Consider the following 257,990-nt stretch of genomic DNA (forward strand, 5'->3'; position numbering starts at 1 on the left):
GAAGAGGGACACCTTTAACAAGATGAAGTCAAGATGCAGAAAGAATGGGTTCACAAATGGAGGTCAAACCAGAAATCTGAGGGACTAAAAATTTGTATGAGACATTTTGACAAAAGAAATCAACCAAGATAAAAGCAGCTAAAACTAGATACGAAATAAAAGAGAAAGACCTCAAAGTTAAATAATGAAACGCTGAGTGAAAAAGAGCAGTTCCGTGAGCAACAGAATTCCTGTTGTCTGGTTTCTTACAAATTTGTTGTGATTTCATTTTCTTTTGTCCAGGAAAATGTGAACTCTGAATGAATTTTCTTCCTAGTGTTGACCATTAATAATAATTAATAATTGTGCATTCACTGGAAGGAGCACATGCTTCAGCCTTTCCAGCAGTATAGGCAAGTGCAGATCTTTTTTCTTCACCCTGTCATCAATCTTCATGAAAACTGCAGGAAGCTGGTATTTTTAAGACCTTCCCTCTGTTATCGCTGAGGTTTCAGCTTACCAATGGGTTAAAAAACAGGTCATTAGATTTAGATACTAACATAAACACACGCATAGCTGAATCAAATAAGCCTTAAGAAATAAGATAAATTGGGTGGAACAAATCCCAGAGGAAGAAGAGTTGGGGTTATTGAGTGGAAAGGAGATGAATGAGGCAAAACAAAGAGAAAGCTGACTTTGTCATGGCTTCAGGACAAATGGTGAAAGAGGAGGTAAAATATATCAAGACAATGTTTAATAGAAACAGAACTAGGAAGAAGGCAGAAGGGAGAGATTTATTGAAAAGCAGGAGAGGAAGGGATAGGATGTGAAAAGGCTGTGGCTGACAGTCTGAAGTAGGAAGGGGAAGAGGAAGCTGTGGCACCCCAGTGACAGGTAATATGAAAAAAGGGCAGAAGAGAGCTCAGTAAACTGAAGGAGGAGATAATGAGAAGAGAAAAACAGTGAGCATATGCAGCAGTGGGAAATAAAGTAGTGCCACCTGACCAAAGTAACAGAAGGCAGTGGGCACAGGCAGGCAAGGACAGAGATGTGGATGGAGAAAGGATAAGCTGACGTAAGGATGAACTGTGTGAAGAAAACTGAGTGATGGGCACTAGATCACTTCTACTTTGCAACTGTGTGCCAGGGCTTGAGGAGGAAGGCTGGAAGGGGCTGGCAGGCCTGCTCAGCTATTCCGTGTTATGGACACTGCCAAAGGGGCAGGTGGAGCATAACAGGTACTTTGTTCATGGGAGAAATATTGAATTGTCTGGTAATTATACAGCAAGGAAACTAAAGATAATGATGTGTCTGTCCATCAGTGCCTCTGGGAGTATCAATTAATCATCATACTAGCTAAAGCTGGTTGTGAACTCTCCAACAAGACATGGCTTCATCACAGCAGGCTAGTATCAGCACTGGGAATAGCATCCTTGATGAACCACGAAGCGGGATTCCAAGGGACCACCAGGCATCCAGCCCCTGCAAGCAAGAGAACCAGCTGGCTTGGGGGCCTAGAAACTCTGAAACTACATCCAGAGGGCAGACACATCCCAGAAATCCAGACCTGGGAAAGGACCAGACACTGAGCAAAATTAACACAATCATGAAAGTCACAGCTGCTGTTCAGGAGGTAGACAGCACTGAGCCCAGTGAGCACCGTACCAATTTCAGCCAGCAGCTGCCAGGGGTCATATTTCATTTCAGAAATACCATGTGTTGGTATTTGCAGACTATGTTTTCAACAGAAATTCCAGCTTACAGGAAAAATCAGAAAATGCTGTCTTTCCCGGTTTGAATAAAACATATTTGTATTTCTAAGATTTGGCCAACTTTGTTTGCCGCATATATTTGCTACTTGAAGCATCACTTTTTTCCTAGTAATGGTGAATCATTAAAAGGTTTTTGCACTTGGCAATTTGTGCATCATCTTTCAACATCTATCACTGATTTGATAATGGACATAAAATCTTTCTAGTATGACTCGAGTCTTCTCAAATGCAGTTCATGTAAAGGGGAAGAGACCCTCTGCTGACCGGACTATCTCAGCAAAAGTGCAGAACAGATGCAAATACAGAGTCAAGAAGGTGCCAGCATGAATCACTGATGTTTTGTGAGTGAATATTTGTTTCTCAACTTAAGAGAAGTTTAAAAAATTTCAACCTATGACTTACTGCCCTTCAATCTCACCATCTGTAAATGGGAAACAGGCTTATGTACTCTGAGATGCAATCCCAACCATTTTAGTGTGCACTTAGGCCAGAAGATGCCTATGGATCTTTTCTTAGAGACAGCACAGAGGAAAAAAAATCATTCTTTTTTTTGTTTGGACACAGCTTCACTAAAAACCAAGATTTCTGAACACAAAAAAGATGACACAAAATGAAAAAGCCTTTTTCAGGGTTTTTTTCCTCCCTCTCCCTATTTATGGTATCCAGTTTCTTGGCTTTCTCTATCATGTTCTCTGAGGTTACTGCAGTGTCCTGTCCTTCACGCAATTGGAGGTTAGCCACAGTGATGTTACAGCAGCCTGTATGAGGACGATAAAACCCAGATTTGCTTCCCTGTCTGCCACTGCTGAAACACAGATGTTGAAAATGGTTTAAGATCATGGGGTTTGTTTCTTGTAGTGACAAGCTGGCAGGAGCTCCTCTCCTTGTTACTTATCAGAAAGAAGTTAGCTGCCTTTAACATGAACTCTCCTTGCTGCTGTCTTAACTGTTCTTTTAGTATCTTCCTGACATAGACCAAGTCTAAAATGTCACCTTATCATGTCACATGTAGTTTAGAAAGAAATATTTCTATCACAGGAAAGAAATGGCCTTCTTTATCTGTTTTTAGGATGTAGGCACAAAATGGAAAACATAGAACAATATTCCACCCTTAACTGTTATTACTACATAACTGTAAGCTTATCTTTACTAGTATCATTACTGTCTCACATTTCAGGTATCTATAAGATATAGTCATACTTCTAGATATAAACATTTTCCCTTCATTATTTATGTGTATCATGTTATATATAGATGAGCTCTGGGACAAGGTTTATATAGGAAGTTTCTGGTCTATGATAAAACAAAACCAATGACCGAGCCCTTTCTGAGCAAGGGACTGTGAAATCATGGCCATTCTATGATTTTACAGCTCCTTGCTCAAAAGGGGCCATCTGAAAGAGATCAGTTTGCTGAAACAACCACTTCTGTTTTCTCTTGTGGGTCTTATGGCCAATTCCAATTGTACATATACGGAAGAGGTGTTTAACATAGGAAGAAACCTAGTATTAACCATTGGTTGGATAGCTCAGAGAAACATATAAGGCTGGATGCAGTCTTGACAATCTTGATCAGTACACAGCCTTGGATGGGGTCAGTCCAGAATGCTCAAGGAGAGGTCTGATGGGTATAACTGGACTAATGATAAAAACTTTTCAACTGTAAGTGGATGAAAGTGTTCCACTTGCTGTTGTTTTCTTCCTGTTCCCAAGCAGTGTGAATCTTGTAATCAGTAAGTAAATAGGACTGTACAGATCTTTTGTCTGCAAGAAGCACATACAGCTCTGCAGGAACTCAAGGTGGAACAATACATTCAAATACAGTTACAACATTTGAATAAACTGGGTTAAGCTCCTTGAAGAAAATCACAAGTAACTACTAACAAGTCTGCAAAGTTAAATGCGGAATAGGAGACCACACAACCCAGTAACAATGAAATGGTGACTAACTGTGTGTAGTCATGACATTCCATAAACAGTCTGTTAGAAGAGAATGAGATGGTTAAATATAATATATTAGCATCACAGCTGCTACTGCCTATAATGCTTTTCTCCTTGTTTTCAAGGTGAGATTAACTGTATTATCTATAAATAGATTAAACTGTGCAAGTTCTTTACCTACAAACAGCACACACAATTCTTTGCAAAGTACCTTGCTCAGGCTGATCTGAACAACAGAAAAGATGTGTTGTGTAATGGTGGAGAGGATGCTGGTGACAGTTGGTGGTTACTGAGGTTGAAATCTTCCACATAACCACAGACCTGTAACATCAATGGTACAAGCTTCCCTCCAGACTTTGTCTTTACTGTTCTTCTATGTTGATCTGTATGAGAGAACTCTGCAGGTGAAAGATGTGCCTATAAACCTTACTATCTTATTTCCTTGGTTAACAAGTCTGACATTGATACTATTATAGTTTCTAGCCACAAGAAATTGCATTTCATAATCATATCAAGACAAATATATGCCCTTAAGTAATCTAACTTGCTGGAAGAAAATGAAGCAGTTGAGAATGTACTGAGGTATTTTCCAGCAGGGATAGGGAACCGTTCTCAGCAGCTAGCAAAAATTTTCCAGAAAAAAAAAAATCAGTGTTTACTTTTAATCTTGCACATATTTTTTCTATCAGCACTTTTTGTGATTCTTCTTAGTTGGGTCTCTTATTTATCTCCACACAAGATCCCCTAATCATTCTCTGATAGCCATTATTGTCAGGAACCATGAACCTCTTTCAAGCTAAGTTTTTCCTTAGCAACATTATTCCCTTCACCCCAAAGATACGAAAGTTTCAGTTTGAATTTCATCTAGGTAATGCTTCAAGAATTACTTTCTCCTTCATCAAAACAACAGCAACATTTGGCTCTTACCCCAGTGTGGGGCAGTTCAGAAATCCCTCCCTTTCTCCTTCTTACCCTGTTCAACCCTCTTGCTCCCTTTCCTATATTGTAGCAGGCTGCATTTCGAGTCAGTGGAATAGGGCAAGGAAATTCTGGCCAGCTGTACTTGTAGTAGCAAGTAAAAAAGAAAACCTTTTGTATTCAACACCATAGTCAGCCAGTTGTGCTAATTCATAAACAACCCCCACCCCTCCACAACTCCATCTTGGGGCCGAGGGAAGCTGGGCAGTAAAGTTTGAGTCAGACACGTAGCACACTCCATGCGTCACAACAGCAGGCAGGTTGTCAAAGTGCAAGACACCTGGGCTTTGGTCACGTGCATCTGACCAGGAAAAGACATTGGCGTTCCATCTGCTTGCTAACTGCCTCCTGCAGGAATGCTGGGTGGAGCTGCAAATGCAACAATTGTACCAGTGCAAAATCCTTTTTAATTTTTGTCCTATTTGCCTTATGCTGTGCTAGAAAAATATATTTCTTTTACATTTTAATTCTAAAGGAAATCAAGAAAAGTTTCCCTAAGAAACACAGATACTCCTTCATTTTAAAAATCTGTAAGAACAGTAAGTTGTTACTCGTTGAAACAAGTACTTTTTCTGGATCAAAGTGCTGTCTATTTTTATTACTACTTTGATTATGATACAAACAGAAGATACTCTGATCTGGCAAACAGATAAAATATTTCAACCATTACAAAGTAGCAAACTCAATTCTTTATTTTTGAAATAAGCACAGCTCTTTTATGATGGCATATGGCAGTAGTAACATAAAATGCTCACTAGTAGTTAAAATTTAGGAAACAACAAATGCTAAGTGGAAATGCCGAAATTCTGAAATTAGTTTGTTCAAGAATAGTTTTATTTTATTGCATTTTCCTGAGGAATATTAACTGAAAGTCAGAAGTTCACAAAAAATGTTATTTTGAAACATTTTCCTGCCAAGCTGTTTTAATTACACTTTCTGGCCAATGTTATACTTTCATAAGTTTTTCTGGTATTTTACTTTACAGATCCTTATTGAAGTGTCCCATTCTGGATGGAAGTGGAGAAATACTCATTCAGCTTCCTAGTTTTATTAAAATCAACTGTTTTAAACTTAGACGTTAAAGCATGTAACTAGAAGCTCAACGACATTTTTGATTCCTAAAGGCAAATGATCAGTAGCATCTCTTGTCTTGTGCCAAGTTCAAATCCAGGTACTGGGGAGCCTCTACTATCTACAGACACTGAAGATGGTGAAGCTAAGATGGTGAAGCTTCCAGCCCTTGCTTCTGGAGAAGCTCTGCTCTGTGCCATTTGAAATATGACTCTATACTTCCCTTAGCACCCACCTAAGAGGTGGATGATCTGTACTGGAGGTAAACTGAGGCATAAAGTAATTACCCTTCTGAGGTGATAAACATCATCCTGAAATTACAGAAGTTTCAAAGATTAGTGTTCTCTTTGCAAGAGGAGTCCAAATTTAGTATCTCTTGCAGCTGGAATAGAGCAACTGTCTTCATATCTTCTCCAAAAAGTGCACTCAAGCTGGCTAAACAGTAAACAAGAGTCTATATGTCAGGGCAAGTGGCAGACAAGATGGGATTCAGGAGACCTGCTCCTCTCTACTTGTATCTATCCTAATACCTGGTCAGTGTGGGATGTCAGGAAAGCAAACAAGCTTCAGATATATCTGAGCTCTAAGGGATTGTATCCAGCATGGGGCAACTCAGACTCTTAACATGAGCAGTCTGGCTGACTTCTCTTCAGCAGGGCAGAATTTTCATTACAAAACAACATTTAAATTGAAAAATTATCATTTATTGATCCCCAAAGAGTTGCTTATAAACATTTTAGGCCCTACAGCAATCAATGTCCGTACTTCTGGAGACCTTCATGTGGCCTCAGCAGTCCCAGATTCATAGGTATGGAAGCAGAAAGCTGTGCCAGTGCTTGTCCTAGCCTGAAAAGCCTGAAGCCATGGATCAGGGTCCTAGGTTTCACAGCAGTCTCACAGGTCAGACAAGAGATACTGAGTTCTGCAGACTCCTGGTCTATTTGGAGATCCATATGAAAAAGGAGTAGGGAGCCTAATGATTTTAAGCTTTGAGCTATTTTCAGGGCAGCCAACCACAATCTCAGCAGCTTTAGCAGCAGCTGAAGAGAACGGGCATCTTCCCCCTTACAGAGAAGTGTACCTCTATGAAGGTTGTGAGTAGCCCTGCTTCTTTGACTGGGATATATCTCTGACTTTTTTTCTAATTTTGAGCAACTATGCTGACAAAACTAGTTTATGGTTTAAACCAAGCCTCAATCCAAGGCAAAAATGCACTGAAATAAACCCAAGAGGTCAAGGAACTCATTCACTCAATAACAGAGTTACCAAAGGCTCTGTGTGTGGCTGCTCTTTTATCATTTTTAGGCAGGCTATCTTGCCTTCATAAAGATCACTGCAGCTTCTATTTAATGTAATGACCTTTAGAGAAACAATGGCAGAATTGCATAAGGGCACAGAGGCACTCATGACTTTAACCATTTTGGGAGAGTCTTGCAGAAGACAAACTCACCAATCTAAAAAATAAAAGAGTAAGATGATGCCAAGTAATTTCATCATAATAGCATTCACCAATTTGTGTCCTCAGAACTTAGCATTAATACACTAAGTAGCATTTTTACCAACTCATGGTGGGCTAGGGAAAACATTATCCCCACTACAAGAGGAGGAAACTAGGAAGAAAGTCACAAAGAGAGCTGAAAGGATCTTTTCCACAGGACCTCTTTGGAAAAAAAGGACTGAGATTTATTCTCAGCTAGTGTATGACTAGTGTTGGACTTGACAACATTTAAAATAACCTTATGTAATGTTCCATTATGATGTCACTTAATTACAGCAGTCAGGATGTGAGAAGCTCTGTGTAAGTGCAGCAGCATTAGACCAGTAATTCAAACATCTCTCTCAGACTTATGAAATTTTCTTTAAGTTAATTTCTCATTCACCAAATAATTGTTTTTCATGCTATTTCATGTAGAAGAACATGAAGAACAAAGGCACAAATTTTAAATGGTCAATTATTCTTTATATATCATATAATAATTTCACATTGTATTGAAGATCTATTACACTGCTTCCATAGCTACCTAATTTACCATTTACCTATTTGGATCAAGAACTACTTACTTTCAGTTCCTAACATCTCTATTACATTTACTAGTGTGCGACGATAAAAATGTTACTTAGACCTAAACAGCTGCTGACACTTTGAGTCTCTGCTGTGGTAGGAGCAACAGTAATACAACTCCACAATCGTCCTGTTGGTATTCCAGTTTACTGAAGACAAAATATGAGTCATAGTTCCTTCTGTCAACAGTGCACTGGTCATCTATAGGGTTTTGACCTTACAAGAGAGAGTTTGCTTTGTTATCTGGCTTTCTGCTGGGACAGGACACTGTCTTAGGAACCAAAAGCCCACTGAAGGGTGCCCTTCTTGGTGCTCCAGCCATGGCCCTGGTCATATTTGAGGCACTGCAGCACTGGTCTTGGATTGTGCCCTGAGAGGCAGGGAGTTGCTGTAATTCATGATACAATTGCTTCTGCTCTTGGATGAGGTTTTACTGACTTGGCCTTGATCTACAGTTTATATTGACAGAAACTGACTTAAACAAAGACTAAATATAGTTGTGCCTCAGTGTGAATGCTCACGCATGCAAGGAAGGTGATGAAAAATAAATGAAGAGTGTATTATAGCTTTTTTTTACTTTGTAATACATTTAGAAGCTATCTTCCAGTGCTGTTCCATTTTTCCAAATTTGACTGGAAGTTAGGACCTCATTCTCCAGTGCTTTGCATTTAACAGGGGAAAAATGCTGCTATCATGATAAGTTAGGTTTCTGCAACTCCTAGTTTTTAAATATATAAAAACAAGGGTATCACTGAGAATCAGGTCTAGACAACATGATTTTTAGCTGAAGTCAAATGAGCTCTTCTGATTCACCCAAACTGATTATCCCGATTTGGTCTTTACATGAAGCTTAATGTGCTTCATGTTTGAACTTCCCAAAGAAATCTGACAGTAACTGACGGACAAGTCCACAGCTGCATAACAAAGCAGGTTGCACTTTTCATTTGAAATCATAGTTAAGAAAAGCAAATTCTTCATTCATATGAACTAGCCTACAGAGGCACAAAGGTAATACAAAGAAAGTCATGGATAGCTTTTGCCACATGCCCATTTAACTGTCACTTGAAGACATAATCACTTAATTATCACTACAGTGATTACTGATTAATGCTAAATATTTTAATTCCAGCCTTCTGGATGATTTTGATGGTCTTTTTGAATCGTGATTAATTAGATATTTGTTCCAAAATACTAGATACCAATGAACTCAAGTGCTTCCTGTTAGTAAACACTTTTTTTCCCGTCGTTCACAAATCCTACTTAAATAAAGTCTTGTCCCATTTCATTTCTCTAGCTGGGGAGAGAGATGCTGTCTGAGGACCTCCCAGTACCTCACTATGTATTGCCTAAAAATGAAAGATGACTACTGAATGATACAGACTTATTCCAAGACACTAAGAACATGAGAATAGCATCTAAAACACTGATATCATGAAAATCCCTGACAGCTCTACTATTTGGCAAAGATAGACTCGGTAATCAGGGAAGAAGTCACGGAGGTTATGAGTTTGAGTGATTTCAAATGAATGTGTCCAGCCAACCACACTATACTTGAAAGACAAAAATGGTACATTAAGAAAACAAGGCTATTTACAACTTCAGAACATTTTAGGAAATAAACTCTAGTGAACAAGCAAATCAAAAAGATTTGTCTTGCTGCAAGAGCTAGTATGAAACAGATTTGAAAATGTCTGATTCTAATATAGTGAAAGAGCTACCTGGTGACCTCAGCAAGACAATGAAATTCTTAAAAATTTGGAAGACTATTGAACAAATGGATATGCTGTTAAATGCTATAAAGTATTTGAGATACAGTCCATTTCCTGCTTGTAAGAACACTTCACTCTTTGGTGACAGAAGATTTGTTGATCATCAACTTGTCACAAAGATGCAATTTTAAAACTTAAAACCAAGCATTTTTGGGTTTGTTTTTTTTAATCCAGAGTCTTATAGACCCTCTTCTTTAATGCAAAAGAAAGAGTTTAAAATGCTGCTGTTGAGGACTGTAAATAGTAATACTTACACAGGTGAAGCAGCACCCAAAACGCTTTATAAAAAAAGAAGCGTTTTGGCGTATATATAAATACAATAATATAAAAGAGGATTTCTCCATATGGAATAACGCAGAGTACAAAGAAGAAAACTTTAACATTTTAGCTATCAATGCTAAGTTCTTCATCTTCTGGAGAAATTATTTTGTGAGTAATTTTCAAATGAATAAAAATTATCTACAAAAATCCTCTGGCTTATCATAGAGGGGAAAAAAAGTTTAAAAACTAAACAAAAAGCATTGTGGATAAATTAAGACATTCATTAGAACCCTGTGTAGTAGCTCAAGCAGGTGGAATTATCTGGTAAAATCCAGAAACTTGTTGTCCTTCTCTGAACAAAACAAGTAAACAAAGCCAAAAGCAAAAAGAAATATTTCAGAAAAAATTCCAATGGCCAAGAATAAAACACAGTAACTTAGAAAACACGAGAGTAGATAGGATGGAAAACCCAGTGGCAGCATATTTCAAACAATATGTTAGGGCCATGTGTATCACAACCTTCGTGGGATGGGGCATTAGAAGGCAATTATGACTGGATCATAAAACAGTAAACTTACTGTCACTATAGCAATTACAAGACTTTTCCCCCAAAATTCTGGCACCCATGAAATATCACCTGATAGTTAAAACTATATTTACTAATTGGACACATAAAAGACAAGCTACTGAGTAAAAAAAAAAAAAAATTCTGAGCTCACAAATGTATCTTAATCAGAAGGAAAATAAAAATACTTTTATACCTTCATTGAAAGAAACTGTATTAAATACATGATTTCTTACTAGGAGGAAGAGAAAAAGCTAGAGAAGGAGAAAGGTGGTCATTCAATATAAATGTATACTGTTTTCTTATGTTATTTATAACATTTCCAGACAAGACACAAAGTAAGCTAGATTCATTAGAAAGTATAATGCCAAGGCTGAAGTTTCCATGATCAAGATTATGTCTAGAATATATGATTCATAGCTGTTTTTAAAAGACAAACTGCATAAAAACTATTAAGTTATTTAGTCTTGACTGTAAATATGAAATAACAGGGGAAAACTGAGATGAGATGAGATCTTGCACATGATAAATACTTCCTCCAAAACTAACTGTCAGACAGGATCCAGTACTATCTAGTTTACAGAATGTATATTTCTCCATTGTTATCTCACAAAATACATAATATTGCCCCAGATGTTTATATGAAATGCAAAACAGCCTGTTTTTCCTTCATACATACATTATGGGAATACTAGATGGTAAAAATATTTTGAAAATCCATCTTGAAAGCAATAAAAAATTGCTAGAGACAGAACTTGAAGAGAACTTATAGATATGTGTATTGGGATTCAGTCCATACAGAAGATTTAAGATAGGCATGAGGAAGCTACTCTTGTTGTTGCTTTTTGTAGGAAAAAAATAGTAATCTAAAAACCATGGACCCAAGCAACAGCTTCCACTATGTATTGCTGGGAAAAAGCTATTAGTACAGCATCTAATAATGGAAAACTTGACATATTCTGTGAGAATAATGTCAAGCAAATTCTACAAAATGGACAAAAGAGGTGGTATACCTTGCAAAGGAAAGATGACAGTGGAAAAACTGAGCTTATGGAGAAGCTTTGATACAGACAGTATAATCTTGTGAAAACAAAAGAAGCGAAGAACATCTCAAGGGAAAAAATAATTGAATTGGGTAGTTCTCCTTCTCTAATCTTCTATACTACTTTCTTTCCAAATAATTTTCACCTCCTCCATACTAGCAAATATTCAGCTTCACAGTATAAGCTACTAGAAAAGGTTAAATATTCATATAATTTTAAAATAGAGGACAGCTGTACTTAATACGCAGTTATGTATTCTTAATCACATGAAATGTTTTCTTAATGCCTACCACAGTAACCACATTTGAAATGGTTTTGTTGCAAGTGGCTAAAAATAAATACTTCTCTTTTTGATAACATTTTAAAATTTTTTTTACTAAAAGATTCTTTTCTTGGTTTTTCTGTTTCTTTTTCCTACTCAAGTATTTTAATTTACAGGGGACAAATAGACAGTTAATCTGCAAAGAGATACAAAGGAAAATGAGTTTAATAGGGCAGATAAAACCCAACTTCCTTCCTTCAGCATCTTGGCTACTCAGTTTACTTTAGGACTGTGTTATCACATGGGTGGAACCGTTCAGAGGCATGACATCCTTATTTACAGTGATGTTTGCAGGTGTAAGTTGCAGCTGTATATATGCACTCAAAGTAGTTAAGTACAAGTCAAGTCAGTAAAAGTTCTATAATTATTTAAGAAATGGAGATGTTAGATGAAAATAAAGAAGCAAACACAGCCTGGTCAGAAAACTAGACACATGTCAGCAAAAAGAAGACTCTAATTTCTGTGACTGGAATAGGAGCAGAGATGAGTTGAAGCCCTTTGTACCACATCCAGATCTTCCTGTGAATTTGCTTCACAAAGGCTGTAGTGGGTTGACCCTGGCTGGACGCCAAGTACTCACTACAGGCACTCCCTCACTCCCCTCTTCAACAGGACAGAGGAGAGAAAAAACACAGTGAAGGATTCATGAGTAGAGATGAGAGCTGGGAGAGGTCACTTACTGATCACCATCACAGGCAAAACAGACTCAGAGTGGGGATATTAATTGAATTTATTACTAACAGGGTCAGAGCAAAGGAGCGAAAAGTAAAATATCTTAAAAACACCAGCCCCTCACCCCTCCTTCCTTCCATGTTCTCCCTCCTCCCCCCAGCAGTGCAGGGGGATGGGGAATGGGGGTTGCAGTCAGTTGCTGTTTCTGCTGCTGCTGAGGGAGAGGAGTCCTTCCTCTGCTCCCGTGGGGGCCCTCCCACAGGAGACAGTCCTTGATGGACCTGTCTGGCGTGAGTCCATCCCTCAGGCAGCAGTTCTTCTCAAACTGCTGTCCCGTGGGTCACTCCTCCATGGGGTGCAGTCCTTCACAAATGAGCTGTACTGATGTGGGTCCCCCACAGGGGCCACGAGTCCTACCCGGGAAAAACCTGCTCCAGCGTGGGCTCCTCTCTTCACAGGCTGCAGGTCTCTGGTAGAACCCTGCTCCATCTTCGGCCTTCCACAGGGTCTCAGCCTCCTTCATGCATCCACCTGCTCCAGCATGGGCTCCTCCATGGGCTGCAGGTGGGTCTCTGCACCCCGATGGTCCTCCATGGGCTGCAGGGGCAGAGCTGCTCCACCATGGTCTGCACCATGGTGCAGGGGCTTCAGCTCCAGCACCTGGAGCACCTCCTCTCCCTCCTTCTGCAATGACCTTGGTGCGTGCATTGTTGTTCTCACTCTGCTCTTCCCTGGCTGGAATTTTCACTGCGCAATAGCTTTTTGTTCTTAAACATGTTATCATGGAGGCATTACTATCTCTCTTGATTGGCTCGGCCTTGGCCAGCAGCAGGAAGCCCGTCCTGGAGCCAGCTGGCATTGGCTCCACCAGCCAGGGGAAGCTTCTAGCAGCTTCTGACAGAAGCCACCTCTGTAGCCCCACTGCTACCAAAACCTAGCCACAAAAACCCACTACAAAGGCATGAAGAGAAATTAAAACAGGTGAGGCTCCTCTGCTCTGCAGCTCCGGTCCTTGCAGGCTAAATGTCATGCTATTAAGATGGCTACAAAATCTTGTCATCAGTGAAACAAGAAATTTCAAGTCTAGCTTTCTATATAAGAACAAACTGCACTGGGAACAACACAATCCCACTCAGTATCATAGCCTTCCAAATATGTCCCGCTGTCTACAAATTAAGCACCAATACCAGCATCTAAATATCTCTTTTCACACAGAAAGAAACCAAGAAGAAGAAAAGAATAGTGATACAGTGTGGGACTAGATAACAGAACATTTATCAACTTCAGACAGTTTCCACGTCTTTAAGTACTGTGTTTTTCAAAGCACTGATGAAGGAGTAATATTAATGGTAAAACAAAAAAAATGAAGTTCTGTCCAATAAACAGTTCAAAATTAAATGGGAAATAGTTTATGTTCTCTTTTCTGCAGTTTCTTTCTGTTCAGACAAGGCTAAGTAACCTTGACATTAAGACTCCATATTTGTGAGATCAAGTTTCCATTCCCAGACTCTGTTGAAGAACTGCTGTATCATCTCAAGCCAGTCACTTTCCCTCTCTGTAGCCTCAATTTCCGTCGGTACCCAAAGGCTAATATGACAGTCATACCCAGCTTCGTACAATTTATTTCATTTTAAATTGTAAAGCAATCACTGAGTCTTGCTGCTTGTTCATGTAGACACAAAAACAACCTTATTTTTTGTCTTGCAGCTATTCAAAAGATTTTGTTCTTAGAGCCTGCAGTGCAAGAGCCAATATATCAGGATGCAAGCTAATCTCTCATCATTGCCAGCCTGTATAGAACTAGGTGATATCTAGAAACATATGAAAAAACTCTGCCCCTCTCACACACATGCACACTAAGCCACCTGTCTCTACCAGTCTGGCAATCAAAAGGAAGTTCTAAGAAAGTTTCTGTGAAATTTTTCTGGTATTATCTGAACGATATCTTATGAAAGATTCATATCAATAGTAACAAGTGCAAGGAGTTATATGTGCATAAACTGCAAGCTGCCTGTCAAAAACAAAAAGGAATCAAAAAGATTTATGATATCACCGTTCTGCAGTCATAATGCATTCCCCACCTGAGTGCAGAACTGATCTACTTCAAGCAGTGAAACTCATGCTCTGGAGTCATGGAAATTGTGTGTCTCCTGTGCAAGGGAACCAAGCAAATAAAATGACTGTGGAAAATTACTGGAAGCCAGCCTCTTTTCCTCGTGTGTTGTATTACATGGCTTAACACTGTGAACTATGCTTTGAAAAACAACTCTGCCCTGCCAACTGGACTGTGCTTGTATCTTTACTGCCCAGCTTTACTATTTTAATGATCAGTGACAGAATCTAGTGTCATTATCACTCTTCCACTATGTCATCCTCATGGACCATCTATCAGTATCCTTCAAAGAAGCTACCAGTAATTCTGTTCTACACATGTTCTTGATACACAGAGCAGAACCAAATTCATACACAGCTTATAAATATCTAGAATAATCTCTAATATAATTAATTCAGCACTGATCTCCCAGCTATTTTCCAACTCAGATTTAAGAATAGAAGACATTTTCACAGGACTGCTTTGAGACAGACAATTGTTTGACGAGAGGCTGTTTATAGGACTGATATAGACCTAATATTAAAGACAAAGGGGGAAAAGTATGTTTTGTCCAATAAATAGTCAAAAATAAACCAAAAAACAGTTTATATTCTTTTTTTTCCCCTGAAGCTCCTTTCTGTTCAGGAAAGGCTGAATGACCTTGACAATAAGGCTCCAGACTACACCCGTGAGATCAGGTTTCCATTCCCAGCCTCTGCTGAAGAATTGTAAGACTTAAGAAGTCTCTGTTGTTGCACAAAGATTGAATTTCATTAACATGAAACAAACAACCTAGGGTTCAGAATGCTGCAAAATAGATCAAAAGGTTAATTCTTCCTTTGATGGAACAAGAAAGAGCTTTTAATACTTCAGCATGCCCACAATGCTGACAGTAATACAGGCTTGTGAGTTTGTCAGTCGCAGCCTGAAAGGTGATAGCATTAGTCACTTAGAGGAGATCTGGGCCTGAATCCTGCCATGTGACAAATGCATGATAAAGCACTTTCACTGACAAACAGCAGAATGCATCAAACACATGAAGATTTCATTGCCAGAGCACAATATTCTTGAATGAAAACAATAGTTCCTCTGAAAGGAACTTTGTTCACAGAAAAACAGCCCCTTTGGGGTTTGGTTACTGTGCTGGCACTCCACCAGCATCTACAAGATTTCATCCCATGGAGACAAAACCTGACTACAGACCTTCTTTTTCCTTTTAACTTTAAAATTTCTCTCTCTTTCTTTTTTTCTCTCTTTTTTTTTTTTTTTTGGCAGGGGGTGAAGGATGGGTATGGGATCCAAAACTGCCAGATTTTTTCTAAGATTTGCCTATTAGTTCTAGAGATTTTCCCATAGTGCTTTTGTCCAAGTTGCAGAAACCCTTCTTGAAAGTTAAAAGACCTTTAGCTCATCTCTTATTCACTTGAACACAAGGTAACATGACAGTCTCCTACTGGAATAAAAGCCGGACAAAGCATTCTTTTCTCTTTGGATCATTTTCTACAAACATACTGGGGTTTGAGTTTTTTTCCTTGGAGAACTGGGACTTTCAGAATTGTCAGACTAACAATATTTCTGTATTTTTTTTCCCCTAAAGATGAAAATATTAAATGTTTTAGCGTTCCCAAAGTAAAATCTTAGGTTCCAATACCTGAAACTGAAGCAGACTCTGTCTCAGCACAATGTCAAATCACAACTCCCTAGACTGGCTTATGTCTCATGTCCTCACTCTTCCCTGAAGGCTGAGCTTCCCTTCAGCTTTCACCTTCTGTGAGGCACAGTGACCTCCCTTCTTGCTCTTTTCCATAGTGCAGGCACCATCAAGTTTGACACACAAATAGCTTTCCAAATCCATTTTATTTCTTGAAAAAATATTCAATTGGAGTTTCTTTCATCTCAATGAAAGCTGTCTGCAAAAAGAAACTCTTAGCAACTCTGTTTGGCTGAAACCTCTTTCTCCATCAGGTGTTTCCTTTAGATTTTCTATTTGAGTCCTAGATTAATTTTGTTATTTCTAGCAAAATAAATTTTATTATTTATACCATATTTAGATATGGGCGTTAACTGCTAAGCTGGGGAATAGGACAGGACAGGATAGAACAGGACAGGTTGCTTTACCAATGCATCAAGCTATTTGCACACAGAATATTTAGATCTCACTTCGTCCTTTGGAAACCAGCTTGTAAGCTTCCATTTAAATTACAGGAAAAGTGCTTCTGTGCTTAATGTCTGGTGAATGTGGCTGCTGCTCCTCTGCTATACTATAGAGATCCTACACTTCAACATGTACGTGATATCTCATACTGGAAACTGTAGTCTTTGCAAACTGCACTTCATAAACACAGTGAATGTTGCCATCTGCGTTATTTTTTAAAAGCACTAATTCTTGCAAAGTAAAATATTTGTGTATATGCTACCCACTGCTCTATAAAAGGTAGAGAAGAGGGAAGTTCTTAGACAATAGCTTCCCACACCATCATCTTTTTGGAGTCTCTAAATGGCTGGCACTATCATGCAAAGAGAAATGATATCTGCATTCATCTTCATATACGTCTGAATGATCTTCAACTATAAAGTGAGACCAAGATTTCTGCGTCTGTTTGAGCTGTGAGTCAAGGCCAAAACAACTCCAGCATTTACTGTAACAAAAATCCAAACTTTTTTGCAGCTTCCTGATAGCACTGTAACAGATACGCTGTTTCTGAAAGTACTGTTGTCTTCAGGATGCTATTCCCATTCATTGCTGAATCTAGCTTGTAGAAGACACTAGTACAACATTTTGAGAATAAGTCTGATTCTTTATGAGAAAAGACTTAGTCCATCTCGTTCATCTTTACCATCAGCTTTGAGGGATTTTCCCTCTCTTTCTGTATAACTTAGTCAGATACTTTATCTCAGCTCTCAGTCCAGACTCGAAGAAAGGAAAACTACTAGGATCTACCTCACTGCAGAAATGCTATACACCAAAGAATGCACTGTTGGAGGGAAAGAGATATGAAGAAGAGGATTGTGGGTTTGTTTCATTTGTACAGATGCAAGTTTTCATTCAACCAGATGTTTTTAAAGCATATAAAACAACAAGCTATCCCCCATCAGAATAATTTTTTAAACAATCACTTCAACAAATTCAGTCCTTTAAGTAGGAAAATGTAACCTGGGAAATAACCCAGCTCTAGTTGATGATACATTTATAGACAAGTATAGGCAATGAGAGTCCCTGCCATTTTAGTCAAACTATTGACTCTGCAGATGCTGTTCTGCACAAAATAGGACCTGGTTCTGAAATTAAAAGCTCTGTCTGAGTGCATGAGTTTTCACTTTGGCAAGGGAATCAAAGGAAGATAATGTCCTTTCTAGCTTTTAACTCTGGAGTGAGCAGGGGTCAGCTCCTGTTCAAAAAGCTTCAGGGTGCTCTCTCCACAAATTCCTTTTAAACCATTCTCTAACCTGGGACTGATGGACCCCACTGGGTCCTGGATACTCCCACTACTATCTTCAATATATTCCTCAAGGCAAAGGCAGCAATTGGAAGTTAAGTGTATTATGCTTATTCAAGCAATGACAGCACAGGAACCACAGCTGAGGCTGGTGTGGAGAGCATATCCACGTCGCTCCGTTTGTGCAAAGGAATCTTTTTGGGGACTAATAATCCTGCCCTTCATTTTCAAGTGTAATTCACTTTTGAAATACAGTATTTCCTGGTGGAAAGATTTCTTACCTGGATCTTGCTGGGATCAAACAAACAGGGATCAGAAGAGCTTCTTACCATAAGAAGGACTTATCTCAAGCACAGTATCTGATCATGCCCCAGACTGTGCTGGGCATCTCACAGCACTGACCCTGTGCCCCAGAGATTTTGGCTGTACACTGCATCAGGTACAGCAAAAAGGCAGGAAGCAGTGGGGAGGAAATGAAACAGAAAACAACAAGAATACAAGAGCAACACACCAGGTGTGATGGGGGCATGGCAGAGCTTGTTGTTCCTAATGAACCACAACAGAGCTCTGATTGCCTCCTGGTTGTGATAGATTCGGTTCTTGTGGAAAAATTTGGGCATGGCAAGTGACAACAGGAAGGTATTCTTGGCATGCTGAGTATACAGTCATCCCACTGACTATTGTATAGCACAGAGATATGTCCAAGTTTAAAATTAGCTACACTGGGTACAGTGTGCAATATTGATCTCACAAGAGGGAAGGTCAGAATGGGAGCAAAATCCAGCTAAGGAGATGAAGAAAATGAGCTTATGCTGGGCTCTGTTCTGCACTGAACCAATGGCAAAATGAGGCAGTCTAAATCTAACTAGGATGCATCTCTGAAGATGTCACTAATTTGAGGGCAGTGTAGACATATCCTGACTGAGGTACACCCAAAGGACAAAGAGACTTCAACTCCTCCCCCTCTCACACACAGATGCACACATGATTTGAGAAAGTTCCATCTTCCTTGCTCCTCCTGAGTCACTCCACACCACTTGCCCCGCAGGACAGAGATCTGGTGCAAGTATGACTAGAAAATTGGTTTTATTATATGTTTGCAGAGAGGTCTCTCTGGAACTGTAGAGGCTTGTAGGGTCTTTTTAACTTGACAGGTTTTATTAGGTGGAACATAAACCTATATCTCTTCCAATTCCAGGGTTAGTACAGGTATGGTTATCAGCTGGGGGTCTCTGTATCACAGTCTGTTGATGAGTATGTACATACCATTAAAAGCTTATTGAAGGGGATCTCGTACAGCACATGGAGTACTCCTATTCCTGTTGGGTTTATTCATTCAAGAAGAGTCACCATCGAGAGGAGAAACCCTTAATGCCTGGAAGCTCCTAATACCCTTGAGTTGTCCAAGCCAGGGTAGCAGATTATTTCTCCAGCCCTAAATATATATAATGGCAAATATTAAAGTAATGTCATCATTAACCTAAGTGGACTGTGGGGAAAAAAATTCTTGTGCCAACACCTAAGTACATAGTGTTGGTCTTTCAATCTATATGAAAGGCTCCTACATAAAAGTAGCCAGATTTCCATGTAAGAGAATTCTCAGAATATGAATGTAAGTTGCTTAATGTTAGTTTCTGACTTGAAAAATATTGACCTCAGATTGAAAATTCAAGAGGCAGAATCAAAACCAAGAGTGCAGTATTCGCAACTTGGTGATGAAGTATTTACATCCGGGCATTCCCTCCTGGCTACAGCATATACAGTAAAAGTATTCTCTAAGTCTCCCAAGCAATAGGACTACAGGCCCATTAAACCTGCAAGGGGTTTGAAGGACACTGTCAAAGAATCATAAAAATTACAAACCCTATTAATTCACATCCTGCCTATATGTCTTCCAAAGAAGGGATTATTTTCTTTGACTCATCCAGTTTTAAAATGGATGAGGAGATCCCATTTTATTGCAAAGAAGCTCTAATTAATGTTCATTTACAGCTCTGGGGAGTTAATTCCAATTCTGAGCTGCACCTACAGCATTGCAGCCAACATCTCAAAACCAGCGAAAGACATTTAAGCCCAAGAGCAGCTATTCCTCTTTCTGTGATATTCCCCTGTTTTACCCTTTGTCCTTCCCTTCTGATGCTATCTATAGGAAAACAGGATTTGTTAAGCAGTTCATCTGTGCCTGCTGCATAATCCTCTGCAGCACACTGCTGGCAGTTGCAGGGATAATTATGTGATCGGGAAGGTTCTGGCAGCGGGTAGTGCCCAGTGGCAGGAATGAATGAATTTGAAAAGATTAGTTTATTTCCATGCAGAGTCCTTCAAGAAAGACAGAGGAATGCTGAGAAATCAGTGGGAAGGAATGTCCAAACCCACAGAATTTGCAGGCAGTATCCCAAATCTGTCTACCCAGTGCTGTCACAGCACTTTGACCAAGTCATTTAGCTTTGCCATATCTCAGGTTTCTCAGCTGCAAAGCAGGGACAAAATACTCCTGACAAGGGTGTTCTGTTTCCATCTTAAGACAGGGCTTGTAAGTTGGGCACTGATAAAACATTTTCAGACTCATGGAACTAGGTTTAAATATTATTAAACACAGAAGACAGCTGAATTCCTGAACAGAATGTGCTTTCAACAGGGCTCTGTGTTTTCTTAAAGGGTTTTTGTATGGTAATGTGACATTTTACAGCCTATATGCAGGCAATTATCTTTGAAAGAAAAATGACTCTTTTTTTTTTTTTTTTTTTGAGAAGAGCCTTTGATTAAAACCCATTTCTGGGGGAGCTGATATGCAAGGGCAGAATGCGGATACAAAACTGTATCCTGGAGCTGTTATTAAAGGTACTAGAATTAAGGAACATGAACAGGCCTTAGCTAAGGGCATTCAGACAACATCAGACTCTGGCACCAACTGGAACCAGTGCAGTCTATTGTGTCTGTAACTTATTTTGCAGTATCTCTTAGCTCATCCACGACTAGATTGTTGTACTCCAACAAGATTCCAAATGAGTGACAGAAAAGAATAACTAAAAGGCTTGTTGTTGCTGTTTAACATCTCAAAATTGTTTGGATTGTTGTGTTAACAGGACATGCCAAAATAAACATTAATAATATCTGGTCATATTGCTTTGAGTGCAAATTCACTAGAAGTTCTTATTGTCCTTAGAAAATGTTATTGCTCCTACATCAAGGAAGTCAGTGGAGTTTTTATCACAATTACACTGGGAACAGGTACAGGTCCTATGGACAGAGGCTTTAAAACTGCAGTCTAAAACATGCATGTCATCTCCTTTTGCATAGTACCCTTGCAGTGCTAGCAGAAATATTTATTTTGCTTTTGCTCATGAGCAGCACCAAACGTTATACCAGCTGTCATGCATACAGCATTTCTGCGTGCTGTACGCGTGGTGTCATTGCCTGCTCGGGGCACAGGTAATCAGTTGCATTCCCAGATTACAAGGCCCTAACTAAACAAGATGCCAGATTACAAGGCCCTAAACTAAACTTCAGGATGCCTGGTAATCTGCAAGCCAGGGACATGCAGCCTGTATTCATAACTATTCCTTCCAAATCCATTTGGTTTTCCACCTACATTCTTTCCTATTATAATTTGACATTAATCTACCATTCCTACATTCCACAGTTACACCAACAAAAGAATAAATTTAGGTCCCTTCAAACACCTCCTTTAACCACTCCTTCCTTCCATACTCTCTCTCACACATAACAGTCATACTTTTATGAGCTTATGGTTGAGCGTGCTCACCACAGGGATAAATAAGAAGGCAGGAAGACAGGTTGGGCAGCAAACTGAAAAAGCAAAAGTAAATGCCTTCAAGATTCAACATTTCAGTGTCTGTGCTGGATGTCGGTACTTTCAAAGTGATGTTTTATCCATCTGCTCCCCTCGATGTGTAGTCCAGGAGATCTGAAAAATAAGAGACTTCATTTAACAGAACAAAAAATTACAACCTGTGGGTTAGGCTAGGACTACGTAAACATAAATTGCAACCAGTCCTTTGTAAATCAGAGGGGACAAGGAGCATGAAAAACAACAAAATAATTTTTTTAAAGGAGTTATTTTTTGTTCAGAATGAAAATAGAGCCAGATTCTGGGCAGCTTCATTCATGAACCTCCACTTTTAAGTAATAACTTGATTCAATTACAGTAACGTATTAGTTCCTTCTTCTTCCACATTTTATTTCCTGGATTTTGTCTTTCTTAGGCCTGAAGATAAAATGTGAGCCAGAGAACAAACAGTACCATTCCTCCTCTGTCAAGAAAGTAAGCTATTCAGCTTTTTTATGGAATAGTTTTCTTCTTCCTGTGTATCTGAAGAGCAACAAGGTTGACAGAACAAGGACTCCAGTGGAGCAGTAGGCTGCTTACACAATTTCCTATTACCAGAGAGTCTGTCAGAGCAGTGAAGTGTTTATTCTACTGGAAAGCAAGTTGGGACTGATGTTGCTTAAGCCTTCCAGCTGAGTCACTGATAACATAAGAAATGTATTCCCCCAACAGCATTGGGGTTTTGGTCTGTTTTTCGAAAGAAGCGAGTCAATATCTTCATACTATTAGACATCTCTTCCAAAAACCTGTTAGCCCATTTGAACCAAATTTGTGAGAGGATATGGATTCCTCACTAATGTGAAACTAGGCAGTCAGATAGGGAAATGCAGTAATGCCTCAACTGGAGGATGTGCAGTAAGTAAGTAGCTTCTCTTCAAACATCTAAGGGTCCACAGGAGAGTCCAGTCCCAAGACAAAAACCTCTGGGAAAACAGGTTTCATTGGTTCAACTTCTGCTGAAAACATTTATTTTAGCTTTTAATGTCAAGTGAGAGATAAAAAGGCTGTTAATGATCCCTGTTATTGCACAAAACATATAATAGAGCCTTCTCTTAAACTGACCACAGTCCATCATAAAACCACTTGTGTTTTCTGTCCCACGATTCTATTTGAAAGGCTGTCTCAGAATGTCACTGCTCTGACTGTCAGAAGTCTGAAAGTTAGAAAGAAGTTCAGTATTTCTTGGATCTGCTCTAAAGCCAACATTGTTCTTTAGCTGAAAGACCTCTTCTCTCCCACCTGCCTTCCCCAGACTCCACTGTGAATTTCCAGAACCTCTGCCCTCTTACCCTTTGCTTACCAAGGCTAAACCAGACAAATTCTGTTAATACCCTTTGTGTTACAAACTGTCCATTCCCATCATCATCTGTTCTGCTTTAGTTCTTCTTTCCTGAACATGCTTGCTCAGATGTCTACAAGCCATGCATTATACCTTACTGTTAGTGCTTTATTTCTTCTTTCACATTCTTGATACAAGTTTAAAGATTACACTTACTTTTTCATGGTTCTATTACACTGACAACTGACAGATATCCTGTGTCGTTCCCCTCCTTTGTAATTTCCAACTCATGAACTCTAAACATGTCCCAAAATTTCTGGTTATTTATTCTATACATGATCTTAATACTTGGAAATATTAAAAGTCAACCTGTTTCTCAGGCATTTAAGGTCATTTGGTACTTTTTGTGCCATATCCCAGTTTGTTATCTGATTGTGTCTCCCTACTTTGGGCAAGCCATAATTTTGTCAGCATAATTTTGGTTTTGTGTCAATATCATAAAAAACTATAAATTGGATTGGTCCCAGAACTGATCCTTCCAAAGCTCCACCACTAATCTTCCTCCAAGCTGGTTCTTCCATGACAATAACTTTTTATCACAATTTTAATAGACATGCAGTTCTGTTAATTAGTCTCCTCATGTTGCAAATCTTTGTATATTCAAAAATTTGTGCCCTCTTCAGTCTCTCCATGTCATTCCATGACAAATTACTCCTGTATATTAACCCTCACAATAGTTCCAGTCTGTGTCTTGTAACTACATCAGTCACACTGGCCAGTTTAAAACTAATAGGACGCAGCACAATCTTCTTGCCAGCCACAGACAATAATTAACGTTTTTCGCCTCCAAAGCTACTGTTTGTGCAGTACAGGCTAAGTAGACTCTAAGGCTTACATTCAATGGGAGCGATTGCTATTGGGGAAGACCATTTCCATCTGAGCACTTTTTCTCCTTTGTTTCATTACTGTCTTATCTAACTTCAGCCAGAGCCAGCCATCTCTTCAGGGCAAGTGAAAGCTGGGAGATCATGATATTCAATAGCCTAGAATGAGGGGTCCTCCACATAATACTGGGACTTCAAACACTCACCATCTTTTCTGATGTCTCCATGCACATACTGGTAGAGAAGCTGAGCTTTCAGACTATATGTATGAAATGAGAGAAATTTTTTATTGGTTATGAGGTTTAAGCTCAGAATCAAGAGTGTTACTACTGTAGCTCTGTTCCTGTGGGACCTGAGAAAGAATGGGCAGGGAAAGAATATGGGCGAAGTATCTGACTATACAAAAATGACAGGTGAAAGTGAATATATGTAAAGGACAGGGATTATAATATTGTATAATATTATAATAATAATATTATGTAATATTATAAACCAAATAAATAAAAGCTGTATTACTTTTAGTATTCTTCAGTATTATTCAATTTTAAGAGTCCTAGGAGATGTCTACTAAGGATTGTTGATTCAGCCTCCTAAACAGAATAGTAATTTTTGAGGTTATGATGCCTTCCATCCATAGGATCAGTTATCTTGCTGAGAAAACAGATGCCCTTCTCAAAATTTCACAAACAGAAGACAAAAGGTTGCTCAGACTTTTTTTGATAGCACTGTCTTTTAACTAAACACATACATGCATTCATCTCACAATTGTTGTTCTTGGGAGCTCACACAAAAAGCAAATTCATAAAGAACTGGTTTTAACAATTTTGGAGACTGGGATTGCAAGACACTTTTTTCCAACAGTCATTAGTCACTGGTCTCTCCAAAAATACTCTTAGCATCCCGCCTCTATTTCAAACCACAAAAACTGACTACTGTCTCTATAAAAGGAGAGTTCTACATGCATTTAAGAATTAAAGGGGATCATTCCAGTGAACTACCAATTGTACAGGTTTTCAATGATCCATTCATTTGTAATCACAATTAAAACCGTGTTTTCCCCAATAGGAAAACATAATAAAAGATGCTCTGCTGCTCTACCAAAAATAGTTGTCTAGATAGAGGAAAGTTTCTTTTGATACATCACTGTAAGCCATTTACATATTCATTCACCTACTGCCTCCAAAATCACTGGCCTTGAGTTTTGGCCTAAGTAACAATTATCTGTGACCATTGTCGAGGACAGGATATTGATCTATATTGTCTACTGGTACAACTGGGCTTGTGTTCTTATATTAACTTATTAGACTGAACACTTTATATTCAGACACAGCAGGCTCCATCCCAGTGGAGCAGGTGTAACATTAGTGCTGGACTGCTGTAATATACTACATCAGCAAAGAGCCTCTTTGAGATGAAAGACAGCTGACTTGCAAATCAGGTTTGGTCATGTTGACAGAGTTACACTGATAGAGAAGTTAACAGACTCGCAGCTTAAATAAAACCCTCCAACTTACGTTCTGTAGAAAACCTGATTAATATTTTATGATTTATTAGCATTCTTTTGGTAAATTATTCAAAAGCATAGCTCGGCAAAGCGCACGGGAAGTCCACAGTGTCAGGTCAATTAGTTCTTTAAACATTATGTAGAATTTCAAGTATTTGTTTCCAATTATAGAATAAAAATGTTATGATTGTGGAACAAGAGGAAGTGAGGTAGGTTAGATATATTCCTTTTATGAAAAATCCACTTAAATATGTGGGGATTAGTACCCCAAATGTTAGACTTCTCTTTGTCACTACAGTTCTTGTAGCAATGGTAGTACTAAGGCAAAAACTTATGTTCCTGCAGGCTAGCCGAGAAATATCAGACATATAGCTGAGGGTTTAATTCCTGCATCCCTTTCTCATGGTTAAATGAGCAAACCAACCAATTACAAAAGGAACCACTCTATTAGGGATCATTTAACAGTCTCTCCAAAAATTTGTGGGCAGTTTGTAATTTCAGAAAGAGAGAAAACAATCATTAGCTGATGTATTCTACCTTCTTTCTACTGTGAAATTACTCTCTATTGTACATTTCCAATTGATCCCTCCAGGCCACTGCAGCTTTTTAAGTCCTATATATAGGGAACAATGCCTTCCTTCAAGCGCTCCTTCCAACACAGCAGAGCTCATCAGGAAAGACAACCAGTCCAAGTATTTCTTCTTAATTGAGTTTCCCACAGTCTCTCCCACTCTGGAAACAGTTCTAGTCTTTTGAGCTGTACATACACATCATTCTGGTATGTAAACACCCTAAATGCTCTCTTAATTACTCCATCAGGTTCACTATAACTCTAGGTGTTTAAGTTTAGAAGCATGAAATGTTTCAGCATTTCATGGGCAAGAAGATCTCTAATTTTTCAGTTTTCCTTAGTGACTGTTGTGGTAGTGCCCTCGTTTTTCCACAGTCCTTGATGCTCCTTTGACAATACATGCACATCTACCCACGCACCACTGAAAATTTAATAAATAATCCTGAAACAATAAAAGGTAATGAGAAGGTTAAGATTCTCAGTGTCATCCTTCAAGGCTACGACTAGGCTCCAACCCATTCTTCTAGGTGCTATTTAATGTTCTCCTGTGCAACACATACCTTCGTCATTGTCTTGTGCTGGAAGCAGGTAACTTTGCCTTTGAATCTGGAAACCTGAAGAAGCCAGTCAATGCATATTGGATGTATCATTATCTGATTTTAAAATGGCTGCTTACCTTCACTCCATCACAATCATCCCAGCTGAGCCTAGACACCCTCCTTTTAGGCTTATCTTTGCAGTTTGACAAAATCAGGGTTAAATCAATATGTCTTTTCCACAGTATCCTGAAAACTCCTGGTCTTCTGTTTTTTCAAAGCAAGAACCTCTCGGTTCCTGACCCTAGTGATCACATTTCCTACAGATTTCTGCTTTTTCTACAGACCTAAGACATGGAAAAGCATTAGTCCTATAATGATTCTGTCTGTGATTACACAGATTTTAATCTCAATCTCTGATTACACAGAGATTACACAGATTGTAGTCTCAACCCATGCCAGTGGTGAAGGTAATGGCCCTGTCCACTTCCACATTACTAAACACTTCCACTATGTCCCTTGCCTTAGATTAAGAGTCCCCACAGGTTCACAGAGAGCTAGATCAGGTACCTGGTTTGCCAGAAAAAAGGGACAAAATAAGTCATGGCAAGGCAAAACAAAGGAAAGGAGACAGAAGAGAGAAGGAAGAGTGGAGTAGGATGAGAGGAAGAAGACTTTAACTAGATGATTTTCCTGATTTAGCGTATGTGGTTGTACAAATGTTGGTGCCTTATCAAAACACACAGTGAAAAACTTCCAGAAGCAGAGAATAAAGGGAGACTACCACTCTCCATGTCAAGCTAACTTGTGTTAGCACTCTTCTGTGCTAACTTGAACAGGCTGTATAACCACAGTTCATAAGTCACAAAAGATCAGGCTTTCTGACCAAGTCAGTAAACCTACTACACAGGAGCATCCTGACTTTTAGCTGAGACACCTTTCCAATACCTCAGGGCCAAATGGACTGACATTTCATGTAAGAAGCAGGAATTACACTCAAAGCAGTGTTGATTATAGAAAAACCTGATGAAAGAAAGGAAGAAATACAAAAAGATGAATGCTTTAAATTGTCTCAGCATAAAGGCAAGCTGAAAATACCATTCGTAGACTAATCAAATAATTTCCAGACGTATCTGAGCCAGAGAAGCAGGCAGATCTCATACCATTCTCCCTTTACATTTTACAGGGTGATTCCAACCTAAACAATTCGATGATTCCATTACCCCTTGCTTTCCAAATCATTAGGTATAGACCACAGTCAGCAACCAAACTGGCAGTGCAGTGCTGTGATAAAGTAATTCACATAAGTATTTTTAATACCTGGCCTTTTTCCAGTTTTTCCAAAGTTCTTCAGACAAAGAATGAATTTCACTTCACAGCAAGCTGATAAAGTACAGAAAACCCTATTGCAGTGTTAGAAAACAGAGGCACAGATCATTACTGTCTGTAACCACATGGTAAAGTAGTTGCATCATGACAATATTCATCTGTATAAAAATGTAAAATCTGTGATGCCAGACAGCACCAGCAGTGGTCACAGTGGCAGTCACCACCACTGACCATCGCAGATTTTGGACGGACAGACTTCAAGACACACTGAAATAGCTCACTCCCTCTTCCACCTTTCAGTTAAATGTTTCAGGTACCGGCAAGAAAGAATTGTCTTCTGAGGCATACAAAGTAACTTTGTGATCCAGTGTTTACACCTTCCCCAAAGGCAAGCCCAGAAGAGGTCTTTGGTTAGCTACAGAAATGTCACTGAAATATGGAGCCTTCCAGTCAATTGCTGATTGGCTCAAGTAACAAGACAAAAAGAAAACAAGTGTGCTTAAGAGAATCTGTATATTTTTCCTTTGTTACTTTCAGAACAGTACGACAAGCCATGCGTCCTTCGGCAGACTGTTTTCTGCTTTGCACCACAGTGAAATAAATACATTAGTACCAGCTTCTAAGGTATTAGCTTTACAAATTGTGGAAACCTCTTGGTGAGAGTACTGAAACTCAGCTCTGCCAGATTGTTTACACCTGCCAGTTGGAGATAAATTTATACATTAAGAGGCAGTGGAAACCTCCAGGAAAAAGTCAAATTTCAATCTCTTCTGACTACCCTTGCAGAAAATGATACCCCTGATGGCTCTGATGAGGTGGGTTGTGGGTTTCCTTTTTTCCATTGCCTGGCACGACAGGAAATTTAAGTCCTTTCAGATCATTTAATAATAGTACTCTTTAGTACCTCAAAGGATTATATATTCATCTTTTTGGCACATGGAAGAAAACCAACCTTTTCAATGTACCAGTTCAGCAGCTTGGCTGCTGTTAGACACCTATCCTTTACATTTTCTGCCTTTCTGCCTTTTGGTACACATGACAGCTTCTTTAAGTGAAACTATTCTTAAGCCGCAGTGGAACATGAAACATCCCTCTTGAATGCTGGGGGCAGAGAACTGGTACAAAACCGAGCCTTTGCCTTGCAACATAACACAGCTACTGCAACGTGCACCTCTGTGAGTGGACTGGGTCAAACTGCAGCACCTTACATCACTACAGAAACCCCCTGTGCCAGAAATGCAGCATGAGCTGCTGCATAATGTCCTCTGCAAACACTGCACAGGATCATTTTAACTATACCAGAATTTCCTCCAATTTTCCAAAAAGAAGGACACACCTTTTACAGTGTACTTTCTCACATTAACATTTTCAGTTCATTCTAATTTCTCTACACTATACAAAAATAGATGTCATGTTTTTAGGAGACCTGTGCACACTTTTCCTTGAGAGTGACACACTGCAGCTCCACAGAGACACACATCTTTCCTCACAGAGTCAGAGCATATCTCACACATAATTTAAAAGGAAGAGATCTTGAGAGTAAATAGGGACAGCAGAAGGAGAGTCATTTCTGGAAAAATAATTTGCTAATTTGATCTAGTTCTGCTTAGGTTTGCAATTCTAAAATTATTTTTCGTTGAAAATTGACATTAAAACAATGATTGCATATGCACATATCTTTTTGTGAAACTGTAGTAAAGCATGATGGCAGTGGAAAAAAATGTAAATTAAAGGGACCAAAACCAAGTTGTAATTTTAAAATAGTTTACAAAAAAATTTGAGGACACTAATGCAAAGGAACTCAGCTTCAGATTTCCACATGGTTGTCATTTCACAAAAAAAAACCAAAACCAATTATGGTTCTGCAAAAGCCGAAACACAATATCCTCTCTAACACAGCGCATTTAGAGCATTTTTCAGTGCCCTTAAAGGGAGACTGTCATCCTTGCCTCCAATGAACTTCATGCTGCAAGATCACACACATTTCAACTATTTCACTGGTTCCTCAGTTTCCTTTTCTGACTTCTGGCTTTACTGTCATTTTTTTCACTACCTTTAGAGGCTCGCACAAATGAAAAAGCAATAGCTTTTTTGAGTCATAAAGACGAATTACTGTAGATGTCAAACAGTAAAGATAATTACACTTTAAGTGTTACCAGAAGAGGAAAAGGTTAGAGAGAGGAAGTACTTTTTAGTAATACTCTCTCAGTAAATGTGTGCATTACTTTTAGCATCAGGTGAAAGTGTTCGGGTAGAACTGTGCAACCCAATGGTCTTGCAGTGGGAAACCCCAGATCACTTTGCTTCCATACAAGAGAAAGTAAAGAAACCCTCGATGAGCAGTCAGCAGTTCTTTCAGTTTCATATAAAGGGTGTATGTGGGGAAATAATGATATCATACAGGTAATGTCTTGGTAGTCTCTCTGCCAGTATGTTCCATTAGGATTGGCATCACCAGCATGTCACTGTTGCCGTGGGAGTTAGGTGCTGAAAAAATCTCCCGGAGCAGTTAATTAGGGGTGAGATAAGAAAGGGTTTATTATGCCAAGGCAAAGATGTTACAAGACGCATGCAGGCCGTGCCTGAGATGTTACATTTTATAATACCATCCATCCAATCCCAGATGTGTTCACCCTGTGGCCTTTACTCTGGACTGCCCCGGGTCCACCCCCTGAAAATGGGTCTGGGGTGTATTTCGGGAGCCCCTGTTCATCCCATCTCCATCGTCATCAGAACACAAAGGGTGCATAGTCACCCAGTTCTTGACCGTATTCTGTGGTTTAGACCCTGATATGCTGTTCTGCCAAACAATCTGGGCCTTGCCTTGACAAAAGACTAAACATTTCTGCTTTGTTCGGGGGTAGGAGTGATATAGGGAGCATAGAATGGGGTAAGAGGGTTAAGGAATGTGTAAACAAGGGTGCTACAGGGAAAGGGACAAGGGAGGGAGTGAGGGATGCTGCTTTTAGAGTCTACTTCCACTACTTATAAAACTTACAAGTATTAGAAAAATAAAAGCCATTAGGGGTTTAAGGCATCACACTGGCAAAGCACTCCACAGATTCTTGCACTCAAGTTTCTCATTCTATAAATTCCTCCTAGAGCATTTGCCATCATGCTCTCTATATGACCAAAATGTTACATACAACTTTGAAACATCTGTCAAGGACTTTCTCTGACAGGTAGCCTAAGCAGTTTGGTTTTTCGCTTCAGGCTGCTGGAGTTGTCCTTCCGAGTTCAGGGACTGTGAGCAACTCACTTGCATGTGTTATTGTGCCTTATCATATATATGTCACTGTAAGCATGTGTGATAGTTTAGAAAAACTAAATGCAATCCTTTTTCCAGAGTCAGGCAGAACCCATGTGAAATTATCATTCAGGAGTAAAGTCACATATCACAAAGGAAGTGAAGGGAGCAGTGGAGCCTTCATCTTTGGGGAAAGATGTCAATTTTAAGGAACAGTTGAAAGGGAGATCACATTTTGCATATGCATATGATAATGCAAAAATGTATAAAATAGAATAATATGTAATATATACATACATATTTTTCACAGATGTTGGAAGTCTGGGGGTAGAGAGGAATCCCAGCACAAAGTTCTGTGTGGGAGAGACACAAAAGGAGCAGTTGAGAGACAAGATTGGCAAAAACAGCATGTGGATTTGTGGGCAGAGAGCTGTGTGGGCAGAGCTGTTTACAGCCTTGAAAGCAAGGACAAGGAATATGAATTTAATGTGGATTTTCAATAAAGTACATTACAATATTTTACAATTACTTGGTTAACACTTCTAGACTGTTCTACCCTCTAGTATCTTCTAGACTGCTTCTTCTAAGCACCTTCTGAGTCCTTTACCTTGAAAAAGTCAGGGCAAGGGACTGATACAGTATTGCAATGGGAATACAAAATGTCTGATACATGGAAAATTCCATCAGCAGAAATTTCCCAAGAAAATGTGTCAGTCTGGGTGATCTCTCATTTGCTCAATTTCTTGCACAAATGTATGGATACTTTTTTTAAATCATGCAACAGGCAGGTATCAGAAGGATGTATGATAGCAAGCTATTCACCTTTAAGAAACTTATTTGATAAAGTTCTGCAAATAATGATTCCATTCTTGTCAGAATGGGTAAAAGACAGGTTGCTGGCACATGGACATGAGAATATGTCAGGCAAAGAACAGTGATCCCCCTCCTGTTGCCTTACTCACCCAATGGAAAGTAAATATTGCAAAATTACACCCTGTATCTCCAGTGCTCTAAATCCCCATGTCAGCAGAGTGCCATGGGCAATCTTTTTGTTGTACATGCTGCCTCCCTGGCTGCCAGGCACCAAGATCAGAGCCTGCCAGCCCCTGAGAGCACCCTGAGGGCAGTCAGGTGGGTGTCAAAGCAATGCCCAGAGGATGACACTTAACGTCATACTGCCAAGTGGGCATGACCTAGTAAATATGTGATAGTGTCTTACTTCAGCTGAATGTGGAGAGGTCTCTTGGTATAAATTGGGCAAGCAATCCTATATGTCTGAAAATACAAAAAGCAGAACAGAAATACAGGTCTTTTTGAATTAAACATTCAATCATGCTCGTGGCAGCTCTTCAAGTGTTATAAAAAATGTCTTTGACACATGGAGTAGGATCAAAATCTCACAGATGGATTTTCGTCTTAACTGAAAACAAAGGTAGAAAATTAATCCATGTATCTGAGATATCGTGGTAAGTATCATGCTTCTCTCAACTTTTCCATCCTAAGACTTGGAATGGGTGGAAAGTGCTACTCTTATAGCTTTGGAGTCTGCTGATAGCTGCAGTTCATCTTTGGTGGGACCACAATGATGGGTAGAAAAGGATAAAAATGCTTTCTGTGTAAAAAGTCTCCACAATCAGCGTAAGCCTGGCCTGCTAAGTCTTCACCAGCTCCTTTGACTTAGGTTGGGAGACAGAATGTGGTCAAGGTGAGAGAATATATTATTGCAGTAATTCCCTGTTCCAACAGGCCTACAGGAAGCTTAGTGTAGGTGACAGCAGCCCAAAAGCGCAGCTTATGGGGGAATCTGTGGAGGTGTGTGGTTTAACCCCAGGCAGCAACCAAGTCCCACACAGCCACTTGTTCACATACACCCCCCTCAGTGGGATGGGGGAAAGAATCAGAAGAGTAGAAGTGAGAAAATTGGTGGGTTGAGATAAAGACAGTTCAATAGGTATAGCAAAAGCTGCACACTCAAACAATGCAAAACAAGGAATTAATTCACTGCTTCCCATCCACAATCAGGTGTTCAGCCATCTCTAGGAAAGCAGGGCTGCCTCACATATAACAGTTACCTGGGAAGACAACTCCAAATGTCCCTGTCTTTCTTCCTCTTCACCCAATTTTATATGCTGAGAATGTTGCCAAATGGTACGGGATATCCCTTATGTCAGTTGGGGTCAGCTGTCCTGTCTGTGTCCCCTCTCATCTACCTTGCACAGCCCCAGCCTTCTCACTGGTGGGGTGGGGTGAGGAGCAGAAAAGGCCTTGACTCTGTGTGAGCACTGCTCAGCGGTAAAAAAAACATCCCTGTGTTATCAACACTGTGTGCAGCACAAATCCAAACAGCCACATACTAGCTACTGGCAAGAAAATTAACTATATCCCAGCCTAAACCAGCACAGAAGGTAAAGTCTTCCTGTGCCTGCACAGAGCACCCTCATTGCCATCAACAACACAGGAATAAAATAATTGAGATTGCAGGCTTCTAGTCACAGCAGGAATTACAGGACTATAAATTTGCCCTTGTCAGAGAATCTCACCTGTCATTTGACAGAAGTAGCTTCAGAGGCAAGAAAACAAATCACTCGCTACATTGCCTCAAAGACTTTGCATTTTTTGAGGTAATTCTAAAAATTGGAATAAATTGTCATATGTCTAAGACATGAATGTTCATCAGGCTCAAATGAGATCATAATCTACTTGTTCTTCTTCTTTGGAGGCGCATCCTGTACCCAAGCAGTGCAGTAGTTGAGATGCACTAGTTTTTACAGCCAGTAGCACAGAAGGGACCATTTTAGCTACCAGCTTGTCCAGTCACTTTTGATTTCTCCTTCTCCACAAATAACTAAATATATGCCTGCAACTGAGCTGACAGGAGAGCTGAAAACCAAAGAAAAGGTAGACTCATACTACACATCCAGACACAAGATGCCATAACTGTATCAGGTCTTTTTGCTGAAGTGAAATTACTAGCCTCTACCAATGAAAATCAATATAAATATACAGCTCCCCCACCTTTGTCTAGAAGTCAGTCTTCCCATGGCATGGATGTCTCCAGCACACTGAACACAGTCCAGACATTCTCCATTCGCATGACAAACATTCGCGTCCATATCCTTATGTGTTTTTGCTAAGTGGGTTTTACCTCTCCATAGCATAAAGTGGGGCAAGGGGTCCTCAGGAAGGAAATACCAGGGATGAGGTTGCAAGCAAAGTAAATTGTGCTGACAGATGGATCTGGATTGTAAATCATCAGTTGCATGTTTTTTGCAAACACAGTGCAAAGCATGTTTTTGTTTGTCTGTGCCAATCAGCTGCACAAAGCTTGCAATCAAACCTTCACCTCGGTCAGGAAACCTCTTTTGCTTTGTACCATAGCACTGCCACGTTTTCCTCTCTGTAGGAAAGCAGCAGAAAACACATGACAATTACTTTTTTTTATAGAAAGTCATTTAGTAAGAAGCAGCTACCTCTCTTAATCTCGTATTATTTAGAACTACTCTCTTGCTGGGCTTCGTTTTATTCACAGATTTGCAGTAGCCCAACCAAATCCATTTCAAACTCTCTACCCACTCTCGCCATTCAAAGCACTTTTTTCTTAGCACAAATAATTATAGCACATTCCAATTTTCCTCCTAGCTGGGGAAATGTGCCTGCCATACCAAATTAACAGAGCTGATTTAACACTGGCCCAGGGTGCTCAGCAGCAGCCAGGAGAGGGGGACCTGTTTCAGCCAGACACCACTAACCTGCTACAAGGGCAGCAGGGGCAGGGACACTGTTTCGATCTCATTGTCTCGGGGATAGCAAGGAAAAGACGCATCCTCAGAATTTGTGAAGTGCAAATCCTGGTGCCCAGAAGTAATCTGCAAGGCACTTGGAGGCAGGAGAGTGTCCAGGCACATCTGTTTTCAAGCTTTTCTCAGAGACACCCATGCTCCAGGAACACTGCAAAGAGGGAAGAAACAGCAATGAAACTTTGTACCTTCAAATATGTCAGTCCCTCTCTTTCTTGGTGCTCTTTGCAAAGGTAAGGGTTTCGGATCTGCCAGGAAGGGAAGCGGTCGAGAGGCTAAATGAGGTAGAGGGGCTAGACAGGGGGTCCAGGAAGTGACTTCTCCCCTTCTGCCCTCCCTGCCTCCCGAGGGCACAGAGTGCACACACCAGCTTTGCCAGACCTCCCCCTAAACAAGACAGTTCTTTTACTGTTTCCACAGAGATCTTGCCCTGCTCCAGCCCTGTCCTGCCTCCCCCAAATGGCAGAGGAGCATTTCCACCAAAGTGTTAAGGGAAGGGGAGCAGAAACTGCCTTGTTGCTCAGGGGAGTGCTTCACTCTCTCTCCTCTGGTAAGAAGGGGTTGGCTCTTCTCTCCCTCTCATCGCCTCTTCATCCTTGCCTCTTCCTTCCCTCACACCACCATGCCACTAAGAAGGAGCATCTGCATTCCCCTCCCTCACTCCCAGCCCAGCCCAACCCTACAGCCAGGCCTGAGGGGTGTGAACTCCCACCACAGCAGTGTCAAGCAATTGAGACAGCTCACACCAGGTGCACCATGGACATTAGGCAGACAATGGGGAGAAGAGAGGTAAAAATATATTTTAAGTTGGCAGCACACCATGAATGGCTGTGCCAACTGAGCCAAGTGAATATGGGGAGAGCACAGCATAGGGTCAATGAATTTGGAGAGCTGGGAGGAATATGAAAGGTCCACTATGAGGAAGTCCCATAAAGGGATTGGCATGGCTTGCTCTCATATAAGTACACAGCAGGGGCTGATGCTACCTTAGCTGCTGTGCTCGTCTGAGTGTAGGACCCTGCCACCCTCAACCCTCACCAGTGCATTCTGGATTGTACTGTTCCAGTGAAAATATACACAATAGCAACTCTTTGTCACTATTTGGATTCATTGTTGGGTTTTTTTAAACTATGTAGGAATTTTCCATTTGTGGGGAATCCCATTTTAAGTCTCTGAGTAACACATTTGCAAAGGGAATCTCTCCCCCAGCCAGCCCTAGCTGTGTCGTGTCACCTGGGTATCCTATGCAGACTCAGGAAGCTTTTTAGCTTTGTTATGCAGGGTATATGGTCACCCTGCTCTAATGATATTACTGTAATGATATTACTGTCATTTGCAGATGACACGAAGTTGGGTAGGAGTGTTGATCTCATGGAGGGTATGAAAGCTCTGCAGAGGGATCTGGACAGGCTGGATCAATGGGCTAAGGACAACCGCATGAGGTTCAACAAGGTGAAGTTGTGAACTGTGGTCACAAAACCCCATGCCATGCTATGTGCTTGGAGCAAGAGTGGCTGGAGAGCTGCCTGGCAGAAAAGGATCTGGATGTGTGAGTTGACAACAGCAGAACATGAACTAGTAATGTGCGCAGGTGACAGAAGGCAAATGATATCCTGGATTGTATCAGAAATAGTGTGGCCAGCAGGACTAGGGAACAGATCATCTCCTCCCCAATACTCAGCGCTGGTGAGGCCACACTTCAAATCCTGTGTCCAGTTTTGGGTCCTTCACTTCAACAAAAACACTGAGGTCCTTGAGCATGTTTAGAGAAGAGCAATGAAGCTGGTGAAGGGGCTGGCACATAAGCCCTACAAGGACTGACTGAGGGAGCCGGAGTTGTTTAGTCTGGAATAAAAAAGGCTCAGAAGGACGTTATTGCCCTCTACAACTACTTGAAAGGAGGTTGTGGCAAGATGGGGCTTGGTCTCCTCTCTCAGGCAAGTAGTGACAGGATAAGGGGAAATGACCTCAAGTTGCACCAGGAGAAGTTCAGGTTGGATATCAGGAAACATTTCTTCACTGAAAGCATGGTTAAGTGTTGGAACAGGCTGCCCAAGGAAGTGGTGGAGTCACCATGCCTAGAAGTGTTCGAAAAATGAGTACATGTGGCACTTCGTGATATGGTTTAATGGGCATGATGGTGTTCAATCAAAGGCTGGACTTGATGGTCCGGGAGGTCTTTTCCAACCTTATGATTCTATGATTCTAGATTTGAACATCTCGTGACAATTCTCCTATAGATGTACCATTCTTTGTAGAAGACAGGAATGAAAAGTACCTCCACCACGCAAGTAGTTTTCAATGCACTTTGCATTCACTACATGTAACATACAGGGGGCTGTTCCCCATTCCATGGTGCCTGTCATCTGTACATAGATGACAGGCAATGATTTACTAACACATGTACAATTGCAATGTCAAATTTCAGCTCTTGAAATACAAAGCTTAGCTCCATGATATATGGCAAGACATGTAAAAGTACGTATACCACTTCTACAAAATCTGCCTGGGACCAGTCCTTTACCAACTCAGGTATTAGGGTCCCTCATTAATGCAAACTACTAATGGCTGAAGTTTTTAATACAGAACTCTCTCTATTGTAAAACATTGATCAGTTGTGAACTTCTTTTATATTCGCTGCTGACACACCTGGTAAATCCTGAATCTTTTTCTTTTTGGGAAATTCAGGAGTAATTGGAAGAAATTCCAGAGAAAAGACTTTTTCAGTTAAATAAAATAAGAAACTGAATCAGCTGTAGAAGATTCACAAGTATTGATCTGTGGACAGCAGAATTGTAATTTATTAACATGGTATTTGACATCCCAAAAATTCATGTAAGTCATAATAGTCCTCCGTATAACTGAAAGTTAAGCAATGTTACAAAAGTCTTAAGTCAGTCAAGCAATGTTATGAAAGGGTGATAGGATGATGTATGCATCCCACTGCAAAATTCCTTAAATTTCTGTAGGAGTAATGGCCAAGACATTAACTGATTATGTTAAACTCTTTCTTTCCTACTCTGCCTGTTCCTCCAAGCAGTAGCTGTAGGGACTTAAGATTCACAGTCAACTTTTTTCAGTAATGTCCTTGGAGTGAAAAGTTATCTTTGGCAAGAATGTGAAAAGACAAACAGACCATTGGCACTTATTATAGCTTTTAATATGGTTATGCAGTTATATAGTAAGCATTTTCACTGCTGTTCCTACAGTGTGTTCCAAGAATCTCAGGAGTTTGAAAAGCAGGCTGTTGGGTTTTTTCCTGTTGGGTTTTTTCTGAGGAATCAATTCTTATTCCCTGGGAACCTAATAATCCTTGGCATTCTCAGTTAACAGCAGGAACAATAGCTGATGTTACAAGATTTATGATGATCCAAGATTTTTTTTTTAACTCCTTCCCTAAACTGTTTCTTTGTCTTTTAACCCATCTCCCACAAATTATTATGTAAATTCGGACTCAGGTTTGGTATAATCTATATTTAAAAGAATGGTGGAGGTATAAAGGATAATTGCCTTTGCATTTTGTGCTAGGCAGGTGAAACGCAAGGGAGGAAGAACTGATACATTGTACATTTTCTTTGTCAGCAAATGGCTCAAAGCCAGCCAGCCTCAGGACCAGATGCAGACCTTGGGGACATCTAAAGCTGTTGCTGAGAGAAGAGATAGTACTTAGGGGGACAAAATATATAGATCCATGAGAAATCAGACTTACTCTACTTATTCTGTACCTCTTGGAAAACCTTTTCTAGCTCTGTGTTTTACTAAAAGGTTGGTGTATCTGCTAGGTGAGGTTTTTGTCTCTCCTCCATTTTTATGTGCACATCTAGTATTTGGAGGTCTCTTGCAAAGTAAAATCTTCCTTCATCTTGCAGATCTACACAGCAGTAACTCTGAATTTTGTATTGTCATGTTTAGTTTTCTTTCAGTGGCATTTCTCTCAGCTTTCTCATTATTCTTGGGATACCTCGACAAGGAAAGGCTATGCTGGAGCCAGCAAATCTTACTGCATGTCTGAAACTCTGCCTGAGACTTGATGCTTACTGTCAGTCCTCAAAACCTTCCAGTTTTCCTGCCTTGCAAACTTTGATTTTATCTCAGAAATCAGCATTCAGTACTTTTGATGGCTTCATGACTTTCAAATATAATTCAATTAACCATAATACTTTTCTCTATCATACTCAAAATGAACACCCCTCTCCAGATTTTGCTATGATTTGTGCAGGTGTTCATTACTATAAATTAGTTGTTTGTTTATTCTCTTCAGAAGCAATTATGTGTATCATATTGAATTGCCCTGTATCTTATGTGAATGCTCCTTCCAAGTGGAATGAAATACTACTTCTCATTTGATTACATTTTTCTTTTCCTAGATGGCTAGTTTACATGTCAGTAGTTACTTCTTTTCTCTGTTCTACTAGGATAGTCATTCACTCTTCTATTAGTAAAATGCTCATCTTAATAAATTCTTTCCTAAAGTGCTGATGTTGTACCAGTTCATGCTCGAAATCTCTCCTTTCTTCTAACCATCCTTGCACAATTTCTGTTTATGTTAAAAAAACTATGTAAGTCCCAGTGTGAAATTCTGTTAATTTTGAAATTATAAAAGCAGCATGCTTCACTACATAAGTTTCATACCCATCGATATCTCTTTCATGTAGTATTGATCTGTTTATCACTCTACACAAGAAATCCATATTTCCTCCTTTATTTATATTCTACAGAAAAATCATGTCCCTGTGGCTTCAGCATCAGATGTACAACTTTAGCTCGTGGTAAACGGAAAAGTTTCTACAATGTGAGCAAATCTGGAACTCTTGCGGGTTTGATAGGTACACTTCAAACAGCCAAAATGGAACCAGTTCTAACTAATTCCTTTTCAAACTGAAAATATTTTCTTCCACAGCAAAAGAGATCTCAGGGAATATACAACTGACTTCTTGAGAACACTCAGATCTGTATTTCTGGAAGATGCCTTTGGTGGAAATATACCTGACCAGAGCAGATCCTTTTCATTTGCTATTTGCCATTGCATTAAGAAAGTCTTTCATCTGATTCTGAACAGCAACAAAACTCCTAATACACTGTGTGATGTCTTCATTCTATACAAGACTGTGAAGAATTAATTTATTAAATGTGCTTATGAACATACAGTTCATAAGATGGAGCAGGTAAGTAAGCTCACCCTTCCAGTAGACTATACGGAAGGGCAAATACATAATCTTAGCAGAAAAAAAATGGAGGGGGGGGTTGCTTAACACTTCCATCACTGGTTTAAATATCATGTGAGACTGTCACTAAGATCACAAATAGCCCTGCACAGACAAATCTGTTTCAATATTACTTTTGTGAGGGGATTTTTATTTTTTCAAGCAAAATTTTTGAGCACCAGGGGGTTTAGTTGATGATCAACTACAGAGAAGCTTTTAAAGCTACTTTGGTTCCTTGGATTCCGTGGTCACTTGAATGACCATTGTTGAATGGAGGTGGTTCAAAACAGTTTCTGTGGTGCTGTCCTTGTTGCAGGAAGAAACTCAGCTGCAAAGACATCAAGGCCAGCTTCAGGACAGGCAGCGGAGCAAGTGAGAAGATACGCAAAACTAACAAATCAGAGAAAAAGATTTCTCTTACCTGTAGCGCTTTGTTACTTTTTCTTCACAGCATGCAGAGAGCATCCAGCAGACCTAAGAGAACAGATGCTGCTCCATGTAGCCCCCAACATGGTTAACTTTAGATCAAAGCTATACCTGCAGCATCAGTCTAAGTCCCATCTTTTTCTTAAGATCAGAAATGCATTTCAACAAAATCAAATATCTAATGAGCTATTTGTAACTGCCCAAAGCACACAGGTGTTATTGTCCCTTGGTTCACTTGGCTGGATAAGATCCTACATACATCTGAGTTCCTGCCCAAGATTTAGCATCTGCAAACCAGATTGAAAGTATAATTAATACCAACATAGATAGAGGCAGAGATTATTCTGAATGAGGTACAAACTTGTACTTAACATCTAAATGAAGAGGAACTTCTTATATAGACACTTGACCTTGCAACTCAGACAAATACAAGAAGTCAGAGAGACTTCTATAATACATTTCACTTCATCTTTTCTTTCCTCTGGTACAACAGAAAAAATAGCTATAGGCAGCTGGCTACATTTTTTGGAGGGTAATTCAAATCTCAGCATTCTGGCAGAATGCCAAGTCTTTGGTTCCGTAAAATCCAAAATGTACAAAACAGTCTTTGGGAACTAGCTCTTCCTCTGTAATTCCATGGAGAATCTAATGTGAATATAATTTTCTGGTATGTTTTCAGCCTATTCAAAGCGGCCTTGTTCTAATGCAAAAAAGTCTTAAGCAGAAGTGAAACTTACTGGTCTATTTTCAGCATCCATGCCCCAAGATGAGTGAAAAGCCAAACACTGCTACTGATGAAAAGTAAATAGTTTTCATTCTTTCAGTAGTAACTTTCAGCTGGTAACTTGAACATTTTATTATGATTTTTTATAGTGATGGCATCCTCTTAAAATAAAATAATAGCTTAATTAAGACGGTAAATGTGTCCATAAATATATGCATAAAAATTCAATGGCCCCATATTTCTGTGTGCATAGGAAGTAAGGAGAAAAAAATGTACAACAAGAGATTGATCTGTACCATTTTTTTAAGCTGCTACAAGGTGGAGGAAAAGGAGAGGAGATTGCATCCATTGTATAGAGCATGCATTTGTATCAAACCCATTGGATAAAAAAATGCTTGTAGAAGAATTTGTTGAACCAGATCCTCATCGAGCTGGACCTTTAGTCTTTAGTGGAAATAAATAAACTCTTTTGATGTGAGAGGAGTGGTTGATGAGGGTGGAAAGAATGAAAGGGCTTTTTGAGTAATCAGAGTTTAAGTTTACAGGAAACAAATGTTGACTTGCTAGAGGTCGCTTCACCTCCATATGGCAGGTGTTCATTGTGGAGGAGTCACAATCTAAGCTGTGGAGAGCGGACAGTAAAGGAATGGAGAGTTCCTTCCAGTAACCAGAACTCCAGGAATAATCTAAGTGATGATGCATAACTTTATATCAGCAAAGCAAACACAAGTGTTTGCATCTAACAAGGTATCTGAAGGTTTTGTAAGAGATCAATTAGAGCTTGGAATTGGAAATAAAAAATAAATGTAGGTAAACCTGCACATCATTGTCATAACTGAACTGGAGATGAGTTCTGAAAAGGTCTTTGGACAACAGTGAATTTGTCCTTACCTGCTGGAGAGAAGAGAGAGAGAGAGAGAGAGAGAGAGAGAGAGAGGCCTACAGGAGAAGAAATCTGGGGAAGTAAATAGATGGGTAGGTTTCAGATGTGAAGCAAAGATAACTTGACAACACAGAGAAAAAACCTCTCAAGCTCTGGTTAAGTAGTCTTATACTCAGAAAAAAACATAAATTTACTAGCAAAACATAAAGTTGGAAAACATTATGACTTCATGGATCCAAAGTAGGCCACAGATGCGTCCAGAATCAGGAGTCTGTTCAAACTCACATCCAGAGATAATGCTTCTTATTCCTGTTCAACATATAAAAATAATTCCATATTATTATTTAAAGACTCTCACATTTAGAATTAAATTGGTGCCAAAAAAAGACTGCAACTAGAAAACCTTAGAGGTTTTTGTTTTTCAGATACCTGCAGTACAGATACAAGGCAAGAAATGTCACAGCATGCTTCCTCATCTCAGAGACGGGAAACTGCTCATGAGCTATATTTAGTCTCAGTCTTGGACACATTAAGTGCACAGACACAAAAAGTCCGTTTACTGACAGGAAAGCTCTCAGATGCACTGTGGTGTTCTTTTGCCCCAATATACACATATCTCTGGTCCCTGCTGCACTTCGCTGCCTTTGTACAGCAAGTTGCAGAACAGTACCTTCCTGTAAACTATTCAGTCTGCTGCTTTCCTGTGTTTGTCCACCACAGAAAAGGATGGAAGTGTTTCACAGCTTTGAAAATTACAGAAGAAGGAATGGCATCCCCAAGATGCCCCACCAGGAAAGCTTAGGCTTTCCCTGCCACTGAAATAGAGAATAGGAATTTTGAGCTGATGCATCCTTGATATACTTCTGTGACATAGTGTGGACTTCCCATTTCCTCCAAAGAGCAGAGAAGCAACTGGAAAGTTCCTGTCTCACCATGTCAAAACAGCACCTACAAATCTTGTAAGAAGTATTTAAATGTTCTGAGTGTTCCCTGCCACCTTGGTGTTGAGAAGTTGTCCGATGTCTTCTGAGTTCCAAGGCAAGATAATGGCATAGGGAACATTTAAGCAAGTATCTCCCAGTTCCCTAAAATTATTCTGGCTGCTCCCAATGCTGCTCCCAAGCAAGCTAGCTTGAATCTCAGATTGGTACTTATAGTTTTACTGAATATGCCTGCCCAGCTCTTCCCCAGGTTATTCTGTTTGGCCCTCGGGATGGCAAGTCCCCACATCAGCCTTATTCAGCCTTTGCACCGATCTGGACAGACCACTGTAAGAGCATGAAGGAAGTTTGTTCTCCAAGATCTGTTAAGCTTCCGGCCTCTGTCAGGGGCTGATATATGGTTAATTAATACCAACTTTGACGATGGATTTCAATTTAGAATTTGGGCAGTGACTAGTCTGAGCACTGAGTTGTGAAAATTTAACAGAAATTTATCAGTCCTTTCTCTCTTGCATTTGTCTGTCAATATGGCCTTTCTGGTCCACTCAGAGAAAGTGAACTTATTTGCTGCAGTCTGTAATTATTACTGGAGGAAGAGCAGACATCTCAAAAAGTTATGGTAATAATTTAAAACATCAACAGGTTCAGTTACACCCTGGCATATGAAGCTGAAAACACAAAAACTTTCTGTGATGTGCAATCATTATCCTCCTCTGATGGTGGTATTAAATTGTGCACAATGGCAAGAAAAGCAAAGAGCCCAAACCTACCAACTGCTGTGATAAGAGAGAAAATCCTGAAGTGAACAGGACTGCAGTGGGATTGTGACATTTTAATGACAGAAATACAAAAATGTCTGAAGTGGAGATAGTGAGTCTTCTATTCATTCTCTTTCTGTGTGAATAGCAGTCACCTGGTGGAAGCATAAGGTAAAATTCATCCTCTTTCTAGAGAGAGATTTAAGAAAACATTTTAAATCAGAAATAATTTTTATCTGAAAATAATGTAGTGTGTTTTAGTTTTGCTTCTACAAAGTTCTATCTATGATCGGTCATACAAACACGTTGCACGTGGCCCTGCTTTCTTCCATAATTTTTTCCCCAAAGTTCACAGGATCTGAGCCAAAGCTAATGACTCATAATCCCACCAAACAATGTCTTCCTAAATTTTTAAGATTTTCCAGTAGATCTCGTAATGTAACACTAGAAATTCTGTCAGTCTGACACAAAACTTTTATAATAGGCAGTTGAATACAAAATTGTAGCTGTTGGGCTAAATTTGTAACTATTGTTTTGCAATTGAAATTGATGGAACTATGAAGGTAGATCAATGGAGAGAGAAAGGGAGAGAAAAAGACAGTGCCTGAGTATAGGTGAGGAAGGTTTAGGATGGAGAGATCACAGCTAGACTAAGGAAGTAAACTGTGTTAAAAACGTGATGTTTCAGTCAGTGCAGCCTCTAGGCTGCCTTCAGGACTCAATAAAAATAGTTTTCGTCACTTCCACTGGGACTTTAGGAAGCTAAGAGCTTTGAAAAAGCTCTTTAAAAATATGTCTTATGTTCAGGCAAAATGTAGTTTTGTGAAAGTAGCAGAAGAAGAAGCTGTAGAGTAGAGGGTATTTCACAGAGTGCCAAAGGAAGGAAACGAAATACGTATGGATGGGTTTTGGGGGGGATCTGTAGCCTAAAGGCCTATATGTGGGACAATATATTTCCCTCACACCAAATCATATCACAAGACTGCTTGGTTTAGTTCAGGAAACAAAAGGTTTTGTAATATCTATTTTCTTGATACAGTCACATAAAATAGTAAAACCGAGATAACAGTACCCAGTCTGTAATTATTAGAAGGAATCAGACAACTGGCGCCAAATCTGCAAATCAGCAAAATCCATCAGGTCAGGCCAAAATGGGCTGGTTTTCATATGTGAGAAGTAATCCTTTGGACCACACTCATCTGGCCCATGGTGAAGGTCCTACAAACAGCTGTTATACACCAGGGGTAGAGGTCTGGACAAGATGTCCACTTCATTTCCAACCTTCCTCATGGAATTATAGAAGGTATAGGTTGGAAGGGACATTAAAGATCACTTAATTCAAACCCCCCTGCCATAGGCAGGAACAACTTTCACTAAAGTAGGTTGCTCAAAGTCCTATCCAACCTGGCCTCGAACACTTCCAGGGATGGGGCACCCACAATTCTGTGGAGCAGTTTGTTCCAGTGCCTCACCACATCCTCACAGTACAGAGTTTCTTTCTAATATCTAATCTAAACCTACTCTTCTTCAGCTTAATACTGTTATCTCTTGTGCTATCACTAGGCTCCCTGATAAACAATCCCTCCTCATCCTTCTTGTGGGCCCACTTTAGGTACTGGAAGGCTGGTGTAAGGCTTCCCTGGAGCCTTCTCTTCTCCAGACTGAACAACCCCAACTCTCTCAGTCTATCTTCACTGGAGAGGTGCTCCAGCCCTCTGTTCATCTTCCTGGACCTACTCTGGACCCAATCAAATGGGTCCATGTCCTTGTTATGTTGGGGACCCCAGAGCTGCATGAGTACTCCAGGTGGGGTCTTACGACGGCAGAGTGGAAGGAGACAATTCCTCAGCCTGCTGGTCACGCTTCTTTTGGTGCAGCCCAGGATGCGGTTGGCTTTCTGGGCTGTGAGCACACATTGCTGAGTCATATTGAGCTTCTCACCAACCAATCCCCCAATCCTTCTCCTCAGGGCTGCTCTCAGTCAATTCTCTGACCAGCCTGTATTTGCGCTTGCATTGGTCCATGTGCAGGATCTTGCACTTGGCCTTGTTGAACTTCATGAGGTTAGACAGGCCCACATCTCAAGCCTGTCAAGGTCCCTCTGGATGACATCCCTTCCCTACAGCATGTCAACTGCACCACACACTTGGTGTTGTCAGCAAACTTGCTGAGGGTGTGCTCAGCCCCACTGTTTATGTCACTGACAAAGATGCTAAACAGCACCAGTCCCAATACAGACTCCTGAGGAAGGCATCAAACAGCTCTCAATCCAGGCTATCTCTAATCTTGAAAAAAAAAAGAACCAAGGCGGTGGCCCCCAAGCCAAAATGGCATCACACTCACAGTCTGAAATCTTATATAACAGGTGTGATATATGCTTGAACTTCCATTGCCAGCAGATGAACAGCCTAGTTGGAATTTTGAGACTTCATAGTGTCTCAAGTCTCACAGGTGCTCCCATCATAGTGGCCTCAATTACATGTTTATGGTTGCAATAGATTCTGTGTAAGCAATATATTTTGACTGACTACATCCCTTAGACAAGGGATTAACTTAGATTCAGTTAGAAAGGACTATGGTCTAGAAACAGCTACAGATATGGTTCTCCCTGGGTTCAAGGTTAGACTCTTTTGAAGGCTCCATTTTGTCCCCTGACTCTGGCAGAATCAGACCCGCATGCGCATAGGACCAAAAAGGGAGTATGTGTATATTTGCTTGATTTTGAGGGATAAGCTCTAGACTTTGAAAGTACTATGGCCAGAGACCTGTACAGTTTCATCAGAACAGAGGAGCTGCAGAGATGAGAAAAGTAATTTTTAATCAGTGCCTGCCTGTACGACTCAGTGCACCAGGCAGTGGCCAGTAGCTTTCTGAGCTTATAAGTCATTCAAAAATTAATAGAAGTTTAATAGTATAATAAATGTGATAAACTGATTACACATTCCAGGATAAATACCATCACTGTATACCATAGTCTTTTAAGGTCTGCCTTCCATTCTAGTTCACTGTATCATGTTGTTATCAACTTTTCCTCAGATCATTCTCTTCTCTTCCAAAATAGCCTATATTCTCTTGATAAAGTTAATATTGCTAATATTAGTCCATTGATGGACTAATAAATTTACCATATGAGATTTAAACAAAATTCCTCTTTACACACCCAAAAAGGTTAGAGGAAGAGTAGTCATGGCTTCAGACATTCATATTTCATTCCCCTTTGCCTTGAAATACATTACTTCTTCTTTACAGCATATAAACAAGAACAGGTACCTTTCCATGCAAGAGAGAATGTAAACAACACACAGTTCTGCCTTCAGCAGCGGAACAACAAAATAACCAAAAACAATACTGGGATTCTGTTTGGAAAACAATGCAGAGTTTTTCAGTTTACCACAGGGGTTTAGCAGACTCAGCTTAAGATGAGCACTTCTAGCAGGTTCTCAAGTGTTAGTACTAACATTGGTTTGCTCTGGCGCACTGTTGAAACTATGTTAGCTACTAAATATAAGTAACTACACTTTTTGTAAGGATCTGGGATCATATTTGCATTTCACTGGCTCACTAGAAAAGAGTCTTACTCAAGAACTGGATCCAGTGGGATCAGAAGAGAGCCGCTCTGCAAGGGAAGGTGATCTGGCAGCCGAGGGTGACAGCAAGGCAGTAAGGCAGTGTCCTCACAAAAAAGGGTGCAGTCCAACCCTACACAAGCAGGTCTGGAGGCATTAAGCAGGGTCAGCAGAAAATCCAGTGCTTGCTAGACAAGCCTTCAGGGGTGTAAAAGATCAAAGGTAACTCAGAGATTGAGATCAGGGGATCTATCCCAGGAAAGTACACAGCCAGACTACATAACTGCAATGTAACTCAGGCAAGGACTGAGGTAGGGCGTGAGCCTAAGAAGATGTTCTTCATAGTCCAGTGGCCCAGTCTTACAGAGCTTCTTGCAGATCAACCTCACCCCTGTATGAATCAGAGCTGATCATGCTCATAGGCAGCCAAAGCCCTTGAAGGGGCAAAGGCTCTCCCCGGGCTCTGACAACTGAAGCCCAGGAGGGTTGATAAGAGAGGGTTTGCTTATCTACAAGGGTTGCAAGTATGCTTAACAGAGATAGAAATCGTTTCTTTTGAGTTCCTCATTCACCTTAAACCTGTCGAGCTTGCACTGACAAATTTACAGTAATAGTCAATCCCCAAGTAATCCACTTGGACAGGAACTTTTGTTTAATCACAGAAAAAAAGTGTGTGTTGGTAGCTCTTCCTTTTGGCCAGGTGTTTATGGGTCATACCTGAGATAATTAATAATCCAGACAGTGATAGCTGGAAATAGTAGTATTACAGGACTTCCAGATTCAGTTAAAGTAATAGTAATTTTAATACCTGCCTGGTTCCACATTTGCACCTTTAACTGCCTGTTCTGTGATATCTTAAAGCAACACGGTTCAATTCCTCCAGCAACACAGGACTGATGGCGGCTTCACAGGCCACACAGGGGTTGTAAGTGTGGAGCTGCTCTCCTATATGAGAGGAAGCATGGCTGCAGTCTGTCTTTCTTCTCCCATGGAAATTCAGTCTTAAAGCCCCTGACTTCTACAAGCACAAGCTGAGATGTTCAGCTGATTAGGCAAAGAGCACACACTATCAAACAGACACTTGTCTCCTCTCAGGAAGCAGAGATGGGCTGGATGTATTGCATGCTCCCCAGACTGCCAGCTGGACCATGCTGAATTCAAAGAAGAAATCCTCATAATGCTTGTTTATGTTAGTCTGCCTGGTCCCATTGGATTGCAAGATGTAGTGAGCAACTAATTCTGACAGTAGAATGTTACAGTCCTCATAGCTACAGGTTAGCTCATCACTTTCTTTAAAAAAAAAATTAAATATTTCATAAGGAATCTTGGTTGACAGTCAAAAAGTAAGATATTTTATTTTTTATTAAATTTAGGAGGGGTAATTTAGGGGGGTCATCTTTTGCAACTGAATATTTGAACCTATGCTTGTTTTGATCAGTTCTTGTATGGGTTTTATTTCTTTTTTTTTAAATGCCTTAAGCATATTCCTCTTCTATTGTTTGCAGTATGACTGATGGATTCAAATGCAAATAACATGGAAGTAAATAATTCACTTGTCATATAAAGAGAACCTTAATTGGAATTTAAGTTCAGAAACTTATGAAACTTGTCTAGTAAATCTCAGAGCTCGTCAAAAAAATCTCAAGTACCAATGCAATCTTGAAAGACTAATCTTTTAATAATAAAAGTTACGTTAAAAAGAAATAAACCTTGCAACAGGAGAAATATTATGTGCATTAATAATGTCCAAAAACATAAAAGTGCTGTTGTAAAATTATTTTAAATTAAACATGAGAATCTAACAAAGATGAGTCTGATCAACTTAGTTCCTTCTATGAAAATTGCACTGAAATTTTTTTATTGGCTCCTGCCATCTACTGCATGGTGTAGGAAATGCAGCAGAGAAACGTGAAAACCGCACAAATTGTATTTGCTGACAGTTCCACATAACAGAAATTGCTCCTCATTTCTAACACTTTTGAATCTTAAATACCCTGTACAACATGCTTTCCATATCTCTGTGTATTCAGAAAATAGTTTTCCAGTGTATAATGCATCGAGTGCATCAGAGTCACTCTGGTACTGTGATGTGAGGTGCAGCTGAGGGGAACCACGTAAAGGCTGAGGAAAGAATAAGAAACTCATTGCACAAGTCCTAGGAAGAAGAGCAGTCACCTCGGATTATGCTCTTGGCCCAAAGCTTTGCAGACTGACTGCACCTGATCTGCTTCCCACTGTGAATTAGTAGTGTAGTCTGGACAAAGTTGTCCTGAAGGCAGAACGATATCTTGATGTAGTGAGGCCGCTTACAGCCACATCTGTTCTTTTTGGCACTGAAGACAGAGAGCACAGGTGAAGGAGGAGTCTACTTCTTTTATTCAGCAAGCTAATGGAGTTTAATTTCAGAAATATTGCTCTAAGCAAGCTCTCATGCTGCACACTGTCTGTCTTAGAAATGCATCAACTACTAAGGGAAGCACCTGTAAGATCAGTTAGCATTGTTTTGTCCAGAAATGATTGCCCTGGTGAATTTTATTTTTAGTAAAGAGATCAACATCTGTGTACTGTTTAGACTTGCACTATTAAGACAAATGGTGTTTGCCTTAGGCATCCAGGATTCATTTTAACATTTTTTCTGTAATTTAGTTAATGGTGATCCAGCCTAAATATGCTACCCCTCAGCAGATTTTCGTATTCTTGTGAGCAGCCTTTCCATAACTGTCCCTATGCGACACCTGCTCACCTTCAACCAGCTTTAATTGATGATCCCTGAGAAAGTCAGTAGATAGTTTCCAAGGCTGGTAGGCTGATAACCTCCCAAACAAAGAGGCAGAAAGACATACTAGAATCTCTCTTGCCTGCATGCAAAGGGCTGATAAAAAGACACTTGTTTCCAGGGAAATACATTATGACCCAGGTATCTCCAGTGTTGAGGAGATTCAGGACTGGTGCACTGTTTGTTATAGTGCACTAACAGCCTTAATGGTTCTGACTGGCTTCACCTGGGGCCTGTGTTGGGCCCGGGGTCTGTATTAAAACTCAGCCCTGGCCCACGCTGTGTTGTAGGTGTGTCTATTCCCACTTTTGCCATTGTTGTGCCCATGGGCACCATTGTTCCAGGCCCTGCTCAGGCAGGTTTCCAGCTCTGCTTTGGGCCTGTCACGTTACTGAGAGTTCTCCCAGTGCTCTGGCCTCCTGGCCATCATTTAGCCGTCCCTGGCTATTTTGCCTGGGTCTGCCCAGATGGGATCACCCTGGTGGCCCTGGCCTGTGGGGCTCTGCCCCTGGGCTGCCTGTGTCTTGGTGTCCCATCCCCTGTCTGGGGAACAAGCAGCCCTGGCTGCCCTCTGGGCCGAGGTTGGCCTCGCTGCACTGCGCAGGGTGCACGAGTCCTTTGACACTGCTATGCCAAACCTCGCTGCCCATTCCCATCAGGGAATGAGGGAAATCAACGTCTCCCTTTCAAAGTTCAAAGGACGAAAAAACACTTGTTGAGGTCCCTTCCAACTCAAACCATTCTATGATTCTTCAACTTGTAGCTTGATTTCTTCAACTCGGAGCTCAGAAAATTCTCCCCTAACCTTCTGTTAAATTACATTACATTACATATGATGGATATAGTCAGTGATGATATCGCATATTGACATTAGCTGTTCTGCTGCAGATGCCTTCTCTAAAAACTTGCTCTAAATCTGTGGATGAAATTTTAACATATTTTGACTGATTACATCCCCTAGACAACAGATTCAGTTAAAAGGGGCTGCTATCTGGAAACAGCTATGGATGTGGTTCTCCTTGGTTCAAGATTAAGACTCCATTGAAGGCTCCATTTTGTCCCCTGACTCCGGAAAAATCAGATCCCTGTGTGCATAGGACAAAAAAAGGACTTAATGCTGATCAAGTCTTTGCTATTGCTCATGGCATTGTCAGAAAATCCTATGAATAAGCTACAGTTCTCTCAAGAGTAAGGAAGAGGAAAAGATTAGAATTTCCTACCTCCCAGTTTCCTCTATATTTTGAATTCTCTTTGCCATGAAATGGCATTTCAGAATAAATTTTAGGTAGTTGATTAACAGTAGACTTTTCTTAGTTAAATGAGTTTCTAACTGAGAAATCCAATGCTGAATCATTTCTAACATCCAAACTTGCAAGGACCTCCCCCGGTTAAAGTTTCTTAGATGAAATTTTGGTAATTATAAAAAGGTCTCTTTTTATAAAAATTATGAAAAGGTCCCTTTTGCATACTGTTCTTAAAATGTCAGCATTTAGAGTATTTAATCAGCCTATAAACCCTATAAATTCTGTAACTGTTTAAAATTAATAGCAATTCAAAAAGCATTGTTGGAGCTTGTCTTAAGTCCTACTGATTAACTTTATATAGTTGGGAACTGGTCACTACTAGGAAAATCAATTTAAAAGACACCAGCATGATAAAAATTGTAATATAACTCAGAAGTTAGAAACTGCTTTGTTTCCGTGTATGAAATTCAAACAAGAACAATGTCAAAATAGTATATATTTGTTAGTGCTGCAATAGAATGTGTATGTCTGTGCAGATTTGTATTCATGAAAGTAGGGTTGTCCTCTAATTATGGGAGCATTTTGAATCAGGTCAAGTCTCATATATTTGCAACCCATTTGCCCAAGGAACTGGGGGACTGAAAGGAACAAAATACAAGTTGCAATGTCAAAGGTAGTTCACATTAATTGTCCTGCAGTTCAAGAGATAATCTCTTTGCTTTGGGATTTCTACATGGGTTTGGGTGTCAATAAGGGCCATCCATTAAGCAGAGAACATGCTTTGTAATTTTACTCTCTCCTCTGCAACAAAGAACTCTAAAGTGTGAGAGAAGTGCCAAGAAAATTCCTTGGCTTGCTACCTTTTAGCAAATTGGTTGTTCAATCAGTAGCAGAAATAATGGGGCCTAGTGACCTACAGAACTTTGTCTCTGGATTTCCTCGTTTCTTCCACTCTCTCAGTACCTCCAGATGAATTGCTCCCCCAGTTTCTAACTGCTTGGCTGAACAAAGGGCAGCATGGTTTGCTGGGTTACCAGTTTGCAATTAGATCTGAGCAGCTCTCTGCTCAGAACCTCCAGGCTCTCTCCCTTGCCAACTAATACCTCTTAAATGGGTAAGGGGATATCTCTCTCCTCATGACCACGTGATCTTTGTTGCACAAGAAAACCAGATGAAAAGCCCCAGAGCAGTTGAAGAGTTGAAGGCTCCTATTTGAATTGTTCCCGCCCTGGAATTTGGCCCTGTTGTGTCAAAGGAAGAAACATTACTGGTTCTCTATTTCGTCTCTTTCCAGTAGCTTGCAGGGAAAGTCAGCACACCATTTTAGATTTGGGGTGTACTGGGGAGAATTCCAATGAGGGAAGCCCTCATTTCTATCCTTCATGATGCTCACAATGTGTGATTTGAGAAATGTTATTATGCTGTCCAGCATTTGCATAAATAGGATTTCCCCCTCAAAGTCACCACAGTTCTAAAAGACAAAGGAGAAGTGTTGATATATCAGCTCAATAATTATCTTGGAAACCTTCCTTTTCTTTTACAATACACTGTGTGTCATCTAGCCACATAGTTTGATGGGCAATATTAATTAAAGGAGACATTATGTGGGATGGATTGCAACAATTTTATGTGTCTGCACAGGGCAGGAAGAAGGCACAGACTATCAAAGCATGTGAGAATCTTGGTCTTTCATTTGTAATAGGCTTTGAAATATTTGCATCTGACATGTTTCTCCAGTTTTCTTATATGTTTGTTAAGTAAAGATGGCTCATTTCAGATTCCTGTGTTAAGATGTTTCTTAGACTTTATTCCTAGGAGGGAGCCTGTGTATGTAGGCACTGGAAAAATAAGCCATTGTATATCAGCTGCTCAAGGGTAACTGAACTTTCTCCAAGAAATTTGAGATAGATCATTCAAAACTGATTTTTATACTATAATTAGAGAGACATTAGTAAATATGAAAGATATGAAATATTTTTTTCCTAACCCAATACTGACTATTAATTTAGTGATTCAGAGCTGACCTAATTGTAGCTATATACTATATTTTTCCTTCAAGAGAGCTCACATTTCAATTTGCTCCTTCCTTACAACTTTTGAATATGCTTCTTGCTTACAACTTTTGAGATCTTTCTTTTCTAAATCTATCTGGTATTTTATGAATTTTTGTAACCTGTCCCAGAGCTCCATCAGTCTCCGATCATATCCTCCTCTCCATTGTTTCTCTCAGTCTACCACTCCCTCACCAAAAGGAGCACTCATATGGAGAATATTTCAAGGGACACTATACATTTATTTTGTACAGCCACTATTCCTGTTTTATTTCACACTCTTTCATTCTGCCAGGTCTTCCCTGATACTCATTTCTGGTACAGGTCTGTGTGTATTTTCTTAAGAAGAAAATACATCTCTATTTTCACAGAACTTACTGAGTTCCTCTTTACCGTCTAGAAGGAAGGGGTAGCAACAAAAGGAAATTACTGACCCATTTTGTAGATGAAACACGGTAGTTTATGATTTAACCACAGGGTCTTCTAAAGTATGATGTAGCAACAAGAACTAAATTTTTATTGCCCAAGATAAGTTTATGTAGATGACTGAATCATATTTTAAAAGGTTAAGAGCTTTGACTCCAAAAGCTTTTTGTACCAGAAGCACTGCCTTCAGCTTAATTTTTAACTTAGTATTTTTTTCTCTCAAAGCAAAAGAGACTGTACATCCCTCGTATATCCTTCTTACATTTCTGTGTTTGCTGATGGCAAGCATGAAAGTATCTTCCTGCATCTGATGACTCATGAAGTTGTCTCTTTGACTGGTCAGCCTTTGGCTTGATATGCTCAAGAATCAAGCCAAACAGGAACTTCCTGTTTACACCAGTGGGTTTTTTCCCCTTTTCTCTTATAAGCTGATACATCAATTGTCACAAGAGTTTTCCCCTAAATAATTTTGTTCTTCCACATGAGTACATCCTTGGTCCTTCTAGATGTTCACAATTATACTATTTTTCCTCTTCAGACAGCCCAAACGATCATCTGCCTTCTTCAAAAATCTAAAATGTGATCTGTTCCAACCATCATGGTTTCATGACTCATTGGCCAAAGGATGGCAATTAGAGGACATCACATGCTCATGAGCCTGTACATCTGCCAGAAGGATACTGTTCTTTTGGACATGTTTCCAATTCTGGATGGAAAAGGCCAACAGCATTGCTCTGCAAACACACAGCATGTGTTTCATTCTGTGATTCTGTGATTGTGTATTACCAAGCAGGTGTCAACAGCAATGGTGAACTTAACTCATAACGTTTTCCCAATATTTTTAGTCAGTTCATCTTCTATTTTGGCACTATACATTACCTGTCCTAGTTTTCTGAAATTTCCACAAGGTAAGAGGAAAAAAGGAGGCTGGTTATACATACCTGGAGGCATAATACAAAGCACTGTTTCTCAAAGCACATGTAAAATGCAGCTCTGCAATACCTGAGAAAGAAACTCTCACCAAATAAATCCATTGCTTGAGTTGCCTTCTTTGTAGTTCCTACCCTTCTCTCGGGCTGGGGATTGTTATCACAGTTGGAAGCTGTGAGTTTCAGAAACAGGACAAAAAGGTAAAGTCCCTTTTCACATTTTCCCTCTCATGATATTTCTTGCTTTCTTACTTTGTCATATATGGTGCTGCACCACCGACAAGCTGCCCTTTTCTGTTAGATGGAATGAGAAAAACAAACAAAGGAAGCAGCAGTAAGTAATATTTCATTTTCCAACAAAGGATTACATTTTGCTGAGTTGGAAATCAAGAGTCAGAAACCAAATATATTGCACAAATCCTAGTACAAGTCCATTTACAACTTTGGCAACAGATGCCTTTGAAAACTCTTCCCTAAAGGACTTATCTCTTACAAAAGGGATAAAAGGGACACATGGCAAAAGAGAAATAGAAGGAGACAATGTGAGGTCTCAGAGTTACTCTTTATTAAACTTCATGTTGAAACCAAACTGAGAATTGGTGAAGCTTCCAGGAAAATTTAGCAAAGAAACAGCTTGCAGTAATCTACCAACCAGGGTTACTATGGCAATAGCAGTACACTGTGAAATTTAGTAGATATAATTTTCCATGATTCACTGTATATTTTTAGCTATTTTTCTTTTTGTTCTCTCAGGCTAATTTCCTTTCTGAAGAAAAGGAAGTACTGAACAGTAAAGTTATGCCCTCAGAAAAGAGAGGGGTGTCAGCTGGTGCTTAAGGGAAGCCCTTGCATTTTAGCCTCAAATGATCAACTGTGCTAAGGAAATCTTGGGATCTTGACTCCTACCCTATTCATCTTATCTTGAGTCTTTAAGACCACTGTTCCCTGCTTCTTGAAATGTTTCCATTTCTTGTTCACCTTAATTTACTTCTCTAATGATTCTTCCTGCTAGTTCACATTCTGAACCACATGAATAATTTTTCTCCTTTCCTTCTTTTGCAGATATTATCCAAAATTATTTTTTTTCATAACACCACTTCTTCTCTTCGTGACATGTTTTCAGCTCTGGGACTCAAAAATCTCCCATGTCCTCACCCACGTCCTTCCATGCAGTCCTTTCTTTGGCCTCCCTGTGGCTTGCTCACAACCTGAGATGATTGAGACTTAAAAGTTTCTTCACTCTCAATCACACTGATTAAGGGAGGCTGATATACAGTCAGGATTTACACAGACACCATGATTTTTATATGGCTCTGACATGCAAAATGACATGCTCTGTTTACCATCATAATATCTCTAAGATTTAACTTCCTATTCTTTGACCAAATGTCAGAACTTGTCATATGAGTCCTTCTCTTTTCCGCTAGAGCTAGAGCCTCTGCTCCTGAGCCATATGTGCTCAGAGCTTACTATTTCATCATCTCCAGCTTTTGTTATTTTATTTCACAACTTGTACTACTGGTATCTTGGTGTTTTGTTACATTGACCTTGATACAGGATAGATGAGTTATGGAAAAAGTAGAGAATATCTCCTTTAGCTCCTTTTTTGCAACTCACCTCTGTCACCTGTCATGGTTTAATCCCAGCCAGCAACTAAGTGCCACACACCAGTCCCTCATTTCACCTCACTACACCACCCACCCTGATGGGAAGGGAATCATAAAGAAAAGATAAACATCTGGGGCTGAGACAAGAACAGTGAACTGAAACAAAATGAAATATTATAATAATACAAATTATAATAATAATAATAATAATAATTTTAAAAGAGAGAGAGAGAGGGATGGAAAAAGGAGAAACAATACAATGCTCAATACAACTGCACATCACCTATTGACTGATGCCCAGCCATCCCTGAGCAGCAATCTTCAGGACCCAAGACAACTCCCCCAGTTTATATACTGGTCATGGCATTCCATGATATGAAATGTTCCTTAGTGCAGGTCAGCTGGCTGTGCTCTCTCCCAGCTTCTTGTGCAGTTCCTCACTGACAGAGCCTGGGAAACTGAAAAGTCCTTAACTTAGAGTAAGCACTACTTAGCAACAACTAAGTAATAACATCAGTATGTTATCAACATTATTCTCATAATAAATCCAAAACACGGCACTGCACTATCTAGCAGAAAGAAAATTAACTCTACTCCATCTGAAATGAGGACACACCTTATATGAAACAGTAGCATCTAAGTACACTTAGGCAACTAGAAAACTTCATAGAATCACGGGCAATCACCAGAACTTGCTCATGCTATTACTACTTGACCTTCCTTACTCTTCGCCTCTAACCAATTGTTTGTTGAGCTGCCTTTGGTATTGTCAGTCTGCATTGTCAAAAGCAGTCTGTAGAATCCCAAAAGATAAGGGGATAATATGTATGTTTCAAACACTGATAGCCTGGCTTGGCTGTGGAGCCAACCAAGGATCATTGGTAATAACAGACAAGGATTGTTGGAAATAATGCACCATGAGAAAGAACAAGATGTGTCTGGAGAAGAGGGGCCAAGTGGAGATAGGGCAGCACTTTTCTGGGACAAACATCCTTGTTGTAGTTCCTGGAGATAAACACAAAACAGTAACGGTGCAAGTGCAGGAATGAGACCAAGAAGTGGACATGGACTGTAGGGGGCAATCAAGACCACCAAAGACTCCCAAAGCACTCTGACCAATTTCCAGAAAGATATGAAAGAACGGACTGTGCACGATAAGTAATTTGTGTAGAAAGCAAGAAACCTCTTCAAGCCGGGGAAAACCTATCTATAAAAAGGTACCCCCGCCAAGCCCAGGTGTGTGCCCCAGGATCCTGGACATCCCATCGGCCAGGCCAACGCTAGAACCAGGACTGCTGATCTCTCTTTTATTGTCTTTTTTTTCTTTTTCTTCTCTTTTTTTTTCTTTTTCTTTTCTTCTTTTTTCTTTTTATTCTCTTTTTTCGTTTTCTTTTCTTTTTTTTCTTTTTCTTTTTCTTTTTCTTTTTCTTTTTCTTTTTCTTTTTCTTTTTCTTTTTCTTTTTCTTTTTCTTTTTCTTTTTCTTTTTCTTTTTCTTTTTCTTTTTCTTTTTCTTTTATTTTTATTTTTATTTTCATTTTCTTTTTCTTTTCCTTTTTCTTTTTCTTTTTCCTTTTCCTTTTCTTTTTCTTTTTTTTCTTTTTCTTTTTCTTTTTTTTCTTTTTCTTTTTCTTCTTTTCCTTTTCTTTTTCTTTTTTTCCTTTTCTTTTTCTTTTTTTTCTCTTTTCCTTCCTTCCTTCCTTCCTTCCTTCCTTCCTTCCTTCCTTCCTTCCTTTTCATCTTACCCTTTTATCCAAAACCCACTGCCAAGTGCTTATATAGTAGGTCAGGGACTAACATACCAATTTCCATGCCAAGTGTGTAGTTTACTAATAAAACCCTGTAAGTTTTTGCGGACCTCTGACTTTAGTAGTTCCCTTCAACTACAAGCATCTAGGAATCTTGGGTGATCCCTTCTCCTTAGGGCTGGGATGTCACAGGCTCTAAGTGTTTTAAGACTGGGACTGTCTGCCTGCTATATTGCTGTATATAAAAAGCTCTGTGAAGCTTCTATGAATTTTGGAAGGAAGGCATAAATGGAAGGAGTGGAAAAGGTGCTGAAAAAGAGCAATTCTTTAAGTCAGTCAAGGCTGGGGAGGCTTACAAGAATCTCTGTTAAACTTAATAAGGGACCAGAATCTGGATACCCACCATTCTATAATTCTACAGTTTATAGTTTTAGCTATGCAGCTAATAACAGCATACATAAATACAAATAAACCATAAAAGATAAGAAAACATTATTAGAAATAAAAGTTAAAACCATACCAAAAAAATCATTTATTACAGTGCAATATATTTATATATTCAAACTTCCTGCTGTAAGATGCAGAAAAAGGCTATGCATTTGTTTATGTATATTCATGTGCATTTAAAAGGACCACAGTGCTTCATCTCAAGACGCAGATGATCAGTAGCTGGGGCTGTGGTGCAGTGTTATATAATGCAAATTTATGACTTGGGAAGATGTCATTTTCCTTTCCAGTATTTATGGATATCCTTTTTTCTGTGTTTAGAAATTAGAGTATTTCAAAGAAACACTTACTTTATAGGGCTTTTTTACACCATGTAAAAAAGGTGTAATAGGACATACTAGACATGATCCCAGTATAAAATACAGCAATACTAATTGTCTTCTGTCACAGAGGATAGTAGACTACAGAGGTCCTCATCTGTTCTATGATAACAACCCTGTGTTCCTGAAATTACATTTTTCTGCTGTCTGAATACCTATGAGCCATCACAATATGGGCATAAGGAGAAGTCAAAAGAAAAGCTTCTCAGTTCTGAGCAACTGTCTGTCCATGAGGAAGCAGGAAATGCCCCATCCCTCAGAATTTCCTGATTTTAGGCAGGTGGTTTATGAAAAACCCTAAGAATGAGAGTTCTTCTCACAAGAATCAGCAGTTCCAAGGCTCCATTGGCTCCTCAGTAATATCAGAAGACCCTCATGTTGCAGCAGGTTCAGTTCGTCCAGGCTCTGCTGTGCTCCAGTGGGGCAGGCAGCACCACAGGGTGGTAACTCTTGTTCAGCCCACTGCACAGCTGCCCTGCTGCAAGGCACAGCACCTTCTGTGAGAACACAGCATTGCCCTACCAAAGAAAATGTAGCCTGTAATTAAACTAGTAACTGATCTGTGTCATTATAGCTGTTCATGATTCTCAACATCTATTCAGTTTCAGAGAGATTTAAAACAGTCACTGTAGAGTTCTTCTAGTGTTATTTTTGACAAGTCTTTTCCATGCATATCAGGTGCATCCCTCTTTGAATCTGCCAGATTAATGTCTGACACCCCTTATAGCCAAGATATTCAAGACTTCTACTTCCCCCCACACTTTATGTTTTTCTGGCACAACCCAAATTCATTTTACCTCCATAAGGTGACTTGGACTGCTGCCTTCTGACTCAAAATTATTTTTCTGGGTTTCAAATGTTCAAATTGTTCTACAGCTAAAATAAATAAGCCCTTTCAGTAAATGTTACATTTGTAATTATATTACATATTGCTACTTTAGAACATCTCCTGTTCCTACAATACTTTCTGCTGCATGAAGCAAGAACTATTTAGGCAGAAAATCCCTATTTAAATCCCATGTTTTACCAGACAAAAAGCTCCAGAAACTGAAGAAAATGTGAAATGTTCTAAGAAAGAAGGAGTCTGAACTGTTCTGCCTATTCTGGATGGCTTGCCTAATACAATAATGGTATGAATCATACTTAGTATTGCAGTTTCCAAACTGTATTCCCTTTACTATCCAGCAGATGATGCTAATGTATTACAAACTGTTCTCTGTTCAATTTTAATTAGAGGAAAAATGCCCAGCTACAAGATGTAGTTCTGTCATGTACCAGGCATTTTAAAATTTTTTTCAGTTGTCCTCTTTAATTCTTCTCTTTCCTAATATGTGTGATTCTGAGTGTAAGGACAAGTTGTTTTTCTGAAGAAGTTTTATTACTAAAGGTTGACCCTTTCAAGTACCTACTTACCAATCTTTCATAATCCTCTCACATTCCAGTGTGTTTGATATACATGTGACCATTTTGGCTATATTTACCATCTCTTTACTCATATTTTGTAATATACAGCATTAAGTTTTCTGCTATGTTGAGCATTTATTCCTGTTTTCAGTCTGCAGTAAATAATTTAAGCCAAGTCTTTTCACTAAAAAGACAAATACTGGGAGGCGAAATATACCATTCATATATATAATGAGAAAGACGGGACTGAGTTTCCATGAATCTTCCAGGATCTTCAGCTTTCTCTAGTGTAACCATACTTTAATTATAGACTATGAAAAGAAATTTTATTATCACTTTTATTTTGCAACATATTCTGATTTGCTTACTCAGTGAGACTGGCTCCTAATTTCACAAGAAGCATCCACAGAGGCATTTGGAATTACTTGAAGAATGAGAATGCTACTAATCAGATATATATCAGGGTCCAAGATCTTTCAAACAGAGTGACAGTGCCTACATAGCATTTATAGACATTGTTTATATTTTTCTTCTGAAAGGAATGTAGGGTATGAAGAATAGGTTTTCCAAACTGGTTGCAGGAAAAAAACTTGAATTTTCTCTGCTTGCTTCAGTCTTGATCTCATTCTTGGAAATGGTGGGATCATAGCCAGACTTCTCCAGAAGCTAGGCACTAGTGACTATTTCTCCTATGCTTGGAGACTAGCATTTATGGTCCTTCCAGTCACTGGATCCTGTTGCAGCTGTTACCTGACTGCTGAATTGTTGCACTGCTAGAAGGAGAAGAGCCGAGAGGACCAAATCTCAACTTCTGAGGGGAAAATAAAAAGTACAAAAGAGGAAATTCAGCTTCCTTTGTCCTTTATTTCTTTTTCTGTCTCTTTTTTTTAACTCTGATCCTTTGGGAAAAGTATGGGCCCCTGAGGAGATGGAGAAAGATCCTTCTTGCTTCCTGCAGTGCAGAAGGCTGCTGTCTGTCCTTTCCAGACTGTGAGTCTGAGACTAATTAGACCATTTGGCTTTTCTTATACCTTTTTCCCCCCAGGAGGGCTGAGTTATATGAGAAAGTTGAAGCTTCCTATGTCACTCTGCAGCAGGCTCAAGGACAGGTGAAACCCATTACTGATAATTTTATTGCAAGCGTTTGGCTAGAAGAGATCTAAGAATAGGCTCCCCAACCATCAGCTGGGGCATGAAGTAGACAGGACATGCAGGATTCAAGGTCTAGGCCTTAGGGATTGTGTGCCTTAGACTAACGACTGGGGAAAAAGTTCCAAAGCTTACAAGTAAATCAGCACAAAACACTTCAGCAGAAGCATATTTAGTCCTGTATATCATACAGGCAGAGTTGTGTGGTTAGTTGTTGTGTAGTCATTAAAACAAAGGAAAACATGAAATCAGCAGGCAGGCAAATTGAACAGAGAACACACAGGAGTCACACCATCTTCTGTTTCCCCTGCACAAGTCACCAACAAACACACCTTAGTCATCATGCTCAAGGAGAAGAGGAGGAAGTAAGAGAGGAATAGAGAAAGCACAGTGCTTCAGTCAACAACACATCTTTTCTCTTGAAGAAGAATCATTTGCCTGGCCAGAAACCTGCTTCAGATCTGGTTTTATGACATGTGAGTCCAGAACTTTATACAAGTGTAGCAAAGACACTACGTTAATGTTAGAGGTAAATCCCTAAAGTACATGATAATTTGTATTGTAGGAATAGTTGTGCTTTTGGAAGAATTTGTAACAGGAAAGCTAGAAACTTTTTTCTGCTTAGGAAGCCTGAAATGTGCCTTCTCAAGAGAGTTAGATTTCTTTTTTCCCCTCTGCAGTCCAGGGGGTGTTGCAGAGAGAGCTGTGTTCTCTCTTTCTGCTACGCCAGAGAGAGATAACCCTAACAGATATGTACAGAGCCCTTAGGAAGGTAGGGAGAAACAGAGAGGATAAAAAGGCTCTGGAGAGGGCAGGAACTTGCCTTTTTCTCTCTGGGCCCCGGTGCTTAAATAGCACTGTCAGGTATTTGTAAGTTTCTCGTGTTCTGGCCTTCTAAATCCACTTCTGAATTCTTTCCACTGCCTTGACATTTCTGGGGATACCTGCGTATGTTACTTTACATTATTGATAAGTGTTGAACACTTATCTCTACCAATCCAAGTAAGGTCCTACCACAGTGTCCTGTGAGGTAGAGACCTGAAGCACTTAACAGAAGTACTTGGGTTCCTCTGCTCAGTGCTTGTCTCTGTGAAGCAGGAGAGGAAAAAGCGTCTTATGGAAATCTAAAAGAAGATGGAATGATTGAGAAAACACAGAGGGAGGTTGCCTTCAGCCATGGAACTGGAGAGACAAATATTAAAGAACTGAATGTGTTTTGTTTTAATTTGAATTTTGATACACCTACACCCTGGAGAAGGGGAGAGAGGCTTTCATATAACTGACAGGAATTTTAACATAGAAGTACAGCTGGATGATGAGAAAGAAGCTTCTGGTTGCTATAGCTTGATAGAATTCATCAAGGATGACTTTGCTTCCTGTGATGAGTGGGCACGGGAGACTTTTGATTGCTACTGCAGGGACTGTTTTTAATTCCCTGGAGACATTTGGGCTGGGATGCTGAGCTTTATGGGCCATTTTATTTAAGTAATTTGGAACAATAATTTGAAGTGCTATAGGGGAAGCTAGGTTTAGAGCATGTTGACAATCAGGAAGAAACATCAAAGCCGGCTTATAAAAAGTCTTGGTTGGAGTAGTATGCATAGCTTTGCGTCTACACTTCTTTGTATACATTAAGTTGGGTATTTTTTAGTTTAGTAGAACAAATTTGCCTTAAAATAATTTAGCTTTAGGGTATACAAACATGAATTTTTGGGCTGAATGCTTGTGTCTGGACAAATCTTTATGTATAATAAAGATGCATCCAAAGAAGGTAGATAATGGGAAATTAAATTAATTTCCAAACAACTAGCAGGAGTCCAGGTGTCCAAGATACGTCATCTAGAATGGCCATAATGCAGAAAAAGTTTCTTTCAAGGTATCAATCATTTTTTTAGGAGAAACTGAATTTCTACTGATAAAAAGCTTATAATAAACATCCAGTTTATCTAATATTAAGTACTTAGCATTCTGAAGGAATACCAGGTTCTTTTTTATTTACAGCATACAGTAAAAGTACATACACTATCATTTCTATCACTTCTTTATATGCAATCTCTGCATGTCTAAATTGCTTAGAAAATTGTATCACAAACAATGTGAGACTGCATGATTCACATGTGAGATATCAAGGGAATTAGAGTATACTGGGTAAGGAGTTACACATTAGAATGTGAAGGTTTGGAATCTTGAGAAGAACTGTAAATGTTCTAAATACGTTAATGCAAGGAAACAGTATATACAGAGGTAGGAACTACCAAATAGAAGAAATCTGATCAAGCTTCCTTTTACTATGGAGAAGCAGGGAGTAGGGGCAGAGTTGCAAAGAAAGTAGGGCATGATGACAGTTTCCATCTATGTCAGGTTTTTAGATGAAAATTGAATACAGTTTGTACTTTAATATTTTTGCTTCAAAGAGTAACAAGAAAAGAAAATTACTCATAAATTATAACAAATGGAATGTGTGTTAAGTTCATTCTGTGATTTCAGTTAGAGATCTGAATATCAGGAAAATATTTTTATTCAAATAGCAAAGATCATTGTTTGCAGACAAAGGAGCTGGCATAAATGGAAAGACAAAAGTACTCTCTTTTGCCTTTTGAATTAAATACATATAACTTAGCACAGATGGCAGTTGTGTAGGAAATTTTTTGAAGGAAAAATACATTTTGAGTGATAAAACTGACTTGGAGGCATCTTCCATAGCACCTAAGTCTCAAGAATGACAGAGAAGGTGGTTTCCAAATGTAGAATACATTTTCAAAATATATACTTTTCACTTTTTTAATGAGTCAGGGACAGTGCTGCTCTCTGATTACCAATTATTTTCAGAAACATACATGTAATGAATGCCTTGGACTTTGTCATGAAGATCTAGGATTCAATCAAAGTTAGCTTTAACAGGGAATGGAAAGAGGATGCTGCTATTTTCCAGCACTGTTTGAAATCAAAAATAGTAAAGAAATCATCACTCAAGAAATGAGACTTTATGGCTGTGTTCTGTTGAGTGGGCACAGTAGTGTAAAGGGGTGACTGCAGACACTTCTGTTTTGTCATAATTGACTCAAAATAATGTGACTTATCACACATGTAGACTGGTAGCTTATTTCAACAGACACAGTTAAGTGCTAAATTGAGAACCATGGAAGTGAAAAAGGCTGTCTTGAAGAGCTGGGGTGTTTATGCATGCTGATCATTGGCCTGTGTCAGATTTAGAGACAGGGCGATTTTACAGCCATGTAAGACAGTTGAAGGAACTGCCTAAGCACAACCAGAAGGTTTACATAAGCCTTATGAAGAGACCTAACCTGGTCTTCTCAGCAGGTTGTGTAAGTGTTCGAGGGTGCCAGTTGACAAACATTTCATCTGATGGCAGTGCTGCTTTAGGCTGTCCTTGCCCATGACTGATTTCTGACAGATATCAGGACAATAGTTTGTGAAAATGCACAATGAACAAGACCAGGAACCTCATTCAGGTGACGAATTGCATCCTTTTCTTTCTTAGACTATTTTCCAGATGTATCCATTTCCTAACGTGGGTCTGTGTACTCATCCAGAAACATTTAAGAACACAATTGAGGGGCAAGAAAAAAATGTAAAAGGTTAGAGGTTACTGCTTAGACCAACACTGCTTACATTTGTTCAATTATACTCACAGAGATTCAGAATTTCCCAAGTGTGTTGTTATCAGTAAAAATCACTTGGAAGAGTGTTTTATAATTTCAACTAATAAGGAGAGATCTTGAGTCCTGAGGATGCCTAAAGGAGAGCTGATAGTAATAAAAATGTGTCAATTTACAGAATTTAAAAAATGTTAAGAATCAAACCTTAAACCCACATAGAAATTAGGAATATGGTGGAATTCTCATAATATGCACATTGTCAAATTGAAATATTGAAGAACTGAGTTACTGAAAAGATTGATCAACCCTGTAGAATTTTTTCTCAGTTTCTTTGACACATGTTCTGATCTGTATCTTGAAGTGAGGATGAAGGGTTTAATATTCAGATTTTCAGCAAAACAGCTCAGAGATGAAAAGTAATTTTACCTGTGGGTAAATGTCCACATAATTCAGAATTTAATTCAGGGGACTTGCAGGAAAAGCGAAGATACATATATATAGGTACACACTATGGAAAGGAAGATTTTGATATGCTTTTAGTGTGTGCCTAAAATAAAGAATTATACTATCTTCATTTGGATATAAAAGATAGTAAAAAGAAATCTATGTGTTTTAATAAGTTCATACAAATTTTATTATCATTTGATAATAATCTGAACTCAGCTGTCAATGGATACCACTTTAGTTAAGATATTTATGTACCAAGGAAATAATTTATTCTCTCTTTACATAATTACTATTAACAAATTTGGGGGGGTTGTTTGGGCTTCTGAATGGATACAAGTACAATGGTATTGTTAATGTTTCCTGCCCACATGTGCTAACTGATCTTCATCTTTAGAAGCTGATATTGGGAAAATATTATTGAATATAGCCATTAAAGACTTAGTTTTGATACTCACTTGTATCCCATTGATATGTGAAAGGAATAAATTTTCCAGAATATTTGTAAGGAAAAAGGACAAAGACTCAAAGAGGAAGGGGAAAACCTATACCTATAAAGATGGTTTTCTTCTTTGGCAGTTGGATGGGAATTAGTTGTTAGGCAAAATGTTTTAAAACAATTCTTGTTTGGGGTTTGGTTTTGTTTGTTTGTTTGCTTGCTTGCTTGTTTCTTCTAACTGAATGAGATAGATTTGTTTGTGGTGTTAGGGGATCTGTTGTTGAGTATATACAAGGCCTATATATGTGTCTATAGGTGTCCCAGTGGAATTCAGAGCTGTATCTCTCTCTGACATATGTTAACTTCTTCAAATATAAGCAAAAATACTTAGTTTCTTTCAGGAGAATTTTTAACATTCTTTTAATGTTTGGTCATTGTGAAATGCTTCTCAGAACTTCAAATTTCATGGAATTATAACATGCCTTCCTTCTTACACAGGTTATGTGAATCCTCAACATTCCAGTCATGAGAATCATTCTGACATTTCAGCATTGTCAGTTATATAAAAATTCTTTTTATCATCAAGAATTGCAATTTTTTTTTAATTATTCTTGTTTCTCAGATCCTAGCTTTCAGAGACAAGCAGAGAAATATTTCTTTAAATTCTTTGACACCTTATGTGTTCCATCCACCGAGTTTAAACAATATTTTTCCTACATTCTTCTTATGTTGTCAGTTTTGGGTCTTCCTGGCTGCTTGTCCAGTGGAAAAGATCAGCATTCATGTCTACCAAGTACAGCAAATTTGTAGCATGATGTCCTATTATCATTGTGCTGTTGGCTTTATCTGTCTTTTTTTCATGGAGTCACCAGCAGCTATTGCTCACCTTCTTGCAAGAAGTCCCATCAGGTATGTCCTGAAATTTTCTGTTACATTTTGCCAGACAAGTTCCTGCAAGGTGTCTTGCTGGGAGTCTTAACACCTATTCGATAAGTTGAGTGTTTTCCAGATTTTTTTTGCCACATGTCATAAGCTGTCAGTCAGCCACAAGTAGTAATTCAAGAAATATCAATCTACTCCCACTGTACCCAAGATTACACTTCAATCACATGAACATAACTTATGCTGCATTTCTGCTGGCATGCACCACGTGCACCCAGAATCTCTTTCAGTTAGCAAAGAAGGAAAACACAGCACATCCAGTGCTTTTCACAGATGTTGTTCCCTCCTTATTCATGCACATGGCATAGAGCTACTCCTCTACAGAAGTAGTCATAGTTTCCCCCTGACCTACCTTTCCAGATGGACCTACTCCAGACTTCAGCAAACACAGAATATCTCCCCACTTGGTTTTCTGCCATTACAATACAGTCCAGACCTGATATGATCAATGACCCCCAAGGCTCAAGCTTTGAATTCTTCTAAAAGAAACGATATGCATATCTCTCTTAAGTAGGCTATTCAGAATCATAGAAACCCAGACCACGAAAAGAAACAAACCAAACCAAAGCTCACCAAATCTCCCCTCATTTCCAAGAACAAGATTTGCAGGTGGGGGTCTCAAAAAGTCCTGTTAGTTATTTACCCATGATAGTAATTGATGATGTTCCTTGCTGTGGTGAGATTTCATTGTAAGTCAAGTGACATTAACTTGACTTACAGTTAGTGTAAGTCGAGTTAGTGTCTGCTAACAGCTGATCATTTAATTTCCAGGCTAGTAATAAATATATAGACAGCAGTAGCCTGATGCAGGATTTTTGCCACATCAAAAATGGACGACAGAGGTTTATTTCTTTTAGCCTTACACTGTTCCACTATAAGTTGGTTTAATTACTAGCGAGTCTTTATGTATTCTTGAAGTATTCTTTTTAATCCTTAGGCTTGTTTGAATCACTACTTACTTTGACATTTCTCCTCTTTATAGTGATACAATACAGATAAAGGATTACAAATATGGCACATATTGATCATCAAGGGTACAATCAAGAGCAATAAAACAGGTAATAAGGAATATGCATGCACCAAGACTAGAAGGCTTGCACTCCAATACAGCCACATCAAAGAAAACAGCAGAAAGCCTGGGCTCTGATAATAGGAGAATGGGAACAAGGTTTCAATATGTCACATGGCCCATCCCTTTTCTCTCAGTGGGAAGGCAGCAACAAAGATACTCAGAATGACAAAAAAAAGATGATGGGCAGCAGCCTTGTTTAAGAGTTAGGGAGGATGAAATATGCAAAACTGAGGCCATAAACATGCCATAATGATTGCTTGACTCCCAGGAGACATAAATAGCTTGTCAAAATTACAGCTTGTTATGCCTGGTCGACACAAACCTAAGAGGCATATCAAGGACTCAATAGCTTGTGTCCCCTGTTCTCTGTGTCACACACACACATACACGCACATCATGGTCCTGAGCAGACCACACAGACACACCTCATAATGCTTGTGAGTATGAGTGAATATGTGAAATAGGAATGGATCAGTGCAAGTGACTGAAATCAGTTTCATATAAAATAAATATGAACATCCTCTTCCACGGAGTCTTTAACTTTGTAATACTGATCCTTACACCTCTAAGACTGTCATTTATTAATGAGTTACGCCATGAAAATTTTCATAATGCTAACACCAAAAGAGCATTCCAGTGCACTCATGGGGCTTCAAGGGATATACCCTCGTGGAAAAGACTTTGACCTGCAGTGAAGGCAACAGTATGAGACGGGACTAGAAGGTCTTCTTCTCTTCTCCATTTTTGGGAAGTGTATTCCTTTCTGCCACAAAACCTCCACCTTCTCCCACCTCCTTCCTAGGAACCCTCAGATAAGGCAGCTCTGCTCTGTTTCAACACTTTTCCAGAGAGATGCAGTAAATCCATTGGCTGCTACTGGGTTCAGAAGCACAGTTCACTTCTCAGCCCTCTGCTTTTTCTCAGCCATGGCAGAGGAAACATGTACCAGTATTGCCCCAGTGAGAATGAAAAACTGGTTGGCAGAGGCAGAGCAGAGCACAGATCATTGGGACTACACAGGACAATGCAAAATAGAGGTCTATTTTATAACACTGTAGTATCCTAGTACTGAATCAGTTTGACCCCAGTGGCAACATACATATTTAGAAGGGTAATTTATCATACTGTTGATAAATTACTTATCATTGCTATCATTCCCAGATGATTAAAAGGAATATATTTGTCTAGGCTATGTTCAAGATGAGCATTCTCATTCCTGGGAGTTAGTGGTCCGTTCATTCCTGCAGGAGCAGTAAATTGGGTGTTGAGTAATCTATCCTTTGAAATGTGTAAAGAAGCTAAGAGAGCACAAAATATGTTTAGGCAGCAGTACCAGCTGGATGTGAGCCCATACAGGATATACTCTGCTCATCTGACAGCTGTTATCAGACCCATATGAGGGTTAGTTTCTAACTCGCTCATGTCTCATTCTGCCTGTCATCAACACCTTTGTTTTTCTCTGTAGGAGGGAAGATGAAAGATATAACATAGGGACAATGGGTAGAGATTTACATAGTAGCAGGTATTTGGTATGATGTGCACACCACGTTAGACAAGCTATTGAGTGAAGTTCTCGTTATGCCAGAAATTGCCTTCTTGCACCAAAAAGCAAATGACTTTCTGATCATTCCATCTGTCAGTCCTCTTTCTCTCTAAAGAAAGCTATTAGTTTTTCTTTCTTTTTTTTTTTTCCCCACTCTCTTTCTATTGTAGGGATCAGCCTTGTGACTGGTACATGGGTGTACTGTGTACTCTGACACCTCATGAGGAAGGGAGGGAAAGGGAAAGGGGTTATGTAAAAACTGATTCAAATGTGTCTGTTATAGCAACGGGGGAAAGTACTGGTGTCTGTCACAAGAGGGTAAGTGGAGATGGAGGTTGGAAAGCAGAGCATGCCAACACAGGGCAACAAAGGCTGGACTATTCACTAGGAGAAGCATTACTTGGTGCCCCATCTGTGCTCCGAGACAGTACAATGCCATTTAAATTCCCCTCAGAGCAGCCGGGTATAGGAGAGTGAAAGACCTTTTGCGTTGGACAGCTAGAACACTTTTTAAAGATTCAGACCTTTACATCTTCTTTCTGGAAGTCAACATCAGATTTTACAGGACTAACAATAAACATGCTTTACAAAACCCCAAATTTGCTCTTCAACACAGAACCAGAATGTGAAAAGCCTGCTATTTTGCTGTCAGCAGAAATCAATGGCAGCCTTCAAAGGAACAAGTACTAGCCTTGTTGTTGTTAGGTGATGATCTAAGGCAAGCCAAGCTTCCTAGAGAGAGAGACAAGCTTTTGATGAACCAAATAACACAGTTAGTCTATAGACATGCTTTGGGACTCACAAATCTCCAGAGCAGAAGGTCAGACATGAACATGCTCTCGGGTAGTCAAAACCCTGTCGTTTCCCCCAGTTACATCCTTTGGTCCAGCTAAGGCTATTAGTTCTCCCTCATGGACCTGACCGAGGACTGCCGGGGTGGGAGCACTGTCCCGGGTCGCTTAGCCCGGGACTGGAGGGCGCTGGGCTCTTCCCTCGCCACCCCCAGAGCGGTCCGGCCGGTCCCACACCGCTGCCCGGGAGGGAAGCGGGCTCTCCCGCTTCCCTCTGTCGCCGCAGACGCCACTGTGCTGAATAAAAGGCTGGTGCATAGTCCCGCGGCGCTCGTTTCCTGCGCCCTCTCCTCCCGGGAAGGCAGCAGGGGGCCCAGCCCGGTTTTGTCACTCCGCCGCATCGCTCCGTCGCCCTTTCCCGTGTGGGTGCTCACACGCCCCACCCTGGTACGCAGCGCCCGCCGGCGCCGCAGCCTCCCGAAGACCTACCGGACTGCGGCGGTGACAGGGACTCCGAGACCCTCCGCCCCGCCGCCCCCTCCCCTTCCCCTCTCCCGCCCGCCCCCGGGCCCTCCTCCCGTCACTGATTCGGCGCCGGAGCCCCGGGTGCCCGAGCCCCCCTCCCAGTCCCGGCCCCCGCCGCCGCCGCCGCCGCCGCGGCTCCCGAGCTGTCAGTGCGCAGGCAGCGCCGGGGCCCCGCGCCCAGCATCGCGCCCAGCACCGCGCCCAGCACCGCGCCCAGCACCGCGCCCAGCACCGCGCTCGGACCCCGCCGCCGCGGAGCCGCCACCGCGGGGCGGCAGCAGGTACCGTGCCGGGGGAGCCGCCGCTGCGGGGGCCGGGCTGCACCTGCAGGGCCGGGGACTAAGATGGGATCCCCCGGTCGGACAGGGGCGATAGAGCGGGACCGAGGCCCCGGGGGGAGGCCGCCGGTGCGGAGCGGTGCCCGGGCGGCGGCGGAGGGGCCGTCGGGGCTCTGTCGGCGGCCGCCGCGGTCCTTGGGAAGGCGGGCACTCGGGGCAGCTGCGGTGTCCCAGCCCCTGGCCTCTGGGGCGACGGGCAGGGCGCGGGCTCAGCACCCTCCCTTCCCACTGAGCGGCTGGACAAAAGCGGGAAATGCCTGAGTTATCCTCCCTCACCCATTTTATTTCCAATATGAAACGACTAGAGTTTATGTGGGAAAAGGTATGAAATTTTGGCCCCACTTTGCACGGAGCCGAGGTTGGAAAACCTCCCAGGGACCAGCCATGGGGAAGAGAATCCTGGAAAATTTCCACAGAGGCAGTTTCTCAGGTGGGAAATAGCATTAATCTTCCATAGATCTCTAATCTCCTGGGGGAACTGAATATCAAGGGTTTTCCCAAGAGTGGCATATGCAACTGATTCTGTAATGTACAATTTTCTGTTAGACGAGCTAGTTTAATCCTTCTCTGTGCACTTGGCAATCCCATCATCATCTCTTCAACCCATTCCCGAAAAGCTCCCAGGGAAGTAGGTCAGTATTTCCAGATGATGTTTCTATTAGACACTGGGTGAGTTTCTGCGATGCTGGCTGACTAGAAGGCAGCATTGTGACCCTTCAGTTTATGCACATACTGAATGAGCTGTGCTTCAATTATTCATTCTGATGCTATTGCAACCTTCTTCTCCAGGGACATGATGTGTAATAAGACTTTGAAACAGTTTGCCAATGAGGCTGCAATCTTGTCTAGCCATATGGCAGCTGTTTTCTTGTCTAGCCATTTTTAAGGGTTAGTTTGTAGCAGTGAAAGGTATGTCAAGGAAGCATAAGGATTCCCGTTAGGGTAACATTACCCTCTACATTCCTTCTGTTTCCCTCTAAAAAGCCGTAATTCAGAGTACTGAATGGTTCGTGGACTAGGCTCTGCAAATGAGTTTTGAATTTTCCATCTGGAAGAACCAATACCTTCAAAGTACATTTGGTTTCTATAGTGGAGAACCTATGGCTTTGATATAGAATAGATTTAAATCTGATAATTTGTTGATGTTGTAGACATTTGCTATTTTGTAGATGAAGAAACAGATGCAGAAATAAAATACATTGGAACCATAGATTTGACACCCAAACTTGGAACCCAGTTTGTGGTTATTTATGTTTACTGGTGTGATCATCTGTCCATTGTGCTGTGCTCTCCACTGATAAACTGCAAACCATTCATGTTTTCCAAATACATGAGGCTGGGTGGACCCACAGTGGCAGCAGCTATACTTATGGAAAAACGGGATAACTACACTGCAACCCGTGGTCAATTAGGTGTGTGATAGCTTTTATACTCTCCTTTCTAATAACAGACATATTGCTGAACAGCAGCAAGCCTGACTGTTGAACGCCAGTTCTTGGAACACCAACTTTTGTATAAAATAATAACCTGGATGAAAACAGGCACAGTGAGAAACATGGTATGTCAGAGGTGTAAAGAGACAAGATAGTTTGAACCTTCTGTGCAGAGCACCCTGTAATATGAAGACCAAAGGAAAAAGAGGCCAGTGCTAGTGGAACTGGGTGCTAGTGGGAAGCAGACAAGCAGTGAACCTCCGAGAGATCACTGTCCTTCTGCCAGAATTTCCACATTCTTATGGTTAGTTGTAGGCAGAGAGCATTGAAACAAACTAATCTGATAGTGACAGTAGACTTCCAAGATGGAGAGTACCTTTGAGAATATAATATTCTCAGCTGAGAAATGTCTCCCTCCAAGAGGTACTCATCTCTGCATTGACCCTAAGAATGAGAATAAAGAAAAAAAATAGGGCTTAAAATTGCTAGAGTCTTACAAGTTATGAAGTCCAGGACTTTGTTATCAGCATCTGAGGTCAGATGTTAGGATTTGGTGGGTTTTACTCCTGAACTCTTCCATTCACCCATCCTTTTAAAACGCCAAAATATGAAGTATGGATTTTACTCCAAGATCCACAGTTAAGGAAAATGATGTTTCACTGAATTACAATTTACTGACTAGTCTGTAGGAGTAAGGATCTTTCTACTGTCTTGGACAACACATTAAGGCTTAGCAATTTGTTAGTTCATCATACAGTATTTGAAAGACTGACTGTTATTTTCACCCAGTAAAAATTAAAAGCTTTGGCTCTGACATCTTTTTGGAAGCACAGAAATTTAGTATAGATCCCATTGGCCAACCTGTACAAGCTGAAGTAAAGTCAGGACTTCATTTTTCCTTTCAGCTTCCCTTTACCTTTTCCTTTGACCCTTTTCTTGGTAAGGAAATTTACCTGATGTTCAAATGAGATAAGCCAGTAATATGCAATTACTGTGCTGCTGGCTCTCTGTCAATCCGTTGTCTACCCCGAGTGCTTTCTTGTCCCTGTAAAGCTGCTCTCTAGTTGCATGCTTCCTCTAGACAGATTAGAGAACAAAGGAGGGATTCCTGCTGCATCTAAGCAAAGGTCTGAGGTTTCCAGCAGAGGTAACACCGCCAGAATCAGATGATCACAGAGCAAGCAGTGAGTGTTACTCCAGGGACTAATAATTGATTACCAGGGCTCCATCAGGAAACAGTAAAAATTCATAAAGTCCTATTTCTTCCTCTTCACCCTCCAGCTGATTAATTCATATCATGCATGTTTTCTGCTGTGCCAGGATCTCAGCCACAGTGCCTGGAAAACTGTCTGTATTTGGTTAAGGAATCTGGGGAGATTACGGTAATGCTTACTGGAATAAGAGCCAAAACTAGATGAGAGATTCAAGCCCCTGTTGTCAGGAGGAATACCAGATCATCACTATTCCAATGTACACAAAGGCTTACTTTCTGTTATGTGCCTGCTTATGACCATCATGGCTGGAATTTAATCTCCAAGGAAAGGATCCTGCAGTCCTTTGGTCAAGAGCACATGCAAAGAAAATGTTTAGTCCATTGAAATCAACCAGCTGCCTTGGTGCTGCCCTTGAAGTTTATTCTTGTAACTACAGTGAATGTAATAAATTATGTCATTTCTAATATATCCCAAAGTCAATTAAGAGAAATGGTCACATCTTTCCCATTTATTTTTTCGGTATTCCAGCAGGTTTGACAGCATTAGCTTTTGTTCATTTTACATATAAAAAGATATTTGTGGCATGAGAGATTTAATTTGGGGTTGGTTTTTGTTTTAAGTAAAAGTTGAGATTCTTGACTGTGGTTACACATTAATTTAAATATTTGCTTTGGTGAGCCATGGGGCATAGCAGGTGAAGGAGGCTATAAACTGAATAAACATGATTATCTGAACGGGCAGATCTTCTTTAAATAATATCAGAAGATTCAGAACTCATAATCTGTATGCTTTTAGTCTATGCCAGTCCTTCAGAGAGGTCACAAGCTGCTTAACACTGATAGGATAGCTGTGTCGGGGTGTCCCGGATCTGCTTTTCTTCAGTGTTTTTAGGTGACCTGAATGGTAATTTAAGGAGTGAGTAAATCACATTTTCCAGGGACATGAAACTGTGACACTTGAAATATGCCGGAGGAAAAGATTAGAATTCAAAAATTTTCCAACAAATTAGAAGCACTGATCGGAAAAGAGCAGGACGAAATTTGGTAGGGATAAAAGCAAGATGCTGCAGTAAGGCAGAAATTATCAACTGCATAAGCACAAGACACAAGTAAATTACTAGGTTGCAATTCTGCAGAAAAGAATCTGTTATGATAGATCACAAGCTGAACATGAGTCAATGTCATGCTGTTGCAAATGAAGGCAAACATCTTGCTAGGATATGTAAAAGACATTGGAAGCCTGGAAGACACGAGAAATCCTCTGGTCTGTTCAGCATTGCTAAAGCTTCAGCTTGGAAGCTGTGCAAAGTTTTGATTATTGCACTTTGAGAGACGTGCAATTCAATCAAAGAGAGTTGAGAGAAGGGCAGCAGGACTCATCACAGGTCAGAAAAATGTGACCTGCAGGATGATTTGAAATAACTGAAATTTTTTAGAACAGAAATTTGACAGCGAAATATAACAGTCTTTAGATACAAAATAGAGGAGGGAACAATCTTTTCTTTGGGCTTATGGTGGACAGAACGGAAAGCAAGAAATAGCAGAAAGAATGATTATTGTAGACTACAAGGATAATTTTCTAGGACCTAGGAAAGTAAAACCTCTTGAATATTCTGTCTAGAGAGGTTGTGAAGACATTTTAAGAACAGGTTAGACAATTGTCTCTGAAGAATCAAATAAGGGTAGTTATCCTATCATAGGAAAGCACCTTGGACTATTTAATGTTTTAAGTTCTCTTCTAGACAGTTCTTCTATCATTTTATAAAGGCAACACGATCATTTTGTGGAAGCAAAATAAAAGCAGTCTGCTGACCCTATTCTTATGTTTGTCTGATACCCAAGGATAGCACAGCACCAAAACCACAGACCAGGTCTTTCTGAAAAGAGTCTGAAAGAAAAGTAAGAGCTTCTAGAAGACCATCAGAAGACGTCTCTCTTTTCGGAGAAGACATGGAGAATGAGACTTCCTGATTTCTCTGGAGCAGACACTTGACTGAGTCTATAAATTTTGAAAACAATAATATGGAAAAAGAAAAATGAATGAGTGTTAGCAGTTAATAAGATTATCTGAAGTGAAGATACAAACTCTTCTAGTATTTTACTCCTTGAATGAAAGACTGTAGTCCAAAAATGCTTTTTTAGAGGTAAAATGAAATAAAATAATGAAATTCAGAATAGAAATAAAATAAAGCATAGTTCTACAATTTATATTTTAGACACTTCTCCAGGGAAAGAAAATCTAGGTCTTCTAGTATTCATGGTTTAACATATATTATTTAATATAAATGGAACATACAGTCCCCTGTGCATTCTGAGAAATCCTGGTTCTCTGTGAGGAGACAGATAGAAAGAAATATAAGAACAATGATCAACTCTTCTGTGTGCTGCAGTGGTGGGCTGCACATAAGATCCTGAATAGAACACATTCTGAGTCCAACCAAATAATTTTTTAGTCCTCTAAAGGCAGAGTGGTTTTTCTCTCTCCTCAGGCTCTAGACCTTTCCACTCAGACAAAAAGAAAAGCTCTTGGAGAAGTTAAAGACATACTTGGAGGAGTGGAAGTGTTTTTATACCACACAGGCAATAGGGAATTTTTTCTATGAAAAGAGGTACTCTCTGGGACTGAAAGGCTGGAAAGCAACTGCTGGAAAGAATCTGTGTTGAATGAACAAGACAGGGAGAAAACGAAAAATTAGGCTGCGCTTTTTAGAAGGCTGTTTTCACAGAGCAGTTATTCAGTGAACTGTAGCATATTAGCACAATAATCTGTTGTAATTTAAACAGTCTTACACTGGTATTATCCATAAGTTGATAGAAATCCTCATATTTTGATTTACTCTGGGACATATAAGCACAAGCTGTAACACTATATAAGCTCTGATTGATTTACCCCCTGCCCCCATCTTCTATTATGGCTGGAGCACCTTGGGAAAAATAATTATATGCTTAGAAAGCCAGTGACTCGATGCCCCAGATATTTCAAAGTGAATTCACATCCCTTCCAACCAAGGACTGAGCAGTGCCTCAAGTTAGCTTGTACTGCATTGCCTGAGTTTATTTCATCATTCCTTTTCTCACTCTTCCCTTTGCTTTCTTTATTTGGGAGACAGAAAGGGTATCCAAAAGAAGGATTACTGTGATCTGATCCTAAAGGAGGTTTAGCTTTGGAACAAGGTGGTTCTGGAAGCAAATAAAGCAAATATAGCCAATGTAAAAAAAAAATCCCATGTTTATTAATAGGAGAAGGCAACAAGATGAGAGGATTGTTCTCCAGGAAATTTGTGAGGAAATAGTGGCGGTCTGAAAAATAAAAGCTAGACACGATCCCAGTATGGGGAAACTGGAATAGTTTATTGAACACGAGAACACTATTTTAAAGGCATCTGGGGCTGTATGTTAATGAAGGGGACAACCTATGTTAACTGGGGAGTTACACAAATTTTTACTGCGATTTCCAAATAGTTAATTTTTCTGCTAGTAGGATTACATGGGGGACAGAGGGATTACAGGGGTTTAGACATGGTTTCATACAATCATCTCAAAAGTCCTTTCTGATTTCTGCTGGTGCCAAGCTTGATCCATGAGATAGAACTTTAACAGGTCTTGTGAGAAGGGTCCAGCTCCTTCAGATCACGAGGGTTTTGTCAGCCCTTGTTTTCCTTTGCTGAAAGCTGGGTTTGGGTTCCTACAGGAAATCTGAAACAGACTGTGCAGAAAAATACTGAACATACTGGAGGGTGTTCTGCAGATAGTAATCTCCTGGTGGAAGATGTTGATAATTGTCTTGAAAAAGAATGGTATTAGGCAGAAGTAGCTAGAAGGAAGGTAGGGGACTAAAAGAATTTAAATAGAGGGAGCACTGGCTTGAAATATGAACTGTATATGAACATTTGGATTTAGGGTGCATGAGTGGAATTCCTCAGTGTGATTGTGAGGAAATTGTGTAGGCTATTGCAAATGGCATTTCTCTCGGTATGAGCTGCATATTTAATGCAAAGTAATGATATCCAACCCTGCTTTAAATAAAGTAGCTGCATAACAGGGGTTAGAGCAGCCATATCCTTCATGTTCTTTATATTTTGTCCAGCTAGGGTCTAAAAGTCAGGTAAAACCTGCCAGTGCATTGCTGCAGTTGTTATTTCAGTATTTTAGCAAAATTCTTTTCCTATAAGCAAAAATCAAAGGCATCAGCTTCAAGCTGTCAAAGGCAATTCTGCCTAGGAGGAAACTGGCTGGTCACGCAGATGAGCCTGGAATCTGTGAACACTTGACAGGCACTGAGCGGTTCCTCACTGTGAATGAGGAACTGATGAGTGAACAGCAGTGTCCAGCAGCACTTTTTGATGGTAATGCCAAAGCCTTTTGCCAGCAGCTTCCCAGTGCAGATGGAGTTTTACAGAAATAGTCATACAAGCATTTCTACTGCCATTATGAAGGGACTGGCATTTTTTAAACACTGGAAATAATATAAAGCTAGAAAGCAGATATGGGGAAAACTTTGTAAAGCTTTGTGTGAATTGAGGAGATTTTTCAGTAAATGCTTCTCTCTGTTCCTCCAGCCAGGGCAGTAGATTCTGCATTGTAGGCAGCAGCACCTCTCTGTCAGATTGTCACAGAAAAATCCACATTCAAAAGCACACTGTGAAAACTTGACTTGTATGGAGTTTTGGGGAGGAACTTCACAGTTCCCTGTTGAAGAAGATGACAAGCTGATTAAATCCATGGACCAAAATATATTCAGAGTTAAAAAGTGGAAGCAGAAACTGTGGTTTTCCTGAAGATATCAGCTATCAATTCACAGTCTTGGGATGTCTCATTTTTGACAGCTGTAGCATTCTGAGAAATGGTTGCTAGTAAAATGGCTAAAAAATTGAAAGGACTGAGGTTACAGCTGTTTATAGACATTCCTCAGAGAGGTATTGTTACAGGATTTGGCAGGAAAGACCACTGGAAATGGGGAACTACACATTGCTGGTTGTAAAGGGTCAGTATTAATAAACATGATGATGACTAACCCTGCTGATTTCCTTTCCTGCACTTAATTGTGTAAGAAAGAATGCTGTTGGGTCAAGAATTGGATAAACCTGATTCCTTAAAAGCAATTGATATTGAAGATCACTGTATGTATTGCAGAGTTTCTTTATTCACTGACTTCTGTACCACCCAGGGGAAGTTTCTGTCTCAAGACACTCTCTGGCGACAAAAATGAGGGTAGTCACATGCAGTGACTGTTCTTTCAATGTTTTTTCCCCAATCTATATACCAATTCATTGGGTACAAAAGCAACAGGATTCTCCTGGATATTAGGAAGGAATTCTTTACTATGAGGGTGGTGAGGCACTGGAACAGGTTGCCCAGAGAGGTTGTGGATGCCTCATCCCTGGAAGTGCTCCAGGCCAGGTTGGGTGGAGCTTAGTCTAGTGGAAGGCCTCCGGCCATGGCAGGGGATTGGAGCTAAATGATTTTTAAGGTCTCTTCAAACACAAACCATTTTATAATCCTATGATCCTGTTGAACAATTAGAGAACAGAACCAGAGGAGAGACTTATTAATGTATGTGTACTTTGACTGACACCTCCTTTTCCCCAAAAAGAGTTTTGATTCTGGAATAATACTGGCCTCTACAGAGTGTATGATGATTGTTCTCCAGCTCCAGGTCTGTGTCCTGACTCAGCGGGAGGAGGGGCAGAAATGAAATGCCAGAGCAGAGATGAAAGATACACAGATCTTAATGCCTTTTATCACTTTCTTCACTAAACTAGAGCTCAGTGAATTTCCAAATTGAGATGTTGCAGCATGTTGACAGTGAAGAGCAGCACTGCAGTGCAATTCACAGAGTTCTCTGAGTTTCTTTACAGTAATGAAACAGCAGGTCATGAAAAGATATGAATGTGGGGTTTTGACTGAGTTTGATGGCAGATGTTAAAAGACAGCGTGTTTTCCTGCCTTACCTGTCAAGACATGCTAAAAACCTTGCAAAGAAAGCAGCATTCCTGTAGGCAAATGCCCCAGTACAAATAGGTTTTTCAGATGGATTTGCAAAGCCTACCGTCGGAAAATACCACTCAGTAGCATGTGACATTTTCTCAAAGTATATTATAGTGAAGCCTTTGATGGATGAAATGACCAAAGCAATTATGTTTCCGTTGATGAAACATAGTTTTACAATTTGATTTATCAAGCAAAAGAAGACGAACCTTAACCTTTCTGAAAGTTTTTGTTAACTGCAGATAATCAAGATGGGAACCGGATTTACCCAACTTGTGAAAATTTTTGGCTGCATTGCTAAATCAGCTCTTAGCAGGCCATGACCTCAGACATAACTAGGAAACAAAAATGCTTTTTGTTGTCGTTGTGAGTAATCCCAGCTGGCACTCAGCTATCCATTAATTCCCTTAGGGGACAACTGCTGGACTCCACAGGTTCATCCTAACTTTGGATTTGATGATCAACCAACAAGTACCAGCATATTCCCTCTAGCTTTTACCTAGGTGGGTGATGTGACGGGTCTTAGAGCTATGACTGGAGGGCAGCATTCCAGTGAGTATGGAAGGGATTGAAAGCAACTTCTGCAGGCACAGAGTTCCAGAAAAAAAATGATAATTATTTGCCAGCTCAAGTGAGAAAGAGAAGGTATGGCTATGCAGCTAGAGAAGAAAACAGAAAAGAAAAATCTAAAACTTGGTTTTTTTGTTTGATTAGAACCTTACATAGTAGTTAAATTGAAATCATGTATTGGCTGATACAAAGTGCAGCACTGACTCACAGAAATTGAGGACATAAAACCGTCACAGAGAGGACAATGAACAAACCTTGAGAGTACATCACATGTTCCAATATCTCTTGTAATATCAGCTCACTTTCAAGTACAACAGACTTCAATAGGAAGGTATTACACAAAAGTTACAATTCCTGTAATATATAGGCAGTCAAAATTACTTTCCTAATTAGTGCACCTTTGTGGGACTCAGATTCCACAGGTTCCTATTAGTTCCTGGACAAATAAACCTACTAATAACAGCTATTTTCATTCTTAGTGAGGAGATGAGAGGAGAACATGAAAGAATCACTGCAAGATTTTGCCCAACTGATGGTGCTGTACCATTCTGCTTGATGACTGGTAATGGGAATGAAAGTGGCAATATGGAACAGGAAGCAAAGCCAATACATCCTATGTTTAACTGGAATATTTACTCTCATCTTGATGACATTTACTTTAATGTCTATAAATATTTGTTACAATTAAGGATTGAAAGAAAATTGACAAATACAGCATCAACTCTGAGAACAGCCCAGGAACCTCCTCTTCCAGTGAGCGTGATCAGAGGATGAAAATATTCATTCAGCTGCACTGAAGAAAACTGCTGCTTAGATGCATAGAGGAAAGTGTGGTTCAAAAAAACAAAAATCAAATACCTATATTGCAGGTATATTTGTCTATAGTAAATACAGTAAATACCTACCCATAGCCTCTGAACTGTTTCTAAGACTTTCATTTGTTAACAGAGGGAGTGGGGATTTTCCTGAGAGCTAAACTTTCTTCACTGGAAGTGATGTAGAAAAACTGCTAGAAAGAGCCATGGTGTGTAACAATAAAACAGAAAGAATAAAGGGGTTAGAATCTGAGTTGATTCCAGAGTACTGATTCCAGTGTCATTCTGCCTGCCTAGTGTTTCCACTTTGTCACTTACAGCTCATTTTACCTAATTGAGTTTAATGCAGAGATTTTATTTTTTTAAATGTCCCTAAGGATGTGAGCTACACCACCACTTCAGGAAAACCTACTAATAAGCTTGTGTTCAGTGGAGTTGTCTAAACAGCTTTTTCGTTCTTTATGAACGCTTTCATTTCCCCATGCTCCATTAGTTATTGGGAAAAAAACATCTTTTTCCCACACAAACTCTTACTAAAAGAGAAAAATGGCAACAGTAGTCTGGGATGCTGAATCCACCTGCATTTTTCTTAGTTTCCCAGATTTTGTCTCCAACCCAGAAACACTTATAAACTTTCTTCATCATTGCCTCTTAAGTCAATCTCTCATGGTATAGCTATAACCTTCCTCTTCACATTCTCTTGCAGCACTGCTGTAGTACTAACTGGATCTTGCTTGTTCATTTCAGTTTGTCAGATGATGAAATAAAACCATTTTATTTCATAGACTTATAGAATCATGAAATGGTTTGAGTTGAAAGGGACCTTAAAGATGACCTTGTTTCAGCCCCCCTGCTATGGGCAGGGACACCCTTCCATTAGACCAGGTTGCTAAAAGCCCCATCCAACCTGACCTTCCAGGGATGAGGCATCCACAGCCTTTCAGGGCATTTTGTTCCAGTCCTTCACCACCCTCACAGTAAAGAGTTTCTTGCAAATATCTAATCTACTTTCAGTTTAAGGTCATTCCCCCCTTGTGTTATCACTTGTAACAAGTCCCTCTTCTGCTTTCTTGTAGCCCCCTTTAGGAACTCGAAAGCTGCAATAAGGTCACCCTGAAGCCCTCTCTTCTTCAGGTTGAACAAATCCAGCTCTATCAGCCAGTCTTCATAGAAGAGGTGCTCCAGCCCTCTGATCATCTTTGTGGCTTTTCTCTGGGCTCACTCCAACACGTCCATGTCTTTAACATCCCATCCAGGATATTAAGTTTAAATATCTTAAGCCAGGTGAGAAATTTAAAACAAAACAGGTGTGTTGCTGGGACAATCTTTCTGGCAGTGTCTTTGTGCCTTATATGGTTTTACTTCTATGGTCAAAGCAAAAAAAACCCATGACTTCTGTGAAGAAGTCTTGCTGCTACATGGCTTCTAGCCCAGCCACCTGGAACAACAAAATTGCCCTCTACTCCATTCTCTAAGGTCTCTGTGTCTTCCTGTCTCTTTAGAACTAGTTTTTGAACCATGCACTCTGCCTCTGGAGCCCTCCTCTCTCACTGTCTTAACTGAGATCTTTATGGTATATGCTGCCAAAGTGTCAGTTACTTTCTTTTACCTATCAATATACCTCCTGTATTCCAGGCCAGACTCTCCGTTAATCTTTATGCCAGTGTGATTTGCCTTCTGGTGCAGCAATACAGTTCCTGCTGGAGAGATGGGATGCTCCAACAAAGCCTTGTTCCACAGGCTCAGCATCTCTTGTGGCCACCTGGAGAAAGAAATGCACACATAAACCAGGCTATAAAAGGAAATTGGGTTTTGGGGGTGAGAAAAGAGATGGTTTTAACTTTGCATTACTGTAACTGCAATGGGATTCATGTGAAAATTCCTACTGTTGAAATGGTCTCAGTGTTTTATGTCTAAAGGTAGCAGTGTTAAACAAACACTGCACAGCAACAGATTTCTGGCTTTCTCAGGCTGTGGTTTTCAGTTTCCTCTGGCCTCTGGTTTCACAGAAGCTGTTGGTCATTGAACTCATTTCCAGCAATGGCTAGTTTTTTCACTAATTACTGCCTGTGTAATTTCAATGATTGCTTATCAACAGTTGGTTTAACTGCATGTGCAGAACAACTGTATAGTATTCAATACATTTCATGAACTACAGTTTAAACTAACAGATTCTAATAGTGTTTTCTGTTCTTCCATTTCTGATCAGTGTTAGAGTATGTTTCTTTGCTTTACAGTTTTAGTCCTGTTTGCTTGAGCAGTGTATATGTGGTGGAGAGGTAGATTTGTGTTATGTGTTCATTTAGAAAAGGATGTAAAAAAAAATATTACATTTTAAAGCATTAGTTTGTTAGAATAACTCTTTGCTCTCATCTAGGGTTTATTCAGCTATCTTCTCTACTGAACCCCCATTTTTTCTGTCTAAATTAAAATATTTTTAAATATACATAGTAGCCAAAACAGAAGACACAGTGTGTCACTCTGTCCCTTCAAATATGCATGACAAATTTTCTTGAGTTCTGTTAAATAAGAAAAACCTTAATGTCAGAACAATTATATTTAATTTTGGTCAGTGAATACACATCATTTTATATAACATCATTTTAGCTTAAATAGGGTTGTTAGGGCTTTGGTTGAAACATAGCAGGTTTAATTCATATTCTGAGGTGCAGGCTGACATTAAAGGCTTATGCCAAAATACAGTCTCTCCATTTCCTTTTCCCCAGTATGGCTAGAGTTGAGGCACTTCAAAATATTTTTTGTCTCTCCACAGCTCTTTGAGTACACAAAGGCTAGTTTATTATGTTAAAAGACTCCCTTGACTCAAGGAAACATTCAAAATTAAGTACTTTCTATATTAATGCCACACAGTTCTGTCATTGAAAGTGGGGCTTAGAGTTTCCAAAAAGCATTCAATGTTTTATCTCTCAGGATTGTTCCAAAGTTAAAAAAACCCACATTCATCAAAAGCAAAGAAAGGCCAGAGCCATAAGTGAATCTCTGATTTTTTTACTCTTGTACTCTTTATACAGATTTCGCTTTTGAGGATGTGCTACAACTAATTTCTCCTTGATGTTGGAAGAAGTGGTACATTGCATTTGCATCATTATCTGATGTTCTTAATATGTATCGGATGAGTGGAACAGACAGTATGTGGTATCTGGGGAAAAAAATCTTGCTAACTATAGTCCAAGAGAGATGTTCATTACACAGGCTTTCACTGATTCAAATAATTGAAACATTTGCAACTGTCCTTAGATATTAGGGTGAGAGCTAGGAAGAACATGGCTTTGCTCTTGCAGCTTAGAGGATTTAAGAGCCTTTTACTAACAGTTAATCCAACTGCATCGCTTCAATTTTGTTTCATATCTCTTCAGCGATATTCTGGGCAAAAATTCCCACTGAAATTAAAGGACTCTTGCATAAGCTAGGACTAGGGAATCTAGATAATTAGTATTTTGGAATTAAAAAAAAAACCTTGTGAGTTTTACAAGCATGTTAGGCCTACAAGTCTAGAAATTGGGTGACCTTTCTATTGTTGAAAGTCCTTTTGTACGTCTGTGGATTTAAGGAGAAGAGTAAAACTGATTGTCTTTTCACTGGTGGATTGACTCTGTTCCAGGACAGAAAAATCACCTTTAGCAAACACAAAGCTATTAAAATTTCCTGGGTCATGCAAATGGTGAATTCTGACTTTCTTTTCAAGGAACATTTGCAACTCTTGTTCTGCTATGTGAGTCACTACCATTTAGCCCCTTCTTTTCAGGTCATTAATTTAATGTCAGTGCCTTTGAGAATTTTTTAGCTCCATCATGGGTTTTGTGCCTCCGATTCCAAAATTAGGTTCTGGACTACTTCTCTGTGGGCAGCTGTCCCTGTTGGTAGCATAAAGGCAGTAGCATACCTGGTTTATCCCTTGGGTCTGCTTAGCTTCATTACATACTTCTGTGGTGTTGAGACAATAAGGAAAGGTAGGGTAGGGGAAAAGGGCTCTGATTCGTATTTAAGTGTAGTAAGAATAACACAGCTGCTATCTATGACATATGGTAAAGACCCACTTCTCATCTCTAGCCTGGGTCTTCCACCTCACTCTTCAGCTTTAAAACATTCCATAGCATCAGACTTAAGGCTGATATCTCAGTGTCCATGGCCAGCTTCACATTCCGGGTGCTATCTCTTCTGTGCTGGAAGAAAATTATACCAATAAAAGACTTGGGCATCAGAAACACTTTCTCGGGGAGCAAGAGAGCATTCTGGAAGCTTTATCTTTCAGAAGTACTATGCTAACACTCAAGTCCAAAAGTTGGTCATGAGCTACCTCTGTTTATGGCACCCCTGTAGCTAGGTGAGCCTTCCTAATGATTGGGAAATCATTCTTAGACTGATTTAGTGTGACACTTTATTAGATACTTTTTAATATGCTTTCTAAATTATTTTTAAAAGAATCTAAATAGTTCTGAAAGTGCTGAGTGGGAGCTGTGAAGGAAACAACTTGCTAATAGAAACACAACATAATTAACTGCTTAATTTAAATGATTTGCCAGAAGAGCTAATAAATAAGGGGCAGCAGCAGCAGAGGGTCTTTGCAACTGTACCAAGTGATCTAACATTTAATAAGTGACCTTATTACAGAGAAATTAGCTTGCAAACAGAAACAATGTCATTTGAAGGATCATAAGGTAAGAGGCACTGCATAATTTATTAAGCTGTTTTGTCTTTTTGTGCTTTTTGACCAGCAGTGGTGTGCTTGCAGTATACTCCCTGACTCCTGAATACGCTCAGCGAGCTCTGGAGCACATTTTAGAACCAGACTCGTTGTTAAAAATGCAAATGCCAAATCTTCTCCTCTCATTTCTTGTCTCAAGAGCATGCAGCCATGTCACAGTCATCCTAGTTCTCCATGAAGCCACACCATGGTGATCACAGGGATAACAATGGATAAGTATGAATCAGAAACATCTAACAGCCCTTATAAGTTTGCCTTTAGGTCTCAGTTTTCTAAGCTGGCACCATCCCCACTCAAGGGAAGGATCTTCACACACCTTAGGGAGGTATTCTAGGAGTCCTTGCTGTGCAAAAGTGGGACTGGCCTTTATAGCATAAAGGGATTCACTGTCAGTCATATGCATTTTTTAGATTATGTGTTATCAGGCTTACTCCACAAAATATGCTTTGTGCTGGAAAGGATGGTAGCAGCCCTTTAGTTTCTTTTGCTCAACACTTCTGACTCTCACTTCCATATTAGACCTGCACATCCTTGCTGCTCCCAGCCTCAGTCAGGGAGCCTCTGTCTTGCAGGTCCTTGTGGTGAGTTTGATAGTTTGGTCAAGCTGGTCTCATATTCTTCAACACTAAGAACAGCAGACCCTCCTCACTCAATCTTATCACTGATCAGCAGACTCTCCTTGCTCAGGCCATCACTGATAAACTTGTAAGACAAATTTCATCTTACAAGTATCCCTGATTAGGCAGAGAGTCATGCTACAGGTATCTGTGAGAGAAGAAATCTAATGTAAAATTAGGACATGGATGGATATTTGTTTTTGTCTTTGCTAGTGTGTCATTTTCATGTAGTTAAGTGGGAATCTAATTCATTGGGTTCATATCTATTAAAGCTGCATCTCAGATTTCAGTTTTATTCTTAAGTGTGAAAGAGCACGGACTGTAGGTCAAACTGAATTCCTGCTGGTGAGTGATGCTAGGTATCACATCTTGCCAAAACAGGATCCCATTGCCACCTCACAGTCTGTGTGGATTCCATCTGCTTTGCTTCTATTATTAGGCCATCTCAGATGATTCAAATATTTACCTCTTTATCCTTTTAAATTCAGGATTTGTCTTCAGCCCTCCCCCCAGTAAGTTGCATGTTTTGCTCCAGTTCTGCTGGTCTGTGAATTCTTTGTTTGGAGGCTGGCAAGGCACCAGTTCTAGGGTGACAGATGGAGCAGACTGCAAACCAGGCAGCTGCCTCCTAGCCTGAATGATATTTTAATAAGCACAGAGAGGTGACAGAGAGAGGCGCTTCTCACTGGAATGACTGGCAGTTTTGTTTTCAGTCTGAAAGCACTAATAGATAATTTTTGGCCTCAGTCCAAAAAAAAAAAAAACAACACAGAAATTAGAAACAGAAAATCTTATTAGCTCCTAATTTATCCCTCTTCTTTTTAGGGTCAAAGAAGTTTTTTATGTCTGGTCTATTATCCAGATTGTTTCCCCATTTTTGGTATTTTAATTCTCTCTCAGGAACTGCATACTTTAGGAGACTTTCCTTTTATTTACCATTTTGTTTTCCTTCCTTTTTTATTATTTCAATAATTTTCTCCATTGTCTTCCTTCCCTAAATATTCCCTGTTCTTCGTATTTCTTTACACTCTTCACAGGTTCATGTTGAAGTCTGAATAATGGGATCTAACAACTTGGCTTCTAGCTTCCACATCCTGTGAAACAGCCAGTGCAGTGCAAGGCAATGGCATCTGCATGGGAATCTCTAGAGCATGTGTCCTCTTCTCCCTGCCCTTCAGTTGTATCTCAGTCGTATAATACAGGGTTTGTGTAGGGCTTTGTTTCATCCTTACAAATAAAAGCACAACAAAAGGGGGCTCTGGCAAAGCCCCAACAGGCTTTGAGATCCCTCTGCGTTGTGAGCAACACAGTGTTCTGCAGACAAACTGTAGGATAATCAGGCTTTCAAAGGAAGAGATTCTTTTTCTTCCGATGAGTACAGGTTAAAAAAAATCCAGCTCTTGCTAGGAAAATATAAGACTGGTGCTGGGATCTGATCTGAGGTATGGTCCCATACACTGGTCAGAGAACACACTGGAAACTTCTCAATACTTGGACATAGACCTTCATGGCTGTGTAGCAAGTCTACAGATCTGGGTTTCAACTGGTGTATGAGCTGTAAATTAGTGGTATTCCTGCTAAAATATGCTTCTTTTTTCTTTCAGATACAATGATGAAACTGAACGCTCGGATCTTCTTTGGCTTCCTTTGCTGCATTATTTTTGTTCCTACAGATGGCTTCCCAGCAGACACCAGTACTGAATTTCGCTCTGCTTTCTCTGTGGCCAGAACCAGCAGCATGGAAGGAAGCTCCGAGATGGTTATTACCTTTGACAAAGTGTATGTAAATATTGGCAATGATTTTGATCTCAAGACTGGATTGTTCCGCTGTCGAATCCCTGGAGCCTACTACTTCTCCTTCACTGTTGGGAAATACCCAAAGAAAAACTTATCTGTCATGCTGATGAGAAACAAGAATGAGGTACAAGTAATTGTGTATGATGAACATCACCGCAAGGAACGGAAGGTAGCCAGCCAGAGTGCCATGCTGCAGCTTGATTATGGTGACACAGTTTGGCTGCGTTTACATGGAGATCCCAAGTATGCTCTTTACAGCAACGTGGGCCCCTATACAACTTTCAATGGCTACCTAATCTATCCTGACACTTCTGCCTTCTTCCAGAATGCTCTTAGCTCCCAAGAGCTGGGGCCACACCCTCACAAAATTCAGCAGCTTCCCAGAGAGCAGAGTGAAGCTTCACAGCGACACGTGTTATCTGATCAACCAAACAGGGTACAAGACCCTCGTTCTGCATTTTCTGTTGCCCGCTCACAGAGTCTCCTGGGGACAGATAATAAGCAAACCCAGCACGAGCCAATCACATTTGACACAGAGTTTGTGAACATTGGAAAGGATTTCAATTCTTCCACTGGTATCTTCTCATGCCGTATACCTGGTGCGTACTACTTCTCCTTCACCATTGGCAAAATGCCCTTTAAGACTATGTCTGTGAAACTTATGAAGAACCACAATGAGGTGCAGGCCATGATCTATGATGACAACCACTCCAAGAGGCGAGAGATGCAGAGTCAGAGTATCATGCTGCCTCTGCAATATGGGGACACGGTTTGGCTCTACAGCCATCAGCATGATGGCTATGGTGCCTATAGCAACCATGGCAAGTACATAACCTTCACGGGCTTCCTGATCTATCCAGAGGCTCAGCCGAAGCGGCTTTCAGGTGCCAGCTCACTTCAAGGGTCAAATAATTAAATGCAGATGTTAAAGGAGCATAAGAAGAGCCAAGATGCCATGAACTTGAGTATAGCTCCTCTTTGAATATCATCCTCTGCTTTGAGCATGCTATCATGTGTCCAGTGCTTTCCTTATGCTGCACGCTTTTGTGCCCTGTCTGCAGGGCCACAGCTGTGTCTGCCATTCATCTATAGAGAGGCCTTTCAGATTGTACCTGCGCGTCCTGTGTTGGTGTTTGATTTACGCATAAAGCATGAGGTAGTTTTGGGGCAGGGGTGGGGCGGTGTAGTGAGATGCTGAGGATCAGAAAACCACTGCATTCATGTTACTGCATGATCCCCAGCATCCAGAGAGCAAAGGATGTGTTGACTTTCCTTGTATATCTGGGGAGGGAATAAATGTAATGGAAATGAATGTAATAAAAATACAAAAGATGTAAAATGTTCTCAGTTTGAAATTTGTTGCTACTTTGTAGCTTTTGTGCTTGTTACTGGCTGAGGTGCCAGCTCAGGTAAGAAAGCAGCATGGTGATTGTATGACCTGCATTATGTGTTACTGAGCCAGTCTGTCTGTGTACACTCTTTTTTATCACTTGTGTGTGTGAAGGGTTGGTACTTCTTATGATTTAATTGCAAATTTCACAATATTTGGTGCTTTTCTTAGTCTGATGTAGATGAAGTCAGGAAGCTGTGTTTGAGAATTTCAGTTTCCATGTCATGGAAAGAATATATATAGAAACAAACAAAAAAGTAGGCTTCTAGCCTTTGTACTGAAAGATGAGAGCTTAAATCCAGGAACAGACCATCCTGTGAAAGTTTGGAAGCAAGATAAGTATGAAGAAAAAAAATGTATTTTTAAATCTCTGAAGATTTGGGTCAGGAGCAGGCTCATAATGTGTAAGCGTGAGTAGTATCATGCCATGCAGTGGCACTGCTGACTGCAGGGGCATTACATTTCCCAGAAATGAGTCCCTTGAATACGAGGGTACTGCTAACCTGCCATGTGCTGCATCGATAGCCTAGTGCAAGCATGATCAAAGGGACCATGAAGTGATGTTTTCAGCACCTGTGTTCCAGTGTTTTCTTACACACCATGTTCTGCCGAGCTGCAGTGCAGCTGTAGAGAGGCCTTTGTGGCTGTAGAGGACCCTGCTGTGTTCCTGTGGTTGGACGGACAGACAGACAGGCAGCTGGCAGGATCCATTGAGGAGGTAGTAGGAGCAGAGGAGTCTGGAGGCTTCATCGTGGCATCACTGGTGCTGTTTCAGTTGAGCTAAACTCTGTTTTTTCTCCCTGAAGGACATAAACTGCAAAAGTGCATCATTTCAAGCATGCACAAAACTTTGCGAAATCACTTGAGTTGAATTTATAATCTGCTCAACAGATAGCAATTCTTCAGCAAGATAGTATTTTCATACACTAGTGCCATGTTGGCTCAGCTTTTAAATATTTTCTGCTCAAACTGGACTTAACTGCAGCCACTCACTGCCTCTGTCGCTCCATACATATCCTAGATGTTAAAGACTGGGGGCATGTTTGGCAAAAGGATGATGGGTAGATATTGGAGGTATGTAAAAAACCAGCATAAGAACAGTAGAACATTAGATGGGACAAGAAGTTTTACTTCAAATAAAATTCTTATCTTAATTCCTACACCTTTTGGAGTGAAAAACAAACAAGTCCAACCCCAAAGCACAAAGCAAAATGAAACAAATAAACACGCAAAACAAAAAAATCAGCAACAACCAACCTGCTTTATTAACTGTGTAAATCTGTCTCCTCCTGTCATAGCCCTAACCTGACCTCTAAAACCATTGTCTGTGACATCTTGCTTCCAGGCTTCTTGCTCCTGCCTTACTATTTCTCTTCTCCATCTGTTGGGCTGCAATTGCTTGGAAGAAGATTAACTAGGTCAAAAGCTAACAGTTGCCACTTTGAATGTCACACATGCCTCTTTTGTTGAGCATGGAAAAATTATAGAAAGGGAATTAGGGATTCCATCATCTAAGCACATGTAATAAATATTCAAAATTAATGTATCTCTAGTGGCAGTGGGAAACCTAGTAGAAACAACAAAAAAGAAAATCAAAATCCTCCTGAGGAGATAATTACATTTATTTAATTCCAAACTGCAATTTTTAAGACAAAGATATGTTAATTATATTTTTCTGTAAAATGATTGTATTTCTGATTTTGAGGATAGAGATTCAATATTTATTATGTTTGGCTTGTAAAGTGCCATAGCTGTACAAAAAAAACTTTATAGAAGAGAGGCAAAATCTGCTGAGAAATATCTAGGTCACGATCCTTCAGAATTTAAATGAGATTTCAGGAAGTATATTCCAAACTGATAACTGAAACAAAGCTGTGTATGTGTGTAAATATGATATGCAAATGCTAGAAAGCTTCATGGAATACATACATTTTCAGGTTGCTTTTTAAAGAAAAATGAATACATGAGATGGGAAATTATTATTGACATATAAAATGTGATGCCACATGAGCAGAAAAATGAAATTAAATATGTGAGCTGTATCATGAAAAACAGCAAAATCTGCTTAGCTGCTTACTGGAGAGGAGAAAAGATCCTGTATTTGGCTGAAACCACAGGGAGAATATAAGGAGGCTGAAGTGAATGATCTGAAATGCGGTCAGCTAGGACACCAGCATAACATCCTGGAAAAGTACTTCCAAGCTCTCTCCCCTGTAAGCATCAGTAATCAAGATAGATAAGACATCTAAGTAGCACTGCTGCCCTCAGAACACACCACTTAGCAAAAAATCAGGAGAGGTAAAATGCACTTTATAGTTTTGTCTTTTTTCTTTTAAAAGTAAAAGGTTGTGTATAAAGTCTTATAGGGTTGCCAGCACAGTGCAGAAAGCAGGACAAAAAGGTGTGGTATATTTGTACAAAGTCCTGCATAATGTAGAAAGCATTGAAGATAACCTAGGATGCAGCTGAAGTCAAGTGTGTCCTTTCCTATGGTAGTTTCCCTTATTAAGTGTCTCTCTTGGTCCTGGGCAAGTTAGAATGATAGAAGTGTTTCAGGGATGCTAAATGCAAAGGCTTCTCCTTCCAAGGCCAGGAAGCCAGGAGGAGGGTGGTATTTGCAGGGCAGAGCCCCTTGCACAGGTCACGAAAGACTTCATCAACCAGTTGAGAGAAAAAATGAATCCAGAGATTTTTATCCAGCCCCTGCATGGAACGAACCTGATAGGCACAATATACACTAGTGAAAAGGAGGCGGTCAAATTCTGTTAGAGGCAAGGGGGTATCAGTCAGCGAATAATATCTCAGATGCTGCTCAATCTCTGTTGGTGTTTTGGGAACCTCATCCTCTAAAATCTGCAGGAACCGCCGTGCTGGGCGCAGGGAGGCCAGCTCTTCATCCTGTAGCCGGATTGTCCCGTTGGCCTGAATATCCAGCCTTCCCCAGAGCATCTGGAAGAGAGGAGCATCATGCGAACAGAAAGCCCAGCACAAACCCTCCGTCAGCTACAAAGGAGCTGTAAAGCCATCTGCAGTGCTGCCAAATCTCGGGCGGGTCGGGAGGCAGCTGCTCCCTGACTCGCTGCCCACGGCACACCCAGTCCCACTCCGTGTCCTTCTCTGCCAGCACCACACCCCTTTTCTGACCAGCCCCACAGGTCCCCATGGGACCTGTCCAGCTCTTGCCTCCTGCCCAGCCTCTCCCCACGCAGTTCCATCTGCAGCAGCTCCCCAGTGCAGCCACCTTGGGCAAGGTGCTTGGCCCTTTTTGAGGGAGTCACCGAACCCAGCGGGAACGGTCCCTTGTCCCACCCTGGGGGTGTGAGGTGCCACAGAGCGGGGCAGAGTCCCCTTCACCTGCACCCCACAATGGGAGGGAGCACAAATACAATTAGGCATTGCCGAGGCGTTCTCAAGGGGCTCCTGAAATCCGTCAGGGATGAGAACAAACAGAACAGGTGAGTTTTTACATGCAGATAGGTGGGAGCACAGCCACTAGCAGTGCCTCAGCCCACGGGCCCCCAGTGCTCAGGAGACCTCTAACATGATGTTGGCGTCCTCTGGGCTGCGGTGAAGTGTGTTGGTCCCACTGTAAGGATGTTCATCTGGAAGACATCAGGAGAGTTTGGTAGTGCAAGACATTCCTGTTTATGTTTTCAGTATTTCTGAGCTACCACTCATAGCTTGCCAAACATGATAGATGCTGTCCATGGGATTTTGATAAGCATAACAAGCTTTTTAAGAGAAGCAGCAGTGGTTAAGTGAGGCAAGGGAACATTTTGGATATTATGGACCTTAATCCCTCCAACAGAGCTAAGGCTTACAGCAGCAAAGGCACTTGGTTTGACAGACCACAAGGAAGCCTCTCACCCAAGTATGGGTGGTTTTTGAACTGATGGGTTTTGTTTGCTTGGTGGTTTTTGCTAGAGAAAGTAATGCTGCCCAATGGAAGGGGGGAGCTGAGAGGCTCCTCAACCTGCTGGTGAAAACATAACCTGATGCTTATCCTGGTTTTATACTTCTTCCCTAAGCTTCTGCCACTGGCAGGGGCAGAGCGTGAGGGTAAAAGAAACCTTGTCAGATCCATTATGGCTCATTTCATGTCCAGCTAATTACTTGCTGGGCCACATGACACCACGTGAAGTGGAAAAAATGTATATGAGGCCAGAGGAATGGTAGGTTTTGGATAAGAAAATCACATTAACCCTAATAATTGTTTAGTTATTATTTAATAATACTTGTAATGCTTTAACTTTCTGCATTTATTTTGCCTTTGTTATTCCTTTCTTTGTGAAAAAGGAGGCACAAGCAGTCTTGGTCCAGGACTGTGAGAGAGAGGCTGCATCCCTGCCCTTCTCTATGTTGATCAGTGCCATCATGTAGCCAAGACCCTCTTCTACTTCTTACATACTCATCCTTCAGGTCAAGAAATATAAAATGGAAAAAGCTTGTCTAAAATAGTAAGCTCTCTGACACATTTTGGTTTGGTTTTATTTTTGTTTTTGTTTTTTTCATTTTTATATGGATGAAGACTTTTTTATATGAAAATAAAAGAGTGAGAATTTATATTGAATACTCCAGAGTTAAGGTCAGCAGGTGCATATAAAAAGTCGCAAAATTATTCAGTATTCTTTGTGTGTGATGACTGTTACCAAACACTGCTTCCAACTTCCTATTCTTGATTAATGCTTTTCAGGGAGATGTACGAGCTGCCTGAAGAAGTGCACTGCCACCCCGCAGGCTGCAGAGGTTTTGTTTCTCTGCACAGCTGCAGGCTTCATGATCCAAGCCAGCTGTGGCTTTGGAATGTGAGCAGGGACGTAGCTTGTCTTCTCTACTCCTCCATAGATGTGCCAGCAAGACTTTTAGCTCAGGTAAAAATATTATATCATCTGAAAATTTTGTCACTGGTCTTTTCTCTACTAACTGATCCTCTAGGTTCACAGATCCCTCTACTGAGAATGTCTGACTGTCTGCAAAGTGCATTTGTTGAATAGATGCCAAATTTCTGTTATTAGTAACTGCCTCATAAATACACACAGTGGTAGATTTTTGAGTAGAGAAAAATTAAACAAAGCATAACAAATAATATATTGAAATAATAATGTAAATATCCTCTGGGGAATGGAAAATAGTTCCTTACTTATCACTCAACAGGTTTGGGGTTTTTTCTCCAAAAAGCATATGGAAAATCCACAAACATTATTGCAGGAGCAGGGTTTTTTTCAGTGGAGACCCGAGAAAATCCTCCCCTTGCCAGCAAAAATATCAGCAGGTCTTCAGCCTGCAAGTAGGTTACCAGTGCCCCTCCCAGCAAACCCCCCAGCTGGACTCCAGCTCTCTCCCATGCCAGTACATCTACCTGAAGCTTCTAATCATATTTGAGGAAGCAGGCAAAACATCACACAAATGGCATTGCACAGATGTTTGTCGAGCCAAGAAGCCACGTCACCAGCAGATGCGTTTCCTACCTGTCAGCTTCTGGGATCCAGCAAACACACACAGGACCAGCCAGGCGCTGAACTGTGCCTGGGCCATGGCAGCTCTGCCCGGGTGCAGCTGCCACCCGCTCCACAGACAGTGCTGTGGAGCCAGAGTTTGCTGTGACGTCTTCCCTTGCTGCTCCTGGCCTCAGCAGCCTCTCTTGGAATGGATCCATCTTTCTGTGTTTCTGGTTGCAGTCCTGGGAAGGGCTTGCAGTTCAGCTTGCTGACCCCGAAGGATATTTTCCATCATATTTTGGAAACTTGGAAAACTTAGTTGTTTTTGGCAGAACTGTTTAAACTTCTTCTCCAAAGAATGACTTCCCACTGCAATGCCTTAAAGAAAGCTATTAGTTGCAAGAAATTACACTACATATGTTTGCCTCTGAAGAAGGGAGGACCTCCTAGTCCCTTCCATATCTGCAAAGTGCCTCTGTCACATCTCTGTGACACTTCTGCTCAGCTCCTTGGCTTTATTTTGAGTTTTCCTTTTTCCCAGGTTTGAAAATCTGCAAACAATCCTGAAATGTCACAAACAAATAAGGTCATCAGACTGCAGTCTTGTGGAAGGGTAGCAGCAGCCAAAATATACAAGCATGCAGTAGAAATATCATTGGTTCAGTTCTCTATCAAACCTCCTGGAGGGAGAACTCAGTAAACTGATCTAGCAAACAACAAGTATTGAAGTCCCTGAGGCTTTAGCATCTCATTGTCCTCTGCTGTGACTGGATTTCTGGGTTACAATGGGCACAGTCTGCCTTAGATGTTGTGAATTACATAGACAAAACTTCATCTGATTCCCTTTGCAGCAGATATGTTTTCTACACATCTTTACACTTTCATTAGTGCCCTATCCCCAGTCAAGCTGTTCTGTATTTCTACTCTGTATGCCACAGTATGGGATGCTAGGGTTATACAAATATGTAATAGCATGTATAAATAAGTAAAAATACCATCTTCCTCAGGTTAAAGGGAGAAAGAAGTCTGCATAGAAAAGAGATGAAGTAGAGCTGACATGCATCCCTTTCTCAGCAAGTTGCAGAACATCAGTTTGTAGTGATTACTGTCACCAGAGAGTTTACTGAGGGTTGGGATGATGTCCCAGTTAGTAAGTTGTCAGTGTGCAAAGGACTACATCTTCTGAAACTTTCAGGATCTGTACCTGTACCTGGCAATACATGGGCTCACACCAGCTAAGAGAAGCAGCACATAATGGGAGAGTCGCAGACTAGTCATGGGAGAAGTGGCCCACAATATCCAGAGCCACTCTTACCCTCAGTTTGGATTCAAAATAAGACCTGTGTTTCTGCCATAGCCTTAGCTGTCTTCCAGTCAGGTGGTGCTGGTTTTGTTTTTCATTATTTTCTGCTGCTTGTGCTTTAGTTGCATCCTTTTCTTCTGGGATGTGGTATCTTTTATTAAAAAGTGAATCACAAGCTCATAAGGCAGATACTGGTGGCTGGTCTGTGCAGTGAGATTGATGTGCCTTCTGCTTTGTGTCAGAGTCCCTTATAGTCCACAGTGTGCACAACTTTGTCTAGAATTCACTATGCAAATACCCCTGTGTCTCACAGGCCATGAAATAGCCTCCTTTAGCATGCAGCACATGACAAAAGGAGGAGCTCGGGATTTTGGCCAACATCTACAAGGGCTGTACATGATTTTGTCAACAGGAGAATTTCCTAGGGACAGCTTGCAGCTGAATTGCCTAGAGGAGGATATCCCTGTAGGTGGGAGGGAGAAGAGAGGAGGCTCAGAGTCTGTGCTCAAGGTGACTGATACAGTGGCAGGCAAGGCACAAGCATCAATGTGGATGTTGCCTTGAGCTAGGGGAATTTTGTAGGATTACCTCACTATCCCACACAGAAAGGCAAATGCAGAGTGGTAAACTGTCTGTACAACAGCAATACTTGCAAAGAAACAAGCCTGAGCTTCTGACAGCTGCCTAGAGTCCCTACATGTTTGGCAGTGCACCCACTCCTGAAGGATTTTGTCCTTGCCAGATATTCACAGCTGAGTGTGCACAACCCTGCCTCTCTGCACTCCCCTGGTCATACCGTCTGTTGTCAGAGCAGTTTCAAAACGTCATAACAAGCTAGTTTTACGCAGGGGCACCTTGACTGGTTTCATCTTTTTCACCACGACCTCCTGAAGCAGGAAGATGGGAAATGGGAACAAGATAAGAGGGATCAAAAACTGCAGGAGCTGGTTGGATGCTGTTGAGGCACAATGTGTGATTAATACAGCATCAGAAGAGCATCTTTGGGAGGGAGGTTTCTTTGAAATGGGACTGCAGGGACATAGACAGCATATTCACAGAAAGGAAATTCTGCTTATAGAATTGGAGAAATCACTTGCTTCAATCATCCCACACAGAACTTGGGAAGATCATAGTCACCTGGGTCTGTCTGGCAGGTGCTCAGGGGAGAAAGATTAGGAGAAGAAGTCTGAGGAAAGAGGGAAAGGAAGAAGGACATACACGGCTCTCAGAGAAGGTGAAGTTTGAGTCACTGAAGGGGAAGAAGAAAGAAAACCTTGAGGAAAGTAGGAGTGAAGTGCTGACCATAACCAGACAGAACCTCTGTTACAATATTTTCCAGATATGGTGCCAGTCCTTATGCAGATGCTTTCCTTGTCTTTTTCTTCCAGTTTATAAGAGGCATCCACTGCTTGAAGGACTAATGAGCTATGTAACAGTGACAAGGAAGGCCCCATCCCACTGCACCTACTGCACCAACAGACTCCCTCAGGCCTTGCACAACTTGGAGAAAATGTCATGGGATGCAGCGTAATATGTGGCATGCTGTTATCCAGCCTGTCCTTCGGTAGTCCCATAAGCTCCGTTCTGCAGGAGTGCTAGGCTCAGCTGGAGTCCCCATCTGGATTTTGACTGGAGATCAATTATAAGGCCTATACCAACTGTGTGGCCACGATGTGGGTGGACACTCTGACAGTGTCTACAGCCACATGCTCAGGGAGGAGAGTCTGCTAGCCTGGCTGTACGGAGAAATGCCAGTGTTCTGGAAAACACCAGTGAAACCTACTCAGCTGGGGAAGCTCAACATGGTGACTGTGAGTCATCACCTAAAGTCTATTTGTCCCTGTAGTATCAGAAAATCTCTCTTCTAAACAGTGTGTCTCTAAGTCTGCTACATCTGACTTTAATCTCATCCAACATCCTCCTACACTTGAGGAATCCAACACAGGCAAACAAGCCCTGTGGAAGCTGGCAATGCAGAACAAGCAGGGACACAGGATTTGGAAGACAGCTTGGTGCTTGACCGATGACCACACCTTACCCAGCATGAGGCAAATGTCCACCAGCCACAAGGAAGCCAAAGTGAGGAGGCTCCATAGGCAAAAATGGCCCCTGGAGATCAGGAGCAGTGGAGGGGGAGGTAGACTGCCAACACTGGCAGTACTTAGTGAGGCTGTGTAACCTCTTGTGCCCTGGGATAATGTGTCTGGGTGAGTAAATTGTCATCTTCATGATCTTCCAGGCTAAGCTAAAGAGAAGTGATTTAGCTCCATTAGCAACTATTCCACATATTAAAGACCTACTGGAAGCAATGCCTGTCCCCATGGGGCCAGCTGCTTTTCCAGTACATACATTCTTGAGCAAAGCTTGTATGTTGTCTAACTTAACAGGGCATTGTGTCTAACATTTCTTGATGTTCCATCAATCAAATTCTCCCTCTGCACAAACGTTGTGTTTAAATGGCAGATTTCCTGCTACTATCAGTCTTCTGACTTATCGTACAGGGAAATTTTTTATCATATAGAGACCATGAGTGGTCTATGGCATCTCAAGTAACCTGGGGATGAAGAAGAACAGAGAGAATATGTGCTTCATAAAGAATTTTCATGGTAACAGAAGTGATGCCAGGAACTTTTCTGTCTTGTGCAATAGGCATCAGCATGCTATGAGAGCTGCTGTAACGGAAAATAGAACCAGCTGCGGAACATCTTGTAGTAAGAATTAAAAGTGCATTTCCTATTTAATCAGCTCAATTGATGGCAGACCTGAAGAAGAGCTAAGAACTGTAGAAAATCCCACACTTCTGCTGTTTTGTGTGCCATTCCCATTCCCATGTAGAGCTATAGCTTTTAAGGTGAGCAGCAAATGCTATTAATTTTAACCAGAGAACACTGTTGAGTCACATCTCAAACGCTGCTGGCCACAGCAGCCTGAAATAAAATTTAAAAAAAAAAAAAAAGTAAGTAACCCATGCTTACAAGGCTGGAGTGAAAATAATCACAAAACCCAATTCTTAGCAGTTTAGCTCTTTACTCTTGAAAACAGATCACATCATTCTAGTCACAGTGAGTAGTTGTTTTTTTTTTCTTAATTGAATTTACTATTGTCCTATCCTTTCCTCCATCCCATACTCTAACATCCCTCAAACCTCTATTTTATTTAGTACTTTTACAGTTTAAAAGCTTAAGTAGTTATTCAGGGAATCTCTACAAACAGCTTGTGGATTATTTTATGAAATCTCTTATACAATAGTTTTCAGATCTTAATGAAGCCAGTTAGCTTTCTGATGCAGAACTGCACTATGCATTTTCCAGACCAAGGACAAGGGACATTATGAATTGATGACTGTCAATGAACTACAGTGTACTTCCAGCTTTTTTGGAGAAAACTGAGATTTTCCATAAAAGCAAAGAAAGTGTTAATGCTATTATATCATTAAGCTCAAAATAATTGGAATAGTGACAAAAAGATATTTTTGGCTGCAGAAAAGAAGCACGTTGGAAGAAGGTAGACTGCTTGATTGTGAACAAAAAGCCACCACGAGGGAGTGTCAAATCAGAGGTTATCTGCAATTCCTGTCTGGAGAAAAGGGACTGACCTAATTTCCATGGAAACAACAGAGAGATTTCCATAATTGTTTTGGTCTGGATCCAGGTGTATTTGTGTTGTCCTAATAAGAACTGCATTATAATCATTTATAAAAGCTTTGCATGTCTGCCTTATTATTACCATTTTCCCAACACCCATCCTGGAAAGCTAAGATACTGCTGTCCCACTGCTTAAGCTCCACAGTTGCTTCAGTACAGTTTCCTAGGGAGCACTCAGGTTATGACTTATGCCTGCAAGGACTGCTAGCAGTAGTGTATACAGAACACCTTAGCCACAGGGAATGCCTGCACTCCATTCAATTTGCAACTGTTGTTTTACAACTCAAAGCACCAGATAAACATCTACTAGTTGGATTATCAGGATTGTAAGTGAGCATTCCCTCACCTTGTGCTTTTCATCTAGCCGGAAAACATTATTCATGAGTTCACACCAGGCAAGTATCTCATATCAACTTTTATTATTATAAATACTATGTTAGAACAGAAAGGATGGTGCCGGGCATCCACTCTGTTCTGCTGTTATTTTGTGTCTTCTTTCTTGGCTCCTGCTTCTATTTTCAGGGGTTCTGGAGCTGCACGATAGGCAGGAAATGCCTCCCATGGACTATTCAGATCAAACTTGCGAAATTCCTGAGACAGCTCCACAGGCTCTGCCACTACCCGTTTCACTTCATCATCATATCGCACCTAGAACAGTGCAAAGGACACAACCAGTCATTTTCACCCAGTCCCAATAGCATCTGTGATGAGCTGTACACAGTCATGACCCACGCCACCCTCCAGTGCAGGGAATTCTATTCCTTACGCCATGGATAGCCCACAGGCCTCTGCCACAGCTTCAGTTCTGCCCATTACTAAACAAGAACATATGCTACTAAAATCTCTGGACTCTCCAGGAAAACACTCCTCTTTGCTACCATGCACCTCAGGTGACAAGACTAACCGCCTAGAATTAGGAGTGCTCAGCCTAACAGTCCAGACGAAGTTCACACGGAATAACACTTTTAGTTTGTCATATGACAAAGGAATTTCTCCTGAGTCACTGAAATAAGGTGACTGGGCCTGGCATAGCTGAGACTACACGCATGAATCCTTATAATATGGCATTTGTTTGGGTTTAGTTGTTCTAATTTTTAACATAACACCCAGAACATGGGGAAAAGATTACAAATGGGATGAAATGCAGGTGAGTACCAGACTCTTCTGATTGGCTTGCTTTATCCTCACTGTGTTAGTCCAAATCTCCAAACCCCAACTCAGGAGATGCTGCCTGGTCTTCACTTCTGCAATTTTGTTGCTTTAAGAACCTCACTGTTTCCTTCTGAGACTCAACTCAATCTTAAAACTGCACAAAATATTGTCTGTTTCTGAAAGGCGATCATTTGAAACTAGGCAGATACCAAACACTCATTTCACCTGTGGTTTGACATACAGAAGTAAATGATATACACAAGAGTCAGTTTAACTAGTTTTATAAACTGGGTCTACAAAGTAAAGTTCTAAATGAATTAAGAACAATTCAGTCCTTTACCCCTCTAGAAAGGTTCAGTTTTGCAGTGGAATCTTCTAGAAAACATGCTAAACGAATTTCAGGCACTTTCTCTGCCTGACAGGTATCTTTGGTATATTATATGGCACATAACACTTGCTCAATGTCTTTGGCCTTAGGCTGCCTTATTATGGATAATACTTTGTGTGATACTTCAAATTTCCATGCAGGAGATCTCTACAACTCCTCTGGAATACACACAAATGAAACATCCTTAGTACCTTTCAGACAAATGACTGTAAAGCAGTCACATCTTTGTATGAAAACTCAGATAAGAGTATTAGAGAGACTTGATAACTTTAGACATGACTGTATCTCCTACCTCCACGTAACCAGAGAGCGGGAAGTCCTTCCGGAAGGGATGGCCCTCAAACCCATAGTCTGTGAGGATTCGCCTTAGGTCAGGGTGGTTGGCAAAGAAAACACCATACATGTCCCAAACCTAAATGAAATGGAGCCAAGTAAGTTCAATGATATTTGAAATAAAAAAAAAAAGCCAAAAAGCTGCATGTATTATGTCCGTAAAATTTCAGTTACGTGCCTGGCTTTGTACAGCACCAGCAAAACTGATGCAAGAATTAATTCAAAAGCAAATCACTCTTCTATCCCCTACTCTGAAAAGGCAGCGAAGGAAACACTTCTTTCTTCATGAGGGCTCTGGGAAATCAGTTTAATCAGGAAAATACAGCCTCTCTCCACAAAGACTGTTCCCAAGCACACCAGCACTCACCTCTCTCTCATACCAGTTTGCTGCCTTGTGCACAGACACTGCTGAGTCAACAGGTGTCAGCTCATCTGTGTATGTCTTTACACGGATCCGACTGTTGAACCGCAGGGACAGCAAATTGTACACAATCTGAATCAGAACAAAAAGCAGCATTGGTCTTGTACAGCATTTATGGATCTCTCTGCAGTACAGCACTGGCTAAGGAAAGCCACACAAAGACTATTTCAAATATTCTTTATGAACAGAATCACATCCAGCATTTTAGAGCTGGCCACTAAAAGACACTATAAGAACTGAGGTTCCAATAGTTTATCACTTTGGTCCTTAGAAGTGTAACAAAAATGATGTGAGATTTAGAAAGCATGACTGATGAAGAAGAATTGAAGTAAAGAGGAATACTAAATCTTAAAAGAGAGAATACTGAAGGGATGGAAACACTTGACAATAGTCTATCTCAAAGAAAATGGCTATCAATTACCAGTGCAATGACTATCAGTGGGAGAAGGTGAAGAAGAAATACACTGAATTTTACAGATCAAAGTGAAACTACAATAACATCTTTGCAACAATACTGTGGACAAAGCTTTCTCATAGTAGGTGAGAAGAGAATATGCTGAGTCTGTAGTTTCACAAAAGCTGTATCTTTTCTTTTTCTATTTGCAGCTGAGGTTTTTCTGCAGCTCAAAAGCTATACAGTGATACGTTCAAAAGCATCTGTGGGAACCAAATCTCCAGTATCCACTGAAAGTCAGTCAAAGTTCAGTGCCCAAAATCTTCTGAGAGCCTTCTGAAAATCTGCCTCATCTCCCATTTGGCCTTAACTTTAAAGAAATGTTTTTAAAACAACTAAATAGGAGGTTTTTTTGCTTTGGGTTTGTTTTTTTTTAAGAGAAAAATTGTTAAGAAGACTGATGGGATTTAAAGAAAAACATTTGTGTCAACAGCAATTGATGGGCCTACATTGGATGAGCACCAATTCACAACTGGCCAGAAAGAAGTCTGAAGACATTTGCTAAAGCTAAAAGAAATCAAAGGAAAAAAATTAAAAGAAAAAAAAGAGACTTTTAGCAGAGTGAGGAAAGGAAAGCCAGACTAAGAACCCATGCAGTATCAGTTCTGCTACTACTTCCACGATTAACAGATTAAACAAAACCCAGCATTTCAGAGTGGATTTTCTTCTCACTGTCAGAAACCAAAAAAAGTGATCAGAGCTACAACCAGTACCCACAGCCGTCAGCACTTGTGAAACCCTCTAAGTTCTGCACCTATGAGCAGTTCTTACCTCAAAGCGATACTGCCGAGATGGGACATCAACAGCAGTCAAGTCAGCCAAGGATTTGAACTGGGCATTGGTGTGATCACGAAGGAAGGTCAGAACTGGAATGATCCCATCTGGATGGATCAAAAGTTCCAGCTCATTGAAACAGGTCACCTGACAAAAACAGAATGGTGAGTGGGAAGGGCATGAGTACAAACACCAACAGGACTGAACATTATGCCGATTCCAGCAGAATACTCAAAGTGGTACAGCAGACACAAAATTACATCAGAACAAGGTGTCTAATAATAGCAGTAATTTTCATGCAATTCTGACAATTTTTCTTCCACAGAACAACTTCTGAAAACAGCTAACAAGCAAGTGGTGCATTGACTGGGCCCCGTCCCGCCACAAGAACAATTTCTGAACAGCACCTACCTGTACTTGCTGGATATACTTGGGCAGAATCTCAGCCACATACTCCCCAAAAGCACATAGCTGCTTCTGTTCTACTTCATTTTTTGGTCTGACAGTAGCTAAAGAGAAAAACAAAGTCTTCAAGATTACAATAGGGAATACAGAAAGCTACAGAAAAAAGAGTAGCAAGTCCCATCCCTGACTTAAAAATCCCTTTAACCAGTCTAGCCAGTCCCTCTAACCTGTCTGTCAGAGACTGGACTTCAGCAACATAGTGTGCTACAAAAAACACAGAACTAGACACTTCGATAAGGAACAAAATTTGTGTCAGTACTACATGTAATTTTTTTTGTGGACTCTAAACAGAGGAAAAACAGTTGAAAAAGATACAGAAGAAAGTACCAGGATGAAAAAGAGGAAAGCAGAAATGACAGAACAATATGAACTTAGATACTGCTTATGCGATTCAACCTGGGTCTAGAAAGGATCTTGTTTTCTGGTGTTGTTTGATCTGCCAGCATCTAAGCAACTTCCTCATAATTAAAACACAAACAACAGGTTGTTGTCTGGGGTTTATTTTCACTGTTGGTATGATTACAAATCCTCAAGATTCAGGGCAATAAGGAACTATGAAGCTGCTGTCCAGATACAGAAAGAACAGGTGGACCCACGAGAACGGATGTACATGGGAATCCAAGGCAAGCACGGGAATCCAAAGCAGGGTTACCCCATTTTCTGCACAAAATTTGGGTTTACGCGCGACAGGTCCCGACCCTTTCCCGACACCCTTCCCCTACACTAAAGCGGTTCTATCGCCCAGGAACGTCCTTGGGGCAGCTCAGCGCCCTCCGCGGAGCCAGCGGCTGGCAGGGGCACAGCCGCACGCCTCGGGCTCCCCGCCGCCCCCCGGCCAACAAACCGGCCCCGCACTTACGGCGAGTCTCCCCGGCAGAGCTCCCCGCCAGCCGGGCCCGCGCCGCCGCCGGTGCCGCGCCAGCTGCGGAGAGAAACGGACACGTCTCACCGACCGCCGCCAACCGCCCGGCCCGGCCCGGCCGCCGCCCCCCGGGACAGCCCCCGAGCCCCGGGCGGCCTCACCTCGTAACGCAGCCCGCGCCAGGCCCCGCGCCGCCACCGCCAACATCCCGCCGGGACACGGAGGGGCAAGGGCACGGGGCGGAAGCGGAAAGCACCCCCGCCACCGCACTGCCGCCGGGGGCGGAAGCGAGCAAATAGCTTCCCGGGGACGGCGCCGGGTCGGTGGGCGGGAGCGGCGAGTGCCCGGCAGCTCCTGGCGCAGGGTGAGGAGCAGGAGCAGCCGCTGGGGCACCCCGGGGCGGCGGCATGAAGGGAGGCGCCGCAGGTGAGTGCTGAACTGCGGGGCCGGGGCGGGAGCAGTGCGACCGCCGGCCCGGGGACGGGGCAGCGAGCGGCGTGGAGGGCGGGGGGCGACGGCAGCCCCCGGGGCTGAGCCAGCGCTGCGGGGCGAGGGGACGCGCTGGCGCTTCGCACGGCGCCAGCATGGGCCTGATGGGGGTCTGCGCGTCTCCGAGGATTAGCGTTTCTTCCTTCCTTTCTTCTCCCCGCCCCGGACCGTGAGGTCGCTGTCAGTTGTGTTTGAGTTCCGCGATCCCGGGCGCTGCCGCGGCATCCGCGATCCTGTCAGGAGCAAGGAAGAAAGTAACCTGGAGCACAGGTCCTATGAGGAGCGGCTGAGAGAGCTGGTGTTGTTTATCCTGGAGATAAGGAGGCTCAGGGGTGACCTTATAGCCCTCTACAAATACCTGAAAGGAAGTTGTAAGCCAGGTAGGAGTCGGCCTCTCCTCCTGAGTAATTAGTGACAGGTCGAGAGGACATAGGCTTAAACTGCACCAGGAGTGGTTCAGGTTGGAAATTAGGAAGAATTTCTTCACAGAAAGGGTGATTGGACATTGGAAAGGACTGTCGAGGGAGCTGATGGAGTTACCATCCCTGGTAGGTGTTTAAGGAAAGACTGGATGTGGCACTTGGTGCCATGGTCTAGTTGACACGGTGGTGTTTGGTCATAGGTTTGACTTGATGATCTCTCAACTAAATGGATTCTGTGATTCTGTGAAGGACGTGTGCCAGGTGTTGGTTACACAGCTATCACCTGTGTAGCCTGGCCTACAGAATACACACAAATACATGGAGTGTAAGATTCGGCTTTATGGGACACTTAACTGTCCTCCACACCTTTTTCTTTTGTATCAGAGACACCATGGATGCAAAGGGGAGCTTTGTGTTGCAAAGAAGGATGTGAGATTTGCAGCAGTCTTTAGTTGCTGTTGGTATTTCTTTTGTGACTTGGTACCAGTCCTCTGGGGATTTTGGAGGGCAGTGTGGGAAGCTGGTTCTGTCGTGTCAAGAGGGCAGGGTAGTTCATCCCTCTGTATCCTGGTGCGCTTCGTTATCTCTTCAGCATTCTGGGCTTATCTTCTGAGCACTTTGACTGTAAGGATAAAGAGCTTTAGCGGAAGTAGAAGCTAATTTGCAGGATAGGCTCATACTTGCTAAAGATGGAAAAAATAGTACTGATGTGTACTGTGCTAATTGAAGTTCCTCAGTCTCTTACAGACTAATGTATAGGTATTTTTCAGACAGACCGGAACTACTGTAAAATCGTGGTAAGGGTATAATTAAGACAGGCCATCACCAGAGATGGGATAGACTTGTCCAGGCAATTAGGGATGTAGACATTACTTTCTGTGAACTGAATTTGAGCAAAGAACTTAGGAGCTGTCCTGTATCAAACAGAGCTATTGTAAGAAAATGCATGTTTGACAAAATAAATCATGGAAGAGTAACTATGAATCTCCTGGAGAAAAATCATATCTTTGGGAAACATTGAACTGGAAATCATGTTCAGTATTGACTGAAGAAATTTGTGATATCAGCCATCATGGCTAATAGTTCAGTTGTAAAAATAAGTTTAAAGTGAATGCAGGTAGGCAACTATTCGTTCTTAATGCTGTTAAGAGCCAAGTTAAAAAAGAGCTCCTTCCTATAGCAGTTCCCATTTCCAGAAGCTTTTTTGACCCCTAAACTACCTGGAACTCTGCAAACATCTGTAGTACCTACTAAGAGGTGTTTTCTTTAAATTTTATTCCCCTTTCTGCTTGAGAAACAGTGACTAACAACATCTAACATGTTGTTTTGCATGCTGAAGGTGCCTGGCACATTAACCAGCAGAATATAACCATTAGTTGTCTCATTTGGTTAGCTTGAAGGACTGGTGGTTACGTCTGGCAAACTTCTCACACATCTCTTTGGTAAAAACAAGTTCACCTTACTTGATAACACTGTGGAGATTCATCATGTTGGGTTTGGATGGTAATTATACTAATGATATGAGCTGCTGCCTGTGCTCTTTGTTAGTACAGTATTGTAATCCTTTTTACATCTAGTCCAGCTATGCTGCTGCCACTTTTTTTTTTTGGCTTTACAAGTTTCCTAGGGCAGTTGCTGGACTTTCCACTTGAATACCTATTGATGCATTTCTTTGTGTCAGTGAAATGAGTGGTGAAAAGATATGCACGTCTCCCAGCTCTGCTGGGATGTGATGCTCACTGTACTGGAAGTTTGGTATATATTATAATTTTAATTATGCCAACTTCTCATTTGTTGTTTGAGATTCTGAAGCTCAAGCAGAAGTTTCTGGCTGTGCTATTTATATTCAGTCTAAAATATGCTGGACTCTTACCAATACGTTTGATTTTTCCCTGTACCCTGAAGTACTGCCTAATCTTGTTAGTGTAGAGAGAAAGCCATATAATTATTGTGATTTTACAGATTGCTGGAGGTCTGATCTGTGCAGCACCATGGACTCATCAGAAGAGACTGGAGGCTCCTCTGCAGAAGAAAACTACTTTGTGAACTACACCTTCACTGACCGCTCCCACTCAGGCCGTGTGGCCCAGGGTATTATGAAATTATGCTTGGAGGATGAGCTCTTTGCCGATGTTACAATATCAGTGGAAGGCAAGGAATTCCAGCTGCACCGCTTGGTCCTCTCAGCTCAGAGTTGCTTTTTTCGTTCTATGTTCACTTCCAACCTAAAGGAGGCCCACAACCGGGTGATTGAGCTGCAGGACGTTAGCGAAAGTGTCTTTCAGCTTCTTGTGGACTACATTTACCATGGAACTGTAAAGCTGAGGGCAGAGGAGTTGCAGGAAACCTATGAAGTGGCAGACATGTACCAGCTGACTGCCCTTTTTGAAGAGTGCTCCCGTTTTCTGGCCCGTACGGTGCAGGTTAGAAACTGTCTGCAGGTCATGTGGTTGGCAGACCAACACAGTGACATGGAGCTCTACACAGCTGCAAAACACTGTGCAAAGTCACATTTGTCTCAGCTGCAAGACACAGAGGAGTTCCTACACCTGCCTGTCCGCCTACTGACAGACATCCTTACAGGTAAGGAGTTCTTGAAACTAGCCAGGATGTGGATGTAGAAAGAGACTTTCAGAGAGTCTACCAGGGATTGAATGAAATAAATGGAAAAATCCAAGCTTTCATAATCGCAGTGTAGAGACTTAGCTAAGCAAAGCAAAGCAAAACCTTCTGGATAACTTAATCAGAAAAAAACCAAAGCTATTGTTACTGGACATGAAACATCTAAGCTGTAGAAAAGGGTCATAGAGGATGCTGGTAGTTCCCAGCAGTTCCCTGTTCTAACCCAACAGGTTAGAAGTATTACAGGTTTTGAAACATAAATTCCAAAAATTTGTTGGAGTTTTGTTTTGCATTAAAACAAAGAAACCTTACCCAAAATAAACATCTTATGAAAGTCTTTTTTTCCATTTTAGTTCATAATCATTTAACATAGTAATGCTATAACTCAACGTTTGTAAGAAGGCTTGAGCACAACTCATATTTTTAGAATACGTTGGTGTTATTTACAATTGTATATAATTGTTAGGATTATTTAGGCTAGGCACTCAGCTGACTGAAATAGAGGCATTGTAGTGTCTTAGATAATACAGTAACTATCCTTCTTGTAAAGGTAATAGCCTTCCACAGTAATGGATGCAATGACTCAGTGTTGTGAGGGATGTGTCAACACATAAACTTAGTCCAGCTTGCACCAATCCTTGAAGGTCATCTGCTGCCCTAGTAGGTACAGCCAGTACGTGGTTACCCCTCCAGGATGCAGTCACAACTCAGTTTTTGTGCATTTATGTATCATTGCTAGAGGAAGCAGGAATGTAGAAGCAGCTCATACATTCAAATATGCCCCTTCCTTGCTTTAATTACTCTTTGTAAATGAGTAAATAACTGCTCTGTGCATCATGGGTTTTATGTGCTGTTACAACAATAAACCTACTATGACTGTCTTCTTTGGAATACTGGCAAATCTGTCCATAAGTCTTAAAATAGCCTTTGGAGTTGATGCTATGCATATGAGAGTCTTTACAGCTATTGCCTTTTATTATCTCTATTACATCTAAAGAAATTTTCAATAAAAAAACTATTGAGTATATGTACTGATAGCTCAAAAATATGATAAAATTAGAGTAATTTTGATAACTATCTAGCTAAAATTTTTAAAGAGCGATTGAGTTGATTAAAAAATCCCTCTAAAATCATGAAATAAAACTCTAGAGGTCAATCACCTTTAAGTTCTTAGGGATTCCACATAGTAATCATAGTTTTAGGACTATGGACTTTAGTGTTTGTGGTTCTAAATTAAAATAATTGCTCAATAAAACTTTTTTCCATGCATCGTCTATTTCCGTATATAGAATCACATTACTCAATATTTATGCTGCAACTTAGCTCATAAAATGGATTTAAATCTGAAATACACTCCTGCTGGTAGGGAAAATCCTTTGCTTTTGCATTTCCTGCGTCTTTGTTTAGTTAATGAAGAATTAAATAGAGGAAGCTATTAGTAGCAAGGATTAAAATTTATTTAATAAAATAGTAACTTATGAAGTTTAGCTTTTGTCACACTCTAGGACGAATTTCAAAATCCAGGTTTTTTCCATTTAATCGCTACATGTGATGGTTGGCTTATGGAAATCCCTTTTACTAATAAACAGAGTTAAAATACCTGCTTTTGTGCCATGCTTTGTCTCCTCCCTTCCAATATAGAGAAAAGAGTTGGAATTTGTCTGGTGCCTTCAGCATCATTGAATTCGGGGTTTGTCATGAGAACAGACTACAAAATCAGAGAGCCTTCATAGGGAAACTTCTCAGTGAATACAGGCATAATTGCTTGCAAACTGGAAGGAAATACTTAAAATCTTCTAGGTAATGTACTGACGATGATCACGATGATGATGCAATAGTGCGTGGCTTAACCAAAACTTCCAATTATGTCTGGAGACAGATTGAAATCTGATGCAATCTGTTGAGTGTTTCCTACTGTCACATGGCTAAGAAAAGCTATAGTAGCTCATTGGGGATTTCCAAATGTTAAGAGGATAGCAGCAACACCAGATGTTCAGTCATGAAGGTCAGCTGTCTGACAGGGCTCAGACACATTCTGCAGATGACTTTTGCTAGATAGGTTTCTAGGACCAGCCAGAAAGAAAGGCAGGTGCTGAGATTCTGAATAAGAGAATCTTTTTGCCTAAATGATTAAATAAGAAAATACTTGTCATCAACACACAGCATGTAAATTCTCCTTCCTGCCCTCTTTCTCTTGGACATAGGTTCCTTTGTTGTACTCATCCAAAGCGCTTAAGATCTGGCAGCTCTGTCTTCTGATATTTATCCAGACTACTTTCATGTAGTTGTCTGGCTGCCAGTGCCAATCATGCCTGCCAAAACCTATAAATCTCTGTGTCAATTTTTCCTCTCTAGAAAGTAGAGTTTGTGGTGGGAGTGGGGGAAGGCCGTCGCAGGGAAAGGATGATTCTGAGTACACACACCTTTGTCTAGATATCATAAATGCCTTTCTGTCCCTGAACTGCAGATGGCGTTCCATGTTCTCAGAATCCAACGGTTGCCATAGAAACCTGGATCAACTTCAACAAGGAGGAGAGAGCCGGCTTTTCAGAGACTCTGCGATCAAGTCTGAAGGTATAAAAAGACCTTCTGTTCAGGGGCTGGTGTAGCACTTGCTGGTTTCACACTTCCCAGGGCAGGGTATTCTGCTCACGGGTGTGACTTTGAAGTTGCAAAACATAAATGCCGTTGAAATGCATGGTGCTTGTGAGAGAATACTTTCATTGTCATAAATAGCAACCCCACTGACAGCTTTTTTTAATATAAGCTGATGTTGATATCACTGGTGATTGGAGCAATGCCACAAATACCTTCTTTAACTCGATGCTCACTTACCAAAGAGACTGTTCAGAAATCCAAATTTGGCATTCCCCTTAAAATAACTGTACTCCATCAGTGATGTAACCATCCCTTATCTAAACCATAAACACTTGGGTTCCAGTGATGTCTCTGGCTATTTTGCTGTCAGATACGACTGGTATCGTGAAAAGGCCTTGAGGCTCTGAGTCCTGAATGCTATAGGGTGACAAGACTGGGAAAAAAGGTTTTATGCCTCAGACCCACAGATGGGTCCTAAGCTGAAAAATCCAGTGATGTTTGTGTAAACAATTCTAATTCTCCTTTCTCTCAGGTGATTGGAGAAAATGTTCACATCTACCTGATTGGAAAGGAGTCATCACGTACACATTCACTCGCTGTCTCTCTACATTGTGCTGACGATGACTCCATTAGTGTGAGTGGCCAGAACAGCTTGTGTCACCAGATCACCGCAGCCTGCAAGCACGGTAGTGACCTATATGTTGTTGGTGGCTCCATTCCACGACGCATGTGGAAATGCAACAATGCGACTATAGACTGGGAATGGTGTGCCCCTCTGCCCCGTGACCGGCTCCAACACACCCTTGTCTCTGTGCCAAGCAAGGATGCAATATATTCACTAGGGGGGAAAACTCTACAGGACACTCTCTCTAATGCTGTCATATATTACAGAGTACGAGACAACGTCTGGACAGAGACCAGCCAGTTGGAAGTGGCAGTCTCTGGAGCTGCAGGTGTAAACCTTAATGGTGTCATTTACCTGCTGGGTGGGGAGGAAAATGACTTGGACTTCTTCACCAAGCCCTCTCGGCTAATTCAGTGCTACGATACCAACACAGAGAAATGCCACGTGAAGCCATACGTGCTGCCTTTTGCGGGGCGCATGCATGCTGCTGTGCACAAGGACGTGGTGTTCATTGTCGCTGAGGGGGATTCACTGCTATGCTATAATCCCCTACTGGATAGCTTCACCCGGCTATGCCTCCCAGATGCCTGGAGTTCAGTACCATCCCTCTGGAAAATTGCCAGCTGCAATGGCAGCATCTATGTCTTTCGTGACCGCTATAAAAAGGGCGATGCAAATACTTTTAAACTTAACCCAGCCACCTCTGTTGTAACAGTCACGAGTGGCATCAAAGTGCTGCTCACTAACCTGCAGTTTGTCCTGGCCTAAGCAGGAAAAACAGGCCAGTGATAGAAAGGGCAGCAACAGTGTCCTGCTGTGCAGCTTGGAGTCACCTACCACCCTCAGCACCAGTCCCAATTACCACAAGCTCACAACATCCAGTAAAGACCCCATTCTCTGTACCTGTGCAGAGGAAGTACAGGCTTTCTGATTGTGGGCCTATTCTTTTACATAGCACTATTGAACTTTATTAAACTCTTGTATCTTAGATTTCAGATGAACTAAATGCCATTACTTTGATTCCTTGATGATAAGCTGCTTGTGTTTGAGGCACAAACTGCAGCAAATGGCTATTTTAGCGTGGAACCAATCTACAAATAACAAATCCTGTGGCATACGGACATCTTCCTTGGCCCAGGCTGCTAGTTTTAACTGCCTAGGAGCCCACGTGTTGCTGCCATGTCAATAGATGTGCACTGTATCCCCCAGGGATATCCCAATTTAAACATTCCTATGTCCTACTGCAGAAGGAGGGCATGGCAGACAGATTCCAGAGCTGACCCTAGGACCTTAATTAGGTTGCATTCAGCACTTCTAGAGGAGTGGTAACTAACTGGGTACTTGCTTACTGCTCTGTCATCACCTAGCATAAAGAAGGAGATAATATTTAGACACTGGCTTCCTTTACTGTACAGGGAATCCCCACCTGTAATTATAACATAGTGTTGGTGAAAGACAGAATTAAGACCACTTCCTACTACCCATCTCTGTTGGCATTGTAAGCCTTTGGGTAAGAATCTGAATAAAGTCTCTGTTGAGACAAAGGTATTTTTTTTTCCTTTGCTTCAAATACAAATATTTTCAACTTCCTGTGGATTTCCAGTTCAGCTGAGCACTGATATCTGGAAAAGAACTATGAGGCTCCAAGAGAACTAAGATATTACCTACAAGAAAAGAAAGCTTTAATGAAACAGCCCAATTTTCCCTTTACTGTAGTTTATGTAAAAACTTCTTTATTGTTGGTCAAGAAGAACAACACTTAAGCCTTGATTAGATCATAAAAACATTTTTTTAAAGCAGCTGAGATGGGGATTTTGGTAGTTCTTACGGACATTATGCAGCTGTCCCAGTGATCATGTTCCTGTGAAATTTCTCCAGGACCTGGACTTGCTTGTGTCGAATGAGGATGTGGGGACGAATCTTGGCAATGGCCTGAATTGCTTCCTGAGGGTTCCAGTGATGCAGCTGAAAAGGCAGAAACCCACCAAGTGAAAATCCATTCCATCCCTGCACCATTTAATGGAACCTTCCCAGAGGCTATAGGCAACATTAGAGGTGTTAGAAAACTTACTGCTTCGCCCCTTCTGTTTACCTCACGTTCCTCTCAGAGAAGCCTGAATGTCATGGAATCATTCATGAAATGAGTCCCTCGGTTAAAGAGGGATGGTTGCTGCCCGGGCCCTCCACTTTCTGTCTCGCTTACTCTTCCTTCATGTTGTGAATAGGTTCCTGTCCTAGTCCCACCAGACCGGAGCAAAAGCGCAGCTTGCATTTTTAAATTTTTAAAAAACTTTACTGGTTTACATGTCGCACTTCAGCACTTAGTGAGAAAATTTTCCCTTCAGCGCTAGTGGAAAGTTTTCCAGGGAGCACTTAATAACACCGACAGAAGAATCCACTGGCAGAATTTTGTTCTTAGGGCTGGCTTACCCAGCCTAATGGTTGGGTCAGTAGAGGAACTCAGAAAACCAAAGTCAGTTCTCTTGATCATTAATTGTATTTACTGAAAAGCATAGGAAGCCTCACCATTTCAGTGAACCAAGGAGAAAATCTGAACAAAAATGGGTGTTTTATCTGCTCCATGAACCTATCCTCATGAGTGACTTGTTATTCCCACCTCAATCTGTTTCTCCATAGAAAGAATCATTCAAAACAGCAAGGTGAGTTTGAGGCCTCTCTTAAAATAGGTGTACAAACTCTGTAAAATCATGGAATATTAATGAACCTGTACATGCTCAGGTTTTTGAGCAAGAGCAAACTATAAAGGTTTTCTGCTTTTGCCTAGACTGTATGAAAGTAAACCCCATTTAGCATAGACTCCTTACTTGAATTAAATATGCTGCTACCATGGTGGCACTGCGGGAGCGTCCTGCCTTGCAGTGCACATAGACAGTGTTACCGCAGGCTCGGTGTTTCAGGATGAAGTCAACGCCCTTGTGGAGGTTTTCCAAGGTGGGGACTCCAGTTAGATCCACAGTGCTGAGACACAGTTGCTCCACTCCCATTGCCTCCCATTCCTGAAATGGACATAGCAGATTTGGTCAGTTAATTTTCTGTTTGTTTGTTTGTTTGTTTGTTTTCCCTGAAAGAAACCCAAAACCTGTTCAGACAGTTGAGAAACTCAGTGGGATTGTAAACAGACTTTCAATGTCAATCCTTTAAATCAGATGTATGAAAAGTTTAGTGCTGACCATCAGAAACGAGTAGTTAAAGGGAACTGAAAAGATGTATTTCAGCTAAAGGAAAAGAGGGGAGTTGGGATCTCTTCCCAAAACAAAAGGCATTCCTGTATAGTGGTGTACGTGGATTCAATGCTCCCCGTCCCTCCCCGCCACTGCAGCTGTAACAGTTCACTCGCATCCTCACGTTTTAGTGGTTTGTAAGTAAAGTAAGTTTTTAAGGTGCGAGAAGTCACGTCTTTGCTGTCACAGGACTTGGCCGTCGCTGCCGGGAACGCGGCAGGAGGCGGATAAAGCCTCGCTGCGCCGGGACCGACGGAGCGTCAAGAGACCTGTCCAAGGGTCACAGGCAATGCCCGGGCTCACCTGTGGGGAACAGCAGAAGAAGCGGGTCTCGTAGTTCTCGGTGAGGGTGACCACGGCGCGCACGTTCTCCTCCGCCACCATCTGCGGGCACAGGCGCGGTCAGGAACCGCCGCCCTCCCGGCCCGGCCCGGCCCGGCCGCCCGCTCGCCTTACCCTGCGGCTGCGCCCCCGCAGCGGCAGCGCCCCGAGCAGCACGGCCTCGTCGATGCGGTGGAACCAGGGCCGGCGAGACCCCGGCAGCCGCGCCCGCGCCGCCGTGTACAGCAGCGAGGGGTAGAAGAGCAGCCGCGCCGCGCCGGCGCCCAGCGCCTCCGCCACTCCCATCGGGGCCGCGCCGCGCCGCGCCGGGCCGTGCCGAGGGCCGGAGGAGCGTCGCGGCCGCACGCACCGACCGTAAGCACAGGGGGCGCCCGGGGCGGGGCCGGGCCGGGGGCGGGCGGGGCCCGGCGGGGCCGAGGCGGGGCGAGGCCGGGCGGGGCGCAGCGGCGGCGGCGGCTCGGGGGGGGCGGGAGCGGGAGCACCGCCCCGGCCCCCCCACCCCGCGCTCGCCGTGGTCTCTCCCGGAAGCGCCGCCATCTTGCGGAGCCGGCCCGAGGCGGCGCAGGGAGCGGAGCGGGCGCGGGCGGATCCCGGGGCAGGTGAGGGCGGCGCCGCCGGGAGGAGCTCGGGCCGGGCCGGGCACGGCGGGGCCGAGCCGAGCCGGCAGGAAGCGCGGTTCGCTCGCGCAGGTAACGGCTCCTTTCCCCTTCGCCCCCAGTTCCCCGGGGCTCCTGCCGCGAGGCCGCTCGTGCAGGGCCGCGGCGACTGCCCCGCTCCCCTCCGCGGGGGAGCCGCCGCCGCCCTGCGTGCGCCATCCTGGGGCGGTGCCGCGCCGGCGGGGCCCGGGGCCGGAGGCTGCCGGGTGCCGTGTGTGATCCGGGCGCTGACAGCGCCGCGGGCGGTGGCGGGGGCGCTGCGGGGGCGAGCGCGGCCCGCGGCGGCGGCGCCATTGGGGCCGGGGTGCTGCGGCGGAGCCGGGCGGACCCCGGGGCGGGGGAGCGGCTCCCCCGGGTTCGGCCGCCGCCGGCCTGCCGGGCTGCGCGCTTATCGGAGCAAGCGGCGTGCGGTTCCCTGCTGTCCTCGGCACGGTGGGGTCTGTCCTCTGGAGCAGTGAAACGTTTGCTGGTGCACCAGGGAGCGGAGGTTGGTCGGGTGTACGCGGAGCGCGAGCAGGGAAATTGGAGTTCGGCACAGTGCGAGGAATTGCTGCCTCAAGCGTGAGAAGGCGTGACAGACACTGCTGGAATGAAGTAGGAAGAGGAATATAAAAACCAGGAGAGACGGATCATAAAATAGATGATAAATGATTGAAGAAGAAAAAAGGTTGATAACCGCATGCGATTTTTATAGGACTGTTTATGAGTAGGAAGTTGAGAGGCAGCGTTCTAATAAAGTGTGAACCTTCACTCCTTTAAATTCCTGAGGAATTGTGGCCCATTTTCACCTTTGAGATACAGGCATTCTCTTCTGCCAGAAGTTGTCGGGGAACATTTTTCGAATGTTGCAGCTTTCTTGTGTGTACTGCTTGAGTGTGGTTGTTGGGTGTGTTTCACCAGGAGTTCGCTTGATTTTAAAAAGTATTTGGTTGGGATTTATATCTTGAAGTATACTTTGCTCACAAGACCTTGAACTTTCTGAGTATCTTTAATTTCTGGTTTTAATTTATTTTTTGTGTATGTATGTCCTGCCAGTCCTGCTCTTTGTACCAGTGATCACAAAAAATTGCTGAATTGTCTCCTGGTCTCTTTTACTGTCTTCTCTATTGTTTTTCTATAGGGTAGTTCAACAGATAGATTTTACTGCACTGACTTGGTATTGCATAGCCATAACGAACGCGTCACGTTTTTATTTTTTTTCCATTCCCCTCAGCTCTTTTCTTGGGATCTCTGCATAATGTGAGATACTGTATCTTCCTCGAGTTGTGTCTGGACCCAAGTATTTAAGAGGCAGCGTTGTTGGAAATCCTGCTGCTGCAGTAGGTGTTCAAAATTAATAAATACATCTTTAGACTGAGATAGGAAATATTCCAGTGGGCAGAGATTGCATCCAGCAGCTTAGTATGTTCAGTTGCATTCCTGCCGATGAAGAGCCCCCTAGGGCAGCAGCACGATTCTTATATCTGCTCAGGGACATGGGTGCAGATATATACCACCAGTAAAATTCCTAAATAGGGGTTTTAAAATACAATGACGTAAGGAACTATTTTTTCTTGAGGTGCTTACTGTTCTCTTTCAGCCTGTGCTCACATTCAAAGTTATTGGTGATACTTATTCTGGGAAAGTGTAGGCTGTTTTGTGGAGTGTGTTCACTCTTTCTGAATGATCACTCTTGGATGGCTGTGTTTTTCCTTTCTCTGTCAGTCTCTAATGTTACATTAGGGAAAAATGAGTCCCAGATCCTACTTGCTTAGTTACATTTGCCCTTTTGTATCTACTTTTTTTTGGGGGGGTATTTGAAGCAAAATAGTTGATGCAGGCCTAGGAAATTCTGTTTACATGCAGAAGAAAGTAGGAACACAGCCTCTGTAGAAAAGTAGAGGATTGAAAAGTGATTGTCCTAAAATCATGAACATTAAAACGTGAAGATTTATGTGTTAGGTAGTTTTGTTTTAAAAGTAAATGACTTACAATAGTGAGAAGAACTTATCCATCTTTCACAATAGAAGACAGGTAAAGAACTCCATGGTATTACAGAGTGCTTAATAGTGAATTCACATTTTTCCTAGTCCTTCACAGTTCGATACACTCATAAGATGATCTTTACGTGATAAGAGGAAGGCGTCTTTGACTTTTATTTCTTCTGCTATGAGTAGGGGTTCTGAAAACATGCTGCCTGGCACTATTTCTCTAAATGGGAAAGCAAGAAAGGTGGCAGTATCATAGAGATACAATAATTGTCTTTCTCATTAATAATAAATCCATAACTTGCAAGTAACCTTTACATCAATTGAAGAATCATTAGTTGAAACAAAGTACGGTGCTTTGGCATAAGGGAAGTATTAATATAAGAGAAATATTTGTAATATTGTGTAAATTTTCTTCTGAAATTATTGCTAACAATATGCTGAATTAGTTGAATTTCATAAAAGCTAGATGTTATGTGGTTCTTAAATATTTAGATTCACGTTGAGTTAAATAAGATTCTACCTGTAATCTAGTGCCTAATTGAACTTAGTAAGAAACTTTGTTATGAGCAGGTTACTCCTTAACTATTTCTTGCTTATTTTTCAGAAATGAGGTTATGGACTATCAGTTACTGAGTTGTCTGCCACAAGTCTTTTCAGAGTGCCCACTCTAATTTTTTCTTCAGTGCCTTTTTTTTAGACTAGATGGGAAGTGATACAAATTCTCATCCTTTTTGAGATTTCCTGGTTGTTAGTGTCTAACTGTGGGATCTAAGAACCCACTGGTCAGGCTGTTGGAGACTCTTGTTCAGCAATATGTCCACGAGGCAGTCCAGTTTTCCAAGTCATAATGTGAGTTTGGTTACTGAAACAGCAGCAGTAGTCCAAGAGACTGAGATCTGTATTTCTGCACTCTTATTTTTTAGTCTTGCCATGAATGTCTTAAATGTTTTGTTTCAACCGGGGCATGTTCAGTATTGCTTCTTGTCCTTCAGGGAGGAGTTATTCACTGCCTTGGTAACTGTCTTCTGGCAAGAAAGTATCATTTTTATCCATTGATCGGGTATTTGGCAGGAGAGAAAAAACAGTGTAAATCAAAGCAGACTAAAATACTTCAGGGTTTATTAGAATGGGAGTTGTAATTTGAGAAGAGTTATCTAGGACCTCTAATGGGTTTTTCTCGTGAAGTATCACAGCACAGAATCTTAAGATGTGATCCTGTTACAAGACTTCTTGAGGCAAGAGAGATTATCTTGACTGAAAAAAGTAACTTGTAGTTTTGTTGCCCTTCCTTCAGTCATTAGAGGTGGTTGTCATTATAGATCTTGCTATACGAAAAAATGCAAGATACCATTTTTCTGCTATTTTAAAAAGGTGCCAAGACACTTTGGGACGTAACAGTAAAAAGAGAGAGCTTTAGAGTTCACATTTTCAAGAGGAGATTTCCCAAACATCAACCGAACATCATTATTTGCACCTGGTGCAAGATTCAAGTGTGCAAAGCTAAAATGTACATTAGGTCAAAGCAGGACATTTAGATAGAGCAAGGGAGAAAATGTAAACTACTTTAAAGCTGCAGTGCCAATTAGCCTGCAAATGCTTTGCTGTAGGGAGGAATAGTTCGCAGGTCTGAACTGTGATAGACGGAGCAGGCTTATTTGTTCGACAGCAATATAGTGCAGCAGTTGTCATCCCAGGGAAAGGAAGTGTTTTTTCTGACATCTTGAGTAGCTTAAAACTTCCAGCTATCTTAGCTCTGTGCATTTTGAAAGAAAAGGCATTGTTGCTAACTGAATTCAATATGAACAATGAGCAACTAGATGGATGAACAGAAGTCTTCAGTAGTTTTCAAATTTTAGTGAGGAATTTCAGTTTAGATGATGTACTTTGTCACAGAAATGTATGTAAGTGAAAGTCTTCTACCGGAAGTGAAATCCTTGTGCACAAGTTGTCTTGTCTGTCCTATGTATATGTACTACCCTTTTGTATTCAGTATACTTAGTATATCATGGTCTGGTTTTTGTTTTGATTTTAGAAAAGATATTGTGGCTTACTGGCTGCTCTGTTAGAGGCAGAGTATGAGTGGCAAACTGACAAACTGTGAGTTTTGATAATGAGTCTGCTGATGTAGAGATTTATAACTGATTTAATGGTTTGGCTTGCAGTGTTAAAGTTATAGGTAAATTTAAAGTTATATAAACTCGGCTTAAAATCGTATTTCTGCAGAATTTTAACGTTGGTTTGACTAAATTACTTGTAAATATAAAAAAACTTGCGGATGAGAGGATGAGTGTTTGTCGAGTATCTAGTGTCATGCTGGTATGGTATCTGGCAGGCTTTCCTTTGCAGACAGGTTTTTTTTTTTTTGATGCTTGCATACTGTGTATTCTCTCAGAGCTGAATGCTCTCCTGATTCATATAACAAGGGTGGATGTCTTACATTGCTTTTACTTTAAATAATGTGAGTTTTTCAGGACCTTGGCTTCTTTTTTTCACCACCATCAAAACTGTACTTTCTGGTAGTTTTCACTTCTGCCTGCAGGCTGTTTCCTATTGCACCCTTCACAAAAATAATGTGGTTGTTATCCACTAGATTTCAGCACCTCACATGTCAAAGTAAAACTGTTGTTCTGCAAACATCTTATCATTTAGAATTCAGGCTTTGACTGAACCCATGAATATTCTCTGCTATTTTTGCCTCGAACTATGCAGTTCAAAAGATATTCCAACAAATGCATGCTATCCACAAATCTTTTACACTGTTGGAAAGGGAATATTCATGTCCGTTTTTTTCCAAAGCAGAGGAGAGTTGGTTATTTATGAAGTATTTAGCAGACAATGTCTAAGTCTACATACAAAAATGATAGCATCTTTCTTAATACATGTAGAGGTTTGCAAGATGGACACCACACATCTTATTATCTGAAAAATCTTACAAGATAAAGCTTTGACAAATGATTCTTCAGAAGGCAATGAAATATTGCTCTTTCAGGAAGAGAAGATATATTTTGAATGCTACATCTAGCTTTTGCATTTCATGTGGGTACAACAGAGTGTAGAAGTAATTCTTCACTTATAGTTTCATTTTCCTAAGCTATCCACTATTCCACTATCTTAAAATCTTTTTGCCAACTTACCTCTGCTTCCTTGTTATTTGCCTTGAAAAAATTCCTGTTCTCTGTTTAAACTCCTGAATTAAAAAGCATACATCTGGATGACAGATCAATGTAGTGAAGAACTGTATTTCTTTGGGTTTTTTCTTGTCTTGGCTGTCGTTGTTTTATGACTGTACAATGTGTAGCATGATTCATGAAACAGTAAAGATTCCTTGCACAGTCCTAAGTGACGTTAGAAGTGATACTGTTTAAAATTATCAATATGCAAAATCTTTGGGAGGAAAAAAAGGTTGTATATTTACTTCTCTAAAGCAGTTTTGACCACTCAGAAATCCATGATTATATGCTTTGATGACTTAAGAAAAGTTAAGTGAGGATATTCTGATATTTATGGAGTAAAGCCACCCATGTTACATTTTGAATTGTGCATTCGTGGTCAGAATTTGATCACTAGTAGAGAATGGCTGTAGGTGGTACTGTCTGTATTTAGCAGTGTGGAAGCTGCTTTGACACTAATTCTCTGATGTAGAAATTTGCTTTACAGTTTCTTTGGGTTTAAAAGTATTTTTTCATTTATTTCAAGACTGAGTTTAATAGACATTTCATGGGGAGCATTTTTGTGAGGAAAATAATTTAGGCTATGCTTAGGTGTAGAGCTAATTCAGAGTATTCTGGTGTCTTTCTGAATTTGCAGGGAGCCTAAAGCATTATCTCAGTGATGAGAAATCTGAAAAAATAACGAGACTGTTGGTTTAAAAACCAACACCTTTATGTCTACTTGCAAGTTACATTAACAGAACTGCCTGACTAGTGTACTTCTCTGAGTTCTAAATTGGCTACTACATTCCTGATATAGCTGAAAGTTGCAGCTTCCAGTTATTTATATGAGAGAACTTTTCTGGTAACTTCTGTAAAGTAGTTTTGTATCACCACAAAAATGTGGGATACATCAAGTAGAAGAAATAGGCAGCAGCGTAGGGTAATAAATCTCTCATGAAAAAATTTAGTTTTTTATATAAATGAAACTGCTTTTGAGTTTGCAGACTGTCATACTTCTGTAGTAAAAAAAAAAAAGTCATAGACTATGCCCCTTATTTTATTTTTTCTTTGAATTCCTAGGGATATGGGTTTTCAGTTACACTTGCTCCTTCCATGCCAGAACATGAAAAGGGGTGGGGCAGGTGGAGAGAGAAGGGGATGCTGCACAGAAGTGTATTTTTTTCTGTTTTTAAGAAGAATGCATAGAAAAAGTTTTAGTTTGTGTTTAAACACTGGCAAAAAGGACTACTGGGAAAGCAGACATGGTATGGCAGATCACCATAGTAATTAGCATCAGCCAATGAGAAAGGTCATGGTTGCTGGTTTAGGACAATACTTAAGAAGGGAGAAAGGTTTAAAAAGATGGCTATAATTCAGTTTGGGCTGCGGGGGGAGAAGGTCAAACCAAGAATTTAATATGTGAATGTGTGTCCAAAAGCAACAAGGAAGACCTTGCCAGTTCAGTAGTTCTTGAAATGCTGGTGGATGTGGGGATTCCCTGGAACAGAGATTTTTGTCTTGTTTTGGAGTTGCTGCTCAGATTCTGTTGGTGAATAAAGCAAAACGTACTTGGAACTCATTTCTAAGCAGTAACTCCTTTAAATTTGTACACTTTAATTCTTTTCCTTCTTGCACGGTGTGACAGTGAATGAGGCTGTGCGTGTGTGAAGGAACTTGTCTTAGCAATGGTCTCTTTCAGAGACCATGTATGGGTAAAGCAGTTCGGCTGGTTCAGCTCCTGCTCCTCCCTCTCACAGAGCTGAGCAGAATCTCTTCTGCTGAAACGGTTGTTCCACTTTCTGCTTTCTATATTTGTCCAGCAGCAGCAGCAGCACACTGGATAACTAGGCAGTGTGGCTGGCCTGGTGGGCATTTGCTGAGCAGAATTGAGAGCCAGGGCTTACAGTCTCTGTTACGTCCGTCTGTCTGTCTGTCTGCGTCTCTGGGGAGGACTGGAGTTCCAAGTGAAAGGTGATCTGTTTGTAGATGTTGTGTTTTTGTAAAATGCAGTTCATTCAAATTTGGGAGTCTAGGGACAGGGAGCAGAGGAGGGAAGGCAGTTGTCTTGCAGGGACAGTATGTGTGTAGTGAGTGGCAGTGGCATCAGAAAGATACAGACAGATTTAACCTCCAAAAGAGCTGCTGTATTCTGGGATGAGGATTTTAATCTCCCTTCCTGCTTTGGGGTGTGATTAACCAGGGCCTGTATTTTTCCATAAAAGGTCTGTTGTCACTGTCTGCCTTGAAGATTAATGAAAGCTAGATCCTGTCCCAGAAGATCTGAGTGGTGTCTTTGCTTGTTATGGGCAATGGGGATTAATGAGGAGGTAGACCCTGCCCTGCCTAGTTGGAAATCAGGAGTTGGTATTGAGGGATGGAGTTTGGGGGAAATACCTTGTTAGGAAGAACTGGAAACTTGTAGCTAAGACTTTCCTGACTGTGTGCTTGTGTAAACTTTGTATTATGGCCCTGCACGCATTGGGATGATGACTACTCACAATTGCTTTTTGAAGTAGTAGATCAGGTGAACAAATAGTACAGAAAGTCTGTTAGCTGCTGTAGTAAACTGTTCTTTGAGTAGCAGAAAGGTGCTCGAAATTGTGGCAGCAACTGGATACACCATTAACATTGGCAATAATTTTTTTGAGTGGGAGAGAGAGGGAAAGGGAGAAATAGTTTTTTGGGAATACTGTCCACTTACAAATTCTCCTGCCTTTTGAATATCTATGCAAATAGGCATCAGGCCTTTTGGTTATGGAATTTGAGCAAGGAAAATGTTGTTTCAGTTGTGAAATGGAAGTCAGCATCTTGCTAAAATCATTCTTGAGGACCATATTCCATAAACTCAGTCTGAATTATTTTTCTTTCCTACCACTGCAGTGTCTTCAGTGTATTTCCTCCTGAGAAAGCTGTGTGTCTTGAATTTGGAAGAAGCAAATTTTAGTGGCAAATTGGTGGCTCTCAGCTGCCTGGCAATATCTGAATCGCACTGATGTCTGCAGGCAGGGACCTGTGACAGAGGGTCATCTTCTTGAACTGCTTGAACTCAAGCAACTTTGTTGTGTGGCTGTTTTCCGATCCTTCTTTCTTTAACACTGCAATAATTGTTCCATGTTCATCTGGAAAACCTAAGAATATGCAGCTTCTGGGATGCTAAGCTTGTTGTCTTAAGTGTCTTGACATTTTTCCTAATTCTGGCATCCTCTGCCAGAATTCGGCCCGCTGCCTGTTTTTCTTCCTGCTTTTCCACTTCCTGACTCCTTAGTTGATGTCTTTTCATTTTTATGAGTTAACCAGTGAAAGGTAACTCTTGGTACTGTTTGATGCCAGTGGTTGGGGTTTTGTAATTCCTCTACTTTGAAGTGCTTTTTGGTAGCATACTTACCTTTTTTTTTTTTTTTTTTTGTAGCCTTGTAGCAGGAATATGATTACGCAGTTACAAAGGCCTCTTGGAAGTGCACTATTGCATGTTTAAAAAATAGTGTCCATTCTGTGAAAGATGCCATGATAAATGGGTAGAACACTGAATAAACATGTGCACCTAGGGCATTGAGTAGATGAAAGATAGGCTATAGGATGGCACTAGGGAATTTAAACCTTACCATTTTGTAAGAATCTTCCTAAAGGCAATATATAAGAAAGTGACATTGTTCAGACCTAAGATAAGCTGTCAAGACAGAAAATCTTATTTGCCAAATATACTTTGAGTTTGGGTAATCCATTTTAGATTGGCTGTGTTACCCTGTTTGCAGAAAAGGTTTAATCAGGATTAGAGACAAATGAAAAATTAACTTCTGTCTGATGTCCTTTGAAGGTACTGAAATTCCACAGGTAGGGGTAATTTTTTATTTTCTTCTTGCCCTATTTTATTTTTTACAAAAATAATTCTGTTTCTTTAAGGTCATAATCATGCAGTTGAATAATGAAGTTAAGTTAAGACTGGAAATGTGGGAAGATTATGGGAATTTGGAATTAAGTCCAGTGTTCATTTGAAATTAATGAAACTTATAACTGCTGTTGGAAAGCAATTACAGGTATTAAACTCCAGGAAGAATAAATGAAAGTTAAAAAATATTTACCTGTGATTTTAAAAAGCTGAATCATATAGTTTAATCAAGGATAGTGAATGCCATGTCTTTAAATATCGGATGCAGTCCACTGACAAAGAATTGGGACAGTAAAGGTGATTATATGGAAGAGCATGTATGTGCTTCTTAGAAGTATAATGGTTTTTTAACAGAAACAGTGGAAGCCTTCTTTGTCACTTGAGGCCTTTAGAAAGAATTAATCAGTAGAGAATTAATGATGTGAAATTCAGCACCTAAATCTGATTATCTATTTCCATGAGTAATTTAAATGAACATCTGCCAGTATTGCTCTGAAAGTCTCGTGCCATCTTTGTGTTTTTCATTTCCTTTGTGCCACCAAGACTATGTGTGGTTGTGCAGTGAATTGACTCTGGGAGCATGTTTGAATTAAAACTATTATGTTGTTGTTGGTAGTCTTAATCACACCTTGCCCCTTTCCTTTCTCAGGCTTGTTATACAGAGGTGGGGATGGATAGCTGGTGAGGAAAGAGTTGTGCACTATTCTTTTGGCAAGAGCATCAGCTTAAATTGAATCTACGGTACGAATATCTTGATCTATTTGTATTTCCTCCTCATTTCTATAAAATGTTTCTGGAGAGCTGTACCCAGTCCTCTCTGTAATATAAGCCCAAAAAACTTAAGTAAGAATTGTTTGCGTGTGTTACCTGCTGTGGCACATGTAATTTGGTTCTCTACTGGGAAGTACTAAATGTTGTCTTAACATACTTCTTTATGAAGGCAGTATTTGATACACACTGTGTTTGATACTGCTGTACAGAGAAGCTTGCTGTTCATCTGGGAAGAAATCAGTGAGCTTTTCTGATGTGAGGACAGAGAGAAAATAATGTGCCACATATACTCTCCCTGAATCAAAACCTTATACGTGACAATCTAAGATACCTCCAGAATTTAGGTACAAGGTATGGCAACCATGAGAATCCAGCAAGATACGTGAGGATTTTATATCTGTTTTGACTCCTCATGCAGCCAAAACTGTATTAATAGCACTCGTTTTTGCCATGAAGTTTCTGGAGTCTCCTTCTGCTAGCAGTGGAAACCAGCTGATGTTATACTGAGCCTTCCAGGAAAAGTGAATGGAAAGAATTGATGGATAAGTGTGTAAGTGAAGAACATCTGAAAATACGTGCGTAAGACTTCAAGCAAGTACTGCCTCTGGTTCTTGGCAAAGTGCATTGCCACTCTTTATCCTTCTCCCCTCAGTCTAAGATCAGGTTGCGGATCCAGCAGGGAGTGTTTCTGAGGCCTTGGGAAGAGAAAGGAGCAAGCCGAGCTGTGCTGGCATGAGAGTCAGTGAGCATCAATCACCGGAGAGAAGCAGCCTGGAGAGGGTGTTTCAGGGTCACAGAATGGGCCATGAGGGTAGTTTGTGGATTAAAAGGCTGCTGATACCAGTAGGAAAAACATTCTATTAAATGTTCATAACTAAGAATGAAAGCTGCTTCAGACAGGGAAAAGTTAATTTAAAATGTGACATCTCATTTGTGAATGGTAGTCAGACAAAAATAATGCTTCAAGGTGCTGCATGTGTTTATACATTCATGTGTTTTCAGGAGATTGTAAATTAATGCAGATTTTTTGGTTTTTTTTCTGTATTATTTACAGTTGTTTGTGTGCTTTAGGTACTATATAAAGATAAATGAAAAGGGTAGTAAATGTTGCAAAAAAAGAAATTGAAGTATATACAAATGATGCTACAAATGATGACAAATTGGAAACCTTCAGAGCTGGAGTAGAAGCTCAGTAAGAACTGCTTTACAGTGAAATGGTTAGATTTTATTAAATTTTTTAATAAAAGCCAGGACATTGCTAAGTTGATGTTCCCACAGAAATGCCAGCATTTGCCTCTGAAGAAAAAGAAATAGCGTGAAATACTTTTTAAAGCTTCAGCTCTACACACCAATATTAAATCTCTTTAAATGTTAATGAAAACTGTCTGCTGTTGAAAGTGATTTGAATCAGTATTCATTTGTTATAATAGAGCAGTGACTTCAATTCTTTGCAGATATAAATGAGTGTAATTTGAGACTTGTATCCATTTACTTCTGCAAAGGGTTTGACCATGTACCTGTTACAAAATAAAGATAAAAATAATTGAGCATATTTTTACTCTTTGGTTTGCAGGCGTGGCAATGGCAGATTCTGCACGGTAGAGTTCATGGCAAGTATTTGTCTAATATAAGCCAAGCAAGACGCACATACAAGCTTAAGGTAAATCAGTCTTTCTTAGTTGCGCTTCTTTGAAATAAAATATAAATTATTATACGTAAGCATTTTGCAAATACAGAATTTCAGGCCTACTCAGAATTTTGCATCCAGATTGATTCTGATCCTTCAAAACTGGGACACCTCAAAATTATTTTCTTCTGAAACTGGCAGTAAATGCTGGAAACGGCCATGTGCAATGTGTCCTCTTTTAGTATTTCAGGTGTGATAATACAGAATAGTGATTGCATTTGAGGATCTTTTTTCTCTGCATTTGAATCTATTCCCTTTTGTACAATCAGAAGAAAGGTATGTAAGTACCTTGAATTTTTAACACAGAGCTATGCAAACTGTGTCTGTCTAAATATTGCACAGGGATGATTTTCCCATCAAGACTTTTTTACTTTACTTTTAATGATAGGTAAGTGAAAGTGTTAGTCTTGTGGCTGAGATGGATGAGGTTGTTAAAGTTCAGCTAAAGTTCAATTGCTTCTAGGTAGGAAGTAGGTTCCTACTAGGTTAAGGAGTGGGTTCAGTGGTTAAACTGAAAATATTGTTTCTGTTCACTAAACCTCAATCTTCTACTCAAAAGAAGATATAAAACTGCTACATTTGATAGGTCTTGCTGCGGTGTGTACAGCAGCAAAACATGAATGCATGTTTTCTAAGTATTTTGGATCTTCATTCAAAAGGTAGATGATATATTGCTTTTGTTTTGTATTTGTAACTCGTGATATATTTTCAAAGTCCCTTAATGCCATAATCTGGATGGAGATAGCAAGCTTAAATCTTTTGTTGGTGAGATTCTTTGGGTTTTATTAACAGACAGATGTTTTATGGACATTTTTTTGTGAAGTTGTTTACTAGGTTTTCAACTGAGATGCAACTACTGTAACAGCGTGATGATATTTTCTTATTCAATACACTCTGTCACTGGTTCTCAAAATACTTTTTCACAAAATAAAAAAGATTATAATATTGTACAAACGGAAACTCTTTAGTACCAAAAAGTGACTTGTCAAATGCTATTTAACCCATAGTTAATAATATAACTGATACCTTCTAAGTTCCAGTCTCATGTTTTCAACAGTAGATCACAGGATTGTTTTGCATTCTTAAAGTGTGTCTCTTGACCCTCTCATTATGGGTTGTAAGGCTTAATGATCGGTCTTGGGAACGTTTGGGCTGTAATTGCTGACTGGGCATGGAACAGACATTGCAAATATGGGCAGCGTGCCAAATGTTAAGTATTTTATGATGTCCTGGTTAGAAGAACTTGAAACATAGCATTTTAAATGTTTTCCTCTCTTTTCTTTTTGTCTTAATCTGCAGTAGTCCCAAAAACGTGCACCTCTTCTATTCTTCAGTCTGTTCTTACGTTAAAAAAAACTTACATTCTTATAGTGGAACATACTGTTGTGAGTAATTCAACTGGTCTACTTGCTAACTGTACAGATTGCCCGCTAACCTGTATGCCTGATAGTATTTGTGCTGGCAGCACTGGGGAAAACAGTACTCAACAGCTCTGTCTGCAAAAATGAAGTGAGCAGGCAATGAAGTAATTGGGAGCTGTGGCCTCGCAGTGAACACGTGGCTCCTGGTGCTGTGAGGTTTGGGTGGTGTAAAGGTTGCAGTAGAAGGGCATTTCTCTGATAAGAAAGTAGGGCTGCTTCTGTGGTGAGGTTTTTATACTGCAAGAGTTTCTCCTCACTTATCTCTCTTGTCTTGCTTCCTCGTAAGTAAGAGTTACTAGAAAGTGACACTTTCTGTGGGTTGTGGCCTAAGCTGTATAGTAATTGAAACTTATCTGATTTGTATAGACCTCTCTGTTCATACTCTGACTAGTGCACTTGCTCCGTCACTCTGCGATGAATTGTTATGTCCCTCCTTTACTTCCTTCAAAGAAATAGTTCTTTTTATATTTTCAAATTTTTGTTATTGGTCATATTGGTACTTAAAAATACGTAAATCTGCAGCGAGCCCAGACTGAATGCTGATTTATGTGAGAGACTGTTGACGCCAGGATGTATCTGAGGTTGAGCTGTGTGGTCTGTTAGCCTCTTTAATTGCCATTGGTAACCTGGACATCCCATAAACATTAGTTCCTGGAAAGTGTAATGAGAAATCAGAACAAACTAGTCTAGACAAGTGGTAACTGTGACAGTAATGTCATTGATCAGAATCCATTAAATGATCTGGTATTCTCTTAGATGGTCCTGGGTGCTGGTGAGACTGAAGTTTTGTATCAAAAGTAGTATCAAAGCAACATCCCTAGATTTATTGGGCTCATATCCACTGTCTAGTACTTAGTGGCTAGAGCCACTTGTTTTCATTACCAGCTGTAATTCTATTTATATTATATTGCATATCAGAAGTTACAAGTGTTCATCAGTGAGAGTATATTTTGTCACTTAGATCTGCCAGGGCTAAGTATTAAATCGAAGTGTTAAACCTTTGTTTTTCTACATGGAGTTGTCAGGTGGTGTCCTAGTTCCTCCCAGCTTGGTAAGGGAGTTGAAAGTGACATCTGTACTCGGATGCAGCACTTCAGTCAGGGGGCAACTTCAGGAAAAATCTTAGCAAAAGCTGTGATGTCTCAATTTATGCCTGTTAAGTGTTTTGCTGATCCCACTAAGAGCCTACACTCATGCAACTATGAAAACAGTTGGCTGTCAGCATCTAATGCTGGGCTGGGGAGGATCTAATTTGCACAAGAGCTTTCTGCCACGTCAGTTAATTACAGAAATGGCCGTGTTGCATTGGTTGCACACATTGTATACCTTGATCTGGCGTATCCAAGTACCAATTTCTTCTGAGAAAAAACACAGTTGTCAGATTCTTTGGCCTTTGATTCAAGTTTGTCTCATGTATAAACTTGGATAAATGATTGTGTATTTATGTTCTGCATGCAATTAAATGAACCATTATAGAACAATTTATGATTTAAGAACATTCTCCCAGGCTTTCTGCAGGTGGTTGTCAGATTTGCTGCTTGTTTTTTGAAGTTTTTATTGTTTTGGATTTTGCCTTTGATTCAATGAGGTGTATATTTTTCCCAAAGGTGTCCAAGAGTTATGGGCTCCTCTGACTATGTTAGCTGCACTTTTGGTTCCTTTGAAGTTTTAAATTAATTCATTAGAGTGAATTAATGGCTACATGTGTGAAGGGAATATTTTCTTTTTAACATAAAAAAGATGTTTATATAGATATTCTTAAGCATTTACAAGATAAATAAATTGTGTATTTCATTTTTTCTGGAAGCTGATTATCAAAGGAGCAAAACTTAGCATATATGACAATTTTCATAGGGTTTAAATATCTGGCAAAAAATTGGTTTAAAAGAAACAGAAGAAAAAAACTGTATGTTTTGAAGGCAGGTCTGTTAGGAGGAATCTGAGACCATTTTTTTGACCATAAACAAATATCTTGTAATTAAACTTCAGAAAGCAAAGGAATGTGGGTGAGGTGGAAGGAGGTGTCCTCAGGTAATGTATTTGCCTGACTCACTAGTTGGAGCTTCATAATTCAGAATGCTGTTGTGAAACAGAACAAAAATAAATATGTAAAGTGTTCCCTGAACAATAGTCAGTTTTCAGTAATATTCTAGAAAATATAAATTCATAATTTTGAAAATGCACATTTCAAATAACTGAGTTGTGTTTGTCAGGATTCATGATTGATTTTTATTGTTCTTAACAACTATTATAAGAAAATTAATTTTGTTCTTGTGTTTAGGATTCTTTTTTGCTTTAGAGGCTATGGTACTTTAATAAATCAATTGAACAAATAGAAAGAAATTAGAACAATTGAAAATTACTACAAAATAGCAATTGAAAATTTTTGAGATCTCCCTTTGGAAAAGAAGGCATGAGACATGATGACGTGTATATTACATGAGACAAGTATATTACAAGGCAAGTTAGAAGAGGATATGGATCACTTATTCTCATTTATTAAAAAATATAGAACAAAGGTTATAAAGGGGCCTGCAAAGTAGCAAAAATGTGGGAGCACAGATAGCTTTGTGTAATTTACAAAAAAAAAAGGAAAGCCATTCCACAACTAAAAAAATCCAAAGTTTGTAGTTGTGGGTCAATTACTGAGTTTGCAAAAAGAGAACTGTGAATCATGGAGTAGCATCCCTTATTCAGGTGCTAGTACAGAAAATTTGTATGGTTTCTGGTTGATAATTCACTTAAGATGTAGAAATCACATTTTTATCTTGAGTTGTTAATTCTTTGTGGTCTTTGTGTTCCCTGATTCGATGCATTTCCATTTATGCAGTCTTACATTTGAGTTCCCACCTGCAGGTTCATGGTCATCTGTTAAGGCTGCAGCTGTCAAAATAATGTGATACAGGAGTTTAGGACTGTGGGTACTGCTGTTGGTAACTGCTTCTGTTGTGATAGTCAAAAAGCCAGACAGGTAGGATAAGTCCACTGAATGTTATTAGGTAGTTTTAAGACTTCTGTTTTCAGCCGTGTTGCATTGCAGTCCTCTCTTTTGCCCCCTCTAATCTACTCTGTATTCTTGAAATATGCAACTTCGGGTTTGAGTCTAATGAGGGTAGTCAGCACCTCATGATGACTTCTGTTTTTAGAAATATGCTTTACTTTCACAGTCCTCAGTGCTTTTTAAGATGGAGTTCATGTTGTAGTGATTGTTGCTATCCGATTTTAACTCCGGAGTTCTCAATATCTGTTTTTTCCTTATCTTTTAGACTGAAGACTGGAACGGCTAGAGGGAGGTGCATAGCTGCAGGTATGAACCAACTACTGTTTGTATCCCTCATTTGTGTATTGGAGCTTCCTTTCAAATGTTTAGAGAGAAGTTGTTTTTACATTCAGTGATGAAAGCAGTCATTTTCCACTGCAGTGAGCAGTGCTCCCTGAACCTTAAACTCTGCAGTTTCCTGCCTTTGTACTGCTAAAGGGGGTTGGGAGTGTTAACGGTTTAGTACTGTTAGTACCAAGTCAATAGACATCTTTAACTCCATCTGTCATTTAATAACTTTAGAAACATAACTGCAAAGTAGAAATGCATGTCTTCTTAGTAATTTCTTGACCAGAGCAAATCTACAGTATTCTGTAGTGCATGAAACCCTAAAGTGTAATAACTCCTCTAGGCTGAGACAAATCTGATTATGTGCAGCAGAACAGGAACTAAGTCTAGTGTGAAAATGCTTGGATCCAAATGCAAGGATCTTCTAGTGCAATTTTCTTAATGCTAGAAGTTCAGTAAGGATATAGTTTCACGTGACAGCTGAGACAATTGTCCCTTCCTTTCTTACTGAGTTTCCAGACCTGTGTCCTTTGGTTACGCTTGGTTCTCATGGTAGTGTGCGTAGTAGACTAAGTCAGCTTGACAACCCAATAAACAGCTCTTCTGTGATCATGTTGTTATTTTCCCGGTTTAGGAATTTGGAATGATTTACTGTGTGGTCAGAGAAGTACCACAAGAATAGATCAGACTGTTTGGAACTGTGTACCCTAAGAGTTTCAGTTCACTTCTGAGGACAGTTGACCTGTAACTGCTGTGTTAAGTAACACTGTCATGCTCAAGTGTGGTGATTTTTGCTTTTCTGGTGAATCATCTCTGCCATGACAGAAAGATTATGTGCTTTGGTCTGGACAACCAGGGAGAGTTGAATTTTTATATTGTCTTGAGGAAACGGTTGTTTTCTACTGTGGACAGACATTTGCTACAGTTTGCATAAATACATTGGAAAGGATTTAGTTATGTCTATATCAGAAAGAAAAACAAATTTGTCTTTAAAGTGCAGGATATCCTGCCTCTCTATATGTTGCTCATCAGGGTAGAAAGATCTAAAACTGGTTTAAGAAATCCAGGAACACCTTCATTTTTTAGAGAATTGGTGATTGACCTCTGTGTTTGGAAGTACCAGTTTGAGGGCAGTTGTCTCCAGGCATTGTGTGTGTTGCAGAATGCTCAGCTTCTTTCCTACATGACTGGTGCCTTGTACTTTGCCCTTCCTGCTCCTTTGCAGCTCCATTAGGACCATACAGAAGATTGGAAAGAGAAAATACTGGTCCTTGTTTGTGGGTTTTGTCTGAAGAGTTTGTATCTTTTGAGACAGACTAGTCTGATTAGGCCTAGTTTTTCAAACTCATGGGATTCTGCCAGTTGCAAAACACAGGTCCAGAATCCATAGATCTGGATTACTTAAATAACGAAATAATCAGATTATTTAGATAGCAAAGTAATCACAAAGTTTCTGGTTGATGAAAACAAGTCACTTCTATTTGCTGCAAGATCCATGATTTCCAGCAAAATAAAGTTGAGTTCATCTATCTAAATGTGAACATAGAAAGGTCTCCAGTTGAAAGAGAATGGAGTCTTGAACATCTGATAATGGTATATAAAATTGTTTGTGTACATTTGTTTACATTTCATACCCAGTATGAAATGCCTCTTATAATGATTAACTCTTACAGAGATATATCAGAATAAAACTGATAGCATTCTGCTCCTGGTCTGGTACAGAGAAAAAAATTGAGGAGGGATCAGCTTTGCTTCGAGATAAGGAATCAATCAGCCTTTGAAATAGCACTTGATTTTGTTCCCCAGTTTTCTTGTAGATACTGTCTTGAACCAGAAAAGTTTTTGAGCAGAGAGTTTACTCAGAGATTCAGGATTTTTTCTTGTGTTTGGGCATTTATATGCCACACTTTGCCAAATCAGATTAAACAGATATTCTGTCAAATAATATTGCCCTACAAGTCCTTATGAGCACTGACAGTTTCAAGACTGAGGAGCTCCTACGTTTGTATTGACTCTTGTCATATCCACATTTACCATGCTGATATTCTGCTGGAGGACAAAAATGCCTTTGTACTATGAATAGAGAGCACTGTAGGGTTCATATTATTTTACTGTCCTGCTCCTCCTCAAGGATCATCCTGTTGTTTTCCTGAAGGTAAGCTCTAATGAAAACTCCATTGACACATTTGTAAACATGTTGTATAATGAAGGATAGCACCTTACCTGTTTTTACTTGAAACATGTATGTGCAGAAATTTTATTTGAACAGACCCGAGCTCCTTCCAAAGTGGAAGTCTTTCACATGGAGATAAAAATGGGCAGCAAAAAATGCAGATTAAGTGATAGTCATAGAATCTTTAAGGTTGGAAAAGACCCTTAAGGTCATAGTCCAACCATTAACATAACACTGCCAAGTCTGCCCTTAAACCTATCCCCAAGCATCTACACATCTTTGCTTGCATTCTCAGGGATACATACATATCCCATTCCCATCTCTACTCTCCTCATGGACAATACTGGTGCTATGCCTTTGCAGCCTCATGCCAAGAGCCATGACTTACTGTGTTCCAAGGTGGTGTTCTACGTAGTAATTGTTATTGCAGCGATTACTGTTCTAACTCCCTAGTGTGCTCTCTTGGAGAGCCCCCGGCCGGGTTACATTTGAACTTTCTTCTGATAACATGCAACAAAAAGCTGTACTTTGGATAAAATTAAATGAGAGAAATAGTGACTTTTTGTAATATAATATTAACTGCATCTGGTACTATTAGTAGAAACAATTTGAGATTAAAGGCTTGTGTGGCTGTTCTGATGGCTGCAAAGGACAATGAAACATGTTGCTTTTAGTCCAAAAGGTCTCTTGAAACTTAACAGAAGAAGAAAAAAGACTTTATCAGAAAAAATTTTAAACAGATCTGACTGCTATTCTAGACATTTTAGTAAGGAGAGTAATAGTATGCAGTTTGTTCCTTTAAGATAACACATAACATGTCTTAAGGAAAAAGGTAACTCTGGCCAGTTCTTACTTTAAGGTTTTTTACTTTACATGTGCACAAGGTGTGTTGCTTGCAAAAAACTTTCAGGCATTTTTGATTCACTGAGGTTCTCCTGTAGGTTAATATAACAATCTTTGTACATGGTTTTGTCCTGGAATTGTTTAGCAGGTTCTGTAGTCTCCCCTGGGCCCGATACGCAATTCTCTGTGTAAATGCAGTTGCTTTGCCCATTGTAATGGATCATGACATGTTTGGGCTGAAGACAAGCAGACTGTTCAGAGCTTTCCAGGACCTAGTGGATTTCCAGCTCCTTCAGAGGAATAACTTCTGTCTCTCTTTCAGAAAACTACCTTAAAAATCTGGTAAATAGCGCAGAGATGGCAAAATGTTTGTTTCCAATGCATCTTTTTGACTAAGTACAGAGCTGCAGACTCCTATAATATGGGAAAGGATAGCAGAATTCAGTCTTATCTGAAACCAGATTTCTAGGTCTTGTGTTTGTATTTACAAAGGAAAAAGGTTCAAAGATAATCAAAGATAATAAGTTTTCTCTTTCATGGAATTGCTTGCAGGATTGTTTCTTGCACAAAAAGATAAAATAGCTGAAGATGAAACTTCTGGCCAGTCTTAGAAAAGGTCATTTCTGTAAGCTCAGAGGCAACATTTGGGGAGAGAAAGAGGACAGACACTGTAAGTGGCATCTGTACCTAACCTGCAGGGCAAGATTGCTTCCAAACCCTATGTTCTTACTCTTTTCTACTGAAGATTTAAGCCTCGTAGTGCAAGTCTGATTTGCCATCTCTATTTCTGTGTGTCTCAGAATCTGAATTCAGTCAATAAACAAAGAGTGCAAGGAGAAAACTTTCAAATCTTGCTGCTGCCTTAAATATTCCATCCTGTCGCCTTTTAGTGTTTCCCTGTCATCCAGAGGGTAGAAATGCATGTCCTCACTTCTTATACTCATTTCCTGCCTTGTCTTCTGTTGTGTGTCATACAGCTGCCTTTATTTCCTCTTACTATTGTTGTGACAAGCCACTTTTCCTACTTTCTCAAGAAGTTTTTTCTGTCTACAGTGCCAAAGTGTCTACATGGCATTAAGGCCTCTTAGGTACTTAAGGTTTTCATAGTTTGTCTCTTGCAAAATGCAAGCATTATTATGTTCTAGCACTGTGATTATAAAAACTCAAAATGCTTCTCAAACTATGTCTGGTGGAATCTTGGCATATTTTTAAAAACCCCACAATTTTAGACTGAAATTTTCTTTTGCATACCTTCCTGTAAACCTTAAGCAGTACCTGAAATTAGACATTTCACATCTATACACGCGCACAAAAAAAAGGCAATCCACAACCTACAGGTAAGGATAAAAGGATTTAATTTTTTTACTTGTGTTTGTTATTGTTGTTTTTAATGTACTGGTATGAGGGGAAGAAACCTATACACATCTGCTTTAAAAGCAATTGCTGTGGATACATCAATGCTTCTTCCTAATATCAATTATTAACTATAAAATGTCTTGCAAAGAGATACTTGAATTTCTTTGGAAGTTTTGTCTTTGTGTAAGAAAAAAATTAAATAGATACAGGTTCTTGAAATAATAGTTGTGTTACACCTCAAAATAATGCTTTGAAGGCTATCAGCTTGCATATTGCTCGTTGACAATAGGGTAATGAGAAACTTTATGGTTGGAGATGGGGTGGTTTAGGTCACTGTCAGGAGGTGGTCTCATGGGCCAGTCTATTCCATTTTTTTTTTCTCTCTTTGGTCCTGCCTGTGCAAGCCTTTTTCAGATCATCACTGAAGTAGCAGACACAGCTGCAGTGGGTCAAGCACTGGGTTAGCAACCTCATGCTGCTGTGTTAGCTGGCAGCTGTGCACTAAGAAAGTAAACCTCAGGGTAGCATTGTGCAGCTGTTCTGCCCTAGAAAAGCAGATCATTGTCTACAGAGCTGTGGGTTGCTCACATCACAAAATTCCACTACCCACAGCCCCGTCAAGATATTCACAGCACACTCCTACATCCCCTCTCAGGCAAGCAGATGAAGAGGAAATGTATCAGAGGCGATGAGAGGAAAATTGAACAAGTTTGTAGGCCACTGCCTTAAACGTTGTAAACTTTATTCATATGCTACAAGAGGGTCTTAGGACTGATAACTCAGCTTCTTCCATGTCTTTTTAGATGTCCTGTTGGTAGCAGTAACTGACAGAGCTGGACCTAGTTGTGGTTTGTTTCTGGGGGTTTTTTTGGCTTCTTGGATTTGAACAGATGTTGTAACCTGTTTCCTGGTAGATAAGCTCTCATATTGCAGAGCTACCGTCTGCCATTTGGTGTAAGTTGTCCTCAGGAGCGAGCCAGATATTGAGCATGTCACAGATTGAATTTGTTCCTCAGTTATGTGATGGCATACTGAAAGCAATTGCAAGGCATTTTAAAAAGGAGGTAAAGTGTATAAACTGGTTGTTATCTGTGCTGTCATGTTTCCTGAAGTCCAGATGTATGGGGTTTTGGTTTTTGTTTCTTGTGTAGTTTGGAGGGGGAGGGAGGAGGGGTGTTGAGGGTTTAGTATTACACCAATAATAGCTGAGCACTTTTAATTAGCATTTACCTAACATGTATAGTTCAGTTCTTGAGTAACTTTAACAGGACAACTCTTCTTTTTTTTTACATAGTATTTTTTTATTTTGTCCCAACACAAATGCATAGGCATACTCCTGCTCTTTGACATGTTCCAGACCTATCTTCACCGTTTGCAGTGGCTGATAACCTATAGTGTTTGTTTTCACCACAAAACTGACTCGGTGATCTCTCGGCCTCTCTGGTTTTAGCTCAGAAGAACCCAAACTATTGTGGTTTGTCTAGTGGCCTCTGATGGGTCCCTTCCAAGTACTTGTCCAATTTGTTTTTCCACGCATATAAGCTTATTGCATCTGCACTATCCTGCCAAGGAGTTTCAAGAATCTACTCCCCTGTGTATGAAGTACCATCTACTTTCCTCCTCAGAGGACAGATGCTGTTGTATCAGTCACTGAGGTTTTGCTTTCTTAGCTGTGATTTGTAAATTGATTTGGAGCTACAAACTGCCTAAGAAGGTAATAGCCACACACAAGCTTTTACAAGGTTTTGCATTCACATGGATTCACTTCATGGCTTGTTGTTTGAAGTAAAAGCAAGAGGGACACCCAGACTGTGCAGACAAATAATAAATATATGGTAGTCAAAGCAGAACTGTTTGGCATCACAGTGATACCAGTACCACCAGTATGCCAGTACCAGAAGGGAGCCTACAAGAAAGATGGAGAGACTATTTATAAGAGCATGTAGTGACAGGACAAGGGGAAATGGCTTCAAACTGAAAGAGAATAGGATAGATTAGATGTTAGGAAGAAATTCTTTACTGTGAGGGTGGTGAGACACTGAAACAGGCTGCCCAGAGAAGTTGTGGATGCCCCATCCTTGCAAGTGTTCAAGGCCAGTTTGCATGGGGTCCTGAGCAACCTGATATAGTGAAAGGGGTCCCTGCCCATGGCAGAGGGCATTGGAACTAAATGATCTTTAAGGTCCCTTCCAACCCAAACCACTGTATGATTCTATGCTCTCAATGAAGTTCGTCTCCATGAGGAAGGCAGCCTTAGAGAACATGGTGCCAGTTATACACTCTGTTGGTTAGGTAAACCCAGAACCGAAAGGCGTCTTTCAGGAGTTGGCTTCATGATTAAAAACTATTGTCCCTAAACTTGAAAATCTGCCAACAGGTCATTCTGGTCGCATTATCTCCTTATGCTTTCCACTGCACAACAAGCAACATGTTGTCCTCTTTAGTATATATGCCCCAACTCTCCAAGCTGACCCTGCCGAAAAAGATAAATTTTATACCAACCTGCGCTGCCTTACCCAAAAGGTTCCCGCAGATGATAAGATCGTTATCCTTGGTGATTTCAAAGCCAGAGTAGGAAAGAACTTTGAAGCCTGGAAAGGAGTATTAGGCGAGCATGGTTTTGGAAAGTGCGACGATAATGGACGCCTTCTGCTAGAATTCTGTGTGGAGCAACAGCTCACCAACACTCTTTCAGCAGAAAAATAGTCTGAAGAAAACCTGGATGCATCCTAGATCTAAGCTTTGGCACCTCATTGAGTATGTCTTGGTGTGACAGAGGGATGTTTGCGATGTTCATCATACCCACACGATGCCTAGTGCAGAATGCCAAACAGATCATCGACTTGTGCGCTGTAAAGTTAACTTCAACCTTAAGTTCAAACTTAAAAGGGGTGGTATTCCAAGGAGGAGACTCCAAGTTAACAATCTTCAAACAGCTACAGTGAGAGACAGATTCCAGGCAAATCCTAAAACTAGGCTCGAAAATCATTCCATAGATCCCTCTTCTGAAACACTTTAGCAACATATTAAAAATAGCATCCTGCAGTCCTCTGAAGAATCCTTAGGGTTCAAGAAGAACAAGGACTGGTTTGATGAAAATAATCAAGAGATCCAGGAATTGTTGAGGAAGAAGAGAACTGATCACCAAGCACACCTTGCTCAGCCATCTTGTCATGTAAGAAAAGCAGCCTTTTGTCTTGCATGCAGCAAGCTCCAACAGAAACTCCGTGACATCCAGAACAAGTGGTGGATCAATCCAGCAGAAAAAATTCAATTATGCGCAGACACGGGTGATCACAGAGGTTTCTATGAGGCCCTGAAAACAGCACACGGGCCTACATACGAGGTCCAAAGCCCTCTACTCAGCACAGATGGTCAAATGCTTCTCACAGATAAAATCTCCATTCTGATTCGATGGTCTGAACACTTTCAGACTCTTTTCAATACTAGCTGCGTAGTTCAAGACTCAGCAATTCAGTACATTACACAAGAACCGGTGACGAATTAATTGGATATTGCCCCTACTATGGAGAAACCCTTAAGGCCATACAGCAGGTGAAAACTGGCAAGGCAGCTGGAGTTGATGGAATTCCACCTGAAGTCTGGAAGCATGGGGGCCTTGAACTCCATGCTAAATTTCACGAATTTGTGGTGCGCTGTTGGGAACTAGGCAAACTACCATCAGACCTTTGTGATGCGGTCATCATCACTTTGTACAAAAAGAAGGGAGATAAATCAGACTGTTCAAATTACTGAGGTATTACTCTGCTCAACTTTGCTGGCAAAATCCTGACAAGAATACTTTTGAACAGACTAATACCTGCTATAGTAGAAGAACTTCTACCTGAAAGCCAATGTGGTTTCAGAGCCAACAGGAGTACCACAGACATGGTATTTGTTCTGAGACAACTGCAAGAGAAGTGTAGAGAACAGAACAAAGGTCTCTATGTAACCTTTGTCAACCTCACCAAGGCTTTCGATACTGTGAGCAGAAGAGGTCTGTGGCAGATTTTGGAACGTTTAGGTTGTCCCCCCAAGTTCCTTAAAACGATCATCTCGCTTCATGAGGATCAGCGTGGCCAAGTCAGATATGGTGATGCACTTTCTGAGCCCTTTCTAATGGTGTGAAACAAGGCTGGTTCTTGCACCAACCCTATTCACAGTCTTTTTCAGCATGATGCTCCAAAGGGCCACAGCAGACCTCAATGATGAAGATGGTATCTACATTCGATATTGTACTGATGGAAGCCTATTCAACCTAAGGCGACTGAAGACCTTATTCAACCTAAGGCGCCCACACCAAGACCTTAAATCATCTTGTCCGTGAGCTGCTTTATGCTGACGCCGCCGCCCTTGTCACTCACACAGAAGTAGCTCCGCAGCGTTTAACATCCTGCTTTGCTGACACTGCTGAGCTTTTTGGGCTGGAAGTCAGCTTAAAGAAGACAGAAGTGTCCTATCAACCTGCACCTCAGGAAGTCTTCCATCATCCCCATATCACCATTGGCGAATCAGAGTTCAAATCAGTCCAACAGTTTAATTACCTAGGGAGCCTCATCTCCTCGGATGGTAAGATTGACGGAGAGACAGACAACAGGTTAGCAAAGGTATATAGAGCTTTTGGAAAACTCCATAAAAGAGCCTGGTGAAATAAACACCTGAAGAAAAGTACAAAGATCGGTGTTTACAGAGCCATTGTGCTGTCAACTCTTTTATATGGATCCAAATCATGGGTCATCTACCGCCACCCCCTGCGACTCCTAGAACGCTTCCATTAGTGCTTCCTTCGTTCAATCCTAAACACCCACTGGTCAGATTATGTGACTAATACGTCTGTTCTAGAACAGGCAGCAGTTATGACTATTGAGGCCATGTTGCTGAGAACACAGCTGCGCTGGGCAGGGCATGTCTCAAGGATAAAGGACTACCACCTCCCCAAGATCATGCTCTGTGGTGAACTTGCCGCCGGCTGCCGCAAGAGAGCAGCCCCGGAGAAAAGATACAAGGACTCCCTGAAACAACATCTCAGCCTTGGCCTTATTGATCATTGTCACTGGTCTACTCTGGCCCTCAATCAGGAGGTCTAAAGACGCACTGTAACACTGCTGCTTCTTTTGAGAACGCACGCAGGATCACTCTTGAGGTGAAAAGACAACGCAGAAAGAACCGTGTCTTGTCGATACCACCTAAGGAGTCTTTCTGCTGTGCCTTTTGCAACCAGACTTGTCTATCTCGCATTGGCCTTTTTAGCCACCAGCGCGCTTGTAGCAAATGTGGGTAGAGTCCTTCCCCAATCTTCATTCGTGAAGCCCAGCTATGATAATAAAGATTCCTTCTTGAAAACGTTGATTCCACTGTTCACATTCAAATAAATTTGGCAGACCAATAAATGTATTGAACTGCCACACTGGACATAGTCTGTTTTTTTGTTTCCTTCTGTTAGTGCCTAGTACTACGTGCACTAAGCAAATGGGTCTAAAATCTTAAAAATTATTGATTAGTCTGTGTTTAAAGATGAGGTTAGTTAGTTGTTCCTTCCTAATATTAGCTAGAAGGTGGTGGTTCTTACATGCAGTATTTTGAGTCAGATGGTCCATCAGTTAAAAAAATGTAGTTGGTATATATGTGCAGTAAATAGATGTGGAAAAATATGTTCCTGCAAGCATCCAGTTGTGTTCAAACCTTATCAAGCTTTGACAGGATTACAGAAGTCACCACCACTAAATATTTATCTATGAATTTAGTTAAAGGTGTTCCCTCTTAAGTTTCCATTTGCCTTAGCCAATCTGCTTTACTCATTTGAACATAGGAAACTGCAACTGTTTTGTGAATTGTGGGGCAATAGACTGTTTGAAGTGAATGTTGCATAGCAGGAAGAACAGAAGTAGAGCTTTCAAAAGAAGCATATGCATTCGAGGAAGCCCATAGACAATTCAAAAGAAAATTTACCTGTATGTGTTTCTTGTCTATCTTTTTATAAACTCCACTATTTAGAATTAATTAGAATAATAAATTTGTTCACTTCAGTATAAAGATTTGTCTCCTTTTTCTAGAAAAATAATTCCCTAATTTTACAAAATAAATTTTGTATGATTTGCTTTTGTCATTTGTCTTTACTATAAAAAAAGGTACATTTAGTTGTTCTTTCATTTTCCCTAAGAGTACTTGGGCAGAGAAAACATCCTTTAAACCAGAGGGATAGGTGACTTGCTGTTTGATCTGCTGGCAGAGAGCTGGGAGTCCTGGGGATTCCCCAGTCAGACAAAAGTTCATAATTCATTCCTTTTGAGCTTTCGCAGAATTAATTGAAGTAGAAGCTACAGAACTTCATTCACAAGCCAGAGAAATAGGTCAAGAATTTATTGATTTACCTCAATTTTTTTCCCCAGAAATATTTTGAGGAAGGGGAAGGAAAAAAAAGCTTATAGTAAAATCTATTTTTAGAATTAAATTTACTAACCTAATTGGTAAAAATTTATCTAGGTCTAGATCTCATTTATCTGCTCTCAGATAAATGTGTACAAGAGAGCACTATGAAACTGTGCCATTTCCAAGGTAAAGGCAATTTTCTTTCTCTCCTACCAATTTTCTCTACCCGGAAACTTCTAGAAAAGTTCATATAAATAAAAATATTTTTCAGTTAATTGAATCTGAATTATGGGCAGCCCAAAAACTTCATGTATTTTGATGGTAAATTCAACGTTCTGAATGTGTCAGATTTGTGTACCCACAATGCATAATGGTGAAAGAGATTGGCAGAGGAAGAAACTGCACTTTTGGCAACTAGGTAAGTGGCTTTTTTGTACCCAGCAAGGCACGAGGAGACAGTTTGGATTTCAACACAGGCAGAAAACAGTCTGACCACATGCCTACACGATCAAAAATGGAACAACAAAATATTGACAAGTAGTTAGTGTATTTTGATGCATGTAACCTAGGAGTTATCTGTTTAAAAACAAAATTGCAATTCAGCAGCACTGTAGGAATCTGGATATGCACAGATAATACAAGGGGAAGTTTATTCTAGGACCTGTCTCCTTCAGAGCTTCACAGTGTCTGATTTCCCCATAGCCTACATCCTTTCCCATAGTTTGCTCTCACCATCCCAGTAGTCCCTCAGCTTCAAATTTGAGTATGCTGTCTGAGATTCAGATTGTATAAAATAAAAGACTGTATTATCTTCAGCTTTCAGAATTAATTGTTCATTAGAACTAGGCTTTCTTAGGAAAGAAAATATGATGCAGGATTTTTGGTTTTGTGCCCCAGGATGTAATATAATTCTGTAAACGTAAAAGCAAAACCTTTCAGCATTTGTACTTTGCAATCTCTGAGGAGCACCTGTAGTGATACATTCTACAGCATCATCTAGGGCTTTAGAAGTGTAAAAAAGTGAGATCTAATATTTAGTACGTAGAAGTTTTTTAATGTACGTATTGTCAGATGAGCACCACATTTAAATGTGTAGCTACAGTTCATAGAGCTTGGAATTTCAGACATTGTTTCCATTATCCTTTGAATAGAAATAGTCAAAGAATGGATCTGGAAGCCAGCAGGAATTTGACATCTGAGCAAAAAATAAGTGTGTTTAGCTCTTATTTTTCTTTCTTTGTGAGCAGTGGTTAGGATTACTTTTGCACTTTTTTTTAATTTAAAGAAAGGCTGCATCCTCATTTAATTCTTATTTCTGTGCAATAGTGAAATACTATCTTTTTCCACTCTTTTCACAATGAAGTTATTTTCACAGATGAAGTCCATAATTATTTTAATTCACTATCTTGAAGCCTTCAACTAAATAATGTTAAAACAAACCTGTTTATACACTAGTGGTTCATCACTGAAGTTGCCACCGTTGCTTCAGAAGTACGGCACCCTGAGGCACTGACTCTTGACTAACATACTTTCAGATATTTATTCACCATTCTAATATTGATTCTTCCTTTCCACCAAACTGTGCCTGTTACTTTGCAGTTTTGTTTTATCAGAACAAGCAGATAGAACTTTGACTGTGAGGAGCAGAGATGTGGGAAAGGGTGGGCACAGGTTCAAATCATAATGATGTAGTGATTTTTTTTCAGTAAACTGATCAATCCCAGTAACTTTTTTAAAACCCATTTTCTAGAGTTGCCATCATTATCTTTCATCAAACCTACAGTGAGCATGGCTGCTGGGGCACTTTACTGGTTGCTGAAAAAAGCTAACGATGACTGGAAGACCAGAAGGAATGAATTCTGGTCTTCATGGGTAGGGCCAGAATTTACAGTGTCGGTCTATAGATTTATGTGATCAATGGCATGAACCCCACCCTATCATCTGCTGTTCTAATTATGTAAATATGAGGTGTTTTTCTCTACAGGCTCTTTATTTAGAGAAATGCGCAAAGTGGGCTCTGGTCTCAATATACCATTTCAATATGATGTGTTTTATGCAACATGGCACTTTTCGAGTGGGAAGCCCATAATACATGTTGAGAGGTAGATTGAACAATTTAGTTTACTGAAAGCTAAAAAATTGACCCATACTCCCTAGTGCCTATTTGCATGCTCTTAAAAATGGTGCTTAGCATGTAGCTTACACCTTTTTCGTTACAGAATAAGTTTTCTTGCATTTACCACATAGTAAGAGCATGTATGAAGTAGTTACTGTTGAATATCTGATGTGTGAGAAATTCGTGTCCTCTTATTTTGCAGTAACATGCATGCCTCTTTGTATTATAAGACCTAATCCTTTTTAGTAACCTTTTAATTAACCTCACTGTAGGCAAAAGATCAGCAATGTTCTTGTTTTTCCGAGGTTGGAAATGTTATTTATGAAAAAATAATTGACATACTGTAACTGTGCAAACTTAAATAAAGCTGTATATTTTGACTGGCCAGTCAAAATAACTGCAAATACATGGCTGCAGTCATTAACAAACAAGAAAGACATGATCACAGCTGTTCCAGCATACAGTCTTTGATGCTCTAAGGGTTTATTTTGTGGTTATTGACCATATATAAGGCTTATCTGGATTCACAGTTGACTCTGATTAATCATTCTTACTGGAGTGCTCAGACACACCCAGCTGCCTCTGCAGCACTCACTCTCTGCAATCAAATATTTCTGCATCTCACAGTGCATCCCTTTTTATCCACATTATCTCCCCATTACAGATTTAAAAAGAAGTCTGTATTGCGTGTATAAATACACCTCACATTTCCTTGATCAACATGTCATTCCTGTTTTAATGATGAAGCAGCTGAGGTGTTCTGATTAGTGTTTTCAAAGATTATAAAACAGTTCTCACAAATCGTTGTGGTTTTTCCCTTACTTTATCATCTATAGGCTCTGTATATCTCTTATTTTATAGATGCATGACGGACAAAGTATTGTTTCTAGAACAATATATTTTTTACTCCTATAAAAAGAGGAGTCAGTTTTTATGTGGTTGTTAAGAAATTTTTGAGTAATCATATCTTATTAGCTTTGATTTTTTTTGCAGATTTAGAGAAACATTTTACTTGGCATTTTTTGCCATAGAATTTAAGAGAGTGTCAGTAATAGAGCACAAGATGAAGAGAGTGAGATCAGCTATTGAAAATGTTTATGGTGAAGGAGCCTCTTGACTTTGTAGCTTAATATTGCTAAAATGGGAAGTGTCTGTCTGAACCTCAAGGCCTTGGACTGCCATTTTGGGAGACAAGGAGTTAGCTGGGGATGGAAAGACTGGAGTTTGTATTCTTTCTGCTCTGTTAGCCATTGCTATCTTCATGGATCTGACACTCTGTTTATCTGACAGTGCACTCAGTACTGCTTCGCCAGGGAAAATTGCACAAAACAAGCCTAGTGCATCAGCATTTTCATTGTGTATTAAGCTGAGCCTCCCTTCACATGGTCACATCCCCTTTTTAATCTGGGATTCCATGTCCCTTTCCCAGTCCAGCCTGTTTCTGTGGTGTCTATTGCTGGTCTCCCTGAGCTTCTGTTTCTGTGGTTTGAGTGTTTTTTGTGTGGCTGAGTGTTAAGACCTGCAGGACTTTTGGAAGTGGCGTTGTTTGGGGGTTAGGCAATACACTGCTTTAGTGTTAGTAGTTTGTCATAGACTGAGGTGATGGCTGCGTTCAAGTTGGATTTCCTCCCAGAGATGATGGTGGACCATTGCTCCTTGAATGCAAGCCCTGTGTAAGTATTTTATCTTCGCGCCTAAGTTGTAACTAAAATGATAGTTAGAATTGCTGTCTCTAAAGCCTTTGCAGTCTTATGAACTCCACTTGGGGCAGGGGGCCTGGGAGAGCCTGCAGTTTGTTTTCTTGAAGAAATCCTAGTGGTCATTGACAATTGATGTTGGTTTCTAAGGGGGAAAAATGGTCTGATAATTGTGGGAATACGGGCTAAGGAGGAATAAAGCTGTTTGGTGGTATTGTTTATGGTATGCTACAGGTGCTGATATTATTGATTATATAAAATTGATTATTTAAATCAGTTGTTGGAGAGAACAGTTACTGTTCTTCCCTATTAATGACTCCAGACTAAACCTTTTAATTAGGAGTGAAATAATTCTTGAATACTGCTGAGGTCATATTAAGAGTTGCCCAGTTAACAGGAGCCATGCTATGCTCTTGAAGCTATGCATGGCATAGAAGGTAACGCTGAAAATTATTATTGGAAGAGGGTAAAATATTTACAGTTGTTTTCAACTGAAGTGAAAAGAGGTAGCTTACATCTCTGTAAAAGGTATTGTTTGCCTTGGCAATTTGAAGGGGTACTGACCCTTTCTGAGTGGAAAGGTGGAGTGGAGCGAAAGGATTTGTGATGATACCCTTCCCTTCTGGTAAGAAGCTTTGTTGTTTCTGAGGTCTGTTCATACAACTATAAAATTATGAGCTTTCCCTGGCATCAGTTTTTCCTTTGGCTCTGAACAGCAGCATATTGAGGGAAAAATTAAGTAAACATTACCTGGTTTGGATTTTTTTTAAATTCTATTCAGAGGGAATATGGTTTCAGATGGACAGTGAGAGGAATGCTGTTTACTGTCATGTGCAGTTATTAAGCTATTCAAACTATCTTCAAAGGAAAAAACAGAGATGAAGTGAGCTGACTACTCTGGAAGAAGGCCACCTGTATTCTTCAACAAAGAGTTTGGGGGCGGGGGGCATCATTGTATAGTTATTGTTCCACTCCCCATGTCCTTTCTAGATTATGCAGGGATTGGTCAGCAATTTTAACCTACTAATCACTATAGCTACAATAGGGTGTCATTACAGTTAGTCTTCCACAGAGATAGGTCCTCTGGTATACCAAGCTGTGACTACTGATAGATAACAAGACCTCATATTGCACTTAACAAATAATGAGGAGTCAATACAGAGAGCAGTGTATGACTGTCAGCTAGCTGGGTGGAGCATAACACAAGTTTTGTTAATAGAGTGTAAACTGTTCTATGGCTACATATAATGCCTTGAAACCTATTGAAGATTTCCATACTCAAAACTTCTCTGTTGTTGTAGTCTAAGTGACTTTTTTTCTGTATTAACCTCCTGCCATTACTCAACCTGATTGTTTGTGACTGACTGGGTTGTCCAATCCCAACCTATTCATGTACAATTTTAGCCTGCTTTTTTGCCAATTATTGTTGAAAACTCCTTAGGTTCACAGAGGTATTGCCTTGTAAACCTGTAAAGAAACTTTTAATCTAGTCAGTTGTATCTGTTTCTCTCTTTAAATATGGATCTTCACCTTGGGAAACAGTTACAGTTAGTAACATATAAAACCATTTTTAAAATGTTATCCTCTCATTTTCAGTGGTTACTGATAACTTCAGTGGTTCCCGAATAGGCTTGCGTTTAGATTCCTTTCTGTTCTGGTTTTTTTTCTATAAAATTTTACGTGGTTGAACTAGTGATATTTTTCAGTTATCTCAGCACATTTATATCTTGAATCCCAGGTGTTGACTACATTATAGAGACAAAGTTTTAAACAGCTGTGTAGAGTGTGTTTGATTTCCAAGTACGCAGATTGCTAATGAATGTGAATATTCTCCTGTGTGCAGTACTGGGAATGTGCAAGAGTCTCTCTTTGTGTGTAAATTTTAATCATATACATTTATATATGTGTAGAAATATTTTTTTTATCTTGCTGTAAGCAAGATATCTGTGGAAGATATAAACCAGAAATTCCTTCTTGTTTTTCATAGCTCAAAGAAAATGAATGGCACACTGGATCACCCAGACCAACCTGATCTAGATGCTATCAAGATGTTTGTGGGTCAAGTCCCACGGAGCTGGTGTGAGAAGGATCTAAGAGAACTTTTTGAACAGTATGGTGCTGTCTATGAAATCAATGTCTTGAGGGACAGGAGCCAAAACCCTCCTCAAAGCAAAGGTGAGAACTTCTGTGCTTTTCATGTGACACTTGGGGTTTCAGCCAGTTTCACATAGTTGCAGTCATAGCTGTTTGCTTATTCAGAGATCCCTGTTTGTTGGAGCTCTGTGTGACCAGGTGTGCATGCATGCCTGAGCTTTATAGCCTTTAAGTGTGTTTGTCTAATTATACTTGAACTGTGATCTTCAGCTGAGCTGAAGAAAATTATAATTTATTTTTTTTTAGAGCTCAGTAGCGATGAGGATACTTGAGGAGTATGGATTATAATTGCAAAGCAGAACATCAAATTAATACTCTGTTGCTCCACAGCATTGTGATGGAATAGATTTTGCATTGGAAGGATGGAAGTGGGATTTGCAATTTCTGTACAGCATGTCAAGATTTGGTGTTCTTTCCCAGCTAGCATTTTGTTTTAATTGCAGGGTGCTGTTTTGTTACATTTTATACCCGTAAAGCTGCACTAGAAGCACAGAATGCTCTTCACAACATGAAGATCCTCCCAGGGGTAAGAACGGAGTCCTGCTTTCTGCATAACTCTGTCTTGCTTTTCTGAGCTCCAGGACCACTGAAGTACAAACACATGTTATCATACCCTCAAATAATGTTTTAAAACAACTATTCAAAGGATCAGTGTCATGAGATTTATATGATAACAGATCTTAAGGGAATTTTGGAGCATTTAGGAGAATAATATGGTAGTGAAGTGGGTGGGCATGGCTTTTATAATACTGTCTGAGGAGGAATGATGATATGTAATTAGGAAAACCTTTCTTCTAGGAATTTATGTAATGTTACATATGCACCTCTAGAGGCAATTTAGACTATAATATCTTCCACAATTCTTATGGGATGTATTTCATATAATATGAAGTGAATGTAGTAGGATTAAATAATCTTTTTTACATTTCAGATGCACCATCCTATCCAGATGAAACCAGCTGACAGTGAAAAGAGTAATGGTAAGCTTTACTAAAGTCTGAGTTTGGTGGCGTTATTTGTGCTAATTGGGAAGCTTGAGGATTTCCCTTTTGTTAAACAGCTTTTGGTGAAGTCTTGAATTGGAGACCTGATTTTTTAAAAGAAAAATATGAAAAGAGAAAGGTATGTTTTGAATATAGTAGGTAGTGTGACTGATGTCTCCAAAATTCCATGACTCAGAGTATCTCCCACTGCTGCTGCTTGTGGTAGAACCATGTTGTCAGTTAGGGAAACATCCAGTGAGTTCTTCTTTGTGCTAAGGTGGTTTAAATCTTTGTTGGGGACGTGGACAGTGGGATTGAGTGCACCCTCAGCAAGCTTATGGATGACGTCATGCTGAGTGCTGTGGTTGATACCCTAGAGGGGAAGGATGCCATCCAGAGGAACCTTGACAGGCTGGAGAGGTGGGCCTGTGAGAACCTCATGAAGTTCAAAAGGCCAAGTTTGCAAGGTCCTGCAAACATGGATACAGGCTGGGTGATAAGTGGATTGAGACCAGTCCTGAGGAGAAGGACTAGGGGGTATTTTTGGATGAAAAGCTGAATATAAACTAGCAGCATGCACTTGCAGCCCAGCCAGCCAGCCATATTCTGGGCTGCATCAAAAGAAGGGCTAGCAGGTCAAGGAATGTGATTTTCCTACTCTACTCCACTGTTACGAGATCCTACCTGTAGTACTGCATCTAGCTCTGGGACCCCCAGCATAAGACATGGACCAGCTCAAGCATGTCCACGGGAGGGCCGTCAGGATGATCAGAGGGCTGGAGCATCTCCCCTGTGAGGATGGGCTGAGAGAGTTGGGGTTGTTCAGCCTGGAGAAGACACCTTCTAGCAATCTTACAGTAGCTAAAGGAGGCCTACGAGAAGGACAGGGAGGAATTGTTTATCCAGGAGTCTAGTGATAGCACAGGGGATAACAGTATTAAACTGAAACAGATTTAGATTTAGATTAGATATTAGGAAGAAATTATTTACTGTGAGGATGGTGAGACACTGGAACAGGTTGCCTAGAGTAGCTGTGGATGCCCCATCCCTGGAAGTGTTCAAGACCTGGCTGGATGGGGCTTTTAGCCTGGTCTAGTGGAAGGCATCCCTGACTGTGGCAGGGACTTAGAACTAGATAATCTTTAAGGTCCTTTCCAACCCAAACTATACTATGATTCTATGAAATCTAGAAGTGCTTTTTCAAGTGCTTGTCCAGTTTGGAGCAAGGCCTCAAAGCCTTTGAAGGAAGTTTGTTGCAGCTAGGGTGGGAATCAAAACTACTTCTTGTAGTATACAAGGTTGAGAATTAACAACAGTTCAGTAGAGAAGAAAAACTGAATATTTCTGCACACTGGCCACTTCAGATGGATTAAGAATTGAGCATCCACCACTGGGTAAATGATCATTTAGTCATGCATTTTCATTTTGAGTTTATATACATACATATATGCATGTTCAAATATATGTGTATCTATGTATACTGCTGCAACATAAGCAAATAAAGTGTTTAGCATCTTGTAGTTTCAGCCTTCCTAGGCTTGGCTGAATTTTATTTTCTTCATTTGCAGTAGTTTCTATAAGATTAGTGTTGCATCATGGAGAAGATAATCCTTGTTTCAGAAAGCTTAGGTCTTAAGATAATTGAAAGCAGACGATGGAATATATGGGTAGCATAAAGTAGGAGTAATTCCATCTGCAAATTCCTTCATGTGTTTACAGAATAAGTTTCTGTGTGAATATATATAGAAGGGAGTCATTCCTTTGAAGTATTGTTGGAAGGAGAACTGAATAGGTTCCCTAAACTAAAATGCATCTTCCTTTACACACACACATACACACACACAAGTATCCTGGGAAAATAATGGAAAGAAAAAAAGTAATGGAATTTTAGGGTGATAATTCCGAGACTACTGCATAATTATATGACTTTTAGTAAAAGGTGTAGGTAACAACAGTAAATAAAGCATTAATTAAGAAAGTATTTGAACTTGCCACTAATAAAAGGGATTCTGGATCTCTTGAACTAAAATGGATTGCAAAAAATATTAAAAAGCAGCTTTCCACTCTAAAAGCGGAAAGCGAACTAAATACGACATTAAGATTTAATAGCCAGTTAAAGTCATATCAGCTGGAATAGTCTGGAATTTTCCTTCGTAGCATCATAGCACACTCAGCAAACAAGTTGATTTCCCCTCACCCTGGCACTGAATCAGAGAAGACTTAATTGAAGCTTCAAATTCTGCTACAACCTTCATCATACTATATTTTATATTGTGATGAATGCTGTATTTCTAAACTGGTTTATATTTTCAAGTGTTATTCTGCATAATTTGCTTCATCCCATAAAAGAAAGTGTTTCAGAGGTGGTTAACGTCCTTAAATAAGTAAATCAAGAGGTATAAATTCTTCTCTGAATTCAAATTTACCCCACTCCCTCAAATGACCTTTAACTGACATTAGTAACCATTAACTGAAAAGTTAAAAGAAATGTCTTTCTGAACCATTTATTTTAAAATAACCTGCACACTGAAGGGTATTCTTCAACTCTAATGTGTCTAGTAGCATCAGGGTTCAGAGGCAAGATACAGTACAACACAGTCCATGGCTTATTTTTATGCTTTTGGTACAGATCAGTACATATCACTTTTGGTGCATATCAATAACAGAAATAAAACTGTTCTGTTTTAGCAACTGCTGTTGCTTGCGCTGTTGAGAGAGGAGCATAAGGAAGTAGACACATCTAAATTTAAGTGATTGGTATGATGAAGAGGGTAGAAAGCACCTTTCTGCAGTTCACTTGCTTGTTTATATACAGTTAGGTATGTTGGTAGTCTAAAGATAGAAGAGGCAGAGGAAAGACAATGAAAATAGTCCAGTAAACCACATTCTTTTCTTACCAGGAACTGAAAAGATACAGAGAAGTGCTGAATCTGACATATTTTTTCCTTTTTTTTTTTTTTTTTTTTTACATTCTTGCTGCTCACAGGCTTTGTAAGGAGAAATCAGTGAATTGTAAACATAAAACATCATAAAACAGGCATCCTTCAGGTTCATTGAAGTATCTCATATGCATCCTCCTTAACTGAAAACACAGTCCGTTATTGGGAATCTGGTTGTGATAAGTCTCTACCCTAAATACAGGGTAATAGAGAAGACTTGACAAAATAAGATCTAGTAAGCACATATTTGCTGGTAATACTCTTTACCTTTTGATTTCTTAGCAGTAGAAGATAGGAAGTTGTTTATTGGAATGATATCCAAGAAGTGCAATGAAAATGATATCCGAGTGATGTTCTCCCCCTTTGGGCAGATTGAAGAATGCAGGATATTACGGGGCCCAGATGGCCTGAGCAGAGGTAAGCAGGAAGCTTTTTTGGCAATTGGAGGATACTGCCTTTTGGAACTTAACATAGCATTTCAGCTTTTTTTGTGATTCCCACCTACACCCCCTCCCCGCCCAGTAGGCACTTTGATTTCTGTATTCATCCTGGTAATTGTGGATGTAGTGGAAGATTTGGTTTCTTTTTGCTTTTTTCCCAGGTTGTGCATTTGTGACTTTTACAACAAGAGCCATGGCACAAACAGCAATCAAAACAATGCACCAAGCACAAACCATGGAGGTAAAACAAGTTAGTGGGTGTCAGGAGCAGATGTAATTTGTCAGGCAGTCATTGTGGAGTTTAAGGGACCAGTGGGCATACAGAGAAGGATAAGTGCAGTGTGTGTTTCTTTACAAATACTGTTTCTGGACCTTTGTGTTTGTTCTGCTCCTATTTTTAGAGTTCAAGATAGGAATTTCATCTGCAGGGAAAATTCCAAAATACAAAATAGAATTAAAAGCAAACACAATTTTAAACCTTTAATGAAATGTGCTATTTGAATATATATATATATTCAAATATATATGGGGGGAGGGAATTGCTTCCAGTGACAGGGTTGTAATGCAGTATTTTTGTGACTGCTGGGGATAGCAAGTATGTAACTGTTTGAATTGCTGTTTGCAGGGCTGCTCTTCTCCCATTGTGGTAAAATTTGCAGACACGCAGAAGGACAAAGAGCAGAAACGAATTGCTCAGCAACTCCAGCAACAAATGCAACAGATCAGTGCTGCCTCAATATGGGGAAACCTGGCTGGTCTCAACACACTTGGACCCCAGTACTTAGCAGTGAGTTTCTGATTTGGGTTCTTTTCATCTCTTCAGGGATTGCAGTGTCTGACTGTCTTGCAGTGTTTAATGTATTCATTTTTAGAAGGCTTCTGATAGACAGGGGCAGGATTCTTAATCCCTATTGTGTGGATGAGAAGGCTGAAATAGTTATGTGCTAACATCTAGCCAGGATACATTTAAGGGAGGATTTCCACCCCAGTCACAGAAGCCCTAATTACTGAAACCCTGGGTTTTTCTCCTGCATTCTGTAGACTGACTTCGTGCTTTTTCTTTATATATTACAGCCTTAAAATTTACCCATGTAAATGCCCTTTTCATGTCTATCTGATGAAGTAGTTCTCGTATTCTTTTATCATTTTTCCTTTTTCAGCCTTTATTTCTCTTATCCTCTTCCAATGAAACCAGAAACAGTACTCGGCACTGTCCAAATAGAAAAGGTGATCAGATTGGAAACAGAGTAAAAAACCTAAACAATAAAAACCAAACAAATAAACAAAAATAAACCCTACAGAAAATAGAGAGAAACTACTCTCTTTAGCAGAAATAGTGCAACAGACTGCTGGACTAGCTCTTTGTCACCAACTGCTGTTTGTCACTGATTTTAGTTGATTTTGCTGGATCCCTAAGGGATTAACTTTCCGTAAACTGATGTACTCTGACTTATGTGGGTTACTAGAGTAGTTCTGAGAACTGTATTCATGCAATGTAAGGTCTGAAGGACAGAAAAAGAAAATTTCATCTCATTCTTGATATGCTGTGTAGTTGAAATGGGGCGATTCTCTTAGTACTTTTTTAGTTTTGTTAGGTTGGAATTTTTTTTACAACAGCTAGTTAATGGAAAAAGGAATTGGAAATCTCTAGCTTCCGAGCTGAGTCTGGAAATCTCTCATGTCTGTGTGCATAAGGAAAGTGAAGAAAGTTCCCTTGCGTGGTGACTCTTTGGTTTTGATATGACATTACCATTTGTCCCGTGCTGGCAGTGTCAGCTCTAAAGTCTGATGTGAGGTAGCATATCCTTAGGGGTGGCAGTCCTGCCTTAGGTGCTTTGAGTAGGAATTTCTCTTACACTACTGATTCTGCTTGTTTTGTCTTGGTGTATTAGCTATAATTTTCCCTCACTATTGATGATATTGAGTGAGAAAAGCATTGTGCTGTTGCTTTGGCTGCAATGTGATGCATGGGCTACATGGATTTTCACTATGGTGGTGCTCTGGCTGTATTGTGCAAGGGGAATTCTCTTTATGCTTTGCTACGATGAGGTGCATGGGCAGCGGGAATTCATTTGTGACGGCGCTCTGGCTGTGGTGTGATGCAATTTCTCCCAGAAGCAGAGCCAGCCCTCACTCTCACTCTTGTTTTGTTTTTTGGTGTAATGTCTAGCTTTATTTGCAGCTCCTTCAGCAGACAGCAGCTGCTTCATCTGGGAACCTGAACACATTGAGCAGCCTCCACCCAATGGGAGGTAAGTTTTTTCCATCAGAAGACAAATTAAGTACCAAACAAAAGAGGATGAGGGTAGAGAAAGTAGCCAAAAGGCTGTAGATACATTAATGTAATTTGACATAACTAGTCCTGAGTTTATCCACTGCTTCAGAATGAATGGAATCCTCTGCTACAAGTGTGGATGTTCCTTCTTTATCTTAGTTAAGTATTGTCCCCAAGGTAAGTGGTGTTACCCTTCCAATCTCTGGCACTTAAAATTATCTTCCACAAAGAGTGCTCTCTATATTTTCATCCAAACAGGTGCATGTGTGAAGAACTGCGTTTTGAAATAGGCATTAATGCACATGTTTCAGTGATAATGGATTCTTAGTTTTCCCATTTTCAATGCATTTAAGAACAAAACATTTAAGTTGACAACACAGTGTTGTTAGGAATGTGAGCTAGTCCTTTATTCAGGTTTTTTCATTCATTCATTTGAATTATAATTAATTATTAATTATAATTACCATTACTGTTAGGGAAATACCAGCTTAATAGGTATGAGCGAAATTCCTTGCTGGAGACTGCTAGTCAGAATATTCACTAAGTATAGCAGTACTGGGGCTGTAAGTTGATTGTCCCTTCTGTCTTCACAGGGTTGGGAATAATAAAATACGTTAGTAACTCCATTCACCACATTCTCTAAATTCTTCTGTTGGAAAAAAAATCTATAGTTTTGGTTTTAATACTGAGCACTTCAAGCTTTTAAAATTTCCTCCTGGAGTTTTAGAGTCGTTCCCGGTATCACATGCCCTGTCTGTGCAGAGTTTGATCTATAAGTGTCTTTGTACATCTGATTCGTGTTGGTTGGTGCACTCGTCAGTAACAATTACAAGCTTTTGCAAAGTGTTATGTTTTCAATTGTAAGAACTCCGATTTTATACTTGAAGTTGATTCTAATGTCAGGTTCCTATATTGACTTTTTTCATGTTAGACCTCTTCAGAGCTCTTACATCTAAGATTCTTGCAAAAAAGCAATTTTTTTTTAAAATCAGTTTCACTAATATCCTGTAGGGTGGTGATCTATAATGGATTTTGTTATGCATGTGATACTCTTTTTCTCCCCTCTTGTGTCTGTTTGAAAGCAAGTTTTGTGATAAAGGAGAAAGTATGGCAGTAAGGACTGGGGCGGGTGGAAGGGGCTAGCTACCTGAGATTTTCCCTGAAATTTCCAGGGTAATTCTATCTTCACTATTTAAAAAAAAAAAAAAACTTAAAAATTGAGAAATCATATATATAAATAACATGTTGCAGGGTGTTTTAAAATAATTATTCCAAGTCTGTGATTCTTTACAGAAAAAGTTGTAGTTTCAAAGCCCTTTTAGTATCTCAGCTCCTTTCTTGAAATTCATAGAAAGAGAAATTAAGTAGGTAATTAGATCCCAAACTATATTAGACTTTGTAGACAAAATTTAATCTCGACCCTGTTTGAAAGCAGATGGGAAAACAGTGTGATGACAAGAGGGCAGATGCAGTGTACATGTGACAAACTGTTTCAGTTAAGGAAGCAAGCTGCTCTGTTCTTCACGAGCTCCAGCACTTGCACTATTAACCCTCTGTAGCACAATAAAAGCAAAAAGTAAAACTTTTTTTATTTTGTGTTTTTATGTTACAATGGCACCTTGAATCTAAATAAAGGCAGAATCCCCTTGTTTTGGGAACTGAACTTGGCTGGGGAAACAGACCCTGTCACAAAGAGAAAACAATTGCAAAAGAGTTAAAAAACCAAACAAATTATACTAAAGGTAGTAGAAGTATTATAGAAAATAATTAGTTTATACTGCATTGTCACTTACATTTTTGTTGTCTGCTTACATGCTTAAATTACAAAACAGAGCTTTTAGTTATTTGAGATGCGTGTTTTGCCACTAAGTTCTTGCTGTGTCCAAAAGATGAGAGCCACCTCTACCTACGATGTTTTGATGTTGTTAAATGAAAAGTGATTAATTTAATTTTGGGTTTAATTATGTTGGGAAGAAATACTAGGGAGTATTTGGAATTGTTAAAAGAAGCAAAGATAGAGACAAAAAATGGAAAATAAGGGCAAAGGGAAGAGAGGCAGTATTGGAAGAATGAAGCTAGTCTAGCAAAGGATGGCTAAAATACAGAATTCAGGAAGAGATCCATTTCAGTGATAATCCCACAGCAGGAAAAGAGGGCAAAATGTGGTGCCAGTACTGACCAAATGTTTCATTCAAAAATGATGATTCAAGATGAAGGTGAGTCAAATGAGTAAACTGACTAGTAAAAGTTCATGAGCACAGAGGTACCTTCTTGCCCCTACATATTCCTTGCTGCCTACCTACAACGTGATGATTCCCGTTTTCCTTGCCACTGTTTTACCAGCTAACTGGCCTGCACAGACATTGGTTGATCTTGTGGTCAAGAGTTGCCACCTAACAGTTGTCTCACAACTGACTGTTGTTTCTTGACTGCCAGGGGGACCAAACAAAACATGCTGATGGTGGGTTAAAGCTGTGACTGTGGCCAATGTGGTGTGAGGCCTGCTTGAAATAATTTTACAGTTACTGCTGTTCCCATTCCAAGGGAGTGGCGGGACATGAAAGTGGAGGAAGGTATTGGCCTGGTGTCTAGGCAAGTTCTCCAGCTTGCACATGAGCTGTCAGATCCTGACTTAACTCTCATTTAAAGCTGCTGTGCTTTTGTGACTGGAGAGAACACTGCTTAAAAATTTCTGTACTCTGGAGTCTACGTCTGGGATAATGAATTACCTGGCCTTTTCACCTACTAAATCACATCTATCTGGGCAAATAAAAACTTCTTTTTTAATTATAGCAAGGAATCGTGATACAGAAAAGATCAGTAACTAGTATTAAGCCTGTTGCTTTTAAGCTCCTTTCTGTTACTCTCTTGTGATGTGCTGAGTTTGCTGGATCTGTTACCCTTGGTTGGTAGTGACTGTTATAGGAGAAACTCTGCATTCTTCAATGTGTTGCAGGACTGAATGCGATGCAATTACAGAACCTGGCTGCATTAGCAGCTGCAGCCAGTGCAGCTCAGAACACACCGAGTGGTACCGCTGCACTCACTTCCTCCAGCAGTCCCCTGAGTGTGCTCACCAGCTCAGGTAAGAGACTGCCTGTGCTGCAGTGCGTTATGACGTGGGTTGCCTTAGGACTCCTTTCAGGATAGATATCATCTGTTTTGTCTATCGCTTTTTGTCATTTTCATGTTGATTCCTTAATACATAAACAGTTTTACTAGTAGATTCACTGGCCTTTGCTTAGGATAGATACCTTTGCCACCAGCAAAGGCTTTTTTACCTGCTGTGTTCCTTCCTCCAGATGGTCAGATTAATTTAGAGTAAAAAGAATTTTTGAGGTCATAATGAAGCAGAAAGGTAGGTGACCTCCTTCCAGTCATGTTATTACAATCTCATCACATACTTGATTTATCTGTGGTTTTAGGCAGGCACTGTGGCAGATGTGCCCTGTTCCTCTCAACATGGAAGCAGAAAATGCCTTAAGCATGAAGTAATGCATTCTATCCACTAGGACAGTACTGTTTATATTCCATAGATGAAGAAAAGGATACTGTAACTTCCTCATAGAAGCGGGAAAACAGAAACCTAGCATATGTACTGGAAAGCAGTTGTCTAGAACTTAGTGTACCAGTTGCACATAAAAATCTTCCTCTTATATGGCTTTTGTGTGTTTTGTTCAGGTTTTTTAACTTTAGGCTATGTATATTAACCAGACGCTAAAATGTCTGAGTAGTATTCTTTTGCTGCCTTACTGTCAAATGTGCTCATTAAAAGCAACAAGCAAAAAAACCAAACAAATTCTGTTATGCTTACAGAAGACATGCTCAGTTTTTACCACAAATGAGGATCAGTATTCTACTCAATTATTTCTATCCTATTTTGAGTTATTACTAAATACTGACATGGGAAGGGAGACCCTGTATATTCAGGGTATCAGTTTTACAATATCTGTGGCATCCAGCCTACAGAGTTGACATCCTCACCTGTGAATGTGAGAGACTAAAGGGAGTTGGAGGGGATTTTAAATTTCCACAGGTAGCTTTTTGAATTGTGTAGAAGGACCAAGGAGCTGGACCGAGAGGTTAAGAGATTACAAGGAAAAACTGTTTAGAAACTTTGTCACATGATTGGAAGTTAAATTATGGGTGCTTTGCACAGTTTTCTACTTTTAAGAAATTCCCAAGAAATAGTGTAGTTCAAAGAGTATTCTGTTGCTGGACATTTTTTACATAAAAACTTTGTGGTCTGCATCCTTAAAAGATTAAAATTTATCTTTACTCCCAGCTATGTATTTTATTTTATAATTGAAAAACAAACAAACAAAAACCAACAAAAAATTACAAGTTGAGGCTACAGAAGAGCTGCATTTATACCCAGTAATGCTGCTTCATCATTAAGGGAATACAATTTGACAATTTCTCCTATATTTCTTCATGCAGTAGCAGAGCTGAAATTGTCAGGTTACAATTTGCTGTGAGTGGCATTTAGAACTAAGGTTTCCTCATTGGCTGTCTTGTCCAATGACTGGAGCAAGTTTGTTCTCTGTTTTGCTGAGGTGGAGGAAGGGACTCAGGCAGGTTGTGAAGTTCAAATGTCAGATGTGCTAGAAAAGGCAGAGACTGACTCTTCAGAAGTGTGCAGTGAAAGGACAAGGGCAATGGACACAAGTTGCAACAGAGAAAATTCTGACTAAATAAAAAAGAAAATTAATGGCAAGAGTGATTAAGCTCAGGAACCAGGTTCCAGAGGGGCTGTGGAATCTCCATCATTTCAGAGACTGAGAATGCTGTTGGAAAGGACCCTGAACAAACTCAGAGGTTAGACCAGCTCTGAACAGACTGTTAGACTGGATGATCCACAGAGGTCCCTGTCAACTGAAGTTATGCTGTTATTGTGTGATTCTTTGGAATTTGTTTCCCCTCTGTGAATTTTGGCTGTTTCACAGAACTCTGGAAGTTCTTTTTCCCTTGATGAAAGACATATTTCAGGACTCTGTTCCATTTTTGATCATGCTGGTGGAGGGGCTGGGGAGTAGGGAGCAGCTAATTTTTAAGTACTTTCTGTGCTCAATCCAAATAACCTTCTGATTACTGGTCATATCAATAAATGATTGTGTGTCAACAATTAAGTTATCATGATGGGACATTTGAATTAATATTCAATACAGATGTATCAGTTCACTCTTCACAGGCTTATAACATGAAGCAGGCAGTATTGTGTTGCTCTTTAAACTTAATTTCAAGTATAATTTTAAAGAGTAGAGATGACTTTTGTTCAAAAGAAAATTTTGGAGGATATGCGGTCTGCAAGTAGTCACTGACATCAAACTCTAAAACAGTTTCAGTACTTTTCATTAAAGGTATGAATATGCTTCACATTTTAAAACTGAAATTGGGCTTAGGGGAAGCCTCAATGTGTACAGACACATTCAATCTCATATTTCCTATGATTATACAGCTTTTTTTAACTCTTTAGTCTGAGGTACTGTTATATCTTACAAAAGCAAACTTAAAACTCTCTTTTGATTAATATTTATATGCACATTCATTCTGTATGTATTCACATAGGTGTCTGTTTGAATCCACACAGAAAGCATCTATCCCTCCTGAACCACACCCAGACCTTGAAAAAACTCAGTATATAGCAGTTCAGTACTATGTAAATGCCTGCCTTGTCTGTGGAACATATGGCAACATCTACTGTGATAACCTCTTAAACCTAAGTGCAGATGAGGTGGCTACCTCCTTGACTTCTCTCCATCTGTCATCCAAGTGTTCACCTGATGCTTATTTGGACATTTCTCCTCAAATTGCATAATTGGTGGAAAAATCCAGGCAGTCCTTATGCATAGTTACCTTTTTTCACTTTATTTCATCTGCACCTATATTGTGTCTGGGGAACTTAGAAGTCCCCACAGTGCAGTCTGTGGACTATGAATAGGCTGAATGTCAGAATGGTTGAACTCAGTGGTGTTAAGTATTTTTTCCGTGCTGTCTTCCTACCCATTTCAGACAATATTTTTAGGTAGTTCCAAGCAGTGTATTTTGATGTGGACTAAGATAAAGCAAAACCTTCAACCTTGCTGAAGATGAGCTGCTCTTTGGAACTGAACAGTTTACTGCTGTACCCACCTATAGGTAACCGATGTTGCAGAGGCCATGGCCTTAGATAGACTCATTTAAACTGCTAACTTGTAAAAGGGACGTTCCAGAAAATATTATAGAAATATCTCAGGGTTGGAATGTCTTGTCTGCCATCTGTTTGTCTCTGACACCAATAAGAATTGTCTGCCCCAGAGCAAAATAGAACGCGGTTGCAAATGCTGAGGTATGTTTCCATTTCTCCTTCTTCTAAAGGCAACCATCAAAGGTCCAGTAAAGCCTAGATGATTTTGATGGCCTTAGTGTGTCTCTGGCAAAATTGTTTTGAGAGATATCATAGTATTTATATTTTTACTGGAACTAATTCTGGTACAGTTCAGTCAGATTCGTTGCCTGGATTCAGATGACTGAATTAGGACAGACTTACTGTTTCCTCAAGTTTACCAACCTCCACAAGTGATGTCCAAGTTTCACTATCTTTCCTAGCTGTTCTTTATTACATATTCAGATTTTCTTTTTTACATATTCAAACCTTCTCAAGTACTTTCCACCTGGTTCTCTTAGAGTTAGCCTTTTTGACTAGATAGAACTCAGTAGATAGATCTAAGAAAACGTAACCCTAATAGCAAGAAAAAATCTCCAACCACCCACCAAAAACTGCACAGAAACAATGTTAAGAATTAGGGATGGAGTAAAGAACAGGTACAAAGCGATACTGGCTTTTCATGCCTGTTGCTGTGTGCTGTTTTCTGATCTAAAATATAACATAAAAAAACATAAAGAACAGAAATGATGACTAGAACTGTGGAATTCCTTCCCTCTTAGGAGCGACAACCTGAAAAATGGAAGACTGATATGGGAGAAGGATATGATTAAAGCCTACAAATATATTAGTGTTATGATGAAGGTGAACAGGGAAAGAACAGTCCTTAGATATTTCAATAAAAGAATTGCAGGATATCAGGCCAAGTTGTCAGCTGACAGTTCAAAAATAAAAAAAGATATTTCTTTGCATAGCGCATGATTAAATTGCAAAAGTCATGCCTTAGAACATACTAGAGTCCAACAATTCGGTGTTCAAAATGCAGTGAGATTAATGAATGAAAATTTATTACAAAGACATTGCCTTTGGCTGAAAAAATCCTAGATTCACAAATGGCTGCATTGGTCTATAGACTATACATAGGAAGCATTCCTTTGTAATTGCCCTGTATTTCTGCTCTACTGTTATTTATCTCCCTTTAGTCATTATCAGGAAAGGGGTGCTGACTTATTTTATATATATAGGAATTGCTATACTAAAGATAAAAATAAACAAAAGTCTTCAATTTTCTTGGTATTTTCAGTACTAAAGCATTTCTTGTTTTGTCTGAAGAAATTTCAGATAAAGGCAGCTAAACTAAATTAACTGTGTGTCCAGCTTTTTATAGTGGTTTGACTGAATTTATTTAAAATCACAACCCTTTAAAGTAGGGAAGGCATCCGTTCTCCCTTTTACTTTGCTCTCTAACTTTTTGCCTTAACTGCTACCATTTTATTGTGGATGAGTTTGGGGTTTTTTTTAAAATAGTGTTCTCATCTGTCAAATGGCTTTTTTTTTTTTTTTTTTTTTTTTTTTACATAAAGTATACTATGTTGCCTTTATCTGTTCCTTACTGGCCTTTTTTACAGAAATAACTTAACAAAGAAGTTGAATTATCAGGACCAAAAAATATTGCTTGAAGTTTAATTATTTTATTTTAATAGCAGGTTCCTCACCTAGCTCCAGTAGCAGCTCCTCTGTTAATCCAATGGCCTCTCTTGGAGCATTGCAGACGCTGGCAGGGGCTACAGCAGGCCTCAACGTTAGCTCTTTAGCAGGTAAGTTATGTGTTGTGGTGGGTTGGGGGAGTAGCTGATTAACATTCCTCGGCCTGTGCTGGTTCTGTGGGGTTACTTTTTCTACTCCCTGCTTTTTGTAATACTGCAGAGTATTTGAAAGGTTATCAATCTGGCTCAGTGGAAGCACTCAGTCATCTTTTATTTCCTCTTTCTTAATCCAGGAATGGCAGCCTTAAATGGAGGACTTGGCAGTGGTGGTCTTTCAAATGGGACAGGTAGCACAATGGAAGCCCTCACACAGGCTTATTCTGGAATCCAGCAATATGCTGCTGCTGCACTGCCCACACTCTATAACCAGAGTCTCTTAACACAGCAGAGTATTGGTGCAGCGGGAAGTCAAAAAGAAGGTAGGCAGAAAGCTGTAAAAACAACTTGAGAGGGTTGTCAAAAGGGCAAGGTTAGCCCTTGCAACTACCTTATCTGCAGATCTTTCATTTGGTGGCATTTTTTTAGAATCTTGGAGTTACTGAAGATAAAGAAGGAAAACCTGCACGATCTTTCTGTAAAGGGATGCCCAAAGTAGTTTTTGTACAGGAGGTTTCTCACAGGGTTTATCTAGTCTTAAACACTTTGCAATCATACTTCTCCATTTTCTCGGGGGGAAGAAGGGTATAAGTGTACAGTGTGATACATCCCACTGTCAGAGAATCAAATGTGGGTTTATTAATGTCATTTTCTTGGTCCTTCACCTCTTCCCATAGATACTTATGCCAGTCTCTTCACTCTTGAGATTCAGGTTCAATTTAATATTTAGTGTGAAGTAATGAAGAATGTAGGAGTAAGTTTTCAGCAGAATATGTAGGATGTTTAGAAACGAATCTGTCAGATATAAAGCAGTACAATGATTTGTATTTTGTATTGACATTCACTTAGTTGTTTTGGGACCACAAGCTTTGCATAGCCATTTTTGTTTTAGTCAACATCTGGGAGTCAAACTTATTGTTTGAGCAAAGATCTGTGTTTTGCACAATGTGTAAAATTTCAAGCAAAAATGGTGAGAAGGAGCTAGAATTTTTTGAATGATCAGTCCCCACGAAGAGTCATGCTAATTTATTCTGGAATCAAGTTCTCTGCAGAAATGTGAACAGCAATTTGATTGTTTTATCCAGAAAATTTGGCTTGAGTGGCTCTTTCACCTTTTTTTTTTGCAGTGGGCATATGTTATCCATGCTCTTTCTGAATTTATATTCCTACTTGTCGTTTGAAGGTCCAGAGGGAGCCAATCTGTTTATCTACCATCTTCCCCAGGAGTTTGGGGATCAGGATCTGCTGCAGATGTTCATGCCATTTGGAAATGTCGTCTCTGCCAAGGTGTTCATTGACAAGCAGACCAATCTAAGCAAGTGTTTTGGTACGTTGGTACAGCTTCCTCACAAGGGGAAGTGGAGAGGCAGGCACTCTTCTGTTCTCTCTGAGGACTCATGATAAGGATCCAAGGGAATAGCATGAAGATGTGTCAGGGAGGTTTAGGTTGGATAGTAGGAAAAGGTTCTTCATCCAGAGGGTGGCTGAGCACTGGAACAGGCTCCCTGGGAAAGTGGCCACAGCACCAACCCTGACAGAGTTCAAGAAGTGTTTGAACAATGCCCTGAGACACATAGCGTGATTCTTGGGGCTGTGTGAAGGGACTTCAGTGATCCTTGTGGATCCTCTGCGATTCAGGATATTTTATAAATCATTATCTGTAGAAAGGTAGCTTCTTTTTTATAATCTCTTTGAGTATATTGTCTAGTCTAGCTTTTAGGTCAAGTAGGGAGTCTTTCTCTATCTTCCTGAAAAATAAGTAAACCAAACGCTTTCAGCAACAAACTGTATTTTCCTGATTTTCATTGTGACTTTTTACTTTTCCCAATTTCATACTATTATGCCTCGTTATACTCTTCTGGTCCTAGATAATTCCCCCTGAGATTAGGTCAATGGGTTAGAGCATGGTGCTGATAACACTAGGGTCGTGGGTTCAAACCCCATATGGGCCATTGACTTAAGAGTTGAACTCAATGATTCTTGTGGATCCCTTCCAACTCGGAATATTCTATGATTATGGTTTGTGTTTGCAGACTTTAATCATGGTATAGTTCCTTCTCTTCCCTCTTTGTCTTTTCAACAGTTGTTTGTGTTGCTGTATATACTACTTAGTACATTATAATTATGAATTATTTATATTAATATCTTTATATATAATTATTGTGGCTACCATTTGCATTCTTGTAGTGCTATAAGCTCTTGTGACTCTTTTGATAGATGGAGGTTCCTTCTGATGGAATAGGAGAAGTGAGCCTTTCTCTATGGTTTTGATAGCTTTGTGTCTACATAATATCCTGAATTTTTTTGTATTTGAGGCAAGCAGTGTGGACAATCTGATGCTTTGTGAGAACACAACAATATGCTGATCATTAAGCTGTAACACATGCATATTATGGATAGGTAGCCATTGACTGGAGTGGGTTATTATTCCCAGCTTATTTAAAATAGGCTCCTTCAAAATCCTAGATAAGTTTGTTTTGAGGATGATCTTTTCCAGGAATGATATATAACTTGTCATCCAAGAGAAACCTAAATATAATAGTGGTACAAGTGCTACATTCCCTAGACAGCTACTTCACTTCAAAAAAATGTACTCCCGTAGTGTCACGAGGGTGATTTCAGTCTTGTATCTTTAATGAGCTTTTGCATATAGATTAACATTTTCCACATTTGGTTTTCTCCCAGGTGTGAGTTCTTATAAAACAAACAGCAGTACTCATTTTTGTTGATAGACTAGAAAATGTTATTTTAGTTTCCTGAGCTTTGTGTATCTTTTGACCAAAGTTCCATATGTCAGAAAGCAATGATTTGTTTGAGAGCCCTTAGTAAGGAGTTATTATGAAGAGTCTAAAACACTTGTGAGCTTCCGAAGGTGGTATTTCATGCCAGCTTCTCTGACCTTGTGAGTGCCTGCATTTCCAGTTGTGAGTAGCTGTTTTGGGCAGCTTTGTCATGTTTATTATGTCTTTTCCTTTCTTCAGGTTTTGTAAGTTACGACAATCCTGTCTCTGCACAGGCTGCCATTCAGTCAATGAACGGCTTTCAGATTGGCATGAAGCGTCTGAAAGTACAGCTCAAGCGCTCTAAGAATGACAGCAAGCCATACTGAGCACCCTCCCCTCCGGGACTGGAGTGAGAAGGATCTTCTGGTAAGTTGGAGAGGAGCGCACTTAAGTGATTCGAAGCCCTAAGGCTGTGTTTTTACAGTCCTGGAAGCTGATCCATGCCTTCTATCTGGCACATCTTCCCTGGAAGACTCTGCTGCAGCCTCTGCTGAGAATCCCGCTTCGGATGGAGGACAAGTTTGTGCTTTTGTTTCCAGTGTTTTACTTTGGAGTTTAGGTGCCATATCGCTGAGGTTTTTTTGTTTAGTTTTGTTTTTTTTTCTCCCTTATTTGAAGTTTGCTGTGTTTGTAACCAGTGTGTGTTGAGAAGGACCAATGCCAGCTCCTTGTGGATGGGGAGAGAAGGTTAAAGGGAGCAGCAGAAACTGACACCACACTGCCTTGGGTAGAGAGGAGAAGGGAAAGCAGAAATAACACAGAACAGCTGATGAAAACAAAGACAGGGAAGGAGAACAGTCTTGGGTGAAGAAGAACCGACTCCATGTAGTCTTTGTCATGCCCCATCTGCTCATGGAAATTTCCTTAACTGTATGCCATGGTGAGGATTTAGTAAATCATCTCTAAAGCAGGAGACAGGCTAAAAGAGTGAACATATTAACAAGCCAAAGGAAAACTGCAGTGTTTTGTTTTTTTTCTGCCGTATATAAAGTAGTGTTTATATAACACTGTGAATGTACACAGCACTTTATAAGATTATTAGATAATGTCTCTGCCCAGAAAATTTCACTGTCCGTTTACAGTGGAATATTAATGAGATGCAGTGAATTTCTCCATATATAAGAAAACGTCTCCTATGTACTTTATCTAGGTTTTGTGGGAAGGTAGAGACAGCTTAGTCTGGATGAATACATCTGAGGCTGGAAACAAAGTTTTGATCCCTGGTAACCTGCAGACGTTTTTTGACAATTTTTCTTCTTAACAGTTGATCACATTCCCCATTTCTGTGGAATAATGTCCTTTTTTGCTATGATAGCTATGAATTCCTTCTCATAAGCATAATGTAAGTGCTGATTGTTTATTGAAATGATAACTTCCTCTTTTGTTGAGGGGTTTTTTGTTGTTTGTTGGTTTTTTTAACAAACAAAACAATTTGTGCAGTGACATGGTCTAGTAATTAGGTGTTTTTTTATACTGCAGTTTTCCTTTAAGGTGGTGTGTACCAGTGCAGAACAGGCTAACCCAGGAGCTGTGGAACCAGAGTATTGAGCCATTCATTCAATCTTTTTCTGCCTTTTGGTACTAGCTGTTATCTTCTCTATTGAGGGAAAATTGAACACACCCCTTAAGTGCACACACACTTTTTCTGCATATTAGTGAAATTGCTAATGCCTTGCTAAGGGCCTTTTGTTATTCACTGGTTTTAGGGGGCTCAAAGGACTTTTGACACTCTGGCCTGAGCTATTGTAAGAAATCCATGTAGAATTCCATTTCATAACCACCAAAATCCACCTCTGTCACAAGAGGAAGTTTACAATTTCTGTGTGTCTATAACAGAGGTTCGATTTACCTCATATTTTCTTCTTTTCCTTGTTTTCTTTGTATTCCTGCTTTGTGAGGCTGTTTCCCAGGGCACCAGCTAACACTGCAATCTGGAAGCCAGCTGCTAGATGATGAGTGCCTGGGTCAGAGGTGGGGTCAGAACTTTGTGTTCTGCTCCACCAGGAGGAGCAGTAAACCCATCAAACCTGAGATCTCAGTTAGAATCCCCACTTGTGTGCAGTGATCTGTTGGGAATGTCAGGCATTTCCAGGAACTGGGCCCCCTGTGATCTCAAACCTCAGAAAACAAGGCCTGACTTGTAACATCCAATGGGGAGCCCTTTTCAGCTCTTAGATTGAAAATCAAACAGTTAATGTCAGTCTGTCCATATTGATGGCAGACAGATACATCTGTCAGTATTATTCAAATAATTTTGTGGTGGCTAAATTTCAAAGGCCAGATTGCCAAATTTCCCAGTTATGCTGGCATGTGGTACCCTTCTATGTTAATTATTTGAATCTCTCTAGAAACGTAAACATACACTGAAGTGAACCATGTACACTTGAATTCTGCACCATGGGAAAGATGTGTCCTGGTTTTCTGAAAAAAGAGTGTTGGAGTGTGAAGGCCTCCAGGGTGATAATGGGATTTTTTTATATATATATAAATAATATACTTTTCAGAAAAAGAAAAAAAAAACAGGAAAAAAAAACATAGTTGGGAGCAACTGCTCCAAGTGCAACCTGCTGTAACCAAGAATGTTGTTTCTATTTTTATAGAAGTTTTATACCGCTCCAGGGTGGAGAATATTTATTACCTAAATTATTTCACTGGAAAAAAAGGCCAGGGTTTTGTAGAATCCTGAATGTGATTGTTTAACACACATAATGATGTGCATGATTGAAACTACTGATTTTCAGTGGCCTGTTTGCAGCCCAACAACTGCTAAACGAGGAAGATGAATGCTGTGAACCAGTGGAGGAGAGCACTGTGCTCTGGGGTCTCTACAGTCACTCGTACCTTCTTTGTACCCTACCCCACTGTACTCTCAAAGACCTTTGTCCTGTTTTTCTTTTAACCTGATGCTCTGGCCTCTTTACTAGTCATTTCAGTTGCCCATAATTAGATATTTTAGCTTCTTCATCCTATAGTGTGTCCTCAATACTGTAACTGACGGATCAAGCTTGGCATTGTTGCAAATAGGTGTGACCCCTGTTGACTTCAGGAGATTCACCAGTTTACACTGTGGCTTAGTTTGATCAGTGACTCCTCCCGGACATAATCACCTTAAGTCACCTAACTTGGGCTAGCTCTTGTGCCTTACTGGCATAACTATAAGTATTGCCAAAAAGAAAAGGAAAATAAATCTATGCAGGTTAAAATTTAAAAGATGTGATCCTCAGATGGTTTGACTCAATGCAGTTCAGCTCTCTTCAGTAGAGAGCTGCATCGTTTTTCACCAGCTGAAGATGTTGCCCTTTTTTGTGTATTTGTTTCAGATTTCCTTTTCTTGGTGTATCAATGTGTATGTTGCCAAAGTTAATAAATGTATCAAGTTTGTGACTTGGGCAGATTTTTTTTTCTGATAACAGAACTGATCAGATAAAGTCAAATTTCTATGTCTGTTTGATGGCTGCCACTGATTATGGAGATTTAGGCTGCTCTTGCTTTTCAGTCTTAAGCCAGTTTTCTTCCTCACTCATTTGCAGGAAAGTCTGGGATTTTGGGTACTTGGGATTTACATATTTTATTTTATTCTTAATTCTTATCATGCTCTCATTCAAGTGCAAATCAAATCAATGTCAAATACTTTATTTCCTGGATAGCAAGATAAAAATCGGTTGGGTTCAAATAAACTGCAGAAGGTTGCCTGAAGTAGCCACATAGACAAAGTATGCTGTATGCTCAAAACCAAAGAACCTGCATTTTCCACAACAAAAAGTAGGACTTCAGATTAAATACAATTCCTTATTATGCGTGCCACCAGGAAATATTTAACATATTTTAAGTTACAAGGTGGGATTATCTACTTCATAGATTTATTTTTTCTCAGGAGATATTTGATTTTACTGCTGTAATAAGGTGAAAGTATTATGAACTTAGTCTGATACTACTTAATGTCAGTATTTTAGTAACTGAAATCATAATTTTTTCAGTCCCCTAGATAATCAACAGTCCAAAATAGGATAGCTCTTTGTAATTTAGTTTTTTCTTCCATTAGTGCAAAGCTTGCATTATTAAAAGGTTCCTTTGATATATAGTAACTAAAATTTAATCCTAAGCAGAATGAGGATTGGAATTTTTCAAAAATCTCTGAGTCAAAATGGGGAATAGCTGTTTATATTTTGTTGGTGAGGTAGTTTCCTAGCTGTGGACATTGCTATCTGGAAAATAGGCACCTCAGAAAAATTTTCACTGGCAAATACATGTATCAAGAAAAAGCTTTTCTCCTGAATACTGAAAGTCACATAGTGTGATAATTCTATCATGCAAGCTAAATCTAACTGAACTGTTTCTTCTTGTTAGTGATTGTGAGTTAGGGAAAAACAGCCAAACAGAACAAAGTTGTTCCTGTTTCATTTGTAAGTGTCTAAATACAACTTGCATAAAGCAAATTTCAAATGAAGGGTGCAACTATGAACATGTAAGATGCTTTGAAAGCCTCTTGTTGCGGGCATTTAAACCTGAGGATGTTTTATATCCCTGAACATACGTAGCACAAAATATGAAACACAGAAGGCAGATTTATCACTGTTGTGAAAATTAAAAAAGGACAAACTGGAATAACTTTCTCCGAGTCTTTAAGTTCTTCTCCAGCATCTCATGGTTCTGTTCTTGTAGGCCAGTCTTTCCACAGGACTTTAATGAAACTTATTCTTTCCCCTCAACATTGCTAAGTGAAATATTTGAAAAATCTCTGTAAAACAAACAAATCACACAGAGCATTTTGATGGTACATGCATAGATGTCACTTGATTTCATGCTGCTTCTTGTTTCTCATGCCTCAGTTATGATGAATTTGCCTTTCTAGTTCAGTAGTGAAACCTTACACCTATCTGCAAACTATCTAGAGTATTTCTAGAAATATAGAAAAAACTGCAAGAGTTGCATTGTACTCTGTTTGCTGGAGTTGGTTTAAACTCTATACTAAGTCCTTTCCTTTTATTGGAAAGCATGAAGAGCAAATTAATCTCAGCAGTACTAATAAGAGGAGTGTTGCCGGTTTAGTTGACAGTGTGCTTCTTGTTGCTTTGGAACTAGAAACAACACTTGTTACTCTCAAATATGCTATAAATGCTGTAAGATAATATGCAAATCTCACCTTGTTCTAGTCTCTAACCAGCAGCTTTGAGATGTGCTGAAGACTAAGCCACAAACAGGAGCTAAAGGGGAATTGGGGAGGCAGAAAAAGAAAACAAATCACTTCCTCTCTCTTCTACCTCCCACTCTCAACCCAAAATGTTCCTTGTCACTTGCAGATCACAAGCTGAGGGGAGGGAACAGAGGTATTTATATCACTTAATATAAAAATTACTTTTTTTATAAACTCTTCAAGAAAACTTCAGGAAACACAGTTTTTCTGCTCATCAAACTGGCAACAGTGACTGTAGAGCTTCTCAGAGCTCAGAATCCCCTCCTCATGAATTCAGGGAGCTGGGGGCTGTTACATAAAAGGTCGGGAACAGAAAATCCCTGTGCAGGTCTAATGGTATGAAAAGTGCGCAGCTAGGACAAGTCTTAACTTGCAGTCAAGTCTTAAGGAATTCTTCTCCTATATGTGGGCTTTTTGTCTTGTATAATCTTTTTTTTTTTCCCCCCTTTTCCAAATCACCCACCTCCAGTTTCGTGGGCTCCTAGGGAATGAGAAGGGACTGTAGCTGAAGGATTTGCTGGGCTGCTACTGCCTAAGAACTTCACATGTTAGAGTGCAAGGAAAAGTCTCAACCGTCAAACCACCTGTGAATCCCTTGTGTCCTCTGTCTTGTCTGTCATGGTCTCAGTCTCTGTGGCCAAATGTTAGCCCTGGAGTCGTATTTTTTTGAATTTGTCTCCTGGGGAGGGAGCCTGCTCTGTTCTTCTCCTAAACAGAGGTAGTGGAGACACTGGGCACGGGGTAAGGTGAATGCATGCTAATCGATGTGTCACTAGGCTGTGGAATGCTCCACAGACTGGGTGCTGAGAGGGAAATCCAGGCCTCTGCTTCCATTTGGTTTCTGGCAGTTTGATGTTTACTTGGTGTCCTTCATGTACTTTGACTTTTACTTGTCCATCGTTGGCATGTGCTGCCCTCCCCTGTCAACTCCCTTCCCCAGGAGATCTCATTGTACAGTGCCCATTCTTGTTCTCTCTCTCTGTGTTTGGATGTACTGCTCTGTGTAACTCAGTGGGTCTCCCTCTTTCTGGTTTGTTTTTTTTTCTAGATTCCTGCCGTTTGTTCATCGTTGTGCCTAAAGCATGTCGATGTGGCGTTCAAGTACATCGTCCAAATCCTTGTCTCTTCAGCTTCTCTGATGCTTGAACTCTCACCTTTGACCTTGTGTTGACCTTTGATGCTGATGTGTATTTTTATTACGTTTGTTTCTTTCTTTTTTTTTTTTTTTGTGCTGCCAAATTGGTTTTGCTAGAAAGACTGCTGAAGGGGAATATTTAAACTTGCATTTGAATATAAAAGAATTTCTATTTTTCTAGACCTTCGTAAGATAACCACTTGATTTTGTGAATTTGATTCTTTGTAATTGTCTTCAGAGCAGCCTTGCTAGCATACCTTGTGGAGTATTTGTATTTCTGTGAACATACAGCCAATCACTTTCTAGGCTTAGTTTTTTCTGTGTGCTTAGTTTTAAAAACACAGTTCGAATTAAAAGTCAATTATATGGTGTGACTTAATCTTTCAGGAGACTTCCTAGTCACATTTTGCTGATTTGGTTTCTGTGCTTGAGGAGACAGCATGTGTTTTTATGAGTTCAAACTTGTGACTTGAAGTGGCATCAACAGAAAACACTTGAACTACATTTTCCTCTGATTGTAGCTACATTTTTGCCCTGGCATTTACTGATTTTTTTTTTAATAATTATTATTATTATTTTTTCCCCCGCTTCCCTGTGTGATTATCAGTCTGCAGTGAAAATCTGATCAAAGTTGATGTTGTATTTTGTTAAGCTCCAGCATGCTTGGTTTTTTTGTAACTACAATCTCCTCAGCAAAATGTGATGGTTTTGTTTTAATCTTTCAAACTAAGATAGTGCCCAGAAATGTTTTGCATGTTTCCTGCTGTTTTCTTCACATCCTCGTATATATCACCTTCACCTCTCTGTTTTCTATAGTTTGTGCAAAAACTGAGCAATTTAATGAGTTTCAAAGGTATCCTTTAAATTGGTGGTTTTGGTATGACAAATATCTGATCAGAAGCCACCTGAGGGCATCTACCTGTGCACTTAGACTGTCTGCCTGACAGAGCACCTGGACCTTGTTCCATATCCAGTGCAGTCAGAGGCTCTGAGGGTGCTTGGTTGCACTGTTCACATAGTAGAATTTTTGGTGGAAGGGCATAGCTGGGAGCAGGAAGGTCGGGGAACTTCACAATATTTCTGTTTCCAAAGTTATGTGAAGTCAAGGCTCCTTTCAAACACTTATGAGCATTTTGTACAAGTCAGGGCACATTTCTGTGAAGTCCATCCCCAGTTTAAGACCATCAGTCAGAGCTTGGTGGCAGGATTCTGGAAGAATCTAGGTTAGCTCGTGAAACAAAGCATTTTAAATATCCCAGAGAAAGCATTTGTAAACCTGATCCTACAACTGCTGGCTCTTTTCCCAAGTGACAAGCACAATACAACAGCCTCTGAAGCTGTTACCTGAACAGGGTACCATCCCCAGCTCTCTTCTCAAGGGCCTTAGCTGGGGAATCTCTGCGGAGATTTTTTAATTTTTGTTTAGTTTTTAATTGGGTAATGAGCTGAGCAGTTTTGCTGGCTTGCAGGATGAACTAGAACAGGTTACTGCTCTCTGGGTAGCAGGCTTCCCCCTGCCCTACATACCGTCTGCACAGGTAGGAACTGGGAAGTAGCTTCTAGATGAAGGCACCTGAAGAGTGTGTGCTGTGATGAAGTTTCAGTCAGCAGCAGCAAGCTAGTGTAGGTATCTTAATAGTAGAAATAATGTGAAATGAAATCCCAGGAGAAGGGTTTTTGCTGAGAAAACAAATAGAGTTTCATTGGATAGAAATCTTAATTTTGTCCAGTGTTTGGGATAATGCAAAGATGTAAAGATTTTTTTTCTACCCTACTCCCGAGTTGGCTGAGGATACTGTATTCTCAATAGGTGTTGACCAGACTTGTGTAGACAGTCCTTAATCTGCTTATAAAACAGAGCATGTTGGGATATGGTACATATACCTGGGAGTGAAATGTGAGGCTGGATGAAGAAAGGGTAGAGATTTATTTATTTGGGAAGTAGGGTTGTGGGCTGGCTGCTGTTAGTCCCACAGTCTGAATGCACAGGGCTGTGTGCCAGAGGGCACTGATGCCCTGCAGTGTATGGAGTAACTATCAATACATTTCTGTACATGCGCATTTGGTTCCATAAGGAACTTTGGGGAAACCTGTGGAAAATTATCTGAAGAAAACCAAAATGCCAAATGTTGGGTGTTTCTTTCCTTTCTTCTTTCCTTTCCTTCCTTTGGTTGTTTTAATTGTTCTGTGGTGGTTTTAATGGATTTGAGACAGTGGAGCAGCAGCTGCCTTTCTGATTTTTGGCTGCTTTTTGTGAATAATTTAAAAAGAAAATTTACATTTTGGAGACAAACCTGTGGGCTTTTTTATTGGTACAAACATTGTATTTAACACTAGGGGTTTTGTACAGTTTTTTGCCTTTTCTACTAGAAAACAATGTAAAGTGATTCACAATGTGATGAGAAAACAAATTGCCACTATGACCAAATGTAGAGTCTGTTCTGCAGTAACAGGATTTAATCAACTCGAAGTCGTGGTTCAGTCGTAGAAATGCTTTTCTTTACCTTGTTTGAGCTGTTCCTTTTCTTCTTGTTTTGATTTGCAAAACAAAATGTCTTTTTGTGTGAAATTGTGTTGTACTCTGTAGAGAATTTACTTTAATGGTTTAAAAAGCAGAGGAGCGCATGTTGCTTTTCTGATCTGATCACAGAGTTTGTGTAGTGGATTTAAAAATGAAAAGATTTGTTACAAGTTTGGAACAAGCAAGTATGTGTTAAAGGAATTTTTCTTCCTTTTGTGTGTGTGTGTTTTTTTTTTCTTTTTGTCCCAAAGGGCAACTTAAAGCTGTTTTAATTGCACAGACACACCAACAACAAGTCATTTTGTATATGCCAAGTGTGGTACCTTCCTTTGTTTATTTGCTATTAAACTGTTTGAGAAGAGTCCTTGTGTGTTGTATTTGTGTCTTAAACTTGAGGTTCTTTTGGGGTCCAAGCATGGGAAGATGGAGAGAGAGAACTATTTTCTGGTTTCTTGGCTGTGAGCCACAAAACTTTTTATGACCCAATACCACTTGTTCTGGATGTACAGCATAGCCCTGGATTTTAACTTCCATGTAGACAAGCTACTTTGAGTAGAAATTGAAAAGATTTTTTTTGGTTGAGACACCTCCGCTTTGTATCATTTGACAGCCAAGTCCTCTTTAGACATTAGGTACGGAGGAGCTGAGAATCTTGGATAACGAGAGTACGTGTTACACTGCGGAATGAGGTGTAGGCATATCCAGCCTCACAGAATGGATGCCATGTGGCCACGTGCCTGTCCGTGCACTGCACTTAATGGTGTTGCAAAGGCTAAATACCTTCAGCGTAACACCAGACTTCAGCAGGAACAGCACGTGTGCGTGGTGGTGCGTGGGATTAGGCACCAGCTGATACCGCTCTCACAAGCCCCATACCCACTACTGCCTCCTTACCCCTTCCAGGAACATGGCCAAGCTTGCTGAATCTGTCCTGGTTCTGCAATATGAAGGTATCTGCAGCCCCCAGTGCTCCTGGTCCTGGAAATACTACATAGGAACTCCAAATGGATTTGGATTACTGACTAGTAATAAGCAAAAGCTACCCGCTTTGCGGTTAGAACTAAGGTATCTTTACAATTCATTTTATTTCAAATTAATAAAAAATATCTAGCATAGCCAAAGCATAATTCATTGAGCAGCTTGCCACAAGTTTGACATTAATAGTGCCTCTCTCAGGAGGAGCGTACCACAGTGGCTATGATTTTGTCACATTTCTGAAAGCTTCTAAAATTCTGTGATGTTACTCCTTCCTCCTGCTGTCTTGCATCTCAGAGACTGCAAGCATTTTCAGAGCAGTTATGTTTCTCCTCTGTGTCCTTTTCCTCAGATATCTGGCATACTCTGTTTCACCCCATTACTTCCTACATGATTGTAAATCTGAGAGCATTTTCAGGCCTCAGGATTCAGTGCTGCATTCCTTGCCCTGCAGCGCACCAATTGCGAAGTGAGGCACTGAGCCACCTGTTACAGAGTGTGCTGGGATCCCTGCAGTTAATTTGCAGCTGTTGAGAAGAGAGGCTGGAGAGATTTCAGTTCAGATATGACTTGAGGTGAAGGATGGAGAGAAACAATTGAATCAGAAAAAGGGGTTTTTTAGGCAGAATGGAAGATTCCAGCTTGTGCAAACAATTCACTAGGCTGGTTTTACACAGGCAAAGCTCTGTGAGTTGCATCTTACAGAACTGACACTAGGCAGGTGGGGGTTTTTTGTTTGGGGGGGGGTTGTTGGTTGTTTGGGGTTTTATAAGGTTTTTTCTTTAATTTAAAAGGCCACCACCAATCAGTAGACAATTAAACTACAAATAAGAGCCAGTGTATTAGTCCCTGCAAATAATAAGCATTTTCAGATGAGTTGTTACATTGGTCAACATCAGTAGAAAATACACAGAGTTTCAGGTAAAATCCTGATATTGAATGTTTTAGGGGAATTTTTTTTCCTCTCACATCCACCTCACTTGCACTACTTGTTTGGACTCCCATCTCTGACCTTCCTGACTTTACCAGCCATGTTCCTGGCCATGTCTTCATATGGCCAGTAGTCACCAGGGCCATGTTATGAAGAGCAGTGGGGAGAAGGACAAGCAGCTCAGTGTGGTCACTCTGAAGAAGTGAACGCATGATTAGCCACACTGCATGCTCTGCTGCATGACAGGTGAGATTCCATAATTTGGTGTTTTTAGGCACCATTCAGGCTTATTTATTTGCAGGTCTTGAGAAGAAACTGGGGATCGTTTACTGTAGAAGCTGTACCTGAATCTTGTATGAACTAGAGCTGTCTTGAACCACAGACTGATGCCATTACTTTTTTGAAGCACTACAGGCAATCAGTGTCAATCTTTAATCCCTCCTTATTTAGGTAGGCACTAGGTTCAGAGTGGTATGTTCCATATCTCAGAGCATCTTCCTGGTTTTTGAAGATGACCAGTTTGAACTTGATGGATCTAGCCCTTATTTTACTAGGGTAAGTTTTTATCTCAACATGTGAGTTGTGAGTTGATTCCAAAGAGACTAAGCACTGTTTCATAGGGATCTCAAAAGCGAGGAAGTCCAGTGTGATTAACAAAATGCAGGACAGATATTTCTTGTTAGATGGGTTTTGTCAGGCTGCAAGGCATCCTCTGTTAGCTTTGGCTGTGCTGTATGGAGAAGGAGCAGTGCTTTGCTGTGTGGTCCAAAAGCGTCAGGATGAGTTTGAGTTACAGGCAGGTCACTTGTGGAAGGTTAATTTTGCAAAGTAGTGTGATCTAGCAAAGAATTTTTTTTCCCCCCCTTCTTAAGTCCTGGCTTGATTCTGTTACATAGCAGGCTCCAATGTTGCTTTCCTGGCCTCTTAACTTGATGGCCTCACCATTATCAATGCTTTCCGTGGGGATTGATCTTCAGGATCTTGTCTCCATCCCACCACCCACCCCTAGAGGGAAATATAAAAATTACTGCAGGGAAGAGAGACTTTTTAAAATTCTGAATTGGACTTCCATGGGAGTCTTAAAATCTATAAAGTACCTAGATAATAATTTAATGGTGCTGCTGAAGTGATCTTTACACATTAACCAGCTGTGCTCACTGTTATTTTTCTTCAGCTTTTGTAGATTTTTTTTCCACAGTTTCTACTTCCATAGTTTGAGAGTACACATAGTCTATGCTGAAACATCATCTAGCACATTCCCTCTCTGAAAAACAGTGCTAAATTAAATGATGCAAATATCATAGTATATATAAGCTCCCAAAAGAGAATCAGTCTGATTGCAGTAAAACTTTCTACAATTTAATATGCTTTTCTTTTTAAAATATTTTTTCTGAAGAAATTTTGGATAAAGGTACGGATGTAATCTCTTAAGATCATAACTCCTATGATCTAAAGCCTCGAGGTAGACTGTGGCTCCTTATTTTGTGTCCTGCTTTCCTTGGGGATTTTACCTCAGGAAGGCAACCTTGGGTTTGTGTTGACACAGGCCGGGATGGTCTGATTGGTGTCCTATGAGGTAATTCTGCTGCTATTTACCTGTGCTTGGGGAAGAACCGCCACCAAATTCACATAGAAGCAGGGAGGCAGCTGGAGACATGCCTGCTTTTGCAAGTGGGTCTGTTGTTAAAACTCCAAATTGCAATTGCTTCTCTTTACATAGTGAAAGGATCCCAAACCAGGTTCCTGGGACTTCTGTATTGAAAAAACATTAGATATCCCTGAGGCATTCTCCACCCACCCTCCCACCCCCAGGTTTGGTGTATCTTCTAAGGAAGGACAGAGTAAATCTATAGACAACCAAGGCTGTGGCCATTAAAAATGCAGCACATCAATAAGGGTATGAAACTTGACTCCTAGAGGAACCAGTCTAATTTTTACTTTTTCAGCGGAGTGTGGGAAAATTGAAGCTATATTCTACTTGGGCTAAGAACTCTCTCATGCAGTCAGAAAGTGCAGAAATCTGTTGCTCTGTGTCTTCATTGTCATTCATCATGAAAGATCAGCAAGTTCTGGATGCGGAATTTCAGCAGTGCCTTTGACAACTTCTGTTAGAAACTCTTGGATGACTGCCACAGGCATCTGATGGCAGGAAGCAACAGTCAATCAAGAATAAAGGTTTTCAAAATTGTTAGCTTCTTGTCTCTGAAATTAGGAAGTCAGTCCTGTATTTGCAGCAAATCTGTGACCTGTGTCCACAGAAACAGTCCATGTTTACAGCTGAGGTCTTCAAAAGGGAGGCTGAATTTTGTGCCTAGCAAAGTATCAGACACATTGTTGCAAGTGCAGTCATCTAGTTCATACCTGACAAAAAGGCATGTATTTTTCCTACTATTCTGTATATTTCCTACTATTCTACCTGAGTCTGCTAGCTCCTAGGCTAGCCCACCACCAGCAGTGCATGTCAAAGGAGATGGCCAGAGAGAGAGGAAAGAGACAACTGAGGCATCCCTGTTACTGCAGCCAATTGTCTCTCCCTGGGGTATTTATAAGCTGCATATTGGTGGGCAGGGGTGGGCAGTTGGCACACTGTGACCTTGGGAGCTGAGAAGCCTGACTAGCATTCCTGGGAGCCACGTGAGCCAGACTGGCAGGAGCAGCTGCAGCCAATGGGGAGGAGACCAGCACTGACTGCTCAGATTGAGTTTCACTCCTGTCGCTTGAGATTTTTCTCTTTCTCTCCCTGTTGTGCTTTTCGTCTTTGTTTATGAGATTGGACAGGCAAATGCACTGATGGAGCCCTAGTGAGGAAGATCTTTGCCTACTGGATTTGGGAGCAACCAGTTCTTGCCATTGCCTACCACAGCTCCAGCCCCCTGACATGGCTGGGCTTCTACGGCTCCGGGCCTTCTGAGCACACAACCTGCCCTCCTCCAGTGGGGCATTTTAAGTTGTGTTCTCTTGTAAGCACTTCCTTTTTGCTGTCCTTAGAGGTTAGTGTATGAGGCTTTTTAATGCATGGGAGATGGGTCAGGACCAGACAAAGCACCAGATAGAGAAAGGACTTCATCTTTATCAGTCTAATCAGACCGAAAAGGCCCTGCGAGTCTGGATGAGGGTTTTGGAGAAGTCTGCGGATCCTGCTGGCAGGTTTCGGGTTTTGGGTTGCCTCATCACTGCTCATGCAGAGATGGGCAGATACAAAGACATGCTGAAGGTAAGGTAAACTGGAGGTGAATGCATGCCATTGTGTCGCACCCACTATGGAATGTGGCTGGAGATTAGAACCTGAAATCATGGGGTGGGGGGAGTATTTTGTATGTAACAGAAAATACCAGCTATTAAGTGCATCTTGTGGGTGCTGTAATCACTGTGCTGACCAGTAACTCCAGCCCACAAGATACACAGAATACTATTTTTCACTGGGTCTGGTCCCTTGGGATTCCTGGGTTATTTAGGTTCTCCAGTTGATCATGGAGACCTTTCTTGATTTATTTCCCACAAACAGCCACACCGTGTTATCAGGCTTCAGGAAAAGGTATGAAAACAGGGCCTTTGCTCCACTTCAAGCTGTATTGTGTATGTCAGTGTAAAAAGAGATCTCCAAGTGGATTCTGTAGGATAAGCACCAGTCTTGTGGAAACAGGTCTGTTATCTTGTTCAGCTTCTGTCTGATATCTAAGATAGATCTTACATTAGGGTGCTTTTTTTATTATTACAGTTAGTAAAAAAAGGGGGCTAATTAAGAGAGAAAAGATGATGCTTTTTTGGTGGGGCAGTTCAGACACTCCAGGAGATTTCTGACAGTTGAGGTCAGAGAGTGGCTCCTGGTTGTCAGGACAGCATAGAAGAAAGAAAGAAAGAGGGATGGGGGCTTGATGGAAGAGTGGTAAAAAGAAGCTGAAGTTACATTCAAGAGCATGAGGATAAACAGTTTAAGTATATAAACAAAAAGAAACTGATGTGAGATCTGAGGATCTGAGAAGTAACAGGATGCATATAGAGAGCAGCAGGCAGCATTTGGGAGGGCGACTCAAGAATCTATAAGACAAGTCAAGAGGATGTTGTAACAGTCTTAAGAAACTATCCCAGCCTGAAATAGGGTCTTGCTAAAGGGCCTTGATATTCTTGTCCTGATGGTTTTGGTTGCCACTTACCAGACTGGTAGTCATTCAGCATTTAGAGCAAAAGGGGAAGGGGGTGTCTGTGGGAAACCAAACAGGTGTTCAACCCAGAATGTCAGCAGGTGTCTACATCTCATTGAAAAGTTTTTGATAGCTCTGTTTAGAATTGGAGTGGAGGGGGGCACATCTTACTAGTAAACCCATAGACATGTCAAAGACCTATACCAAAACCAAATACTTAGGATAAATAAGAGAAGAGGGGTATTAATATACTTGAAGAACATATGAAGACAAACAATTGTGTTAAGTAGTGGCAGAAGCAACAGACTGATTAGGGAAGAGAGAAGGAAAAAAGGTAAGATGTAGCTACCTGAAGGAAATACTGAGAGCTTCACAGAAAAAAAAAGCAAAGCAAAGGAGTGGACTCAGTATACCTGAACATCGATTTGTTACCTGAGAAGACGAAAGAAAGTGGGATCAGGGTAGGTGAATTATAGTTCTTCCTAGTGTTAGGAAGGCAAAACGGCTTCAGTCAAACCAAAGATTTTATGCAGCAAGTGACCAAAGATAAGGAAAGAAGAACTTAAGCAATAAGTCATTGAGCAAGGAAATAACAGGAGAAAAGGAGTCAGAATTAAAGGTGTGAAGTAAACAGAGATTTAAGCAGGGTTGTGATGCTCAACCTCTTTTTGAGAGAAAAATTACTTCACACCAAGAAAAGAGAAGCTGTGGCAATCAGCAAATAATGAAGAACTTGTGCAAAGGTAAGGGAATGTGGGGAAGCTGAGCTAACGCACATCAGTGGATCCACACAGCAGCCTTCCTAAACTAGGGAAACTAAGAAGATGTACAAACCTAAACATACCCAATTTATAGTTGGTGGGGTTTGGTTTTTTCAGTTTGTTTGTTGTTTTGGGTGGGTTTTTTGTGAAGAATGTAAACTGTTCTAGTAACTTAAATTATTATGTGCTACCCCTATACAAAAAAGAAGTAATTGATTCCCTTGGGAATTGATATCCATAAACCTAATTTATAATCTCTAATGAAAATTGCTAAATATTTACGTTTGCTACTGGTACTAATTCAAGCCTGCAGTGTGCTTGTTTCATCACAAAACACAAGTCACTGCTTAGAAGAGTTTGCAGTCTGAAAGAAAAAGACTTCTTTTTAGAGAACAGAGAGCAATGAATTTAAAAGAACAGTATGCAATGAATCCTGAAGGTTATAGAACAAAAACTGTCAAGACTGCAATTTATTGGGGAAAAAAGTCATTATAGAAGTAGCTCACTTGCTTTCTTTTATTAATAGACTAATAACTTAAGAATGTCAGAGGAAGTGGAATACATTAACCTGAGCGAAAGAAAACTGAGGTGCATTGTGTCAGATGTTTCCTGCTTCACCTGCTTCTCTTTAGGGCCATTTAACAACTTTCTTGCACTAGCCACTAGCCTAGTTCATCTTCCCTGCCCCAGAGACTGTGTGGAGAGACAGAGAGGTTTCTTCAGTGTTCAGAGGCCTTTTAAACCACCAGATAACTGCTCAATGCATATGATGCTTCTCAGTCTGTGCTGATTGATCTGCCCTGCTCAGAGATGAGCCTCTTCTCCAGTATAGGGTGCTACTCTGTGGCTGCTTGAGCTGTATTTAAATAAACTACACATTTTTATAAACACTGTCTTCTCTGCTTAAAGTTTGCAGTGGTACAGATTGACACAGCACGGGAGCTGGAAGACCCAGATTACCTTACAGAGAGCTACCTAAACCTGGCTCGCAGCAATGAGAAACTCTGTGAATTCCAGAAAACAATCTCTTACTGTAAGACATGCCTGAACATGCAGGGTACCACTGTGAGCCTGCAGCTGAATGGCCAGGTGAGCCTCAGCATGGGCAATGCCTTCTTGGGCCTCAGCATTTTCCAGAAAGCTTTGGAGTGCTTTGAGAAAGCTCTGCGCTACGCACACAACAACGATGACAAGATGCTGGAGTGTCGAGTCTGCTGCAGCCTCGGGAACTTCTATACCCAGATAAAGGTGCGGTAACCAAAGGGACAGAGGGGTGACTGTCTCATGGATTCAGGAAAGAATAGGAAATAGTGTGAATTTCAGCTTATGTCTTTCCTATAGGAAGTGAAGTACTGAGAGAACACTGTAAGCTAAAATCCCTTTGTAAAATCATCAGGAGTACTCTTGGTTCACAGTAAGGATGCATGTTTATACAGCACAGCAGAAGCAGCTGTGAATATGTGTTGAAAAGATCAAACTCAGCTTCAAAGAAGATCACATCAGAGAAGATACTGTCTGCACACAGAGCTGGCAGCCAGAACTCATGGATTCTCTATGTCTACCACTGTTGTAGGCAAATAGCTGCCAGGAAGCAGCTGTAGGTAAAACCAGGCAGGAACTGAGCACGGAGGTGATTTGGCAGTTCTAATTTCTATTACAAACAGCAACAAGTAGGTTTTTCTCACTAAGTCTTGATTTTTGTTAATTAAACACTCAACAACTGAATTGTGGAAAACTATAAGTAACCTTCCCTTATAATACCCAAAATAAAAAAAAATAACATTGTGCTGGATACTTTTCAAGTATGAAATAAGAAAGGAGAAAGGAAATTTTAAAGTTTAGATTTCCTTTGTGCATTGTGGAGAATTAAAAAAAAATGAGGACTTTTTCACTTCTGCAGTCTCATAACTTGAGAATGGTTTTAGATATTTAGATAAGTTTTACATAATTATTGCAAAATAAGATTTATTTCTAAAATTATTCTAATTCAAAAAGATGCTTGAGAATGAAATGTATTATTTCTTATTATGAATTGGGTGAGGCCATGATTCTTAATTCCTGTTTCCTGCAATGATGGATAACCAGCTTTTGGGAGATCTCAACTCACCTATGAAGAACATGAAGGCTCCATGTAAATGTTGAAAGCAAAGAAGATGTAAGAGCAGAGAAAGTTTTCAGCCTTTGGTTACAGAGGAGGATAAATGGTTCCTGCAGAGTAAAGCTGATGGCATACTACATCAAATTCATTTGCTGGGTCATTACCCCAGTGTCCTGAATCCAGAGAATAATATGAATTCAATATATGGCAATTCCACCTTTCACAGTTTAAGATCCACTGAAATACAGCCTGCGGAAGAGGAGCAGAACAAGTTTAAAGGTGTACAGAAATCTGCTAGATGCTGCATTGTTAGTAAAGTTGGGGTTTTTTTCTTGTTTCCTTTTTGCTTTATTCTTGCTGTGACTGCTGTCTGTCTGCTTGTCTGCATTACAGGACTACGAGAAAGCCTTGTTCTTCCCATGTAAAGCAGCTGAGCTGGTGAATGATTACGGAAAGGGCTGGAGCTTGAAGTACCGTGCAATGAGCCAGTATCACATGGCCGTGGCCTACAGGAAGCTGGGGCGCCTGGCCGATGCCATGGACTGCTGTGAGGTACAGGGTGCGGGCAGCCACTGAGCTCTCTTGACTCTAGATGTTCCTGCTGCCTCCCAGCCTTAGAGCTGTGGTTTCAGTAGCCCAGGGTGCTTCAAAATTTGGGTTTACAAATGGCCCTTGGCTGGGAACATGAGAAAAAGACTTTCAATACCTTAAAAGGTGGTGCCATTTTGCCATTTCTTTGGAGCTGATCTTTCAGTGGCCAGAGTGCACGGTCCCAGCCCTGCTGTTTTGAACGAGGAATAAGCTCTTCTACTGACCAAAGACAATTTCTTTCAGGAGTCCATGAAGATTGCCCTGCAGCATGGTGACCGGCCACTGCAAGCGCTGTGTCTGCTGTGCTTTGCAGATATCCATCGCAGTCGCAAAGACGTGCAGGTACAGCTCTTTCCTGCCAGGAAGGATAGAGGGAGTAGGGAGTAGCAAGAGGGTATGAAAAGCAGGCCATAGCAAAACAGGTGTTTTCCTCCCTGCTTCTGCAGACAGCCTTTCCTCGGTATGATTCTTCCATGAGCATCATGACAGAGATTGGAAACCGCCTGGGCCTGATCCAGGTGCTGCTAGGAGTGACTAAGTGCTGGATGATTCAGAAGGAGCTGGACAAGGTCAGTTACAAACTTGGTTCTACAGAAGTTTGTTAGACAAGACTGGAGCGTATAGTCTGCACTTTGATGGGGTGCAGTTCAGGAGAGACCTGTACTCCTTAGTTCTATCAATGGAGTCTGTTGCTTGTACAGTTACATTTCTCTGAATGGTCTCTCTCAGCCAGGAATTTGTTACTAATAGTAGGAACATCCATTCTGAGTCAGGCTGCTAAATTACAGAATTGCCTCATAAGTCAATTGTGATGACTTTAAGCACTACACTGAAAAACCAGCATTGGAGGAAGAAAGCCTTATACTCTGAAATAGATTCCTCTGTCTACTTTTTAGTTATATTACTAAGCTCATTGATGTGCTAGTGATGATGTTTAGACAGCTCTACAGCTCCACCATGTGCTTCATAGGCAAATGTGGCATCAAATTCCTGGAGAAGCTTTAAACCTATAAACTCTGATGTGAAACAGAGAAATGAGAGCAGAAAGTCATTTGGGAATAGACAACCAGTCAATATAGAGCAAGGGGATGAAGTTACTTATTTTGAAAATGCTTAGGCCATGTATGTGTGCTATAGTCCAGATTGCACTAGATGCAGCACATTGTACTGCAGGATCATTATTTAGCCACAGAGTTAAATGCTCAAAGGTTACTGCTGAAACTAGTGCTGAACAACCTGGAATAGACCTGCGCAGATGCTGGTTTCAGTCTAGACACAATGAAGATTTGGTCTTATCACTCATATTGAGACACAAAGAATTTTAGCTCAAATGAGGCATCCCAGATACCAGGATGTCAAGTATATGTCTGTCAGAAAAGACAAGTTCAAGGTGCAGTCAGCATTTGAGTTGCCTACAACAGGGAATCAGCTGGGTGAGACACACTGTGCAATCTCAGTGAGTAAACACTGTGTTAGCAACAGAAGAAGAAACTGTAGACTTAAAAAGTTTTCTCAGTGTCAAAAGAATGGGACAGGACACAGCAGGTAGGCCTCTACAGAAGATAATATTCAGAGCACTCATCAAACTCTTACAGCTGCTGATCCCACCTCCAGCTGCTACCATTCTGACATCAGAAGCAGCTCTCACTTGTGAGAGCATGGTGACAGCATTGCACAGAACCCTAATGTCACCAAAACCCTCAGAAGAAGACAATGGATGAATCTTATATTCTGTTACAGGCATTAGAGGGAAGTTTGCCCTGGTGGGTCAGAGACCTTAAGCCTGTTGCCCAAATGTGGCCTCCTTAGAGGTCACAGCCCTGAATACTCACTCAAGCCTGTCCTTCAACTTGCCAGTCCCAGTTTCCATTTCTTATGCTTCCCATCCCAGTTACCTAATAAAGCAATTTGCTAACTTTCCACTTGCAGAGTCCCTATTCTTGTCCTAGCTTCCTCCATCTTCCTGATCTCCTTGGCCAGTTAGTCCATTTCATTTGCATGTAGTCAATACTATTGCAGATCCTCCCAGGTTGCTCTCACAGCTTGCTTGCCCTCATTCTTGTGCAATCTCATATTTCTGTCCAAGATAAACTGTCCCCTGGACTTGTCAAGATCTCTTCTCCCTCCCCCCCCACCCTGCCATGCTTCGCTTTGATTCTTAGTCAGTCATTAATTTCAAGGTTTCCCAGTAAACACTGAGTCTTCCTTGGCACAGTCCTCAGTTATGCTCTCCATGCTAGCCTTCAATTCCTGCTTCCCTCTTCTAAAAGTTCCTTATACTAGGCTGTCACTGCCACCACAGGTCTAATGCCATCTTCTCTGCATTCACAGTGCATTTTTTCATCTCATCTGGTCCTCTTCTTCTAGAATAGCAGTAATGCCGAATTATAGGGTAAGAATTTTATAATGTTCCTCCTGAAAACTACTCCATCACAAGGGAGACCTCTTCTTCCCCTTGAACAAATATGAAGCAGATCTCTATAGTTCTGGAGAAGAGAGACTAATGATCAAGGAACACTGTGACAACTAGGGGAAAGTAGGGATTCATTTGGTATGACAGCTGCTATGCTAAATATTTCCTTCAGATTTAAAACATGGATAGCAGAACACTCCTACATCACACTATGTGTAAGTAAGGCAAAGTGGATATATGAACAGCAGGGAAAACATGGATGAGCATGATGTATTGGTGCTGCTGATCCCTTTCCTCGTCTCTTGTACAAGTGAAATTGGAGTTGCCCAACGATTAATGAGCCTGTAAGGTAGGATGGGGAAAAGGCTTGCTTTGCTTGTGCTCCATCCCAACCCCAATGATCATGTGTCACTGAGTTTAAATAAGTCTATATTGTCTCTGCTTGGAAACACCAGCCTCTGCCAATATTTGCACTGTGTGGCTGGAACATAAATGTAGCTCTTGGATTATTTGTGGTCTTCTAGAAACTAAGCTTTTCTCATTAACTTTTGGGAGGGGAGGGAAATCTGCCAGACACCTATCTTGCATCTCCAGAGTTGCAGTGATGCTTGTTTATCCAAATTTTACTCTGTACCTCTTTTAATAATTCCCACAGGACATTCATACAAGTCTGGTTTTGATATATTAGACTGAGAACTGATGATGCACATTCTCCATTCACAGGCTCTGGAAAGCATTGAAAAGGCACAGGAGCTGGCAGAGGGACTAGGGAACAAGGTAGGATCCTACAGCTTCTCTTCAGCACTGTTCATAGTCTTCTCTCAGGCACCATGAGAAGTCAAGTATTAAAGTATCCAGACTTGTTATCACCTATTAACATGTCTGTATTAATCAGTCAATGCTTGGGACTTGCTTTGTTTTTTCATGGGCTGTTGCACAGATAATCATCAGTGTGCAAGTCTGAAAAGTGAGCGAGGAGTCACAGTGGGATAACCAAAGGGGAATGGGAAGCAGTAAGAATGAGGTATGAAACAAGCAGAGAGCTAGAGAATTAGGAGTCTCTTCTCGAAAAAACATTTTTGCCCTGAGCAGCAAGTGAGCTGTGTGCTGGCTGGAGGCAAAGGGAAATGAAATACACTGTGTGTTGTGGGTAGCTCAGGAAAACCATCGATGAAAGAGCTGCAGAGTGCCTCAAACCTGGTGTCACCTTTTGTGACACAGAAGTAGGGTTAATAGCAGGAAGTGCTGAAAGACCAAATGTCCTTATGACTGATCCTATCCCTTGCACAGCTTTCTCTGCTGATGTTTCTCCAGTTGGCTGATGGGGCTGTAGTGGTTCCTATTCCTGTTTCTGGTCTGTCTTCACCTTGTTCACTTTTCTTATGTTTCCGTCCATGTGCAGCTTGGCCTGCTGAAGCTCCACTGCCTGTGTGAAAGGATCTATCGCACAAAGGAGCAGCAGCGAGAACTGCGTGACCATGTAGTGAAGTTCCATGAATGCGTGGAGGAGATGGAGCTGTACTGTGGCATGTGTGGAGAGTCCATTGGGGAGAAGAACAACCAGCTCCAGGCACTACCTTGTTCCCACTTCTTCCACTTAAAGTAATTAGCTGGAAGATTGTTGTCATGACATTAGTCATAGGAAAGAGCTGTTTATGCCCAGAGTAGGACAGTCCTATACATGTCTGTCTTGCTTACCCGTGCCTTGCAGGATCCCATTGCAGTGCTGTGAGTCTCATGGCCTTGAAGAGTGAGATTAAGCCATAATATCCATCACACTCACACTTCTGTCCTCTAAATGATTGTTCACCAATGTCCTCACTTTGTAGGTATTCAGTCCAGATTCTTATTTGATTCCTCTTGGGGAATCAATTCTTCTCTCCCAGGGACAGTTTGGATTTTTTCCGAGTCCCCTCTTTCTCTCTTGGCTAGTGACACACGGAGGTGAAGTTGTTCAGCCTGTTATTGTGCTACTGCCATGACAGAAGTTAGCTGTACCATCATTTTATTTTTAGAAGGAAGATGAATGTAACAAAACACTTAATTCTGAAGATTAAGGATTTAAAAACAAAGCCTCCCACTGACACCAAAATTAGGATCAGACTGCTGGGCAGTAAGAAGTGCCCGATGAACCCTGTGGATTTGCCTCCAGCAACACAGAAACGTAGTGCTGTAGAGGATCGTGCTGAAGTGCCTCCATGGAAGGGGTGGGAAAGAGATCAAATATTTGGCCGTGGCGGGAGGGAACATGGGGAAGAGCTGTGGTGTGGAATAGCCGTGGGAGCGGCGCTGGGGGAGCCTCCGGCCGCGGAGCCGCCCCGAACCGACCTCCTCCCTTCGCAGGTGCCTCCAGACCAACGGGACCCGCGGCTGCCCCAACTGCCGCCGCCTGTCGGTGAAACCCGGCTACGTGTGACCGCCCGCGGGGCTCGGCGGTGCCGCGGGCACTGACGGAGCCGCTCCCGGGCCCCGCTGGGACACCGGCGGCCGCGGGGGCGTCCTCGGCCTCTCCTGCGCGTGGCTCACTGCGACTCGGCCCGACCCCGCCGCCTTCCCCCTCGCTCCTCTGTACGGGCACTGACTGTAATAAAGCTTTCTCCGGGAGAGAGCCCCAGCTGCCTCCGCCGCCGGGCTCTGGGCACCGCCCCCCCACCGCCCCCGGATGGCGCCGCCGCCGCCATCACTCAGCAGATTTGGGGACGGCACGTGACCCGCCGGCGGCTCCCGTCCCGCCCCGCCGGCAGATTCGGCACGTCCGCGCTCGGCGGGGCCGCGGGGCCGCGGTCCGGGAGGCGGCAGCGCCAAGGGAGAGAAGGGGCCGCGGGACCCCCGAGCCGCCCGTCCCGCCGCCTCCCGCCCTGAGCGGGCGAGGGCAGTGCGGAATCTGCCGCTCCGAACCCGCCGCGCGGTGCGCGTCCGCAGCCCGGCGGAAAAATGGCGTCGGTGTGGGATGAGTCGGAGGTGAGGGACCGGAGTTGGGACCGGGGGCGGCGGGGATGGGGATGTGGCGAGGCCGAGCCGAGGGTGACGCTGCCGTTGTGCCCCCGCAGGACGGCGTCGGCGAGGAGGTGCTGAAGATGTCCACGGAGGAGATCGTGCAGCGCACCCGCCTCCTCGACAGTGAGATCAAGGTAGCGGCCCGGGGCCGCCGCCGGGCCGGGGAGCGCGGCGGGGCCGGGCTGGGCCGTCCGGCCTTGGAAGCCTCACGCTGCTGGAGCTCGGGGCGGGCTTAGCACAGCCACGGGGCAGCGGAAAGTAAGACGCGGTTAACTAGATCGAGAACGGCAGATTGAGGAGTGGTGATTCTCGAGGGTAGAAACACTGGGAGCGCAAGCCCCGGGAAGCTGAGTGGGCGGTTGTTCTACACAGCCTTGGATGGTCTTGCCTGCCTCGTAGGCACAGGGGAGCGGGAGATCTGTTCTGTAGCCTGAGACACAAGTGGGATCATCGGGTAGTTCATGTTGGAAGGGACTTGAGAAGACCTCCAGGCCGAGCTCCTTTTCAAAGCAGGGTCAGCTGTAAGCCAGGCTGCCCAGGGCTTTATCCTGTTGAATCTTGAAAGCCTTTGAAGACAGATATTGCACCACTTATCTGGATGTTCAGTGCTGCCATCTGAGAGACCTCGTGAGGATAAAGATTTGCTTTACACAGAGGCTGAGCGTCTCTTGTTTCAATCTTTGTCTGTTGTACTCCTGTGAAGTGTCTGGTTCAGTCTTCTTAATACCTTTCCCAGTAGTTCTCCAGCTGAACAAGCCCACTTCCCTCAGCTACTTCTCAGAGGGGCTGTGCTCCAGTCCCCTATCCATCTTGGTGGCTCTATGCTGAACTCAGTCCAGTTTATCAATGTCTTTACTGTAAGGGGCAGGCCAAACTGGACCGAGTGTTGAGTAAAGGGGACTGATCACTTTTTTCCATCTACTGCCTTCACTCCTGTTAGTGCAGCCTGGGATGCTGTTTCCCACACTGTCAGAGTACATGGCTGGCTCCTGTTCACTTTGCTGTCAATGGACACCCCCAGGTCCATTTCCTCGAGCTGGTTTCCAGCCAGCCAATCACCAGCCTGTGTCATTGCAAGGTGCACTTCTTTCCCAGGTACTGGGCTCTGCATTTGTCCTTGAATTTTGTCAGGTTCCTGTGTACCTATTTCTCCAGTCTCTCAAGGTCCCTGTGAGTGGCAGTCCTGCCCTTGAGACTATGCCCATCAATTTGGTGTCATCTGCAAACATCATGATAATACACTCCATCTTCTTGTCTTGTTTATTCATTAAGATATTAACTAGATAGACCTGTATCAAGATAGACTCATTTTGCATAAAAGAGCAGTTGTAACTTTAGTATACGTTTGTCTGCTGCCTGATGTTAGCAGTATTGAGATAAAATATTTCATAAATTCAGCAGAGCAACTTCATCTTATACTGCTTTAGGCTCCACAAGTAATTCTGACTTATTAACTTTCTTATTCTGTAAGGACAGTAAAGGTAAATGTGTGTCTTATTTTTAGATTACAGAATACAGTAAGGAGTAAAAGTACCCTTCTTCATTTTATAGTGAGAGCTTCATAATTGCAAAATGTTTATTGGCGTCCTCCCATGCAGTTTTCCTTGAATGTTTCCTAGAGTCTGTTTTATTAAATCAAATTTATAAGGTTTTTGCATTTTTATGTAACAGATTCTGTATTGGCTGCTGTAAAAGTTTTGTCCTGTGAATGAGTTACAGCACAGTATTATGCTTAGGCATCAAGAGTTTTAAAAAGATACTTTCTCAGAGAAGAGTGGATTTCCCTGTGAAACAGAATCACACCAATTCAGGTGGGACCAGTTCTCCTGAGACCTCTTGGTGCTACAGTCACTTCAGTGGGGATCACAAACTGTTTTCAAACTGTATGACTAACCAGTAAAGGGAGGAAAACATGTGGGCATCACCCAGACAGCACTATAAAATACCGGTATTGGGTATGTTAGTCTTGAGTATAAACGTACTTACTGTTGGATGGTGAGTACAGAACTTCTTTTCTTATAGGTTTTTTCCCTTACAGTTAGTAGAATCATAGTTTGGGGTGGAAGGGACCTCTAAAGGTCATCTAGTCCAACCCTCCTGCAATGAGCAGGGACATCTTCAACTAGACCAGGTTGCTCAGAGCCCTGTCCAACCTGGCCTTGAACGTTTCCAGGAATGGAGCATCCACTGCACTCTGTTACAGTGTTTTACTAACCTCATTGTAAAAAAAATTCTTCCTTATATCTGGTTTAAATCTGCCCTTTTTAAGTTTAAAACCATTACCCCTTGTCCTATTGCAACAGGTCTTACTAAAAAAAGTCTGTTCTCATCTTTCTTACAAGACCCCTTTAAATACTGAAAGGCCACCATGAGGTCTCCCTGGAAACTTCTCTTCTCCAGGCTAAATCACGGAATGGTTTGGGTTGGAAGGGACCTTAAAGATCATCTAGTTCCAATCCCTTACAAAACATAACTGTAAAATAGGCACGTGTATATGGATACCTGCATGTGTATATGTAGTTACCTGGGTACATATACATTAAAAAAATCACAACCAAACCACAGTTGCCTTGTCTGGGTCATATCGTTATCTAGGTCACATTGCAACCCAGTAAGCTGATGCATTGATCAGACTAAGGCTACCAGGTGACACTGGGAAGAAATTCTCTAATTAGAGACCAGCCTGCATTCCTAACCCGTTTTGGCTAATTTTCTGGGTTTTCCTCTTTTTATATTACATTTCCTTTTATACCCACTGTTTCCTAAGATTTTAGTTTTTATAACTGTTTACTTTTTGGAGTAATACATGAATTTTATCTTGTCTTCTGATACTATTCCTATTTCTTTTCTCTGTGTACTAATTCCAGATCATGAAGAGTGAAGTACTGAGAGTGACCCATGAGCTTCAGGCCATGAAAGACAAGATCAAAGAGAACAGTGAGAAGATCAAAGTGAACAAAACCCTGCCATACCTTGTCTCCAATGTTATTGAGGTGAGAGTGGTGGACTCTTCTGCAGTGACATGAGACTTGTGTGCAGCATATAGTGACAAGGAGAAAGGGAGGGGAGCTCAGCAGTGATACAGGACATGGAGTATTCTCAAACTACTGATGCTTCTGGAGCCAGGACTTTCAGGTTTTTCTGTTTGTGACCTGGAAGTGCACATCACTTGCCCACTTCTTGTCTGGGTCATTCCTTCAGCTTTGGCTACTGTTCATCTGTATGTAGCAGCTATCAGAGGGTGACACAGCCCCACTAAGTGTAGACTTGGGCATGTGAAATGCTCTCTGAAACTTGTGACACAGCACATTTGTGACACAAATGAAAGGCAGTGGCTCTGTTACTACATCATATTCTTTTTGTAACTCAGTAATTTTTATTATAGGAAAAAAATGCTGATAGTTTTCTATTTTTAAAAATGGGATTGGTTTGTACTACTGTTTTAAAACTTAATGAACTTAAAACTTAATGTGAGCTGCTTATGGGAGGAGGAATCACTGCCATTAGCTACTACTTTGTTCTGAACTTTGTAGTGTCTTTCTGTGCATTGTTGTGTGCTGCTTCTTGAGGAAAGAAAGAAATTGATTTTTACGGGAGAGCGTTAATGCTTTCAGGATTCTACTGCTGATGGATGATGGAAAGTTTTACTTCTCCCACTCCATGTAATTTAGAAGCATTAATCCTGGGGTCATTCTGCTAGCCTGTTTACATTTTCATGAAGCCTTTCACTCTGTTTTTCAGCTGCTGGATGTTGACCCCAATGACCAGGAGGAGGATGGAGCAAACATTGACCTGGATTCCCAGAGAAAGGGCAAGTGTGCTGTGATCAAGACCTCCACACGTCAAGTAAGATCCATGTCCCCAGCCAGGTGTGAGGAGTGATGCAAAGCACCTTCTCCTAGTACGTCTGGGTTTGCTTACTTTGGTTTCTTTCCTACAGACATATTTCCTACCCGTTATTGGGTTGGTTGATGCTGAGAAGTTGAAGCCTGGAGACCTGGTGGTGAGTGATGCTGTTGTGATGGTTAGATATGATGGTAGTGAGAAAATTGCATATGTCTTACCCTTTAGAACGGAAACAAATCTGTCCATGTTTCCCCAAGACCATTTCTTTACTAAAATTTTATTAGAAAGATATTATGGGTTCAGTCATATTTGTAGTATAGAAAAGTAGTTTAGGATGTGTGTTCTTTACACATAAAAGTAGGTGCTGAAAATTCAGAGATCATCTAGTAAATTTTCTAAACCTAGTCTTTTGTATTGTAAGTAATTTGGACCACTCTTTTAAAATGTGGTAGGTTAACTGTGGTATTGTCCACTGTGCCAAGCTGTGGTGATTTGTTGAGCACCAGTGTCAAAGCTCATTCCTGCATCCCTGAGGTCTAGTAAATCATCTTTGATTGCATGTTTATTAATTGCTATCTGAAGGGCCTGTTAAAAGCAAAGCACTTGTGTTTACAGGGGGTGAACAAAGACTCTTACTTGATCCTGGAGACTCTGCCTACTGAATATGATTCACGGGTGAAAGCCATGGAGGTGGATGAGAGGCCCACAGAGCAGTACAGTGACATCGGGGGGCTGGATAAACAAATCCAAGAGGTGATACTTAATGTATAGTTTCTGGTGTGATGGAGGACAACAGTCTTTGAAATTCAATTTAAAAGCAGGCAGCCTGGATCTGTGGAGAAGAATGGGTTTATGTATTAATGTTTTTCTTTTGCTGTAGCTCGTGGAGGCCATTGTCCTGCCAATGAATCATAAGGAGAAATTTGAAAATTTGGGTATACAGCCACCCAAAGGAGTCCTTATGTATGGGCCTCCAGGAACAGGGAAGACACTTTTAGCTCGAGCATGTGCTGCCCAGACCAAGGTAAAAGGAACCTTTGAAAGTGTGTGCTGCTGTAGAATAGTACCTGACAAAGAATATGAACACCTCCAAGGAGAGAGGGGTCATACATACAAATGGGTGTTACAAAGGCTGAGATTTTCTTTTCTGTTTGCTTGCTTGCTTGTTTTAATTAAGGGCTTCTTATAATACTCGTAACTGACCCTATTGAGAAATGAGGTATAGGATTCTCTTTCACTTCCCAGGCTACGTTCCTGAAGCTTGCGGGTCCACAACTTGTGCAGATGTTCATTGGTGATGGAGCTAAGCTGGTACGCGATGCTTTTGCTCTCGCGAAGGAGAAAGCTCCTTCCATCATCTTTATTGATGAACTGGATGCCATTGGCACTAAAAGGTGAGGTGTAGGCCATGTTGTAAAGCTCTTGGGAGCAGCCCCCTTTCTCTGTGTATGTGAGCAGAGCCTAGCTTAAAGCATGGTCTACTCAGAAACAAGAGTGTAAACACAGTTGCACATAGCAGTTGCCACAATCCTTGAGCTCATGAGTGACATTCATGAGACTTGATATCTATCTGATAGTCTCCTGCTGTATAAAACTGTTTTGTGATCACTGCAGCAGGCACGTGGAGATGTTCACCCTCCTTTACTACTTGGGCGTGGGCAGCATAAGCCACATTCAGCTCTAAGGACTGAATAAGACTCAGGTGCTGCTGACAGTTATTCTAGTTGCAGTCCTCATCATGGTAGGACTCTTGTACTTTCAAGGAGAAATTTGGAAGCCCTTGGCCAAGGACTATGAACTACAGTTATTCTGTCTTTTGATGTGATTGAAAACATAGGGACAGGTTGGTCAGGTTCATGCTGATAGTTTTACCCTTGTTTCCTCCTCAGGTTTGATAGTGAGAAGGCTGGTGATCGGGAGGTGCAGAGGACCATGCTGGAGCTGCTTAATCAACTTGATGGTTTCCAGCCCAACACGCAAGTCAAGGTTGGGATCTGGCAGGGAGTGCTGCTGAGGTCCAGGGCACTCTAGCAGGGGATGAAAACGATGTCCAGGGAAGAAGCTTGTTGGATCCTTGGGGAGAAGAGGCCTGTTCTCCAGGTGCCTCACACTGATGATCCTACTTCTACTTAGGTGATTGCTGCAACCAACCGGGTTGATATCTTGGACCCAGCTTTGCTCCGCTCTGGACGATTAGATCGGAAGATTGAGTTCCCAATGCCTAATGAGGAGGCCAGAGCCAGAATTATGCAGATCCATTCACGCAAAATGAATGTCAGGTATGGCCTTCTGGGGCTATGTTTGTCACTCACAATGGTACCTCAGGGCTGAGAAGCGGTTGGCAGTCACTTGTTGAGAGCTCACTGTTGGGTTAAGGAAGCTCCCTGCCTTACTTTTTTTATTTGGTACATGTTTAGACTTTTTTTTCCCCTTTTCTGCTCATATCAGCCCTGATGTGAACTATGAGGAACTGGCTCGCTGCACAGATGATTTCAATGGAGCCCAGTGCAAGGCTGTGTGTGTTGAAGCGGTAAGTACTCCTCTACAGCAGCCAGCACTGATGGGAGGGAAATGTGAAAGCTAATGTGGCGTAATTACTTGGAACTGATGTGGTGCTCACATTCCCTTTCTAAATACTGTCTCATTGGGCAGGGGATGATTGCTCTCCGCCGTGGAGCTACGGAGCTCACCCACGAGGACTACATGGAAGGAATTCTGGAGGTTCAAGCAAAGAAAAAAGCCAACCTGCAGTACTATGCCTGATCTCTGCCCAGTCAAGGTTGTGGGCTTGGCAGAGGACAGGACTAGACTGGACTGTATCACTTACTTTCTGTCTGGAAAAAATAAAGCATTTTTTCCCTTTAAAAACTAATCCGTGATGTGTTGGGGCTGTCACCCTTGCTCAGTGATTCTACATTTGTATAAGGGAGGTTGTAAACCTCCTGTCCATGGTGCCCATTATGCTGCTTTTGGACCGTCCTGTTAGAAATGGATTAAATCCTGCTCTGCTACTTCTGGATGAGGACCAGCAGGTTATACTGCAGTAAGTGTTCTTTGACATTGATGAGCTGCAGCTCAGACAGCATCCCCGGTTTCTACCTGTGCAGCCAGTGAACATTCTACAGCTTTGTTAGTGTTTGAATATTTTGAACTAACACGTGTTTTTCAAGGGAGAAGTGAACACAATTCACATATGAATGATGTTTGAACTTAACTCTGGAAGCTTTAACACCATTGCTGGTATGTATGTGAGCTCTCTGATGAATCAGTGTGGTGATTAGTCATAAAGAATTCAAGGGTCCATCCACTGAGCAAGTCTTTCAGTACTTTTAATGCCAGTTGAGAATTACAACTTCCATTTAAAAATTACACTTCTCATAAATACACTGACTTTAGCATTAAGTATCTTACATGCCACTGTATTGTATTTTAAATACAATGTAAACATTTCCAAATGCTGGCCATCTCATCTTTACCTGTGCAGTTTTTGGACGCTTGGGAGAGGGGCAGGGATGTGAGGGGGAAAAAAAATCAATGAACAAAAGAAAAATGCACCCCAAAGTACTTTGGCTGATGTTCCTGAGTTAGCCCTAGTACTTCTGCTGGTACCAAGGTCCTTAGTGTCATTTTGGAGGGGGATCTTGTTCCAGCAGAACATGCGTGTTCTTGACACACTGCTCAGGAGGCATTTGACATTAGAAAGGGTGAGTGGAGAAGTGAGCAGAAGCCACACGTTCCTGAGGAAAGTACATTGCGGTTCCTTTGGACGTTAGTATTAGAGGGGGCTGTACATCTGCTATTTTAGCAGTACTGTTACTTGAGCTTGGGGAGAATTACTCATCTCCTTTCACAGAACAGGAGTGCACCCACAAGATAGTTAGAGGGTGAAGGTTGATCCTGGCAGCTCAAACTGTGACATATTTTGAGAAACATACCCTGGCCTCTAGTGGAACAGTTATAAGCTGCATGTTGCATACATCTCCCCCTTAAAAAAAGGGTATGTTAGTTAGCCAAATAAGTAACCTTACCTGTGTAAGAAGCTGAGAAAAACTTTCCCCTCCTTTCCTAAAGCCAGTAAGAGTTTTCTTGGAGTCTTGCCGCTCAGTTACAGCTGGCTCCTTTTCAAAACAGCTTTAGTAGTGAGTAAATAGATGATACCACAGCAAAGAATAGCACAGGTTTCTGATTTAAATGAATTAATACTAAGAATGGGCTAATTCTTTGGCCTAAACCTCGGCTTAGATCAAGGTTCTTTTGGGAAAGGATGGCCTGAGCCAACACTAGACATGCCTGTTGCAAAAGTGTTCAAGCCAACTTCACTTAGCTCCTTGCCCTAATTTGGGTCTGAATTACACAGACCTGCAGCAATAGAGTTGGTGCGTAAACATCCCTTACAACTGGACAATAACAGGACCATGGAGGTACAGTTCAAAAAACAGCACAAAAAAAGACACAGCCTTGGACTTAATCCCTTGTAAACAGAAAAAAAACAAATTGAAAGAACTGTCCCCCTTAAACCATCAATGATCAAGTTGCCCATAATTCAAACCTGGAGTTACTTGCAATGTCCATGTCTGCGACTGGAGGCTGTAGCAGCATCCCAGAGGCTGGTGTTTCAACAGCTATGGCACTGCTCTCCACGTGCCGACATGCCACCTCTTCCTGGTGTTAACCCACAGCTCTGCCCAGGCTGCACTTTCCAGAGTCTCTCCTCACTTCCTCCAGGGTCACACGGCCCCGTTTTCTTGTCTGGGTTTTTGTACGGATGCTCGGGAAGTGTTGAGTGATGGGGCCAATGTGCAGAGGAACCCAGCCAGCAGGGTGAGGCCCAGCCCTCCCCAGGCACAGAACATGGACCAGCCATAGCCATGACTGATGTCCTCTGGCAGCCCATAAACGTAGCGAGGATAGCGAGATAACTCAAAATTGATCCCAGCTACGCATGTGCAGAGTGAGATGATACAGCATGTACCTGCAGGAGAAAAGCAAGAGGGTTCTACACTGCCCTCAGACAGGTTAATTATGCACTGGGTTTTTAACCCTAGGTATTTTCAGTCATGAATTTTCAAAATCAAGAATTACCTTTGGGTTTTTTCTTTAGTCCTACCAGTCATTCTTATTATAAGGCAGAGAAAAAAAAAAAGGGAAAATATGTAGGACTGCAGGATACCTTGAGTCACAAATAACCAATATTGTCTTAGCTCCTTCTGTTGCAATTTTGAACTCAGTCATGTATAGTTCACCGACTAATGTCATCAGGTTCCAGACAGTACCCGAGCAGATTCTCCTATAGAAGGTTAATACTGAATCCCAGGGCTGCAAGTGCAGCACTGCTTGGTTTCTACCAGGAACACCCATACTTCTGCCAGCTGTACCCTAGGCCCATAGAGAGTGCCCAGGATTTTGTCATCTGCTACACATTCACTAAACACCTATATAGAGGAAGAAAAAAATCATAAGAAACATGATGCAAGGCACTCTAGGATGTCTAATATGCACTAGTACACTAGTCTCGAGGTGATCATTTTATTCTCTCCAGCTGTACATTTATGTCTAAATACTAATGACAGCTCTTACTGCTGACAGCATGCCCATTGCACTAAGTGCAAAAGCACTTGAAGGGGACCCAGTCTACCTCTTCCACTTACAATATTTTACTTGTTCATTGCTGTGCAATAAAGAAACTAAAATGTTCCCAAGGAAACTCCAGTTAAGCAGCACATAAGATTACGAAGGACAGCACAAGCCCAACTTCCAGCCTTTCTAGCATCACACCATGTCAGCAGGGTGGGTTTTGTGCAGCCTTCAAAAACACTCCTTGAGAAGGCTTGTCTATGGCAAGGGAAGATTTCCCCACACATCCCACCCCAAAAGAGGCACCAAACCAGTGTCACACCTACTTTTTCATGTGGTAGAGATGCTGTTAACCAAGAAGTTCCTTGCTTGTAGCCATTATAGATGCTGACACTGGGCCTCTAGGGTAGCAGGTCTGGCTTTTAGGTAATTTGCAATTTTTCATACTTGAAAATTGCATATTTACTGCTTGCACCCCACCCTTGGAGCATCTCAGTACCTCACCCAGTACCTCACCCTTTTGGTACACTTGTTGCTACTATGTCCCTTTCAAATGAAGATAAAATACTGACAATTTTTAAGCTGAACAATCAAAGAAAGGTTTTCAGAAAAACCTCTGACCACTCAGAAAGTCTGCTCCCAGCCAGGACAAACAGATTTAACACACCTGGCAAGCACTAAGTTCATGTCCTTATCACTGGACCATTGTTCTCCCAGGCTTGGCTGGGTTTGGACTTCATCATTACACTTCATCTTTGAGTATCAGAAAGGTGCTCCAAATCAAATTGTTTGTTTGTTTGTTTGTTTGTTATGATTCCCTAGGGAAAACTGAGCTGAGCTGTCTGACAGGAGCCACAGGCTGCACATTTGGAGCACGAAAGAGGACAGTGCTCATTGTGCACATGGTCTCTGGGGCTACACACCAGCTCTCTAGAGCTGAAGGCTCATACACATACATTGGGGTCTACTCAGAAACATGCAAATACCCATGCAATCACAGATCCTGCCCACTGCTGGAAGTAGTAACTGCACTGTGCTGACGGTTTGCTGCACTAAATAATTTTGCTGCTTCGTGTGGTTGCTGTGGGTTAATTTGACTTTTACAAGCCAGTAATACTGAATGTGGTAACTTGAGGAGCAGAAGCAAAAGGCCCTCACCTCCCATTAGGAAGAGCAGCCCAGCCACGTACTGCATAAGCTCCTGCTGTTTGCAGCAGCCCAGCACACCAATGATCCACCCAAACAGGATGATGGAGACTGCCATGCCAATGAAGCCAGCTGTCATCCTCCGCAGATCTGAAGAAAGAGAAAGGAGAAAAGCAAGAAAGAAGACATGAAGATGGTGGCACCTAGACAGGACAGCCAGGGGAGAGTCCAGACAGATGTAGATTTACTGGTTCTAAAGTTTATACTTCACCCATGGATTCCTCCTCCTGTAGCTTCTTTGAGATAGTTTGCCCAACATGGGATAGAAGGGGTGTATTATGAACTCAGCACTATGCTAATACTGCAGGGGCTTTTTTTCTTTTTTTGGTGTGGTGTCTTTCTTTGGGATAGAGTTTGTTGGAGGAGTGTCTGCTGAAAATAGAAACAAAAGAAGTGAGAGGGGACACTGAAGAGAACTAAAGGACTAGTGCATGGAAGGCAACGTGAACTGAAAAGAGGAATAGTGGGAGGACCAAAGCAGACAGAAGATCAGTACAGTATTATGGGAACAACTCCAGTAACAAGCTCTAAAAAAAAGCTTGGGTACCAGTGATATGAAGAGCACTTAGTCATCCATAGTAAAATTGCTGTTCTTGTCTCCTCCTAGTTCAGTTTCTAGCTGAAATAAGATTTCCTTGGCATGGACTCTCACATGACAGGGGCTAGGCTGAATTATGTGAGGCAACAGAAAAAGAAAAAAAAACCAGAAAAGCAGGAGCAGAAAAAACTGATTAAATCATTCTCAGTCACAGGCTACAGGTCAGTTATCTGTGTGGGAAGGACTTGGGCATAAGGCAGCTTGTGAGCCAGGTGCTAGTAACAAGAGGTTGAAAGGACAAACGGAGATGTTCCCTAAAATAGTTGGTCACCAGGGGGTTGCACCAGGTCACCAGGTGCACACAGAAAAATGCAACAAGGTCTATACAGTGATGCAGAACCTTTGCTGTAAGCCAGCTAGGACCTGTCTGTCCCCAGATCCACCTTGCAGCACACTCCACACACACCTGTATTCCTGAATTCACAGCTTTAAGACCCTTCAGACCTCACGTCCCCTTCCAATTATACTGTCAGCTGCTTGCACTTCCTCACTAATAAATGTGTATTTATGCTTAGAGCCCAGTGACAGCCAGGTGACTCAGAGCCCTCACTTGGCATCACTTTAAGGCATGAAGTAATCCAAACAGTCTTGTACACTACTTTGGGTTACTTACGGAGCGCATGCCACTCATCCTGCCGGATTGTGTTTGTGATGTTGACAGGCAAGTTGCGAGGCAGAGAGCTGGAGGTGTAGTGGTACTTCACAGCAGTGCAGCGCTGGATAACTCCTGTAAAAGAAACATCAGTGTGAAACAGCATGAAAGCTCCGTGCCTTGCACTTGCTGTTGAGTTGGCTGGCCCAGCAGAACTGACACAGGGGAAGCTTTAGTTCAGTAACAGAGCAAATGTAACCAAAAAAGAGCTTCAAAAGTTTACTTCAAAGGCTTTGGGATTAGGAGGGGAGGGAACCTTGCTACAAAGAAACACCAGCAAAGAAGAAACTAGGTGCTGATCCTGGCAAGCTCCAAGAATCAATAGCTAAAGTAAACATTAAGGACAGTGACCAAAAACATCTCCAGAAGCTTCCTAGAGGAACTGCTATGGGATGTCTCAGGACACAAGAATGTGTCTAAGTACCAAGAAGACTTGTTTTGTCTCTAAGACAGAGTTGAACCACCTTGAAAATTTTGAATGAATGCTGGGAAGTGAACTGCATGGGAGAATTATTTGATTCAGTCCAATAGTCACTGACTCTTTGCTTTATTTTCAGTGAACAATAGTACCCAGGTAGGCTTGTTTCCACTATAGCTTAAAGAAAAGTGTACCCCACATGTAAATGTGAACATACAAGCATGCTCTTCTTGAAAGGGACTTTCAGTCCAGAAAATGAGAGAGAATAAACATGGATGGTGGGATAGAATTGAACAGCTAGAAAGGTAAAAGAGCTAAATAGTACAAAAAGTTCCCCTTAAGCAGAATCACAGAATCACAGGGTCATTATCGCTATTTAAATGTTGGGGCAGAAGAACCAATCAAAAACAATGAGTTGGCCAGTGAGCTAATTAAGCTGGTGAACAATCACTAGCATAGAGCTGCAAACTCAGTGATCAGCTTTGTAAAAGACACCAGAAAACCCAGGAGAAGCAATGGGCTTTGTGCAGCTCCTGCAGCAATGAGAAACATGATTTTGTTCTCTAACGATGTTTACTGGGACTGTACTGACCTGGTTTCTGCAAGGGCTTGCAAAGAGGAAACCCCCGTTTCACAAAATTAGGAGTTGCACGCAGGAGACCCAGCCAATCCAGCCATCAGGCCAGGATGGGAAAGGTGATCTGGATTTCCCCCCATTTCAAGCACGCCCCCACCCTCAGATGTGCTTCCCACCACACCCTTCCCCTGCTGTCACTCCCTGACACTTCCCCAGCACCACAGAGCGCTGGCAGTGAGACATGATACATGGAGTTCTGCCCTTCACCTTAAGCCATTCTCCACTATGTTGTGGAGCAGAGCTCCCTCTTTGCACTTAGGACAAGTGTCTAGAGCCGCCTGAGCAAATGATCAGCAAGACAACCCAGTGACAGACTATGTCAGTTCATTTGCAAAGGCTACAGATACTAAGTTAAGAATTTAGGCCATAAGCAGCACATCACAGTATCTAATTAAATTTCATCTGTAACTGCTGACTGAATTCAACTTCAATATTGACATGATTTACATGTGTTGTAGAGAAATATGTATTCAGAACAAACTAATGACACCAGATTTCAGATTACAATGCACTGGACTCATTAAAATATGATCTATGCACTTACATATTCTGATTATAAAAGTAGCATACATGAAGCAGTCTTTTTTCATAAGAGCAAGGATTACTATTTTTATACCTCATTAAAGAAAAAGCAAAGACTAGAGATGTACATCCCTCATGATCAAAGCTATGGACTCCTCAGCTAAAACATCACTGAGAAAAATACTTGCTCCGTATAATTCCAAGAGTTTAACATGTAAACTTAAACTAAAATCTCTTCACCAAATCTCTATACAAACTTGGTTACTTAGAAGTTTTTGAATATCAATTTATTCTGCCTTTGGGTTAGAAATTATACTCCTAATTCTTTCTTCCCTGTAATTCAAAGTGCTAATTTTATATAGGTAGCACATACAGTTATACTAAAACAGCAAGTCTGCAAAACAAAGAGCTCAGGAGTTCACAAATTTTAGGGTTTTTGCTCAGCACTGATCTCTAATCCATGGGCTTGGTGATGGCCTTTGGACTACACCAGCACAAGCCATTTTTCTAACAAGATTCCCATTTCCCTTTGAGCAGAGGCTGGACCCACTCTAGTGTGAGTCACCATAAGCAAAACAAGAGAGGCCTCTCTAAGTAGGTCTGCTAAAAAAGCTGAAATAGGCAGGCAAGAGTTAGGGGATCTGGGAAGCAAGTGAGGGGGATCTCTCAGTTGAATACCTACCCACTTTCTCACAGAAAACCATAACATGCACCCAGGCAATCTTCAGTAGCCAGATTTTGCATCTGCAGTCGCTAGTTCATGTTTCCCATTTTCTGAGACAATCTCTACGTCTCATTTGTAGAGACGCCATGCATTCAGTTATGGCCAGGTACTCCACAGGGCTGTATTTAAAGTCATATAACACCTTGTTCTTTAAGTACTCAAGAAAAAAAAAAGTAAAAATCAAAATCAGGTCTGCAGTCTCAAAATTATTATGAAGTCAAAGGTATTTCAAAGGTACTCCAATAAGTCCTTTGACCTGATCCCTTACATACCTCAAACTGTAGTCTATAGAATAGGGACAGCATCCTGCCCTCCATTTCAGAAACCTGCTAGCAAAGTGATTTCCCTTTTTTTTAATAATACAGTGAGACAAGCACCATAAGAAAGCCTGCCAAAATTAAAACCTTTGCCTTCAGGCAAGGGCTTGAACAGAACAGAGTCACGTGGTGATCAACAAGTAAGTAAGCGTTGTATTTTTTGGCACACAAGTAAATTAAGAATGCAGGACAGAAGGGGGCAGGTGCTCATGTTGTTAGCTTACCATAAAGCACATGTACAAGAAAAAGATTAGACAGACAGCTTGATCCCAGCATTTCTAAAGGGTCTTAAAAGAACAGTGTGAAAATCGCACAATGTGCATTTTACTTGTGCAATTTTCTTGATTAAAAGATAAATATGAACTGCAATGAACTCCATCCAGCAGTGTCACACTGACACTTTAATGGCCAAACTACATGCCTGTGCCTTCTCACAGCCAACATTGTTTCTAACACCTTGTCCTCAATGTGTTTTTTTTACCCTTCAAGATTACAAATGCAGACAGGTTCCCCTTCCACAACCCTTGGAACTCACACAACCCAAAATAGTACATGTGAGCATCCCTGAACGAGTCATTTCTCCTGACTGAATATGAAGGCTGGGATATATCAGAAGATGCTGGGTAAAATAGCTAGATACTCAGGCAGAGCACAGGTCCCTTGTTCCTAAACCGCCAGAAACCTGGAAACACAGACGCAGGCCTGCTGTGATACATTCAGTTTGTAATCCTGGGCTCAGTGCATCCTGACTTTCTCTCAATTTAGTTTTTGTCTCTCTCCAACTTTGAAACATGAGTTTTCTTCTCTTTATTGCCTATGTTCCAGTTACAAGGAGGAAATGAGGGGTTCTCATTTTCAGTTCTGCTATGTGGCCCAGTCCTATCTTAGAGCAGTTTGACTCTCACACAGCTGGGAGAGACCCTCTCCTGACCATGAGCAGCCATGGGCAGTTAACAATTCATTACCACATGAGGTCTGGCCCTCCCCTCCCTTATGCCCAGGACCAAGTGGCCACTGAAGCTCCCTGGCGTATTCCTGCCCAAGATTGTGAGGAGCATCACAGCTATGAGTTCACTCTGTCCACGTCGGCACCCAAGGGCCACCAGATCAAATAAATCAACTTTCCTTTAAGATACCATGGTAATTTTTACAGATCACACTTACTGACAGATCATACTTACCAAGGACCACGACCAAACAGACTGAGTTTATTAAACATGCCACTATAACTAATGGAGTGGATTTAGCTTGCTTCTCACTGCATAAAATAGATTGATATTTTTCAGCTTTTCAGGCCTTATTTTCCATTAACCGCTAATGAGGGGTTTAACAGATCCACTATAGTAGATCGTCTACAGACCTCACAGTCAATCCTCTAATTCTTCCAATTCATCATCAGTTGGAAAGAATAGGAACAGTACAGACACCAGGACTGAGCAGTTTTCTCTCAAGGGCCTCGTTACTGCCACAAACTGTTGTGTTCCTCTGCTTAAGCATCCAGTGGTTCTCCTCACTTTCTCAGCTACATAATGGTAATCTTTTCTGCCCAGTCTATGTGAGACATACCAGTCCCATCCCAGAGACTTTTCAGAGCAAGCTTGAAAAGCAATAAAATCCCCAGTTTATCAACAGTGATGAACCTTTTCTTTTTACTTCCTTCAATTTAGTGATTTTCAAATGAAAATGTTTTTCAAATGAACCCACCAAGTTATCCAAAGCAGCCTGTTAGAATGGATCTCTCCTAACTAATCATTTTCTACTGTCACCATTTTGTAAGCAACACTTTTTTATTCCAATAGGTAGAGAAAACCTCTAAACAGGATATAATAAATCCCTGTAAGACCTCACTACTTAAAAATACTCCATGCAGAAGGTTTTTGTTGTAGCACCAGTTATCCAATGTGTAATCCACGTAGCATAGGCTAGAAGATGATGTATTACTCAAGTTCTTACACTCATAGAGTCCCTTCTTACACACATAGGTCCCTGTAATTTCCCCATCAAGTGGTTCAGTTCTCTGGCTGCTATCTCTTACTGACTGCTAATCTCCATTTCTCCCATGTGGTTTGTACATTATTTCTTCTTTTGCCTTCTTAATTGTATTTTTAAAATGAAAAAAGATATTTTTTCACAGTTCCAAAATGGTGATTCTGCATTTTAAGAAAAATCCCACACATCATTCCCGTCTTACGTTTAAACATCTCCCACCTCTTAGTTTTGAGCTACATTTTTTGACTTCTGCCTTTTCATTTTAAACATATGAAGTAAATATATTTTACTTTTTTTTAATATTTATTTTAGATATATAAATGGATGCATGCATATGCATCATTAGCTACAATGCTCATGTATGAAAGTTTCCACAGAACCATTTTGTATTAATAGCAGCAAATAAATACAGGACTAAAAATCCATCCAATTATCTAAATGGATAAGAGTATTTATGGACTTAGTAATTTATTCAGAATTCAAGATAGACACAGAAAGAAATCTTATTCCAGAGAGAGTAAGAAAATGGAGAGTATAAACCCAAATCAAAATTACCACAGGAGTGTGAGAAAAAAAATTTACTCCTCTGTCACTAAAAGCCTATAAAAATCTATAAATTAAGAAATACTAGGAATATAAGAAGGTATCACACATCACCAAAGAGCTAGCTGAAAACTTAATGCAAATCAAGGAAGAAGTAGGACTTTCAGAGGTGCACAGTAGTGATCTTCAGCTCACATCAGAGAAAAAACACCTGGTTTTTTCTTTTTGGAAGGCCTAGATCTAGTATCATGCTTGAGAGAACAGCTCAGACGCAGCCACACCTGACCGTCAGTTGGAAAAGGCTGCTTAATCACAGTTGTCAGAGAAAAAGACAGACACAGCAGGAACAAGGAAAGGCTGCTAGTAAAGGAGGTCAGGGGAAGGGATAAGAGAGTCATATCTATTTAAAGATCTTGTTCTACAAAAACTATTATTAATAATTTCCCTCTATAAGATGACACATAAATCTTTATAGTGCAACTGCAGACCTAATAGGCAAAGAATATGAGGGAAGCAAGGCTTGTAGGGAAAGGCAAGGTCTGGTTTTAGAACAGCTGAAAAAAAAAGAAATAAAGTAGAAAGAAAACCTTTTGGATTTAGAGTCCTTACAGTTTTACACATCAGACCCTGAGGAAGAAAATTCATGATCCTGTAATGCCCTCGTGCATGTAGAAAGCAGACTCAAGCCTCTCTGACTGTTGAGGTGTTGGAAAAATATCTCTGAAACAGAAGCACTGAGGACCAAACCAGTATTCCTCCCATTCCTTCTCCCCATCTTAGCTAATCTCAATGGGAGCTGAAAGCATTTTGCTTGATGTGAAGCAAAACAATAGATAAATATTTTACAAGACAGCCACAATTAATAGGAAGAAATTAAAGAGCTGCCTTTTAGTGAAAGGAGCTCAACATGGAAATAAAAAAATGAAAACACGTAAAAAGAATCCTAGATTAAATGGAGAAAGAAGCTAAGCACACAGCACTAGACTTTCTAGAAGTAAGAGTCACTGCTGTGCATTGGAAAGAAGGGACAAAGACAAGCTAAGATTCACAGTGCCAGTCTATCCAGCCTCTGCTGTGCAGGACTGGCGTCACAGTTGGAAGCCAAGCCGAAAACTGCACTCGTTTTCTTAAGATAGCATTTCCATTTTGTGCCTCAATGGAAGCACTTCTCCCAGTTCCTCTTCTTCCTGTGCTAATATGTACCTGCGGGAACAGTAAATCCTGTAATCTATCATTAACCATACGTAACCCATTGGCTTCATGGGTCAGCCCACTACATTATTTGTACCACCAAGTGCAGGAATTTTATTCATACTTCGTGGCCTGCTTGGCTTTGTAGCATGTGCCACAACAGTAGAAGATCCACAGCTTTCTCCTCTGTCACCCTGGGGACCCTGAGTGACATCCATCACCACGAAAGCCTGGCAATCTATTGCGGCAATGAGAACTCCCCGCTGCTAGAAGAGGAACAACAGGTCCCTTTCACCTTGCTGTAAAAATCACAGCACTATGAACAATACTGCACATTTCTCAGTACTCAATAAGAAGAAAGTGCCAGGATTAGGAGGACGCCCACCGAGACCACACTCGAGAGTCAGGCCCTGCACTGGGCCCCCGAAGGGGCTCTCCGAGGACGTGGTTCCACCCAGCACTGCAGCATTTTAAGCAGAGGGAGGCGCACAAAACCGGGATAGGGTCAGGGCCACGCTCGCCGCTTCCCGCACGCCAGGGACACCCGGAGCCACGGGGCTGGCCGGGGCTCCGTCCGCGCTCTCCCACCGGCCCGTCCTCGCCGCAGCAGCGGCAGCCGCGGCCCCGCCCGCAGACCCGGCGCCCCGGCGGGGACGCGCTCAGCACCACGGACAGCGGCGGGGCCGCCACCGCCCCCCGCCCCCGCACCTTTCCGGATGAGCTCCTCGCTGTCCGGCTCGTAGCCCGCGCGGTGGCAGCGCCTCCAGAGCCCCGAGACGGTGGAGTTGAAGCGGCGGCCGCAGTGCGAGTCCAGCGCGGCGGAAGCGGCGGCGGCTGGGGCGGGGGCCGGGGGCCGCCCGGGCAGGAGCGCCCGCGGGGGCCGGGCGCGGAGCGGCAGGTGCGAGCTGGGCGCCGACATGGAGCCGGGCGGGTCGCTGCGCTTGTGGCCGAAGCCGCGGCAGCGCTCGCGGTGCCGCCGCGCGTCCGTCTCGTACCAGGAGTCGGTGCCGATAGCCACGGCCAGGAGGGCGAGGGCGGCGGCGGCCAGGAGCAGCCCGGTGCCGCTCAGCGCCTGAGCCGCGGCCGCCATCTTACCGCGCCGGGGGTGGCAGGGGCGGGCGCTTCCCTGCAGCCCTACTGGGGCCGCCGCCCGCGGCACCGCCCCCGGAAGGGACACCAGGCCAGCGCCCCCCGCGCCCCGGCAGCGTGCCGAGCTCCCTGCTATACCGGCGTGTCCCCCCCCGGGGCCCTCCGGCCCGGGCTCGAGGGAGTCCCGGACGCCGACCCCCGGCACAGCATCGGGCTCCTGCTCCGCAGACCGAGGCCCCCTCCCTTGGCGGAGTCCCTGTCCCGCCCCCGGCAGCTACCAGGGGATGGATGACCGGGGGAAGGGGTGAGCGGAGCCCCCGACCCTTTCCGCGGCCTCCCCTTGTCCGTCCATCCGGCCTGCCCGGAGGGCAGAAGGGCAGAGATCAGCCCTGCTCACACTGAGAGGCCGCGGCAGCCAGCAGTTTTTCAAACGTAGGCGAAATACAAACACCTCCCCAACAGCAGTTGTTGACGTTTGGATGATGATTTCTCCTCAACCCCTCATTAGCGGTTAATGGAAAATAAGGCCTGAAAAGCTGAAAAATGTCAATCTATTTTATGCAATGAGAAGCAAGCTAAATCCACTCCATTAGTTAAATGCAGCATTTCCAGGGGCACAAAATCCCTTCTGATCACGCTTGTTATATGGGACTTGTTCCCCCAGCTCCAGCACTATCACTGAGATGCTAAAGCCAGTTGTTAGGCCATTGTCTTGTCAATTCTGGCCCCAGATAAAATGATCTACTGATATGTCAAAATTAAAAATTTATTGCCCAGTTTTGAAATTCTTAGTTTTGTTTGTTAGAAGTACTTTAAATTGTTTCCCAGGAGCAATTGATCAACTGTAGGAGATTCAGATCCTTCCCCCCCCGCCTTGTCACATCTTGATCTCTCATCCACACTCAAACACCCTTCCCAGCACTTCTCCCGCAACACTGCCCAGAACAGCACTATGCCTGGTGGAAACATGCAGCAGTCACAGCTAAAGCTTGCTTTAACCACATTTCAGCATGATCCTCTTCTGCAGTTTGCACTGGACAGATGGGATTACCATCCATGCAGCTGCACATTAGTGCCTTCAAGGCAGACAAATTGAAAGGGCTGCTGTCAAAAGAATTTTCTTACACATACCAGCTAAATTAAATCTTCCACATGAAGAGTGAAAAATAATTTTCAAATACAATCACTGCTCTAGATAACACGAAAAAAAATCCTTCAATTGTAATAGCTCTTTCCTGGAAAGACCCAAATATTCACATTTCCTAAATCTGCAATCCTATTATGTCACCCTACCCTCTACATCAGCGCCTGAAGCTATAGTTTTAGAAGACAGGGGCCTCAGAAAAACCATCACCTTAGAAAGTTCCCATGTATGAGCCTCCTTCCAATTATTCTCCCTTCTGTGCTACTGCAATTAGTACCAGAACAGAGCACAGCGTGGTAAATCCAGGGACAGAGATTCCAAAATGTAGGTTTCTGGCGAAGTCCACAGACCGTGAAATCACACCCTTGATCACCTACCTGCCTTCATCTTCTTCTAGCTCTTGGGCTATGGTTTTCCATCTTCTTACAAAACACAGAACTGAGAGTCATGTACCATTATTTGTAGGCAGAAAATCTTCCAAATGAAGGGTGGGATAAGATGTGCACTGAACCCATATTTTTGAAGGGTAGAGAAATTCCTATTAGTCCTTTCTGGGCAATTCTGACACATAATGTTTGATAAGTGCACCTTTGTTCTACATGGCAGATAACCAGCTTAGTGTTAAATGAGTTTTTTGATTAAAAAAATAACTGATCACAACAAAGTATAGTTGCAAAACTCTCTGGACAGTCAGTTACCATGTAAGCTTTCCCTTGAAAGAGGAGAAACTTATTTGGTGATGCTTTTCAAGGAACCCAGACCGGCAGTCAAAAATTATGATTGGATCACACTGCTCCTGGATGACAGTTCCTTGGCATCAGGAAGAAGAAACTGGATTAGAACCTTCTTTTTCAATTGTGAATGTCTGACAGCAAGACAGAGCCCAGACTTCTCTAGCCTAACCCAGAGATATGGCTCTGTAATTCAAATGAAATCTGAATTGAATTTTAAATTCAAAGAAAAGTAGTAGCTTCCAAAAATCCCAAAACAAAACAAGCAAACAAACAAAAAAAACCCAACAACATAAACCAACATGGAAAACCATTTATTTCATCTCTATTGTCTCCATGAAGAGCAGATCAATACAGATGAAGTGGGAAATGAATAAGAGCAGCTGAAAAAATAGAGCTAGAAAATACAATTCTCTCTGTATTTCCAAAAGTGACAAATGTGGTGGAGTGATGCTCCATTTCCTCCCAAGGCTCTCCATGCTCAGCTCCAGGGCTGACATAGAAAACTATCAAGCCCCTCCCTCCCACAAGCCCCATGCTACCTCCTACCAGGGTATCTTCCCAACAACCACAGACTATCCAGGCCTATGGTAGCAGCCAAGAAAAAAAGCTCTGAAATTCTTTCTTCAGTGTCATCCACTTTGCATTCCTGAACACTGAGTACAAAATCCTGACTGTGGTTTTCAGTCTTGGCAAGGCTCAGTGCTGATGCAACAACGCCAACTCATGGGCACTCACCTGGCAGTGCCTCAACTTAAATGTCAGCCTTATTTTGGGAAAGAAATCTTGAGAAACAGCAGGCACATCTTTCTGTGCAAACCTGCTTCCTCCAGAGCCCCATTACAGGGTCCACTTAGCTGCAGTCCCTGGGCAGGGGGAACCCCCAAAGCCAGAACTAGAGGGCTAGTATACCCAGCCGGTCCCTGTAGACTAATTGGATTAATCATCCTTCTAGGAAAATGGGAAGCAGATGCTACCTTCAGACAATTGAATGATAGAGTAGTTGGCATAGGAAGGCAACTTTGTAAAGAGGAATAAAACAATTGCTCTAAGCCTCCCTCATTGTTGCAGTGAAATTAGTTACTGCTGTAAGTCCAGGGTAAGGAAAGCTGAAAAAATTTCAGGCAGCAGTTCCTGGGCAGATAGAACTGCAAGCATGAGCTTTCCAGCACTTGCTGAAAAGTAGGACAGGAGCTGTCATAAAAAAGAACTGTGTCAACAGTTCAGGAATCTCTTAGGAAAGTAAATGCTTCTGCTGTCAGCAGCATACCTGCCTCACTGCTCTGACCCGAATCGCCCTCTGAAGGCATAAGCCCTCTTGATAAGGCCTTGTGCAGGTTGGAGAGTTGTACTGATTTACAAAAGCTGTTTAAAGACAGAGCTAAGTTGGTGCAATTGACATTGGGGCACCTGTTTTGTGCCCGGTGACTCCACCAGTTCAATTAGACCTGTTTTTAAACAAATTTAAGCAAAGCGAGGATAAGCTCTGCAGAAGAGATGATCTAGTAATTGTGCACATCTCTGTGGCAATAAAATATGCCTATGGAATTATGGCCTGGTCAGCCTTGTGAGCTGGGATGCAGGAAAGCACTAGAAATTTTATTTATTTTTATTGGTCTCAAATTGCCAAAAATTTTAGCCCAAGCATCACAAAACAGAAAACTCTTCTTAAAGCATACCTATCGTGCCCCTTTCATATCCCTTCCTCTCCTTACCTAGCACACAACTTTTCTATAAAAATATTTTTAAAATATTTTCACCAGCAGTTTCAGCTTTCCCATTTAAGAGCTGTCAGTATTATTCCTTATCCATTCATCCCCAACAGATGAACATCACTGTGAGGTAAGAAGCCCAGAAATAGGCTACCATCTATGCTTTTGGTTACAGCATGCTCTTAAATAGCCTACGCTGAACAGAGGAAAAGTTAACCAGGAGTTATCAGCTGCCGGTCAGGCTGTAGTGTTCAGCTACCTCTGCCATAACAGTCTAGGGGTGCTGTAGCATGTCAGGCAGGGCTAACATGCTACACCTCAAGAAAACTCTGAAATATGGTGTGGGGCAGATGGTGGGTGACTCAGGTCTCAAGAGCAAGCTCAGAGCTGTGTTCAACTAATGGTTATGAGGAGAGGGAGTTCAGTCACAGCAGCTACATGTCTTTCCTTCCAGATGTAGGTGAGCTGGTAGTATGGCAATAGAAGAAACATTTACTAATCATTTATCAGATAAACAGGCTGTGCTGGCTTTTGGAGTGGTTAGGGCTGAGGCAAGTAATCTCTAAGCTGAGTCATTTAATTATAGTGACCTATCCTAAAGTGCCTCAAGCTTTTGGCTCAATTTCAACATAAAGAAATACAAAATAGACCAAAAGAGCTGGACTGCTGAGGCTAATACTACCCTTTAGGAACAAGCAATGTCAATAAAAAGCCACAGACCAAGCTGGAAAGGGTCTTTTCCCCTCTATCTCATAGCACCATCAACTTCTCATGGGTAGGGAGTTCTGGCTAAAGCTGTCAGTTTGTTGTTGCTTTGCAATCCCTGTTCTGCCTCCAGCCATTAGAGTGGTAGGAAAAGTCCTTAGTCTTCATGAGCTACAGGAATGGCCTCTTGTTTTCACACAAGAGCTTGGGAGGTGCAGTTCCATCAGGACGAACTGAATGAAATATCATTCATTCATTGTGGAGCAGTTGTTCAGTTCATTTCTCCCCAGTGTATCTTTTGCTCCATAAAACCCAACCAATCAGAAAAATAACAGAAGCCCTGATGTGTGGATTTTAGCAGAACAGGAATAGGAGAGCCAGGGAATGAAGTCCTGCACACCCAGACCTCTTTCTCACCTGCTTCTCATACTAGCAGCCAGATCTGCACGCACACACGTAAGAAATAACATTAGTGTTCCTTATTGCTTTGTAACAGCTCAGAGTCACTGTGGTGGCTCTGGGAGGCATCATGAGGTCTGCGCAGAGGTCACTCAGTGGTGAGCGCAAGTAGCACCATGACTATAATGCCTGTACACAGGAGCAGAATTTGCTGCAGGGAGTTCCTGGGAAAGAAACAGTAAAATTAGGAGGAGCCATAGACCAATTCCCATAGGCAACAGCAGAGAGACTCTCAAATCATTTGTTGTTTACCCTTCGCTCTTTCAAATCTATGGCATGGAGAACACAACAGCTGTATGAAGTCACTAACACAGCTGAGAAGACTCTTTCCTAGCACCCCAAGCAAAGATGTTGTCTGTAAACTGACATGTACTTGTTCCACTCAGCTGCAAGGCCCAACTCTAGGTTTCAAAGTCAACTTAAGCTGATTCAGTCTTGTAGCTTCAGGTATATATTCCTGTCCTCTCACTCACAAGGGAACCAACAGTTCTGCATCATGTTCATAGGCACTTTAGGGATCTCATCCAGCTAACAACCATAGTTACAAAAAGGAAAAAAAAAAAAAGCAAGATGATGAATTTGGCCATTCTTTTAGCACTATCTCAGGTTTATGCTGGATTGAAGTGACTGTATACCTCCCACCTCTGCATACTCTGGCAACAACCTCTGCCAGCACAAAAGGTTACCAAGCCAGAAGCAAACTCCCAAATTAGTCATTAACATTTCTCCACCAGAAGTTCCTGCCTCCTCAGGAGGAGTGGAGCTGTTTTTTTGAGGAATGTTTCAGTCAAAATTAACTAGGTGAGCCAAGGCATCTTATTTAAACCACTTAAGTTGCCTGTCTCATTACAACTGAAATAGAGGGGAACATTCAAGGGCAGCTCTGCCAGCAGATCTGAGAGGGCCTTTACTGCAGTACAGCTGGATTTGGAGCTGCTACAGCTTTAATTAGACTGCAAGAAACTAGAATAATACACGGCGGGAGGCCAAATATACTGGAATATATACACCAGTGCAGAAGAGAAATGACTGAGGTGGGATACAATGACAGACTACGAAATGTTGAATGATAAAGAGAAGAAAACTATTATTTTCTACTGACACAGCACCACAGTGCCATCTAATAAAAAAAAAAATCAATAAGCAAGAGTGTAAGAACCAAATAATAAGTATCACTTAACACAGCGCAGTAAAGCTATGCAAACTTTCTGCCAAAGGGAGATTGCAGAAGCCTGAACTAATGGATAAGGTCAAAAAGGAATGAGAGAAGCCTGGGAAGGATAGATTCACATGTGGTTACAGACATACACACCTCTATGGGGCCCTGCTTCAGACAGTCCCTAAACCAGTACGTGCCAGAAGCTGAAAAGACAGACAGGGCAGCAGCTGTCCTAACTGGACATGTTTCTGAGGAACTTGCTTTAGCTGGTCATGCTACATACTGTGCTAGCACAATATTTTGGGACTGACCCAGTTAAAGGTTCTTGTGGTTTAGAGGGTCTTTGTAGTCCCATAAGCACAACAGTCCCATAGCACAGCAGTCTATTTTGATTCCAGCCTTGCCCATGGGATTTGAAAAGCCAGCATTCACATGCTTCCAGAACAGGCACAGGGGAGGGTTATATCCCTGCTCCCTGGCAGCAAGAATTGCTGCAGCAGAACAGGAGGGAGCACTTACCAAGGATTCTTTTCCTCCAGGAGATCAGGCACAACATTTACCAGGGCAATATACAGAAATCCTCCAGAAGTGAAAGGGAGGATCCAGGCTACTGTTTCACCTGCACAAACACAGGAAGCTTTTGTTATTACTGAGACAGAGCCATGGGAGACAACACTGAAGGAAAAGAAGATACACACATGGGGACGACAAGCACCTCCTTTCCCCACTCCAGAGGTCGCAGGGAGCTTTACCTGCTCCTTTTGGTGATTGAGCACATATTGCAAAGCAGGCTCCTAGAATTCCCCCCAGAGCTGTGGAAAGCTGCATTTTGGCTGCACTCCAGCGGTCAAAGCCAGCCCGAAGTAAGATTGCAAAGTCTCCAACCTAAGAAAACCAAGAGTTGACAGTTAATAAATAAGAATATTAAATTTTCAGTCACAAAGGCTGTTGCATTCTCAGCAAGACCAGTGTTTCAAGACTGCTTCTGCTTTTCCATGTTGTCAGTTTCCCAGAGGGAGCAGCTTTCAAAAGGACAAGAAAATATTAACCAGACCCAGGCCTCCTCTTAGCAGGTGAAGCACCTTGTAATTCCCCTCACAATGGCAGGATCCAAACCCCTCTCACCTCATGTGGGATTTCGTGCAGGAGAATGGCCACTGTGGTTAGGAACCCAACCTGCAGCAGAGAGAAGGTGATTAGGAAACAATCAGAGTATTCTTGGATTCATCCAAGGTCCCATACAGGGGACCCATGCACCATCAGGATGCACTTACAGGGATCAAGCTGTAACAGCAGATCCTACACAAGTTCAGGGTTGACTGGGAGTTTATCATTCTCACAGTCATGGTCCTCCAGCTCAGGGCACTGGGAACCCGATAGCCCATCATCAGTGTTGAAAACCAAAGTAAAAAAAGCATTAAACATCTCTTCCTTGTCTATGTCCCTGTCTCTGAAGTGACCATCCTCATCATGTAAGGGGTCAATGCTATTTCTGGCCTGGCTTTTGAGTAGATGAGCTAATCCTTCCCCCAGTCCAAATGACTAACATGTCCCAGGCTTGAAGAAGCTCTGCATCAGAGGATCAGGATAGAGTTGGTTTTTACTGTAGTCTGCATTTTCTCAGAAAACTCCATAAAATAGGAGGGAACTCCTTACATCTTTGGATGTTCTGCATGTTGCATCACACTTGAAACAAGGCCTCTCCAGTTCAATACACAGCTGGGCACAGAAACCTTACCTTTCTGCTGACCAGGAAGCTGGCTGCTACTGCCAGGCCATGTGTGAAGTTATCAATGGTGTTGGCCAGTAGATTGAGGTATCCACTAATCTGCAAAGAGAAGGAAGAGCCCCTGATAAAGGAAGAGACATAAGAAGATAAAAGAAAGCACATGGCTTAGACACAGGTTATGCAGTCACAATCAGGTGGGAAACATCAGAACATGGAACTTCTGCTGAAGGTCTTAAACTGTCAGTGCCTGAGGACAAATTAAATGTAATTTTTGGTTTTAGAGTAAACTAAGTTTTAGGGTAGGTAAGTATTGTCTGAGATTAGAATAATTACCTTGTGCAAATGACAAAGACCTCTAGATATAGAAAAAGAGAAAGGAAAAAGAAGAAAGTAAAAAATGCAAGAATATATTTAATTCTAAATTGAACCAATTTTAGGTAACACTGACTACTTTACACAGGTAACTGGCTTCAAATATGGCCTGATCTTGTTTTCAAGCCATGTACTTTAATATCCAACTGTTAAATATCTCCTCCTCAAAAGCTGGCAAGAACAATGCAACAGAAAAATGCTGCTGAAACTGCTTTTTATAACAAAATAAATCTTCAAACATTGTACCAAAAAAGCTTGTGCTTGTGGGTTTGCTTTCCCTTAACAAAGAATAACAAGAGTGATGACAGTCACCAAAAAGCCACCTACTAGAAGGCTGGATAGCATGTATATGTATTTGCATATAAACACATTTCTTAAAATTATAAGCATAAAGCACCTTCCTTTCTCACAAGTCCATCTCCATGTTAGACTTCCCCATCATTCTAACTACGGTCACCTCAAGACATATTTTAAGTATTTGATTTAAAGTGATTTATGAGGGTACCACTCCACCTCTTTAGCTCACATGTTTTTGGGTTTTCTTCCATCATATATGACTTAAACTACTGTGTGTGGGTCCTGAGATACCACAGTTCACTATATGGCACAGCAGTTTAAATTATTATCAAACCAGGTGCTAGCCAATATACCAGGCTGTCCCTGGACTGCAAGAACTCCAAATATAGGGTAGTATCCAGTGAGTGGAGAGACTATGTAGAAACTGTGAGGCATCAACCTCTTACTTCACCATAGTGTCAGATGCCAAAGTTCAGCTGGAAAAGCACAAGTGGGGATGGATTTAATTAGTTCTTTTTGGTCTTCTGCTCTTCTCTGTTTTTATCAACTCTGCTTGGTGCATCTCTTCTTCCTGTCATCTATATACCATGGCTCAGGTGGGGCTTTCTGTCAAATTTCTCTCTCCAGATTGCCACCTTTCTGCAGGGCACTTTTACTTCACAATCTTGGGCCTTTACAGGCTCTAAATTTTTAAAAGTGCATTGGTGATTAAATATGACAATAAGGGATTAAGCAAAGCCTAGCTAAGCTCAGTTTTAAGTAATAATCTAAGTAGCATCTCCACAATGGATGCAAAAGAAGTCCCTGTATGCTTTTGTAAAAAAAGAAACAAATAGATGCATGAAGGCAGACCCAAGAATACAGCAGTTTTACTTCTCATTCTTCATACTCTGAGTCCTAGACAGTCAAATATGACTATCTAAAATTCTCCTTTTCATGTTGTTTTTTTATGTGACTGCATTTTCCCCACAGGATAATAATAATTATTCACAGAAGTTTTACACAAAAATGCTTTCCCATACCACCATATAGGGAAAAAACAGATTTCATGATTAAAACATTATGACTTTTTCTTGTCAGTGGCTTGGGCAAAAGCTGTCACTGAAAGAAGCAAAGCCTTGGAGTGCTCAGAAATAAATTGGGTTGATTTGACAGTTATGAGTCTCTGACATTTACATTCTGTGAATCCCTAATAGGATGTTCTTGTTGCTCATAAAGAGCATAGCCAGATGAAGTGTTTATGTTCATGCTTCAGAATTTATGTCACTGTGTAATAAAACATACTTCCTCAAATCAGCAAGGACCCCATGTGCCACAGGGAAAAAGAAAGCATAAGCAAGGCAAAAGTACTCTACGGCATTTTTACTTGTTGAGGATATAAAGGCTGCAGTGCTGGACAGAACTGATCTATGTTTGTGTGCAAAGGAAACCTCCCACCTGCAGTTTTCAAGATAGGACAAATTATAGCAGCAGCTAAAAAGCAGAAGTTCTAATATATATGCGGACAATGGTCAACTGTTTACAGCTTACTAACCATTAAGCCCTGATGGGTGACTTTGTTTAAATAGTACCTTTCCCCTTTTGCTTGCAGGAAAAATGGAGGCTTCTGAGTGAATAGTAGAACCAAAGAAGTCTGTCTTGCTATGGATTTCATGCAAGCACCTACTTTGTTCATTTCCAGCATCACTGTTTCCCTGCACACCCCTTCACCACCCTGCACTGCATGACAGCCACCTCCCCACCAGGTAAGGGCAGTGAGACTTACCCGGTAAGCTACCAACCAGGTGGGCCTGTCGAGCAGCACACAGCAGCTAAGTTCTGACAGTGTTTTATAATAAGGCATTAGTTTGCATTCCTCCTCTACTGCCATGCTGATTTTTATGGAACTTGCAGAAATTGGATCACCTTCAAGACTTCTATCCTCTCTTGAACTCAAGAAAAATTAATTATGGGTTCAAAAGTTATTGAAAATGAAGGGCAGAACAGATGGACAGACAGATGGAATGACTGCTTATGTTGTTGCCTAAGGAAACAGGCTAATAATGCAGGAGTATCTTGGTAGTTTTGGTAATTTCCACCCTACCAGGAAATCTATTATTCAGATCATACGCTCAAAATGTAGAAAGTTAAAACTACATGCATTAAGTCATTAGCTTCTATTTCATGCATATTGACAACAGTCTGTAAGAGCAAACAGATGTGTTAGGATTTTAAAGCTAGAAGGGCTCTCTATGGTTGTCTAAACCTTCTACATAACACAACTGAAAGAATCTCATCAATTTCTGCACGAAGTCCATTGTTTGTTAAGCTATAATGTACTTCATAGAGAGCATCTTAAATCACAGCTTAAAGCCCACAAATGACAAAGAATCTGCTATCTCTAAGGTAAGTTGGTCCATTGGCTAGTTACCCTCAGTTACAGAGTTGTCTCTACCTTCTAGTCTGTTACTGTTTGCTATAGCTTCAACTATGCAAATTTCGTCATGTCTCTTACATGGGTATTTGTATACTTTAAGTTATCCTTGATCTGTCATGATGACAGAGCTAACCTAAAGGAAACCACTTATCACGTACTGCAAACTTAAAATATTTATTTCATCTCTTTCCTGACTCTTTTACAAATTATCAGTAACATTTTGGATATTTGGAATAACACTACTGGAAAAAGTCAGATAGTTGTTTCATTATTGCTGTACAGAAAGAGGGACTGTCCCCTCTTCCCTTACATACTATTTCCAACTCACCCATCCTCCTGGCTGTAGCATCATAAGGGAAGAATGTGTTCAAACAATTTCCTACTGTAATTCTCATACCTTTTTCCACTGCATTGACTTTCTAGAAACTATCCCTATCTTGTAAATATGATCTGTGTTTTTTCTCTGATCTATTCCTTAATATTTGCATGTATCAAAACCTGTTAAAAATGCAGCACTTTTGGTGAAGTTACTCAGTTTAGCTGCTATCACTGACTTCATGCAGTCACGATGTGCCATTTATGTAATATAGTAGTATCTGCAAATGTGAAGACATACTGTTTTTATAAATAATCACTTAAAAAAATCATATCCCACCAGTGAACAGATTTGAGGGGGACTGCCTTAATCCAGTCTCTATTGATAATATAACTGATTTTTAATATAACTAATATTTGCAAAGTTGATTTCATGCAGTATTAGTTTTATTAGAATGTGGGGAAAAGTTATATTTTATATATGTTTGTCATTACCTTTATCAAACAATTTTATCACTGAATAAAAGGCAGGAGAAAATGTCTGGCTGATAAGAATTTATCTTCCATAAGATCATACTAATTAGCATTAATTAGATTATTATTTTTTACATTAGGACCATGTCTTGAGCAATCATATCCTCTATTGGTGTTTCATTTCTACTTGAAATCAGTGGTAGACTAACCATCCTTTAAATCTGTAGTTCCTTATATAAACCTTTCTAAAATAAGGGCACAATGTTTCATAACCCAGTAATATTGATTTCTTCACTACTATCACCTCTAGAAACATCAGTGTGGCAGTTTGCAGTTTGTATAGTGTTCTGTAAAATTACATGAATGTGACAGATATCAAAAATACTCAGTGATCTCAGCACAACTTTCATGTTGTGTAGGAAGAGCTATTAAGTTACAGCAAAACAGATTTAAAATAGAAAGACAAAAGAGCCTCTGACTGACCACACATCCAGGTTTGGGCTAGTTCATGCAACCACACTTTCTGTTCTTAGTTACTCTCATACAGTCTTCCACATTTTTATGGGCTTGCAATCTCAAATTGTAGGTCCTCCTTCGCCAAAGTGGTTGTTTACTCTCTCACTTGTAATGTGCACCCAGACAAGGGTTTCCACAGTACAAAGATAGTAACATTAAACTGAAAGCAAAGCCAATGTAAAGGTTATCCACTTCCCAATGATACAGTACTCCTTTTCCTCCTCCACCTCCAATCCTATGAGCTTGCTGATCTCCCTTATTCCAGCACTGCAGGCTGCCTGTCTACATGCCAAGCTGCTTCAAGAAGTTAAGATAGGAGAGAAACAGACCTGGGGGTGGGAGGTGGGTGTGTGGGTGCAGAAAAAAGTCTGTTTAGCTCCCTGAATAGGCTCACTGTGGGGTCAGATGAGACCAGTGCAAAGGAAGTGATGGGAAATACAGTTTTGGAGACAGAAGTGGACAAGAAGTCCTTTTTGGCAGCAGATAAACTGATAATCTGAGAAACTGAACTTCTAAGTTCTATAGTGGATAGCTTCAACACACTTCCAAAAGGTGTCAAAACACTTCCAAAAGGTGCCTTAAAAGTAAAAATGCAGCTCACAATTGGTACAATGCAGGCACTAGAGAACAGAGAAATCATGGCACAAAAAATTAAGCCAATAAAGATATACTGACTAGAAAAAACAGAGAAACAAAACGTGGAATTCTGTATTTTGGTATCACAATTCAGACAAAACACACATCATCAGACTTATGCCTTCATAATATTGACTTTGCCTCTTCTGCATAAGCTACAGTGTAGATTTTCTCCAAGTCTGCTGTTTCCTCCCTGCTGTGACGAGGACAGACACTTTGATAGAGCAAAATCAAGCACAACTCAAACATCGAGTTTTCCACTCAGGCACAGTTCTTTCCACAGACAATTCCTGACTAAGATGTGAAGGTGAGTTTATGGGTTTCTTACCTTGATTCTGTTGTTTCTTGTACAAGACTGGAGAGAGGAGCCATTACACTGAGCTCGTGCTTTTTGGGATTGGCCTGCCACCTTTGGCAAGGAACAGCCACTTCCATTGGAAATCTTTCCAGCTGGTGCTTTGGAATCACAGTCCTAAATTAGGGGAAAAAAACTTGTCACTCACTTTTTTTCAGTGATGAATGAGCATGAATCAGGATTAGAAATCCAGTCTTTACCCTTAATCCCTTTGTCCTTACAATGTAAATCAACAGCTTTGGCACCCCAGTTTAATAACAGCTGCTAGAAATGAGACAGATTCAGAGAGCATTGTGACATCTGCACTGTAAGACAACAAGAGCAAAGAGCTCCTAGTCCTCAAGACTAGTAGAAAGAGAGAGGAATTGGAGTCACACCCCCTTGGCACGAGCCAAGTTCCTCTAGAAGGACAAGAGACTGAGCCTGCCAATCCTGCTAGCAGCTGCTGCCCACAGAAATATAACTCAACTCGACAGGAAATGGGGGAAAAAGAGTCTTGCTCTCCCCAGTCCATCACAATAACTAAGCCTACAGAATTATTCTATAGCTGGGATCATTATCTTCCAAACAACAAGATATTTATTTAAGACTTCAGCCTCCCTCTAAATGAGAAGGTGAAGTTCCTTTCAGGCTTTGAAGTCGCAAGGATGAGTCAAAGTTAACACCTAATTGCTCTTATGTAGCGCCTGACCTGCAGTTTCACCTCTCAGAAGTCATGGCACAGCAAGGACTGAACAATCTATAGGAGCTGCAACCAGGAGTTGTCCTTATGTCTAAAGACTAGCTCCTCTTCTCTATCTTGGAATTACCTTCTGGTACCTCTGTCTATATTGCCCCTTTGCAGCTGGGTGACTTCTTTGAACTTGGTGTTACCTGGCCACCCATAAACCCCTTCTACCACACAAAGTTACCCAAACATCTGGTCCAGGCCATAACCAAGGAGAAACACCTTCAAGAAGGCTGGTCTTTGTCCTGACTGAGGACCCAGAAAGAGAATGAATCACGATGGAACGTGCATCAGCAAGTTGTCATCCCTCAAAGGTAACTTGAGCAAAAGTCTCATTTGCAGAGTGCTCCAGCTACCGGTCCCCATAAAAGAGCACCTCTCTTTTACACATACCACATAAAGAACAAAAGTCAAAACCATAAAACAAAAGCCTGGAGATGAAACCTTCTTCTAAGAGACCAGTGTCAAAGAAGTGACAAAAAGCTCCCAAAGAGCAATGACAAGGTACTCACAGCTCCAGGATCATTTGCTGAGCCTGTCAGATAAGGTGGATGAGGTGTTTAGTACAGAGCTTCAAATATAAGAGCCTTCCCTCCCCTCAGGCTGCTAACTTACCACACCAGGGTAGTCCTTCTCTTCTTTCTCTAGGAAGATCTTCTCTAGCACCAGGAAGGTCAGGAAACCAGTGATGACCCAGAGACCCAGAAGCTTCTGCTGCTGAAAGCTCTGCTCTTCTCCTGAAGGACAAGAGAGAAATCTTCATGTCTCTATTAAGTACATAGTTTTTCAAACATATGAACCCACCACGCCCCTTACAGCCCAACCAGCAGTTCCAAGTCAAAACAAGAAATGACTGTGGAAAGACTCCCTCCAAGGTAAGAGGAGCAAACACATCTCAAAGTAGATTAGTTTAACTTGCTCATTCTTGATCTAACAGATATCCTTATCTCAGGTCACTCAGAGTGAGAGCTACCACCCCGTTTTCTTCAATAGCACAACCCAAAATATTTCCTGACAACACTGTGAATTTCCCTGAGGTCCAGAGGCAAGTGAAGATTACATCAACAAAAATCCAGCAGCTATATCTACTAAGCAGCAAGCTCTGACTTGAAATCTGCTGTTAGTGGAGCTACAGACTCACCTTCCCCTTTCTGCCACACCTAGGTAAGTTATTAAGCCCAAAGCTATAAACTTCCTTTTCAATTAGAGCCAAGCTTGTGAGATAATAATCCATTCAGTCTGGCTGCAGAAATGGAGATTGCATTGCAATGGAAGAAAAGAATGACTCTGTAACAAGGTTTACATGGGTCAAGGAAACCATTATGCTTCAGGACAGTCTGGCAGAAGCAAGCAAACTAGAGTAGGAAGACAGAGTAATTTGGGAACCACTGTAGAAAGGGGTAAAAAAAGGAGAGCTGGTTCTGCCTATGGTGCTAGAGCTGTGAGAAAGAAGACTAAAGGCCCAGCAGATTTGAAATCCTAGGACATAGGTACAAGAGAGTCTGGGAAACCCAGGGCATCTTCTTTTCTCTCTCATCTTCTTTCCCCTGTTTTCAGCAGGGAAATGATTTCTTGGTTTCTCAACAGGTGGGATGCAGCCACACTTGCCTTCTATGCCATCAGTTTGCTGAAGCAGAGAGACACAACCATTATAGGTTTCAACAACCCTGGCTATCTGAGGGATGAAGGAGTTACACTGATACCACAAATTCTATACCAACTCAGACAGTGTTTCATTTGCTGGCGAACACAGGTTTCTGTGACCTGTATTTGCTTTCCCTTCCCCCCACGCCTCACCCTCCATTCTTAATTATGGCTCTATGGACAATTTTCCATGATTTCTCCTTGAGCAAAGATTGCGAGGGCAACACATATGAGCTCCCATAAATCCAAGTACCCAACAGAGAGGCCCCAGTTAGTGCCAAGAAAAAGGCTCTAGGATTAACATTGTTATAGGGACAGATTTATAAAAAAGATGCACCTGATCCCCAACTGAGATGGTGCACAAGTTCATATACCAGACCACATACACATTCATAACCTCTCATCGGGTTAAAGAAGCATTCCCTTTCCTTACAGAAAGGACAAAGGACAATCAACAGAGACTTACAGGAATCCAAGGAAAGATAGGAGAATTTGATAGACAAGAAAACCAACGCAAGTTACTAAACATAAAGTACTCTAATCTCAAAGTCTCTGGAGGACTGCAGAGTACAAAGACAAAGTACTACATGTGTGTTTATTGTTCTTACATCCTTCCCTAGGCATGTGCTTTTATATACTGTTTGAAAGAGAATACCAGCTTAGACCAGTTTTTAGGCTGACCCAGACTGGCTGGTCTTGTGCTTTCAAGATGGAACAGACTCAAAAAATGTAGCAGTAGGCATAGCATGGGCTGCTTCCAGGCATATAAGGCTTTCATACCTGTTGTTGCAGTGCATGTGTAGGCCCAGGCTTCAGGAAGCAGGTGCAGAAACACATTCCCCAGTAGTCCACCAATTGCAAAACTCAACAACTGCTTCATACGGTGTGATCCAGCTAAAGAAAAAAAAAGAAAAAAAAAAGAAAAAAAAGAAAAAACCAAACAGACAAACAAACAAAAAAACCCCACACTAATCACGACTCATCCAGGAGCCAAAACATTTCCAGCTGCGAGTTTGCACAGAAAAACCTAAATTGGAAGCATCCACAAAGCAAGCTCTCAAAGGAGAGAGCACAAAACAAATGGAATGCAAGAAAAAGCTCTTGCACCACTTGCCTGGGACAGCAGTGTGTGGGAGGGACCTGGACCAAGCAGGGTAAAAACCAATACTCTTTGTACAAGCTCCATCCAGGGCTTACATTTGTCCTATCAGATTCTCAGGTGTGGACTGAAGCACCAAAAACAGACTTTCCATTTTAGAGAATAGTATTTCTGTGACAAAGTCCTGTTCACTACTGTGCTGTTCAGTCACATCCCAGGACTTTTGGCTTCAGAAAGGCCAATGCAGGTAGCAGGTTTACCTTCTGACTGCAGAGCAGCTCCCGTCTCAAATGGGATCACCAGCAAGGGGAAGACCCCACTCAGCCCCACCATGAATGAACCGATGAGGGAACAGATCCAAGTGTCCAGCCACTCACTGGTGAAAAGGTTTCCCCAGGACTCTGCCTCCTTCTCACAAAGCGAACCAGAACTAGCAGCAACATGACTCTTCGGGACCTGTTGAGCTCCACAGGCCACAATCAGAAACAAGGAGAGCGTCCCATCAAGCAGAAGTTTTTGTTTTGTCATTGCTAAGTGGTCTCAGCCAGGCTGGCCAATCTCTGAAAAGAGAAGGGAGAGCAGTTCTGAGAGTGTGCTCATCTCTCCCTCCCATCATCCCAGAAGAAAGGCCTTGGCCACACCATCCCCCCTTTTCAGTGTCTTAGCACAGGTATGTATACCCATATACATCTGGACATCTGAAACTCTTCCTGATTTCAACACAGCACTAAAGGACAGAGAGGCTGTTTATCATTGGTGTATGAAACTGCATATGAGACATCTTGTGAAAGCATCTTCCTTCAGGTGGGCTGGACAAGGACTCCAAGTACCCTCATCCTTGCCCTTCAGTGTCCCAAGGCTTCAGAAAAAGGTATTGACCAGAGATGCTACCCAGATAAATCTTTTTTTTGCCATGCAACAGCATCCATGTACAAATTAGGATGCAAGACAGGCAACATAACAGAAGTCTGTAAACTCATGAGTAGTGTAAAGATGGTGAACACAGATAGACTATTCACCATCTCGTCAGACATAAGTTCTGACAGCCACCACATGAAGTCAATGAGGGTCAACTTCAAAACAAACAAATATGACCCTTCATCAGCAAATAACTTGTGTGGTAGTACTTCTCCAAAAACAATGAAAAATTTTACATGGGTTCATCAAAAGACAGGGCAAGTACTAGAAAGATAAATCTATTGATTGTTAATAGTTAAACAGCTCACATTAGAGTCAAGAAATTCCCTTATGTGAAAGGAGCTGGAGACTGGAAAGATACTTTAAAAATATCATATCTATTTGTCCTGTTTTTTTCCTTTCCAAGAAGGATACTGGGTTAGATGGTCTCTTAGTCAAAATCAGCACAGCTGTTACTAAGAGCTCTGCAGTCACAAGAAAACTGTAGAGAAGAGAGCATGTTAGAAGAGGAAAATAAAGATAATTACACTCTCATTGGCAAACAGGAAAGGAAAGCAAATGATGTAAAGGCTGAAGTACAAACGTTCCTTCAGTCTCCAGAAGAAAAAGTGAAATGTAACAAGCAAAATTAATCTGGAAATGGGAGAAAATAGCACGCTAGGAAAAAATAGCTTAACAAATGTTCGCGAAATAGCTCTTGATTGAGAGGGAATAACAGCATTCACCTGAAAGCATGCGAAAAAACAGGTAAAGTAATCTCTGAAGCATTAGGACCATCTTTGAAAATTTACAGGAATAGGGGAAGGCCACAGGAAGGCTGGAGAAGCATCATGCCTCACCTACCTTTTTAAAAGGAAAAAAAAAAGGTGGGAGAAGACTTAAGAAGTTACAGACCAGTAACTTCAATCCTCTGAAGGATTCTTGATCAAATTAAATGATCAGTTTGTAGTTACCTATAAGATAAGAAAGCGATAAAGATACCAAAGCATTAAGTAACAGCCAGACAGAAAGGGACCTGAAATTATCAAGACAAAATTCAGGATGTTGGAGCCAATCCAAGGGCTCACTGCAGATGAAAAAGTGGTGTTGCCCCTTTTCCCCATCCCTTCATGAAGCATCACCTCCCCATGTGCACACCAGACTCCATGAGTGAGCAGCGTCAGAACAAATTAGCAGGGAAAACTATTTTTTTGAAGAATCAGCCCTCTGCCAGTTTCAGTCCCTGGATGAAAACACTGCAGGAGGAAGGCACAGCTGCAGTGAGCAATCAAAAACAAAATTAAGGGACAGGGTCCCATTGCTCCTGGAAAGGAGAACATCAGTCTCCACGCACAGTGACCATGGATATCAGAAGTGGGGATGCAAGAAGGAATCAATAAAGACACTGTCTTGGTTTGGCAAGCTGTGCAAGAACCACCAAAACTTTTTGTGTAACCTCTCATTTATTTTTTTTTTTAACAACAAAAAATAAAATCCCTCAACATAGCAAGTTCAAACCAGCCCAGGACTTTATGGTATCTTATTGCTGTGTTTTGATCTGGCTGCTAAGGGCAGGGCAGGGGCAGGCACGAGGCCAGGTGTGGAATGAAATAGAAGTGACAATACAGTAAGCCCAATGTGCCACAAAGAAAAAGCATACATTGACTGAGAAATTAATTCTAAGCCAGTGGGTTTATGTTGCTACAAAGTAGGTAAATGTTATCCTGGGACAAACAGTAGGTCTCACACAGGTGAGACATTAGCCAACAGACTGCACCCAGCCCCACGTATTCTTCTTCATGAAATACATGCAAAAATCTAAGACATTGCAGTGGAAAGAAACAAAAATTAGAGTGTAGAGAGCATGACTTGGAAAAAACAACTGAAGGACCTGGGAGTGTTTAGTCATAGAAAGATAACACTGAAGGGAACAGAACAGTGTGCATATATTAAAAGTCACAAGAAAGGAGGAAAGTGCTAAACTCTTCTTCCAGATCAGTTCATACAGTAAACGAGACTCAGCCTGAATATGAAAAAACAAATTTACATAGTGCCAAAGTGGTGATATACTGAAACAGGTTGTCTACGATGCAGAATGTCTAGCATTGGTTGTTGTCTTTATTTTATTTTATTTTGAGCAAAAGAAACACCAAATGCAGATGGTATTTTATTGCAAAGATTAGATCCCTTCTCTGAAGTCCCTTCAGCCCTACACCTGTAATTTGATGTAAGCTGGAGAGATCCTTGCTCTGCTGACAGGGCCCTATGAAAAGGGGTAGATTTTCAGCTGTAAATCACTGTTGGCACAACCACTTCAGAACAACAGGAATGGGGGTTTGGCAGCAAGGGACATTTTCATCTCTCATAGCACTCCATGCACCAATCAACTCAGACACTGAAGTGAACAGGAACTAAGCTGATGCTTGGAGAGCTAGTAACAACTGCAAGGACAGCTTGATGGGCCAGAGATGCTGCCCTCTGCCCAGCTCCACCACATTGCATACCTAGGACACTGTCAGGCCCTCTGGCTCCCCTCATGGCGATTCAGGCTCCCCCCTACAGCTATGCAAACATACACACAAAACTAGGGTAAAATTATGCCACAGAATCCCCCAAAATTTTCCCTGAAAACAAAACAAACCCCAAAAAAGACAGGAAGTTCTCAAAATGTTTGCTGTCCCCTAACTGAACAGAGTTTCTTCTGTTCCAATACAGTACCAATACAGTACCAATACAGGTTAAAGCCATCAGCCACAGGGGCATCTGTGCAGGTAGGTGATGGGCCTCTTCAAGCAGATTCCACCAGCCACAGTCTTCTCTCTGCTTACTAGCTGCTGCAAAAAACCTGCAGTTTACAGAATTTCCTCCTTTAAAATAGACAACCTGGGAGCAGGCCTGACAGACCTCTTCGTCCTTTTTGACAGGATTAGACGAGGAAAATGATTGAAAACTTTGTGAGGAACACAGCAAAAATAAATCAGGATTTATACAACCATACATATGCCTATGAAGAGGCAATAAATACACAAAAAAACCCTGACCACTCTCTGCAGTTTGGCAATGATGGGAAGCAGCACAAGTCTCTTCTGCAACATCATTGTCACAGCTTTTGAGAACCAATTTCGAAACGTAATCACTGCAATTGATTCAACAGGTTGATTTCTTGCACCTCATTCTCCACACTCATATGTGCCCCAAAGGACACTACTTTGACTAAGTGATCAAAATCCTGGAGAGAGGCAGTAGCACACAGGACAAAGAGCATGTCCAGGACTCTGAAAAAGGTCTGCATACTTGGCTTCATGTCCCTCTTCCAGAACAAAAAGGGATCAGGTTCCTCCAAAAAGGTATGGTGTTGAACAATAAATGGGCATAAAAGGGTACAAAACTGATTCCTCTAACTCACATTTGTGTCAGCCAACTTTCTGTGGCCAACAGGACTTTATTCTCCTGTTACTCACTGAGGGAAAACCAGCACATTTCTTTACACCTGTGCTGCCTGACCACCAAGACCCCCTGACTCAAGAACAACTCCATATCTCATTCAATAAATTCCTGATGTTTATACAACATCTACGAGAAATTCAGTGTATCACCCAAGACATACCTAAACTGATTTTTGTGCCCAGCTAATTATTTAGAGCATATTGCTTCTTCCAAACACATCATAACCACTTGCTCAAAAAAAAAAAAAGGCACTTTTTATCTCTATAGCATCTTTGCTTCTCTGCCTCATTAGTAAAGTCTTTAAATTTAAACTGGTTGCTGCTAAGACAAATATTTAAGGGGATAAAGAGGCACAGTGAAGATGTAATCCTAGGAGAAAAAACACTCAAGAGGAGGAAAATAATACACTGCCACTACAGTTGCAGAAAGTCTCTACCTACTCCTAATTTTAAACAACAGCATTTGTTTCTGGAACTCAGATAGAGAACATCTGAGAACATCTTGAGAAATTTCTAGAGAAAACACCTGCAGGTTTGCTCAGAGACATCTGTGGTCACTATAAGGCAGAGGCATATGCAGGTACAGAGACATGTTTATCAAGAAGGCTGTATCACATATTTAAGAACGTGCATGGGAGAGAAATAGGCAGTACATTGTTTATTTATCAGCTTTGACAATTGCTCCATTTGGCATCACAGCTCCCAGCTGTGCTGGATCACAACCTGGTCACCATTACCACTGGCAGCACTCTCCAGAGCATGTGTTTGAGTATTCAGAATTAGGCCTGCTCGGGCCCTTCTGAAATGGTCTCAGGACCGGAATAACCATGAGGCTTTCCCAGTTCAGGAAGAACAAACAAATGAGAATCTGTCATTTACACACTCCTGAGCAGGGGCAGAGGGAGGTTGCACACCAAGCCAGGAGACCCATGAGGCTCCCTGGGCCTCACCCTACTTCACTGAGCACCTCTGTAGTTAGCAGTGGCTGAGAACACACAGACAAAACTTAAAATGCCAAGGCAAAAACCTATTGGAAAAGAGAAAATAAAATATTGACACGATGACTATTCTGGCAGGAACCCATCTACTACTCTCCTAGACACTCTGTCTTCTCAGACCATACAGCTTCATCTCTGCCTCAGCGCAATTGCTCATTGCCACACATTTGAGATGTTGTCGAGGTGGAAGAAATCAGAAAGAAAAGGCTTTTTTACAAGCATTTTCTCTGGAAGCTGGTTGCCTGGCCTTACAGTTGCAACAGAGTACTGCATGGAATGGGAAAAAAGTTAATTTTCCAGGGAGGAAGCATAATTTTCAGCCAAAAAATTCTCCATGAGCCACCTCCCTCCATCAGCCCAGGGGAGAGCTTTGAATACCTCCTGGAGGCCCTTACCTTAGCAGAGGCACAAAAGGTCTCCAGTACTCCCTGAGCACTTTCTGAGTCACTGCCCATCTTTAGGGAATGCACTGCTCTGGTGGGACCCCTCCCCTTTGATCCCTCTCATAAAAAACCTCTTTTGCACAGAGGCTCGCGTTTCTGCAAATGACAGCGTTTCGCAGCTAAATGCAGGGGATGCACAGAATTAAGAACAATAAGTGTATCGCAGGTGGGAACAGATTACAGACGCCGGGCAAACCTAAGAGCTGGCAAGGAAGGCAGTTAAAATCGAGTGAACACTACTAGAGTTTGGGAGACAGCGACTCCTTCCCCGTCCTGCATCCTTTCATCCCCAGGATGAAAAGAGGAAAGTTTGCGGACCAGATAATGGCGTTCACTCCCCTCCGGGCTAGGGGGAATCTCTCTCCTCCCAGCCCACTCTCCGTGGCAGCCCGAGGCAGAGGCCAGGCACACCGCCCCCCTCCCGCCCCGTCACCGGTGCCGCAGCCCTCGCCCAGGCCAGGCTCCGGCACCGCTCTCGCCCGCGGGCGACTAATGCAGCGGGCCCGCTCGTATCGTTGCGTCTCACATCGCGGCGGATGGGACAGACAGCGCAGGTTTTCCATTTGAGGAACGCAGAGCGATGCAAAGTGAGACATACTTGCCGCGGGGGCAATTAGTAATTAACCCTGCTCACGCTCCTCACTGGAGCAGCACATTAGTTGCCCCCCGCCGGGGTCCCTGTGTCACCGTGGCCGCGCAGACCCGGCCCCCCCAGCTCCGCGCGTCCCGCGGGGCACCCCCTGCCCGAGACCCTCTCACGACATTGTCTGCCGGAGGACCGACTTCCAAAACTTTCTCGGCTGCCTCTAGCCCCCGGCACGCCCGCAAAGGCGGGCTGGACCGGGGGGATGCCGGCCCCGGGAGCCCGTGGGCAGCTGGGGCCCTGGGGCGGGTGGCGCGCAGCCCGCGGTCCCGCCGGGCCGGTACACGGCTGCCGGAACCAGCGGCCCGGCCGGGCGCTCCCCGCCACGTCTTCCCAAACTTGCCCCGCGCTCGGCCGGGCCGGGCCCCGCCAGAGCCGAGCTCGGCTCCGCTGCGGACAGCGCTGCCGCCGCCGCTCACCCCGTCCCGTCCCGTCCCGTCCCGTCCCGCCGCCGGCGGCCCCGCTCTCCCCGTCCCGCAGCTGCTAAGCCGCGCTGCCGTGCCCGCCTCCCGCTTTCCCCCCTCGTCCCACAACAGCGGAGCGGGGGCGGTCCAGCGACCCCCGTCCTCGGCCGCGCCGCCCTGGGGCCGCCACCCGCCCTTACCGTGCGCCGCCACCGCCGCCTCGCCCCGGGCCGCCGCTGCCATCCAGCCGCGGCTCGGCGCGGGCCTGCCCCGCCCGGCGGCCCCTCGGCTCCGCCTCCCCCGGCCGGCCACGTCGGTCCCGGCCTCCCCGGCACCAGCGCCGCCGCCCCGCCGGGACCCGCCACCGCCGCGCTCGCGCTTCCGGCCGCCCCCCGGCGGGGCGGGAGCGGGGATCCCGGGGGCGGGCACCCGGCGGAAACTGAGTCCTTGGAAATACAGCGAGATGTCCGCACACATCTCCAGCGCGGGCTGCTGGGGCAGAAACACGCGCGCTGTGTGAGACCTGCACTTCTGGAACGTGCTGGCCGAGAGATGTTTGCTTTATTTTTTAATCTTTATAAATGGATTAATAATTCTTTGGGTTACAGATGTGTAGAGACTAGCGCAGTGGAAACCGGTTTTTGAGTAGAATTTCTGGAAGTTGTTAGAACAGAAAAAAGAATGGCAGCCTCCTCTAGGGCTGAACCTAGAAATGCTTTTAAAAGATACAATTACTTTAAAATATACTTGCCTCCTCCTCGCAGGTTCATTACAACCTTCATGATGATACCTATGTAACCCCAGAGCTCCGTAAGCATTGGCGTCCTGACTATTTAGTGGTGGAGAACACCCACGATTCTTACAGAGATTTGCTGAGGCTCCATGTGCTTAGGAAACTGGGTCGGATGAGAATAAAGATTGACTTTTGTACAAGCCAAGCTAGTTTGGATCTATATTGTTTCCAATATAGACACTTTCCAAAATGTATTGATGTACCTTTTAGTTGCATCTCTTACCATCTTCCCTGAGAGATAGAACTTGTTTCTTGCTCCAGTTTTTGAAATGAATTCCATTCCCCAAGGAGGCAGTGCTGATGCCGATGCTTCTTTCTACGATCTCACCCTAGTCCCATTGCATCATACCAACGTCATGCCCTGGAGCAGGAGTTAGGAGTTAAGTCAGCCACAGTCACCTGCAATGGCTTTCTGCATTCACGTAGTGGCAGCACAGTCCTACAGGCTATGTTCTGCAAATGCAGTTAAAGACAAGTTGTATTTTTCTCACATGCGAGGAGAATGTTTGCATAGGAGGCTCAATTTTGAAAGCAAATTTTTAAAGAAAAAGTATTTTGCATTTTGTTCTCAAATTGTACAATCTATGATTCTTCTGTTCCACAGCTGCCTTCCTACTGTCTGAATAACTATCATCAGCCTTCCTGAGCCTTGCTCCGGTGACACAGTTCCCTGTGCCGATGGATCATAGCTGTGACTATCACAGTTACAACAGGCATCTCCTCAGGTAAACCAAACCACGCTGAGAACTTCAACTATTGCAATCAATACTGGTACCATGGCTTCAGAGAAATGAGTGGGAGTTTGCTTTTGACTTCAGCAATGTAGGAATTCACTCCAAGACTTTCAGTTTTTATGACAACCTACCATAAGTCAGCATAGGAAGAATTCCAGCTGAAATGTTCACTCAAGAGCTCATGTCATCAGGTATCAGCTGCTAGTACACTGTACATCAAATAGAGCTTTTACACGATAGCAGTGTATTGAATTTTCTGTGATAGTCTAGAGATCAGTATGGAAAAATCGGAGTCCAACAGGCTTGGTCCAAAAATTGGTATTTTGTCACAACTGGAGCAGGGATCTGGAACGTTCTCCTGCCTCCTGCAAGCCACAGAACCACTTCAATATGATTTATGTGAAAATTACATTTAGATTTCTGTATTCTTTACTGAATACTCTTTCCTCAGCTGAGGGGGAAAAAAACAAAACCAGATAACTTCTAAATGTAGACTAACAAAACCAGACACTATATATTCAGTTCTTTTTGACTTGTAACTGATTTTCTTCCCTCCCTAATGTCTTTACTTGGATGTCACCAACACTTACTCTTGTTTTCAACCTTGTGATTTCTTGTGTCATTCTTTCAGAAATGGGGAAAGGCAGGCAGTTTCTAGGAAAAAAAAGTATTGTTTACTGGCATCCATGAAGGCAGAGACGTGGGGAACACCTCATGCATGGCCCCCGAATGCTGACGCGTTATGTATCCATAAAAGCCAAGAGATATTGAAATATTTGCCATGGAGCATGGCAAATATTTTTGTCAATTAATTTGGTTATTGGAAAATTGTAACTCAAAAATATTAGTCAATTATTTTGATTTTATTAGATTATCAGATTTTATTGTTATTAATATCTTTAAAGTCCTACTTTGATCAATAAAGGAGTATAGTATTGTCTGGATCACCCATCTAAAAAATTCGTCTAGAGTATTCCGGCTGAAAAAAAAAAAATATTGAATAAATGTAAAAGGAAACCCGGAAAATCAATTATTCTCACTCTGGCGGTTGGTTCTTGACGCGACAGGAGCGGTAGCTCACAGGCTCGGGATCATCCATCCTGCTGCCGCCGGAGCTGCAGTTGTGCGGAGGCACCGCAGGGCGGCACTGCCCGCCCGCCGAACGGCGCCACCGGGACCCGCGGGCATCGCGCTGAGCGTCTTCCAGCGGGAAAGCAGGGAATTCCACAGGCGTCGGGGCAGGGAAGTTAGGCATCTGGTAGGTTAGATACGATCTTTCGCAGAGCGACTGGACACAAGTAACTAAACCCAAGCATGGCACTACGTGAGTGGTCTTGATAAGGCACCTGAACACCGCGGGCAGTTAATGGCACCTGACAGCGACAGCCGGGCGATGGCTTGTTCTGCCATCCTTGTACCTGTCCCTGGTGTGCCCAGTCGGGTTTGTGGAAGGAGGCTCGTGCGGCTGTACTGCTGGTGGTCTCTCCCCATGAAGACGAGGCGTCGTGCTGGCAGGACACAAACAACCCGAGCCTTAGGATAGTGCTAAATCTTCCCCCAGTCACTCCAGTGCCATGGGAGGCTTTCCTTTAGCCAGGCACAGCCTCAGTGGGATTTAGATCTCGACTGTCTCAAAAAGCTTGGCGAGCATCTGCTCTGGTTGAAGGAGGGGGGCACTGTGAAGGAGTCCGGCTCTCTTGCCACCGCGGGGGGGTGGTCTTCCCGAGGAAGATATTTTGGCATCTGAATTTCCACCACAAAACTTGCTAATAAAAGGGTCAGAGTGCCTGAGTAAATTCGTGCTTCCTCACACCTAATAGTGCTCTCCGTACTCTGTCCCTGGGATCATATTCTTTCTTGTTTTATAGTCAGAAGCTTGCTTTTGAAAGAGTGTGGGACAGGAACAGTGCCCTTAAAGCAAGCTAACTGCAAAGAGAAGGTGCCAGAGTCTCAGCAAAATCTCTGGAGAGGTCACATCAAAACATTTCTAGAGGGCCGAGTGTAAGACTAGATGTTAAGCACTGACAGATAGGGCACAGGCAAGCAGAGAAACAGGGGCAGACCATGAATGTGGACAGGGCAGAAAGATTTTTAAAAGTTCTTCCCAGTTAAGTTGGTTAGGCCTTGGAAGAGATGTCCAAGGTTTCTGTGGTATCTGTTGGAGAGTTCAGCTGGCCTTGACCTTGAGCAACCTGATCTATTTGATCAGGAGACTGGACAAACTGACCTCCCAGACGTCCTTTCCAACTTAATGTTTTCTGTGATCCCCTGGTTGAGAAGAAAAAAACGGTATCAAGGGGTAAGAAGTAAATCAGAGAGAGAGCCCTCTAAGTGTGTGAAAGGAGCTGTGAGGCCACAGCAGTAGGCATTTTTGCCCATTGTTTGGTGGGCGCCAAAGGCAGTAACACTATTGCCTGGAAGTCCTGCTCTGACTCATCCCAGGAGACATTTCTGCAAGGCACAGCAGAAAAGGAGAAGTGACTGCTGAGCCCTGAAGCATGGGGGAGGAGGGGAGCTGGCCCCATGGAAGCTCAGAACAGGGAATTTTAGTCTTACTCATCATATTATTTTTATATTTGGGTTTTCAGATGTAAACCTCAGTATTTCTGTCAGCATGTTAACTCTGTGTGCACCTCAAGTTTGTCCACTAGCTGCAGTGACTCCTTTCTGCCTTACTCTGTGCACAGACACACAACTTTCAGCTGGAAGCTCAGTTTGACTAGCACTTTACTAGTGTTTGTAAGCAATAAATGAACTGCCTGGTCAGTGATGTTTAATCTGAGCAGAATTCATTGTCATGCTGGAGAAAGAAGAAAAAAGATGGGCTTGGTCTGAGAAAGATATAGCCAGAGAGTGGGTTAGGGCAGATGAGTCAAATGTGGCAGATGAACCATAGAGGATTTGCAGAAGTTGGAAATGAGATACATGCTGAAAAGGTGATCTACCTAGTCTTAACAAATGTAAGCAAGAAATGGAAGGGAAACCTAAATTATCATGAAAAACAAATAGTGTTGGAAGGGCTAGCAGAATCTAAACCTGTAGCAGAAGACCAGCATGAATTCTTTACTGAGGTTTCAGACTTTAATAGTGAGGCCACAATAGTACCCTGCCAAGCTAGGTATCAGTATGTGTTGTATGTGTGATACACAATGGTCTTTATCTTATGTCTAAATGTAGTTAATTCTGGGTTCTGACCATGAAAAAGGGTTTTCTTATGATTTTCAGTGCTTGAAAATGAAACCCCTGATTTCTATAACCTAACACATCTTCTACATGCCTCCAGGGTACAGCCCCAGCTATGGTTCCTTCACTTTAGTTGACAGAGGACAGGCTGCAGTTCTATATGGAAGTTTCAGTATCAGGGTTACAGGCAAACAAATACTTTATAATCAACATTCACGCTTTCATTCTCTGCCCATTCTTCCCTAGTGAGGGCCATATTCTGAACCCTGGTGCCAAGATTCAAACTCTCAGTTACTGAAAGTAGTGAGACCTGTGCTGTCACTCACCTTGAGTGCTGTAGGCTTCAGACTGTTCAGAGCTACATAACCTGTAATAGGAGCAGCCATCACTTGGCAGAGTTGTAAGTGTAGTAGTTGTAGGGCATGGTATGCATAGAAAACTTAAATACCAGGCCCCTGAAATGAAGTTGTTAATGGAGTGCAAAAGGATCTCCAAAGCAGTACTACTGTGATTCAGAACAATGCCTACCTCAAGCCAGTAGAGAAAAAATTAAATTCTCCAGGTTATTAAATTCAGGAGGATGCATTATTAGCATTGGCCACTCAAATTCTAAGTGCAGTGGTTACAGCCTGGTCCAGTTTTCTTCTAATGAGGAGGTCACGACAGTGTAGAGGTCAGTGGTTTACAGTCTCCTTCCAGACTCTTGATTAATCTGTGCAGTCTCCATTTGGGTAAAACACAAAACTGCTCAGTAGGTTGGTACAAATAGTTTTGTAAAAAGATCAAGGAGAACATTTCCTGCTATGTTTCAAACTGACATGCTGCATTATGAAATAAAGTCTCAGAGACGGAAGAAAACTATGAGATCAGGGTTTTTCCATTTCTGTTTGTCTAAGGTGACAGAAGCTGTATAAAGCTGGCACTAAAAAAAGCACAATTGACAGCGAAGTTCATCTGAGGTGCTCAAAGTAGGTGGGGGAAGCCCTTCTTTTTTTCTTTTCTAGTTGACAAAGAAGCCCAGGACTGGGGCAATAGTGGGAGTGTCACAGGCAACACTGAAACTTAGTGGCAGACATTATGGAGGAGGATTCAGAAAAAGAATAGCAAAGAGAATTGTTACTGAATTGCAACTAACATTCACAGTAACATGTTACCAGTAATCTGAGAAACTTGATGTTTTGGTTAAACAGAACAATTCACATGCAACATCCAAGATGAGCAGTCCACTACACAGCAATGCTTTCCTGGTGCTATGATCAAGGATAGAAATATGCAAGCAGAAGTAAATTTACCAGAGACATCAAGAGGATTAGTAGAAGAAGGAAACAAGCAGCCTGGGGCAAGAAAAGTTGTGTAGATGCCAACTCAAAGTAAGTCTTAGGATGAGAAAATTGGGATGCAAGCATAGCATCTCAAAGATGAAGTCTATAAAACTGATTTTAGTTGGATATGGATGGTATGAGATACAACAGTGATAGAGAAAGGATAGCTGAGAAAATGTTCTAACCAGACATATATTTTTATATTCATCCTGAGCTTCACAAATCTTTCTCTATCAGAAATGTGTTATACTCCGAACACAGCATATTTTTTGCCAGCACAGGCATTTACTTAAGCTGTGCAAATGCATCTGCTGGTTGGCAGAGCCAGTGGCCTCCTAAAGATCACAGATCCTGACTTTGAAAGCTTATCTACCATCCTCTTTTTTGCTATTGCCACAGATCTCTTCTCAGCAGTCTGGGGCTTTGCTCCCTGAATGGGGGGCTTGTGCTACACAGGTGCCCACCCCTGATAACACAGCTGAGGAGCCCAGAGGAAGTTATACAAGATGCTTTTGTCAACACTCCTTCCCACATAGACCATCTCCTGTCTCCTTTGTTACTGTAAATTGACATCAGAGTTGCTGAATCATGATACAGTAGTCACAAAAATGTTATTTATGTTGTGGAAACAAGGCCCCCTCCCTCTCATTGTTTCCTGCCTGTGCCAAAATGGAGTCACTGATTTTTGTCCTAGCTCCTCCTGCACTGGCACTTTAGGTGAAGTTGTCTGAGTTCTCCTCCTTCAGGCTAAGATAAAATACACGTACAGATACAACCAAGATTTGATTCTGGCCTGCTAAAAGACCGTCTTGCTGAGCAGAGACTGTCTGGACAGTTCACCATGAAAAGCCATTTGGAAACATTTTCTGAGAGATCTGCTTACAAGGTCAGACCCCCAAGGGAATTTTTCAAATGATACACCGTACATTTGAAAAGCTGACCTCCCAGAGAGAGGACTTATTTGCACTACAAAAATATTTTGTTAGGGTGCTTAGTTACAACAGGCTTTATTCCTAAGCCTGTAGATGGAGGTGAACTATGGTTTGACTTTTCAGCATTGTAACTAAGTTCCTAACAAACCAGGATGTTGAGGAAAGAAAGCAGTACTGTATCTGGAAAGAGATGCATGGAATAGAACGACTTGCAAAGCATGAGACAATGCAGAAAGCCGCAAGAAGGACATACAAAAGACAAGAAAGAGACAGGAGGTGACATGGTTATGGTCAGGGAGACACTGATGACCAGAGACAAGAAGTTACCAAAATATTTAAAACATACAAGGAGCAAGACTGAGTTACGTCAAACAGAAAGTGTGAGAGGCCTGCAAAACACAAGGAAAGCCAGAAATCATTATCAAGCCATCAAAAAATTTAATGACGATCAAAATTTTCTATGTATAAATTCATAAGCATTTAAAATTTTTATGTGCAGATAAATACTTTTCAAAGCCATATCTTCATAGCCCAATGAGATTTAACTTTCTTACTTTAAACCAATACATAGACTCCATATAGATTTGCTAAAGCGTTCAGGGGAAATGTCCAGACTTTGACTGCATAAACAAATTTATCAGGAAAAAATACCTATAGACCTCATGCAGAAATGCAATTTGAAAGTATGACATCAGTTAAAAAAATCTAAAAAAACCCCCACAAGTTAATTAATTTAATTCACAAATGATGAGAGAGTTCTAATTTTTTTCACCAGAATCCTATTCCTCTTCTGTTCTTTTTCAAATTTTTATTTTACAACTAGCTAATAAACAAAGTTGTACTATAAAAGAAACTATGGAAAAGCAATAAAAATTTCAGTTCTTCATTTACTGAGTCTTCCTCATAAATTATGACTCACCCTAGGATTATCAAAGTACATAATGAATTCAAAACATCTAATTACTATGGAATTATGACATAATGTAGCCAAAAGAAATAATTGATTTTCAATGCATTACAAAATTGTTATTGTTGCTATTTTAGCAGTAGGTGAGAACAACATTTGGCTGAACTACACATGGGCAATTAAAAAATCTTGTAACCTAGCTTGAAATCAAATGCAAAAAGTGAATGACAGAACCTATAGAAGAAACTACTGGAGAGAAAAGAAGCTAAATTAAAAAAATATGCTACTGATTTATATTAACTGTGTGACTTAGGTCATGTGAAAAATTTCTTTTTTAACAACAAATGAAATCATCCTCCTTTCTCAATTCAACTCTCATTGTTTGTCTCGTAGCAGTCCAAAACACAGGACAAAATTTAAAACACTTGCATAGTCATTACTGAGTGGCTAGCTAAAAACAGACCATAAAACTCTGCATAAACTTCCTTATCATGTGCTTTATGTATCTCACAGTTTCAAACATACCCATCCTGATTCTATTGAGAAAACATCCTGTTGTACCACTGGTATACAAATATCTGTAAAACTACTGGAATATCATTGGCTGTTGAACTAACACCCCTTTGAAACAGTGAGCCTATGCTAAGTAAAGTTGGCACCACTTTTCCACTGTATTTCCATTAAATGTAGGGCATTTAACTGATAAAAGGGGAATGACAGCAGTGACAGTGGGAGCAAATCCTTGCCTCTATTTTTTTTTTTTCCACACTAGCATGGATTTTAAGGCCTGTAGCACAGTTTCAGCTGATTTTTCTTTGTGATAATAGCATTTAGTGCTGATATGGTTGCTTTTTTCCTTAAGTAACAGATCTCAAAAATTTTACTCTTCTTTAGACACAGTATTTAACTTCAAACAAGGCACTGAACATATACCTCCCATGACCAACAGGGAAAAGAAAGGCATACAGAGTCCAAGTGGCCAACTAGTGAGTCAAGGAGCCAGAAAATTAACCCAATATCCTAGATTACAAGCCAGATCCTAAACAGTGGATTGTGCTCTCCTAGGTCAGAATTTGCTATTCCATTTTTTTTTATAAAATCTACCTTTCCACAAATGTAATTGAGATGTTACAGATAGCTAAAGTGACATTTTTGCTAGTATTTGAAGACTGAAAGAGAACACCAGATGTAGTAGCACAACATCTCGAGAAAGACATAATCCGGAAAAGAGCACAGCAATGTGGCTTTGATACAAAGACAGGTAAAAACATAGGAAAATTTTAGGAGTCTGGGGGTGATATTATTGGAAGCGGTAGTTTAGTCACCTTTCATGTTGAGGAGGAGTTATTTATAGCTCTTTGTTTTCCACGTGGTTTGCTGTGGGACTTTGACAGAAAACACATGGTTTTGTATGTCTGGCAAGATGAAGCAGATGACAGATTGGGCTTAAGAGCCAAATGAGACTTCAGTGCTCTGATTTTGCCAGTGGAATTAGTAGTTTTCCAGCTGTGGCTCTTCAAAAAACCTCCATTCTCTATCTTTAGTAGTTTATAATATGGAAAAATAAAAGGGTTTAAATTTGGATTGAATATTCTTGCACACTGGATATCAATGAAATTTATCCATTTACACATGGAATATTTATTTTGGATTTTTTCCTCAGAATTATTTTGAAATTGGTTAGATTATGAGCAGGAAATCAGGATGATCCAAGTACAGACTTGTCACAAGTCTCTAAAGTTTGAGCTTGTGTTTATCAACCGTTTAGTATCTCCATTCCTAAGGGACTGAGAGGATAAGCAGATGGTCTGCAAAGAAAAACTGTAGTATTTGAGGCTTGAAGGGAGGGAGACGTAGATCTCTCATTCTGTTCAATTCCTCTAATGATTAAGGCATGCATCCATCACTCAACAAATGGGCTGCAAAATAGTTGTCCCTAGTCATCATATACCTGTCCTAGGATGGGTTTTGTCATGCAATTGATGGACATTTTTTGGATAACACTGAGCAAAATGGTAGCTTGACAGGTCTTTCAAATACAGAGGATAGGCCTGCTTCTGTTGCAGGATAGATGCAAGTTCAAATTAAAAAAGTGAGGCAGAGATTAATACCTGAAAATGCATTTTGCCTGAGAGACTATTTAAGAAGCACAAAATCTTAAAGTCAACCATATCTGTCATAAAGGAGCTGCCTTTTCAGTCTGCTAAAAGGGGGCTGGCCCTGCTAACAGACAAGGAGATGGTCTCAATGCACTAATGGTTCTTTCCATCCAAATTTCCTGTATGTGTCACAGCTGCAAGTCTGTGCAGCTGTCTCTGGTGGTTTTTTTTTTTTTTGCCTACCCCATCTCATGTTTATAGATGGTTTATCATTTTATGTTGCATACCAAGGAGATAAAGAGCAAGAAATACTATTCTGATTTCTGTAACATATTGATCACAGAACCCTCAACAGCCATGTATCTGTCCTGTTTGTTAGTGATTAAATAGCAAATATCAACACATTCTTAGTCAGACAAACCTCTACCCATGGGCTTTAGATTTGTTTTCTTTTTGTTCTCTAGGCACATATGGTCAGGGCTTTAGCCCCTGCCAAAGGCTTTAGAAGACCCTGCTCCTTGAGAACTCGAGTAAGCAACCACTCTTCCCCTGTAGAGATGAGTTACAGAGAATGCATAAAAGAGTAACCATCAGTTTTCCTGTTTATCCATGGGGTTCAACAAATTTCAAATCAGATGTGGGGTGATGTGACCATGTAGTAATGGAACTTTCTGGGAGCTGCCACTAGCCTTCAGGCACAATGCATATATCCCCTTGAGGCATGGGGGAACACTGTTTTTAGTCACAGGTGCCTTCTGGCAGATTGGAGCAGGTGCTATCACCCTCTGATTCCTCCAGCTTTCTCTCATTTCATTCAGCAGCTGTTAGTCAAATTCAGTTCTCATCACCTAGAGGTGAAGATTAAAGCTTGGGATGAAAAGAAATGACTGATGAAAAGCCCATCCCAACCACTCTGAAGCTCACGCTGTGTCAGGTAGTAGACTGGCACTAGTTTGTAAGAGTATTGCTCTATGATTGTTAGTCCTTGTGCTGTCCACCCATCTTGTGTTCATGTCACCTTCCTTTTCCTTTTCCATTCTTTGGGCAGATAGACCTCAGTTGCTGAGTGTTGCTTCAGTGTAAAATAACACGTGGTGCTTGTGGTGTGGGAAGGAAGCTGGCTGTGAGAGATAAAGGTTTGAGGTTAAGAGCAGACCGACTGTTATGCTCCTGGGGCTTTGCTGATCTTTGTATAACCTTAGTGTGGCTGAGTGATACAAATCAGCACTACCTTTTCAGATAAAATCCATCTACCAGAGGCAAGCAGCAGCCATACCTCCACATCTTTTTGTAGTTTATTACAGCCCTGGTGTTCCAAAGGGTTTGGATGGGTCAAAGGTTAATTTTCCATTATGTTGCTGGAAGAGAGTGACCAAGTTTGGTTAAGGCTCAAAGACTTAGGAAATAAACCGAAGAAAAAAAAAACATGTCAGAGGACTTGCAAGAACCAAAAGCCCTCAGGGAAATTCCAAGATTGCCAAAGAAAAGAACAATTGCTGAGAATGTTTGTGCAAAACCAACATCTTCTTCCTTCCCACAAGGATTAGTACAACTCACTTTGAAAGAGAAAGAAAGAATCAAGAGAACAAGAAACATTTCACCCAGCTGTCCCACTCTGCAAAACCCCATTGCTTTACTTCACCCAAAGCAGCAGGCAGAAATGCAAAATCATGCCATTTGTGACCTACAGAAACAAAGCTCAGTGTTTGCATGGGTGGGGGAGAGAGAGAGAGACAGTCAACCTTATCACCAACTGGAAAAAATGCAGAATAGAAATGCCCTGGTAGCTTTTTTTTAAATTATTTTTTATTTTTAATTATTTTTTTCCTTCATACAAGCTATACTTACTTTTCCTCACAAGAATACAAATCTTAAATGAAGCTAAGCTTCATTGCACATAACAATAGGGATCAAATGTGATTTTGAAGGCTAGAGACTGAAACTAATGGTTCTGGAAGGTGTTGCACCAAAATCAATCTTTAAATCTTCATTGGAAAACAATAATTAAAATTAAGTCATGAAGCATTGAAAAAACAGAGGAGATCTAAGCTGATCTCTTCAAAGTGCTTTTTAGCCCATCTTAAAAAAAAATCTTCTATCTGATTTTCCGAAATTTTTTGCAGAAGAGAAAGTTTTTACATTCCTGAGAGTTATAGAATAAGCAAGTGTGGTTTATGAGGCAGGTCTATGGCAGCTGCAGTCTCTTGCTTTGCAATGTCCAGAGCAGGGCAGACATTGTCCTCAGACAACCTTGTTCAACCATTCTGTCATTTGATTCAGACTCAAGCTGTCTGCTCAAAGGGAAAAAGTATCGTGGGCATCTGCATAATTGAAACCTGAGGCAAGCAGAATGTTAAATAAGGCTAAAATTGCTAAAAATTTTCACAAAGAAAGGAAACAAAAATCTGCTCTTTCTGTGAGGTCATCTTTGTCCTGAACATTGCTCTAGTTCTGTCACATAATCCTGGCATAAGGAAGTTACTCCCTCTAAGAAAATTTGGTGGAACCAAGATGGAATTGGCATGTAGAAACCCTGTAATTCAAAACACGCTGTTTGCATATTTTAGACACTGGTTTTATTAAAGTTAATAAAGTATTACTGATTCTATAAAATACTTCATAGGTCATATTCACCTCTGAAGATCAGATTATTTACTGGTAAAATATCAAGTAGTCTAAATGTTCCAACAACAGCAGTTACAATCAAGACAGCTCAGCACCTATGAAAATCAAGTCTGAAGTGTGTAAGAGCAGAACAAACTGTTTCCCTTTCACACTGTAGAAACTGTAAACAATGACATTAAACAAAATTATGCATCAATTAATGTAATAAAAATATGATTTGAACTAAGGTTGAATTGAGAAATTGATGGACCAAAATACATGTTATTCTGAAAGTGAGGAAATTCTGTTTTGTGCTTTCAGCCTTCCTTTTATTTTCCTTTTTCTCCATTGTTCCAGTTCTTTTTTGGTCTTTCAGTTTTGTCGATGAACACAAACAACCGAACAACAGAATAACCAAATAAATCTGAACCATATTTTACAGGAGGATTTCTAAACAGTTCTAGTTTAGCTAAATTAGGTCATGAGGTGTTAAAAGCAGCTGCTGACTGCTGAAAATACAGTAAAGATACCAAACAACCTGAATGTAACCTTGCCAGTTAATTTAAGAGAACAAAAGAACAGACAGAATGAAGTCTGAAGAATAATTTTCAAATAAAAACCCAGATGGGTTTGAAATAGAGAATGTGTGTTACAGAATGGCCACTGGAGAAGTGGTGTTTCCTCTTGTTCTCAGTGAAGGTCTATAGATCAATGCATCAAGGCTTTACCTGAGGCCTTCTCTGTTCTTGGTAACAACAGCTGAAAGAAAAACTAGAGGAGCCAGCTCAGAGTCTGCCCAGGCAGAACCCTAGGCAGGAGGGATACCAGCAGCTTGCAACTTTGAAAGTTCTCTCTGAAAAAACAGTAAAAAAAAATTGATTGAAATCCAATCAAATGTAACTAATGTTGCCTCCTGTAGGACAGATTTTGTTCTTCAAATCACTGATCATGTCCATATTTTAAAGACTGCTTTTCATTTTCCAATCTTCACCCATGTGACACAGTTTAATATAAGTTATGTCTTTGTTCACAGAGAGTATTTTTTCTAGCTTTAAGAGAACTTTGTACCTCTTTGACTTGGAAAGGGTAATCCAGTAAATCTATGCTTTCTCCAATCAGAGGCACATAAAAAGTCTTATGACAAGAACCTCTCAGTTTCCTAAGCACTTAAAAGTCACTAGTCCTGAACACTTTAGGGTTCATTTGCATAATGAACCCCTTTCCTTCTATTTCTTGCCTCACACAGTAGATTATTTTCATACTGCATACTAGACCACTAATAAGGTACAAATTTCAGAGAGCCTGATATAGTCTAATAAGCACACAAAGTTTAAGAGGACTTAAAAACCCTGTTTTCCCAGATCATCTTCATTGGCTCTGTGTTTCAGTGCAATGAAAATTAATGATAATGTGTGATTTTTCCACTCAGATTTAAATTTTTATCTGCAGATGTTAATAACACTCAGTTTGGGCACATCATAAGGAAAAAAATCAATCTCAATAAGTGCTAAGCATGAAACAGGTTTAGATGAATCATCAGAACTCAGGAAAAAAACTGGAAACCAATTGTGAGTTGTAGTGAAAGTTGAATAAAATAATGAGGAAGAACTGGTGGAATAGTTTTTTTCTAAATGTTTGGTTTCTAGTATGGGTTTTCATACTAACAGGCATGGTGAGTATGTCCTCCTTGCTCAGGATAGGCTAATTTTCACATTTACATGGCTAGGAGTTCCAGAAGTCCAATCTTACGAACGTGCACAATACTCCCAAGGGAACAGAATTAAATGTTGACCTCAAATTCAACTGAGTGATTTTTTTTTTTTTTTTTGAGTGTGGATGCACACTTGTAAGACATATCTTGGAGTCTAAGTATATGCTGATTTGTCCCCCCCCAAAAAAAAATCACTAAGCACTTCCATACAAAATCTGTGACAAGTGTGTGAACCAGGATATTTTACTAGAAACAAACAGGTTCAACCTTATATTTTGCTTGCTCTGCCACCAAGTGAAAATGGCAACTATCATAGTTTTCAGGAGAAAAGGCATAAACAACACAGTAGTATGCTGCCTAGTAAACTTCAAGATTTTCGTAATATTTTTAGAACTTTGAAAGTAACCAAGACACAAAATAACCAGCAGGGAGAGAGAGATGTTAGATCAAACTAGGGAGAATATGGATGTGTTATTTTTTGAACTAGTCATGTTGCTAATCTCTGAGCACATTTGAAATGAAAATTTATTTCAAGGCAGGAAAAAAACCACAGTTGTGGGAAAAATTCTGAAGTGTGTGCTGTTAAGAGTTGATGCAATGAGGGGAGTTACAAGACAAACTAAAGTCACCTGCTGAATGACTGAGCAAAACAAAAGCAATCTGTATAGAATGAGTTACTTCAGAAGGAAGTATAATGAAGTTTTCATCTCAGATTTGATATTTTCAAAAGTAACCTGTGCTGGAAGTGTTATAAACTCAATTCCAAAGCAATTTGGAGAACAAAAATCTGGATAGAAGTCTCTCCATAATAAAGCAGCAGGTAAAATATTCAGTTTAATTTTGGTAGAGGTGCATTTCCATTTGCCCTAGATTAAGTTCAATTGAACTATGATAAAGAAGAGACTTAGGAGGCAGTGCAGAGAGACAAAGAGATAAAGCATGTATCAACTCTGCTGAATAAGATATTTGACTGAAATCCGCATCCAGGCAAGATCACTTGAAGATTCTACATATACCTTTGCTGCTTTAGTAAAACCAAGCCAAGTTCCTAAGGATATTTCTCTAATGTTCTGATCACATTTTCTTCAAATCTACATTTAGTCTCTGTATAGGACTTTCAGCACTCTTGCAATACAGCTCTCAATATTCTTTAAATTCCTGTAATGCTGAAGACTGGATTTCAGGAATCTGACTGCTTTTCTCAGTTTGGTTGAAGATAAGGGAGTAATCGACTTTTACTGGCTAAATAAAAGAAAAGGGGGGGGAAAGGAAAACTATAAAATTAATTTCCACTCTAAATATTCACAAAACAATTCAGAGAATTTAACAGGAATTTAGAAATTGTTTGGTTTCCAGGACCAGATTCTCAAATCTGCATTTATTGCACAAATTAAATATCTAACAGAAAAATAATTCCTAGATCTAGTCTCCATAGCTAACATTATCTTCCATTCCATTTTTTTGAAGCATCTTCTCTAACTCACAAATTCTGCTTTTTTAATGTGAAATCCTCTTCTAAAATTTTACTCACCTGTCATCCAGCATATAAATTTTCATTTTGCCCCTCTGATTTTGCAGAATAAATTTTCAAGGTGATTTTAGTACTCAAGCATATCAAAAAAACTTCTCAAATTTAAAATATTTTTATATGCTGTATCTTTCCTTTCTCTTTTGTTTGCTGTGTTGTTCTCTTTCAGCCATTCCAGTTCTATTCCATGCCCCACAGCACCCACAGTGTTTTCTACTTAAGAGCAGCCCATCATGCACCTCTTTTATAGGCAGAATGCATCTTTATTCTGTGAAATCTTACGGTACAGTCCTTTCTCTGCAACCATGAGAGTGAGAAATATTTTTTCTTTTTTAATATTAAAAACATCCAAATTACAAGATATACATATAAATCTCCACTCTAAACCCACCCATTTCTTCCATGTTGCCAAGGAAATGAGTACAGAGTTAATCATGACGAACAAAACACAATCCTCTCCACCCTCTCTATTTCTATCTTTCAGTCTGTCAGCGCTCCAGACAAGAAGCTTCTTACTGCATTTCCATACAAACTTCGGAAATGAAACAAAATAATTAAGAAAAACTCATCATATCCTGAGTAAGAACATCCTAATATAGGGGATTTGAGCTGCAATGACTGAGAAACAGGACATGCTGGTCATTGAGTTAGGCTGTAGGCCTGAGAAAATGAAGCCAGGAATTGCACAGGCCCCCAAAGGTCAGCAGATTTCTCATCTCTTTCGCTGTCTTCTCTGCAGTGTTCTGTTAACATTTTGCAATAGATTCAGCAGCTAAGTTTTTGGGGTGGGTGTAAGAGCGCACTGCTTCCTGTGTGGCCGTTCTGCTTCCTGTTTTCTCAAGGCTGATGGAGACAAGCTGGCGGGGCTGCTGATTTTGAAATAGGGGCAGCTGCATGATTGTCTTGTGAGAGCACAGAATGAATCACCATCCCATTCTTATAGAAAAATCCCAAATATTTCCAGAGTTGGAACTCTAACTCTGTGGCTTTGGGTTACCTACTCTTTCATTGAGAAGAGTGTGGGGAATGCCCAGAGCACCAAATAGTCAAAAATCAAGAGCCAGACCACAACAGATTATGCGATTACTTCAGAATCCATATAACTTTTGGAAGATTTTCCCTGTTCACTGAGTTTTCATTCTTTATCTACATCATATTCTCTGCAATAAGAGTATTTTCTTTTTTAATATGAAAAACACAAAGTATCATGAGACTTTTAATAAAACCACAAGTCAGTAACAATAAATGGATAGGAAGGTCACTGAAACACAGAACTACTTTTACACAGATTTTGATAAACATTCAAACAAAATAAATATTCAAACCATTGGAGAGTTCCAGGGTATGCAAAATTCAGTTTGTTGGTAAAAGAAGAGAGCCCTTTGGTAAAAGACAGGAAAGGAGAGGAAAATAAATTGGCAAAAAAAAAAATCCTCTGCTGTAAGAAAAAAGATGCAGAATAAATCTATCCTTTTGTAAGCTGTATCTGGTTATTATTATTAAAACTTTAGCATCAATATGAGAGATTCCCCGGAACTGTTTACAAATAACTACAATACAATCAAGATTACAGAAGATGCTTCCCTGAGTAGGATACTCTCAAAACCTAAAGAAATATTTGAAGAACCTCCTTGCAAGTGCAAACACTCTCCACCCACCTCAGCCCCCTTCACTCCCCAAAACAAGAGGTTAAATCAATACTCTGCTTAGAGCTTCAGACTCATATCAGCCCCTAGATTGTCTAGAAATCTGGGGCTGTTACCTGTCAGCTAGCATATGCTAATAAATATGCTTGAGAAATATTGTATTGACAAGGCAGTGTGCATTTTTCTGTACATTAAGCTCAATTAAATATTAGTCTTTCCTCTATGCTTTAAGATATCCATCATAGCACTAGGTGGTTTTGGCAAACTAACATGACTTTTTTTTGACCTGCTTCAGTTCAGATCCAGGCTCCTTAGCCTGCTCCAGACTGTTTCATGATTAAAGTCTTAATTCATTGTTGTTATCAATTCCATGTCCAAAAGCAGCCCAGGTCTACATTTTGGAAACAAGACCTGTGCAAAATGGAAAGGAGACGGTGACAAACTAAGAGCTTAGAAAATCTCTCTTAAGGCTGAAGGGAGCGGTGGTAAAAGGAAGAACGGGGGGGGACCCTCATGTGGGGAGATATGTGTGGTCACTCCTAACATTTTGAGTCAGCCCAGAAAGGAGCAGACTGCTATTTAAAGCAGATAGCTCTGTTACTCCTTGATCTCATAGTAAGCATCGTGCCTCAAAGGGATTGTATGTTCAACCCAATTGGCTGCCAAATGTTTACTTTGGGCTGGATGTATTGAACACACACACTCAAGCATACTTTTATATTCCATTACCTGTATATTAACACCTCTGCTTTTGAGCATCTATGTGAACCTCATGCTACATTGTCTAAGTTCTTGAAAATTCTTGCACATCATCTTCCACTTCCTGGACCCTTATACCCTGCTACCCTTGCCTGGTCCCCCATAATCTTAGACTGTGTTTTACATAAATATTCAATATGGGTGAATGTCCCTTTGTGTTCTGAATTCTTGGGCCTGCCCTGAGTTTTCACAGAGAAGTGAATACGAAAGAGCTTGAGTTCCTCTCCCCACGCTGCATTTGTTTCACTTTCTCCTCTTTTCCCTCACTGATTTAATCTGAACCTCTCTGAGCTCAAATGTAGGGTTTCTGAGTTCCCAGTTCTTAGGATGAAGACATTGGCACTGCTGGAGTATGCAAGCAACGAAGACACCCTGTTAGATATCTTCCTGATCTGTGTCAGTGGCTCTACCTTGAAACATTAATTCCTTTAGTCACATTTTTTTCTGAAAATCTTATCAAGCCTGCTTAGTGGTATCTACATGGCGGTTTACATATAGAAGAGTGGAATAGGAAAGGGCAGATGCCACTTTCACTACCATACCACTGAGCAAAACATATCTTAGAATCAGTCTATGGTGCATTATAACTTATTTATTTTTCCTTCCTGGCTTTAAAAGCAGAATAACTTCAGTTCTCAATCACACACAGTTTTGACCGTCTGGCATGCAGCTCAGTCTGCAGCATTATGGTTATTGTGGGGCAATTACCTATAACCCTTACTGGGAGGTTCACAAACTGGAGAAGAAGTGTAGAGAGGTGCAGACAGGTCTTGAAACTTAAGAGGAAATGCAATGCCAAAAGACAAGGAGGGTGGTAAAACAAATGTGGATGATGGTAAAAAAAGAGAAAAATCTAGAGATATGTCATCTATGGATTTATCAGTGTCCATCACTTTGGATGATATCATCACATTATGAAAGATACTAACTTTCCAAAAATGTCCAATGGTGTTTTCTGGACCTGAACACAGCAGATCAAGTCACATAATTTTGTGATTACTGATGTACAACAGTAGTTCCAAAACTTCCACATGAGGAAGCAGGCCTTTACAGACCTGTGTGTTAAACCTGCCCAGCCCTTTGAAACCACACACCATGAATGACAGAGCCCATGCTGACCAGAAAGGCAGGCTGCTATCTGGAAATTAGCTACCCAAGGCTGCTACAATTCCGTGGCTTAACCATCAAGTCAACTGTCAGGCAGCTGGGTGGGGGTGAGGACATTGCAGTGTTATTATGAAAGTTGTTTATCCACTGATTATCAGCAGTGAGAATATACATGAAATACCAGCAGGCTTTTACAGAAAGAGCCTCTGAATTGCATTGTGGTAACAGACAGTGCACTGTGTCCATGGTTTTTGCTCCCGCAGAAACCTGTGAATAAGTTAACTAAAAAACAGTCCTCTCTTCTTTCAAGGCTGGATAAACACAGACTGATCAACACCAATGTAGACAGCACTAGTGAAGTGTGGAACATGGGAGTTCTAGGGAAATAATGCATATGCAATGTTAGACAATCTGGAATCTTATTCCTTCCCCTTGAAGTAATAATGAGCAGAGTCCATGCAACGCACTGCTAGTCTGCAGTCCTGTCCTTTCACATAGCATTAATGTTTTCATTTCAGGTGCTTAGGTGGCATGAGCATGAATACAAGCTTGAACTTGTAACTATCAATTAGATAAGTTTTAGTCTGTTAAAGAGGGAAAAGTCATGGTGGTAGAATTTCCCAGAAATAAAAAAATTCATATCGCTGCATAAAAGAACGTATTTGTGAAAAATTGCAGGTCTGAGCTGAATGATAATTCAAAAGAAGTAGTTAGGAATTCAGGGCCCAATTCTCATTTTCTAAGTAACCTCTTTTCTCTGCTCAGGACCAAGACCACGTGTGTATATCAAACCTACAGGTTTTTTAATTTGGATAAAATGGTATGGAATGTGGAACAACAAAAGCTTCTGTTCTCATGTAAGAGGCCCATAAAAAGATACCAGTACTTTCAAGAAGAAAAGTTCTATTCTTTGTCTTGTTTTCACTCTCGCTATTCAAGTTGCTTTCCTTATCGAACTGGGAAAACAAGTAATATTCTTTCAACACTGTAATAAGAAACTAGTAAAAAAATAACCTTCCTGGTCTGGGTGAAACTTCTTTGACTCCCCTCTATATATGAACCTAAGCAAATGCTGGAGACAGATACAACCAGAGCCACTACAAAATATGAACCGAGTAGCAAAGCTTAGCAACAAACTGTTACAAGGTATGTTTTCTGATTGTTTATGAATGGCTTTTTATGTAATGTAAAGAAACTGAGCCTATGGTAAATATTGATAAAGAAATATTTTGCAGAAATTCCTCGCCTTTCAAGTCCAGTCAAATAAAATAAGCATGGTCCCCTGAAATATATACAAAAAATCCAGAGATAATTAATCTATTGTTTTATCACTATCCAGAGATCTAGAAGCTCTGTTGTAAAAAAGAATATTCCTCACCTGTGTGAGGCTGGTGAGAGTACATTATATTTGTTGTGAACTTGCATATGTGAAAGGCAATTTTTTGTCCAATAATTGATACTGAACAAGAGGTGTGCCCTTTATCCTTATACAGCTGAAAGAAAAATAAAGAAAACTTGTACCTTGTCTTTATAGCCTTATGTTCCACAACAAGTCTAACATCTCATTGGTAAAAGACACTTTAACAAATGTGAAGGAAGAAAGAGGCTTGGGGATCCATGCACACAGAACCAGAAGAACCAGAAACTGCAGAAGAACATAATCACTTTAAAACAATTTCAGATGTTTTGTTCATATTGTTGCCAAGTGGATTCCCTAATGACAAATTAGCAATTTCTGACTGCTAGGATGATAACCACCAGAGTCCACACTACAGATTCTAGTAGAGGTCTCCTGCAAATCTAGCATTTAATCTGTCAGTCAGACCTCAAAGTAATGTAATGTAAATGCAATACATGTAAGACAGGCTGAGAAAACAGTTTTTGCCTCAGTGGAGTGTGCTAAACTGATAAAATAAGAGGAAGGTCCTGCTGGCTGACAGAATCTGTGAGAAAATGTCCTAGGATTCAGGCAAATTCTCTGGGGGTGTTTTCTTTCTTGGTGTGTTACAGTCACAAAGCGTGTCTATACTGAACACATAGGAATTAAGTTTAAGGAAAAATCCCTGAGAGACTGTAAACTCAACAATATTTAAATGAGCAGCTATTTTAGTTACTCTTGTATGAGGCTTTATTGTCACAAGATGACTCTATAAGGAGGATGTGCCAAGAGGGATTAGGTTTGGACAACTTGCCTCTTCTGGAGTGACAGCAACAATAAACAATTTTTAATGAAAAAGCAGTAAATAAACAGGCTATCACAGATTTGAAAAATTCAGATATTTGTGTTTCCAAAAGAATAAAGATTTTGAAAATTAATATGGGATGGATTAAGACTTTACTTGGAAAAAAACCACTGAAAAATGGTTTACATTTAATTTTCTTGAAACAGTAGGGTATTGACTTCCTGATTTGGAAGTGATGTTCCCAACACCAAGCCCAATATAATTCTTTGTGGTCAAGGTGAAAAATTTGTCCTTATTTCTTTGAAAACATATCTAGTCCATTGATGATGACTGACCTTGAAGCCGTTCTCTATTCTTGTCTCAGGAATCAGTTTTATGAGTAAGGACAATAACTGCATTCAGTTTTGATCTTTCTATGAACCAATTGGATCAGGAGAATAAACAGAAATATATTTAGGAAACTTTCTTTCCATGATAGCAGAAAGGCAGCTGGGAGTAATCCCATGTCTGTGTGCATTGTAAAAGAACTAACTGTATTTCTTGGGTGGCAAGGGAGCTACACAGTGTCTCTCCCCAAGCCTACATATACTGGCCAAAACGAAAACCTTTTGTTTTCCGACCTCATGCAAAATGGGAATGGAAAAAAAAGGGAAACATTCTCTGTAGGAGATTCTGAGAATAAGAATCATATTTGTTAGGCCATCCTTACATCTTCAAGAGGTAGCTTGTGGAAAGAAGTAATTTTAGTCTTTCCTGTCTTGAAGGTTTTATATTAATATTTCAGCAAGAAAAACAAACAAACAAACAAACAAATAAATAAATAAATAAATAAATAAATGGAGCACTGCAGATCCCAGTACCAACTCATAGCTTCTTGTTAAATATAAAGGGCTCTAGCACCAGAGCTGAAAAAACCTTGGTATATACTGATATCTCAGGCACTATAAGCAAATGTGCTCATACATTTGGTGCCAAAAAAATCAGTGATAAAGGGAAAGAAATAATTACTATAAAGTTTGTATGCTTAAACAACCCTTGCAACTATGCTCAGCATTTTAGCTGCTTGGAAGTCATGGGAGTCACATGTTCTGTTGCTGCCTTTTCCCTCCCACTTAGAAGAGTTGTTGAGTGTTGTGACCCATACTGACAGGTTGATTGCAGGTTGACTGTTTCCTCAGTTCGTCCTCAAGGATCATGCTCAATTCTTCTAGGGAATACGAGAGGCAGCCCTTTTCCTAGGACTAGCATAGCTACTGAAATGAATTATGACATCCTTGTATGGCTTTCATTTTGATTCTTTGTGTTCAGATTCAGAGCAGTGAATATGCAGAGAGACTCTGCCAGGTCCTTCTTTCAAGAGCTAACTACACAGTGTAACACAAAATGCAGTTCACCTGTAGAGCCCCTGAGGCCTCTGCAATGTCTTCTTCTTCCTGAAGTCTTTTGATTAGCTCTACAAAAAGTCAATCCCATCTCCACTGAATCAAAGATGTGATCCCAGAATGACACAAAATAGAGGAGTCTCTAATGCAACTAATTTTAATCATCTGCCTTTCTCACATTATTCCTCAGCTTTCTGAGTTTACCTTTTATGCTCCCACTTTGATGTCGCATATCTTCCATCACCTTAGTACTTTTAATTAGACCCAAGGTATAACCTCACAGGAGGTTTGCCTTCTGACTAGAAAACTTCTGATGAGCTAGACTTCCTTCCCAAAGTGAAAGTAGTCAGTCTGTGCCCCACTCCCCAGCTGAGCTCTTCAAGACCCTCTTCCCATAGTCTTAGCACCCAGTATAAGACAATGCAGTCGATAGCGCCTTAGATGATTTTCTGATAGTGGTGGTTTGAGCACAAGAAACAATTTTTCTCTTTTCATAGGATGAGAAGAATAATTAAGTTAAATCCATAGCCTGAAGTGGATGGAAATATCAGGAAACAATCTCAGAACAGCTCAGCATATCGTGCAAAGAGGGAGTAAAATGGCAAAAGCTGTTCTAGTAAACTTCTATTTACTGGCATGCTATTGAGCAATAGTTTCAACAGCATGGTGTGTATTCATACTTACATACATATAAAAATTCTCACACATATGCACAAAACCATAGAGAAGTCCCCTAGAATTTGGGTGTGATTTGCAGGTGGTATTCAGAAACAGATGAAGACTGTGGGGATCAGTTTGTAAGATTATTGCTATTCTTCACAGTACCCTCAACAGCAAAATAGAGCCAAATCTATTTAAAAACAGTAAAGCCAGAGAAGTGAAGTTGCCTTTGGTTGTGCTGTTTTTCTCTTTCTCGTTGTAGCTTCCTCTTTCTCTTCACCAGCTCAGCACTGCTGGCAGCTTTTTATAAACCACGATTCCTACTGCTGTCAGCTTGTTTGGAAACTATATGTTGAGCTCAGTCCAGCAGCTACTGCTGTGGGTTTATGTTTAATTGCTGGCAGGATCTGCTTTAAATTCTGTATCCACCACCATAATTTTAATTGCAAAACACTCAAAGAGCTCCGTATATTCAAAAATTTTCAGTTCAAAGCAGAATTTTCCACTAAACGTGTGCAGTTATGTAGCATAAACTAAAAGAAGAAATGTAATCCCTTAAATAAGTAGTAAAGAACTTCTGCATGATGCATATATGGGAGTGATGGCCTCTGGAAGGTTACACTGTGCCAGAGTGGTCAGTAGTGCTGGGTCATTCTAGGCTGACAATAATCTGCACTGAGCATGCAAAGTGATGTCATGACCAGAACAATAGCTGTGAAAAAGCAATATTGAGATCTTGATATGCAGAGGAATCTTCTACAATTCCTCAGACACCAGACACTTCAGTCTCCACTAGAGACAGGGTGGATGAGTGAGTAGAGTGCTGTTCAGAAAGGTTATGATTACATGAATGATTCAGAATTAAACAGTGAAAAAACTTCATTTAGATGTAGCATCAAGGAGACATTACTAGGAAAGCAGGCAGAAGCAACCATGGGGAGGAGCAGGGGAAGGAGCAGGACTGAGGAAACACTGTTGGGGTAGTGAGATAAACAGCACCAGCACTCCTGAAGTCTTTGTACTCTGCCTGCTCCTCCAAAGGCAAACTTGGCCATTGATTTAGTGAAGAGGCTAGGTTGGGACAGGCATGTAACCTTTTTTCTAACCACAGCAGAAATCTTACAGCCCATGAGGGACTGGGGGATGATGACAAGATCTCGGATGGCAACAAATGGTGCTCAGAAGAAAAAGTATAGAAAGAAGATAAAATCAAAGAGTTTCTCTAGGTCATAGAGCTAAAAATTATTTTTAATCGCAGATCTCTAAAATTCTTCTATGGAGGTGCAAACATGTATGCATTTTACATGGTGAGCTTAAGCCCCTGATAAGAGGGTTACTTTTTTGTTATTTTTCTCATATCCCTCAGAAATGCTCCATGGACTTGCAGAGGCCTACAGACTATGAGTTGAAAAGTCATTAAATCTTGACTGGAAAATATAAGTCTAAACTCAATACCTTCACTGGTTAAACTAAATTTAAATTCTATATTACCAAATTAAATGAAAACAACAACATTAGTAACAGCATGCTGCAACTGTAAACTATGTTAAATTTAGTCACTGTTTAAAATACACAACACCAGCACCTTAAA

At 41.1% G+C, this 257,990-nt stretch overlaps 10 protein-coding genes and 1 long non-coding RNA gene across 39 annotated transcripts; 5 read left to right on the forward strand and 6 right to left on the reverse strand.

Moving 5' to 3' along the window:
* The first annotated feature begins 70,946 nt into the window (after positions 1-70,946).
* On the forward strand, positions 70,947-89,833 carry C1QTNF4 (C1q and TNF related 4). 2 transcript variants are annotated; one of them, XM_064657872.1, is made up of 3 exons: positions 70,947-71,278; positions 82,431-82,638; positions 88,302-89,833. In XM_064657872.1, exon 3 carries the CDS (start codon positions 88,307-88,309, stop codon positions 89,408-89,410), a length of 1,104 nt encoding a protein of 367 aa, XP_064513942.1. In that variant the 5' UTR covers positions 70,947-71,278; positions 82,431-82,638; positions 88,302-88,306; the 3' UTR covers positions 89,411-89,833. The 2 variants fall into 2 exon arrangements, with proteins under 2 accessions (XP_064513942.1, XP_064513943.1); XM_064657873.1 differs by lacking the exon at positions 82,431-82,638 and having other exon boundaries at positions 70,948-71,278.
* Positions 89,834-90,992: 1,159 nt separating this feature from the next.
* On the reverse strand, positions 90,993-95,797 carry FAM180B (family with sequence similarity 180 member B). The gene is made up of 3 exons (XM_064657878.1): positions 95,353-95,797; positions 93,419-93,486; positions 90,993-92,833 (listed from the first exon to the last, which is right to left on the reverse strand). Exons 1-3 carry the CDS (start codon positions 95,417-95,419, stop codon positions 92,390-92,392), a joined length of 579 nt encoding a protein of 192 aa, XP_064513948.1. The 5' UTR covers positions 95,420-95,797; the 3' UTR covers positions 90,993-92,389.
* A 4,872-nt stretch (positions 95,798-100,669) lies between these two features.
* Positions 100,670-105,386, reverse strand: NDUFS3 (NADH:ubiquinone oxidoreductase core subunit S3). The gene is made up of 7 exons (XM_064657877.1): positions 105,280-105,386; positions 105,116-105,178; positions 104,203-104,300; positions 103,789-103,938; positions 102,510-102,635; positions 102,102-102,221; positions 100,670-100,917 (listed from the first exon to the last, which is right to left on the reverse strand). Exons 1-7 carry the CDS (start codon positions 105,323-105,325, stop codon positions 100,750-100,752), a joined length of 771 nt encoding a protein of 256 aa, XP_064513947.1. The 5' UTR covers positions 105,326-105,386; the 3' UTR covers positions 100,670-100,749.
* Positions 105,387-105,428: 42 nt separating this feature from the next.
* Positions 105,429-113,422, forward strand: KBTBD4 (kelch repeat and BTB domain containing 4). The gene is made up of 4 exons (XM_064657839.1): positions 105,429-105,544; positions 107,992-108,612; positions 111,119-111,225; positions 111,782-113,422. Exons 1-4 carry the CDS (start codon positions 105,526-105,528, stop codon positions 112,640-112,642), a joined length of 1,608 nt encoding a protein of 535 aa, XP_064513909.1. The 5' UTR covers positions 105,429-105,525; the 3' UTR covers positions 112,643-113,422.
* Positions 113,423-113,590: 168 nt separating this feature from the next.
* Positions 113,591-115,804, reverse strand: PTPMT1 (protein tyrosine phosphatase mitochondrial 1). The gene is made up of 4 exons (XM_064657876.1): positions 115,573-115,804; positions 115,420-115,500; positions 114,700-114,891; positions 113,591-113,839 (listed from the first exon to the last, which is right to left on the reverse strand). Exons 1-4 carry the CDS (start codon positions 115,741-115,743, stop codon positions 113,708-113,710), a joined length of 576 nt encoding a protein of 191 aa, XP_064513946.1. The 5' UTR covers positions 115,744-115,804; the 3' UTR covers positions 113,591-113,707.
* Positions 115,805-115,926: 122 nt separating this feature from the next.
* Positions 115,927-176,429, forward strand: CELF1 (CUGBP Elav-like family member 1). 28 transcript variants are annotated; one of them, XM_064657851.1, is made up of 15 exons: positions 115,927-116,057; positions 127,467-127,553; positions 132,268-132,308; positions 148,871-149,058; positions 149,481-149,563; positions 149,969-150,017; positions 153,242-153,376; positions 153,561-153,640; positions 154,025-154,186; positions 155,570-155,651; positions 158,631-158,759; positions 163,523-163,636; positions 163,819-164,004; positions 164,865-165,008; positions 166,663-175,675. In XM_064657851.1, the coding sequence occupies exons 4-15, from the start codon at positions 148,881-148,883 to the stop codon at positions 166,788-166,790; spliced, it is 1,470 nt and encodes a 489-aa protein (XP_064513921.1). In that variant the 5' UTR covers positions 115,927-116,057; positions 127,467-127,553; positions 132,268-132,308; positions 148,871-148,880; the 3' UTR covers positions 166,791-175,675. The 28 variants fall into 28 exon arrangements, with proteins under 28 accessions (XP_064513921.1, XP_064513924.1, XP_064513926.1 ...); XM_064657852.1 differs by lacking the exon at positions 115,927-116,057 and adding an exon at positions 116,246-116,781; XM_064657853.1 differs by lacking the exon at positions 115,927-116,057 and having other exon boundaries at positions 166,663-166,830; positions 172,707-175,675.
* Positions 176,430-179,131: 2,702 nt separating this feature from the next.
* LOC135415734 (uncharacterized) lies at positions 179,132-184,616 on the reverse strand. Its single transcript, XR_010431252.1, has 2 exons — positions 184,231-184,616; positions 179,132-182,487 (listed from the first exon to the last, which is right to left on the reverse strand). It is a non-coding gene; the product is annotated as an uncharacterized LOC135415734 (long non-coding RNA).
* RAPSN (receptor associated protein of the synapse) lies at positions 180,219-189,658 on the forward strand. The gene is made up of 8 exons (XM_064657871.1): positions 180,219-180,434; positions 183,033-183,371; positions 184,615-184,773; positions 185,056-185,154; positions 185,259-185,381; positions 187,949-188,002; positions 188,628-188,827; positions 189,569-189,658. Exons 1-8 carry the CDS (start codon positions 180,219-180,221, stop codon positions 189,639-189,641), a joined length of 1,263 nt encoding a protein of 420 aa, XP_064513941.1. The 3' UTR covers positions 189,642-189,658.
* A 280-nt stretch (positions 189,659-189,938) lies between these two features.
* PSMC3 (proteasome 26S subunit, ATPase 3) lies at positions 189,939-196,940 on the forward strand. The gene is made up of 12 exons (XM_064657869.1): positions 189,939-190,186; positions 190,276-190,356; positions 193,090-193,215; positions 193,964-194,068; positions 194,163-194,225; positions 194,684-194,821; positions 194,949-195,092; positions 195,314-195,462; positions 195,958-196,054; positions 196,202-196,347; positions 196,517-196,598; positions 196,721-196,940. Exons 1-12 carry the CDS (start codon positions 190,160-190,162, stop codon positions 196,829-196,831), a joined length of 1,269 nt encoding a protein of 422 aa, XP_064513939.1. The 5' UTR covers positions 189,939-190,159; the 3' UTR covers positions 196,832-196,940.
* A 440-nt stretch (positions 196,941-197,380) lies between these two features.
* LOC135415729 (transmembrane protein 178B-like) lies at positions 197,381-209,908 on the reverse strand. The gene is made up of 4 exons (XM_064657875.1): positions 209,148-209,908; positions 202,060-202,173; positions 200,801-200,938; positions 197,381-199,040 (listed from the first exon to the last, which is right to left on the reverse strand). The coding sequence occupies exons 1-4, from the start codon at positions 209,527-209,529 to the stop codon at positions 198,796-198,798; spliced, it is 879 nt and encodes a 292-aa protein (XP_064513945.1). The 5' UTR covers positions 209,530-209,908; the 3' UTR covers positions 197,381-198,795.
* Positions 209,909-211,696: 1,788 nt separating this feature from the next.
* On the reverse strand, positions 211,697-233,137 carry SLC39A13 (solute carrier family 39 member 13). Its single transcript, XM_064657874.1, has 11 exons — positions 233,050-233,137; positions 227,780-227,889; positions 226,279-226,578; positions 225,700-225,813; positions 223,891-224,012; positions 222,522-222,665; positions 217,177-217,266; positions 216,564-216,614; positions 216,191-216,323; positions 215,958-216,057; positions 211,697-214,443 (listed from the first exon to the last, which is right to left on the reverse strand). Exons 3-11 carry the CDS (start codon positions 226,544-226,546, stop codon positions 214,368-214,370), a joined length of 1,098 nt encoding a protein of 365 aa, XP_064513944.1. The 5' UTR covers positions 226,547-226,578; positions 227,780-227,889; positions 233,050-233,137; the 3' UTR covers positions 211,697-214,367.
* Between the last annotated feature and the right edge of the window lie 24,853 nt (positions 233,138-257,990).

The sequence above is a fragment of the Pseudopipra pipra genome, chromosome 6, assembly GCF_036250125.1.
Source record: "Pseudopipra pipra isolate bDixPip1 chromosome 6, bDixPip1.hap1, whole genome shotgun sequence".
NCBI lineage: Eukaryota > Metazoa > Chordata > Aves > Passeriformes > Pipridae > Pseudopipra > Pseudopipra pipra.

What these genes read in the sequence shown, in the direction of transcription:
- FAM180B (XM_064657878.1), bottom strand. Translation starts at nt 95,419, where the DNA reads ATGGCCCAGGCACAGTTCAGCGCCTGGCTGGTCCTGTGTGTGTTTGCT. An exon ending in TGGATCCCAGAAGCTGACAG is followed by an intron (nt 93,487 to 95,352) that starts GTAGGAAACGCA and finishes GATGTCTTCCAG; the next exon opens with ATGAACATCCTTACAGTGGG. An exon ending in ACGCCAACATCATGTTAGAG is followed by an intron (nt 92,834 to 93,418) that starts GTCTCCTGAGCA and finishes CCTCTCTTCCAG; the next exon opens with ATGCTCTGGGGAAGGCTGGA.
- SLC39A13 (XM_064657874.1), bottom strand. Translation starts at nt 226,546, where the DNA reads ATGACAAAACAAAAACTTCTGCTTGATGGGACGCTCTCCTTGTTTCTG. An exon ending in CAAGAAACAACAGAATCAAG is followed by an intron (nt 217,267 to 222,521) that starts GTAAGAAACCCA and finishes TTCTCTTTGCAG; the next exon opens with ATTAGTGGATACCTCAATCT. An exon ending in GCTTCCTGGTCAGCAGAAAG is followed by an intron (nt 216,615 to 217,176) that starts GTAAGGTTTCTG and finishes TCTCTGCTGCAG; the next exon opens with GTTGGGTTCCTAACCACAGT.
- NDUFS3 (XM_064657877.1), bottom strand. Translation starts at nt 105,325, where the DNA reads ATGTTGGCGGTGGCGGCGCGGGGCCTGGCGCGGGCTGCGTTACGAG. An exon ending in CTCTGCCGGGGAGACTCGCC is followed by an intron (nt 104,301 to 105,115) that starts GTAAGTGCGGGG and finishes TTTTCTCTTTAG; the next exon opens with CTACTGTCAGACCAAAAAAT. An exon ending in AGTATATCCAGCAAGTACAG is followed by an intron (nt 103,939 to 104,202) that starts GTAGGTGCTGTT and finishes TGTTTTTGTCAG; the next exon opens with GTGACCTGTTTCAATGAGCT.
- CELF1 (XM_064657863.1), top strand. Translation starts at nt 146,789, where the DNA reads ATGGCTGCGTTCAAGTTGGATTTCCTCCCAGAGATGATGGTGGACCAT. An exon ending in AGCGGGAAGTCAAAAAGAAG is followed by an intron (nt 164,005 to 164,864) that starts GTAGGCAGAAAG and finishes TGTCGTTTGAAG; the next exon opens with GTCCAGAGGGAGCCAATCTG. An exon ending in CAATCTAAGCAAGTGTTTTG is followed by an intron (nt 165,009 to 166,662) that starts GTACGTTGGTAC and finishes TCCTTTCTTCAG; the next exon opens with GTTTTGTAAGTTACGACAAT.
- RAPSN (XM_064657871.1), top strand. Translation starts at nt 180,219, where the DNA reads ATGAGGCTTTTTAATGCATGGGAGATGGGTCAGGACCAGACAAAGCAC. An exon ending in GATACAAAGACATGCTGAAG is followed by an intron (nt 180,435 to 183,032) that starts GTAAGGTAAACT and finishes CTCTGCTTAAAG; the next exon opens with TTTGCAGTGGTACAGATTGA. An exon ending in GCAGTCGCAAAGACGTGCAG is followed by an intron (nt 185,155 to 185,258) that starts GTACAGCTCTTT and finishes CTGCTTCTGCAG; the next exon opens with ACAGCCTTTCCTCGGTATGA.
- LOC135415729 (XM_064657875.1), bottom strand. Translation starts at nt 209,529, where the DNA reads ATGGCGGCCGCGGCTCAGGCGCTGAGCGGCACCGGGCTGCTCCTGGCC. An exon ending in CGAGGAGCTCATCCGGAAAG is followed by an intron (nt 202,174 to 209,147) that starts GTGCGGGGGCGG and finishes TTTCTTTTACAG; the next exon opens with GAGTTATCCAGCGCTGCACT. An exon ending in GCTGCTCTTCCTAATGGGAG is followed by an intron (nt 199,041 to 200,800) that starts GTGAGGGCCTTT and finishes TTTCTCCTGCAG; the next exon opens with GTACATGCTGTATCATCTCA.
- PTPMT1 (XM_064657876.1), bottom strand. Translation starts at nt 115,743, where the DNA reads ATGGGAGTGGCGGAGGCGCTGGGCGCCGGCGCGGCGCGGCTGCTCTTC. An exon ending in TGCGGGGGCGCAGCCGCAGG is followed by an intron (nt 115,501 to 115,572) that starts GTAAGGCGAGCG and finishes CTGTGCCCGCAG; the next exon opens with ATGGTGGCGGAGGAGAACGT. An exon ending in TAGCAGCATATTTAATTCAA is followed by an intron (nt 113,840 to 114,699) that starts GTAAGGAGTCTA and finishes CTGCCTTTTCAG; the next exon opens with CTGCATCACTGGAACCCTCA.
- C1QTNF4 (XM_064657872.1), top strand. Translation starts at nt 88,307, where the DNA reads ATGATGAAACTGAACGCTCGGATCTTCTTTGGCTTCCTTTGCTGCATT.
- KBTBD4 (XM_064657839.1), top strand. An exon ending in ACTGACAGACATCCTTACAG is followed by an intron (nt 108,613 to 111,118) that starts GTAAGGAGTTCT and finishes CCTGAACTGCAG; the next exon opens with ATGGCGTTCCATGTTCTCAG. An exon ending in CTCTGCGATCAAGTCTGAAG is followed by an intron (nt 111,226 to 111,781) that starts GTATAAAAAGAC and finishes CCTTTCTCTCAG; the next exon opens with GTGATTGGAGAAAATGTTCA.
- PSMC3 (XM_064657869.1), top strand. Translation starts at nt 190,160, where the DNA reads ATGGCGTCGGTGTGGGATGAGTCGGAG. An exon ending in TCAAGACCTCCACACGTCAA is followed by an intron (nt 194,069 to 194,162) that starts GTAAGATCCATG and finishes TCTTTCCTACAG; the next exon opens with ACATATTTCCTACCCGTTAT. An exon ending in CATGTGCTGCCCAGACCAAG is followed by an intron (nt 195,093 to 195,313) that starts GTAAAAGGAACC and finishes TTCACTTCCCAG; the next exon opens with GCTACGTTCCTGAAGCTTGC.